General features: G+C 39.9%; 7 protein-coding genes and 1 long non-coding RNA gene across 15 annotated transcripts; 4 read left to right on the forward strand and 4 right to left on the reverse strand.

Annotated features, from left to right (window-relative positions):
- Positions 1–42,747: 42,747 nt before the first annotated feature.
- Positions 42,748–62,816, reverse strand: ANAPC4 (anaphase promoting complex subunit 4). The gene is made up of 28 exons (XM_069014316.1): positions 62,306–62,816; positions 61,592–61,697; positions 60,382–60,514; positions 59,093–59,167; positions 58,948–58,974; positions 58,800–58,844; positions 57,236–57,320; positions 56,760–56,870; positions 56,095–56,178; positions 55,750–55,836; positions 54,980–55,044; positions 54,844–54,886; positions 54,662–54,738; positions 54,142–54,242; positions 54,011–54,062; positions 53,652–53,707; positions 52,438–52,484; positions 51,434–51,490; positions 51,215–51,271; positions 50,555–50,648; positions 49,785–49,882; positions 49,225–49,286; positions 49,095–49,133; positions 48,907–49,008; positions 47,725–47,802; positions 46,838–47,008; positions 45,546–45,669; positions 42,748–45,185 (listed from the first exon to the last, which is right to left on the reverse strand). The coding sequence occupies exons 1-28, from the start codon at positions 62,411–62,413 to the stop codon at positions 44,970–44,972; spliced, it is 2,400 nt and encodes a 799-aa protein (XP_068870417.1). The 5' UTR covers positions 62,414–62,816; the 3' UTR covers positions 42,748–44,969.
- Positions 62,817–63,195: 379 nt separating this feature from the next.
- Positions 63,196–73,639, reverse strand: ZCCHC4 (zinc finger CCHC-type containing 4). Of its 3 annotated transcripts, XM_069014317.1 has the most exons (13): positions 73,306–73,639; positions 73,034–73,152; positions 71,420–71,502; positions 70,467–70,742; positions 70,055–70,135; positions 69,659–69,731; positions 69,014–69,164; positions 68,403–68,503; positions 67,115–67,236; positions 66,450–66,525; positions 65,898–65,949; positions 65,073–65,217; positions 63,196–63,430 (listed from the first exon to the last, which is right to left on the reverse strand). In XM_069014317.1, exons 1-13 carry the CDS (start codon positions 73,562–73,564, stop codon positions 63,307–63,309), a joined length of 1,662 nt encoding a protein of 553 aa, XP_068870418.1. In that variant the 5' UTR covers positions 73,565–73,639; the 3' UTR covers positions 63,196–63,306. The 3 variants fall into 3 exon arrangements, with proteins under 3 accessions (XP_068870418.1, XP_068870419.1, XP_068870421.1); XM_069014318.1 differs by lacking the exon at positions 70,467–70,742; XM_069014320.1 differs by lacking the exons at positions 63,196–63,430; positions 65,073–65,217; positions 65,898–65,949; positions 66,450–66,525 and having other exon boundaries at positions 67,152–67,236; positions 68,331–68,503.
- Positions 73,640–73,739: 100 nt separating this feature from the next.
- PI4K2B (phosphatidylinositol 4-kinase type 2 beta) lies at positions 73,740–95,881 on the reverse strand. Of its 2 annotated transcripts, none has more exons than XM_069014321.1 (10): positions 95,509–95,880; positions 91,256–91,413; positions 85,849–86,049; positions 85,220–85,351; positions 83,640–83,793; positions 82,052–82,119; positions 81,457–81,553; positions 78,845–78,978; positions 77,711–77,770; positions 73,740–75,200 (listed from the first exon to the last, which is right to left on the reverse strand). In XM_069014321.1, exons 1-10 carry the CDS (start codon positions 95,795–95,797, stop codon positions 75,027–75,029), a joined length of 1,467 nt encoding a protein of 488 aa, XP_068870422.1. In that variant the 5' UTR covers positions 95,798–95,880; the 3' UTR covers positions 73,740–75,026. The 2 variants fall into 2 exon arrangements, with proteins under 2 accessions (XP_068870422.1, XP_068870423.1); XM_069014322.1 differs by lacking the exon at positions 73,740–75,200 and adding an exon at positions 75,212–75,755 and having other exon boundaries at positions 95,509–95,881.
- A 2,333-nt stretch (positions 95,882–98,214) lies between these two features.
- SEPSECS (Sep (O-phosphoserine) tRNA:Sec (selenocysteine) tRNA synthase) lies at positions 98,215–120,449 on the forward strand. 2 transcript variants are annotated; one of them, XM_069014323.1, is made up of 12 exons: positions 98,215–98,367; positions 98,583–98,710; positions 100,571–100,725; positions 102,960–103,078; positions 103,167–103,325; positions 103,877–104,030; positions 108,331–108,433; positions 110,588–110,717; positions 110,845–110,936; positions 117,993–118,086; positions 118,686–118,776; positions 119,898–120,449. In XM_069014323.1, the coding sequence occupies exons 1-12, from the start codon at positions 98,250–98,252 to the stop codon at positions 120,145–120,147; spliced, it is 1,593 nt and encodes a 530-aa protein (XP_068870424.1). In that variant the 5' UTR covers positions 98,215–98,249; the 3' UTR covers positions 120,148–120,449. The 2 variants fall into 2 exon arrangements, with proteins under 2 accessions (XP_068870424.1, XP_068870425.1); XM_069014324.1 differs by lacking the exons at positions 98,215–98,367; positions 98,583–98,710 and adding an exon at positions 98,984–99,208.
- Positions 120,450–129,704: 9,255 nt separating this feature from the next.
- LGI2 (leucine rich repeat LGI family member 2) lies at positions 129,705–169,809 on the forward strand. Of its 2 annotated transcripts, XM_069014326.1 has the most exons (9): positions 129,705–129,788; positions 130,474–130,533; positions 150,292–150,363; positions 153,218–153,289; positions 156,462–156,533; positions 157,101–157,172; positions 158,237–158,406; positions 163,120–163,284; positions 165,811–169,809. In XM_069014326.1, the coding sequence occupies exons 3-9, from the start codon at positions 150,332–150,334 to the stop codon at positions 166,626–166,628; spliced, it is 1,401 nt and encodes a 466-aa protein (XP_068870427.1). In that variant the 5' UTR covers positions 129,705–129,788; positions 130,474–130,533; positions 150,292–150,331; the 3' UTR covers positions 166,629–169,809. The 2 variants fall into 2 exon arrangements, with proteins under 2 accessions (XP_068870427.1, XP_068870426.1); XM_069014325.1 differs by lacking the exons at positions 129,705–129,788; positions 130,474–130,533 and adding an exon at positions 149,989–150,199.
- An 8,156-nt stretch (positions 169,810–177,965) lies between these two features.
- On the forward strand, positions 177,966–180,194 carry LOC138109924 (uncharacterized). The gene is made up of 3 exons (XR_011150740.1): positions 177,966–178,050; positions 178,905–178,973; positions 180,176–180,194. It is a non-coding gene; the product is annotated as an uncharacterized lncRNA (long non-coding RNA).
- Positions 180,195–195,935: 15,741 nt separating this feature from the next.
- On the forward strand, positions 195,936–248,959 carry CCDC149 (coiled-coil domain containing 149). 3 transcript variants are annotated; one of them, XM_069014329.1, is made up of 13 exons: positions 195,936–196,008; positions 205,426–205,587; positions 206,120–206,158; positions 216,976–217,083; positions 222,543–222,659; positions 224,016–224,188; positions 225,656–225,728; positions 227,010–227,094; positions 228,327–228,471; positions 235,297–235,373; positions 240,418–240,525; positions 244,818–245,402; positions 246,029–248,959. In XM_069014329.1, the coding sequence occupies exons 2-12, from the start codon at positions 205,528–205,530 to the stop codon at positions 245,399–245,401; spliced, it is 1,569 nt and encodes a 522-aa protein (XP_068870430.1). In that variant the 5' UTR covers positions 195,936–196,008; positions 205,426–205,527; the 3' UTR covers position 245,402; positions 246,029–248,959. The 3 variants fall into 3 exon arrangements, with proteins under 3 accessions (XP_068870430.1, XP_068870428.1, XP_068870429.1); XM_069014327.1 differs by lacking the exon at positions 195,936–196,008 and adding an exon at positions 196,477–196,684; XM_069014328.1 differs by lacking the exon at positions 195,936–196,008 and adding an exon at positions 200,445–201,307.
- A 693-nt stretch (positions 248,960–249,652) lies between these two features.
- SOD3 (superoxide dismutase 3) lies at positions 249,653–251,164 on the reverse strand. Its single transcript, XM_069012199.1, has 2 exons — positions 251,022–251,164; positions 249,653–250,571 (listed from the first exon to the last, which is right to left on the reverse strand). Exon 2 carries the CDS (start codon positions 250,552–250,554, stop codon positions 249,829–249,831), a length of 726 nt encoding a protein of 241 aa, XP_068868300.1. The 5' UTR covers positions 250,555–250,571; positions 251,022–251,164; the 3' UTR covers positions 249,653–249,828.
- Between the last annotated feature and the right edge of the window lie 16,528 nt (positions 251,165–267,692).

The raw sequence follows: 267,692 nt of genomic DNA on the forward strand, positions 1-267,692 counted from the left end.
TAGAAAGAGCGAGCTGATCCCTTCTCCTTGGGATCCAGGGATAGGACACATGGGAATGGTTCAAAGGTGCACCAGGAAAGGTTTAGACCGGACATATGGAGTCATTTCTTTACCAAAAGATGGTCAAACCCCAGATCAGACTTCCTAGAGAGGTGGTCAATGCCCGAGGCCTGTCAGTGTTTGAGAGACATGTGGACAATGCCCTTAACAACATGCTTTAACTTTTGGTCAGGCCTGAATTGGTCAGGCAGTTGGACTAGATGATCATTGTAGGTCTCTTCCTACAATGTCTATTCTATTCTATTCTATTCTATTCTATTCTATTCTATTCTATTCCATTCCATTCCATTCCATTCCATTCCATTCCATTCCATTTCTGCCAGGATAATCAGGAAAGGAATCCAAGTCAAGCCAGGTGTGAGGACAACCCTCTCCTGTATGAGCGCTGCAGTAATTTTCTTACTGCATTAGGCAAACTAGTCTTGCTTCATAGTTGTGAGATCTTGCAATTAGGAGTGTGCCAAACATCATAAAAATTGTCTCCTTCTTTCAGAGCAACTTCTCTCAGTGATGCCTGTGCCACATAAACAGTTTTGATCCAGTCCTGCTGTCAACCATTAAAACTGTGGATTCTTTTGGAGGATTTTATTCTTGGAAACATGACATTTTACATCATGCAAGAACCATTCCCACTCTCCTTGCAGTATAAATTGGATAAAAGTCCTCAGCCTTGAGTCACACATGAAGAAATGCAAGGCTTTTTTTCTTTAAATACTATCCCCAGGACTTTCTATAGACTTCAGGTGACCGTCTTCAAGATGTATGCAATGAGTGACTTCACTAGACTAAGACATAGCTTCTTTTAAACTTTTGAAGGACGAAATCTGCTATTAACACACAATTACCATTCCTATTGACTCAGAAATGTAAATGTATGTGTAAGGCACTATATTGACCAAGGCATGCAGGCAGTAGCTGCTTTTTATTTGTTTACAGTTCATCCTTTTACACAAATATTTTTAGCTTTATAAGGGGTAGTTAATGGAGTAAGAAGACCAATACCTGCTTTTACAAAGGAGAGTTGTAATAGACACAAGGCAAACCTGAAAAGGAACCCAAAAGAGAAAGCATTTTGTCTTGTGCAGGGTTTTTGCTGTTTGTTTCCCTTAAAGAACAGGAAGTGATGTGCTTTTATTGCAGTTGTGTCTCTTTATATGGAAAATCATAGAATCATAGAATGGCTTGATTTGGAAGGGACCTTAAAGATTGCCTAGTTCCCACCTCTCTGCTGTGGGCAGGGATAGCTTTCATTAGACCCTGTTTCTTAAAGCCCCATCCAACCTGACCTTGAGCACCTCCAGGGATGAGGCATCCACAGCTTCTCCGGACAACCTGTTAAAAAGCCTCACCACCCTCATAGGAAAGAATTTCTTCCTAACATTTAATGTAGACCTGCCCTGTTTCAGTTTAAAACCATTGCCCCTTGTCCTGTCACTCTGCACTTACAAAAAATCCCTCTCCCTCCTCTTTATAAGTCCCCTTAAGGTACTGCTTTTCCTACTGAGTAAGCAAAGCAGAACTCAAAGGTATTAAATAAATATCCAAACCTTTGGGCTCAGTGATGGCAGAAAAATGCCAGCCAAAATTCACAGCAAAATATTCTCTGTCCTGTTCTTAAGCTGAATTCATGCAACAAGAATTTGAACATTTCTTAGAAATACAGAGAGATACTTCAAGGATATCTGAATACATCATTAGCTATCTTTCCTAAAGGAAACAAATCTAAACTTTGGCTAGTTGCTCAAGTCCAAAGAAGAAATACTACAGCAAAGACCATCTTCTTACTTTAAAGAGTGGATCGTGTTAGCTTTTAAAAGCATTATGAACAATTCCTCTGCACAGAAAAATATAATTTTATCTCTCTAAAAAATTAATTCGTAAACTGCTGGCTATATATTTTGGCTGCTCTTTAAAGCCTCTTCAAACTTAGACCCAAATATTACACTTACTGATAAGCTGGAATTTTCTGGCACAATGTGACCTAATTAACTTCTTGCTTTTAAGTCTTGCTAAGTATCTCTATCAGTTTGCAGAAACACAGTCTTAATAATCAGTTAATGCATTTTCACTGAAGTTTCTGCACTTTCAATAAAAATTATACTATTGCAAACCTATGACTTCCATTACTTTAAAATTAAGTGTTTCTTTGTTTAAGTAACAAGCATAAATTAGCTCAGCAAGTAGACAAGGATTGCTTCTTAATTGTACTGGAAGAACTTTTTTTTTTAAACCTGAAGGTAACAAGTGTCATTTTGCATATATTAAGATTTAAAGAGGTGCTTCTGTTACAGCTGATGTGTAACTCAAGACTTTCAGAGTTGTAAAACTGTAACTTTATGCTAATTTTTATAAATAATGTATAGCCCATTTACAGTACGTTACGTGCTGTCCTTGATCCTCACACCATGCTTGGATCGGTCTGCTATTTTTTGTCAGCTCTGTCTCCATAGGCCTTGTAAACTGTTACTGGTTCCAAGAAGTAAGATTTGACTTACCAGCCTTCTCCCCTGTCAGTCACAGCAAGGGTTTGCACATGTCATATGCCACAGAACACATTGTCTCCTTATTAGGTGAGTTTGGCTCTTTATTTGAAAAATACTGTTGAATAAAACAAAAAAGGATGAAATATAGAGCTTGTGATATTCAGAGATAGTCAGATATTTCAGAATAATTACTATCTATGACTTTTCCACAGACTGAAGCCTTTGATCAGATTTAATTGTTCCATGCTTGCGGCTGTTCTTTTCACTGAAACTTAGCATCAGGAATATCAACCAGGATTCTTTTTCAGCCCAGGTGCATTAAGGGCAACAGACAACACTGTGCATGGGATGAAAGCCTGTCTGAGGCACCCACTGCAAACCACAGTCTGCCGAGACAAGCAGTGATGGGGTGTGGATGGTACAGAACTGCACATCTGTGCTCAGGGACCTGGACATGTCCCTGCTCCCTCCAGGATGATAAATACGCATTCCAACAGGTACACAACAGAGTCCTGGCAGCAACTGAGCATCAGTTTCTAGATGTGGTGCCTTGGGAAACACATGGCTATTTCTCAGGAGTGAATAAATAGTGTCTTGAAGCGCAAGCCCTGGAAAATGGGAAAACGAGAACACAGCAAACTGCCAACGTTTCCAGTAGAGTTTACAGGATGATTGCACACACCAAACAAGAGCACAAGGGTCGATCCAACTCCCCTTTTGCACTTAGAAGTAGTCCACATAAACATTGGCACCAGTTGCAGTGTGTCTTTCACGTGTGTGATATGTCTTGCTCTTGCCTGCAAAGCTGGAAGCGCTCCTATGTAGGTGGAGATTACAGAGATGAAGACAGCAAGCCATCAAACCAAAGTGTAGCATGAAGGAGAAATAGCTTTTACATGCCATTTATTTGTAACCTCAAGTATGCTATTGTTTCTCTTTTACTGACTTAGTGGTATTTCCTCTGGAAAGTCACTGACTCTGCTTCTTAGTCCCACCATTTCTGAAAGGTGTTGTATTTACTATGTGGCAGATTCAGCTACTGGTCTTGCACTTTGAAAATTAAAGCAGACCATAAAATAGCATTAATGCAAAGCCAGCACGATCTGTTCAGGATGCATATAGAATAGTTTCCAGCACCTTTAGTGTAACCTGTAAACAAAATACATAAGGCTAATTATGCCTGATAATAGTATAATAATATTTGATGTTTGCATAGTGCATTTCACATTAAAGGGAATCAATCTGTTGAAGACGTAAGATGCATGTTGAACATGTAAGATTAAGATAGCTATAAATGGTTAAGAGCGATTTCTGGTGAAGGACAAGATAATGTAGCCTGGGACAGGTACCATACCTTACATGAGATACTGACAATCTCTGCAATCTTTGTTTTAAAATTTCCTGTTTCAGGTGGTTCTGAGCTTCAGATTGTCCTTTGAAAGGGAGGACAGGCAGATGCCCATTTGAACAACCATTTCTGAGAATTTTCTGTCCTTGAAATACTTTCTTAAAAGAAGTGTTTCACTAGCAGTTTTATCCAGGACAGTAAGCACAGGAACATTGGGGTGGCCAGTTTGGAACAGCTGACAAACTTCTTGCTGAATTCTTCAAAATGTGCCACCTTTCAGTCAGGTGATAGCATCATATCATCTCCAACAGTGGAGCAGCTTCCTCTGACTCCCAGTGGCCCCTTGGTCTCCAGGTCAGGCTGCCTGCAGCATCCCAGCTCCTGCTGCTACGGTTTGACACAATATTTGGGGTTACATAAGCTTCAGGGAAATGATGGAAACATTCCTGCTCTAGCCACAGTCCTTGCCGGGATGTTTTGCTTTGAACTGGACCCCCCAGACCACCTTCAGTGCAGAGAACTCCACCACCAAACCCCTTCCTCCTCCCTCTGCCCATGCCTCACCTCCTCTCAGGGCAGCCTGAGTACCACAGCCGCAGGTCTCTGGCACTGCCAAGAGAAGGGAATTTGTGGTGGGTGGGAGCAGCCACAGGACTCACACTGCTCCAGGTGCAGCTGCTGCTCCAAAGGCTGCAGGAACAGCCCAGCACATCAGTGCTGCTCACCCCATGCAATTGTCCCAGCACAATGTGCCAACGCACATCAAGGGACACCATCCTCTGGGAACAAACTGGGGTTCACAGCTCAGTGATGAGGAAGAGCTGGCAGGCCCAGGGAATGGCACAGCAGGGACACTAGGCCCAATAACTGCACATCTGACAGTGAGGCTCCAGTCTGCAAGGACAGGAGTCCTGTGATCGACAAGGAGAGGCAGGCAGAGGGATGGAGGGGAAGGAGGCTGAGGTGCTCTCTGCTGGTAGTGTAGGAGCTGGTCCTCACCCCCAGCCACCAGCAAATCCAGCTTTACTGTGATCTGTTGCCACACAGAAACATGCACTAGCTCTAATGAACAGAGTGAGATGTGCACATCTCATCCTCCTCAAAGGGTTTACAACTTGCCAGTAGGAATGAAATCTCACAGGCCTGGAGGTTCAGGGTGTAACCTGCACATACTTAGTCTAGTCCATAGATCCTGGTGATACAGTAAATTCTTCACAGATAAGAAAATGCATAGGGTTTTTTTGTGGGCTTTGGTTTGCAGGAATTGCAAGATGTGTTTTGTGAGATAACCTCTATCTTATCTTTATTTTTTCTGTTCTAAATTAGAACAGTCTGGATGCTTAAGCCATTTCTGCCACAATTTTAACTCCATCAGGCAGAACAAGCTTCACTAAAAGAATTTTAGCCTTGGCCTGAGATTCAAGGAGTTAAAATGTGGCATTAGAGCTACAGTAGAGCTTCTAGCACTGGAAGATTATTCCTTCCACACTATAGAAGGCAGGTAAGCCAGAAATGTCTAGATAAACTACTCTCCCTTCTACTGTCCCTACTACTCTCCTCCTAAACTACTCTCTCTGGCTAAAGCAAACAATGGTTGGCTGCTAATATTCTTGCCATCCACTCATTTTTTGTATATACTTAGACTGATCCCAAGTATTGCAGTCCTCACATGTTTTTTTGGTAAGACAGTCAGGACCAGAACCAAGTGACTGATAACATGTCTGTCAGATACCTCTTCACCAGCATCACACTTCTCACACTAATACTTCTCCAGATTTAGGTATTACTTTTTTCTGAGAATATATTCACAGTTTCCCAGGAACACAGATAAAGAATTCAGCAGGACTAGAAAACAAATGTTTTTATTCAAAACATTTGTGGGTTAACACATCCCACCTGCACCCAACTTTCCATTTTATCAACCTCCATATGCTCATAATTCTTGTCTCATTTTTTTTTTTCTGAGGCCTTGCACACTACAACATACCTGCACTGTTTTGGTCACTGTTTTCTCCCTTCTTTCATGGATAACATGTTACACTTGCTATTTCCAGTCCTGTTATCTCCCTTCGGGGCTGGCAGCCATTTAAGCCATCTGACCAACATTCCCTCTCACCTCTATTACAGAATTTCTTCTCCCAAATGACCAGCCTCCCCAGTGCACTATAGCCATTTCAGGTATGGTCTGTATATTCCCACACTCATGACCCTGATTGCTGCCCTGTGTTTTCCCCCTGGAAGAGAAGCCTTTTTTTCTTTTTCCCCTCAAAAATGCATCATTAACCTGGTGATCAACAGGACACAGATACCCACATCCCCACACTTCTTTTAATGGTAAAAAAAGGAAGAGACCATTTGAGGCGTGTTTAAAAAATCCAGTTACCTAAAGCACATCATGGATTAGATCTTCCCTGCCTAGGGGTATCAGCAAAGACATATTAAACAAAAAATACACACCTATCATTTTCACAGACAGAAAGGCTTGTATGGAGGATTTGTTCTGTTTTACACTCACGAGCCTTTTGAGGCTCTAGGCTTTTGAACATAGTAATACTTTATAAAAAATCCATTCCTAAATTCCCTTTCTTTAAGTAGATCTTGAAGGTAAGAACTGCCTTACAGAGCATGTCATCACCTCAGCTGTCATTACATCACAAAATAGCATGCAAGAGCACACTGTATTTGGGATTGCATTTGCAGCATGGAACTCACCAGTATTCACCCAATGCAATTGCACAAAAACCAGTGTTTCCTGAGAAAATATGGCTGAGAAGCAAAATGGGGTGCACTTTTAGTCATTACAGTAAATAATACTTTCCTACCTGATAGCAGAAAAATTTTATTGAAGTGTGTCACACAGAGCAGCTGGCATAGCCTTCACCTGATGCAACCTTCCTCTTGTGCCAGGTCACACAGTCACAGCTGTGGAAGGTGTCTGTTCAGATCAGGACCAAAGTCACAGCAATCAGAGCCAGCTCAGGACGGCTGCTAAACCTGCAGCCACAGGTCTCCTATGACCACCCTGAAATGAAAAGGACAGAGGACTTTCAACTTAGACCTTGAATATAAAACCAGAAAGTGGAAAACCTCATAGGAAAGTCCTCCCACCTTTCCTGGAAACTTGGGTCAGGCTTGCCACCACAACTTGTCCCATACAGAAATTACTGGGTAGGAAAACCAGTATGTCAGCTCTCAAGAATTCTGAGAAGAAGGAAACAACTCTAAATCCCTCTACCTTTAAGCTTTTCAATTAACTCTGGAATTTTTACATTTGATTCAAAACATCTTGTGTAATTTATTACTTATATTTTGTAGAAGGCCAGCACAGCAAACGTGGACTTGTATTCAGCAATAATGTACATAAAGGTAATCAGGAACTTGGAATGGAAACTAGGTATGTCAAGATGATCATCACAGCTTGATGGAACAACATAATAATTCAGTGTTTTATTGGTCATATATTCAGGGGGTTGTCATTTAAGCACATCAAGAAAAATGGGAGCAGATCACTCAAGTTGCCTTTCTGAAATATTCCGTAAAACCCAAAGAGTCAGGAAAGAAGGTTAGAGATGGAGGTAGGTGTTTGGGACCTTCAACTTATTAGAGAATGCTGATTTATCAAAACTCTTTGCAATTCATACATTTTATAACAATAAAACTTCTGAAGGAAAGGTTCTTGGACTGAAAATTGCAGTGTTGTTCAAAAAAGAGGCAAGATTTGTGGGCTGTGAGCCCAGAAAGTTTAGTTTGTGAGCAACTCCCAGTAAGGCTTGACTGTACATTCTCTCCTAACCATGGCTGTCCATGCAAACACCAACGGACAGGGTCACTGGAAGAGCAACTACTGGGGTCAAGAGCTACTTGAGGTAATTTTCACTTGAAAAGATCAGGAGCTGATAACCTGAGCAACTCTGCAATGGAACTGGCTTTGGAGCAGACACAGCCATCTGTCAGGGGCCTGCAGGTGCACCTCATTTAGCTAACTAACCCAGTTGCCCTACATGCAATGACAAGCAACCAAAAATTTCAATAGCAATCAGCATATTGAATTTTTATGTTTGACAACAAATACCAATTGCCTGGTCAGTAAGACTACAAAGGAAACATAATAAATTAGAAATGTATTTTTTCCATTAACCTTGTGGTCAGATAATGGTTGCCAATATCAGACATGTATCACTCTTTGAGGATACTGAGGACCCGTGTGTAAAATTCTGCATCCTAGTAACAGCAAGCCACAGCAAAGATTTTTTAATTTTTTTTTAAACCCAAACATTTATAGGAAAACAAAATAAAGGTCATAAGAAATGAAAGTTTAAAAGTTAGAAGTTCAAAGAAGGCAAGGAAGAGAGGAAAAAAATAAGGGGTATAGCCAATAATCACAGTACCATGTGAAGAATGTAGTTAAATACAAAGCTTACTATTCTTTTAAATAGCCCAAAATAAACAGATGTACAAAGCCATTTCCAATTTTGATCATTTCCCTAAACATGTCTCTTCTACTGACTCATAGGAGTAATTTGAGGACAACACTTTTAAGAGATGGTCCTCTAGAAACACCTCCCTCATGCTGTTGCTTGCCATATATTTTAGATACAAAAGCAAAGCCATATGACAATTACACCTTTCTTTGAGCATTAGTTTACATTAAAATTACCTTTCCTCTAGACTACTGCTCTTACATTTTTATGATTCAGATGTATAAACCTGATTAGATCTAGCAGTGACTGTATATAAGAATAACAAGTAATTGCCAAGAAAAGGTAAAAAGTACTTATAGCTGTGATGAGTATCATCAAACAACTCAGAGATTTGTAGAATTTAATGGCATTATTAAAAGCTGGTAATTCTAGTGACATAGACCAACAAGAAAGTACATTGCCTTTCTAACACTGTTCTTAACTTTCTCTGTTTAGAAAAATTCAGCTTCTCTGTAAATCCTTTATTGTTAGTTTCTTCATAATTTATGGAGAGAGACCGGCTTTTCCAGAAGGTGTTCAGAATGTAGCAACATACCACAGTACTCCTACAAAAACAGCTTTTTTTCTCTGCTAATTGAAGAGGCAGCTTACAAAAGTGCTTATTTGAATTCTTTCCTTAAACTCATTTTCTGAAATAAAGCAGTGCACCATGACCCCTGCTGACAGATGGGTTACGTCAGGACAAGAACTCTGGTATCTTGAGCTCCCAGAAGGCAGTGATAAGTATCTTTCCTGTCCACTGGGCTAGGCTGAAGGAGCTGATGGCTTTAGACACAGCAGTGGTGAGTCTTCTCCTTGCCAAGATGGGGCTTCCTGAGCAAAGGCAGTGGGGTAAGGCCAGAACAGAGGAAAAGAAAAGCACTATATTAGGAGATGATCCCTCAAAAAGAAAATGGGGGTAGAAATACACATCATGTTTCCAGTTAGGATGTAGGCTAGACCACAGTCTCAACCCAGCATCTACAAATGACCTTCTGAAGTCTGAGAATTTCTACTGCTAATATTTAACACGTGCTAATATTACGTGTTCAGTGGAGTCAATATTTAGGTTTTTTGATCTACTGCCAAACCAACTCCAGAACTGAAACAGTGCAACATCTCCCAGGTAGTGCTGCAGAGAGGACATAGTAATTAGTCTGGACATAATCCCATCCTACAGCAGAAGTACTCTCCAGGTGCCCCTGCATTGTGGCCACATTAGGGCATTGAACCACACCGATTTCTGTTGGAGAGCTGGGTGAGGATGATGCAGAGTGCTTGGCAAACATCAGCAGTTATCAGCAGGGTGAAGAAATATTGGGTGTTGACTTTTCATTTACACAGTTCAGGAAAGAAATATTGTGGGATATTCAAACAGGCCAAATATTCAGGAACTGTCATTTATGTCTGACTGTTGATTGTACATACTACAGAAACCTCAACTTTACCTCTGGTGACAAACAGCATGCAAGGAATGGGGAGATTACAGGCCAACTTCCTCTGATTGAAAGAGAAAAACACGAACGATAAATTAGATGTTACTTTTAAAAATAACGTTTATTTCCCTTTTAATCAGGGTATTGCAGTTCTATACAGTTAAGATCCAAAACCAAGCCAAACCCAACCAATATCTCTTGACCTCAAGAAAATGAGAGGAAGACTAGATTTAAAATAAAGACACCCTAAAATATGAGCTTCTGGCCTAATCCTACTTTCATCTTTCTACAGTAGTGGAACTTTTTAGGTTAAAAAAATAAAAAGGCATAACAGGCTCCTGGTCAATGTAAAGGGTAGTCCAGTTTCACTGTTTGCACTAGCTCAAGTTTCTAGGTTGAATTTTCTGTAGTTCGTTTCTGGTATTTCTAAAAGAATCTGAAAGAGGTTGCATCAGTTTCAAGGAGTTATACCTGTTGCTCTGGATCCATGCGTATGTTGCAAACTTATTTTATGCATTTTATGCTTATTTTAACTTCTCTCAAAATACAACTTGCCTTCTAAAGCAGTTTCATTTGTTCCAGAAGTAGCATTAAGGCATTAAATAGAAACTTTTACCAACTGCTGAACAGCAGCATGTCTCAGGCTCCTCTCTTGCTTACATTGGTCTCCATGAGCTGCTGGAACAGAGCACAGATACCTCTGAGGGAGCAGAAATTCAGAGTGATTGGTGATGCCACCACACCAGTGCTAAGCAGTGTCTGAACTATCATGTTGTATGTGATGGGGTGCAGCCTTTCTGTAGTGCAACTACCTTGATTTTGGCTCCAAACACACAGCTCTGTGCAAAAAGCACTGTTTATGAATAGATGACCTTGGGTTGTCACTATTCAAGTCTTTCTTATGTCACTCAGTGGCTGGTGTCACCTATCCTCTATGGATTAGAAGCCCAAATTCCACAGACATCTAATGAGACTGTTTTTGACTTTACCAAGGACTTAATTCTACTGTGACAAACACTCATCTTCTGGCCAGAACAGACAACTCACAGGCACACATGAGGAACCACAACAGTGCACATTTCAGGGTACTCCTTCAGTGTCCCGTATTCTCTTAGCAGTTCATATGGTTGATAACCAACAGTCTTCATGTCTCTGAATATAATTAAAATATATAATAAAACAGTATAATAACAATAATATACACACAGAATAATATAAAAGAGTTCCATTAAAAAAATTTAGCAATTAAAAATAAAAGCTAGCCTTGTAAGAGAAGAGGCAGGGGTGGGATTTCAGACTGTGAGAGACAGATCTCCAGACCTCTGTTGCATGGGCAGCAGGGCTCCAGAGTCACAGCTGGCATCTATGCAATTTTCAGAGCAACAGAGGATGCTCATAATTAGCTGATAAGAGGCTTAACCTCTGAGGCATTGGTGGTGTTAAATACGGTAATGTAGGCTCCATACACTTCCTTACACTCCAGCACAAAACCCCTGCAGAACCATCCCTCTCCTTTTCCCTGGCTCTATGGCCCTGCTATTCGCTTGTTGAGATTTTCATTAAATACACGTAAATTTTCTCCATCATTTATAACACTCATGCTTGAAGGGCTTTGCTAAGACCTACTTGCTTTGCTCTTGTGTTTTGTCCTCTGTGCTAATAGCCAACATAAACAGATGAAGCTGAAATACAGCTCCAGCAGAAGAGTGATGTTAATGGACTCCCCCCATTTCACAGAAAGGGAAAAGAACATGAAAAAGGAGTGCAAGAATATAAATTTTTACATCAGCTCTAATTCTACTTTGCAGTACCTTAATGATCAAATGCCTCCAACTGAGATGGCACTGAACCAGAGATAAAGAAAAAAGCTGAGAAGCCTCGGGTTTTTTTGGCTTCTGGAAATGTCAGATTCTGCAGATTAAGCCTTGAACATCTAACCTTGCTTCATTCCTGAGGAGACAGCTTTATGATCTAATTAAACAAATTGTTTTGTTTGGAAAGCTTGTTAGTCTTCCAGATAAAGTCAGCTTAGCTGAAAACCTACCTATCAAAATTTTATTTGATTGCAAAAATAAGACTAAATAAAAAGGCTAAGCAAGTGCCAGCCAAATAAGAAGACTTACACACCCAGGGTTCTCAGATTCTCTCTTTGTTTTCTTTGGTTTTAAAGTCATGATTATTCATTACTATTTTTAGCACCAGCCACATTCATGCTTCTCTGAATATTAAAGAAACAAGTAGCATCACATTCCTACAAGGAAAGGAAAGTCAGACAGTGCAGCACGCCAGCCTAGTTGCTAGTATGGAAAGAGTGAGTCCAAGTAAATGAATAATACCCCCTGTGAAGTTTGCCGGTACTGTTCCTTGACCAGACATGTGCAGGTACAAGCTGGCATAGAATTGGCCCCAACCATCTTGGTGCCTGGGCCATTGGTCAAAACACATATTTTTTGGTCAGCACCACCAGCTCCCCACCCACTGATTTCTCAGGGAAGAGCTGGGGCTTCCTCCTTTGCAAAAAGAAAACAGTATTAAGAGAGACAGCTGTGGATAGAACAACCTCTGCAAGAAACAACTTTGATAAGAACAACAAACAAGCAGCAGGTTTTAAAGCTGTATAATATCCAGCACTGCAGGTATTTGCAATGCTGAAAAATTAGGTGCTGCATGCTCAGGATGTCTAAAGTATAGGTCTTATTTTGGAAAATCGAGAAAGCTGAGGGAGTACAATCCAACGAGCATTGGTTTGTATAGCAGACATTGCAGGAAAGAGGGGCAAGTGAATGGCTACAGTTTCATCTCCTCACTCATAGTAAACAGCCCATTTCTCACTACAGTAGAAGTTAAATCAGCTGGCCTGTAGAAAAGCTACTTCAACATAAATATCAGAATATAATAGATGTATTTTCCACCTGTAGACCTGGACCTGCTCCAGAAAGACAAGATGAAACAGTCCCTTAAAAACTCCGGAAGGAAGAACCAGCAAAACACTTGGTTGATTTGCCCCTGGTGGAGAAAGGAGCAATGGCATTGGCACTAGTTTATTTGTAAGTTAGAGACTGCCATCCACTCTTCTTTCTCCTCCAAACCAGAGACTGCAGCTGCCATACCTTGTTGCTTAGTTGTGATGATAGTTTTTGTTGTTTCAGTACCTGAGAACATTCACTACAACCCTGAAATACATTCAAGACTGTGTAGAGCTCCATAAAAGCAACATTTGAGGAAAAATTTAGTATAGATCTGAGAATTATTATTATCTTTTTTGATTTGCACAGCTGCAGTTTCTGAACTTGACCAAATAACATCATCAAACTCACAATTTTAGATTAAGTTGAAGATCTAGTATATAGAAAATACTTCATCTTGGACAAAGAGACCAGAAGAAGAAAAAGCCAGTAAGTACTAGAATTGACTTTCAGGTAAGTGATCCGCAGTCAAAAACATGAATGGCACACCAAGCCTCTCTGTCCATCATTAAGATCTTGAATATTTTTCCTCACACAATGAAATTAAGTATCTGGTACTAATCAAATTCTGGTTTGAGCATGTGTCTGCCAACCTGCCAAACTGAAAAAATTTTTTTTAAAAAAGGAGTTTAAGGGAAGAGCAAGTAATTTTTCCAAAATAATTTTCTACTTCAGAACTGAATGCTGTGGTCAAATCCACATACAAATCAATTTTTCATTTTCTGTATTATTCTAGCATGCTTATTAGAAGTTAAATTTTAAATTGCAAGTAGACAGTAACAGATACGAAATACAGATTATGCTATAATGTGGAAGAAAAACCATTGCAAAATTTAAAGAATAATTTCTATGTCTATTTGTTTTGTGGTTTCTCCTCCACTATTTACCTTACACATTCCTACTACCAGACCTTTCCCATGTCAAGTAAAACTTTGAATTATTTTGGTCATGTGTTTACATTGAAGAATACGACAGCAGCGGCTGACAATAGGTATGTGTACTAACACCCTATTCCCACAGCTGGTAAAGTTTTAATTCATCTCCACCATGTATTTACATTTGAAACTGCATTGCCTGTGCTGGCAGCTCATCACCTATGCTGGCTCCTAGTCAAAGACTTAACTTCCCCACAGGCAAACAACTGGATCGCACAAACCTTGTTCACACTCAGCTCTGTTCACCACACCTCAGTTGTAATGTCACCAGAGATGCACTGAAAGACTACATATTCCTACCAGAAAGAGCAAATCAATACTGTTGCCATGGAAATAATGCAATCCCTCTGCCTAACCATGAATTTCTGTGAAACAACAGATGACAGCCAAGCACTGTTTTTTCTCCTGTACTTGTTTTTTTAATCTTTGTTTTTTCCAGAAAGTATTTACATAAATAAATCAAAAGGGTTCTCACTAATAACGAGGACCAGGTTATGCACAGGTTCCCCAGAGGAGACAAAGGGTGTGAAAGGTGTCCCTGTCCCCTCTGCAGGACGGTGGTGGAGCTGGAGCGCGCGGGTGCTGCAGTTCTGCACCCACCAGCACAGCCCGCAGCACGCACCCAGCCTGCCCTGCACAGCACCTGCCAAGCACCCTGCACCTCCAGAAGCTGCAGTGGGAGAGACCAGAAAACCCCACCACATGCAGCAGAGCAACCATCCACGTTAGTCCCTGTGATACATGAGCAGGCAAAGGATTTGTAAGGGGGGTTCCACACTGGTGGCAGTGCTGCAGCCCCAGGTTTGTGAAAGGTTGGCTACTGCAGAAACAGGATTTCTCAAACTTGTTTCTGTTATGTCTACACTTACTAAACAAAAGGTATTGGGCCACACCCTACCTCATGCTAGGTGATATTCAGATGTAATGCAACACTTAATTTCATGAAACCTGTTTTGCCAAAGTTTGCAATGACCTCAGCCGAGGTGCTGGACTCCCACCGTCCTTTGACACAGTCGCCTGCTCTTCTGCTGGGTTGTGTTGCCTTTCTTTCCCTTCACTGCCAGCCTTCTGCTCTTTCTTAAACTCTCTTACAGTTCTCATGAAAGGCGCTTGCCTTTCCATGTCTTCTGCAACTCTTCTCCACTTTCTATTAGCAACCTACAGGTCTTTGACCTTGGTTTCTTTCTCTTCACCTTCAATAATTTCTCCTAGAATCCCAAGTGCAAACAAATTATACTACAATTTTCATACCACTGAAGTGTTAGGGGCAGAGAAAGCCTTACAATTTTTTAAAGTTAGACTCATTCACAAAATAAAGGTGGCATCTTGTGTTAGAGAGCTTCCCCCATGTTTTGATGACTGGTTTCGTATATGACTGCCCTAAAACTTTATATACAGTATAAAAAATTAACCAAGCTAGAGCTACTACTGAGCTGAATTCATTTGTGTTCTTAAAATATGCACTTCAATTTAATAGAATCACAGAATATCTGAAGTTGGGAGGGACTTATAAGGATCATCGAGTCCAGCTTCAAAAACCTGTGGAACAAACATGACCTCGTAACATATTATTTAAGAAATTATATGGTATATAACAAAGACTTACAAGTAAATAAGAAGCAGCATAACTTTCACACATGCAGGCTTAACAGGGCTGTATTTTGGCTATATGAGTTCTTTTGATGTTTTCAGATAATTCCTTGAGAATCACACCCACAGGTTACCTACAGAGATAGCTGTCAAGTGCCCTGCTCTGGGCATCATGAGCATGTAAATAAGAAGCTATATCCATTGTGAGACAACTCTTGGCCCTTCTGAAACAGGTGTCAAAATCTCTACTGACAACTTCAACTGGCCTTCCATCATCACATTTAAACCCAGCACAGTCTATTTTTGAAGCTTGAAAGGATATGTAAGTCTGCACTCGATGGGAGTATTTCTATGCTTACAGTAACCACAAGCACTTCCATAAAGAGCAGAACAACACAACAGCTCCTTAAAACACCAACAATAAAAAGCAATAATTGATTTTACACATTAAGTCATCTGAGCTGGCTTTTTCTCAGCACGGCTCTTAGACTTTATGCTCCATCATTGCAAAGCCTGCTCAGCCTAAAGTGGCAGGAGGAACAGCAGGTGGAAAGAGCACTGGAGATAGGAACGGGGAAGCCTGGTCTCCTGTATTTGTGAGGGTCTCAGTGGCACTGCCCACCAGCAGGAGTGCCATTTAACCTGAACAAACATGTGTAGATACAACAGATTCGGAGAGAAAACAGATTTAGAGTCTGGCATGAATTGATTATCTAAGAGTGAGGAGTTGCAGTCACAGCTGGTCATCTGGGCTGGCTAGATAAGGAGATTAGGGTTTAGAAATTGATGAATTGTCTAGGATGGCAAAGGGAGACAAACTTGAGGAGGAGTACGGGTAAGGTTGGCAAAGAGTGTGAGACAGAGACAGCAAACAGGAAAGCTTTGAATGGAGGGGTAGACTGGGTAAGAAACTATGATTGAGAGGGAGGGAAAGATTAGGGAAAAGGGCCTGTCAGTTATGTTCCTATCCAGACTGTAATAGGAACCAGCTAAACAAATAAAATGCTAAAAAGATCTTGGAGTGCTGATGGGACACAGAACAAGGACACCTGTAGAGGCCCAGAAAGGAGAGCAGTGTCTGAGGAGGGGGAGAAATTTACAGGTAGGAATGTCAAAGAGCTTGGGTAGTGATTTCCATAGTGAGATCAGGGTGACATCTGGGATTGGCTGAAGAAGACTCCTAAAGAGAGCAGAGGAGATGGCAAATCATTCAGGGTGCACAAGGGACAGAGCTAGGTCAAGTCAGATTGTAAAGCTGGAGAGAGAACATGAGTGGCTTGGGGAGAGGGAGGAAATGAAGGAATAATTTGAGTCTGTGCCACCAAGCACACAGTTTTCCTCATCCCCTGGGATACAATCCAGCACTCAGGACCCTTTTCAGCCTTTCCCCATGTCCAAACCACTTTCTATTTCAAAGCAGCAGCACACTTGCTTTGAACAGGAGTGCCTGCAGGAATGAGAGTGAATATCATGTTATTAAGCACCTCCTAGCCCAGAAGCAGCTACAGTCCATTACAAGAAAGTTGTATCTTTTTGTACATCCCTTTCTGATCTTTGAGTTCGAGCAGTGGGTTTTAACCTAGTATAATGCTCTTTATTTTACTAACACTCATTATAGGAAACAAGAACACAGAGCTTGAGATATTGTAAACAAGGACCATCAATATTATCTAATGATCCACCTGACCTGGTTTAGGAAGCTGTATAACTCATTAAGTATATTTCAGCAGTCGGTTTGCCATGAGAGATAATTCCAGACAGTTGACTTCTGCAAGGAAACTTTTTCACATTATTTCAAGCTTAGAAAAATATTAAATTACAGAAAAGTATAATTAATCAAATATGATTACTAATTTCATTAGTGCAGTAACAAATACTGTTATCAGAGTAGGAAAGCACTTCTAAATCACTGGTTTTTAACAAAGATGAAGTTGAGCTCAGAAGAGGTCATCTGAAACTGGACAACTAGACATTAGCTTGACGAATTTGTTGATTGTCTTTCTGGACTGGCCATTAGCAGCTACCAGCATCTAGCTACAGGGTAAGAATGTGCAGCCAGTGCTGGGGGAAGAGGACAGGGTGACACTGCAGTGATAACATATTCTCAGATCAGTGTATATTAGGAATGAAGACTAACCCCTTAGAATATAACAGTCAACTTCTTGAATTTAACAATCCCCTTCTTCAGCAGCTGTAGACATGCATTCCAATCACTCCTGTTAGTGCTTAACACGGCGGGTACTACATAGAATTGTTTCATTTGCAGAAAAAAACCCTAACATTTCATTTGCACTTAGGAAAGAAAAAGGAGTAATTTTTAAGACTACAAAATGATAATTTGAGGACCCAGTTTTCCTGTTATTCTTGGGATATACAACTTATAACTGCTGTGTAAATAGAAACAGTGTTCACAACAAAACAATTTGGTTTTTTGGATGTGAGTGGGTATCTTTTTCCTACATATATGCTTACATGCACAAGTATTCTTTGCAAAAGACTGCTTGATAGCTGCATTTCCAGATTGTTAGATTTCAGGAAAGACAAAACCAAATTAAACAGCAACCATAAAAAAGTATTTCCTCACTAACCTATTCTGATATGTTTTTGCCAAAACCAGATGAGGATCATGCAGACCCTCAAAGAAGAGATGCTTTTGCCTCCCTTGCCTGAGAGTTCCCAGACACAGCCCATTAGCTGGAGCTGGGAACACAAGTTTTACAGCACCAATGTGTCAGCCAGGTGTGGGCCGAGTTCTGAAATTTTGTAAGGCAAGTTGGAGGAGGAGAGAAGGTTGGGTCCCATCTTCTCCTCCCTCCATCAATTTTACAATCAGCATTAGAATCGCAATTTTCATTTAGTACCACTTTCTCAGTACAAATGACATTAATATTGAGAAAGCTTCTTGGCAATTATTTCTGTGACAGCTTTCAGATTTCCCTTACTGTGTTTGAGGTTAACATCTTAAAAATAAGATGAAGAAGTTGCTGATTTTGCTTTGGGAATAGGAAGAAACTCACTAGAAGACTCCTTGTCTCTCTCTGCTTTATGACTGTTAAGTAGGGCCTACATCTTACTATCATATTGAATCATCTGAAAACTGAACCCTGACCTCATATAGGGGATATTGGACTTAACTTTGCTTCTGAGGTCTTCATTTAATAGCAACAGTTCTGATATCCTAGACATATGCCTTCATCCTATGCCTTTTGTTCATTTCACAACAGTTACAGGTTCAAAACACCAGTAAAATTATCTCTGATTTCTTTCCATATTTAACCATCTTCTTCCAGTGATGAAACTTTTGAGCTTTTATTTGCGGTAGGTAGGAGCTTGCCATCATCCCTCCTACACCATTGTAGCTCCTTCTCCTTCCCTAGTACCACAGCTGCTGACATCACATCAGATGTATGAAGACCACCAGGAAGGACTGGCCCAGTCACAGGACTCCAGACTAAGTTTTGCCCTTGGGCTGTCTGTTTGACTGTTGCTAAAATAGCCTTTTACAGAATATAAAGAACCAAGGCCATGACTTTGTATTTTGGGTCTGCTCTATATTTAACAGCACTACTTTTCAAGATGCACTTGCACCCACACATAGGTAGATTGCAATCCAAAATCAGATTTGAAGAACATTGTTAGCTTCAATCATGAATTCAACATTGGATCAACAGTGGTTAGCAACTCTGGAAAATCCCCTCCTAAAACAAATAATTCATAAATTTTGTGGTGTTTGGGGCTCCATATACAAAAAGTACACAGATGACTTTTATCAGTCACAGACTGATGGTTTACACTCACTGAAACAACTGTACAAAACATGTGGAAGGGATGCAAGTGCTACACCAAACTGGCCTGCCAAAGATTTTTGTTTCACTTCTATAAAATGAACTAATTTTGGGCTGCTTCCCCAACACAAGTAACATTACTTTCATGCATACGTTGTGTTTCTGCTCACACTCCTACCTTTTACTTCACGCCTGCACTCCAGAGATGTTGTAGAGCTCAAGAACTTAAATATTAGCAGTTACATATTCTGAGGAAGCATCAGGAATTGAGGATACGTTATGCATCTTACTCTCTTCAGCCTCCTTTGGAGAATGGTCATCCTCCACCTCTTCCTCTGGGACAACTTAAGGAAGATGAATCAACTCATAACTTGACACGCCTAATTATTGCATACTGCTAATATTCAAGGATGCTGTCAGATAAAGAAGAGGGTGTAGCCTTCATTTAAACGTGCTTTCCTGATCTCAAAACAAAGGCCTTCCTTTAACTAGTCATCTAATTAATTTAGGTCCAAATGAGGCTTCACAGGAAAAAGCTAATCCAGATGAGGCATCATAAATGTGCAATTAGAAGTTGTTCATTCATCTTATAATTATTAGATATTTCAAAGCAAGCCTTATAACAAGGCTGAGATACCCTATTGTTTCTATCAGGAAAGGAAGAAAAAGCTTCTCTAATCATCTTATTTTGAAATTAATTTATATAGAAGTTGACTAAATTAATAAATACAGTAACCTAAAAAGTTTAGAAAGCAATTAAGAGAGATATTTTGAAATTATTTAAAACATCTAAAGTTATTAGATTGATGGGTAATCAAATGCTTTGCTTTGAAACCATTCTGGCAATTGTTTTGTATTTCCTGGTTTACTGATTATTAAAAGGCTGCTCATACTTTTAATTTAGGAACTTCTAACAGAGGGAATCATTAATCCACCCTAGCATCACATTTCAGCAGTCAGAGATTTGTACTGGATAGGTTTCAATATCAAGTCCAATATTCAGCTGTATTCTGGTACCAAGTGATGAGTGTTTAACCAATCTTTAGCTGCAGCTTTCTCCTTTGCTTTGGCCCAAACTATCTTTCAGTACACGCTGCCTACTAATCCTGGTGGAAAGAATGGCAGAATGAGTGCAGCATTATTTTCCCAATCTTTCTTTTTTGGAGGAAGCAAAGAGATGCAGCTGAAGGGTGCTTTAGTCTTCCAGCTACAGCAGCAACAAAAGGTGAATGAGATGAAAAGAAAAGAGTGAGCTGCAGCATAGTAGGATTTCTGCAACAGGAAAATTGGCTTGTCTCTCTTCCTTTGCACCTGTCTAGTGCTTATCTCCAAGGCAGCACTGCTCACACAGACTATGGAAATACAGCAAACACTCTAAAAAAGAGAGTGCCCCTCATGCCATGGCTTAGAAGGTAAATCCCTGTGCAAGTGAAAGAAAGAAAAGAAATATGGTCTCTGTTCCCATCTCTGTTCTCATTTCTGGACCCCCACAGTCCACCATCTGGGCTAGCACACAGCACACTACTTCAAGGTCTTTCAGGCTTCTTCTGAAAAGCACCTTGAGACAGCAACCAAACAACTGAATCAGACATCAATTTAGGGAACCTGATGCTAATGAAACATTCACAACAATTCTGCGATATCACCTGAATCTATACAGCAGTAAACTCATTTCTCCCCTCTTGATCCAGGTAATTCATAAAGCCCCTCTTTCAGTTAGAGTTATTTTGTGAAGTAGCAAGTTATAATATCCTCAGGTCATTAGCCTGAGGCAGGTCATTAACCTTTTTCAAAGCAAAAGCTAAATGGGTTTATAGAGTAGCAATATTTTGGGGGTTTTCAACCAATCTGTTGCTGCAACAAACTTTCAAAGAAAAGACTGAAGAAACACTTCTCTTTCTTGAAGCAACTCTGTACCTTTTTCCAGCTAAATCTGTCGATCTGATAAAATATAATGATTTATTTCCATAAATACTGCCTTTCAGAACACCACCAATATAACAAAACTACCACTACAACAAATGAACAGGTTTGATACTAAGAAACCATTTTAGGTTCAACTCTGAGGGAGCATTAGACCTGTATTTCTGAAGTGCCATAATACAGCCACGGCATTTCAGACTGCATAAATAAAGACAGTACCACTTCTAATAGGCCAAATTAAGTTCTCAGTGAGCAAAGTACATTTCCCCAAAGCACTTTGAGGATGAACTCCGAATGGTCAAAGCATGGGGCAAGATTCCTGACACTGGCTGACCTGCACAGCCTTGTATCAGAAGATTCTCTCACATGATGATTAGGACAATGGAGAAAGTGTAATGAGGCCTCCGGCGGGTCATTAGGCAGAAGACATTGGCATTTGAAGTGTGTGCCTGATATAAAGAAAAACATTGCTTGAAGGCTCCAGGAATAAGTGTTTACTTAAGACAAACAGGAATTCAATGGCAGCTTTTACAGTTAGAGAACAATGAATCTCATAAATATTTTCCCCTCATTTAATTTAAAAACAAATCCACTTAATCTGTGTTCTCATTTTCTGCATTTGCTCTGTTCTCACTATTGCAAACAATTTAAATAGGTGAAATATTATTAGAAACTGACTTTTAAGCAATTACTACAGAGATCACTTTATACATAGAGTAGGAAATACACAAACTGAAGGCAGGCTGAACAGGCGTAACCTAAACAAAGGGGGAAAAAAAGGAAATGCCATTCTGTGTGGTCAAAATGTTTAAGTAGTAAGAGTAATGGGTAAAGCTGGTTTCTTAAGGTCCATATTCACTTCAGTCACATGCTCCACCAGCTCCAAGTCTCCCCCAAAAGTACAGGAAACCCACAGAGAGTTTCTGAAATCAGACTTCACAATAAAATTCTTCTTTTCCCCACCTCTCCTGTTTAAAAAAAAGATAGTGTGTCTCTGGCTTCTTCTTAAACAATTCTGATTACTCAAAGAGAAAAATTATTTTGTCTTTCTCCTCCAGTTGGGCTCTAACACTTAACCATCCCAGATCTAACCACTCCCAGCTGGATTTTACAGCTGGAGAACCAGCCAAGAAGGCATGGTAATATTCCTGTAGTGTCACATCACAAATAATCAGAAATGGGAAGGTATAGGTTTAATCAGAAATCTTAAGTCATAGATATTGTTTTCATCTGAAACAAAAAAGATGTAAAGGAAAAAGAATAGCATCAAAAATCTTCCATGGTTTCTGTCCCTGGTACAGATTTAAAGTTTGGCTTTGAGAAAGTAATGAATAGGCCAAGCATCTGGGCCTTTAAAATAATTACAGGGCTTTATGTACTAAAACATGCAAATTTTCCAGCAGTCTGGAAGTAGTCACCAAACTTCTGAGGCTTTCTGCCCACACACACCCTCTTCTTCCCCTTTAGGTACTTTGTCCATTTCTCCTTGTTTTCTGGATGTGAGGTACTTGCTGCTCCAATGGGGTTATCAAGCATCTAGGAAGCCTTGACAAATGGCCACTCTGCATATATGGGCCAGTCCTATAATATGTGCACAGTCACTAAAAGCAGCTTGAAGGCCAGAAAATTTTTTATCCAGAGGCAGTAAAAATAAAAATCAAGCCTCTCACCAATCTGTTGTGAGGATCCATCAGGTCCATTTCAGATGTGCTCATAACAACAGCAACATATGCCCAGAAACTTCAGTCCCAGTCTCAGGAAATGTGAGGAATGAGACAACTCTTTGTAGAAATTAAAACAATTTATTAAAACAGAAAAAAAATTGAAAAATTGCAAAAAAACTAACAAAATATAAAAATTTGGGATCCAGATGGCTCGAGAGATATGCCCCAGGAGCGCAGGGATTCAGGAACTTTAGGCTTAAGACAGCTCTGAACCTCAGGTAGAGAAAAAAAAAATAAACTTGCAGTTTAGGCTGGTCAAAAAGAAATCTATTTCTAAAAAGCCCCTAGAAAGGGGTAGGCTTCTCCAGCACTGCCTTAGCAAGCTGGAGAGGAAGGGAGAAAAAAAAAAAGCACGTGTCTTTTTCTTCCTTTTATAGCTTTTGCTCCGCCCACAGTCCGCCCACAGCCCACCCACAGCCCACCCCCCTGGTTCAAGGCGGTTGGTGTTTTCCCCTTGACAGACCACCTCTGTCCACCAATGGCTCCTCCTGGTCAGAGGGGTGATATCAGTTGAGATAAGGGTCATGTGCTTATGGGGGGCTGGGCTGTTTGTTGCAACTGGGGTTTTTTTAAAATCTGCCTTGAAACCAAGATACAAGTAAAACATAAAAATACATCCAACACATCTTAAAACACTTGTAAAAGTATACAGTAAACACAGGAAGACCATAAAAACTTGATTAGTGTACCTGGACTGATGGATTGATTTTAACATTCAATTTAAAAATATTAAGCTCAAATTAATTAAAGCACTTAATATGCAAAGACCAAGCACAAATAGGGATTTCATGTATGACAAGTCCCCCCTTTTTTTCTTATGCTCACATCTTTGGTCTTTGCATTTAAGTGGAGGTGGATAACTCTTCAGGGATAGATTCAAGCTCTTTAAAACTGTCCCACACTTGCTGGGCAATTTTTCTCTCCTTTCTAGTTTTCTTATTGTTACTATTATTGATATGCATAATCTTTTGAGCGAATGGTGGACGCTGCTGTTGTCCTTGAAGATCCTGGATCAGTGGCATGCCTTGGACGACAGTGGTGATTAGACGGATGAAACAAGGGATTAAACAAGGGAGAAAAATAAGTCCTGTAAGGGAAAGTCCAACAATAATTAAAGCTTTCTTCCACCATTGTCCTTGGCCAGTAGAGGTCTTGTGGTGCTTCCCAGAAGTGGGGTTGTATACTTGCTGCTGTAATCCAGTACTTGGAAATTTGTGGCAGGACAGAATATGGATTTCCTTGATCCCAGCACTGCCAGAGTTTTTTAACAGGATTCAAAGTGCAATTTTTGTTTTTAACCTTTTCTGCAGACCAGAATACATCTGGTTCTTGAGGTATCCACCAATGTTTTTGCCCATCAGTTACCAGGTACCTTTTGCATATTGTCTCACCAACTTCTTCTAAAAATTTTCTTCCTTTCCTCCAGATGCATTCTTCTCCAATAACAGTATTGCTTAGCAGCCAGGTTTCATTGTCATGTCTGGTTGTGGGGGAGAGATTACTCAGTCGGAGTAAATCGGGGGGTCCAAGACTGACTCCCCGCCAAGGCCAACTCTCCGATTCTAAAGTTCCTCCGCACACCCAGCAATTTGTTAAATTTAGCTGTTGTCCAATCCTTTCTGCCAGGTCAATAAACAAGTTTTTCCTTGACATCAAAGGATTGTTTTCTTTTTGTTTTTCCTTTTCTTCTATGACCACCTCTTGGATCAGGTCAGTGTCATAGGTCTTTCTTTTCAACAAATCTTCTGTCTTGGTTATGTATCTAAAATTGAAACAGAGCCAATCGTCTTGGGAGGGGCACTCTCCCTTCTGCTTATGTATTTGGGTGCCAATGTTTTTGCCAATCCAGTACTTGTGACCTTTTTCTGAGCAGATACTCAACCTTGTTATGTTGTAACAAGATGGATTAACATAAGTATGTGCTCGGAAAAAGTGTCGAATTTGAAATGAGCCTCCTTCTGCCTGGTACACAGTCTTGTAACATCTGTTACAGCGGCTGTCGGCTGCTTGTGTAAAGGGAGGCCAGAGGACCCAGAGACAGATGACACTCAGTAGCAGGATGTTGCTCACTTTCCCCTTTTGGCATACCCGAGAGGAGCTGTCAGCATTTGGGTTGCCTCTGCTGGTGGGGGTTGTCATCTTTGCTTCTTTCGTCCTTTCTTTAGGCATCTCACCTTCAGATGGTTCTTCAGTGACCTCAGGCTTCTGGAAACTCATGGTTATTTTAGGGTTGGCCTTGTCAAAGATTAGAGTTATCGTGCCCATAATTTTGGAGTCTGATTGGACTGTTATTGGAAGAGAATGCTGGCTTCAAATGGAGCCTTACTATACAGTTGATGTGACAATATGGTTGTGTGAAGGCAGAATCTGTAAAAGGGAATAACAAAGAACAGAATTAACAGCAAAATATTTTCAACTTAGTTTAACAACTTGTAGCTAGCACTTATTACTGAGGTATAACTGGGGAAGAACTGGGAGTACAGGATTTTATTAACTTGGAGTGAGGGATGCTGAGTGGAGCTTTCAAACAGGGTGTTTAGTTTGATGGTTTGTCTGGAGGTTTCTTCTCTTCAATTGGTGGTGTTACTGGACCCTTCACCCTCTTGACATGCGTCCAGCCCTTTTCAAATGTCCGGACAGCTGTTTCAGTGGTTAGCTGGACCTGAAATGGACCTTCCCAGGATGGGGTTAATGACTTTTCTTTCCAGGATTTTATTAACACCCAGTCACCTGGATTGATGTGATGTAGATTAAAATCAAGTGGGGGAGTTTGTGGTAGAAAACCTCTTTCCCTTAGCAACTCTAGATTTTTGGCAATTATCTGTACATATTGTTGTACATTGGTGTTTCCACACTCTTTCACATTCAACTCTTGTGGTGTAGCAAGGTAGGGTAATCCATACAACATCTCATATGGTGAACAACCCAAATCAGATCTTGGCTGTGTCCTAATTCTAAGAAGAGCAAGTGGAAGGCATTTTACCCAGGTCCATTTTGTTTCCAGCATTAATTTTGTGAGGGTGTTCTTGATTGTCTGGTTCATCCGTTCCACTCTCCCAGAGCTCTGTGGATGCCACGGGGTGTGTAATCTCCAATTTGTTCCTAATTGCTGAGCCAATTGTTGTACAATTTGGGAGGTAAAATGAGTACCTCGATCTGAATCTATGCGGTGGACTATCCCATAACGGGGGATAATTTGCTCGAGGATCACCTTACTCACTGTCTGGGCTGTTGCATTGACAGTTGGAATAGCTTCCACCCAGTGGGTAAGGTGATCAATGATTACCAACAGGTATTTCCACCTCTGGACAGGAGGCATTTCTGTAAAGTCAATTTGAATGTTTTGGAAAGGCCTGATTGCTAATTCAATTCCTCCGCCCGTGTTCTTTTTCATTACCTTTTTGTTAACTTTTTGACAGATTACACAGTCCCGGGTTATTTGGTTGGCTATTTCATAAACACCAGTGCATCCAAAGGTTCTGAGATAGTGATCCGCCAGAGCTTTTGAACCCCAATGATTGCTTTGGTGGATATTTTGTAGAATTTCTCGGGTTAAATTTTTGTTTAAAATTTGGCGTTTATCTGGTAAATACCAGCGGCCTTGAGAATCCTCATTGGCACCAATTAAAACTAATTTCTGTTTTTCCTGATCAGTAAAAATGGGCGTGGGTAAAATGTTAGTTTGTGGAATAGTGTCAGATGTGGTGGTGTTAGTTGGAAGTTGGTTCACTTCCATCACTTTTACCTCTTCTTCCACTGCTGCTTCTTTTGCTGCCAAGTCTGCTAGGTTGTTCCCTCGAGCTTCTTTTGTGGTTCCTGATTGATGACCTGGAATATGCACCACTGAGATCACCTGAGGCAGTTGCAGTGCTTTTAGAATTTTTAGGATCAATTCCTTATGTAGGATATCTTTCCCTTTGGTGTTTAGGAACCCCCTTTCGGACCAGATTTTTCCAAAGGTGTGGACTACGCCATAAGCGTATCTGGAGTCAGTGTAAATGGTCCCAATGCTTCCTGCTAGTCGGTGGAGTGCTTTTTCTAGGGCATAGAGCTCACAGACCTGAGCTGACCAGGTTGGTGGCAATCTGCCCTTTTCTAGCACACACATTTGGTGTCCATCGACCACTGAATAGCCAGAGCATCGCTTTCCATCCACCACTCGAGATGACCCGTCAATGAAGAGGATTTCCCCTTCATTGAGGGGACAGTCCACCAGGTCCTCTCTGACTTTTGTTTGGATGTCAATTATCTCAATGCAATTGTGTTCAATTTCTTTTTCTGATGGGGTCCCATAAAGAAATTGAGCTGGATTTTGGTGTGTACACACAACTAACCTCAGGTGGTCTGAGTGCATGAGAATGGCTTCATATTTGACTATTCTTGGGTCAGTTAACCACTCTGCAGCCCTGTGAGCTAAAATGGTTTTGATTGAGTGTGGTGTATGCACTGTCAAGTCTCCACCAAAAATGAGTTTTTGACTCTCCGAGACCAGAACAGCTGCTGCGGCGATGGACTGGATGCAGACGGGCCATCCTCTGGACACTGGATCTAGTAATTTGGAAAGAAAAGCAACCGGCTTCCTGACTCCTCCCCACTCCTGGGTCAAGACGCCATAGGCAATTCCCTTCTCCACATTAACAAATAGATCGAAGGGTTTTTCTAGTGAAGGAAGGCTTAAAACAGGTGCTTTTGTTAATTTCTCTTTCAGATTTTGTAGTTTTTGTGTGTCTGAATTAGTCCAATTAAAAGGTTCTTCTTCTATTAGTTTTTCATATAAAAATTTGGCAGATTGTGAATACTGATCAATCCACAGTCTGCAGTATCCAAATAGGCCTAATAATTGCCGGATTTCTCGTTTTGAAGTTGGAGGTGGTAGATTTAGGATTCCTTCTACTCTTTCAGCACTGAGTTTTTTTGTGCCATGGCCAATTAGATGTCCCAAATACTTCACCTCCTGTAGCACAAATTGTAATTTAGGTTTTGACACCCTCAGCCCGTTCCTCCCTAGAAAATTCAGTAACTGAATTGTAGCAGTTCTTACCGTAGACTCCTGTTCCCCAGAGAGGAGCAGGTCGTCTACGTACTGAGTTACCTGAATCCCTTCGGGTGGAGAAAAGGAACTTAGCAAATCTTCTAGCGCTTGGCCAAAGAGTGTGGGTGCCTCGGTGTACCCTTGAGGCAGGCGAGTCCAGCGCAGCTGCTGCCTCCGTCCAGTGTCTGGATCCTCCCAGGTAAATGCAAAGATGTCTCTGCAATGAGAATCTAGAGGACATGACCAGAAAGCATCTTTAAGGTCAATAACAGAGAACCAGGCATGTGCTGGGGGTACCCGACTCAGGAGTGTATAGGGGTCCTGCACCAGTGGGTACCTGGTTTGGACTCTCTTATTGACCTCACGCAGATCTTGTACAAGCCGGAATGACTTATCTGGTTTCTGGACAGCCAAAATTGGAGTGTTGTAACTGGATTTGCAGGTCTCAAGAATTCCATCTTGTAATAAGTCCATGATAACAGGCTTCAGGCCCTTTCTTTTGTCCTTGGAGAGGGGATATTGTGGTACACGTACTGGCTGGCTATTTGGGAGCAACTCAATTGTTAGAGGTGTGATGTCCATTTTTCCCCTGTTGCCAGGTTTGGCCCACACCACCGGGTCAATGTGTTGCTCATCTACTAAAGATAAAACAAACAATTTAATGGTCATTTTTCCACCCTGCGGTACCACCCCAACCCTCAGAGGTATTTGGAAGTCACGTCCTAAAAGATTGATCCCAGCTTGAGGTAGGTATAGCACATCCCCTGTATGGGTACGTCCTTGTATGGAAAGGGTTACATTTTTAATTACAGGAACAGCAAAGCTTTCACCATTAGCACCATATATATCTAATGTATCTTGAGAAATAAAACATCCTGGAGGTGTTTCAGTGACACAGGTTCTTTCAGCACCTGTGTCCACTAAAAACTCTACTTGTTGTCTCTGGGGTCCAGCTTCTAATTTTATCAAGGGCTCTTTAAGATGTTTTTGCCCCAGAGAATAAAGCCCCTGACCCCTTCAGTTGTTCAAAATTTGTCCCTCCATTTGAAGGACTCCTTGATCTCTCTGCTTTTTAAAACAGTACCACTGCCCGTGGCCTGGTTTATTACAGTATGTGCAAATTAACCTCTCAGGTCTTTGAACAATTGGGGTAGATTGTTTATTGCAAACACAAACCTGTGGCTGTTGCTGAGAGCAGATTTGGGTTTGCTGTTGTGGGATGCCCCTTTGGAAAGTTCTTTGTGTAGGAGGGTTGTGGATTGGAGCATTAGTACTGTTATTCATTATTCGGCTTTTAGCCTTCATCCTCTCTTCATCCCTCCTAACAAAGACTTTTTGGGCTTCCTCCAGTAATTCATCTAGTTCCCTCTCTGGCCATTTTTCCAATTTTTCCAATTTTTTCCTGATGTCAGGCCAGGAGTGAAGCACAAAATGTACCTTTAGCATAGTTTTGCCTCCCTCAGTGTCTAAGTCAATGACAGAATAAAGTTGAATGTTATTCCTTAACCGAGCCATCCAAGCTGTTGGGGACTCATCCTTTTCCTGTTCCCCACAAAATGCTTTTTTCATATTATTAACTCGAGGAACAGCTTCTCTAATCCCTTTTATAATTAAATTTCTGTAGTCTTTCATGTTCCTCCTGCCCTCTTCTGAATTTGGGTTCCATTCAGGGTCTGTCAGTGGTAATTTTTGTTCTCCAATTGGGCCCTGATTAGAATTATTTTCTCTGTCCCAGACTGTCACTCCTGCAGCTCTAATCAATTTTCTTTCCTCAATGGTGAATAAGGAGTGAAGGATGGATTGTATCTCTCCCCAATTATAAATATTAGGGCCGAGGAATTGATCAAATTGGTCAGCTAGACCAATAGGGTCAGCCATCAGACTTTTCATTTCTTTTTTAAATTCTCGTACCTCAGATGAAGCTAGAGGTACAACTACATAACCAATTCCTCCTTGAGCATTTCCCATGGGTACCTCCCTAAGAGGTAAAATTTTAGACTCATGGGGAGTGCTAAGGCAGGTGGGACAGTCAGGTGTTTTAAATGATTTCTTTCTAGTGCAAGATGCTGGGCCATCCTGGCTAGAAGAAATCCTTTGTCCGGTTGTCTTTTTGTGAGAGCAGGAAGGAACAGAATTTTCTTTTTCACTTTCATTCTCATTTTCTGAGTCCCTTTCGATTGGGTGGCTTGATGAAGGAAGGACCCTTTCTTGTTCAATTTGGACCCTCCTTTCTGGAGGAGTTACTGGAGGAAGGTAGTCTAGGGGGTCCCACTTTGGTTTATTTAATTTAGGTTTTTGTTTTTCTTTCTGTTTGTGTTCTTCTGCAATGGAAAAAATTTGGTTTGAATTTTTATTAAGTCCAATTGAATTAGATTTAGTTTCCTCTTCCAATTCTATTTTTTTGCTTTGGTCTTCATTTTGTTTTTGCCAATAATTTAACCAAATTTTAGCATAGTCTAATTCATCAGAATGTTTTGGAGCTTTGTAATGTACATAAGAATGCAAAGCCTCACAAAGCCATTTTTCAGAAGACCCATACTTGGGCCATCTGAGACCATCTTTGTTAATTCTATGTTTTGGCCACTTAAAAACACAGTACCTAATCATTTGACACTGGTCTTTTTCTTTAGTTAAAAGATTTTCTTCCCACTTTAGGAGCATTTGCCCTAACGGACTGTCTGGGAAGATTTTGTATTTCTTCATTAGGTCTTTCTTTTTGCTATTCGCTTGTCCCATTTTGTTACTGGGAAGCAAACAAGTAGCTAGTGCAGAAGAAAAAAAATTTTTTTTTTTTTTTTTTTTTTAATTAATTAAATAAACCAAAGTATTGTATTATATAAAACAATGAAAATATTGCATAAGGAAATAATATTACAAAATAACCTAAATTCAATACACTATCACAATAAAAAAAATGATAATAAAGTTATAAGCATAAATACAATACAACTAATGTAGAGAAAAGCAAGCAGGGTTAGTAGATATATAAGGGAATAAATGATGGCGAATCTGTGGGAAAAAAATTAAATATGGCAGGCTGGTGAGAAACAAATATGTTGCAAGAAAAATTAATTTTAATTATAAAAAGAATAATTAGTGAATATTTAAATTGGTTAAAATTTAAGAAACAAGAGTTGTCTTTATTAGCAAAGAAGAGATAAATTTAAAATATTTATAACCAAATTAAAGGAAAAAGATTATAATGAATAACACAAACAGTAATTCAAAATATCAAAGTAGTGTCTTATGATTAAAGCAGATAAAGCAAATTACAACTACAATCCAATAACCCAAACACTCCAAACTAACAGGAAGTATAAAGGTGCTAGATAGCACTGACCACAAGAGTGCAGCTAAAACAAGTTCACACATGCACAGGGGTAGCAAAGGGGTGCAGTTCAAATTAAAAGGACACAAAATGGCGGCCGACCACGTGGAGGCCCGAAATTTCAAAATGGCGGCCGACCACGCGGCGGCGCGAAATTTCAAAATGGCCGCCGACCACGCGGCGAAAAGGAAAAGAGAGGGGTTTAAAATGAGGTTTCTCCTCAGTTCTAGACCCGAGGAGACTGAGACACTAATAAAAATGAATTTGGGGCTGCGCACACCCCTAAAACGTGGAAACCTCCCCCCAGAAAGGCTGATCACCACACTCGATCTTCCCCTCTGTGTCTCTAAAGGGGTGATCCCTCGTGGTGCCCTTAAAAATGAACCCTTTCAAGCACACTCACACACACACTGGGGGCGGCCAACCCCCCCACACACTCTCTCACAAAAGGAATTCCACTCGGAGGTTCCCCAAAAACTAATAGCCCTTAAAAAGGGTAAGTCCCTAACTAAGTTCCCTTTAAGAAGGGTTCAAGCCTTACCACAAGTCTTTCTCCACCGGAGGTGTCCTTTCTCTGCTGCAGTAATCCTTGTGGGAGCCCAGAAAATCCAAGGAGAAAAAAACCAAAAAAATCGCAAAAATTCAAAAATAGTAAATTAACCAAAATACCTGGATTTTAGGGCAAAAATAGGATCCCGGAGAGCCCCCAAAAGAGTTGTGAGGAATGAGACAACTCTTTGTAGAAATTAAAACAATTTATTAAAACAGAAAAAAAATTGAAAAATTGCAAAAAAACTAACAAAATATAAAAATTTGGGATCCAGATGGCTCGAGAGATATGCCCCAGGAGCGCAGGGATTCAGGAACTTTAGGCTTAAGACAGCTCTGAACCTCAGGTAGAGAAAAAAAAAATAAACTTGCAGTTTAGGCTGGTCAAAAAGAAATCTATTTCTAAAAAGCCCCTAGAAAGGGGTAGGCTTCTCCAGCACTGCCTTAGCAAGCTGGAGAGGAAGGGAGAAAAAAAAAAAGCACGTGTCTTTTTCTTCCTTTTATAGCTTTTGCTCCGCCCACAGTCCGCCCACAGCCCACCCACAGTCCACCCCCCTGGTTCAAGGCGGTTGGTGTTTTCCCCTTGACAGACCACCTCTGTCCACCAATGGCTCCTCCTGGTCAGAGGGGTGATATCAGTTGAGATAAGGGTCATGTGCTTATGGGGGGCTGGGCTGTTTGTTGCAACTGGGGTTTTTTTAAAATCTGCCTTGAAACCAAGATACAAGTAAAACATAAAAATACATCCAACACATCTTAAAACACTTGTAAAAGTATACAGTAAACACAGGAAGACCATAAAAACTTGATTAGTGTACCTGGACTGATGGATTGATTTTAACATTCAATTTAAAAATATTAAGCTCAAATTAATTAAAGCACTTAATATGCAAAGACCAAGCACAAATAGGGATTTCATGTATGACAGGAAACTTTTCCTGACTGAAGCCCAGATTTTCAGAGGTATCTTCCTGGCGTGCAGAACCTCTCACAGCCACATGAACCACCCAGTTAGTCCTGGATGTTTTTTTTCTGCACGTATTCTCACTGTGCTCATTGGAATTATATTAAAAAGAAGGTTCAGGTTGTTCTTTCACCAAAACCAATTCCACTTGATGGAAAGATGTGAAGACATGACTACTAAATGAGTTGCTGTGAGCTGAGGCAGGGTATGGATTTACGGCACACACCCCGCATTTCACAGGAGCTGCCCTTGAGAGTGCCCTCCTCACATGGTGCTGTGGTACTCTCACTGCAGGGTGGCTGCTGCACCTGTGCTGCGAGTCCTGTGGGAAGGCACTCAGCAGCCAGTTCAGGCAGCTGGTGTGGGGTCAGTAGCTCTGACCCAGGAAGCTGTGACAGGTCCAGAGAGATGGTTCCATGGAGGATCGTCTTCCCGGGTCCTGGTGTCTTCCCTCAGCCATAGCCGGAGTGCCCTTGCAGAGAGGCTGTCAGCTCTTATGATTTTCAGCTTGTGATTCCAGCTCTTGCTCTGCAGGGCAGCCTCCAGGCCAGACCAGGGAGAGACGAGAGGCTCGTATAGCAGTTCCACACGGGGTAGCTTTATTGGTTCATACTCTGGTGAAGGGGACAAGCTCTCTCTGCCCTCAGAAGGGCAGGGGCCTAGCTTTATAGGGATACAGGGGGTGGGTGTCGGAGGGTAAAGGACAATGGGTTACAAAGGATCTGCATAGGGTCTCCCAGAGGATTCTGGGTCTGTCGTCTTTTCACCATAACTAGAAAGTGGCTGCTTTTCCAGGGAGAGTTCTGCTGGGAGGTTAAGCAATCTTCTTATCTCAGCAGGCCTCTCTCCATGGCAGGGGCTGGGCATACTCCACAGCCAGTAGCTTATTTTTATAAATCCAAACACTTACAGTGTTATGCCATATCTTGCTTGTGGGTCCATGTCTATATCCATCTGTCCAGACTTTTAAAGGAACTTAGGCCTTTATCTTAGCCAATAAACATTTAATGGATTGACACAAAGCAAGATTATGTTAAGTCACTGCTTGTATTACAAAGATGACTGTCTAGATTTTCTTTTTTAATTAAGTGATAGAGTACAGGACTTTTAAAGCACAGTCCCACCTGCCTATGTGAAACTTTTGAGCTAAGCTAATAACAGATGGCCTTATTAGCATTTAGAAACAGTACTGGGCAGGTAACACTGTCCCTGGCTCGTTTCCACGAGCTCTGAAATGTCCTCAATCAGAGGAGGTGCAGCGTTATTTCTGTGACATCTTTCTGGACCAGCAGAAAAGCGCTGGCTGGGCACGTGTGCTGGTTCCTCTAAGGAGGAGGCACTTCAGGGACCCGATGGCCTGGGCTCGCGTTACTCCAGAGGCAAAGGAAAAGAGAGGGGCTTCTGGTCTGGCTTCTAACAGATTTATTGTCAGAAGTTTAACAACCAGAACATGGCAATGATCATAATGGCGCCGGGAGGCTTTTTCCCTCAGTTTTATAGGGGGTTTGAAAACCGCGGGGAAAGGGGAAAACAACCAATGAGTTACAAGCCCGAGGAAGGATACAATTCAACAAGAACCAATGGGGGAAACCGGGAGGCGGGAGATACAAGAACCAGTGAACAAATGAGTAAGAGAGAATTTCCCCGAACAGGGGGAGGCTGTTTGGACCCGGGCACCACCCAGGGGGATGTGGCTTAAGTCGCTGTGCCACCCATCGACCCTCCCTCATTGTCACTGTCCTGGGTGGGGAATTCTACCCACGGGAGAGCCCTGAATTGATTGGCATTCCCCTGTCCCAGCCCAGCAGTGGGCTGGGTCACAGCAACAGGCAGGTATTGGGAGTAACCAACAAGGTGTGCTTTATTTTAATTCACTTTTTTTCAGATAGGTAAAAAACTTCAGCTAGATTTTTTTAAAAGGCATTACATAGTTGGCATTGCATTAGTATTATCAGCAATTACCTACAACAGTTTGAAAATAAACCTTTCATTATGTCCAGACATGATGTACAGATAAAGTCCTTCAAACAGGAACCCTGTGCTAATTTTAACACAAATCTTTTCTTACGTCCATATCTGATTTACAGTTAATTTTGTTCAAATAAAAACGTATGACGCAGATTTCCATTTGCATTCTACCAGGAACTTCTATTTTTAGATGCAGGTCAGCTTTATACTCCTTTAATAAGCCTACAACTCCATTACAGTAAATGGTGCACCTTAGCAAGTTTATCTAATGTTCTGTTAGATAAAAACATTCTGCAGAATTGCTGACACAATTGTATCATTATTGATAAGAACAGCAAGGTGTTTGGACCTCCTACTTGATGGAAGTCTGCTAAAGGAAATTACTAGGGTTTTTTTCTTTTCTTTCTTTCTTTCTTTCTTTTCTTTTTAATTGTAATTTTTTAATGTGGAAACAAACCAGAAAAAAGAAGTAGCTCTCTGGCTACCATATTGCTCTGACACAAAATGTCCTCTTTAATGTTTCAAGCTGGAGCTGCTCCAGAAGTCTTGACTGGCTCACACTTGTAAAGGCACAAGATCTCATCTCGTCAGCTTTGCCCAACATTGTCTCCACCTGTCTCTCCCATTTCCTCTCACACTCACCTCCCACTCTCCATGCTCTGCCCAAATTACTGATGACTGGCCCTTTTGGATTTTTTATCCACTCCCAAATGTGGACTTTCTTATTTCCCACCCACACTAATAGAAACAACCTCTCAGCCAAATATTTCCCCTCCATCAAGGGCATTAAAAAAAACCTGTTCTGAAAGACACTCCACTGTTAAAAATTATGGGAGTATGTAGAAAACATGAAGTGATAGGTACCCTACTTTTTGTCTGATCCTTTTTCTGGCACATGTTTGGTTACATACAAGACAATATAGATAAATATTTTGTTAGCTAAAGGAAAAGCAAAAACAAGAAAACTATTTCAGTACATTCTTTTTCCCCAAGTCACAAAACTAGAGTTTGTTTTTCCACAGAAGTGAAAACTTGGTACATATTTGATACATACATATGGTTTTTTTCTCTCTCCTTCCCTATCAAAATATCAAGTCAAACAGAATTTTCTTGATTAGAAAAACAGGGTTTTTTATTTATCTTGTCTTTGTGATGCTCCGTAGTTTATATTTCATGAAATAATGACAACTTCAAAAACATGGACACATAATGAGACAAACATGCATTTCCTACTCCTCTTGAAACTAAGAAACTTACAATCCAAAGTGTGGAAACACAGACAAAAAGGACTTAATTTACTAATTCCAGTCTCCAGAAGGCCTCTGCAGCACAACTGATGATCGTGCAACTCAAATGAGTGTTTCAGGGATCTCTAACATTCCTTGCTGCAAGCTTCTGGGAAAGAATCAGCTTTTTCTGGTAAGAAGTTTTTCTTCTATTAGCTAAATGATTCTGAGTTATTTGAAACTATAAATATTTGTCCAAATGTTTACATGACTGAGAAATATTAGGTAAATTCCATCCAAACAATGAAGCAACTTCCAGCAATGTGTAACAAAAATAGTGCCTCCCTTACATTTTTACTTCAGTAAATGTCTAAAAGTGATCCCATAATCAGGAATCACAATGAGAAATGAAAGACACTGGGAGGATGGCAACATTTGGAACAAAAACTCTTTTACCATAATGTAGATAACATATGCGTAGGAAGAGAGACTGTACTCAGTTTCGTTTCTCAGGGAATTCACTTCTCACTTATCTATTTTTCTCAAAGCTTCCAAATTATTTCTTGCTTTAGAAAAACAAAACTATTTTTAGAGAATTTCTGAACTCTGGATAAATATTTTGAAATAACACTTGGGAAGCCCACTAGAATGAAAATGCCTTTTTGTCCCCCACTGCTTAGTCTAACTGGCACTAACAAATATTTCCCATTTTATTTAAAACACTTCCATAAACTGAGAAAACAAGATCCTGCAAATGATTATACTTAAAGTAAGCCACAATTCTGATCTAACAGGATGTTCTTTGAAAACAAAAAATGCAGTCTTGGTCACATTAACGACTAGCTCTTTCAAAATTGTCTATGGTAGAACTGCAAGGGTTTAAAATTAAACATTAGATTAAGAGCTTTGTCAATGAGGCCATTATAGAAGCATGCCCTTACTATTACATGGATTAAATTAGAGAACATGAGTATGTAGTATGCAGAAGAAAAACAGAACTGAGTTTTACTTGTAACCAAAAGTTTAAATTAATTAGGGAACCTATTAGATTTTTTAAAAATACTGTTCAATTGTTTTTGTCTTATAATTTTTCTCCATTTTCTGTAGAATTAGTGAACAAAGTTGAAAGAAGAGTTTTACCCATGCAGCTTACAAGCCATCTGCAAGAGTATTTTTTTGAAGTCAATGCCTGAAATTTTTGCTGGCTACCTATGACTGATACATTCTCTCACATCTCAAAACAGACCTCTGGCTATCATAAAGCTACAGCACCTTACATCAGCCCCACATTTTCCATGGGCTTTTAAATGTGTAGGAGGAGTCTGAGAATTTAAATGAAAAACAAACAAAAAATCACAGTCCATGGTGTAATACACTAACAATCATGATGTGTGGTACTTGGAAATATTAGTAAGTTCTTTAATATGAGGGTGGTGAGGCACTGGCACACGTTTCCCAGAGATGCTGTGGGTGCCCCATGCCTGCCAGTGTCCAAGGCTCTGAGCAACCTGGTCCAGTGGAAGGTGTCCCTGCTTACAGCAGGGGTTGAAACTGTATGATCTTTAATGTCCCTTCCAACCCAAACTATTCTGTGATTCTATGACTGCTGTAAATAACTATGAAGTTTGATACAGGACTAAATAAGATTAAGATCTATACAGGGGAAGCAGTCTCCAAAGATTTGACAGACAACAGCAATCCAGTGCTCTGATTGCAGAAACCAGTACAGGATTTTTACCACTGCTGTTTCCCTATGGGCAGCTTCCCAGGATGTTAGAGAAGGCCAATTCCTACCTCATATTAGGAGCTGGTTTGAGAAGCAGACTCTCACTGTAGAAAATCTGCTGTATTAAAGCAGTAGTTGGAAGAATAAAAGACCAGGAGGGTAACGTATGGCAGGATCCGTGTCCTGCCAGTAGTTTCTCACCCTGCAAAACTTACAGTCATACTTCCTGACCTCACCATGTTGCAGAGTGGTAGGATTTCACCACGTTGTTGAAGTGCTGACACACAAGGTTAGTAACTCAGACTGTAATTGGCAAAGAGATTGGTAAAACAAAACTTTCTTGGAAGACAGAGCTGTAGGAAACCACCTCAACAGGCATCACTTCCCAGTGCTGACATCTTAGTGACATGATACTGTGCTAAAGCTTTAGTTTGCTGCCTAGTTTGGCACCTTCTTCAGAATCTAAATTGAGCATAGAATTCAAATTGAGCAATTGTTTACTAGCACTTTTAGAGAAGAGGCAGCAGAAAGGTTTTGGTGAGCAAAGATCCCTGGAGCAGCTTATGCTGGATAGAAAGTGGTATAAACAATATTGACTTTACAATAGATCAGCAAAGGAACAGTAAGAAAATTCATTCCAGAAGTGATGGTAACAAAAAAAAGAAGGCAATAATTAAGAGCTTGGAAAAATAATGTAGTTGCCAAAGCAAAGTGAGAAGTCTTCAGTGAGGACTCAGGGAAAAATGCTATCCCCTTAAAACACCAGTAATGTTCTGTGTAGCGCCTGGAAGTCTCTTGTTCAACTCCTCCCTCAGTCCAGTCATACTTGATTTATGAGATAGTCACAGCAGTTTGCTATAAAATTCCCCCCAAATACCTTTCAAGGGTTGTTAAAGCTATCACCTCCCTTACAGTACATTTGAAAATGAAGTCACAAAACTACCTGATAGAACACACATGCTATAAATCCATAAACCTAGGTCACAAATGAAACTATAATGGCCAATAAAAAGCCATTTGGTTTTTAAAGAAGAAACCAAACCAGAAAACAACAAATTACACACTAAAAATCGTCCTCCCAACCCCTTCCCTCCAACATTCACAGAACAGCTCCATAAAGTTAAGTTGCTCTCATTTGCCTGGTCTAGTGGAAGGTGTCCCTGCCCATGGCAAGGGGCTGGAACTAGATGATATCTGAGGTCCCTTCCAACCCAGACCATTCCATGATTCTATGATACTGTAGTTTAAGCATCCTAAGATGTTCAAAACAACATGACTTCAAAATGTAATAAAAAATATTGTCATAACTGGTAATACTCAAAACAGGGTATAAATTTGGACCTTGCTGAACACCCATCAAAGGCTGATTTTGCAAAAGTCAAGCTGATTTGGTCTGAACTTACTTTCCTTGGAGTCCTTTGAAAGGGAAGCAAGAATAAAACCTTAAACCTGTCTCTGATGTAAACTCAATAGCTTGTTTTAAAATACTGTCACTTGAATACAAACTTTGGTTATCTCCCCAAGGCACAAAATGTGCTCAAAGAGTCCAGTCCAGTCTCATGCTGTTGAAGGATCCCAGTCTGAGAGAGAATTGAGAACACTGAAGACAGGTTTCTGTTAAAAGCATTTGCAGGTATGTGCAGGTGGGCTACTTTGTTCACTAAGTCACCTGCAGTTTTTCACATGAACTAAACATTACACTCAGAAACAGCCTGAGGATATAAAAGTTCCCTTGTGAGTTCAGCCTGTTACTAGCACAGCTTTAGGCTGCAGGGCAGAGCACAGCTCTTCACCCATAGACACAGCAAAGTCCCACCCATGAACCAGAACAACAGATGAACAGGAGAAACATTGAAGGATGCTGTTCAATTAAAACAGACTTCACCTTGCCCAACTTGAACCTGACCTGGCAAGCCAGCAATGTCACTTCCAGCCAGATCTGACTGCACTCAGAACCATTCTTCCCCTCTGCAGTAGTCCCTGTATATACTTCCTGCAATAGAAAGGGGAGGCAGCCGCAACAAACAGAATTAGTGCTGCTGATGTTTTACTGAAAGTGGTTCATGAAAGATTGGAAAATCCCCCACTAGAAAGTCAAATTCAACTCAGACTACAAACTCAACACAGCAATAGCTGCGCTGCATGTACTGCTGCCATAAGCACATGCCTGTTAGCACATCTGAGAGACTCGGAATAAAAAGTAAAGCAATCTCTAATGCAAGCAGAGAAACTGAAAGGAAATCTTAGGTCTGTTACAGGACCTTAAATCTGACAGTCTCTAGTGACACAGGAAAAGAAAAACATAGTCAATAAACACTGAGGGAAAATGGAAGGTGTAAATTTCACTTACATGTTTTTGGGACACTCTCCCCTCCCTGCACCTATAATTAGCAGGGATACACTTGCTTTGAAGTTCTGCCTTGGTTCACTTTGAGGCAACCCAGTTCCAACATGGCTACAGAGACTTTGGCACAGCTTCACTTTAAGAGATAGCTTTTGCAATTAAGACTTCCTGCTGGATTTGTTCTGTGAAGTATGTAATTGGCACTTTTGCTGATGCACTTTATTTCAACAAATTGTAAACATCTTTCTTGATTTTGTTTACCACTCCTCTTTGAATGCAGACACGCAGATTTCTCCTGTTAATGTTGCAAAGTGAATCAGATGAGCATGTTTATTGACACCTTCCAAGTTGCTTTTATTAGTAGCCCAGTATTAAGCTAGGAGGGAGGAGAGGAGGGAATTAGTCTCCCTTGCTGGGGGAACTCCTTCAACCAGGACTTTAGAACCAAAGGCTAACCCTGATCGGTTTTGCTGGGTTAAGGACAGGGTGGCACAGGACTTTGGCTACAGCTGAGATTGTGCCAATCAAACATCAATATACTCAACCATGACAGATAAGGTTTTTCCTGTACTCAGTGCTGTGCAATCAAGGTTCAGGTCAAGGAAATATCAGTAAAGGAAAGTGGGGACAGAATGTCTCTTCATTCTCTTCTGGCTGCAATTTCTATCTTATCCCTGAAAATCAAGCCAAACCCACTCTTAGTGTTACTCTTCCTAAGCAAGCCATCAGAGCCCTCAATTTAAATTAAGCATAAAAATCATTAATAGATACCACAGATAAATGAACATGCCCCTAAACCCTGGACTGGTATTTAAAGTCTTCCAAAATCATAGAAGCATCGAATGGTCTGGGTTGGAAGGGACCTTAAGGATCATCTAGTTCCAACACCCCTGCCATGGGCAGAGATGCCAGTCCTTTTATCAGGTTGCTCAGGCCACCATACAACCTAGTCTTAAACAGCTCCTGGGAGAAGGCATCAGATACATTGCTAAAAATATTTACATCCAGTTCTTTGTCTCCACTTTTCCTTAATACTCTCTTTAGACTGGGTCCATCCTTTCAAATTTTAAAAAGCACTGGCTCTCTTTGCCTTTATTTCTTATGTCATCAACGTAGCAAACCTTAAATCCAGGCAGTGTAAGGGAAGCCAATTTCATTTTAATATAAAACTGATTTCATTCACTCACACCCTCATCCACATACAAGCACCTGAATGTGCATGCTGAAGTAGTCAGCACAAAATTCAGGACTCCTTGTGACAACACAGAGAAAAGGGGACACCAGCTACTATGTTGTCAGCAAGAACAGGCTCACTATGGGAGGTAGGGCTCCTGGGGGGAGCTGTCAGAATTAAACCTGATAGGATTCTTTACTTTATCCTGTAGGTTAAGCCTGAGAACTGCATAAAACCAGGAGCAGGCATGACTATGTAATTGCAGAGCTGTGACACTGCCAGCTGGGAGCAGAAGCCATAACACCCCCTGTGGGCAGAATGCCAAACACCCCGGGGCCCTTACATCCCACTGTAACTTCCTTCAACCCTGAACTTTGCTGGCACCAATGGTCTACATGTGCTGATTTCCTTGCAGCAGCATTACTTAACCTAAAGGAATAATTAAATGCATTTTATTTACCTATAAGTGGCATTTCTTCTCTTCAGCTTACAGAGGTGGTATGTAGTTTTGGCTTTTTTTCTCAGAGCTCCTCAACAGGGCATTCTCCATAGAGATCCCTATGTCATTTTTCCTCTCTTATTCTTCCTACTGCATTATCAACTGATCCATGGTGAAGTTTTCCTTCCCCTCTCCAATTTGGGCTTCTTAGACTGCTACCATTGCTCCATGGCACAAGCTAAGCCAGCTCTTCCCCTAAACCAGCTTGTCAAGCAAGAAATCAGATTATTGTGGATGCAAATATGCCTCTAACAAGAATTTCTCTTGCTCCTTTCCAGTCGCATAAAATATTTTTCTCTCTCATGGAAGATATTAGTAGAGTTCTATAAACTATGAGCCCCTGCGACCTTGCAAACCTTTGTTTATAGTACAGTAGAAAAATATTTTGACAATGGATGTTTTAGGATTTTAGCCAATCACCCCATGGGGTGGCTGATCCTTTGACCAGTTAGACTATGAAGAAAAAAGTCCATAAAAGAGTTGTAAAATAATTAAATAAGGGAATCTTGCTGCACAGTGCCTGCCTGCTGGATCTCTCTTCTCCTCCCTATCACTGCAGGACACCGTGATAGATTATAGCCACAACTCCAAACGCAACAGCTAGTTCCAGGCTGCATGAGAGATCTCAGATGTTACTGCAGTAGGTAACAAGACACATGAACCAACTGACTACAGATACTAAACACAGGCCATATACTAAGGAATTTCCATGCTTACAGAGATGGCTTTCCCATTTTGTCAAGGTTTACAAATGGGGTTTAAGGCTTTTTTTTTTTTTAAGTAAGTTTTTCAAAGTCAAGGAGCATTAGGACCAGCTGTAGCTTTTGTTACAAAGCTACACATCTCTTGTCCCCTCTGCAAAAATAATAATAATAAAGCAAGCTTCTGTTCACTATTACTCTACATCCATCTCCTGTCTTTTTGAGCAGCTCAAGTGGCTGTTTACAAAGGAAGATGCAAATGTGCCATGAAATCCATGTAAGTGGGAGGCAATGGTACCACAGCATGTCCAGGTTGTGGAGCAAAACAGCACCAGCTGGTGAGAGACCAAAGCACACACAATGTGGCAAACTTTGAAGAGATCAGGCAGAAAAGGTATGGGCAAAAGGTCTGGAAAAGAGATTACACCAGTAAAGAACAGAAAATAAAAGTTGCATAAGATCTTAAAAAAAATAGTAATGTCAAATACAAAACAAACAGACATTAAAAAAGAGGCAGCAGTAAATGTTTCTTAGAGACCTAAAGATTTGTATTGCAGAGTGGATTGTGTGCATGCTTGCTGAGAATATAGAAGTTTTTTGACTACAAAACTATCGGTAAATAATAACTCCACACAGAAAAACGTTTACTGAGCCTTCAGTTAGCATAAGAGATCAGAGATCAAAATGGCAAGTGAGAAACCACCACACCCAGACACCACCAAAATCCTAAAATACTTCTAGATCTAGTACTTCTTATCACCCTTTTGAAAACAGATGCATAAACACATTACTGACATATTTATTACTACAGAAATCTGGCAGCAAAATAAATTTTAAAAAAGCTTGTCAGAAGGAATCACCAATGCATTCAGAAGCACTGACCACTGGTGTGTCTGTACAGTGTCATTGTGAAATGTACAATGTGCACATGGACTTATCCAAGCCAGACACAAAGCTCCCACTGACTCGAGTTTATCCAAGACTGGACTAGAAAGGTGCACAGAATAGCCTTAGGGAGACATCTGAAAGACATGCCCCTGTGACATGGGACACATCTGCTACTAAATCAAATTTAGGAACTACTGTGGGCAGGATAGATCAGATTTCCATATGCCCATGAACTAAAACTACTTAGCACGAAGCATAGCAGAACAATTACTTCTAAGCCCTTGATGTGACACCTCTAAGTCAGATCAGAAGCAAAAGTTTCCTTGAAGAACACAAGGCCAGGTTTAAGCTGACTGGGCTCTGTTATAACAGCAATTTCTTATTAAGCGTTAACTGCTCTACACAGAAAATATGGCACTTCTGGATGGGCATTTCTGCCCCTCCTGTCCTACAGCTTCAATGTGCCTTGCAACATGACCATCTGTTGGATGAGAATGATGAACAGTAAGCAGCTTTCAATGAGGTTGTTAGGAAAGGGAAAAACTCAGTCTCTTTCAAAACTGAGAGTGTGTTTAACCAGGGTCTCTCCCAAGCAGTTCAAAACCTTCAGAAGGCCACTTTTTTAAAGGTACTTAAAAATGGTGTATTTCAAAACAAGAGGATAAATTTAGTATTTGAATTTTGCAATGCCAAATAGCAATTTCAGAAGATTTATTTTTAAAGCACAGAGTGGAAACTTGGTCCTCCTCACAAATACAAGGTACACTCATTCTTCTGAAGGAAGCTCATGCATTTAGTAGCATTGTGCATTCAAAGAGCTGAGTTTTAAGTCAGTTAAGAATGACAGCTAGTAGGGAAAAAGAAAACATTTTAGATTTCTAAATGTTGTTTCTAGTTTCTTCTGCTTAGCACTACACCATGCCTACAGTAATATATAAATTGCAAGTAACATGTGTATGCTGAGGGCTATGCATGACATACAATGCCGAATCAGAATAAAAAATATACTCTCTGTTGAAATTTTTCATTACAAAAAATTCCACATGGAGAAGACAGGCTTTCAGGAACAAATTCACAGAAACTAGGCAGGCTGAGACATGCAAACATTTGACAGATCATGCACTGTGCACACACACATTGCACTGAGGACTAAAGAATTGCATAGATCAAAATGCTGTGTTACCAAGGACAGATGTTATCCAAGGAGCTTTTAAAACTATGTATTTAATTAACAGTTGCTAAATTTTGTTGTGTAACAAGTCTTACACTGATTTGGAATCTTAAGTTTTAGTTCTACAGGACATTTTCATACCCATTACTAGAACACAAATGTCTGAGAAGCTAAGAATTAGATTCCAAGTTTTGCTGGTTTTATACACAACTTTATTTTAATCTTTACAACAGTATTTGGGACTGAACAGCTTAGCTACAAAAACCTCAGCTGGTATTTCTTCTTCTCCTTACCTATTAAAAATGGCAAATAGAAAAGCTTTCAAAGCTTAAGCTGGTACCAAACCATGTGCCAGACAAAATAGAGTCAATAAAGGCACTCTAGAACACAGTCTTGGCTGAAAAGCAATACAGAATTCCAACTTGATTCAGCTGCTTGAGGAGGTACAGGATCCATCATCTCAGCAGCCTGAAGTCAGATTACTTTCTAACTAGTTAGACGACCTTTCAAATGTATCACTCCCAATCCCAGGGACTGTATTAATAATGTCCCTGCTTATTATAGCAGCCAGGATGAGTTTGAACTTGTTTTAATGTTTTCTGTTTATTCTTCAACACACAATTTCTTTGTGCCATTAAAAAAAGTATTTACAGTTCGGTCCTGTCCCTTTACTGTTATCAAAACCTATTTCAAGCATCCAGACTTGTCTCGTGTTCTTCAGTTTCATCAGGTAGTTCTTCAGCAGATGCATCACACACATTGTCCTGGCCGTCTGCAGACTGATTTGACTCATCAGGTTCCCCAGCTGCATTCTGAGCTGTTTCTTCTTCCTCTTCTTCCTCAACTTCCCCATCATCCTCTACATCCATCTCAAACACCCTGACATGGCGGAGGTTTGAACTTAGCTATAGAGACAGTAAGAAGTTCCTGTTAATGACTAAACAAGTAAAAACACCAATAGCATTTTGTCAGCCACTAGCTTTGAAAATAGCCCTTATCTTTGAAATGGAGGTTTCAGGGGAATTAGCAACTTTTTTATTGCTCAACAGGCTGAGAAGTAAAGCAAGCAGATTGATTACCTTCTGTTAAAGTTTTTCCATCCTGTGCTATTCAACAGGTATGACTGTACCCTGACACCCTCATAGCAGATTATGAGAAAATAATCTGTTTGTCATAAAAAAAAAAAAGGTAACTTTTAGGTTACCACTTTAGTCAGCATATTTTCTTTAATAGCTGACAGGCTTCTTCAGAGATACTGCACTTACCACACAAGAAACTTTTCTAATGCCATTTACAGAAACATACTGAGCTTTCATATTCTCTAGCACTCTCCACTGATTCTCCAAGAAGACAGTACGTGTGGGTATCTCACCGCTTCGCTCATCCAGCCTGCACATGGCAAAGAAAAAAGCAAAAAGCTGGTTCACAAGAAATAACTGCAGTTCTAAGAAAAGCCTCCAGATTCTTATGTCTAAATTTCATCATATGCAACAAGCAGCATAATAATGCTGCTACAGATACTCTAGAGCAGGAGATCCAACTGTAGAGACACAGCATATTCCAACTGAGTTAAAAATATCACAGCAGGTGAGAAGGGAGTTGTGAAGTCTGATCTTCCCACGAGAAACAGCTATGGCAGGAGGATGTGGGTGGCTTTCCTTCAAACCTCTCCTCTGCACAAAGGGGAGCTTCCGAACACAGTCCTGGACGCAGTGCCTCCCTTTACACAGAAGTTTGGCCTCCTTGACCTTTCAGATATGCATCACTACCCTGCTCACAGGGATTGTATGAAGACACTCCCTACCTATTACAGCAGCCAGGATTAGTTTGAACCTGCTCTTAATATTTTCTGTTCATTCTTCAATGCACAGTATCTTTGTGGCATAAAAAAATTAATTTACAGTTCAGTATGGCTCTTTATTTTGCAATAAAAATGCATCTTAAGCAAACCACCAGAAAAGAATGAGAGAAAAGTAAAAGCAAGGGAGACACAACTAAAAGATTGGGTTCACTGCTTGAACTACACTGGCTTTTGTGTGTGTGTTCACTTTCATCAGATGCTCTCCTCTACCTCTGTCAATGCAAACAGCAGTACCAGTTCTGATGTTTTAAGGTTAAGCTGACAGTATTTGTAAGGGTGACTACCAGGGAAAGAAGAAGAAATTCCTTTGAATTCTTATTACACAGCAGAGCTATATGAGCAGATATGCTGAAAACATCCTAATTGAAGTATTCTGACCAGCAAAGTTAATCTTCTAAAGAAAGGAAGATTTCTGATTCTACAAGGTGTCTTCAGCTGATCCTTGCATTTCATGACACCCATGCTACACATGTAGCATCAGTATCAAAAAACCCAAAACCAACCTCCCAAAAACCAGAAAACAAACTATTTAGGAAACTTTTATCTCCCCCATCCTACTCTCCTGGCACGAAAAGAGTTTGTGTCTTTAAAATATTTACACACACACAAAGTATTGAGTAACTGTACACAATTCTAATATTTGCTTCATTTGCTTTTCAGTTCTACATTTTTAGATTTGCTCAAAGTTTTCAATACCTTTCCATAGAATCCCAGATGAATTTCCTATCTTGGTCCTCATCCGTATATACTGAAGATAAAGGCAGCTGAGCCAAGACTCTCTCCTTCCCCTCTTGTTGCACGCTCTCCTTCAGAACTACAGTTACAGTTTCATCATCATAGAAGTGAGCATCCAAACAACTGTAGCATCTATAGGAAAATAATTTAGAAAGAATCAAGTAATATAAGAGAATGCAGAACTAAAATATTTTAAAGTTGCACAGCCTCATGTTAAAAAGTATTCGGTACTTAACAGTGAGCTTTATTGTAAATAATAAAACAGGTCAGTTGTGCAGCTATGACACTGAATGATAGCCATAACCTGGCAGACTCCTGTATCATGCAGGAAAAATTATTCTGAAAAGGGAAAAGAAAGCAAGGCACAAAAAAAAACTTACTAGCAATCTTCACATTTCAGATCAAACATAAGAAACAGTAAACATAAACATCAAAGAAAATTTAGAAATACAGCTGAAGGTACTGAGGGCAAACCATATCTGGCCTTTCTACATGAAAAGGACAAGTTTAGTCTATCATATGCCTTGTAAGATGGCTATATTCAGGCCTACCAAGTCTTATCTTACTTAAAGAACATCACAGAGATAAACAATACTTGTTTCCAGCCAGCTTTGTCTCTTGCACATGTGTTAAAGCTTCAGTTTTCAACTGGAAAACTAAAATTTACTTGACCTTGAGATGAAGCGCAAAGTCAGATTCTCACGACCCTGCAGCTTCATGCACCTGTGCCATTTCTTACAACCTGATTCACCCAGGTGAGTTAACTTCAAAGTCAACTTAATGCAAAAAACCACTAGGAAATATGATCTTTAATTCAGCAATCTGGAAGAAAAATCAAATATACTGACCTGGAGTCTGAGCTCTCATTTATACTGTTGTTCAAGAAGTTTCCAAACTCTACTGCAAGAATCCCATTACTGACAGACCTAGAACAACAGAGTTAATTATCTCAGTAATAAAAACTTTTCCCTTCACAGAGAATCCAAGATCTCTAATGGCAACTGTGGTACAAGATGCTGTAAGCCTATCTAAGCTTAGCACAATACATGGCTACATGCCAAAATTGTGATTGGCAGATGGGAACCTTTTCAATTCTTCTGCTCCTCAGAAAAATGGGACTAATGGAGTCAAATGGAAAACTACATCTGGCTTATGGGATACAGTTCTTTGCTGAACTCCTGGCTCAATTGTCCTAGTCTCATGTTCATTATGTTACTTGTTACTCCACAGCAAAAGAGGTTAGATTGTTTTGGGTATCAATGAGGGAGGAACTAGAAGTCACCACAGGGCAGTAATTCTGTCATCAGCAGCTGTCAACTGGAAACACAAAAGATAGTTTCACCATGTGCTTTCCTTAGCAGTAAAATTGCTTTACAACTTCCCATCCCATCACAATTCATTGTCTCCTCAAATTAAATGACACAAATTATAAAAATCAGTATTTTACAGAGAGGAGGAGTTTTTGTTGTTTTTAAACCCAGCTCATTTCAGCCATCCCACTGATAGAATGCAGCTTGAACAGTTGTATCAGCACAACCATGCTGTGACAAATCACACTGAGGACACAGAAACTCTGAAGGTACACAGATCCACACCCCAAAGAGATGCATTCTACTTTATGCACCTGTGAGTGCAGTCCCCATATTTCTAAAAGTATTAAATTACTGACTGCAACACCTTAATCAAAGAATACTATTTAAAGTAAGACAAAGCAACACTGGAACTGGGATTCTCTGTAATTCTGCACAAATAAGTAATTCTGTGAGCAGCAATCTAAATGAGTCTGATTTTTTCCTTATCCTAAAACCATCTTGGGTCTTGAAATTAGATTTTCTGCATCTAATACAACACAAACTTCTGTTGCAGTTTCCTGCTGCATTTCTTAATGTACTCCTCATTTTTTCTAGTATCCAAGAAAGACTGTACTCATGGTGCTCATTCCTTATTTTTACAAATAGATTTAAATTGTAACTGTCTCTGTACAAACGTGGCAAAGCTCACACACCACTTTTTCCCTCTTTTTGTCTTACCTGGAAGTGTCAGTATGTCTCCTCAAAATGTGTATTTTAGAAATAGAATTTTCTAACATGGTGAAGAGAACATAATGTAAATTAGACGTTTTGTCATTCCACCTGCAATGTGGGGGAAGAAATGAAAATTTAGATCAAGTTTTATTAACTGGTAAACAACAAGGAATAAGGAATAGCAGCATACTTACAGAAATGGTAATTTAAACAACTGAGGTGTGCAATCTTCACTGCAAAGGAAAGATAAAACAGTTTATAAAATGCTACTTATGCATGAGTTTTAGTTGCACATTTCTTTGGCTGCTTTTAGTAAAGAAATACCTTTGAGAAATTTTGTAGAGAGACATGCAGGCTGCTTGATGCACTGACTTCCCAATTACATCCTAACAAATACAATAAAAATAAGCCATAAAATACAGGCAATTATTCATAATTATGCATGTTTTTTAAGATAAAAAAACCCCAACCAACCAACAACCTCTGAGTACATCTGAAAGAAAAATCCACCAATATTTATCCTGGAATAAACATCCCTAATGCAAACACTATTGTCACTTCATACTCGTTTCATGTTTCTTCATATTAGACTAATGTATTACCAACTAACACAGTTATCTGGCACACAGCACACACACACACGTAATTAACATTAAAACCAGATCCCAATAATGTGGCAACAGAATATGTTAAACAAAAAAATCCCCTGCTATGCTTTCCCTAAGCAAAGGCTTGAGACATCCCAGCAGTGGTGAAATTGGACTATACCCAAGTTGTAGGCACTCAAAGGCAAAGAGTAAAGTTTCAGGCCTCGCTAAGCATGACTACTACCAGCTGACCACTGTCCCTAAAAGAAAGTTATCATTTATAAAAACTGAACTTACTGCTGGCTTTTGTAAACACTGATCAATGACCCCTTCCATTTGCCTTTTGACAAAATGCAGTGATTTCTCAGGATAGTAGGGAAACAGAAGTGGACTTTCTGTAAACAGATAAAGTTAATTTTAAAAATGCTTGTATCTCTATAAAAACATATTACACCATTATTATCACTAAAACCAGATTTTCTGAAGACTATTTTCCAAACAAAAATGCCACCATTTTCCCCCTTTTTATTGAATTAAATAGGCAGAAGAAGGTAACTGTGGTAAATTCTATTACACGACAGCTTATGCTATCAAGGTTTTACAATCTGTGGTTTCTAAAGTTAAAGTAGAATAATTTTCACTATCTGTTCATTATAGTCTCTCAGTTCTTTTTCACCACTAATTAACAAAATAGACTCCAGTGAAAGAGAACAAGCTAGGACACTTCCCCCAGGTATAACCTAAGCATAACTATTACTTTATTGAACTGGAATTAAGATATCCTAAAATAGACATCTTCTGGGATTCCTTCCAAGCCAACACTTCTGAGACTGGTACAGAAAAGATGGGGAACTCCCAATATCCAGAAAATGGCAATTAACTGGGTAAGCAGCTACATAAACCCTCTGCAAAATAACAAGGCCCATTTATTTTATTCTACTCGGATGAAGACCAATGAGTAACATAACAGAAGTAACTCATAAGCATGAAAAAAGATTACTCTTCTACATTTGTTACATTCTACATATAGCTTGCACTCACTTCTTTTTTTAACAAAAGCACGTTACCTTTAAGATGAGTACTATCCTTCAGAAAGTTAAACCACTGGTTTCCCTCTGTATTAGGTGGTGATACGAGGTCATCATCTTCATCTTTCAAGTACTAGAAAAGAAACACACGTTTTTAAGACTGCAGTTTAAGAATAGGGAACATTAGAATTCACCTGCACTATTGCCCCTAGTGAGTATATTAAACATTTCTTGTTAAATTAATATGCCATAACCTTGAAACTAAATATTCCACCCCATCCAGAAACAGTAAGAAAAATCAACTACTGTTTTAAGATCACATGGTGATGTTCCCCTAAGAAACTGATTTTTAAACCAAGTCTGATCACAAATGTTTTGAAATCCAGTGTTTAATGTCATAAGGACAACAAATATACCAGTTTTACTGAAGCTGGCTTTTACAGTTTTACTACAGCCGCAAAATGTTTTTGTCTTTTCCTAAAAATACAGTATGTGCAAGGTGAAGCTACAAGGCATGGTTTTAAACCTTCATTTCCCTAATAATAAGGGGAAACAATTAGAAAACTCTCTTTTACCATTACTGGTATGTGAAACACAGAGCAAATGGGCCAGGGAAGAAAAATGGACACAGCTTTAAAAACTTCTCTATCTAAGGATTTTCTCATTTGTATTTTTTGCGTTTATTCCTTAGCTCTTTACCTGGCCAACTCTTTCCACGTTGAAGTATTTTCCTTTACGATTGTAAAGTTCTGGTGCCTAAAAAAATAATGCAAACAAACCCATTATTTAAACACAAAGTTAACGAGAAGTAGTGAACAAAAAGATGATCAAATTATTGTATTCTAACATTTTTCAGACTCAGCTCTTGTCAGCAAAAATACAGTCAAATTATATACTTGGAAAACCAGTATCACTTACCTCATTGAAGTGCTCCGTAAGAAAATCAGCAACAAATGTGATATCTTTTTGAGTCATCTAAAAGGAAAAAAAAACAGTGACAAAAGCAAAGAGTAAGAAATACCTTCCAGTGAGCACAGAACACACATTGTATAGGCTGCACAAGCACAGCTTCCTCAGCCTGCGCTCCTAGGGCAAATGTTCCAGCGTCCAACCTCCTTGGGAGTGCTCTGCTGAACTCATCCCAGACCATTCTTGTTTGTCTTGTACAGGATGGTCCCAAACTGGAAATGCAACCTGACAAGTGCTAAATACGGACAGTAACTACTTCCCTTGAACTCCTGGCCATGCTCTTATTACTACAGCCTTGGTCACCCCTGCCCACCTTTATCAGGGCACACTGCTGGCTCATGCCCAGCTTGCATCCCGTGATTCCTGCATCATCTTGGCAGAGCTGACATCTTCCCAGCCACATGGGCTCCAGCTGTGCAGTCACAGGGGGTTAACCCACCCCACAACAGAACCTTGCATTTTGTCCTTGATGAACTGCAGGAGGTCCCTACCTGTCCATTCTTCTGGCCTATCTATTTCTGGAAGGTATCTCTGCCCTGAAATGAGGGCAGTGTGACAGTGGCTGCAAAGCCAACACAGGTATTATTATATTATTGTATTATGGTATTATTATATTATTATATTATTATATATTCCATCTCCTCTACTGGGGCATTGATAAAGATATTAAAATCTCACTCTGGTTAACTTTGTCACTTAGGGCACATAAAGGGCTGCTATACAGAGGCCTTGCATACAAAGTGTACAAAATACAGTAGTGTTAACAAGGAAAACAGAAAAAGTAATTCATGCACGACAGCATGTTAGTATGAAAGTACAGGCATCAACTTTCTCAAAAAAATGACACAGACACTATCCTTTAAGTTCTGGAACAAAAAGAAACCTTTAATTCTGCTTTCAAGTTGAGCAGAATATAGAGGATATCACCATTTATCAGAAAATGTTACTATTACCTTGTTCAGCTCTGGAAGCACATGGTCTTCTGACATCCTCAACATGGCTGAGGGAAAAATGATATTCTTATTGCATTAATACTGTTTTCCTAATATTCTTCGTTTTTCATGTCTATGTAATAAGCCACTACTGTTAGAAAAGATTAATTCATCCAAAGCAAAAGAGCCTGGAATGAAGAATTACAAATGGAGACTGAAATTAAGTCTCACTAGACCCACTAGCTTACAAATTTTGAAGAATTTGTATCTTTAATCTTTTCCAACTGCATTCTACCCTGTATGAGACTGAGACAAAATTATTATGAAAAGGGCTCATAAGAATTTGTTCATGTCCATAATAAAGAGTACTAAAATGGATATATGTAAAATACATTAAAACTGTCATGCTCAGAATAATGTGTTTTAAGAGAATTTCACAGGAGTAATTTTAAATCAGCAAGGCTTGGATAAAGTTCTCTGTTTAGTTTGAAACCAAACACAGTGAACATAGCATTATGACAGAGAACTCTGATAGTTGTGCTTTCTGCAATTTTCTAAATTAGAACTATTATATTCCTGCTAGTAAGTGCTAACACTGCATATCTGGGGCTTTTACACTATCTGGTACCACTTAGGTTTTGTAAAGTAGTTTTAAAATGATCAAATAGAAGTTATAAACTTGTTCATAAACACTTTATAAAAACAAGCAGCCTAAAATACAGCATTCTGCACTTCCTTTCAACATTTTCTCTGCAGCTGCCCAGACACAACTGAAGGTGGCTACTAAGTGCATCTGGACATTCAGAGACTATTTCCATCTGTGCAGAACCTTACATGTAACTAGGCTGTCACAGGAGAAAACAGCAAGTAACCGAGTAAAAGAGAATCAGGCTATACTTCAAACTAAGACTAAAAAAAGTCCTTTATTTTTCTCCAAATCAAGACCAGCAAATTGATCATGAATCAGAAAACAGTTTGGAGCAGCATTACAGGTCAAGTATATACAATACCCACTCTACATACACTAATTTTAATTGAGAACTACCAAATTTATAATCTGTGTTTAATATTATAATTATGCTTGCCTCATCAACTATATCCCTTTACATGTCCAGAAATTTTCTATGATAGAAAAAAAATAGACAGTTATAACTAAGATTGGCCTAATTACTTGCCTGCATTTCAATGCTTACAGGATAAAAGATACTGGATGGTTACTATGTTACCAATCTTACCAACATATAGCCATCGAAAAAATGCCTTGAAGTTTTTCATACTACTGTCGATAACTCTAAACAAGAAACAAGAAAAGAAATTACAAAATCTGAATGTCACAAGCTGCTCCAGGCTTAAGTGCCATCTTTACCACAGAAAGGCCTGCAAGCACTACCAGTTTTTTCAAAATGCCCGGTGCAACATTTCAAGTAAGACTGTTCTTGTGGTCTGAGTCTGACATGCAGTGAGACAAGATGAAAGCTCACCACCAAAAGAGGATTCTTGCTCCCCCAACCTTCTCTAATCCCAAACACATCCATCTCCTTCAACACAAGACTGAATAGGAATGGTTTTTAAACTCTCCAGACTTTATACTTACTGAAGCAGCTCATTTGCCTTCAGGATGAAAGAACCAACAGCAGTAATAGCCTCTGTAAAAAAAGCTAACCGTTATTATTAAGCTTTCAGAAGTGAAATCAAAGCAGGTAGGTAGCACACACACTACTGTACCGTCAATTCCGGATGCGTCTAATCCCAGAGACTCGTATTTTTGTTTCCATAAAGCCATTCCTTTCAATTCACTCAAGTGGTATAACAGTGCCTCAGAGCCACTAGGAAGGCAAAGGTAAAAAGTGTAATATTTTATTCACCCTCTGAAAAATCAGTGCTCTGCTGCATACTTCATTTTTATCATTTAATGCACAAAGTGCAAAATTTTACAAGGTAGTCTGACATGTACAAGAGGTAAAAGAGAGAAAAGCAAATGTTGTCCCAATGATTTTAACCACCACATAAAGTTAGCATGAATATTTTGCATAGATCCTATAAAACACACCAGGCAGCAATTTACAGGTGATGTGTCATGGAGATTGTTCAAAATACATCAATAGTTCTCTACTATGCAAAAGTAAAATAATACATTTTGCCATGATCACAGTCTCCAAAGCAGCACACCTACATAAAAAGCACCACCAACACAGCATATTATTTGCCATTTAAACTATAATTCCTTGGAAATTCTGTGACTTACCTCTGCAAATGACTTATAACCAACTTTTGTATACTGGAATAGGAAGACTCTATGGACTGACCAAGTTTTTTTAAACCCTGTTAACAAAGAAATACAATCATATAATAATGTTCGTTAACATAAAAATGATTAAAAGATATTGGAATAGATTCGTTTAGTATGTTTAAAAAATATTAACATACCTTTACTGTCAGTTGGTTCATTAGTAATGCCTGAAGTTCCAGACTGAAGAAGGTGGGGAAGAGAACCAAATAGGCATGTAATTTGTGTTTCAACATCAAGTGCAAAGGCATGCTCAGATAAAACAACAGTAACTACCTTGCTTTGCCCCATAACAACAGCTGCATAAACTCATCCTGAACAGAAGTGGTTGTATTCTTTTCCTGTCAGTCAAAATGATTGAAATAGATTGGTGAAGAGGTTAAATCCAGGCTACCAAATTATCTCACAAACACTTCAGTTAGAGTATTTCAGAGAACCCACCCATATCCTTGAATGTTGAAATCAGACTACTGATCACTGAAAATTTTCTGATCACTGAGAATTTTTAGTATTTCAAGTAATTTTCAATTGCATTACCCAATAAAAATTGTAAGCAGTTTGCCATCACCAAGAATCTATTTAAAAAAATAAATTACATTACATTATTCATTAACTTCTGTCCATAGTCAATGAACACAAAATTCAAGCAAATCCAAGAGCATCTTAAACATGGATAATTATATGTGCTCTATTGAACTAGGTTGTAAGTGTTGTTACTCAACAATTACAGTAATCAGTTTATCAATGACTTAAGTACAAATAGCCCAATCTTAAACAGAAAGCAACTGATCAACAGCTGGGCAAGCTGTTGATTTTTTAAAAATTCAGAATAAATAAAATAAAGTATCACATGCAATCATGCTTGATTGTACGCAGGTACCTTCAGCATCAGAGCACTTGACACAATAGATTTCAGCTCCCTCCAAACTTACAGACTGTTCTCTGGAGGCATCATGCTTAAACATTAAGATATGCAGTAGACTAACAAGAACAACAGAACTACTGCAAAAAGTGTTTTTCCAAAAGGATGGTTAATCCTACAGTACCTGTACAAACTTTGTTAGTCGTGAGTCCATCTGCATCAGTATTTCTTCCCATGCTTCACACATGCATGTCAATGACAACTTTATATACTGTAATACAGAAACTGCCATTATTACTATTTCCTTTCTCCCCTTTGACAACACATTCAAAAACTGGACGTTACAATACAAAAGGAAGATATACTGTAGATCTTAACATAAAAATTATTATCAAATTCCAGGTTGGAGCTCTACATTTACTTAAAACTAACTCAAGCTTCTTGCTAGAAAACATTTATTTCACTTGCATTAGAATGTCAAAACCTGCAAGAACCACAAGACTAAAAGGATGGCGTAACACAACTGTACCTGTAACAGAGTTGAAATGTGAGTAAACTTCCGGGCCATTCGAGTCACCTCAGGTAAGTAACTTGATAATAGGCTAGTGTCCAACTATAACAAATGAAACAAGCAACAGTTAACATATGATTTGTCTTGCAACAATATATAGATTACAGAAATTAAAAGACAGATTGGAAGGACCCACAGAAAATCTCTCAGTTCTCATTTCCTTAAGGTTGATTTTAAGAGGAAAATACATTTAATTCAAAGAAGCAATAACTATTTTTAATACATCTATAAAAACCCCTGATAAGATTCCACATTTTGGAGTTTTAACAGTAATAGTTTTAAGGATGACTGTTCTGGATAGACAGGACAATCGAAAGCATTGCCGTTATGCCTTTGTGTGCAGAATGAAGAAAATCCAAATCATGGTAACTGTAATTGAATAAATTAATGTTATTTTAAAAGTAGTATTTTAAAAGAAAGCCTCAGATCATCATTGTCAGTCTCATCAGTGAAACTGCATGTTAACATCATAAATTCAAAAGCTAAATTGGGGTGAATTTCAGAAAGACTGAAACTGGTAATTTGTGTTTTCTTTGCAAATAATGGGAAAGCAATAAAGCTACCAGATGTAATTTAAAAAGCAGTTTTACTTTTAAAAAACATTTTAAAATTAGTTTACTTGCCTGAAAATATGTTATCTCTGCTTCGCTGTCTGAAGAGCTTTGTATCTCTGTAATAACTGACAGTGATTTCAAATCACTAGACAAACATAGTCCACGACAAGAACCTGCCACCTGAAGGATTCCAGTTTACAAGTTAATAAAACATTTCATTTCCTCCAAGATATATTTACTGCTCTAACACACTGACATATAAAGAAGACTGTGTTCAATGACATGTAAAAACAACATGTAATTGTCAGCTACTGCTAAGGAATAAACCTGCTCTTTTTATTGTGTATCAACACTGAACTTTGAAACAAGATGTTCAATTTCCCAGTTCAATTTCTTTCCACCAATGACCAACAACCTAATCAATCCGTTCCTTTAAAATTCAGCAGTCCACTTTCATTTATGTGTAAGCATACGTATATTTTGACTCAATTCAGGTGTAGTTGGGTATATTATGAAGAAAAAATATGGAAAGGAGCTAAACATACCCCAGTTACTGTAGCAATCTTGAACATTCCATAAGCATAAATCTCAATAAATCCTGAGCTGCCACCAAGGACAAGAGCATTAAGTCTATAAAAATAGAAGAATGTGTTGATAAGCATACTGAAAGAAATTTGAATGCACAGATATCCTTCTTAATACTTAAATTCCATTCCTTTAATAATGTTCCTCTAAAGAATCACTGCACAAAAAGAAATACTGTGCTACCTTCCACAATCCAAGAAATTTAAAAGCAAACAAACAAATTAGCTTGGACTTTATTGATAAAACCTACCTCTAACATTTACCTTAAGAGTATCAATTACTACATTAACTGAGAGAATAGGGAAAAAATAGCACAGTTTAGTCACAGAGTTCTTTTTCACTAAAAGTAACGAGTTTCTAGCAACAGTCCCCTTACAGGCTGCAAGCATTCTTACAAGCTACTTTGAGTTTATCCTGACTATATGCAGAGGAAGTTTGTCACAGTCACTCAGTGGCACTCTTCAGCAAAACCTCAAAGACAGTAACAGCCACAGAAGTAACAACAGCATCAGAAACAGAAACCCAGTTCAAAGAATAGAGTCTGGGACAGACAGGTCTGCGTTTTGCTCACTTATTAACACTAATGTGCTACACTGGTTTCGGAAAATGCCTACAAATACAAGAAAATGAACTGCAACTTCTGCCTGTTACATACCTAAATAAATATTCATTGAAGCAGAATGTTTCTGTTAAAGCCAACACAGAACTTAGCAAAACAGTATCATAAAAACTTTTGGTTTGATTGAGCAGATGAAGGGAGCAGAGAATTCACAAAGCTCCTACACCACAGACAGCTCGCTCTCTCTCAAGCAAGGAAATCCTATTGTAAGAAGACCTATCAAGTTTTAAAAAGGAGAAACTGGTGATAGAGATGCAAATTTGAATTAAGGAGGATGGTTCTCAGTGGTGAGACGGTAAGGAACAGTGAAATGGAAAAAACAAGGCACAGACATTAAGTGCCCTCCTCAAAAAAGCAGCACAAGGCACTGCACAAAGCCAGTCTCAGTCTGCTAAATTACATTTCCACCAGCTGCTCTTCATGTGTTTCCTAATAACAGATGTTTATTTTAAAGTAACATGAATACAGCTAGTTTCAGAGCTACTTTTAAGTTTAGATTTGTCACACTCATACAAACCCCCAGGAATTCTCTGTATAGAACAAGCATCCACAAATGTCTCCAAGACCATCTTAACTAACACATAAATCAGCCTTCAAATGCACTGCAAGAAATCTTCTAAGAAAAAGAAGATATGACACCAACAGCAGTTGCTCATGAAGTGCATAAAGTGCCTTATAAACCCTCTATACTGAGGGGAAAAGGTGTAAACTGATGGAAACTTTAATACATTCTTTGAACTTTATCTTTGTACATAAAAAAAAAGACATTCCATGTAATTTCTCTGAGACTTTAGAAACAATCATTAATAACTTAAAAGTAAACTCGCTTATCCATTATTTTATACTTTTAGAAAAGCATCCAAACAAAAAACCTCAACCAACAGCAACCCACAGACAGAATTTACCTGACATCACCCAGAAGCTTCATAATCTCATCTGACTTTTCTTCACTGAAAATACAAAACATGTGATTAGGCCTTATGTAGCCTGTCTCAATACCAGAAAACAAAATAAAACAAAAAAATAGAGAGTTACAATATGACAATTTCTTACCTGAAAATTTTTGCAGTGGTACTGTAACTGAAAACAAAAGAATTACTCTCAGTAACAATGATCAGACATCTGTAGGGCATTAAAGACAAAATAACAACAACAAATAAAAATGGTATCTTCTCAAGCTTACTAGCATAACACTTACTTTTTTGGTAGTGCTGGTAATTTAGGCAAAAGGAGGTTTGATTCATCCTCAGCATTGTAAAAGGAAGTGAGAAGACTGAAAAATAAGTAATACTGTCTTTAGTACCCAAGCTGTAAAAATGAGAAGAGACTTTCTTTTTAACTCCAAAGTTAGAGCATATATTCAATACATTATGTAAATGGGAATTAGAAATATCAGAGGATAGTCCTTTATGGGACCTTTAATAATTTATCAAGTGATCAAATTAATAAAAGAACTGAAAATCTTTTATTTCCAGTGAATAAAGTTTGTATCTGCGGGCTCAGACGTTTGTCACCAAATCCTTCATTACCTGTAATGCAGTTCTGGCCAGAGGCTTTCTGTTTAAACTTTTTCCAAACCTGCAGTACAACTTACCCACACCTCAGAACAGCTAAAGACACATTGCAGTGAGAGGAAGATCAAAGCACAACACCTAATATCCCATCTTAGATATGTCAGAAGGATGAGATTCCCAGTAAGAAGCTAAGCCTATCCCCACCAGGAGAAGAATGTTAGAGTGATTTAAGACAGTTATTTTCTTGCTATTTTAAGACTGTTGCTTACTGGAGGTGAGGGGGGAAATCCTCAAGTCAGGAGCTTACACCACCTGCCTCCTTTAAATGAATGTTTTATTTAATTATGTTGTTGCACTGCCATAAGGTGCATATCAGAGGTTTCTTTAAGACAACAGAAATAGGGACCATGATGTCCTCCAGCTCACAAGTGCTGCTGAGAATTGTTCAAACACACAGAGTTCATGGTCACTAGGGATAATCTGACTTCCTGAATAACAGAATTGCCAATGGAATTGGATGTAGCACCAAAGACACAACACGAAAGATGTAAACGCCAAAATAAAGATCTTGAAAATGCAGAAGAAAGATTTAAATGTAACACTTATTCTGATTAACAAAACAGATGAACATTATTATAATTAGTTTAATAAATTGATTGGTGTTGAAGCAAACTGGATCAGAAGACAGGCTGTACATGCTTACACTAGACTAAGCAGCTCTTAAGAGGGATAAGCACAAGATCATGCTGAAATCTGATGTATAACCTAAAGAACAACAAGAGTAAGGTACCAGCACTCAAAACAACCACATGAAAAGCATCTATTCTAAAAAAAGGAAAATTTTAGCCAAGTGGCAAAAAACCCCACAGCTATGGAATATTGTATTATTTTATGTGACTGCTTGTAACATTCCAAGTATAAACTATCAGTAAGGTGGCACTACGTAGCCCGTGATTTATTTCGTCAGACTCACCTGCTTTCCTCAGTTACTTCCATCCAATGCATGTATGTAATAGATAAGTCCACAGAGAAGGAGTGCAAGCTTTCAGGTTTTTCTACATCACACAGAATAATCCGCTTGGTATCAGCAAGGCCAAAAGCCAAAACTAGAGAAAGACAAGTGAAATGTATAAATAACTAAGGTGCAAAACTGTATTTTACACTGACCTAGAAAACAATGTGCCTTCAAAGCCAACTACTGGACACTTTTCTTTGTCTGTTTACAGTCCTTCCAAACTCTCATTTGAAATCTACTTAGTCGTGAAAGTCTGAACTCCTGTCATGTTTGAGGTGATAAATTTAAGGCAAAGGCCTGATTTCACAATTATTTACCTACGTGTTGAACTGAACATGCTTCTAACACTTCTAACAATAGTTCTGATAAAGTAGATGTTTCCAATTTTGTAAACTTGAGTACAATATTGTATATAAAGACTTTCCACCAGAAAGGTTTGGGTTTTATTGCAACAAAATACAAATTAGGAGTTGCTGAGCAACTTCTGCATCACTTTCTTCCTAACTTTCTTCATCCATAATAGCAAACAGCAGGCAGAGGCTTCTGTACTTACTTCCTTGTAATCACAGGTAATCAGCTTAAAAAGAAGTTTCTTAAACTCTTCAGATGATATCATAAAACAATATAGGTAATTTTTATCCACATGTCATGGAAGAAGATTGTTCCCATTCTCCCACCTCCAGTAAATTAAAAATTAACTGATTTCTAGCATAAGTTTATTAAACTACTAAATTCAACATTATTTCTGTTAATAAGGAAAAGACTTTTTTTTTCTTCTCTGGTCTATAACTAGAGCAATTTTAGCCTATGATATTTCACCCATGATAAGCAAGCTAAATTCTTCAATCAATCCTGATCAGACAGCTTCTTCCTCTCCCGATAAATTTTGTAGTTCATACAAAATATCCTGCTTAGTTAGGAGGTTGAAATTTTGCTATAACCTGAAAAGCAGCATTTGGGACATAAACCTGGCTGACAAATCTTTCTTCCAATTGCATTCAACGGTGTTAATTTCTCTATTACTGTGAATGAACCTATATAAAATTAAGCTACCCTTCTCTTCAAACACACTTTACTTGAAAATTTCCTTCACAGATGAGAGGTATCATCATTCATGATTTCCCATGGGACTTTATTGCACCATATCACCTCATATACTTGACATTACTTTTGCCATCTGGTCTCCAAGCAAGAGCAGTCACTTCTTTTCCTGTATTTTCATTTGGAGGCAAACTCCACACTCGTTGGAAGTTTGCAAGCCGATGAAGTAAAACCTACAAAGCAAATGCATTAAAGGCAAACTTAAACCACATTCTCCCACTAATAAAAGTGTGTAAATCAGTCCAAGATGCACAGAGTTTTTTACCAGTTTTAAATGCCTGTGTCTTAAACACCACCTGCTCCTCTAGCAGATGATTCACTCCTATATTCTTTTAGAAGGCAGCATACAGTTTACAGCAATACAGAGAAATAAGCTGAACCTTGCATAAGAATACAAGCGCCTAATCAACAGGGGTTACCCATCACCTCTCTAGCAGACACCCCGAAAGCACAAGTCTTGTCTTCATGTACGATCACAGACTGCAGTTCCGGGGGAAAAAGTACTCAAAAGTAGATTTAATTTAAATAGGAACTTTCATGCACTTTAAAATCCCACAAACACAAGCAACGAGAGCATCAAACGTGAATTTGCTCGGAAATTAGAATGCAAAAGGTGAAGGGGCAGTAAGTATTAAGAAGCTTGATTTTAAAAAATTGCTATTCCTAAATGCTTGGCCAGGCATACAAGAAACATGCCCCAAGTAACAGCAAAGGCATCTCGGCCTGCAGGGAGAGGCAGCGCCCGTCCCTTCCGTGCTCCTTCCCCGGCGCCCGCACTCACCTCCCCCGCTCTGTTGGCCAGGGCGATGAGGTCCCTTTTGGGGGACCAGGACATGAACACGACCTCCTGTGGCAGCTGCTTCTCGCCCACCTGCCTGAAGGCGGGCATGGCTGCGGGGCTCCGCCGCGACCCGCCGGGCCTCTGCTCCCGCTTCCGGGGGCGGTGCTCGGGAGCCGCGGCAAGGAGCGGGGCGGGGCGGGCCTCGGGAGCCGCGGAGGTGATCTGGGAGCGGGGCGGGCCTCGGGAGCCGCGGAGGTGATCTGGGAGCGGGACGGGCCTCGGGAGCCGCGGAGGTGATCTGGGAGCGGGACGGGCCTCGGGAGCCGCGGAGGTGATCTGGGAGCGGGGCGGGCCTCGGGAGCCGCGGAGGTGATCTGGGAGCGGGGCGGGCCTCGGGAGCCGCGGAGGTGATCTGGGAGCGGGACGGGCCTCGGCAGCGAGGCCGCCGCAGCGCCGAGCCCGGGCGGGCGTGGAGTGGCGGGTCAGGCTCTTCCGCTCCGCCCACTTACTAAGTATTATTTAGTACGAAATACTTTTTTTCAAGCCCCTTTTCGATTTGGAAAGAAATTTTTAAGAAGTCACAAGCCATCCCGGGAGAAGACTGTAGCTAACACAGCTTGAATTCCAAGAACTCGTGCCTTCCCATCACCTACCCTCACTTCCTCCCTTGCCTCGCGTCCTCCAATACCGACACAAAACCAGAGCATCCGCCAGTACCTGACCTCTCCGCAGTACTCCCCTTAACGTCCAATAGCCACCAAATTAGGCCAATAGCTAATCCTAATTACAAAATTGTACAGACACATGGTAAGGGCTGTCTTAGTTCACTCAGTTGTTTTCGGGGGTTTTTTTTTGATACCAGTAATGATGTATAATAAAGGAACTGTCACTTTTCATTCAGTCCGGTTTTATTTTGGATGTTAGCATTTACACTTTTAGAAAATGGAACAGAAGGCTGGCAATAAAAAAAAAAATTAGCAACCATGTAGCAGCAAGAAAAGTCATGTCTTTTTTTTCTTATTCTTTACTTTCCTCTTAGAGAATATGGCATGTTTCATAGCTAATCTTTTACAGATCCCCATCTTTACTCTCTTTCGAGTTTTCTGCCCTTTCTTTTTGTCAGGCCTGTAAAGCAAAAAAGGAACATAGAGATTAGAATAAAATGAAGAACACGCTTCTCTGTACAAATATATTTGTAAAATATTTACATATTTTAAATAAGTATATAAATTTTGTGGCAATATGTGAAGTACTGTCACAAAAAGTACAAGGAATATTCCATCTTAAAACGTTATGGTATTTCAACTTCCCAAAACTGTCCACTTTATTGCTATTATACTTTCATTTTATGTACTTATTCAGCATTTAAATATAAACAGATATTGAAAACAAGAAACTCACCAAGTACAAAAAAGCACATACATAGTTTCATGCTAATACATAACACATGAATATATAATAGAAAGGCTTAGAAGAAAGTACATGAAGTTTAACACCATTAGGAAGCACCCTGCAATTAGTACAGAACCTAAGCACAACTAGCAAGTGGATTGTTTTCTGTCTCTGACAAAAGATGTCATAATGCGAAACGCTGAATAACTATAACAAAACATACAAAATTTTTATTAGAAAAAGAGTTATCTAAGTTATCTTCTGCAATGAATCAGCAAAAGAACTAACTGATGGCCTGAAAGTACTAAACCATTCTGGTACAACTGACAATAGTACCTTCCTTGACAGAAGAAACAGATGAGGTTTAATGAATTTCTTTTACCATCCTTTTTAATTTTTTAGCAGAGGAAAAAGAAACAGAGATTTAATTTTTATGAGAGATATATAAAATGAAACATTGCTACCTTTTGTGTCTAATACTCCCTAAGCAAAACCCGGTTTAATATCAGTAGGACACAAAGCAATAGAGCCGTACCCATCTACCATCCAGCAGGCACCTGGTGAATCTCTGGATACTGATCCAAGAGGGTAATTGAGTCTCACTGTGTAACACACAGCTTTTGGGATGAAAGATTTGCACTTCCCCTGCTACAGCCTTTCAAGTCCAGAATCACAGAAAACCCCATTACTCTGGAGAGGAATTTATAAAAGTGCAATCAGTTATCCCGAACTGGAAAGACTGAGCCATCTGCTGGATCATCTCTTAGCAAATCCCCTTTCCTGTTTTCAGTTAGTTCCATCTGAAGACAGCCACACACCATTTATTTGGCTCTCCGATACATACAGGTATGTGTACAGTGTTGCTCTGTATGTTACTAAAGGGCAGTCATGGAAGAAAAAAAGTATTTGATGTGACCCTCATTAACGGTGGAGATTTAGATCATGCTACAAAAAGCATGTGAAATACCAGAAGGAAAAAAGCAAAATATGCTACAACAAAGCAAAAGAGACAGGAAGCAATAAAACCACTATAGTGACTCTTCTATCTGCCCTTTCATGAGGAATTAAAAGGGGATAAAAGTGTTCTATTACATCAATTTTCAGTCGTCTTGACAGAGCTCCATGCACCAGTCACCAAGTTTGCCATCCATATAAGTCAGTGTTGAAAGAAAACCCACAGATGGGGAACTGGAAGCCCCGGTGACCTTTTATCATACCCTCCCTTCAGTATATACTCCCCAGCAATGCAGCAAGTGGGCAATAGGGAGACTGACAGCATCTAAAGCCAAAAATCATCTCTTTCTGAATTGATTCCATGACATGTCATCTCATCTGAATGCTGTATTTTACTGTATTAATGCAATATCACACTTACTGACAAGCTGTTCTGCTGCGGGAGAGACTGGGACAGGCACTGCGCTTGTGACCTGCCTTGCCACAAACGAAACAGCCAATGTCAGTCTTCTCACAACTGTGCTTTTGAAGAGTGCAGCAGTTGCAATTGTTACAATGAAACCAAGCTGCAAAATACATAATATGATTTATGATCTTGGAAAAGTTTACAATGACCATTCTGAAACCAAGCTTTAAATATAGGCCACAATACCACATTTTTAATTCTGGATTAGCTTTACAGAGATGGATGTAAGTCACTTTCTGGTCCCTTATCACATTACTAGACATACTGTGCAATGATGTGTGAATTATTTGGGCATTAGAACTATTACCCTGTGTGTGATCTTAAAAAGAAAAACAGTCCAAATGTTATAATGGACTTGTAACAGTAACAAAAATGACTGCTTCAGCTATTTATGCAGAGCTATAAATACACCTAAATTTGTGCATGAAACATAATTTTATCATGATCTCTCGAACATTTTAGTAATTGCCTATTTGTTTATGAAATTCAAAGTTTACAAAATCGGGAAACACTTATATGACAAATGGAAATATTTCAGTTTTCCCATAATAAATATAAATAGGATTTAGTGTGCCTTGACAAGAATTTATTACATTTCCACACAGTGCAAGTACACCAAAACTGAAGAATAGCAACTTGTGTGAAATTAACACTTTTCCTTTATGTCTTCTGAATTCCTACATTTTACTTCTTTCACAAAATATTTTCTCTTCTGGTTTGGAATTTCAGTTTCTTTAGACTAAGTGCACTTTTATTTAGAAAATATTTTTCTGTACTTACAGGGTTTTACACATTTTTTGCAAAGAACACAGTGTTTCCATCGTCTGCCATCCTACAAAAGGCAAATAAATGGTTTTATTTATTAAACCCCCCCCCACTGATTCCATCTTAAAACAGAACTACTCAGGTATGGTCCCCACTCTTTACAGGAACAACTCTTCTGTAGGAAGGACTGTAACTCGGAAGCAACAGTCCTGAGAATCTGTGAAAACCACAGATGAAATTTTGAAATTAGCAAGTTCTACAACTTCAAAACATAAGAAAAAATGTATGTGTCAACAGACCACAGCTGAGTAAGCTCTGGTCTAACTGGCAAGTAGCAAACTTGTCCTGTCCTTTTTCCAACACAAAGGAATTAGGGAGAACGAAATTATTTCCCAGTGAGTTATGAAAGATGTACTGAGAAGGTAATAATAAGTCTATGAAACGGAACTGCTGGGGGTTTCCCATGGAACTCAGTATCAGAATAGGTTTTTATCAAAGCAAGTACTACAGAGGTTGTTATCTGACTACTTCTAAAACTTCCATTCAGAAAGAAGTGAAAATACCTACTTTTGATGTACATGAATTGCATATCTCACAGTGCTGGTTACCAGAACTAACATATCGCTGACATACAGTGCAAAACCTGGGGAAAAAGATGAACTGGCCCACTATTTGCTCACAGAACAATTAATTTTATACAAGCTTAACAACAAATATAAGGACTGCAAAATCACTTTGTTGAATTAAGGATTATGTCTTTGATGCATAAATGACCACTTAGGCCATTTACATACAGTACATCCACACAGTAAAATTCAGGTGCTTGAAGTCAAATTATCAACAGTATCAGTAGTAAAAGAAACTAAATTCCTCTGTACTCAGTGCTTCTCTTAGTGTTCATTTCTTAACTACTGTCTTAACAGCAGATTATCAGACATAGCTGCAAATCTCTCTTGTTGATGTAGACAGTATTTCCCACAGAAAAAATGAGGAATCTCATCATTCCACGCTGGAAAATACAAATGTCATTTTAGACATTTCAGCTCTCCTAGACATTGTTTATATAACATGCAACTTTAGAATGAGACAGAAAAATGTGCTTTTAAGCCTGGCATCCAAGTTAGGCAAGACAACACTGAACAGCACAATCCGAAACTCCTTTGGAGATTTTATGCCCTAATTAAGAACAAAGACACTCATTTAAAAGTCACCTGAGCATTAATACATCTTACCTATAACCCTCTTCTTCAGGAAGCACAATCATATTTGGGGTAAGGTTCGTGAAAATACGGACAGGAGACTGTCTACGACCTGTCTTGCCATGCTTATATAGTGCATGATTATCATAGTCTACCTAGAAAAAACATAAAAAAGAGTCTTAAATGCTAAGCACAGGAAGAGCTATTTACATATTTATTATCTTTATATGTGCCTTATGAAATGTTCATGTTTATACAGAAGACTCTTAACCCCAAATCAGATTACAAATTCTACATCCAGTTTTTTGTCTCATTTACTTGTAAACTTGTGCAAGTATAGTATTAGGCGAGACACACAAGACTTCAGTAATCATATTTTACTTATTCCTTTTTGCTCATTTGCATGGGATACCTAAGATAACATTGCAGTTGTTTACAAGAGCAACCTGTTAAAAAAAAATAGGGATCTATACTGTTTGGTTTGTCAGTACAAGCGGTGACATCTTAACCTATCTCAGAGTAACTACAAAGTTGCTAATCCAATTAGCACTGCTTTTTCCAGCACTGCCTTCAGAGACTTGTCACAAAAAGCTCTGAATACTGGCAGGAATGCAGATTCTAGCCTAGCATGAGTTTAAAATTTTCTTCAACAAATTTCTATTCTACAAGACACAAATACATTCTTCAGAATATCAATGTCAAAATTCATGCAGAGCTGTTAAATGAAAAAATAAACCTTTAGCATCATGAATACCCATGACTGAGCTCTCAAAACACACTACAGCACGTGTGCTTAAACTATGTACAGAATGGACACGATATTGAAGAAGCTGATGCCACATTATTGCTTTATCACTGACAAGTTCACTTATTAAGCAATTTTAAGTAATTCCAAACATTTCCATCATAGTAATTGTACTCTGATCCCAGCAGTTTTGGAGACGAAAGACCCTTTTTTTTTTTTTTAACCAGGGCTGGGCACTACCCACTAACATTTCAACATCTGTGAAAAACAAAATACTCTTCATCAAGTTACCTCTCACCTCTGCAACAAGCACCTGTCAGAATTAGAACAAATTTTGCTACACTGAAAGCCTGGCAGAATAAACAAGTTCATGAATAAATGACAGATGAGTTAAAGATACATAACAGGAACACGATAAAAGTTATCACAGATATGACTAACAGAAATACAGAATGCAGGCTTCACACGAGCAAGGCCCAGCTACAGAGAAGAATGCCATTGTACCTGCTTTCACTCATATTCCTGTTCACATTGCACACAACTGATATTTAGCAGATTCACTGGATTCAGCTGTACCTGGTAATCCATCATACTGAAGCTTGGGAAAAAGTCAAGAATACGAGACTCAAAGAAGTATGGAAATATCCAGAACACGGGCATCTCTTTGTTGTCATGACCTAGTAATGAAAAGACTTTGGTGTACATAGGAGAAAAACACAGTACATGCAGCATGAGAAATTTACAGTGAACATTCCAAATACATAAAGATGGATATCTACATCAGATTGGGCAGAAGAAGTAGTTCTCTTAGGCAACAGAAAGTTTTGGCATATTTTACACGTGGAGATGTAAGTGCCATGTAACTAAACTCTTGATACCAGCTTAGGCTGCTAAGAAACAGTACTGGTTTGACAGCTTATTTTTCTCTACATTTAAAGTCCATTTTAATTGCAAAGCAGATTTGTAAAAAAATGGGAAAAGTTTTTAATGCAGACTTTGAGAATTGGGCATTACTGAACTAAAAATATCAGGAGACTAAATTAGATATGTGATAGTTCATCTCTAGAAATTATAACATGAGTGTGCTCACATTCACCTGAGTAATAAGAATCACACACTTAGAAATAGGTCCTTTTTCCTTAAAGTGATGTTTCAGCACAACCCACCTATCTGGCTGTAATACATACCTTCTTTTTCTGTCTCCTTCCACATTGCCATCAGCTTTTTAAAACTAGAAGCCAGTGCTTCCACTAAACCTCCAAATGGGGGATCAGTTACCATAATGACTCTTTCACCATTCTCTTCATACAAGAATTTCCTGCAAGTTTCATGTGCAGCCTGTAAGAAACAGAAGTTAATTTCCAGAAATAAAGATTTGAGAACTGTAAACATATTGTCTTTGGCAATGAAATGATCACTGTAGAAATTTCAACTTTGAAGATGAAACTTTTTTCCTGTCTTGTGGAGGTGAATTTCCTCTTGAGTAGCATAAAAAAAAAAAAAAAAACAACACAAAACCCCACCTAGATTTGGAGGACTGAAAACAGGTGCCCTGTTCAGTTAACATATAAAAACATTACTGAAAATCAAAGAATGAGAGTGCCTCCTCTTCAGCAGTTCTCTTCCACTCAATTCAAAGTTAAAGCTGCCTATTAAAATAATCCTAATTAATGTTGCTTACACACCTTAATTGCTGCTTTTATTAAAATGTTCTTAATTGATTCATGTTTTTCTGTGATGTTTTCTACTAGAACAGCCATGACTTTCTTACAAAATTCTGCATCAACAACATGCATTTTTTACCAAAGCACTCAATAAATACTTGGCCTTACCTCTCCACCAAAAAAATGATGATTGAACATGTTGTAGTGGCAGAATTCACCCTCTGTGTAAAATTGTGAATACCTGTAAAATAAATTTTGATAGTAGTAGAAAAATATAAACAACTCTTCATTTTTCCTAAGGGGATAGTTAAACATAGTTAAAACAGGCCTCAAGAAAAACATCATCTTTGGATTCTGATAACTGACAACACATACCAATACTGAGAAATAATTAAGTATACTTACTTTCCTCATCAACTGGATGTCATTTGTGTGTACATGTGTACAGGAACAGAGATGCAGAGACAAGAAAGGGAAAACAACCACCAATTTATCTCTTTAAGTAATAAGAATGCACATCTTTGTATAGGTTCTTCAGATAGATAAACATTTGCTAAAACCTACCTGAAATCAATATCCAGCAAAAGGCTTCTAACACTGAATTCTTCTTCTTGTGATGCTCTTGACTGGATCATTTCATGAAGTCTGAAGTATAATTGGAACAAAGAAATTTAACACAAAATCACTGGCTTCAGACATGATCTGGCAAGAATGCCTGGTACTTAACTAAGCGCAAAACCAAACAGATAGAGAAAATGGAGTAGTCTAACTTGCATGTGTTATTTGCATTGGTGCCACAGTCTTCTCTGGTATAAATTCAAAGCTAGATCCCACTAAATGTTTGGATAATCCCAACCAATTAAAGTATAGTGAACCTCTTATTATGGGAGAATCATTGATCATGTAATCATTAGTAAGCTGTACAGTTTTGAGAGAGAAATATTATTTGAAAGTGTAACAATTCTCACTGATGTACCTGGGTGTTCCAACAGAGAGCACCCGTCTGAATCCTAAATCTATAAGGAGATTCAGTAGGAACTGGCAACTTCTGTCTGCAAATAAATATTGTGCATTTGTTTTTTTATTCTCCAGTGGATATAGAAGTTGACTGGGACTTTTCAACTGGGTAGTGGTGATATCACACAGGAACTGGTGATCCGAGTGTTCTTCCCATTCTGCTGGCAATAGCAATTGCTGGCATTCCTGGCAAAACCTTCTCTTTGATAATGGTAACAGAACAAAATTCTTGTACCTTTAAATATAAAAGACGATAAGGAACAAAGTTTGAAAAAAGCTTCTAGCAAAGATAGGAAGGGGAGCTATGGGAGGGGGCTTCGTATATTTTAGGAGTTCAGACATTTAAACAGACAATATAGTTTACATTGCTCTCGCAAAACTCCATGAGAATGAATTACTATTGATGAAAAAATATTCAAAGGATGCTTTGAAATGCATAAAATTTTTTGACCAAATATACTGGGAATTTCCATAAAATAACTAGATTACAGAGTGAAGACTCCATCAACTGTCAGCAAAGTACTGTACATTTATACACAAAATTCAGACATTATGTGTTACTATGTTACCTTTGCTTCTTTTCACAATGTTAAGCCTGCTACTTTTGCATACTAAAGTCAGGAATAATTTTTTTAACAGAAATTGCTACTGATGTCTTGTAAGCTCATTATGAGCACTAACATAAGAGTGACTATACATAGCAGAAAAAAAAAACCAACACCCCCAGTTCCTGGATTGAAAATACCGTGCTCTAGTTAAATGTTTCATGCTATTTCCTTCTCACTGCCGTACAACAGTTCTTAGTTGTCCAAATTCCTCTTTTCATATTTTAAAGAAACCTGAAATGTTATCTCTACATTCAGATACCCATACTACTTCATTTTTACTGAAGAAAATGTACACTAACAATACCTGTCCACGTTCTGTCTGTGTGTAAAAAGAGGCTGATGATTTCTATTATATTCTTCACGTGCCGCAAGCCTAGTTTTTGACACCTGTAAAATTTGCGTATATGAAAAGTTACAAAACGAACAGCTACTGTTGTGTGTTGTACATCAAATCTCAACATGAAAAAAGGGGTGCATAAAAGGTCTCATGCTTTAGCTACTTTGCAAGGAAGAATGATCATGTTTGTTGTTTCAGAAGAACAAGTATGTCTGCAGCACAGGGGCATGCTGCAAAATAACACAAACCTCTCATTGTGAATTTGAACTGTGCATTTCAGTCTTCTATCACATGTAATACTCAGAGAAAAACTCCAAACATTATTATGATAAAGATAGAAAGAGCCATACTTTCTATTCATGTGTGCCGGCAGTTGTGTTCCCTCTGAAGAACTATGATCTGATCCTGAAAAACTGATGATAGTAGAAACGTTGCCCAAGTCTTTTGTGTGAAATCATTTTAAAAGCATGACAGCTCCTTGTTATGATCTGCAACTGAGTATTTAACATTTCAGTCTTTCACACTCTTCTCTGAGTCTTCTACTTTGTTCCCACAAAACATACTCATGGTTTCACAACAAAGTTTCAAGACATTTGGTCAAAACTTATGGAACTGTTTTGCTTAAAGGAGGAGATGGTAAAATGCAATACAACAAAAGACATCATAATACAAGTGATATTCAAAATGAATGACAAAGAAATATTGCTGCAAATATTCTGAAATTACTGAGCATCATGCCAAGCCCCACCATCTCAGCATTTTGTATACCCCACTATTGTTTGTATCCAACAGATTTTCTCTATTTTAATCAGGGGAAATGACTGCATCTTGGGATCAGAAGTACCCAATTTTGTTCAACATTGCATAGCATCAGCAAACTTCCCATATGTTTTGGCAATAGAATAACAAATGCCAGTTTTGCTCAAAATGTACACAGCCTTTCTTGAAAGCTATACTTGAAACATGTCCTCCTGACAAATAAGTGCTCAGCTAAATACCAACTACTAGACCAAGTTTAGAAAATAGCACTTGCCACAGATTTCCACAACAAAATATACTTTTTAAATTGCTAAATAGAGGAAAAAATCCCCAATACTTCATAGAACCATAGAATGACATGGGTTGGAAGGGACTTAAAGATCATCAAATTCCAACCCTCCTGCCATGGGCAGGGGCACCTTCCACTAGACCATGTTGCTCAGAGCTCCATCCAGCTTGGCCTTGAGCACTTCCAGGGATGGGGCATCTACAACTTCTCTGGGCAACTCTTCCAGTGCCTCACCACCCTCAAAAAAAAGAACTGCTTACTAACATCTCATCTAAACCTATCCTCTTTATGTTTAAAGCCATCACCCTTTGTCCTACCACTACCTGCCCTTGCAAAAAGTCCCTCTCCAGATTTCTTGGAGGCCCCCCTTCAGGTATCGGGAGGCTGCTATAAGGTCTCCCCGGAGCCTTCTCTTCTCCACGCTAATAACACAAACTCTCCCAGCCTTTCCTCATAGGAGAGGTGCTCCAGACCTGCGATCACATTCGTAGCCTTGAGCCTTTATAGCACAGCCTTAAGCAGTCCCCTCTTACCTTCTCATCTTCCCACTGAAAAAAGTTACAATCCTTTCTATCCCTACAAGCCGAACAAGCATAGAATCTTCTTCCTTGCTCTTTTCCTTGGCTGGTCTTCGCAAACAGAAGTGTAGGACCTAGGGACAAAGGCGATGACACGATAACATAGGGAACATCTGCAGATCTGTTGCACAGCTCCGCTGCAAGAACCGAGCTTCCAGAACAAGGCTTTCCCAAAGGCTGCTGCAAAGCAGCCCGCGCCAGGAGGTGTCCCCCCAGACCCGGCTCACCGTGAGGGCAGCTGGGTGCGCCGGGCGCCGGCCCTAGCAGGGAGAGAGACCCGGGCCTCGGCCGCTCCCAGCCCGCCGCCGCCATGGCACCGCCTCCTTCCCGACGGGCACCGCGCCCCGCGGGCGGACGGCGCCCCCCAGCGGAACGGCGGCCCCGGCGGAGATGGCGGCGCCCGGGCGAGAGCGCCAGAGCAGGGCCCGGAGCCCCGGCCATTCCCACTGGGACAGTGACAGGCGGCAGCACGCGGACCCCGCACATCAGCGACACCGTTCACTTTTTAATAAACTGTCCGACAGAAACGATCATGGCAAGGTTATAAAGGCATTTCCATCTCCTTTCGAACTGCGCTGTACCGTGTTTTACATTTAAGGCTTAACATTTCAGGTTGTTGAAGTTGCTGACATGCTACATTAATATTTACATCCACTCAGAATTATATAAAATACAAGCATTTTATTATTTCTCAGTTCAACAATATTGCTTAGAATTACAAAATACAGCAATGTCTGAAATACTGAAGGTTTCATAAAAGCAGCAATCTTTCTCCCTTTCCCAGTCTTAAATGTCCAAAAAATTACTAAAATAAAAATATTTACCACATTACATAAGCTGCAGACTTAGAAACATGACCATCAAGTCTTAAACCAGGTAACTTAAACATAAATGTAAATGGCAACTGGCAGGTGAGCACAACATTATTCAGAGCACAAAAGTAATTCTCTTTGCTGTAGGTAATCCAGGTTTTTTTCTTTTTTTTTTTTTTTTTCCAGTCAAAAAAACCCAAACAAACTGTGTTTAGCTAGAAATTTAGAAGGCAGACTGGCTTTGTGATGAACACATTAGAGCTTCTGTCATTAGCAGAACCATGCTGGTGACAACTGATGAACACATTTTTACATGTATGGCAAAACAAACCTGTAACAACATGTGCAATTCCTTCATAGTGATGCATCTCTGAAGAAATATCACAGATTTCCATATATGTGCTTAAATATACAAATGCTAAACACTACAGTGAAATTTCAACCTCTGAAACATACACTCAGCGTGGTTTGTCACAGCAGAAACTGTGTGTATTTACTTGGGTTGAATTTTGCTGTAATTCAACTATTTTTTTGGTCCCCATGTGCAAAAAGGCCTACTTGGAGCATTTTTCCCCCCTTCTCCCTTTCTTTGACTTGCTTGTCAAGGACAGATTGATTTATTTCAAGTGCATGACTTTTCAAGTAACTAGTCTACAAAAATCTATAACCAGTTTAAAATATCAGGAAGAAAATCCAAGGAAAAGCATTTTCACAATCAAAGATAGCATTCTGAACTTCTTTTAAAAGCCATATAAAAAAAAATTGATAGTGTATGCATTCTCACATTAATATTTTTTAAAAATCCCTATTGTATTCAAAATTAGTTTCTCAGCATATGCAAATGGTTTATCTTCCCTCATTCCAAATATTATTCAGAATACATTAATTTAGCCTATAAAAATACAGTATGGACAAATTCTTTTCATTCCCTGACATAAGAATTCACAATTTTGACACAAAAATTGTAAACTTTTATTACATTCAAAATACATTTCTTAAGTCTTTAGAATTTAAGTTCTGAGGTGTTGGCAGTCAGAGCTCTCGGTATACAGCAGAAGTACATTATTGCAGAGCCTTTACACAAAAGTAGCTTTCTAAAGTTAAGAGAAACTTACTCTTCCCTTGTATTTTTGTTGCTACCAGGAGGAAAAGAAAGGCTTCCTGCTATGAAAGGTCTGTGTGAATGCATTACTCAGATGAACAATTCGGCCCTGACTTCCAGTGCTACTTCGTTCTACAATCACACGTGGCATCTGAACAAGCTGAATGGGACTCTTTTCATCCTTTAATGCCTGAGTAAGGTTTAGTATCTAAAAAGAGTAAAAGCAGGTGAGGTTAGGGTGCACAAATAAAACTGTGGCTAACAGGATTATCATTTTAGTTGCTACTCTTAAATCAATTCTGTAGAGGACTACGCTGCTGAATAAATTAATTTCAAAAGATACGCTATTGCAAGTAAAAATATTTTATTTATTCTGTAACATGAATACATCCTACTGCTGTCTACCCTTCCATTCTTTTCCTATTTCATGCAGTCCTCTTCCAATTTTCAGAAAATTGTAAGAGATAAAAATCTATGAGCATTTTTAATTTAGCAAATCTCTTGAAAGCGTTGCACCTTCAGTGAAAAAAATACCTACAAGAAAGCCATCCACATGATTTAACATAGGATATACCAGCAGTTAGCTACATATTATTTTCATATCAGAAGATATGAAGCCATATAATTACCTCATACCAAACCCAGTGCTAAGACCCAAATTCAGCCCTCAGCTCCCAGGAGTCTGTTATCTTCCTTCCAAAACTTCAGTGCTCATGGACTGCCCTCATAACTTACTCCATGTTCAGTGTTACCCTGCTGAAAACTGAGGCAAGTATTCAATTTAGCTCTAGTGACACATTTGCACTATCCTTAATATCAAGCCTTTTTACCCCCACACAATGCCCCTTTCTTCCTTGTGAGCCTTACTGATCCTCTGCTTATTCTGCTCTTTCATGGCCAAAAAACCCTGACAAAGTCTTTTGCATTATTTACTGCAATTTGGTTCTGCCAGCAACTCTACTTGACGTTTGCATTCTCTAAGTTCTAAGGCAATCCTTCGTAGATGTGTTACCCGTTTCTTGGACTCTATATTCTTGAGAGAACTGTCTCCTTTGGGTTTGAAACCCTTCCCAAAGTTTTTTCCTACACTTCACAAAAATAGGCTTCTAACAATGTTCAGTATCTTAAAGACCTTGACCCTTCCATGCAAGATATGTTTCTCTGCAGTTTTTTATCAACTAGATTCTTCATTTTCTAATTCTTAAATTCTCATTTTTAAGGATGTATTTAGATGCTTTGGCTATACTGCAAATTCATCCCAACTGAATGAATCCCTTAGCATGTGATCTAGATACCCAAGTCTTCTACAATGCCCTCGTAACATACTTTGCTTTAACACCAAAAAGTTTAAAAGTTTAAAATCAGTGCCAAAAGGCATTGTTTGCCAATGTATTTCCAATCTCACCCAAGGATTACTTATTAATTGCATTTCTTCCGTTCATGAAAACCTGACATTTCCCACGGTGAAACACACTCTTATGTAGCTAGAGAGAAGTAAAAAAAAAAACCCCAAACAAAAACAAATCTCTGCTAAAATCCACCTGAGGAACAGGGTGTGAAGAAAGGGTCCAGATGCAGCCTTTATAGTGGAAAATTAATTTTGACAACCTCAGCTACATCACTCTCAATTACATCAATCATGGGTTTCCTCAAGCGTTTTGTTAAATAACAGATTCCTTGTAGTCAATTGTCTCATCAGAAAAAAAAGCTACTTAATAGAGTTTAGGATGCCTGAGTACTTCAAGAACCAACCTTCCAGTGACTACACAAACTTCTCAGAAGAGTTACTTCAGAAACTCGTACAATTCAATTTAGTAAGTAAGGTCTGATGTCTTTTAGCTACCACACAAAAGATGTTAACTGGGATTATGTTTGACTAAGGAGAGCTGCAGTCTTGTGCAAGGTACATCTTGATGTAGGAAATTCTACAGAGAAAACATCGAATTAAGACACTCTAGGAATGTCTGGCTTAAAACAATCCATGTTGAATCTATGAACACAAGGACTAAGTTTCAATAAATTCAGAGCAAACGGGACTATTAATTTGTCTAGTCCAATTGTCTTACACTTGCAGAAATCACTATTTTATGCCTACAATGTACTAAATTTGTTCTTAGCTAAAGCTTTTTCCTCTAGTATTTCCCACTAGCCTTAAATTGTAAAATAGGAAGAAGATGGAGAAATCATCTCCTGTTTTAGTGTTAAAAAAATAAAAAAAAAAAAAAAACAGGAAAAAACCCAAACCAAACCAAGCCCAGCACTTAACTATGATCAAACTTCTAACCTGAAAATGGCTGGACTGTTTTGAAGTATGGTTTTGACATTTGATAGGATGAAGAAATTTTATTACCTGATATTGCTTTCAATAATCAAGTAAACCCTCTAAAATAAAGTCATATTTATTTTAATAACATAATGAAATCAGACATCAAATTTTCCATCCAAATTTCTGACTCTTCTTTTTTATTTTTCAAATACCTTCTAAGATTTTAGAATCCCCCCCAAAAACAATAAAACATAAATCAGCATACACTTTTTGCTGTTTCATCTATCTACAAATAAGAACAAACTCTAGAAAGAAATTTAGTCTTCTCAGATGAAAATACCTTCAAATATCACTCAGTGTAATAGGAGTCAGTTTTTGTAGCTCTAAAGAAAGCAGCTGAGGAGTGATAACAAATTAAATACATAGATAAAAACATAAAAAAACAGTCTTACCTGCCCCCTCATAACAGACATCTGGTTTTCAAAAGTAGCCTTGTCAAATCCTTTGTCAGTCTTTATTAAGAAAAACAAACAGTCTATAGTAAATAATCCATTTATTTTTAGCTATATATTTTGGTTGTAAATTCATCAATATCATAATAAGCATATTCATATTTACCCACACAATTATAATTTTTGAAAGATTCAAATAGAATCCTAGTATGAATCACAAAAGGTCTATTTATTGCATCAAGTTTACATATGTGAAAATGAAGACTGTTCCACATCATAAAATAAAATACATCAGTGGATACCACTTTTGGGCATTGGTAAATACCAACAGCTGGTAGATACCAGGCTTAATATCAGCACACTGCTCTTTCTCTTATGATGACTCCAGCAGAAAAATGCTTCCTCCTTCAGATTTAATAATACTTAACTAACAAACCCAGAGGGATTTTGAATACAAATGAGTCGAAGACGCAAATACAGCAAAAATGTGTTTCAGGATCTAGTTTTGACATTACAGCTGCATTTTCATTACAAGTCTAAAATTTCCAATTCTTTCAATCCTTAATTGGATTTTTTTCTCTTGAACATCTGACACAAATGTTTACAAAATGTTTTAGAGAAGGATACTCTTTACATGTCAACACTGTAGCACAGTTTCCGTATCTTTCAAGTGAGTTTGACTTTCAATATGATCAAGATTTCAGCATCAGCTTAGCACAATATATGAATATAAAATTAAGTATATGAAAGGTATGGAGGTACTTTAAGTTACATTAAATACATTATTTCCTCAGGCTGCTACAGTTTAAGTCTGTACACACCACATGGGTATGTTAAATGCAGCTTTTACACAGATTTGTGCTGTAAGAGTAAACTAGCTTTAATTATATGAAACTTAGATATCTAATAGGTAATTTATGTTTTAAATTGAAATAATTACTATCAATTAACCAGATTGGTGACCGTTTCCTTATAATTACATAAACCTTTTCTACCATGCCAAGGTTAAAGGTAAAATAGCATAGTATCTTGGCATTCAGAAGTTAGATGGTTATTCTTTTTATGAATGTAACTGTCTCATTACAAGTATCAGCTACTTCAGTAATAGTTAATTCAAAGAAGCACTTGATTCACCTTAAATAGTTCATAAAGGTCTTCACAAAGGTCCTGCACGAAGTTCATATCAGAAAGGCGAGGAAGAACTAGGTCTCTGGTCTCCTGAGAGAAAGGAACTTTCGCTTGAGGAAGCCAAGCCCAGTGAAACGGATCTAATGCAGAAAAACAGCGCACTTAATGATAAACAAGCAAAAATGAAATTCTGAGTCGCGTGCTCTACTACCTACTCCAAGTTCTCAGTAATACCACTTCTTCCCAACATTGTTACCCCACACATCCCTTTTGGCTACAGTTACCAGAGCAGTTTTACAACTGCTAAGCCATTTTTTCAAACAGTGAGAATATATTAAGTAATAAATATTTAGTTAAAGAAGTAAGTAAAAAAGGTATATAAATTAAACATCATAAGCAACAGTAGAGGCCTTCCCCTGGTTTAGTATAGCAGTTTCTTTTGGAGTAAAATAATAGCTGCAATCAAATAGAAATCTTTCAGGTATTTGACTCATATGGAAGAATTAACAAAAAAAGCTACTATTTTTAATATAATTTTTAATTTTTTTAAAATACCTTCTTCTAAGAATGTTGAGAGAAAAGCATTCATAACTTTTCACGTAATTGCTATTAGACAGCTTTTTTCAAATTATATTGCAAAAGTAATTAATATTACCCGATGTTAAACAAGACACCAAACTATTGCAGGAGCTGAGAAAGGCCACTAGGAGCAGGCCACCCCCTAAACTTCCTCACACTGCCCACAGCCCCTTGAGTCTGACAGTCCAGGCAGTTTTCCACATATCTCACAGTCCTTTCAGTTGGTATCTCACATTTGCCTACACGAATACTATGACAGAGCAAGTAGAAGTCCTCCTCAAGGTCAAGGAAAAAAATCAGTATTCATTGATCTTCCCTAAGCCACTGAACCAGTCATCATTAAAAGCTGCCTAGTTAATCAAGCACAGTTTGTTCTTGGTAAATCCATGCTGGCTTCCCCATCACCTTCTTGCTCTTCATGTGCCTGAATACAGCTTCCAGGAGGATTCATTCCACAGTCTTCATAGAGACTGAAGCAACCTCTCACCATTACTATAGTCCTTCAAGAGGGATGATAAAACTGCGCAACAACAGCATCACCCAGCTCCCACTGTTTCCCCAATGCATCCCATCTACTCCTATGAACTTCTGTATGACCATTTTCCTTAAGTGTTCCCTTTCTTCTGCTTTGGGAATTCATTCCCAGGGGCTCTACTTATGAGCTTTGAGATCCAAGAGCCTCAGAGCAAACCTTACAAGAGTGAAAACTGAGGCAAAGTCAGCATTGAGTAACTTGTTCTTTCTTACGGCTTTTGCCTTTATGTCTTTGCTGCACTTTTCTTCAGTCCCACTCTCACTTCTGATTTACCCAACCCCTTTCTTGTCGCTCTTTATGTCCTCTGCTAGCTTTACTCCAGCTAAGCTCTGACATTCCAAATTCCATTCTTGCACTTTTGGAAAAATTCTCTATTTTTTCAGCAAAGTCTCTACATCTTTATTCTTTTTTTTCCCCCAAGGTACTTAAATTTTGTATCCCAGTTCAGTCAGGAGTTCCCTTTTCATCTGTGCTGGACCAACTTCCTGCCTTTTGCAAATGCTGCTCTCTGGCTTTGAGAAGGTTATCCTCGATGGCCAACCAACCAGCTCTAGTCATCAAAACATGCTCTAGGTGGTAAGGGACTGCAATGCATAAACATTTTGCTACAAGTTTACTTTTACAGAACTATCACACACCTGTCCATCTGCAAAAGAATTCTAAAGGACCGCACAAGTTTATTCCTTTTGATGCTGATGTGAAAGATGATATAAAATAAGCAATAAATGCTGTGTCTTTAGAACAGCTACAGAGGTGACTGTAGCCAAGAGATATGTAGGACAGTATCTATTTAATATCAAGATAGAGACTACATAGAGCTCTGGGTGGAGTACTTAACTAGCCTTTTGACAGCATAACTAGCCACACTTAACTGCCATAATTACCTGATTGGATAATAGCCCACAAAAGTCATTGCAAACCCTGTTGGGCACTTCCCTCCTAATGATAAGTAGTCAGATGTGGTCAAAAATAATCTCACTTTAACACTAACAGTATTTTCAAGCAGATGGAAAACTGACTAACTAAATATTAACTTCTACAAAGTAAGCTAAAGCTGAGAACAAGAAAAGACAACCTGACTACTTGTCCACCTACAACAGTACCCTTCCTTTTGAAATAGGAATTTGGCTAAGAGAGGGACAACTTGTATATCCTCACAATTGAGTTATTTTCCACCACGTTTTTCAAGAAAACATGTGAAAAACATTTTCCTAAATTCTTTCAATACCACCATTAATCACTTTACATACAGTACTATGTTTACAAGTGTCCATATATTAATATTATTCAAAAGTAAAAAATATGAACAAGAACCAAATCACATATGCCATTGCAAAAAATGGCATTTGTCGCTAACTTTCTGAAGAAGAGTACATTATTTAAAAATTCAATATATAGCTACAGGGATGATTTCTTAGTTTCTTACTGCAACAACACAAACAAAAATTACTTCTTTGGAAGTTACTGTCCCAAAAGGAAGACGATTGAAGAATGCAGTACTTACATGCCCTCCACTCATCAGGATGCTTAAAAGGAAATGCTAAACCATTGTCAATTGCAGCAATTTTAATAGATTCTTTAGTTATAGTCCATTGGCTATCCTACAGAAGGAATATTTAAAAAGTAAGTGATATTAATGTGTTTACACTAACAGTGAAACACATTAAAAATACTAAATAATATACTTTGTAGTGTAGCTTCACTGGTTAAATTCAACTTAAACAATATAAAGCTGTATCCAAATAAACTCTACCACATATAATTTCTTACTCTACCATTATTAAAGAGAAGCCCTTCCCCAAATACAAGATAAGCAGAGCACAAAGGGGTGAAGAAATGTACCTGAGCAACAGTGGACATTGTTACTGTTATTATAGCCCAAGCTAGTAGAGCAAAAATACAGAACAATAATTTCTAGCACTGTTCTACCTAGTCTAATCGAAATAGCTTTTCCACTCATTTTGCCTACAATATTTTGTGGTTATCATATTTCTTGAGACCATGCACAAGGATTAAGGACATGCCCTTAATCTCCAACAAGACCAAGCTACAAAACTAAACAATTAAAGAATGTAAGTTTCAGAGTACAATTCTCTTACCTTATCTGACAGATCAAGTCCATCATCTTGTTTTTCGTACCTGACTAACCAGTTGTCGTTACCTCTGTCTGTAAACAGGAAAATGCATGCCACAACAAGTCATTTATAAAGAAATCATCATCTAGAGTGACATACAACAATATTGTAAACTGACACTTTATGCATGGAGTTAGGCAAAACTGTTCAGAAAGGGTTTTTCCCATCACACGTGGTTTAGTTTTACTGAAATGTATAGGCAACTGATTCAGTGGGAAGACCACAAATTTACCAGGTATTTACCAGGTTCTTAGGTATGTATTACTTCTTTAGGTTCCCCAACTGGCTGAATATGCAGCAAAATATGAACAAAGCCAAAAGAAACTATTTTCATACATTTTATGCAGAAAGATTGGTTGTGGTATGCACTTTTCCTGAGGAAAATACTATCAGACCACAACGACTTAATTTTTAAGCTTGTTTTAATGCTGATGGGGAAATGGAGAAGGCCTCTAAAATTATAGATAATGTGACCTTTGACTACATGGAGAAAACAGGCTCTACAAAGATGAAGAGGGAGCAAAACTGAACAGAAGGGCAAGAAACTGAAAAGGTTCAGACAAAATTGAGAGATTGAACACTCTGAAAAGGTCTTTCAGACAGAGGATGACTGCATGTATTTGTAGGACCTTCTGTCATTTTAAGGTGCTCCCTTAAGTTTAATCACCATCAGATTTTCATGTTCTATTATGATTAGATATATCAGATTAACGTAAAATCATCCCTGTAATGAGGTTTTGCATTTTGAGTATTTGCCTCAATTTTAAGAATGTCAAAAAACACTAACTGTTTGGAAACACTGAGGTTTATTTGATAAAGCTGACAGACCATTGCAATAGCTAGCAAGTATTATGCTCTTACGAAAATTTCTTCTAATTTGCTTCTAAAATGAGAAAATTTGAGAAAAGGAAAATGAACTAGACCTGGTGTGTCTGAAGAAAAGCTAAGATGCCCACCTCTGCCAAAGCAGCAAAGCAAATATTTTAAAGATAAAACTGCCTTTGGATTCCTCAAGATGTAATTCACCTACATAGATAACAGAAGAATCCCAGCTTTGGCGTGATAGAAACAAGACTGCAGCAGAACGGACAGGTACACATTGCAGTGGTACCTCAGTGCCTACACAATTAATATGAACTACTGTGAGTTGGCATGAAACTGCTATTATCAGCTCCAGTTTAGCATAAAAGGAATTGTAGTCATTGCTTTTCTTATGAGTCCTGAAACCCCACCATTCTTTATCTTCATCGGGGGAAACAGTTAATAGCCTACACACAGAATGGAAGCACAATGAAAGCATTTGTTCTTGACTTCTTCAATTGCTTAAAATAGTGAGTAACAATCAAAAAACAGTTGTTTGGATTGTTTTTGTACTACAATATTTAGTGTATTAATGCAAAGTAAATTTTTTAAAATTTCAAATGCATCTTTATGGCCTTCAATTGTGAAAAAAGCATCTGATACACATTAAAAGCCTTAAGCACCAGCTTTCAGCCAGCATTGCTTTCTGCCTCACAAAAATAGATAGATACCAAGAGATACTAACAAATACCTGTATTTCTGATGACATAATCTAAAATAACCAATCTTTCAAACTGTGACTGAAATTCTTTCCTTGTGTTCTCAGGTAAAGGATCAGTTTCAAACTTCCTGAGCCAGTAGTCAGCTTCCTTATACCCTTCAACAAACAGCTGGAAGGAGCCAACCTGAAATAGTAAGAAACTGCATTTGGAAAATGCACATGGGTAGGTCGCATAAGTAATCTCAACATTCACAGAAAAATTCATTATATACTTTCAAAGTTCAGAGCACAGGAAATACGACATAAAAAAATTAAGTGGTTTCTCTTTTATTCCTATATTCTTAAAAAAGGTAAGAATCAAACCATGTGAGGCTGGGTTTCTGGGGGCTCTGGTGGTGGTTTTTTAAAATATTTCTTTAAATATTCACTGAGTTTACCAGCAATAAAATATAGCCAGACAGCTCAGTGTAAATGAACAGTTAGTATTACAAGAAATATATGAAACAAAGCAAAAGAAGTAACACCAGTTCTCTTTTTCATTGGAAATGCTTGTTTCAATAGTTCAGAGAACACTCACTAAAAATTACAAGAGAAAAATCTTCCTCTCTGAAAAGTCTTAAACCTTCACTGATAAGAACAGCAGCATTAACCATTTTCTTCAAGACAGATGCTTTCTGCATAAAAATTACTGAAATACATTTCCCAAGAGTCCAAGGGAGAACATGAGAGTTGGCATAGGCTCCATATGTATGTGAAAGGTACTCAAGATTGAAATTCAAGAACTTCTATTTGAGAAGTAAAATGCAGACAGATAAACACACAGCATGTTTTTTTTTTTCATGACAATCATGCTTTGTCCAAAATTGTCCAAGACAAAGTAACTATAGAAAACGTAATTAATTCAGTTTGTAAACAGATACACAAGACACCAGGCATTAGTAGCATCATCTGTCTCATCCACCATGCTCATACAAGCTTGCACAACCCATGTCACATGGATCTAAACTGCTGGGAACTGACTCAAGTGGATTACCCAAGCTGTACACAACCTGTGTTTTAAAAGCTTAGGATTAGAACAGTGTAGGGATATTTTGGGAGTACAATAAGGCTCATTAGGGAATAAAGATGTGAGGTTTTTAGTCAGTGTAGTCTGCACATAAGACAAAAGGGTAGGAAGAACACAACAGCAGGGTACCCAAAAGAATAAAACAATAGACGGAAAAAAAAATCACAAAAAAATTTAAAAATTAGATAAATTGCAGGGAAAACACAGATTGACAATATCAAAACATGACGCTTAAAGGAAAGGTAGTAAATAATCAATAAGTAGAGCAAAAGTGAGATATATAACAATTAATATGTTACTACTCCAACAGAAAACTGGACTGTAAACTGAAACAAAAAGTGACAAGATGATTAAAACAGTTCAAATGAAAGAATGATGTAAGAGTGGATACATGTTGCATGGAAACAGTCATATGTATCAAATTTCAGATCGTTTTCAACAAGTTTTTCTTCTACTGCTGAAGTTACTTATAAATACCCCTTATAAAAAAAAAAGTTTCATGTAAGAATCAGGAAGTGCACAAATTACTTATTTTTCATCTTACCTTAGGAGGTAGTCCAATTCGATTAAATTTTTTAGCAACTTTTGGCACTTTCTCTAAAGCGTATTTTTTTCCTCTTGACTTTGCACGATCTATTGCACTGTAATTAAAGGTCTCACTGACAAGCCAGACAACCTTAAAATATGAAAATTAAACACAGCTCAGAATTCCTCATTATTTCAATTGTAAATTTACAGTAAATTTTATGCTCAGTTATACAAAAAAATTTAAAAAATTAATCAAGAAGCATGCATCAGGAATTTTCAACAGATAAATTTTACATGAAAAGGTGAATATTCACTATTTTACATATCCCGAACAAAAATGGGAATTTTATATGCTGATTTTTGCAATTTGCATCTCATCAAAACATGAGGCACAAAAGGTATCAGAAAATACTAGAAAGTGCTTCCAAAGAGGAGATTCAATTCAGATCTCAAACTTATCCATTAAATCAAAAGTCACAGTCACTTTTTCTACACCAAACCACTCTACCTTTGTGCTTGCAATAGTTTATAAATTACATATAAATAACACATGATATACAAGGATATCTACACAACCACAGTTCAGAGACTGACAAATACATTGGCTTTTTTTTAATTCAATAATTTATGTGTTTTAACTTTTACCTTAGTTTTAGGTACAACTCCAAGCCCTAGCTTCTCATCCACAAGATAGGCACCAGCTTCAGAGAGATATCCCTGATTTGGAACGAGGCAGCCTCTGCCAAAGCAGCAAGGGCAACAAACTTTATGAAAATATTTGGTCCATTTTGGATTTAGATGTCCATAAGGCTCTTCGGATTTTGGTTTGAACACTCCAATAATTTTCTAAGATAAATAATATAAAATTAAAATATGAGCACTTTGAGTTGCAAAATAGTAAAATTAGTTTGAAAATTAGTTACTTGAAAATACTGGTAAAATCCTATCTGGTGCATTTTACAGTTGCTCTTTTTAGATGATGAAATAATAAAACTAATAAAATTGAATTCCAAATAAATTTATCATGAAGTGCTTCTTTAGGATTAGTATAAATTCAAAATAAGCTCTTCATAAGAGAAAATCCAAACCAACACTTACTTTTTCAAAATATTTTGCCAAAATTCAAAAGGACTGCATTTTAAAAAAGATATACTTTTTTTATCTTAAGTTCTTAAAAAAAGGAGGTTTTAAAAGTAGCTTTAAAAACAATTTTCAGCTTACCAGCAACTCATTGACCAGCTATTTCAGTCAGAGACATAATGGCTCCAGGAAAGTGACAAACATACAGAACACTAAAGACCAACTGATTTATTTTCTTTTATATCTGTTTTTCTTATTACCCTAAGTTTAAAGGGATCAAAAGGTGAGAATGACCATCAGCCATCATTTACATTAGAGACACATAGTAAATCTTAAAATTAGTCAGAGCCCTATGTCCAATTTTGGACACTATGCTTCAAGAAATCTGTTAACAAACTGGAGAAAGCTGAAAAAAAATGAGAATAAGCACAAAATATGTGAATAATGAAAGATGGTCAGTACAGGGAACGCTTAAGGTAAGAGAAAACTTAGACACGATGAACTATGGAATAGGCTGCTATAGGAAAAAAAGGAACAACACATTTACTGTTAATGAGTCAAAAAACTACAGGCTTAAATCCCAGCAGATAAGTTGTGAAAAAGAAATCCTTTAGAAACATAAGTGCAGCTAGAGACTGGAACAGATGGCCAGGTTCTGCAGTCTCCAGAACAGGGTGCAACTAACAACAGGTTAGTTAGACATTCCTCAAGAATCACGTTGAAACGATCCTGCTCCACAGCACAAGCATTAAATAGACAGTTTCTCAAGGTGTCTTCTACATAGGGGTCTATATTTGTTAACCTCAAACTACAGGCTTATTACCACATTAAAATATATAACCTTTCAATTGTCTGTGATAAACTTTGGCCTAGTGCATAAGGTTCACATGACTCTTCCGTAGCTCAAGTGGAATGCTGTAGAAATGCTGCATCTTCATCCCTTCTCACTGGACAATGGCAAGTAAATCAAATTCTTTCTAATAAATACTTCAGGACAACTGTTTAAGAAGCATTTTCACATATTAGTACTTTACTGAATCCTTATGAAAGAAAGTGAGTATCTTGACAAGCTAAACACTGCCTGTTGTTGCACCAACACTCAAAGCTGATTCGCACTCAGGTCATGAACATGTTTGCTGGCAGTCAGAAACTAGCAGTATTCTTCAGTAGCTGCTGATTCAGCTGGATTAGGGAGAGGATCTGACCAGCTGGTTTAGCTTCTAGAGAATTTTAAACCAATTTTCTCATGACAATCATGCTTTGTCCAAGACAAAGTAACTGTAGAGAACTTAAGTCATTCAGTTTGTAAACAGATACACAAGACACCAGGCATCATCTGTCTCATCCATCTATTTTGATTCATTCCCGTTAACTACAAGGAAAACCAAGTTACAAAATACCATTATTTGCATCCATACTATAAAATTAGTGTCCCATGAACAGAGTCAGGAAACAAATCGACAAGAACTCCCTTGGGTTTGGTAGGCTGTTATCCATGATTCTAAGGTTGCATTCAAAACCATGAAGACAACTGCACAGACAAAATTCAACTTGGACCTACAAAAATGTAATAAATATTCTATGCAATGTGAAAGGTCAGCATGTTTTTGAATACTTTATTATTCATTACTTTTTTATTTTTAAATCACAACACTTGGTATACTACTTAAGTCAAAATCCTAATGTTAGGTTTAGAATTGTTTAAAAGTCACTTAATTTTTTCCTATTGAAACACATGTATCTACCTGCTTAAAACAAAGCTAGCAGCTCTGCATTTCTTGGAACTGTTGTGGTGCATTTAGAAGTACATGCCAAACCTTTAATTATCTCTTCTGAATCACTCTCTGGCTAATACTTCCTAATAAGTGCCCATTTAAAAAAGGAGCTTAGCTCATTCTATTATTTGCCTGGACTGTACTGTGCTACACTGTCAAATCTAGATATGGTTTTTCAAGGTTTTGCTGAAGTTAGAACCTTACTAAATTTTGCAGAGCCACCCCTGTTGAGGACCAGAGCAGACCAAAAAGTTCAATCTATAGAACAAGCTACCACATCCAGTCTTAATTTTGCTAGTCAAAATGAATTTATAGACTGACTCCATTAACACTAGCAATTAGTTAAAAACTGTCAGGAACATATTGCAGAACAATTTCTTTTATTTATTGCTTACACAATGAACAACAAATGTAGAAATATTCAAGTCTTTGGCAACAGTGCTGCTTAAGTACTGAACTCCATTTCAGTATGAAACTATATAATTTTTGCCAATAAATGCAAAAAGCTAACTTTAATTAGGCAGTTTGAATTTTATCTTTCTGATAGAACCAAATCAGCAGATAAGGCGACCTAATGGAAACAGCCTATTTTACCTATAATTTGGTGTTCATTTTGGGCAAACACTTCAGAAGGTGACCAGGAAAAAGGCTTAGCACATCCTTTAATGAGCTCCTTCCCAACCTAGAAAAGAGATTACTCAAGAGGAATAAGAGAAAGCAAGTCACAGAACTGGTCTGAAGTGGAATGACACAATACTCAAACAGGATCTGAAATCCATTTCACACCGGAAAGTCGCACTATTGGCAAAATGAAGTTTTATCAGACCTTTAATATGGACAGCAAACATAGATAAGCTCTAGAATAAATGCAAAGAATAAAATCAAAATTTAAAGTCTGCTAAGAACTCAGTACCATTATTCTCACAGTCCCATATCCCAAATACTTTCATATTTTGCAATGAATTCTTTCTGAACCACGTAAAATAAAGTCTTCTTTTCTCAATCTTTGTTTCTCCTAAACACTTATATTCAAATCAATAACCTGCGTAAGGGAGGAGGGCAAGTCACTACTAGAAACTTAACTAGGAATAAAAACAACACAGCAAAAGAAAAGTAAAACCAACAGGAAAATCACCATGTAAGAAACAAGGAATAATATGCCCCATCCAAAATACTATGGTGATGTTTATACTGAAACGATGCATAAGTACTCTCTCACCATCCCCAGGGCTCAGTGAGTATCTCAGGTGTTGTCTAGTGACCAAAACCCAGCAAAATCAATCCAGATAAGCTTCAGACAAAACAGATTGGCACATATGGTATGACTTTTTTTCCCCTAATGATTTCTGTAAGCACCCCTTAGCAAGGACATCCCTTCCGGGACTATGCTTGCTAACCTATGACATTTCTCTACTAACTTTCTAAGAATAAAAAAATCTTGATTGCACAGCACTAAGAAAAACTCAAAAAACTTTATCAGTTGTAAAGCATTTTTAGTGTGACACTCTAGAATATTCTTTAGATACATCATGCGCAGGATTTTTGAAAAACTATTGATTTAAACGAGTATTTGACTACTTATTTTTTTTCCTATTGCATATTAAATAAAATATGAACCTACTTTAAAAACAGCATGAGGTTTGAACATGTGTATATAAGCACACAACCAGAAAATCTACAAAGATCTAAGCTGCAAAAATAGGGAGTGACCTGAAGTTGGAACTCTGAAGAGGTTTTTATATTTACAGCATTGCATGTGATAGCAAGAATCCCACAAAGCCATTACAGAGAGACTTTTTTTTCCTTCAGGTTTCAAAAAGAGAGAGACCCCCCCCTTTTTATTTTCTCCACCAGAATGAAGAGGATCATTACTAACAAATGTTCCTGGAACACAGGCATATGAACTGCAGTTTTCAGAAGATTTTGAAGAGGTGGTTCTGCTATTTTCCATATAAATAAAATCATAAATTGATATATTTATATATATCAAAGTCAGTTAACTAGTCTAAAAAAAAAAATCACTTATTCAATAAAGTATAAAAACTATCACCAGAAAATTGCCATTAAAACAAACTAAACAACTATGAAAATTAACTGGCAAAACAGGAATATATTTTCTAATGGCTATATATAGTCAATAATATGACTAAAAGCTAAACGAGACCCGTACTACTTCCTAAATGAAAGGAAAATTACTGTTATGGGAATGCACAGAATCACAACAACCTTGAACGTGCTCTGAAAACCTAGGTATTCAAAGTGTTCTAACTTCCATTTCCAGTACAATTGGGATCTTCAGGATTAAAGGACACCTACCTCTATCTAAGACCTAAAAACTGCTGATTGCGCTTAAATTAAAATCAGATGTGACAAATTAACACAAGTTGAGCAGTTGGGAGTCTCATTTAGTAAAACAGGTCAGTAGCAAAGTATTTCTAATCTAAAGAAAACAATGTGAAAGTATGTCTGAGACATCATTTCCTCTTACTAAATAATGCTAACCATGCGCAACTTTTCAAGAGAGATATTAATGTAACTACTACTTCTCTGTCCCAAAGTAACCTTAGGGACACCTCACTCATGATCACAGGTACCATTCACCACCACCATTTACCACTACAGAAGGGAAAACCAAATCTTCCAGAGGGGAAACCAAATCTTCCAGCTAAGATTCAGCAGACAAGTACAAGTTAAAAAGTAGATTTGATGATATCACTCTTCTCACCAATCTACCAATTATATATGAGAAAGGAGAAGTGACCTAAATAAAAGACCATCTAAGAAGAAAAGAGGGAAAAATATAGGAGGTTTAGCTAAAGAAACTTAAACCATACTGAAATCAGGAGCTCAAATTGTGCAAATACCAATTAAAACATACAGAGAACAAGATTCCACACAAGGAAATTTCTGAATTGTTTTCAGATGTTAGAGGCCCTTTTATTCTCTCTCTTTGGTGCAGGTCATTAAAAACTTGATAAAACTGCAGCAGAAATAATGGTTATTTTGCCTTAGCTTATGCACCAAGACAAAATTAGAAATCTAAGTATTACTTGAATTGATTTTTCCAAAATAAATTTTGGCATACAATAAATTATTAAATAACTTATTTGAATTAATTTGCATATAGATAGAATTTTTGAATTTCCATTTTCAACTTGCAGCTGATGGTGTGTCCGACTTTGCAGTAACGTGCTCACCCCTTTTGGATCCTTAGCAAAGTAACTCCCACTGGACCCTTGGGAGATTCTTTCTGGAAAAACTCCACACTCTATAGCTTGTTCTGCTCTCAGAATAATTTCTGCAAATTCTGGATCATCTAAAAATATATTCATATCTGCAGTATGTCCTGTATGCCCTGAAAAACAAGAAAACAACCAGTCTTAAGTGCAATGAATTAAACATAAGCAAACACACTGATAAGCCAACAGCCTTCCCTGCTGACACCCATCCAACAGCAGGCTGAAAAATCTGGTCCATTCAATCAGTCCAAGTTTTTTCACTGATTTATCCACGTCTAATCAACTTTTTGTTTAAAGTAAATCAGCCAAATCTGCAACAACAAATTTGAGACTACCACTGCTAAGTGTTTACAATTTTCATGGATTTATTTTTTTAATATTTATTTATGAAACAAATCTAAGGGAAAAAAAAACTTTCAAAGTCACAACTGTAAAAAAAAAGTGTGAAAGATTTTACATATTATTTTTGTGTCCTGCTCATTACCTACTATTAGAATGGTATTGTACCATCCATTTAAGAGCATGGCTAACATGTTTATTATCTGCTAAAACACAAAGAAGTTAATGCACTGAATAATCCGCTACAGGTAGCACTCCCAAGTGGCACCGACATGGCAGTGAAGTGCTGCACACCAGCACTATTCCAGCCTTAAAACACCGTAAGCAACTTGAGCATTTCTTTACATGCCAACCGGAAAATCAGGTCTGTGCAGACATTTGTGCAAACTCTATGATTCTATGCAAACATTTAGAAAAACAACTAGAAAGGAAGCCAGAATCCTACTGATCCTTCAATTTTTTCAAACTATTTCGTCACAAGTTTTGATACTGTAGATTATTATACCTTCCTTTTAAGGCTGGGATTGTTCCACATGTTCACTGAGTGCATTCTAATGGGCCTGTGCATTAGGGCTCACTTCTGCCTTAAGAAACAGCTACATTATTCTAAATTAAACATTTACAGATAAAGTTGCTTTGCTCCCATTTCAGCAATTGAAGAAATTTAACATACATCCTTCTGGAATGACAACCAACGCAGAATCCATCGAGAAAAGATACTCCTTAACAGTTTGTGGAGAGTCAAATAAAAAAAAACCCAATCATCTTTTTTTGTAGCTCAGGACAGTTTTTGAAGCTTTTTAGAACATTAGCACTTGCTTGCATGTACCACTTAAAAATAGTAACATGGACTCCAAACAAAAACAATCAAAAAGCATAAAAAATAGGAAAATCTTAGTATAAGTTGGCAATAAGGAGGAGAAACCTTAAAGCTAATAGCAGATCATTCTTAAGAATCAACATCTACAGCCCATTAGATCAGAATTTGTTACAACTATTTGGCCAATACTGCTGTGATAAACTACACTTTAAGACTTCAGTGTAGGACAGCAGAGAGGGAAAAGGTTCAAAGGTTTTCCTTTGTCACAAAGTACTTAAGTGAGTTGGGGAAATAAACCAAAAGATCCACAATACACTTATTTTTATGGAAAAAATCACTTAGAATCAGTGGCTCTTATAATCAAGCCTCAACTATCTCCACATATCTACATTCCATCACACAGCTGAGCTCCAACTACTATATACTTTTGCCAGTGAAAGCAAAATCAGCATTGTGCATTATACTGTTACCAAATGAAGTGCAATATCCATGCTAAGTCATTCTGCACAATTATCTTCCAGATGAAGAAAACCTACAGATGAACTTTGTATCACATGGATTACAGCTGCCTATGTGGAAGACTCAGAGGTCAGTTTTTAACTTCTGTGCATTTTTTCTAGAATCTAGAACCATTAAGTAGTCTCACTGAGGAAATTCTTCAACCATGTCTTTTCTAACGTAAAAGATAACTTCAGAAAAAAATAAATTAAAACCAAAGAAAACCCCATTGCACTGCCTGCTGAAGGAAGAAGAGAAATAATTTTTGAAACTCATTACTTGCTCAGTATTGCTACTGTGCTGCTAAGGAAGCATGTTACAACAGTGATGTGGCTGTTCTAAAACATTTAGGCTGACAAGGAAACTAGAAGTTTTAAGGAGTTTATCAACCCTCTCCATATGAAAAATAAGCCATATTAATTGAAGATAGTATCTGCTGAATGGGGCAGGGCTTGGGGTTTTTTTGAGTTATTTTCTTTTTTAAAAATTATTTTAATCAAGTTTTCCACTGAGAAAGCATGTTATGTCACAATTTATTCCCAGTACAGTATCTAAACTTACAATTATAACTAATCAAGGTTTCTCTTGCAATTACTCCTGAAAATTACTCTTCTCAATGAACTCCCACTAAGGACACAGGGCTCACACAAACAAAGTTGAACTACCAAGCTTGAGAACTTTTTTCACGTTAATTTGGACAAGGCCCAAGTCTGTGAAGCTGCTATACTGGAGTGATGATGACTTGCCAAAAAAGATACAAATACTATCATCCATGTATGCACTACAACCTGCTCTTCCATCAAGTTAGCGTTACATAAGCTAAGCTAAACGAATACACTTTGTAAGAGTAAGATGTATGAACTCCTTCAGCACTAAGCCAGATTTGTACTTTTTAAACATTAACATGATTAAAAGTAGTCCCTTTAACCAATTCCACCATCTCCTATTCTGACCATAACTCCATTATGTAAACACTCTGTGTTGCAATAACATACACAAGTAACATCTGGTGCATGTTGGTTCCACCTGACACGTGAAACAATCCTGCACCTTCAAGGGTTACACATACAGAAAAGGTAAGGACAAGGAAACCAAAGATGAGATGCTGTAATCAATCACAGTTCTGAGATTTTCTTACACACTTTTGGAGCAGATTCCAAGTAGTACTCTGCATTCACCATCCTAATTGCTTCAGTGGTGCAAGAGTCATAAGCTCTAGCCTCCACTCTGAAGCATCAACTTTTTAAAAGTTTCTAGAAACATTTTGCTAGAAGCACTATCTCCTTAAAAGATCTTAAGTCTTGTAGGGAAAAGACAGGAAAACTAACATTTCAATGGCATGTTTACATTACAGGTATGGACTATGCTTGAGACCGGTGCTTAAAAGATGAGATTTTTCTGTCTTTATGGCCAAACAAGTAAAAGTTGTCTGTAGTTACTAAAATAGAATTATTAGCACAACTTATTTTGTTAAACTTTAGGGGGGGGTTGTTTGGACTTTTTTTTTAAGTACTCTATTGTTGCAAAAGAAACAGTCTTGCCAGTCTCTGGCAAGAAATCCTACAGTATAATTACAATAGCAAAAACAAAGAAGTGATGGAACTCCATGTATTTCTGTCAGCAAACCCATCCTAGATATATACTTATACAGAAACTTGCACAGAATCAGAAAGCTTGAAAGTCTAAAGAAAAGAAAGTAAGCAATAAATATCATGTAATTTATCATTTTGCCAGTATATCTAGAATTAGATAATGGGCACACTTATGTCTCTTTTCAAATTAATAACTAAGTTCTTACATTTCTGGACTTTCATAGTGTATTTCTCTCTTCAAGACCAGATTTGAAATTATGAAGATAAATTTTTATGAAAACCAAAAATATGACAGTAGAGCCCACATCTAAAATTCTTAAAGCATGTGATGGTACAAAGTGAGCATATGATTAAAACAAAGAACAGACACACACTGATTTTTTTTCAATATGAAACCATGGGGGGTCACAAAAAAGTATTTAGTGGGATAGGCGAGTCAAACTGAAAACTTGACACTTCTCCAAGTGTTCAGGAAGCAGCAGCGAGTCCCACCACAGAACAATCTTTAAAACATGCAAAGCCACAAGTTTCAAAAAACATGACAAGAGACAAACAAAGCAAGGCCCAACAAAGCAGCAGACAGAGAGCGGGGAGAAGTGACAGTGGAGACGCTCATGAAGATGTAAACGAGTTCGCGCAGCCCTACACAGAGACAAAGTAGTCGAATTTCCATCCATTCGCAGCATCTTCCGTTCATTATCAGTCCGCGAGCCCATACGTCGAGAGGTCAACACACCTCTGCCCCTCACGGATGCTGTGCCATCGGACATGGCATATCGAGCGCACTTCAGTCCCGACAAGTATTTCTGTAGCCTCGCTGGAAAGACAGAGCGAGGCAGGGGCTCCCCCTGCCCCCAGAGCCGCGGGCCCCCTCCCTCAGGAGAGCAGCGCAGCCCGACCAGCGCTGCCGCCCCCGGCCGCTCCCCGCGCGTCCCGCCGGGCGCGGCGGCCCCGGGCCGTACCTGCGGCGGCGCGGCGCTCCTTGTCCCAGGCGGGGTCCGCTCGCCGCCCGCGGCCGCTACCCGACGCCCGCAGGAGAGGCTCGTCCTCTCCATCCCCCTCCGGCCCCGAGTCCTCCGAGTCCTTCAACTCCTCGAGCCCCGGCTCCCCACACTGCCGCACGGCCCCGCCGGGGGCGGCTCTCGTATTGTGCGGCCCCCGCCAGGGCGGCTCTGCCTGAGGCGGTGACGGCGGCGGCTCCGCGAGGAGCAGCAGCCGCTCGTCGGGCTCCTCCGCGCCCGGCTCCGCCATGGGCGGCCGGGGCCCAGCGCGGCGGGAGGAGGCGGCGGCGCGGCCGGGCGGGCTCGGGGCGCTCCCGCCGCTCCGGCTCCGGCTCCACCGCCCCGCGCCTGCGCGCGGGCCCGCGCCCGCCCCGCCACCTGCCTTAAAGGGGCCGGGGCTCCGCCGGGGCGCCGGGATTGGGGGCGGTCAGCAGCAGCTCCAAGGGCTTTTCCGGGCCAGCGACCGGTCAGGAGCTCGGACACCCGCTTTCAGCGCTGGACGTTAGACAAAAACATCCCTGAAACTCGCCTTAGTTCTACACCTGGAACAGGCTTGCCTCCTGGCCACCACTTGCCGTAGCCAGCTGCTCTCCCTCCCCAAACTTTGCACAACATTGTTCTATATGGTAACTTCCGAAACGAAGCCTAAAAACAATATAAGTAAAACCAGTATGAATACATCGCAATTATTTCCATGTTCCCCCACCATCCATGCGTTACTAACTAGAAGAAAGAGAATACAACTATAACCCCAACATACTACACCAGATTTCAACCTGGATGTGTTTTCCTGCTCCTCTCTATAGAAAAGGGGTTTTCCTCAAGTTTTGGTGAAATATGGGAGAAAGATACATGCATTAAATACTCCCATAGAACTGGTATTAGGGGTTATATTTGGACCAAGTAAGTTCTCAGCTAAAAATAGTAATTGTATACATTTATTATTCATTATTCTCATAGTTATGCATGTTATAAGAATTTAATATGTGCATAATCTGGATTACAGGAAAAAAAATCACTTTTCTTGATTACTGACAAAATAAAACATTACTGAAACGCTGGACTTGTGTTTGTTTTGTCTGGGGTTACCTGTCAGCCAGTGGACTTTGGAATTAAGCTGAGCATCATTTACTTATGTAACTGCTAATATCTGTAACATTTGATAAAATCTGTTTACACTTTCATTTCTGTTTCCATTCCTTTCTATTAAAAGTGAACTTAGTCAAGTGTGATTCCAGATGAATAGCCATTTGATGCCTTGTAAACACATATATGAAGGTTACAGCAACTGGATGTAATTTTCTGTACAGAAAATTGTATGGATGTCTATTTCTGTGTGAAGCAAACAAAAATATCAGACTAAAATGGGAGAAGTCTGACATTTTTCCCAGCAGAATGTTAAGTAATACCGCACCTCTCTTTAGCTACAAGTGAGTTTTGGCTGTTTCAATAATGTTCCATTGAACAGTCAATTCACAAGCTCCTAAAATGATTGAGAGTTTGTTCTTTTGAAAAAAATAAACAAGAAATAACTCATTAGTTATTTCATAGAAAGGCCTGGGTTGGAAGGGACTTACAGATCATCTATTTCCAACACCCCTGCTGTGGACCGGGACACCTTTCACTAAACCAGGTTGCTCAGACCTCCTTTCAACCCGGTCTTAAACACTTGCAGGGACGGGGCATTCACAACTTCTGTGGGCACTCTGTTCCAGTGTCTCACTTGCCTTACAGCAAAAAATAGTAAAACCCCCTATTTCTTCTAGTTTATGCGTTCATCTACACGTTACTATATTTCTAAATGGAGCTAACTGGTAGTTTTCACCTTCTGCTTCAATGAGAATTCTGTAACTTGCTCACAGGTCTTGATCTAACAAAGCCTTTACATTGCCTCACTCTTCAGTAGCGCAGAGTTCAAACACCACGAGAGCTCATAATTAAACAAAATACACATCATCGTCATAGTTATTAACAAACCATTAATTTTAATTCCAAGTAGCTAATACTCTGCAATTAGCCACCTGGATTTAAATTACTAAGAATTACATCACGTAAATTAGCTGGGTCATTTTCCTTGTGCTAAAGCTTTTGTTCCTATCCTTCTAAACCAAGGGAGCAGACTTTGTCATGTGCTTAGATGTATTTGAGCACGGTGTCGAAACACTGGAGTTGAAAAAACAAAAGGAGAAAAGGGGAATAGCCGCACAATTGTGCACTTGTCGCTTTAGGTAGACGCCCTCTTGTGATACAGACCAGGAGGAGCAGCTGCTCCGCATTAACAGAGCAACAGCAACAAGACACATCCAACAAACCAGGTGCAGGTGACTGCGGGGACCGAGGAGGGGGCGGGGAGTTTAATTTGTAGAGCTCTCTTCTGCTCAAAGGGCTAAGAAACTGTGTTAATTATGGTATGAGCAACAAATTCAGACAGGTGTGTAAGATTACTCTGTCAAAACGCCCAAAAGATCCTAATCAGGTTAACTAAACTTACAGAAGCGGGACGGTCGCTACGTACTTTTCCCATGCCAATTAGCCGTCTGAGCTTAAAACTGTAAAACAGAAGAATCAGATAAGATTTCATAAACAGATTCAGCTGACCAGGTACAGGCTGGTTATAATTAAACATTGGAACAAACACACCGCGTACTTAATGCGCCTCTTCAATTTTTGTACACTCGCTACTAGTTATTTCAAGAAGATAAATGGGAACCTGCCAGTCCCCGTGGCCGCCCGGGGGCAAAGGACAGCGACGGCGGCCGGGTCCCCCTGCTCCTGGGAAGCTTCCACCGGCTGAGGCTTTATGGGCAGTTCCTAGTAAAGGTGCAAAGCCTGGCCCAGATCTCCTGCTGGTGTAACTGGTTTTTCCCAAGTTGTGGGGGAAAAAATTATATATATGTGTGTGTGTGTGTATATATGTACATATATATATGTATATATATATATGTATATATATATATATATATATATATATGTATGTATGTATATATATATATGCTAGGTCTCCCTGAGTAACTTTCTTTGTCCCTGTGATGCAGTTTTGGCCTACGCCCCCAGCCCTAGCAGTCTGCTGCTATTCCCTGAGGACCGTCCCACAACCACCTGTGCCCACAAACACGTCCCGAGGAGCGAAGAACGCCCTCGTCCTCGCGGGAACACCGGAGAGGTACGCGGCTGTTCTCAACAGCCTCTGAGGACAGCGAAAAACAGCCCACGAACGGGCTCTTCCCAGCCCAGCAGTCTGGGTTCTGGCGGGCTGCCCCTCACAGGGGGACGCGGCCGGTGGCACACTCCGAGCTCAGATCCGCTCCATCGCGGCCCCGCACCTGTACCGTGGGCGGCCCAGCCCCACGCAGCGGCCGGGAAGGGCCGGGCGGGGGCGGCCCCGCGGAGCGCTGCCCGCTGCGCGGAGCCGGCGGCGGGGCGGGGCCCCGGAGCTCCGCGGAGCTGCGTGCACCGCACCGCGCCGCCTCTGCCCGCCCCTTCCCGGCGGGAAGTGCCCGGCTCGCACAGGCCCGCTCGGCGCGGAGGGGGAGCGGCGGCGGCCGCCATGAACGCGGAGAACCAGGGCTGCAGCGAGCGGCTGGTGACGGCGGCCTATGTGCGCCAGGGGGCGCAGGGCCGCCGCGCGCACGAGCTGCGCCTGCGGGCGCTGCTGGAGCAGGTAACGGGGCCGCCGCCCCCGCCGCTGCGCACCGGGAGCCGAGTGGGGTACAGCTGTCCTGAGCAGCTCGGTCTCCGTGCACCACCGTCTGCTATGCGGCAGAGCTGCCCTTCTGTCCTCCGCTCACCGGGATCCGAGCAGGCAGAGCGGCCCGGAGCCGCCCGCCGGCCCTCCGAGCATCCGGGCTCGGCGGGGAAGCTCGCCCCGCCCGGACAGGGCCGCGGCGGCCCCGGGCAGCCCCGTGAGCGCGCAAGGCCGCCCAGGGCTCACGGACTCGCTGCCCTCTGGCACGGCGCCACCGCGGTGTCCGGCCGGCGGCTCGGGAGAGCCGCTGCCGTGATGGCAGAAACCTTACGGAGCCGCAGAGTAAAAGGCCGCGTTTGGGAGGAAAAAAAAAATTACTGCCCTGGGTTGTGCATTTGCCGAGAAAGGCACAGCGAATGGTTAAATAAATGTTTTAAAACAGTAAGATCTTAGCACATTGTTACACGAGGTAAAAAGTGATACTTGTAAGGTGACAAAGCAATGTATTTCATTGCTTCCAGCGTATAAAAATCATTGTCAATGAATTAGCAAATATTTCGGTTCTTGAGCATCCTCCGTCATGTCATCTACTGTTTCCAACCTAACTTTGATACTACACTTCAGAAACTAATCAGATTTACTGAACTAGCTGTTTTGTTACTGGGACATTTGAAAAAGCCTCTGGACCTGTAAAAATCTTCATGGTTTTATGGGTCCCTGTCCTTTGAGAATCTTGTCTGCAATTGGCAAATGAGTGCAGTTGTTAATGCAGTAAAGAGCACAAGAAAGAGCATGTTTCTGGTTGCGGGTTTTGACATATTTTGGAAATTGTTTCCTCCCTATTAGATAATAACTAGAAAGGAAAATGTGTAGATAGGAAGATGTGTTACATTAAAACTGTATTTCCCTTCTGCTCCTGTTTTTGGTTCTCTAATATCTGAATATATTCCCTTTTGTGCAGTTTTCTCTGTTGAATTCTTGTAGTTGTACATCATGTCTAGAGAATACATCAAATAATCTATAGTCTTGTAGGGAGTAATTAATATGTATGCCCTGCAGTGGTTTTGTGTGTACCATAAAGAACACTTGAAGGTGAAAAATATCCTGATTGTTTTAATGTCGGGGTATGCTAATGTACTTGTACTTAATACATGGAAAAATCATTATTTAACTTTTCTCTGAATACAGGTTCATAACATTAGATAGCATAAAAGAGCATAATGAAAATACAAACTGCTGTTTAGCATGAAAAAGGAGAGTAACAATAATCAAACAAGTTGCATTGAGTTTTGTTCATTTTTCATTTCCAAATTTTGTATTTACTTTTATATTATTAAGGGGAAATGTCCTGAAGATGGATGGGATGAAAGCACCATTGAATTGTTTCTTCATGAACTTGCTATAATGGATAGCAATAACTTCCTGGGCAACTGTGGTGTTGGTGAAAGGGAAGGAAGAGTGGTGTCAGGACTTGTTGCCCGAAGGCATTACAGGTACAAATTATTGACAATTTGAATTATTCAGGTTTATTATTAATACTTTCCAATGGCATATTTTATTGTGGTTTTGTTTATCTAAGACCTTGATAGCATTTGAGGCAAATAATATAATGCAATAATTTAATTGATACAGCTTTCTGCATTAAATTTTCATTTAATAACTCATTAGAAAGTCTTGAAAGAAGCAAAAATGCTTTGTCAGGATTATGTCCTGTATACTGAATTTGCATAAGCTGAAGTTGTTGAGTTGTCCTCTGCAAGGGAAGTAGAGATCTTGCTGTTTTAAAATAATCTATGCCATACATGCCTTTTATAACAAGGTTCAGCTTTTCATCTGTATATTATTAAAAACTACTGTACATTGTAGTTGCACAATATTGAACATTGATAGTGGACAGCTATTTGTACGTTGTTGTATTTGTTAATAACTTTATAATGTGATTAGTTGATAGGCAGATGAAACCCCAGTCCATCTATAATCGATTTTATATGAAGTAAGGAGATCTCTAAAGACAAAAAGAGCTTTTATTAGCTTGTAGCCCTTCTGACACTTAATGGGTGTGTTGGATGCTATAATTTTAGAGGTGCTACCTTAATTTCTTTATGAATATATTTTTTTTGCATTTGTTTTGAGTTCTGTGCTGAGTACCTTGCTGTGATGTTTTATCCAACGGGAGTGAAACAAAGTGAAAATTCCAGGATGTTTCTCCTTGAAAGATAAACACAAAAACATATTAGAGGCCAGAAATTTAGTAAGCTTTACCTTATGGAGGTTGAGTTACTTAGGCTTGGTGGCTTTCATAAGCCCTACAGTATCACGAGAAGTTCATGGAGAACTCCAGTAATACATCAGTTTGGCTTTTTGAGTTTTGTGTACAGCTCTCTAGATTAGGATATACATGGTTTATATGGGAGGGGAGGCTATCTGAGGAAGTTCTGCTTTCAGACAGCGCTGGAGAAAGCATGCCTGGCTTCTGGCCAGAGGGAGCCTGAACTGGTGTTCAGCTTCTGTTGTTCCAGGGCAGCTCTGTCACCTGGCATCTTGCTTCACCTGTGAGTGTCAGCAATAGCAAAGTGTCCTCCCCTCCATTTATTTCTGCAATAAGTTTTACAGGTGACTTTGGGAGTGATGGAGGTAGCAGGAGATGGTTTTCAAGCTGTCTCTCCTTTTAGCTTAATAAAGGTTCAGTCTTAGGGAGGATTAGTCCTTAGGAAGGAGTACATATGTGCACAAAATAAAAAGTACTGATATGAGACTGTTATTAAGAACATAGCAAGAATGAGGGAGGAAAATATTTTTGGTGGAGTGAGGATTATGTGTAAATTTCAATTAATTATCAAGTGTTTGTAGATTTCAACTTAGTACTTGAAACAGGAAAATAAATTTAAGCTGTAAAACCATGCTTCTGAATGTCATACATTTATTGGACTACATTTTACTCTTTGCCAAGACAAAACCAGAATTAAAGCCATAAGTAGGTGTATACTGTTACTAGTTTACTTGATCAGCTGCTGCTTTTCAGCCATGGGTGAAGTTAGTTCTGAAAGCTTGTATTTTATAAATTACTTCAGGATCCTCCACTCCTGAACTAAATAATGTTTGATATAACCATAATTTATAAACAGAATGCAGAGAGACATGGTATTCCATGATAGATAACATAGAATAGCAAAATGATAGATGAAGTGAAGATGTGTAAGATGGGCAAAGCGATACATATATATGTGTATATATAGATATGTATCGCTTTGTATATGTATTTGTCACAGTATATGTTATTTCCTTGCCTTATGGAGATGAAGCATTTGTCAAGAAAGTATCTATAATACCGCTATGTCTATGCTACACTACACTGTAGACAACTCATTTTTGTTTTCCTTGGTTGTGTGTCTGAACATGTCAGCATTTATAATGCTGTTTCAACAAACATCAAGAAGTGCTGAGGTGCACTTAAAAGTAAACTTGCCAGATGCTAAAGATATTGCTACTATGGGTCTTCTCAAAGTTTTTACTTGCATGCAGGAACATTGTTAATCTACTCTTAAAAAAAAACCCAAATTTCATACAAATATGTGTAGTTTGTTAAAATGGAATTCATTGTGGCAGATATTGATGTTGCATTGGGTACAAAGTTTTCCACAATTGTTTATCAAATTAAATTCTCTTCAGTCAACAAGAATTGCAGTGTGAAAAAATTTGATGTGTGTTTTCAACTTCTTTTGTTTAGGCTGATTCATGGAATTGGAAGATCGGGTGATATTTCTGCAGTACAGCCTAAGGCTGCAGGTTCAAGCCTTTTGAACAAACTTACTAATTCAGTAGTTCTGGATGTTATAAAACTGGCTGGTAGGTGTAAATTTGAAAAATCTCAGTTGTTTGTGAAGTTACATCATGGGTTCCTCATGTTAATTTCTGACTTGCTTTTTGTGTGCAGGTGTCCGGACAGTGACTGGTTGCTTTGTGGTTCCTATGGCAACAGGCATGAGTCTAACTCTGTGTTTTTTAACATTGAGGCACAAGAGACCAAAGGCAAAATACATTATCTGGCCTCGTATAGACCAGAAATCTTGCTTTAAATCAATGATAACTGCAGGTAAGAAGGTAACTGATTGATTACACAGTGTGTGTTCTTATAACAGATACAAAACTTCCAACTATCAGAGTGATCAATTCATATCCTTACAGTAAGATACAAAAAAGGCTTAACGCATGGTAGCTCTGCTTTATTCCTGCACTCCTGATTTCCAGCATATAATTAAGACATGTATGCTGCCTTCCTAATGCCTTGCAAAATGCAGGTGTGTGCTGTGGTACAGAGGTGCATAAAGTAGTCAAGTGAGAACACAATACTAAGGAAGTTACAGTTTGCCCTCAGAGTAAGATGTTTAATAGGCTGTCCTTAGATTTATGTAAAACCAAAGCTCATGGTTCAAATCTCTCTCTCTTGAATTTATGCAAAAACTTGTGTCCTAGGAATTGTGATCAGAAGGTGACGACAGTCTGTCTGATTTGCACAGTCTTTTCTGTTAGCATCTATCAAAACAACAGTCTCATGAAGTGGTTTTCAAACGTATACTGGAACTCAACCTCCAAATTAGTCAGAGATTTGTTGAGTTACATTCAGGTCTTGCTTTTTTTGGTCAGGTTTTGAGCCTGTGGTGATAGAAAATGTATTAGAAGGTGATGAGCTACGGACAGACCTCGAAGCAGTGGAGACCAAAATCAAGGCTCTTGGTGCTGAAAATATTCTTTGTGTGCATTCTACAACATCTTGCTTTGCTCCAAGGGTGCCTGATAGGTAAGCGGTCTTTGTAAAATGTGTGTTATTTGTTACTGTAAAAACAAATAAACATCCTCCCCCAACAACAACAACAAAACCCAACCAACCAAAACTTCCATGTTTTGACCATCCATCTTGCTAAAATTGCTTCTGCCAACAGTTAGCAAAGGTACTTTAATCCCCTTCCAGAAAAATATATTAAAAAGGTGCGAATTACAGAGAAAGTCATATGGGTGAGGTTAATGATGGTCTCCTGTTGTGAAATTAATGTCATTTTGCTAGTGGTTTTCTTAAAATTTCATGGAAGTAGTAAAAGTAGACTCTCAGAGAGACATAATCCAGGAAATGTAGCCCATAGCTAATGCCATGTTTTAATGTTCCTGTTGCCTTCTCTACTCTTCTCCTCCAGCCTGTGATCAATTTTGCTAGGCTATTAACAGTTACAAAAAAGAAAAGAAAAAAGCTACAGCTAAATTTAAAGTCAGCTTGAGTTACTCTTTCCTGTATTATACTGATGTTTATAAGGGCAATTAAGGTACACCAATGAAAGGAAACTCTTGGAAGCATCTGGGGCAGGTGTGTTGTATGACTGTAAGATACAATTTGCCCTGCTGTGCCTTGGTTTCACTATTTGCTGCCTGATTGCATGATGATGCTACTTATAACTTCCAGTGGCTAAATCACTATTAAAACAAATTTTAAATACATTGCATTCTTTCCTAATGTTATGTGTCCGCACACATAACTTCAGAAAAGTTGCTACAAAGATTTCATTCAAGCTCTAGCTGAAGCTGAGATGAACACTGCAGTTTTAGAGAGGAAATAGAATATTTGACACATTATTTCAACCTGTGCATTGGTTATGAAATATTTCTCAATCTGCAGGTGACCTGCTGGAGTACAGGTGCCTGAAGTACTTGGTATATTGAGTCATTTGTCCAAAATGACCATTTGCAAAACCTGCTTTCTCTATTTGCTTAAGAAAATAAAGCAAAAAATTCCTTAGGTTTTACAACTGAACAGGTGTATTTTTGTGGGCTTGTATGTAGTTTGCTGAAGTAGGAAATACTAATAAGATGACTTTTTTAACATGCATGTAATGTCTCAGTAATTTCTCTTTAACTGTTTTTAATTTATCATGAAATTGAAGACACTTGTTTAGAGTTCCTCTGCAGTGTGTGCTTCTTTGTTAATTACTTTGTTATTTGGAAAAATTAGTTGTCTATTCACAAGAACAGGAAAGAAATGTTATTGGCTCTGAAATGTGGCAAGTAAAGATATATTTCACTTTCTTTTCATAGCTCAAAAAAAGCCCCAGTATTCATCATAGGTTAACCTTGCTGCTAGAGGGAAAGATGAGAGTTAAAACCATCTAATTCTGTCAGAATACTATGAACATTGCTTGAAGTTGACTTGCAGATTTATTGTCTAACTTAAATCACAGCTATCAAAATTGAATGGTCTGTTTTACAGCTTGGGTAAATGAATCTTCTCCTTATCTGCTTCCTCTTTTTGACATGCTGCGATTGTTTTGTCCTCTACCACTAAGAGATGAATTATTAGGTAGTGGCACTATGTTATGATATACCACAGATATAGGAAGATTTGAATGTACTTTCTGTTTAAAGGAAACTGTCAACTGTTGAAGGCCATAACCTTCATCTTCCTATAGCAAGGAAAACCCTGACAGCATTTCTGGAGGGTGCAGTTTTAAATGTCTGTTTTTAAATATCTGCATTTGTAAGGCTTTATTTAGTTGTGGTGGTCATGTTTTAAAATTTTAAGTAGTTTTATGGCTACTGTACCTATGGCTTTCCTTTGAAGTATTGTTTAACTCTGTGGGAGTAATTCTCTAGTGTATAAACCCTCTTTCTCAGAGAGGCATCAGTTCTCAGACGGTATTTTACCTGCTGTTGCTGTGAGGTATTTCTAAAACTACTGTATTTAAGAGAACCAAAGGGAGAGGTGTCCTTTTCAGTTGGTTTATGTGCTTACCAGAATTCTGTATCTTTTTACTTTCAGTAGTAGAAAAAAAGAACAAAGCTTTCTTTTCATTAACTTTAACAAACAGGAGAGAAAGAAAGGAAGAATAAACTGGGAAATATTTCTCTATTTGTGACTATTTGGAACTTCTGTAGCGAACTTACATTAATGCTTTATTTTAATTATAGGATTAGCAGCATTTTCAATGCTGCATTGTAGGCCTTGGAAGCAGGTGCAGGTACAGACAGGTGCTGTTTATTGTTTGCTTCTCTTGGACACTAACACATTCTCTTCAAACTTTAGCATTCTTACTCTGTATTGCAAAATGTATCTAATTGTTCAATAGAATATTTTTAGGAAAAAAGACTTTTCTGTTTTCAGTACTTGTAGAAGATAGGTTATTGCTCCTTTAATTTTCAAGAAGTGAGAAAGATGAACATACATAGCTGTATACCCTCTGTGTTTCTAGTTTGGTGAAATTCTCTGCCTGCACTTGAAAAGAAGCATGTAAGAGGGAAACTATGTTTCTTTGAGTCTCTCTAGAAGGTGAGGAATGAGTCTGATTAAGAAGCATCAGATCAGAAGGCAAAAGCTTTGCCCTGCATATTGTTATGTTTCCTCAAGTATTCTGTTAATGAGGGGAAGCCGTATAAGGAGCAGCTGAGGTCGCTTGGTCTGTTCAGCCTGGAGGAGACTGAGGGGAGACCTCACTGCAGTTACAACTTCCTCATGAGGGGAAGAGAAGGGGCAGGCACTGATCTCTTCTCTGTGCTCCCAGTGCCAGGACCCAAGGGAATGGCCTGAAGTTGTGTCAGGGGAGGATTAGGTTGGATATCAGGAAGAGGTTCTTCATCCAGGGGGTTGTTGGGCACTGGAACAGGCTCCCCAGGGAAGTGGTCACAGCACCAAGCCTGGCAGAGTTCAAGAAGCATTTGGGCAATGTTTGCAGGCGCATGGTGTGACTCTTGGGGATTGTGCTGTGCAGGGCCAGGAGTTAGATTTGATGATCTTTGTGGGTCCCTTCCGACTCAGAATATTTTGCGATTCTGTGTTGATAAATGTGAAAAATTATTGGACATGCAGCACCTGACAAATATCTTGACTGTAGAAGATCAATATGTACATTATATTACTGGTGTTTCCGAATCATAAAGTACTTTTGATTTTTTAAAGATAATATGGTGATGATGATTTCCTAAGGACTGATGTTTGGAAAAATTTAATATGACACTTGCAGCAGAATTTTGCATTGCAGAACACCACCAGACAATATAATAGAAATAGAATGCAAAGGAATGTCACCTCTTGGAAGACATTTTCATACTCTGTCACATTTTATATGTATGTGAGTAAATTACAGTGAGAAGCTGTACAGAAGGAGATAGAGTAAAAATGCATTGGAAGTAGAGTTTCCTGATTTTTTTTTTAAAGGTAATACTACCTTTATCATCACTTTAAATTATTTTATATTGCCTAAGTTTTTCAAATAGATTCTATTTCTAAAATACATTCAAAAGTTTGGGGAAAATCATGTGTAATTTTTTTAAAAATACAGCATGATTGGAGTGCTTCAGAAAAGGCTACTGCATATATGTATGTTTAAAATGCCGAAGGATCTTACTTTAAATGATCAGTGTGCTTGCATAAATCTTAATTTGACTGATTAATCAATCCAGGTTGAGCTCACTGTGATTTCAGGGCGTTCTAAAGGCAAGTGAAGAGTAAACAGCTGAAAAAATTTTCAATTTGTTGATGTCCACATTCAGACATTTGAGGGCCCTCCAGTCCTTTAAAGAACTTATTTTCTGCTAATCAGTTTGTCAGAAACATCCAAGTGAGATTCCAGCCAAAGGATCAAATGCTAGTTCTTTGAAATAAACAGAAACATGTAAAAACTTCCTGTTATAGGATGCTTTTGATACCCAAGACACTCTTGAAACTACTATAGACTATTTTTTACATTGAATATTAGAGAAAAAGAAAGAAGTAACTAGCTAAAGCTGTGTTAGTTAACATTAAAGTAACAAAAAGCAAAGCTTATATCTAAAGCAGAATGGTTTGGGATGTATTTACATCCAGAGTCCAGACAAAACTTAAAGTGAAGCAAGAAAAGTTTCAGGCTAGATCAACGATTTGCAATCTATGTAAAAGCCAATAGAATTTTCATCTTAAGTTTTATAGCTTAAGATGACAAATACTGCCTTGAGGTACTAATCAAAAAAGTTACTTTTCTCATTCTGACTTCCTTGTAGACCTCTCAGTCTTTCAATGGTCTGACTTCTAAGATGAGCTACAGTAATCAATGCTTTTCTAAATTACAATTTTATGCTCTCAGGCTGGAGGAACTGGCTGTGATTTGTGCTAATTATGACATTCCACATATTGTCAACAATGCATATGGACTTCAGTCTTCAAAATGTATGCATCTTATCCAGCAGGTAGGAGCTGTGTATTTCCAATAATATTTTTTAGCAAGTATAAGTAAATCTGTGATTGCAGACAACCTAGCAAATTTTATGAGATACTTTGTAGCTTTGAGAGTAATCCCATGCATGTCTGATATTTGAACAATTTTCTGAGAAAGCAAAACAGACAAAAATAGAATTTAAACATAATAGTTGTTTCTATTATGTGCTTTTTATGTAACCCTAAATTTATTTAGGTTTTGTGTATGTTCATGTGTCTTTCATAATGGAAAAATGTCCTTAATAAGCTTTCTTAAAATATTTCCTAATGTTGTTGACTAAAAGTGGCATAATGGATCATACCTGAATAGAAATTAAGTCTTCAACAGGATGAGTTACAGATTTTCAATTGCAGGATTCTACAGCAGCACTTGATAGATGTTGTCACTGTTAAAATATTGTTGGCACAGAGAATGGCTGAGGAAACTGGTTTAAGTTCAGTGTTATGTTCAAAAAAGTTTAGTTTTTGTTTAGTTTGAAGAGGATGTTGCTTGATATCTAAGATCAGTCACGAAACAGAGTTCTTGGATTTTTCCTCATTGTATTGTATGTGCATTGTTCTTCAATATTCTCTTTTCTGTTACCTATTCAAAAGAATAGGGGGTTAAATTTTAATAGAATCCAGAGGATCCTGAACTATTAGTAATTTTAAATATGCTGGTCATCTTTTTTTCTGATTGCTAAGACATTACTATCAGGACACAGATGAGTTTAATGTACAATTGTGACAGAAATTTCATGTTGGCATTTCTAAATCTTGAAAGACTGAGGGAATTTATGAAATAGAAAATGGTATATGCTTTATTTGTAATGTACTTAGGACATGTTTATTGTATTTAATTTGCACAAGTTTAGTGAGAAACTAACATGAATGAGGCTGTGGAAATGCTGGGTTTTGCTGCGTGAAATGTTCTAATGATAAACATTTCAGACTATAATGCTACAAATAGAATTTTTACTGTGTTTGTTTCTATATTTTTCCTAGACTCGGTAGGTTGTTTGTTCCTTGCTTATGCAAATGTATACATTTGAGCTCTGATTTGTTTTACTTTTTTTACAAAGTTTATTTTGTGTGCTAGAAAATTTTCTGTTTATGTGAAAGTAGTTATTAATGAGTACTTAGGAATATGTACATGCTGAGCACAGTGTGAACAGAACTTGCAAGAGTACCACAGGAAAAAGCTTTTGAGACCATTTCATGTTGTGCTTTTCCTCTGGTGATCGCCTGTCAATTAAATCAAATGGTAGCTGCTGGCATTCATGTTCCCATCAAAAAGCTGACAAACTTGGAGTGCTTCTTCCTATCTCCTGTGCATTAATCTATCAAAACATAGAACTAATAAATGAGGTTTAGTTGGCTCTGCTTTTTTCAGTCTATTTGCCATAGGTATTAACTCTGTTTCTACTTCTTGCATTTAGTATGTAGTCTTAAAAATATGTGTATTTGCATGTATTTTAATATGTATGGAGTTTAACCTACTTTTCGGGTTCTCTTATGCTGCATACTTTTAAATTGTACAGTTCACAGTTGCATGCTACTCGAAGATGTACTGCAGAATCTACATTTTTTCCTTTGAAAATATGAGTGGTTAGGTATAAGGATGTGGGGAATGTCTGCTATAAGAAGTTACTTGAATCTTGATTTTGAAAGCAGCCTTAGAAGGAGTGCTGTAACAAGCCTGTTTGTTTATTGCAAATTTATGTATGTATTGAAAAAAGCTTTGCTAATAAAGCATTAACTTGTAGCCTTTTATTGTGAGACTTGTAGAAAGTGTTTGGGGTTTAACAGTTTTAACTATGTAATTCCCGTTAAATTTTGAGGGGTTTCTTTTTGGTTGCTGTTGAAAAGAAGCTACACTTAGACTTGCAGGAACTAAAATCGATATTTTAAATCACAGCAACATGGGAATTTGTAAGGTACTATGTTAAGCAGACAACGGTAGTAATAGTAAGCAGTGCTAAGAAACTTAATACCCTGATTTTTATGTTTGATCAGAAATGCAGTATCTGAGAGTTTCAGGAATTATATTTATTTTAGCTACACTTTTATATAATTATGATGCTATCGCGTTTCCTTTTTTTTCTAATGTATGCTGAGGCTTTTATTTTTTGTCCTTTTTGATAAAGGGTGCTCGAGTTGGCAGAATAGATGCTTTTGTTCAGAGCTTGGACAAAAACTTTATGGTTCCAGTAGGTGGTGCTATCATTGCTGGCTTCAACGAGTCCTTCATTCAGGAGATCAGCAAAATGTATCCAGGTAACCAGTTCATGCACTGATTTCAGCCATACAAAATAACTGTAGAAAACTTGATTATCAGCTTTCTTTCACATAAAATTTATTTTTGCCACTTTAATCTGTATATTGGGGTTTTTTTTTTTCTCAGGAAGAGCATCTGCCTCTCCTTCTTTAGATGTCCTCATTACACTTCTGTCTCTGGGAACCAGTGGCTACAAAAAGTTACTGAAAGAGAGAAAGGTAAGCTTTTTGGCAAGCAGTATTTTCTTGAAGTCAGCTGTAACAAAGTCTTGTTGCAAAACTGCTTTGTGTAGTAAATCCAGTTTCTGTCTAGAAAGCTACTGAATTTAGTCTGAATCTGGAAAGTCTAATATAATTACTTCTTGTCTAAATGGTGCTCATGAGTAAACACGATTTCCATGTTGTTGTTTGTTCAAACCAGGAAGCTAAACTGAGGTCCTGTACTATCTTGTACAGTATTCATATTTGTTGTTCCAAAGTGTGACTAATATAGTAGAATTTTGTCCACAAAAACTTAAATGGAGAAATATTGTGTTATCATGGTCACACTGCTTCAAGGACAGGAGATGGGACACTCAGAGTAACCCAGGGTCTGTGCTCTTCCTCTTTTGTCCCTGTTGTGCCTTTGTGCTATAATAGTGCTTAATTAAATGTTTCTGTACCACATTCTCTGGAGAATCGCAGCTTCTGGTTGGGTTATAAATACTGTGCATTGCCACAAAAAGAGAAAAATGTTGTCATTTTAGGTATTCATCTAGACACACAGCTAAGTTTCTTCTCTGCTTTTCACAGACTATGGGTTTTAAGTTGGGTATAATTGCACTGCACAAAAATCCAGTGGATGTCAGGTTGGAATTTGTATATCTTGAGTTATCCTTAATTCTGGAATAAATATATACTGGATTTTTCTCTCTTCATGTAGTAATACAGAAGATTCTTTTTATAGAGGCTTTATATAAGGAAATGCTGTGAATTAAGTACTATTACATTAATAATTTTTAACTATGCATTATCTGTTTCATTATTTTATTTGAAAACTATGTTCCGATTGTTTCCTGCTGACAGCTTGCTGCTGTCTCTGATTACGTGGCAGAGCAGTAGTTCTGGATGCTTTGACTAATTTCTAGCTGCTTATAGAGGCATCCATAAATTCTGTACTGGAACTGAGATGCCATAGGAATAGCTAGACTGTAGAAAACCAAACCAACTTAGTGGCCTTACAATGACTAAGAAGTGATCTGTGCAACTAAAGTGAGAACAGTGTGTGAAACACTGAAAGCAGTTACCGCTTTTGCCTCTACGGCAAAATTTTATTGCAGACTGTTGTATGTATTGCTATGTATGTTTTGTGTCTTCATTAAAAGCAAATTGTATTTTTTCCCCTTTACTCTTATGTCCAAAGGAATCTAAAGTGAATTTATTGTTTTCTACAAAGCTGATTTTGATGCTAGATTTTTACCAGTAGCAGATGTATAAAGGACAGTAGAAATATTGTCCAAGTCATAAATAATAGTTCTTTCATAAATGTCTTAATGAATAGCTGTATACTTTGAGTCATCTCATTTTCTTGGAAGTAGAATTCTAAAGTGAATAAAGTATTATATTTTTACAACTTCAGGTCTTTTTATTTCAAATGTGAGTATTCTCGATAAACAGAGCCTTATATATGGCATAAATATGTTTCTTTTATTGGATTTTCTATAGAAATAGAAACATTTTTGCTTGAATGTGTTTGTTCCTGAATTGTAAAAATGCAATAGGGATAGTTTATTGTCTGTACTCTGAGGAAGCAGAGGCAGAGCTATTAAGCTTCCAGCAGGAACTATTTATAGCTTGACATTGAGTACTCCTTTCTATACTGGTGCAGCTGCACCTACTCACACAAAAAAAATCAGCTATAAAAAGCTTCAGGTATTTTTTTTTCTTTCTCTTTTTACCTGATCCTCATTCGCGTGGGTGTTACTTCAGGTTATTTGAGCTTAGGCCAGACAGACCAGAATATTACTGAGAAGAGATTTGTCTTGCACAAGCAAGGAAGAAATAATCTGCCCAGTTTTTCTTTTACACAGATTAGCTGTTTAATACAGGAAGGGAAGAAATTATAAGAGGGAGAGGAGCATATACATGGAGTGGGATTTTTCTGACAAGCTGGAAGTTGTGGAGTGTGCAATTGTCCAAGAGTATGAGACTATATGTTGTGATATGAAGGAGTACTGAATTTTCAGAATTCCTTTTTATACATTTATGTGATGGTTAGAACAGTGGTTTTCTGATCTCAGTAGGCAATTCTAGGTCCTTTTGCAATGCAGATAACAGCTGGTCCATAGTCAAATTTGTTAATATCTTTGCTTTTAAGGAGCTCTTAACAGTATGTAAAGGTCATGTTTTTATAGCAACTTTTGATGCCTCCGTACAGGTTACGTTACGTCCCGTATTTTACATTTCTAGGTCATAAAAGTTGCTATTTTCATATATGTATGTGTGTGTCTAAACCAGGCCATGTGAAGTAAATATAGTTGTTGCACTGTGTAATGGCATAAACTACAGGCTTAGTTGTCATGTCAAATTTTATGGAGAGCAAGAACCCTACATTCAGGGTTTACATTCAGAACTCTACAGACCAGGTTTAATACCTGCTCTTATCCAATATGGTCCTTTTAATCCATTTAACTAATTATTTTACCTGTATTACTGAAGAAGTGATGGTTTTGTTTTGTTTTCAGCAGTTACAGATTTTCTCATTAGACTTTCTTTAATCTAACAATCAAGATAGTTATCATTTTCTTAAACGCACTTCTCTGTTACTGTAGGATGTGATAGAGCTTTTTATATTGGTATCCATCTGTCTGCATACTTTCTGAGATTAAAACTGGAGTTATTTTTATGTCCTTATGGACTATGTATCTAAAATATTTAAAATCATACAGAGTGGGAGGAAATTGTTTGGGTTTTACAATTCAGTAAAATACTGGGTTTATGTTTCATAAGTTATCATTGATGTAGTTGTTCTGATTGGAATAAATTATTTGTACAGTTCAGTGTGAGTTTGTATTGCTGCTCTACTTATGATGGAAGAAGAGGAAAGCCATTTCATGAGGGATATTAAAAATGTAAAAAAATCAGCTATTCTCAAAATGAGATAGACATTTGTTGCTCCTCTTTTTTTTTCCTAGTCAGTTTGCTACACTGTAGCATATCAAACATGAGAATATTGTAGGATTTTCCTCATGTGAAGTATATGTATTCAAACCATATTCAAACTTTAGAGTAGCTGGAGGCAAATGAGTTTAAATGAACTGTTTTATCGGGTGTTGTGTAGTTAAACAAGTGCCAAACATGATGGAAATTTCAGAGAGGCCTCCCTTCTTATGGCCTGTGTTGGAGAAGTATGGGTCACAGGGACCCTGAACTCAAGGTCTTGCAAGTGCTGAAGAGAAAATGTGTTGATTGCTGTTTTTAAGAAAGACCTTTAAAAATTGTGAGTTACCAAAACTTGTGAGTGTTACCAAATCAGATTGGCAAGACTTACTGGGCACTTTCTGTTAGTTTACACTTATGTTAGATGCAGATGATATAAAGATTTAAAGGTTCTGTGATTAATTTTGTATTTTTAAAACTTCCTGGTATAAATCCAGAACAAAATTCCTGCAATGCAACAGAATCTGAGGAGGGTGTGTGGTATATGCAGGTGTCACACACAAACACATATAGCTTGTCATGTGTTTGGCTGCATTTCATGTCAGTAAAGTCAGGCTTCTTCTAGGCTCTTATCTGCTGGCAGGTGTCCATGCTCAGCACTGCAGCTTCTCTGACGGGTGGCGAGGTGCGCCAAGTGGCCTGGTCAGATCGCAGCTTGGATGCAGCTGGGCATTCTGAGGCACAAAGCAAAGAGAGGCTGTGATGGTTGCGTTACAAAACAGCTGCTGCTGCAAAGTAAGATGGGACCAGATCAGTCTCAGGCAAGCACAGGAGAGCTGGCAGTCTGTGTCTAGTGTGAAGAGGCTGTAAAATGACTCTTGCGCAGCGTCCTCTACGCTGCCATAAGCAGCTCTCTGGCTGTTCCCTGAAGACAGCTCGTCTCTTCAGATGAGAGTAACACAGGGAGGAAGGCAGAGTGTCACAGGTGGTTAGAGCCAGCTAGGATAGTTTCAACCCTGCACAAAAACTTTTCTGGCCTTCATCAGCTGCCTCTTTGTCAGCTGGTATGGGACTGATAGCTTATTACTCCTATCTTCTTTTTCTCTGGAGTTACTGGCTTTTTCCTTACTTGTTTCTCTCTAGTTATTTTCATTTGCAATAACAGTGCAATGGAGCAACAAATGAAGAGTCACCCATACTAGGGTAGGTTCTATTAAAAATAGTTTTATAATGTAAATATAGTATGATTCAAATATTTTTGATGATTGTTACAATACTTCTTAAAAATGTTTTTGTATATGTACATGAAAGTAGACTGTTTTGACCAGACCATTGAGTTATTTGGCATATTTGATGCATGCAGTGTTGTTGACTTGTTCTTTGCTTTTTAAGGTGTTTTGTTGGCTTAGGTGCTGGAAGAACCAGAAGTGAAAGACATTCCCACATAGTTTAGCATTCATTTCTCTAGCGTAATGAGTTTTTGTGATATGTTTCTAAGGTAAAAGAGTGAATTAAATAATGAAACTTAACTGACATTTAGTGCCTGGGTTGCTCAGTGTAACTTTAGCATAATAGTTGGCTTCATTGGAGAAAACTTGAGTGTCTGCTACAGAAAATCTATTATGTAAGAGCTCAATTATATATAATTGCTTAGGGTGCTTATAAATTTTCCATATAAGAGAAATATTTTATAATGGAGGTTGGTTATAGATTTGACCTCACAAAAATATTGCTTTAATCCATTTTTTGGAAAGGCAGTTAATCTATTTTGCAACAAACTTCTGAAACTATAAAATATCTAGAGGGCTTCCAATGGAAAGATGCAAAATAGTGTTGTTCATAAAAAGAGGAAACTTTGAATTTATGTTCATGTAGCTTCAGTCAAACTGATGAAAATACATACTTGGATTTTTTTTGCCATCTTTCCATTTTCTTTTGTTTTAACAAATTCCTATGTATGTAAAGGCTCATCTAGTAACCTAATTTCATTGAATAGATTTAATTAAATTTAATACTTTTATGCAGTTGGTAACTTTTTATCCCAGCTTTCAGTAATGCTTCCAGTATTCCTTTCAGCAATCCTTTCAGTAATACTATAAGAGATTTATCAGAGAATTCCCTAGATACATCACACAAATATTTTTTGACAATTGGTCTTGTTCCAGTATATTTTTTCTCAGTACTAATTTCACCAATAATATATCCATAGTAGGCACAATTTATGTATATTTCTATAATACTTTGCTTCAGTTTTAGGAGTCAGTAGCCAGCAGAGGGAGCACAAATTAATTTATGATTTGTATTCAAAAAAAAAAGCTAATAAAATGGCTAGCACATTAGTGATGCGTATTATGGAAAGTAACAAATGAATAATGTGCTTATATACAGTGAGGGACCAGAGGAAGGGCAAAAGTGTCTGAACATCTGAAACATAAATATTTTTCAACTTCTGTGAGTGAACTGTAAATAAACTCTGAACTAAAACCATAAAATCACTTGATTTACGGGAAACAAGAATGATTTTTCACAGATTTCCAGTTCTGATAATTAAACATATATACCTCCCCAATTTTTTTGTTTTTTCAAGTATTACAGAAGCTTTATGGTTTTGTGGATAGTTGTATCAATAGCCTAATTTATTTAGACAGTAGGAGGGTACTTTTTTCTATCCTGAATTTGTTCTGTGGTACTAGGAAGTACAGGTGGGGAGCTGTGTTCATTTAGTCGCTCATGAAGGGAGATGAGGTTTCCTGCAGTGGTTCAAGAAAAGCAGCTGTAACATTCTTCTAACTTAGGTACCACAAAGCTCATTTGATTTCATAAGACCTTGGGGAGGTTCTGTTCAAAAGCATAATTTTGATCACAAGCTGTAATTTGTATCTGTCAGAGTCCACAGGTCAAAGCAGGATACTGGTCTACAAACAGAAGAGGTAATTCTATTTAAAGAATGAAAAATCACTTGTCAGGTCCAGAAATTGATGAGGATGCTTAAACAGGCAGGCACACTGAAGCAGATAAGCAGGACAATTTTTATGGCCTGAAAGAGGAGAAATCTGGTGTTTAATATCTTCTAAAAAGGCTACCCGGTGTCTGTATGGTTTTGCTAGTTTTTATGAGAAACTAAGCATTAAAAATGATGGAAAAAAAGCTAAAGCATACAATAAGAAGAATGGTGTTTATTCTCACTGTGTCCATAAGTGTTTTGAGCTGATACCTGAAGAGGAATATATTAAACTGAGAAAGAGCATGAGCAATTATCATAGATTACTACTGGGGAAGAGGGAGGATATAAAATACAGGTGAAGTAAGAGAAACAGCTTTTTATGTGCAGTGTGACTTGTATCTGGGCCAAAGTATTTATGAGTCTCAGTCTTACGAAACTTTCACAGTAAAGGTGCAATCCAATTAAGTGATAGCAGAAATTCAGATATTTCCATTCTTATAGTCAGCTTGAACAGGAGGGGGGTCCAAGAAAAGGACAGACTGCTCAACAGAGCTGAGTATTCAGGAGAGTGTATATTGTGTGAAACAAAATACAGTCAAATGTATACTCATAGCCTCTTTAGAGGATAGACTGGATTTTTATTGTCATACAAAAAAAGAAGTCTCTGCACTAGTAGGAAATGTGATTGTGTGATACATGGCAACAGAATATACTGCTTTTAGTCTGGAATGTATTAATGGAGAGAAGACAGAGTGAGGAGCCATTTGCCATAACGTGGCCATCTGTGATGGTAACAGTTTGTTCTCAGTGGCTTAGAGGGGCTGGGGCACAGGAAGGCTCTTGAAAAGTGGGGTGGAGTTAAGACCTGCTGTGCAGTGGGAATCTCTTCAAGATTTTTTACCTCCCTAGGTTTCAGGGCCACAGAGAGAATAAATGACATCCCAAGCATATATATTAGACCGGATAGAGACTTGTGTATCAGCTTTAGAGATAAGAACAGTGTTCAGGAAATGGAGCTGTTCCTTTATAGAATTATTTCAGAGAATTGTCTGATCCACTTACTTGGTACACATGAAAAGAGAATCATCTGAGCACCTGTAGGATGTAATGGAGACTTAACAGTTTTGTGAAATAGGTACTATTTTCTCTGTTTGATAGCTAATAATAAAAAATACTGCTTTTTTTTTTTTCAGGAGATGTTTTCGTATCTTTCATGTGAGCTGAAGAAGCTGGCAGATAACCACAATGAGAGACTGTTAGATACACCACATAATCCCATTTCCTTAGGTAATTATTGGGGTTTTAACTTAAAAAAAAATCTAATATACTGTGGATTCATAATGCACTTTCACATACCATTCTTATATATTTAAACATCACTACACTCTACTAAATTGAACCCAATAAGGTAACCTACTATAAAAGTAGAGTAGTAACTTGGACCCATTATTTTCCTCCTGTCCAACCTATTCATTTGACAGAAAGTAATTGAAGACAGGCAGAAGATGTTACCATGTAGTAATACTTTATAAAAGGTAGATTTAAAAATAAATTAGGGTATGATTATTTTACTCATCATCTTAGTGTTGTAAAAGAGATTATGGAATTCCCACTCAAGGTATTTGTTCTAACCAGAATTTCTGCTGAACACCAAAATAAAAATGCCCACCTGTGCAGAATCTGCATACAGTCTAACCAAAGAATAATCTATGACAGCTTGTGGAAAAATTAAAAATTATTATATGTAGTGTTTCTTTTTTTTCTTTGTATGTGAACACAAACATTTGGCTAGATTATTGCTATTGGAAAGCACTTGTCATTTGTGGTGGTTCTTTGGAGAAAAAGCAGTTTTGTAGCAGTTTTAACCTGACCTTATGTTACTTTAGCCATGTCACTGAAGAATCTAGATGAAACTAATGATGCTGCTGTTACCCAGCTTGGATCTATGCTTTTCACAAGACAAGTTTCTGGAGCAAGGTAAGGATACTGTAAATTAAAAAACTGTGGGGGGTGTATTAGCATATATTGTATGAAATCCTGTAAGTGTTTTATACCAATTGTATCATGATTACAGAAGGCAGTCTGACAATAACGAGTTAGAGAGCAATCACCCTTCTTCATCACTGTTATAGACTAGTAATGTCTCCCTGCCTGAGTTAGCAGTGAGGCTTCCTATGTCAACTTTGGTAACCTAAATAGATAATCTATTACCCTTTAATTTAGTGTCATTATTCCCTAGTATCCCTTGGTTTCATTTAGTTTCCAGATGTTGTTTGATCGTGTAGTTTATGTGTAAGATCTTTGTTTTGTTTATTGCAGTACAAATAAGGTTATGCTGGATGTCAAGGGAATAAGCTTTCAATATCCTATGTAGCTTTTTGTCAAATGGAAAAAAAAATTGCTTTCTTGAATTAATTGTGTAAAAATAAAAATATTTAAAAACTATAACCTAAGCCAGTCTGAGCTGAATTTATTCTTAGAGACACTGTTACAATGAAATGCAAGCCAAATAATTTTTAATGATTTTGGTTTAAACCTTTTTAGAAGAAGAGAATGATTTAAAATTTGTTTTGGCAGCATTCCTTAATCTGAATATTACTGCTGCCATGCTAACTTCTGCTATAGACTTAATGTTATTTTTTTGTAGCGGAGCTGAATGTTTCCACGTCAGAAGGTATGCTTCATTAGCTTGGATTATTCCACTTCCTGCACAGATGAATGACAGTAAATCTATATGTACTGTGGCTAGATGCTCTTTTTAATTTGCCTGTCCTAACCTTGGCTGGTCCTGTAATTTTAACCATCTTTGGCTGAAATTATTCAAGAGTTTCAATTTTTGAAGTTAAAACTCTCAAATTCTTTGCCTGATGTGAAGGTTTCAGGTTTTCCCTTTTGTTGCATAAGTAATTCTTCTGTAGTATACACTGTTTGACCTGGCATTTCAACAGTTTTAAAGGTTATGCTGGTGTTGAGCATCAGTGGTAGGAATAGCAACTCCCTACTTCAGTAGGAATTTGTGTAATTGTGTTTAATCTAGGGTACCACATGAAATGTCAAGGCATCTTTAATTGAATCACTATTTTGTTTGTTTGTTTCAGGGTTGTTCCCTGTGGATCTGTGCAAACTGTGAATAACTACACTTTTAAAGGCTTTATGTCACATGCAAATGACTATCCTTGTGCTTACCTCAATGCTGCCTCAGCAATTGGAATTAAAAAGCAAGATGTAGATGTATTCCTAAAAAGACTTGACAAGTGTTTGAAGACCTTTAGAAAAGAAGGAAAGCAAGAAAAGTGTATAAATGAAATAAGTGATTCTAATGCAGCCACAGAACAACTTGAAGACTAGATGATACAGATTTTGTAACACAGCAAAATGAAGTAGCAAGATGATGTCTGAAGTATGTCGGGTTTGTATTGGGTTAGGACTGTGCATCTGCAGCGCAGAAATTTATTCTTGATCTTATATTCTTGTTATTCTTGTTATTGAAAACAATACTAAAAATTTGGGTGGAATTCAGCTTTAAGAAAGTAGTTGATACTCTCTCCAAGAACAAAGGACCAGACACAAGTTTTGTGCAATGTATAAAATGCACTTAATATCTGCCAAAGTAAAGCTTTATGTTAATAAAGACTCGGAGTTTGCCTTTCGATGTGTGTGTGGCTATTTGGACCAGTGTTTACCAAATCACAGGATGTTTATTCACATGTTTTTGTTTAATGAGATTGTCTGTGACAGTGACTGAATTCCCTCCTAGGCATAGACCATCCAAGCACCACATTTCTCTGCTCACAAAATACTTTGTTTTTCATCAGTGAATGTGTCACTTTTAATTTTTTTTCAAATTCTATGCAAATGTTGGGATAGCACTTACTAAATACAGTGTTCAAACTGCATAGGGAAAAGACAGAGTTGGAATAGTAGTGTTTTTCAGGTGTTCTCACCTGTCATGAACTACCTACAACTAGTCAATCTCTAGTGGCAAAGAGGAACCTAGAGTACCTCATCTCCTATCAGTACTCAGCTCTTGAAAACATTGGCATAGTTCAGCAACCCAAAGGAGCTTTAATACTGAAAGTCAGGGGTTGTGGAATGAAGAGGTACAGTCATTGGGGGGGGGGGGGTTTGGCTTTGTTTTTTTAATTTTCGTTCTTCTGATTTGATATGTGATCAGATCAAAAACTCACTGAAAAGGAGGAATGCCATCTAGGATTAATGCAGCAGTTTTAAGAGCCAGTGAGATGTGAGAGTATTTTGGCATTTTTAGTCTACTGTTGTTGAAATGTATATACTTCCAATTTTGTAGTGTCTCTTGCCATTGGCACTGTTGCTTCTGTGGCTCTGGGCATTTACTGATTAGAATTCATTAAGCAAACAATAGATTCAGAGTCTGTTCCTGAAACAAAGGTTCCATATCACTGGAGTGACAGTGCTGCAGGTTGCAAAATGTGTAGTTCTTAAATGTGGTTACTACATTGTACGTAGCTTCTATGTCATTTACTGTTCAAAGTAAGTGTAATGTTCAAAGACATTTTCTTTGTCTGTCTGTGATGCAGTATTGCTTGGGATACCACAATTAATGAGTTCTAAATGTCAGGAAACGTTTTAGTTACTTTGCTGGGTGGGTTCTGAGACGTGTCCTTCAGAGCCCTCTGTAAATCACTTCATCAAAATAGTGGTGCTTTTGAGAGATTGTCTGTCTAGCACATTCAAATGGATTCATACAAAGTGATGCTAGTATGTGGGAGTTAATTCTGTGCTAGTCATCATGAAGGTTCTCTCACTTAATGAGGTCCATTGTATCTTAAGCTTAAGTGCTGCTTCCACATTGTTATTGCTGGAGTTACAGGTTAGATTGATTAGAGCTTGTGCAGGTACAGCTCCCTGGACTGCAGTCACAGTTGTTGTTTGCTGTACAAACACATCCTAGGAGACAGGTCAGGTAACTTGGCCACTGAGCCCTTGTGGCTGTAAGGAGATGTAAGTGGTTTGTCTTTTCTTTCTCTCTTTCCTCTCCCCTCCCCATCCTCCCCCTCCTTTTTTTTTAATGAGAGCTTGCTGTACCTCAGTTTTTCCAGTCAGTAAAACTTCCACAAACTTTGGAGCCACATCTCTGCAGCTTACTGCCTCAGTATTCTGTATATTGGAGCAGCCAGTGGAAAGCACCAGGCCTCAGTGATACCTTTCTTCCCGGTTTTTGATACTGCTGTTCGGTGCCTGAATGAATATAAATTCTTGATTTAGATGACCAGTTGCAGAATGTGAATGTTAGCCTTATTACTACAAGGGTTTAGGGAGATGTGTGATAGCAGCTAAAATAAGCATTTTGATGAGTAGTATCCTGATTCTGAATAAAGAAAACAGCAGTTGCCTTCTCTGAGAGGAAGAAATTTCTGCCTTTTTTTGTCTCATAATAAACTGTCTGCTGCAAGTAATTCAGTCATTTCTAACACAGATCGAACTGTTTCCTCGATTTGTGGTTTTTTCTGTCTTTGAAATGTTTCCCATTTGCAATCAAAGCTGAAAATTTCAACAAAGCTCTAAACAAGAGTTCATCGACCTCAGTAGTCTGTTTTGATTTTTATTTCTTAAACTTCATTTATTAAATAAAATAAGGTGATGGATTTAATTGAAAACAAAAATAAAATTAATTTGTCATTCAAGTTCTTCACAGATCTTAGTGAAGCCACCTGAAGTGAGAAAATCTAAAATATTTTGTGAAATGTGTCTCACCATAGGGTATAAGCTCTTGAACTAAATATTCATGTTATATTGCTTTGGTAAGCTTTTGTACCAGTTTTCAGTTTTGTTTGCTTGTTTCATCTCCATAAATGTCTTCAGTTTTAATTAATATTCATTTTTTAGAGACAGAACCATTCTATAATGTCACATAAATGTAAGGAAGTTTTAAGTAATTCAAATGGCAGTATACTTGCAAGTAAATGGAGAAGACATGGTTCTTTACAGCATATTTGAAACAGGAGATTCAGTAGAGGATAAAAAGTATTTTTCAAGTAAGAGTATAAATTTCTTATTCTCTATTCAGTAATGTCTATAATGAAGTAGTGAAATAACACTGGAACAAATACCCGTGAGCAGAGGTTTCATTTCCTTTGTATAACAGTTACAGGGAGATTTCATGGCTGTGGCAGCTCTCACCCACTAAAAGCAGTGCTGTGAAAGATGACAACAGCATGGGCATATATCAAACATATATCAAGCATAAAACAAATAACAAATAAATTAGCAATATTTGTCTTCTATGAAGATCTTTCCAAGATTGTACAGTGAAGTAGAAAACTCCTTAATTAAGTTGCAGCCCTTTTTCTAATCTCTACCTACACATGTCACTAAACACTTTCACATGGCTCAAAAATCTTTAAGAGCCAATTTGCTGTCTCCAGGTTCTACATTATGAGGGAGACTTCTGGGAAGGCTGCCTGGGCTTCAGAATATATTCAGGTTTCATAGAGCAGGAATCCAAGTGGAAACACCAAGAAGAGATGCCCATTTAGTAAGGCTGTCTCACAGCTATTGTTTATGTAGCTACCTTTCTCCATCATCTAGCTCACAGCATGTGATTACCAGCCATGAAATAGGAATGGGCAAGCACTTGGAAGACTCCAGAAGAGCTAAGGATTCAGAACACAGGTTTAGGAGGTTACCATTCTTGCTACCTGTCTGCTGCTCCAAGTTACTGCCCTGTATCTGCTCGGCAGCTGTTCATGCACTGTGTTCCCAAACACTGAAACTGGGGTGTGTTTGAGCATTGCCAGGCTGAGAAGTAGTGGCTGTAGAGCCAGCACAATGCCCACTGTGCTGCTGCAGTATGGGTGTGCTACAGATACTTGCTTACCAAGACAGTAACCTTTGGCAGCGGGATGGGGTGCAAGGGTAGGCAGGGACCACTCAGATTGCTGCAGTCTGAACCACCGAAGTGACTTTCCCCCTCTACAGGGCCTGCAACTGTTGTGCAAGGTGCTTTTCTTTCCCTCTGATGTTGCATCTTAGACTGTCTGGATCTATACAGGTGGAAGAAATGAGGGAGCAGATGGCTGTGCCTTATAAAAATAGCACTGGGATAATATAGTGCAAGTGAACTGACACTGAATGACCCATCTCACAGGCCCACTCTTAGTTTACTTTTTTTTGGTGGTATCTGAGATAATCAACAAAACAGAGGACTTGGAGCAATAATATTGCCTATTTGTGCTTTGCTCGTAACAATTGCCTAAGATACAAAGCAAATAAAATCTACCAGATGCAGCAAATTCTCTTGAGCCTAAGAAAGCAAAATTGTAATGTTGCAAATGTAAATGCTGGCATTGCAGCTTAATACACATATAAACCGAGCAATCTATATTGTGTGATCATCATTTTTTAAGAAAGGCTGGAGCCCAGAGACTAGCAAATGTTCTCATCTGCAGTGTATCAGCAGTTCTCAGTCTTCAGCTGCTGTACAGATAATAATTCTAATTGAAGAATCATTACATGGATCCATATGTGAATGATAGATGGGCTACAGCCTTTTGTTCGTGATACTTTAAAAATTGAGTTGCTGCTTTTACTTTTATAAGGGGAGATTAGATTGCCTTTTCCTCCCCCCCCTTTTTTTAATGCAACATTTTAATCACCCTGGTCTGACAGGATTTGGAATCTGAAGGGAAAACAATTTCTATAGCTGACAATTTTTTTAAACAATAGCTATTTAAAGCCTTGAATTGGTTACAAAGTGACTCTCCCCAGAGAACCTTTGTTCAAATGTTTTTAATTCTGAAACTAGTGCTTGAAAAATTGTGTTCCATGTGCTCTGTAATAATTGTTTTTCATATATTATACCTTTTTTCCCCTCAAAGATAACAACATACACTCTAGTGCAGTTTAATAATCCTTTTAAAAAACCATAGTTAAAAAAGGCATTTGCTCCATTACTCATCAAGCATCTGTTGTATCAAAGAATTGGTAATATATTTATCTTGATGGATAAGCTTCAGTGTTCTGGACCAAGTTCAGTGTAACTGGACCAAGCTTTCAATACTCCTTTGGGGATCCTAAAGTCAAGTTCATGATCTAATTAAGATGGGTGTGATAATTATATCTGCTGCTGAACAGGAGTCTTTCATCAAACCACATTTCAACTAAATTCAAAGCTGATCCAGTTCAGAAGCTGAATTGATTTCTTAATGTGGATGGTGAAATTTAATTTGCCTTTAGATCATGTATTCCAATTCAGGCTGAGTCAGTTATAGCAAAATTATAACTGTTTGGTTTTTAACATAATGTGAATAGAAAAAGTACAGCAGTTTCAGCTGGGTGCTACCTTTCCTATTACTTGTTCTCAAAGGGCTGCAAACGTTAGGCTACCATCTTACACCTACTGCTGTGTGGAGGGTGGTGTTGGTTATGTACACATGCTATGACAGCAGCAGGGATGTGTGTGTTACTGGTCTTTTTTTAGGCATCCCAAGTAGGAACACACCACTTGGGAATTCAAGATGAACACGTAGCACTACTGATATGTTTTCTCCAAAAACTGTTTCTGAGGCAAACTTCTTGTGATTGAAGTGTACCAGAGGAGCACATGGCCAAAACACAGGGAAAAGGAGCAAAGATTCCAACATTTTTGAAGCTTTCTACATTGGTTATATGTATTTGGCTCTTGCGATATATAAGGCTCATTTTTCTATGGAAACTCATGTAAACAATGTTTTCAGCCATTCTTGTCCCTTACCTAAACTGTTTCTGAGCCACCTCTGTAGGCACCGGGGCAGGGTGCGCTGCTGCAGCACTGCAGCTGGCGGGTCACAGGTGCAGCCCTGAGCTCTGGCTGCAGGAGAATTCAGTGCCCAGCAGGGGAAAGCATTCCTGCTTTGCTTTGGTATTGGGCTGCCAAGCACATGTGAAGTAGAGCTAGTTTGCAGACACAGCTACTGTTGAGGAGTTAAACCTGCAACTTCTGGAGTCTGAGGAACTGAAGAAGGGAAAAGATCTTAATTTGGTCTGCAATATGTCCAATTGAGAAATGTAGCTCTTGAGGGAAAATAATATGTCTATTATTTTCTAGAGAAATGTCTTTTAAAAATTTTTGCAACATACTGTATAAACTCTTAATTAAATACAAGTCTGCTTACTACTCTCATTGTCTTCTTCTGGCTTCTGATTATATACAGCATCTATTTCAATAGTGGTAGAGGAACTGCAAATGGCTTGGTTGGTGGAGAGGCTTGGGATACAGTAAAAACACATTTTTAAATGGAAGATGAGGAAAGTGTCTAGGAAGTTCATAAAAATAGAAGTAGCCTGAAATGCTTGCTGTACAGCTGAGCAGGCAGTGAGTCTCCAGGAGGATCAGCATATGCATAGTAAAGTCTTGACCTCCTGCACAGAGCAAGCACCAGAGAATACTGTCAAGATGTAGCTCTGATTTCATCACAGTGGTAGCTTGCTCTCTAATACTATGCACTTCCAGTACTCTGTTCTTCCCTCACCCCACTGATTAATTTGGGGTGTGGTTTTTTTTTTAGACTCTGCTGTACTAGTGCACCAGACAAAGGATGGGAAGGGAGGACAGATGCCTACCAGTGAATTGCCATCCCCACTGATGCAGAACCTCGTATGCGAGAAGTCAGCTGGAGCACACAATGGCAGCAGGTTCAAGTGCACATGCTGCTAGCTTTTTTTTGTTAAAGGGTTAGTAATCAGTAAATGGATTTGAATATAACTTTTTTGAATAATATTTTAACTGGTGCTATTCAAAGTCATGCTCATATCCCATGCAGATGGCACAAACTGTCACACTCTGGTTTTCTCTTTGGTTTTGTTTCTAAAAATTTCAGCTGAATGTTGAATCTGTGCCTAAATCTGCTAAAGGATAGCGCTTCAAGTCTCAGAAAAGATGCACACCATGTTGACCTAGCAGTGCATGATTTCACTGGGTCCCACAGAATTCATTTTCCATCTCTGGAGGCATGCTTAGGAATGCTTAGCCTCATTGATCCAAGGCCTCTTGAAGGGAGATATTTCTCAGTGACTGTCACTGAGAAAGCGGAGGTCTTGGTGGGCTCTTCATAGTGTCTTGTGCTGACTTCACCCAGTGACTTCTGGATCCACATGCTCATTTACAAGTAAATAGCTTTCCATCTCTTTTTGGATTGAGATGGGCAGTATAAATGCTTCTTTATTGCTTCTACACCCTTAACAGGTGTTAAAAGGTATTAAAAGTTATGGTGAGTGAAACACTGCTGCTGTCTTCAGCAAGGCTGTAAGGCACCTGTGGCTTTGCTGATGGGGTGGAGCAGGCCTGAGGGTGTTTGAGCTCAGGTGATGGCATACCTTGTGCTCCACATCCTGAAATGCCACTGCTCTGGCAAGTGAGGCAGGGCCTGCGGTGGCCCTCCTGCAGGTGTCAGCTAGGCAGAAGTGAAGTGTGCAGCTGGCTTTGGGTTGTCCAGTATGCTGATCCAGAAGGGAGTGGTGTTTTCTCTTTCCTGGATGTGATGGCTCTGCCACGGGCTCAGAAAGCAGAGGCAGTAACAATGTATTTTTGTCATGGAAGGCAATAGCAGTGACTCAGGACTCCTGGGGCACCACTTAGCAGAGATAAAAATGCTGCTTTCATTTAGTTGCTATATAATTGCATTTCTGAGTCTCCCTGTTTGCTTTGTTCTTGCATAAACCCCTCCTCCTGCATTTGCAGGCCCTAATTTTCCTCTACCTTGCAGTTTTCATAGATTTTTACAGCCATGCAAGTGGTGGCAAAACTCAGCTCTTTCACTGAGTTGAGAGGATTTAGTGTATATGCTGCATTTACTTGGCATAAGCATAGAAGGCCACAGTAGGGGCAAGGCAGTGAGGAATCAAGCCAGTTGTTTACATCTTCCTCCAAAGGACTGGTGGGTCAAACATCCTTCTCCTGTCCACAATTCTCTGCCATTAACAGCTGTTAGCGAGTGTTAGCGCATCATATTTTTTCCCCTCGAGGCTGAGTCCATTATCTCTACCACACTCCAGCACCTTGCTGGGAACATGCCACAGCTCTGTTTTCAAAGTGTTTTGTTAATGCTAGTGACCTTGGTGGTGTGACCACAACACCTGCTTTACCTGATAACATCATTAATTTTTTTTCTCCTCAGCCTTTGTGTTGAGCATAAGCAAATCTTCATTTGTACCTGGAAAACATTGCCTGAACATCAGCCTACTGGAGCACTGCCCTGTATCTCTCAGTATTTTTTAATGTGCTAAATAGACAATTAGAAGAAATCACTTCAATAAAGGCACGAACACAAGACTTTCGTTAGCTGCAATCGAGCAAGACGGCATTGGAATCAATCACATGGCTTTTCAGCTGTCACTCTGCCACAGCAACAGCTGTCTGTCAGTCGAGGTGACAGCAGAGAGCTGATCTATTCTCTTCTCTGAGCTACAGAGATAAGCTGCACATGCACAATGAATGTGTTCTCAAAATAAACACATTGGGAATAGCAGAGGGGTTTTTTTTAATGATAAATCTTCTCACTCTTCTAAGAGTTCCTCCTTCCTGATGGATTGAGAACTGGCTGAACAGCAGATCCCAGAGCATTGTAATCAGTGGCATGGGGTCTAGTTGGGGGCCTGTCATGAGTGGTGTCCCCCAGGGTTCAATACTGGGCCCGGTACTGTTTAATTCATTCATCAGTGACTTGGATGAAGGTCCAGATGCCTCCTCAGCAAGTTCATGGATGAGACAAAGCTGGGAGGAGTGGCCAATACCCCTGAGTGCTGTGCAGCCCTTCAGAAGGACCTTGACAGGTTGGAGAGACGGGCAGAAAGGAACCATTTGAAATTCAACAAAGGCAAATGCAGGATCCTGCACCTGGGGAAGAATAATCCCATGCACCAGCACAGACTGGGGGCCAAGCTGCTGGAAAGCAGCTCTGCAGAGAAGGACCTGGTGGACACCAAGTGTCCATGAGCCAGCAGTGCCCTTGTGGCCAAGAGGGCCAGTGGTACCCTGGGGTCCATCAGGGAGAACGCTGCCAGCAGGTTGAGGGAGGTGATCCTGCCCCTCTACTCAGCCCTGGTGAGGTGCACCTGGAGCACTGTGTCCAGTTCTGGGCTCCTCAGCACAAGAGAGACATGGAGCTCCTGGAACAGGTCCAGAGGAGGGCTGTGAGGATGATTAAGGGGCTGGAACACCTCTGTTAGGAGGACAGGCTGAGAGAGCTGGGTCGGTTCAGCCTCAAGAAGACACAGCTGAGAAGGGACCTCCTCAATGTCTATCAGTATCTGAAGGGAGAGTGTCAGGAGGATGGAGCCAGGCTCTGCTCAGTGGTGCCAAGCAACAGGACAAGAGGCAACCGGCAGAAACTGATGCCCAGGAAGTTCTATCTGAACATGAGGAAGAACTTCTTTAGTGTGTGAGTGACCAGGTGCTGGAACAGGTTTCCCAAAGAGGTTGTGGATACTCCTTCCATGGAGATATTCAAGAACCACCTGGACACAATCCTGTGCAATGTGTTCTAGGATGACCCTGCTTGAGCAGGGAGGTTGGACCAAGTGACCCACTGTGATCCCTTCCAACCTTACCCATTCTTGAATTCTGTGATTCCTCCTCCTTTTTCAGTTTACCAGGTTGCTGTCACCCCCTGCCTTTTTTCCCCACAGTGGCTGTGTGTTCTCCTTCTGCTTTTTACCTTACAGGTTTGGTTTTCTGCATGCTACTACTTTGTATTTCTACGGCTGCATCCCACCTTCTGATGCATTCCACCTTCAGTCAAGGTGGGGTCTGTCAGAGGAGGAGATGCAGGTGGTGCTGCCTCCAGGGCTAATGTGACCGTGGCTGTGAGTGCCATGGCTGCAGCTGATGTCCACAAAGCACTGATTGGAGTTGTTTGGATACGGTTTAAATGGGTCTTAAACTCAGTGAGGAGTAGAGGAGTTGTAAGGGTTTGTGAAGGGATTAGTTTTACTTTGGGCTTTTCTCCAGGCTTTTGTGTAGGCAAGCCTACAAGGTATTTGCTTTTGCTCCTTTATTGATTAGGCATGAATTTATTAAATTGTAAGGTGCCTTCAACTTTCCCCTCCCCACTGTTTGCCCCAGTTTTGTTGTTCCTACACTGCAGTGCTGATATTATTTTCATTGTACAGGGCAGTGCTATAGCTCCTTTCTCTCTCCTTCACCCCTATGCTGGCTGGAGAGAAACAGGTTTCCTTGGCAGGAATCCTGTGTTTTGAGTCTTGCTATGTGGCCCCATGCTCAAGTATATTCTGGTGCTGTGTCCTGTGTGTGGCAGGGCTGTGCAGGGACTGTGGTTGCTCCTGTTTCTCTGCCTCACTCTACAGTAACAAGCATTTGTATTTAGGAATTTGTGAGTCTTGGGTGACCTAATTTCCTCAGTAAAACACGACAGTGCATGCATTGTGTTGTGAAAGCATAGGGATAACACTGACTCAGGAGCCTGATCATGTCACTGGTCCAGACTAAGAGCACGTATGTCATGAGAGACTTGGTTCAAGGCCATCCAAAAAGACCAACAGAAACTCACAGTGGAATAAAAAGGGGAGAGCCAGTCTCAGAGAAGCCTTTGCATGTACAAAAAACCCCATAAATATTTTTCATTTAAAAATTAAATTTCATTCTTTATTTTATGATTTTGGTAGTACAACACTTGCATGTACCTTTTCTTTTTGCCTGAGGTCTACGAAGCCTGAAATGGAAAGCATGGATTTTTCCATCAGTCTCTGAGATGGAGCTGAGTAAGTATCTTTCCCATTTTATAGGTAACAAGGACAAGACAGCAGGGTCCCTTCAGAAGGCTAATTGCCTTTCATGTAGCTGTGCTGGTTATGCCCTTTGGCTCTGTCTCAGAAGCCCAAAGTAGCAGGTCAAAGTGCAGATAGCTTCAAATGTTCCACTTTTAACTGTTTTCTACTTAAACAAGGATAAATCTTTTTTTGCCTGAATAATGTTTGCTATAGGATCCACAAGATACCACATTATGGCAGTATATGGGAGTAAAATCAGCAGCTCCTACTTGGCAGGCTAATGGGTTTGACTGGGTAGCTCCTTCAATAATTTCAAATGGCCTAAGGTAAAAGGAGTTTGGAAAAGATCTCTGATTTCCTTCCAGAGGGAGAGAGGAGGAGCACTGAAGTGACACTGAGCCATCACCATTTCTGCTGCTCTCATTTCATTGAATATACACTGCCAGAAAATGTCAGTTTTCAGGACTATCAACAGATACTTCAAATAATTAAAAATAATAGATCAATTATAGCAATTATAGTTACATAGCCTCTTGCACGCTACCAATCCTACCTTTGACGTCTATGGTTTTAGGAAAGTTTAATACAAGTTGCTGAAAATTAAGCAAATAACTTACCCACATTATAAAACATTATTGTTTTTTAAGTTGTTACTTGCAGCTTTCCAGAAAACAAAGTGTCTAAAATAAGATTTTTTTTGTCAGGAAAAATTTCAGTGTTACCAGTTAGTTTGAAGCATTCATTCTCTTTCTGGTTCTATCTCAGGATAGATGTGTTAATTTTAACACACAGAGTGCAGAACAGAAGCATCATATGCTGCATCTATACACAGAGATTTGGGTTGTTTTTGAAAGAGTTTATAATTTTTGTCCAAACTTAGGTTGTTGCTGAGCTCTGCTTTCAATTTTACTGCAAAGTCTCAACAAAGGGAAAAATTATCCAAACTGGTCATTTCTAAGATGTATTTTTTTAAAAAGCCTACTGAGAGAGTAGTTTGAATCATTAAAATATAGGTGCCATAAATCCTGGTCACCTAAGCCACAGTTCATCCACACCTACACAAAATTTCCCTTGAGATTTCACATCTTCCAAGAACACTTTCAGTATATAAATACCTTTCCAAGTTTTTTGCAAAATCCAGATAATAATTGAGTTATATTAGTTTATATTATAGCTTTATACATAATCATATTGTAGTTATATAACATAATAGTTGATTAAGTAACAACTGCATTCAGAAATGTCAAACAGGGAAACATTTAGCTGCTTTTCCTTCTAAGCAATATGCAGCTGCAGTAGACAGAGACGTGAGCTGTGGCCTCTGTCTCAGGGCAGGCAGCCTGTGTCGCTGCGAGGGCAGGAGCAGCGGCAGGTCGCTGATCGGTGCCACGCAGCTGGGCTGAGCACAGCCAGGTCCCCGCAGAATTGCTCCCTCTTGCCTGTATCTGTCACTTAACCAGCTGTTAAATGAGTGAAAGATAACTAAGGCAAGAGATAAAGCAATGCTCCTTGGGAACACCATTGAACACATCCTATTATATGTTAATAGAGCTTGCAGGGACGTGGCCTGATCCCACAAGCTGCTGACAAACAGCAAATGAACTTCTGGGAAATCTGAGGCTCTGGCTTGTACTTGGTATCAGCCTGGGCATCAACTGCAGCTCCTGATGGACCTTAATCAAGCCTCTCCACATATGCTTTTCCCACTAGTGTTTAAGCTGTCTGAATGGAGCACAGGTCTGGTTCCTGTGAGTGGAGGTCTCTAGCTAACAGGCTAGCAATAAGAGAACAAACCAGCCAAACAACAAACCCAAACAAACACCCAAAAAAAGGCAAATAAAAGAAGATGGATACAGGGAATAGACAAATTAATTGCACCATGTCTAAGCCACATGTGCCAGGATATAAACCCCTTTACTGTGGCTGACGATCCAGTAACCACTCCTATAGCAATGATATGTGGTAACTGAGGGCCCCCAGAACAATCCAAGAAGTCCTTGTTTATTTCTAAGCAATGCCAAAGAGCACTGATGCTATGATGGATGGCTTCTTACTTGAAACCTTCTTTCCCAAAAAGCACAAGACTGTCAATATTTGTAAACTTTACTCACACAGGTCAGCAAATATAATAGGCAAATATGCAGAGCAAAATACACTTTGATTGATTAGATGCTTTGGAGAGAAGGCACCAAATTCTATATTACAGATATTTTATCTTGTAGTCTTTTCCACTCTGCTGCTTGTTAGTGCATATGGAGTATTTTGCTTGTGTTTTTAAATACTGGTAAGTGTGAGACACATGGGGAAGGTTTTTCTCTTATTTTAAGTGGATTTTCTCTTATTTTAATTGAAATGAGGGCAGATACAATGCTGGCGTAATAATGTCTTGTTAAGCTCAAACCTATGTATTTTTTGAGTACTTAGGGCATTATTGAGAATTGACATGAACTATGCCACAAGAAGTGCAACTAAGATTCCTATCTTTATAAATATTACAAGTGTCCATTATAAAAACAAACACCATTCCTCCTTTATCTGCAAAAGTGTGGCTGGGAATATGCCAGCATCCTGCCACCCAAAATGGTCACCAATAGGTAGTGCTACTCTTTCCAAATGCAATGCGAGATTCTTCCGGTTTGTCTCTCAAGCAAATTCTCCTGCATGCCTCATCTTCCTGACAGATCTTTCTCAAAGCCTTTTGTTGCTAAATACACGATTCCCAACAGATTGATTTCAAATTTTCATATTCCTTCTTCGCTGCTATGACCTTTAGTTGCTCCTGCACACTACTGTTTGGTTGTTCCCCATGCTCCAGTCTTTTGCAGCCAGCTGTCAAGCAGGAACTTCTGGGGACATGATTCCCATACCCAGAGCTTTGGCCTCACTCCCAAAGAGCTTACCTTTGTCTTCATTCAAAGTTCTTTTATCATGACTGTATTTTTCCATTCTTTCTGAAAATGGGTCTTAACAGTGCTCCAAAACAAATGAATCATTTTCACTCAAAAGTCATCTTTAATAGAACTTTTATAAAATTCTGCTTTTGAATGCAGAAGCAAAAATTTAAAGAAAGGAAAAGGTCATATAAATATAAAGCAAAATCCGTCAAATGGTGTAGAATAGCTCTGGTGATATCAGTCTTTTATCTTAAGCAAGGATATTCTTTTTGCTCGTTGATTCAGAATTCAAACTGATAGTGTATTCTGTTTTCAGTGACTGGTTCAGGGCAATATCCCGTAACTCCAGCTTGCAGTTGTCGTAGTGATGATTCTCCTGATGGAAGTCATGACGTTAGATTTGCACTGATGGGGAGAGCCAGGCTCGTCACCCTCCAGCTGTCAGCATTGCACTTTATGTTGTCCTGAGCTCTGTGCAGGAGCTCGGACATGCCAGTGACAGCTGGACCAGTGGGACCCCATGAGTCAAGCCTCCACATCGGAGACACCTCCTCTCATAGCTGTGATACTCAGGGTGCATGTTTCCATTTGTAACAGCTTTGGTGAGACTGTTTTTTCCAGTGCTGCCTATAAAAATCAGTAGACTTAACTCTAAGCAAATGCTGACTGGGGTGCTTCTGACAGCCTGGGTCTGGAGCAGGGTATACCCTGTAAGAGGAGGAAAGCTGCCAATTCCAGCACCCCTGCAGTACAGTATGGTCTGTCCATGTCTCTTGGCTTCCTCTTGATTTCTCTTACAGGGTATGTCTAGGCCAGAACCCTTTTGGTAAGAGGTTGCTTCCCCAGAGGCTTGATTCCCAATTGCCAGGAAAAAAAAAAGAAGACATGAGTACCTCAGATGACAGAATTTTAGAATCATAGACTGTTAAGGGGTTAGAATGGGCCATCTAATCCCAAGCCCCTGCAAGGGGCAGGGATATCTCCCACTAGACCAAGTTGCTCAAGGTCTTATGCAACCTGGCCTTGCACACTGACAGGACAGGGACACCCACAACCTCCCTGGGCAACCTGTTCCAGTGTCTCACCACCCTCACAGTGAAGAATTTCTTCCTAATCTCTAACCTAAATTTCCCCTTTTTCAATTTGTGCCCATTACTCCTTTTCCTATCAGTACAGCTCCTGATGAAAAGACGCTCCCCAGCTTCCCTGCAGGCCCATTCAGATATTGGGAGGTTGTTATGAGGTCTCCACACAGCCTTCTCTTCTCCAAGGTGGACAGCCCAAACTTTCACAGCCTGTCTTCATAGGGGAGTGCTCCAGTCCTCTTACCAACTCCATGGTCCTCCTCTGGACTTGCTCCAGCAGTTCCATGTCCTCCTTATGTTGGGAACACCAGAACTCTACACAGTACTTCAGGTGGGGTCTCACAAGGGCAGAGTGGAGGGGGAGAATCACCTCCTTTGGCCTGCTGCCACTCTCCTTTTGGTACAGACCAGGATTCTCTTGGATTTCTGGCCTGCAACTGCGCACATTGCTGGCTCGTGTTTAGATTTTCATCAACCACTGTGGGATATGCCCAGCCCCTACCCTGGAGGGATCTCTGCTGAGATAAGAGATTTTGCAATCGCCCAGCAGGACTCCCTGGAAAGGCAACCACTTCTTTGGTCACGGCGAGAAAAGACAGACCCACAATCCTTTAGGAGACCCTATGCAGATCCTTTGTAACCCATTGGCCTTCACCCAACCCCTGTATCCCTATAAAAGCAAGCCCTCTGCCCCTGTGGTGAGAGAGCTCTCGTCCCTGGCTTTCCCCTTCGCCGGAGGGGACCAACAATAAAGCTCCTTCCGTGTGGAACCAGCCACACAAGCCTCTCGTCTCTCTCTGGTCTGGTCTGGCCTGGAGGCTGCCCTGCAGAGCTGAGCTGGAATCACGAGCTGACAATCACTAAAGAGCTGACAGCCTCTGCAAGGGCCCCTCTGCCAGCAGCTGAGGGAAGACACCAGGCCTCAGGAGGGCGATTCCTTTCAGGACCATCTCCCCAGACAGGTCACCCCTTCCTGGGTCAGAGCTACTGACCCCATCACCAGCTGTAATAAACCACCACCCCCAAGTCTTTCATGCAATGCTGTGCTCTCTGACCCCTTTGAATGTCATCCAATGTAGGAGCCCCTACAGTATATACGAGGAAGCTGCCAAAAGTCCTTCTGACCTTAGAGGTATAGATACTCTTGATGTCTTTTCCTGGTCTTAAAATCAAGAGTCAAACACGGTTAGAAGGGGAAAAGGGATTTTACCTTGGTATTTATTTAAAGAATCCTTAGGTGCACACGTCCAGGTCAAATGCACCTCAATGCACACCACAACGCACACCCCCAAAAGATTGGGTATAACATTACAGGTCTTACTAATTAGCGTATCTATCAATGAGAGGCTCGAATGAGCCCCCCTCCCCAAGGAACCTTCCCCTGGATGGTTCTATCTTAGGTTACAGAATGTGTTCTGGAGAGGACCTTGGGGTCTGGGGCACACTCATCCCCTAACTATGAAGCTTCTAAAATGTTTAGTCTCCTAGCTGAACAAACAAGTCCAAGACTGTAGGCAAAAAAGCACTAAGAATACAGAAGTTGTAAGAAGGTATAACAGGGGTATAAAAGAAAAGGCAAAAAATCATCATGGCATCACTCTGAGCCCTCTAACATGTCCAAAGGGCTGGAGCACTTCCCTTGGAGGTGTACACAACCATAGAAGGTCCCAGGCTGGGCCTCAGCTGGGGAACATATGCCATACATTTGGAGAGCAGTGGCATCCTTGAAACACTGCACTTTACCTCCCAACTTATGAGGCCAAAAGTTGTCAAGCTATTTTTTCCTTCTGCTCATCTTAATGAATGTTGAGGGAATTTTTTTTTTTTCTGTTTGTCACACCTGGAAGGATGAAGTACATATCCTCCTGCTCCAGAGAGGAGGAGAGTCTAAGCCTCAGGGTAAGACTCTTCCCTCAAGGCTTAGAGAATCCTCTGGGGCTATACTGAGAATAGATTTGTCATTTCCTTGTTGAATGATGATCAGAAAAGCATTGTGTGAGGGTGGAACATGGTGCATATCATGATATTTTAAAAATAGTGGCTGGAACTGCATTTTGTGAAGGTCTCGATTCCTTGTTAAGGTGCTTTAAGAAAATATAGTGGATCAAGGCTTTCATGGGGCAAGAGGCAAATAAATGTTCCATTTCTGCATCACCTTTGAATTTAAGCATGCCTGATCTGGAACCCTAAGTTTTGGGCAGTTTTGGACATGGGCACCTTTTGAACTTAGGATCCACCAGAGCTGGACAACAACCAAAGTGTTTGACAGGCAGCCACCTCACTACTGAAAACCATGTTCTGTAGATGACACCCAAATTCCCAAGCTATGCAGCCTGTTTGACTTCAGACAAGGCACAAGAAGGGATGCCTCTATCACCAACCTCACATCTCTAAGTAGGATTTTCTTTTTTTCCCTCCAGTCTACCCTGAATTAGTTGCTGTTACTGATCCGTCCTCCTACCTGTGGGAAGGAGGGTGCCCTCCAAGGTCCATCTGATACATTACTGACATTTCAGTGCTCTGCACCTACACCCTATACAGAGAGGTATTACCTTACTTTCCCAGCCTGTCTTTTTTAGTTTAACTGAAAAGTACAACTCCTAAACTGCAGCTTTTAACATGTGTGCATTGCTCTAGATAAGATCTTGCTGACCCTGTAGGACACTCCACAATAAAATGAATTGTTTTGTTGCATGAATATGATTTATGAGTATTGAAAAATAAAAAGGATCCTAGCATGGGAAATAGAAATCTGATATGAGGAAAAGAGATATTGTTTGGGTACACACTAGGAAGCATTGACATCCTTGTTACAGCTCTGGAGAAACCGGATAAGTTTAGCCACATGATCCAAAACATAATGGAGCATACACATTAATTTTAAAGATGTTAGTAAATCAGTAAGCGTCTTGAAGGGTGAAACAAATGTCCTGGGCATGAATATTCATCTAGGTCTCTGATAGGTTTCGTACTAATCTAGCTGTGTTACAGAAAATGATGAAGCAAACATCTTTCACTTAGTATCAGCACCAGATACAATGTATGACAAAACTAAATTCACTGAAGACACTGAATCATCTGTGAAGAGGAACTTTTCTGACCCTTGACTATAGACGTAAGAGAAAACATAGAGCTGAGCAGAAAGCCAGACCTACCCTAAATAAGTGTGATCCCAAGAGAAAGACCAGAAAGTCAGGTTTGGAAATAGGCTGCCTGAAAGAGGCTTGCTAGAAGCAGAGAAACTATCTTTGTTTTCTTAATCCCTCCAATGCCCAAAGGAAAAGGGCTCAGAAATTTTGTTAGAAACAGCACAGCATCAATTTCTCCTAAACAGAATAACTTGCAAAGCCTCCACATTTTTGGCCAGGAAGAATTTTAGATTTGGTGCTTTGCAGCTGCTCCAGGATCAGCTTTTTAAACATTTTCTAACTCCATCCTTTTTCCCCCCAGTTTATTCCACTTTTTCAGGCTTGTCTAGAACTGGTACATATTGTCACTCCTCTGCCAGGTAGGAACAGATTTGAAGATTTGCAGTCTGGTGTAGAGCAAGAAACCTGTTCTGCAGGAATACATTTTGTAAATGTCTTCATTTTACCTGCAGACATTGTGGGCGTAGGTATAGACAAATACAGATTCCAGGAAATACTTTGTTGAACTATGAGCCTCCAACAGCACCTTGTGGCTCCTGCTGCACAGCCTCCAGTGCTGTCCAAGCCTTGCTCTTCTGTTTATGAATCACTGGCCTGTACTGACCACTACGTGTTTAGTTGCTTATTTAATGTTGGTAAAGACTGAGGAGAACAAAGGCTAAAATAGAGATGTGCAAATGATTACTTAGTACCATTAAATTTAGTGTCTTTTCTGCTAATAGATAAGACAATCTCTGTCTAAAATATTTTTGACTCAGTTGTATGCTATGGAAACAAAAAGACATTTTTAGGTCTTTCTGCTCTTTCCAAGTTCAGATGCTTTTTTCCACTGTTTTATTTCTTTGCTTTGTACTAGACAGTTCCAGCATTTTCACTTGTTTTTCCTGTTTCTCAGTGTTCCTAATGAAAACTCCAACAATGGAAGATCAATAAAAGATAAATTTACACTTTAGATGGGATTTTATCATATATTTTCCATGCATTTCCTAATCCCTACCCCCAAAATCCACAAACAGGAAATCATTAAAGCCAAGGGAACTTAACAGATGGTACAGCTGATGGTGTCTCCCAAGCTTCGCTCATATCTTAGCCAAATGGAAATAATGCTTGGAATTAGTTGCATAGGTACTTATTCTCTAAGCTTAATGCAAAAATTGTTACCTATCCTATAACCTTACTGTGGAATGACTAAACAAGACTTCATAAGAGCTATTGCATAGGGATAATGGTGCTCGTAAGACTATATGAGAGACAGGAGGGCTGATGACACATAACAATCAGAGTCTCAAAACATCACTGCTAGTCTCAAGAATCAATTACCTACACTTTAAAACCAGTTCTCTGTTCTTACCTATTTGCTCAAAGACAGAGGACAAGTTGCTCTGTCAGCTGGGTGCCAGAGGCAGTGGCACAGGTGCTGTGCTCAGTGGCTTGAGGGAGTTGTGCAGCAACACAGGCACTGGTGGGCAATGGGGGCCTGACCTGACCTGCTTCTTCCTCTGCCAGTGTAGGCAGTTTGACATGAGTGGGCTAAGTCCTTCCCTCTCTTCCCTTGAGCACAGCTGAAACATTTTAGCCCTGCTTGTCCCAGGGGCTTGTCCCATGGGCTGCAGTGGGCATCACACCTCGACACAGCAAGGCTTCACCACCCCAAACAGAACCCATGGCTGAAAAGTGCACACGAAGGGAGATGTGGGCAGATGCTTTTCCAAGGGGCAGCCTCTTGCACTTAATGGGCTTCAGTGAATCAATACAGAGGTCCCAAGGAGTTAAACATAGATATAATTCCTTCTCTCATAGCAGGCTGGGGATCCACGGACAGGGTTCATCCACAATGCTAAAATCCCATTCAAGCAGAAATGTCACATTATTTACTTGCTAAAACAATGCTCTTATTGCAAAGACATGTTAGGAGTGAAAATATGACAGCATCTATTTTAGGTTGTCATTGATCTTTAATTTGCTATGACCTGAAGGTTTTCCATGTAGTCAGTGCTTTTTGGCCAAAATATATGACTGCAGGGAAATGAGTAAATGAGTGCTAGAGATGTTCTTTTTTTTCCTATGAAAAGACTGAAATTGCTTTGTGTAAATGTGTGGAAAATGCTGATATTTTGTTTCTATAAATACTTTGCCTCCTGCGTGCTGTATTTCATTTGTGCTGTTTCCTAGGAGTATTTGGCTTCTTATCACTTTTATACAGCGTGCTGAATACAAATGAGCTACAGTTTACCCAGCAACCAAGCTGTGGAGCATTTGTGGCTGTTGTGCATTTCCTGAGCAAGAGTAACTACTGAATGAAGCAGATTACCCTGTAGCCTTGCAAAACACTGAGGATTATAAAACATGCATTTAGTGGATAAGTACACAGAGGAAAATGCACAGACAATCTCTGTTTCTATATATATGGATGTGCGTATAAATGAATATATCTGGGTGATGCAAAAAAAAAGCCCTGAAGTAATCCATCATTTTTAATGACAATTTAAATATAGGGAAGCAAAAAACCTCAAAATTGCATTTCTTATTCTCAGTGATACCACCTCCAACCAGAAACCTTGTTTATGGCGTCTATAAACAAGGCTCCATTACCACAGACTTATGTGATCACAGGATGATTCACGTTGAAAGCAACCTCAGGAGATCACTGGTCCAACCTTGGCTCAGAGCAGGGCCAGCTCTGAGGTCAGATCAGATTTCTCAAGAGTTGATACAGCTGTTTCTTGAAACCCATGAGGATGGAGACTGCACAGCCTCTCAGAGCAGCTGCCCCACTGCTTGATTGTCCTCATGGGGAAAATCTTTCTCCACATATCCAATCTGAACCTCTCTTGCTTCATCATCTCTTGTCTCTCATTCTCCTACCATGTGTCTCTGTGGGCTAAAAGCCTGGCCCTCTCTCCTTGATGGTCTCTCCACAGATGCTGGGTGGCTGCTGCTGGGTGCCTCCAAAGCCATCTCTTCTCCAGGCTGGACAAGCCCAGTTTCCTCAGCATGCCCTCAGGGAATGGTAAGCACTCCAGGCTCCAACCAGCCTGTAGGCTCTTGCTGAACTCACCCCATCTCATCATCCTCTTCCTTTTATTTGAAAGGATCAAAACTGGGCACAGGACTGCAAACATAGTCTCACTACTGATGGGTAAAGGGGCTACTCCCTTGGCCTCCTGCCACACACTCATTAATACAGCCCTGGTAACCCCTGGCCACATTTGCTGCCAGGGCACACTGCCGGATCATGCCCAGCTTGTACTCACTGACATCCCCAGGTCCATCTTGGCAGAGCTGCTTCCCAACCAGCTGGGCATCAGTTGTGTCCCTATGAGGGATTGCTCCTTCCCAAGTGCATAATGTGGCTTTCATCTGTGTTGAATTTCAGGAGATTCCTGCTGGCCCATTCCTTCAGTGTGTCCGGGTCCCTCTGGATGGCAGACCTGCCCTCCCATTTACGGAATGGTGCACCCATTTGGTGTAACCTTGATGAGAGTGCACTCATGGTGTCATTGATGAGGATGTGAAACCGGACAGGTCCCAGGACACGTGCCTCCTGCACTCCGCTTGTTACTGGTCTCCAGGTATAGGATGGTTCATTTAGCCCAGCTTTTAGACACCAGTTGCCCATCCATCCAGACTCACTTGGATGCAAGAATATCACAGGAGACAGTGTCGAAAGCCTTGCTAATGTTCAGGTAATTACTATCTGTTGAAGAAAAGTGTTGCTGGAGAACTCCATGATTTTACCAATGACCGAAGTTAGGCTAACTGGCTTGTGTTCCCCAGGTTCTGCTTTTGGTCTTTCCTGAAGACGGGTGCAAAATTTTCCCTTCTCCACATCTTAGGGACCTCTCCTTCTCCCAGAGAACTCTTAAAGGTGACAGAGAATGACCTCATAAGGGCAGCAGCCAAGAGAGTGAGCAACCTTGGATGCAGCCCATCAGGTCCCAGGGACACCTATGGGCCAAGTTCTCTTGAGATTCCTGACTCAATCCTCATCCTCTGCTGGTGTCCTCCTCCTCCCACTCTCTACGCTCTTGATGCATTTTGGCAGTGGGGTGAATCAAGACAACAGGTTCACTTTGCTGGGGAGGGGACCTCCTAGCAGAACCAAGAGTAAAGATTCAAATTTTGTCAGGAACATTTTGGGTGAAAAACATGAACTGTTTTCACAAGACTTTGGAAAACATCAGGAAGCTTTCCCCACATTGGATAATTAGCCACGGGCAGAGGAGGGGTGGAAAAGTGCACTCAGAATTACACACCTGAAGTCATCATCCAAGTCAGTTTTATCTTTTTCTCACTCAAAGCTTGAGGGAGGACTTCCTGTTGCCTTGAGAGGAGAATGGCAGTGTAAGCACTGAGGTCCTCAGCACTTCCCATGCGTGTGCCACTTCTTTAATTGCTAAAATACACACATGAATACGCCAGATCTTCTTATCCAGGAGTGTTTGGAGTGTCTCAAAGCAATTTAAATGAGTCTTGTTGAACTGATTGACAAATGTAATACAGATGCACTTGGCCATTTTTGCTTAAATCAAATTGTAGTCAGTGACATAATTTGCCAAGGTGGTTAATGATGTTATGATTATTTTAAGTTAAAGGTCTCCATACCTTGATTTTCATCTACTTAATACCTGGGGTTTTAAACCTGCATTCTTTGCTGTGGTATATTGGGATAGGCTTTTCAGCGCACTGGATCAGGTTGTATGTTGTAGTAAAATAGAAATATATTTTATAAATATAAAATATTCTAATATAATGTAACATCATTAAACACAGAACATACTTAGTGAAAATACTGCTTCCCCCCTGTAGCACAGAGGTTACCACACATGATTTTTGTGGGACTGGCATAACAGAAAACGAAGGGAGGGACTCTCACGTGGAAATGAGTATAAGCAGCAAGAGAGGGCCTCCTTCTATCCTGATGCTCTTCATGCTGGCAAGACAAGTGGGAGAGCATCCAGTGAGGATCAACCCACCTTCAGGTAGTTGCCTTATGAGGAAAGAGCTGACAAGGGAGCACAAATCTAGACAAGCATTCCAGAGTATAAATACTATGGTGGAAATGGAGTAGGACATGGAAGAGACAGGAATAGGCAGAGTTTGACTAGGCCCCCATACCCTTTCATCAGCACTGTCTCTTCGCACTTCCCAGCAGCATTCAATATGCCCAGGCTGCACAACGCATTGAAACCACAAAGAAATTAGGAGGAAGAAGAGAAAAACTGAGCAAAAATGGCACCAAGTGGTATGATGTCAATACACCCAAGCTGTTCTGCATCTCTTTGGGTTCTCTTAGATGGTTCTGCCTGTCCTCATTTGCTGATATGAGGTTTGACTTTCCTAAAATGCAGAAAATATCGTAGCACTTTTTAGCATCACTAAAGCTGTGTCAGATTAAGTCTGACTGCTGTTTAAAATCTCCAGTGTCTGTCATTTGATGGACATTATCTTAAGGTTCATCTCAAATGTGCAGAAGCCAATATGGGGTCATTTTCAGGGAAATTGGGACTGCAGAGGGTTTGTCCTCTTCCAAAACAGTTTTTATCTGTTTAGTAGTAGTGACTGTCTGTTCTGTAAGGGCACTTTACCCAGCAATCCTGGTTTGAATGGCAAGGTTGGAAGTAGTTCAGTGCACATGAAATCAATAAGTGGAATTGGGGTGAAATGGTCAAGGAACTGCAGTTGATCAAATGGCAGTTGATAGAATTTATTACCTGACAGTACAATTTGTCCATAAACAGATATATACAAGGCAAAATCTAGCCTTCTGTTTAATAGTCCTTTGCCATGATTCCCACAAAGCCTGCTTTCCTCTTCCTGGGGTCTCCCTGTCTTGGTCGGTTATCTGAAATTATGGGGTATCTAAGGACTTATTTTCATGTGCCTATGTTTTTGAGGGGCTGCAGGTTATCTGAGCTTTGTCCAAACTTGGAAAAAAAATACAGTAATTCTGTTTCACTGAATTCAAAGGACGTAATTCACCCAGAAGTGGACCACTTTTTCTGTAGCCAATACCATAGTCTTTCTGTCCTTAAGAATATAAAGGATGCATTTTACTTTCATTTGCAAGTCTAAATTAGAAATATTTTCTTCTTTAGTTTAAGGTGGAAAGAGAAAAATTAAAATCTCTTGTTGATTTTCTGGGAAGTTCAGTGGTCCAATTTCATATTAAATTTCACATAGCAAAATAGTGAAATGCAGCCATTCCACAAATATAAAAATCCCTTTTTCTCATAGAATTGTCATCCTTTCTATGGGGTTTTTTTTTTTGCCTGATGTCCTAAAAAAATTTTTCTTACTTCCCCTATTTGTATTTGTGCCTGTTTGCCAGGACCCTTTGATAACTTTGAACTCACTGAGTTTGAACCAGTTTGGAGAGAAGGATGGAGGACATGGAGATCCTGAGCTTCCACTCAGGGAGCCAGTGGGAAGAAGAGATGAGGGGCAGGCAAGGAGCATTCATCTGCCTCTCCCTCTGCTCAGCCTTTGCAGTACCAGCACCTGGCAGCAGCTGGGCTTGGCACACCCAGAGTATTGTGCCAGCTGGAGCTACTTCCAATTTCTTGTCCACCTGACAGGCGCAGCGATGGGGCACAGTTGGAAGGAGGGCAACCATTGCATGAGGTCACTGAAACTGGCATAGCAAGGAAGTGCAGATCCTTAGGTGGTGAAGATGCAGGGAGGGAAGGTGCATGGGGATGTGGGTACACAGAGTTAGGGTCAGACTCCATTAATTTTGCTCTTCAAGGAACAGCTTGCAACTCCCTTGGTCTCTCACAAGTAAAGGAAAAAGGAAAGTGTGTGGGATGTCATGTTTATTAAGTTTTTATTCCTTCAGTGGTGCTAATATATTATTATTATTAACTCATCTCAAGAAGTCTCATTGTAGGGTAGGACTGTAGGTGAGGCTATGTGTGAAAATCTCTGGAGCACACCAACTTGTTCTGCCTGTTCCTCTTTCCACAGTGATTCCTTTCCAAATCTGGGGATTTGGAGCCACTGTGAATCTGGCTTAGGGGCCTTTAAAAAAACATGAAAGCAAGGACAGTACATGTGAGCAAGTCCTCTTTTTCTGGTGTAATGTGAATAATCACTTTCACCACACAGGGCACACAGCACACCTCTGGTGTAAGAGACCAGGGCTGGGGAGCACCGTGTCACTGCAGAGGACATGCTAGCTCTCCCAAAGTAGGATTTGGCAACCTGGATTTTTGTTTGATTTCTGAGAATATTTTTTTAAACACTTTTTATTAAAGCCTACATTTCAGCAAAGTAAATTGCTTCTGTGCTTCTTTAAAGGAAAACTGCAGTAACATACCAGGTGTGCAATCTGGACCAGGAATCTTCAGAAGTCAAGAGCAAAGGACATTTAATCCTGACCAAGCAGACTAAACATTTGGTCTGAGAGCTGGAGAAAATTCAAGATAATAATAACGTGCTCTGCATGTTGCAGAACATCTCCTCTAGCAGTTGGAGTCCAAAAAGGTCACATCAACCATGAGTGAGGAAAGAAAGGAAAACACTCAGCAAGATGAATATTGCTCAGAGCATTAATTTTCCCATACCTTCTTCCACAGCAGGGTCACAAGCAATTAAGAGTCCTCATAGTGGGAACACTTCCACTGACATACTTTACTCCCATCCACAATTTTTTTCAAATTTCTTTGAAGAGGTGGTGTGTTGTGATCCAACAAAAATCATTTTTATTTGCAAATTATCCTAGAAATTAAATTTTCTCAGACAAAAGGTTTAAGTGCTCTTTCCTTCCATGCTTTCATTTCGTATGCAGTGACCTGATCAGCAGCCTTCTGTCTACAACTGTCCACTTCTGCCGAATTACAGGAAAAAATACAGTCAAAGCCTCTATGTTAATACTTAATCCATAAAGCAGGGATTTGTGAAAAAGGGACTGAGAAGAGAAAATGAGAATGTGTGAGAAATGCCTTCCTGATCCTGAAGAAACAAAGCTGAAAACTTTCACATCAAGATATTTATTTTAATATTTATGTGCTCCTAAAAGCTCTTCTGATTTCTTTTCTCTTTGCAATTCAAGATAAATAACCAAACTTTTGGAAAAGAGAAAGAGCTGTTGTGTTAGAAGAAACGACAGTGATAATGTCATACATCAAGGTGTTGAGATGTCTCAGTCATGCTCACATGGGAATCAGAATATTTTCCACCTAACATCCACTTGGAAGATTCCGTGCACCATTGTACAGGTCTGCACTGGGGTACACTCTGCGTCCCAGGGGATCCCCGCCTTCCCCTGCGCTCTTGGTTACGATGACTGTTTAAAGGCACTGCACAGCCTTTGCACTTCTCCTCTCTGCTCATGTTTTTATATCATGCCCACTGACATGCTGTCTGAGTTCTTCTTTGCTTGTGTTCCCATCTGAAATGCCATTTTATCTATGGGTATTGAATAGCAAAATCTTTCATAGGCAGCTGACTGCATTTATCTGTGGCATGACTTGAATTGATGCACCTGCAAGTCTACATAAAAAGTCACCTGAGCCTATGAGCTGGAATTTGAAGGAAAGCAGCAAAATGCACCTTCTGGTATTATTTCTCATTCTTTGATATTCTATTTCAACATCAAATTCAATTTTCTATTTTCTTCTCAGAAAAGAGAGATTTCATTTTTATGCCACTGCATTTTTATACTACGGCATGGATAAAGTAGGCATCACTTTTTAAACCAAGAAATTTTTTAATGTTCTTTTAAGGAAATTTATATGTGCTTATCTATATGCATATTTTTATTTTTAACCCCTCAAATACCTGTTTTCTGTCAAGTGAATTTTCCAAAACAATCACTCGTTTTTAATTTCAGCAGGACAGGACCGTCTGCTCTGTCCTGACAGCACTCCAGGCTGTCTCCTCAGCCTCTGATAAAGCCCTCACTCTTCACACTGGTGCCTTCCTGTGCAGTACCCTGGCCCTGCTGCACCTGCCTCCCATTCCACCTCATCCTCCTCTGACTCACGAGGAAGCCCCCTTGACACTTTCAAGACCTCCAGCAAGGGTGGTCTCTGCCTGGCAGCCCCTCACTGAGTGCAGCAGGGAAGCTGCAGATGAGGCTGCACAGAACATCCCAGATGGGGACAGCAGGAGAAAATCCTGCTTCCTCTTACATGGGGATGTAGAAGGGATACCAAATAAATTGCATTTAGATCAGTTAAATCAGAAGACACCTTGTCTGCAAAATTAATTGAGGTCAGTGCCAGCAGGTAAATAGTTTTCGATTTCGAAATGTTCTGGGATTTTTAGATGTCTGCAGGAAACAGCTTAGCATGAGTGAAAGTTGAAGAACTGAGTTGTGGAATTGGGGTTCTGGCTTTGTATCTTTTAGAGAAGGTGCTTTACGTACCAATATAGCATTTGTAGACATTTAAAACCTTTTAGCAATACTGAACCCTGAAGCCGTGTTTCCTGACAGAATGTATCAATGTATCAAGGGTAAATGTATCAAAGGCTTCCCAAAGTGGCATTCCTGGATGGCCACGACAGTCACACTTCATGGACAAATGTCTTGTCTGGTTCATGACTTGGTCGCTGTTTTGGGAAATTGTGTCTTTTCTTTTTCACAGAATCATAGAATAACTCAGGTTGGAAGGAACCTGTAAGGATCACCAAGTCCAACTCCCTGTTTCTCACAGGGCTACCTAAAACCATACAACTAAGTGACATCCAGATAGATGTTCCTTGAACTCTGCCAGGCTTGGAGCCATGACAGCTTTCCCAGGGAGAAGTGATTGACCACCCTCTCAGTTAACACCCTTTTCCTAACAGCCAGCCTGAACTTCCCTTGATGCAGTCTCATTTCGTTTCCTTGTGTCCTATCACTCGTCACCAGAGAGAGATCAGCATCTGCCCCTTTGCTGACACCTTGAGGAAGTCGTTAGCCCCACTCAGATCACCCCTCAACCTTCTCAAACCCAAACAAACCCAGCAACCACAGCCCCTCCTCATTAAGTCTTGCCCTCAAGATCTTTCACCATCCTGGTTGCCCTCCTCTGGACACAATCTCATAGCTTTATATCCTTTCTTACATTGTGGTGCCCCCAGCACTCGAGGTGAGGCCGCCCCAGTGCAGAGCAGAGTGGGACAATCCCCTCTGTTGCCTGGCTGGCGATGCTGTGCCTGATGCACCCCAGGACACGCTTGGCCCTCCTGGGGGCTGACTCGTGTCCAAGTTTTCACTGACCAGGATCCTCAGCTCTCTTTCCACAGGGCTGTTCTCCAAGCTCTCATCCTCTGATTTGTGTGGATAACCAAGGTCACCTGTCCCAGGAGGAGAATCTGTCACTTGCTCTTGTTAAATTCCATGTGCTTGGTGACTGCCCAGCCCTCTAGTCCTACCCACATCTCTCTGCAGGGCCTCTTTACTCTGAAGGGAGTCCACAGCTCCTCCTAGTTTAGTATCATTGGCAAACTTACTTAATGTACATTCAGTTCCTGTGTTCAGATAATTTATAAAAACCTTACAGAGCTCTGGCTGTAAAATGGAGCTCCATGGAGCCCCACTGGTGCCTGGCTGACAGTCTGATGTAACCCCATCTACTGTAACACTTTGAGCCCAACCTGTCAGTCAGTTGCTCACCCAGTCTATTATGATCTTTTCTAGCTGTGTGTAGGATATTTTGTCCAGAAGGATACTGTGAAGGACAGTATAAAAACCTTTTGATTTCTGGTGGTGTTCTTGTAATTTTTAAAATTATTTTTTCTGGCACTTTCAATGACCTCAGGATAAAAGTGACCCAGCTGGAAGAGAACGACAGGAAATCCAGCAGCTTTAATGGTTCACAACTATTTCTGTCGGCTTGTCAATGAAATAAACATCCTTAGATTATTGTGGCTGTAGAATTAAGATGCAGATGTGGTGCGTAACAGCTCTTGCAAAGACATATATTACACAAATCATTTAAATCACTGAAAAGATAAAACAAGGCAAAGAAAACTGGGACTAACACTGATCTCAAACAATTTCTCTGTCTTGTTTCTGCCTAATCAGATGACAAATTAATTAAACTGCTAGCTCAGGTGTTGCTCACACTTTCTGACTGCTGCAGGGATTGTGTGTGGGTGGAGATGGAGATCTGGGTCTGCTCAGCACAAAGAAGAGGACTCTCACTACTGTCTTCAACGACCTAATGGGAGGCTCTGCTGGACTGTGTGGGCAATGGGGAGGGGCAGCAGGCACAAGCTGTGGCAGTGGAAACGGTCGTGAGAATTTTGTGACTCGCCCCTGCAAACCAAGAAGAGAGGCTTGGACAAAAAGGATTGTGAAGGTTACAAGTCACATGCAGTTCTGAAACCTTTCAAGCATTCAGATACAACACGATTCAATTAATGCGTACTTAAGACACACATACTACTGGAAAGCAATTGGAATTGTGTGGTGTCATCATCCATTTGCTTCTTTCATGATCTAGACATCCTTTGAGTTGGTCTTAGAACCATAGAACCCTTATGGTTAGACAAGACTTCTAAGATCATCAAGTCCAATCACTAACCCAGTACTGCCAGGTCCACCACTAAACCACGTCCTTAAGCACCACACCTACACATTAGATTGCCCAGAGAAGTTGTGGGTGCCCCATCCCTGAACGTGTCTAAGGTCAGGTTGGATAAGCCTCTGAGAAACCTAGCCTAGTGAAAGCTGCCCATGGTAGTGGGTTTGGAACTAGAATAAGGTCTCTTCCAACCCAGACCATTCCATGATTCTATGATGGTTTTTTTAACACATCCAGGGATGATGATTCCACCACTTCCCTAGGCAGCCTATTCCAATGCCTGAAAACCCTTACAGTGAAGAAACTTTGCCTAATATAAATCTAAACCTCCTCTGGTACAACTTGAGGCCGTTTCCTCTTGTCCTGTCATTTATTACCTGGGGAAGAGGCTACATCCATCCCACTACAATCTCCTTTCAGTTAGTTGTAAAGAGCAATAAATCCCTTCCCCCGAGCCTCCTTTTTCTCCGGGCTAACCACCCCAGCTCCCTCAGCCGCTCCTCGAAGGACCTGTACTCCGAAACCTTCACCAGCTCCGTTGTCCTCTGGACACGCTCCATCACCTCAATGCTCCCTTCGATTTTTTGGGGCAGCATCACTCTGGAGAGACCAGCGAGAGCCACCCACGCTCTCCGCCTCCCGCGGGGCTTTTGGCTTTTGTCCCGCCGGGAGGCGGAGGGCGAGGTGGCCCCGCCGCGCCTCGCCTCGCCCCGCCCGCCGGGACCCCCCCCCCGTCCGCGTCCCGGCGCCGCAGCGGAGGCGGCGCCGCGCTGATGTCAGGGCGCGGGAGGCGGCGGGGAGCGGCCGGCGGGCAGCGGCGGTGCCGGGATGGCGCTCCCGCTGCGGCTCCTGCCCGCTCTCTGCGCCGCCGCCGCCGCCCTGCTGGCGCTGCCGCCCGCCGCCCCGCGCAGGCCCCCGCGCTGCGGGCCGCCCTGCAGCTGCTGGCGGGAGTCGGCGCTGTGCGTGGGGGCGGCGGGGGCGCCGCGCAGCCTGCCCGCCGGCCTGGGCTCCCTGTGAGTGCGGGACCGCGCGGGTCGGGATGAGCAGGAGGGTGCGGAAGGGATGCGGGGCGGTCCCGCCTGATGGGTGGCATCTCTTTTTCCAGGAGCCTGGTCAACGGGACCTTCTCCGAAGTCAAGGACAGGATGTTTTCCCACCTGCCCTCCCTGCAGCTGCTGTAAGTATGGCACTGGGAAGGAGCACGGCCAAGTAGCACTTCGCCCCTTCCTCCTGAATAGATTCCCTTTAAGCATAGAGCCTTCCAGTTTCTCCTAAATAGAGTTCCCTTTCCCTTGTAGAAAGGGAGAAAACGGGTAAATCCCTAGCTTGCACAGTCCCCCAATGTAGCTGCCGTTTCATAACAGGGGATGCATTTTCTGCTCAGAAACCACTTCATAAAATGTGTGTTTAGTTACTAAAGGAGGGCAAAGTGTTTTATGATGCCCTAAGTTCCTCTTTTTTTAACTTCAGCTTTAGTAAGTTTAAGGCTAAGTTTTGTCCCCCAGAGTCATGTGGTGGTGGCTCTCATTCCTGCTCACTTTGTGCCCGGCAGTCTGGCACTGGCTTTGTGACATTGTGGGCACAATAGGGTCAGCAGAGGCTGCCAGGACACACTTCAGAGGGAATCCTGTGTGTGAAGAGCTGGTGTTGTCTGCAGCATGACTCCGTGCTTCAGCGTGTGGCTTGGAGGGTGGGCCCTTAGATGCCTTCTGACCCAGCAGTCCTCTGTCCCAGGAGAGAGTGGTCTAGCTCCTAGCACTTTGCAAGCTATCCCTCCTTACTGACCCCCGGCAAGCTGCTTGGTCGTGCCCATGTTGCAGTTAGTTGTGTGCCTCCTGCTCCAGGAGCTTACCCAAACTTGCTTAATTTAGCTGTCCTGGGAGGCAGCAGGGAAGATACAGACAGAGACTGCGGTACAACCCCCCCGGGGAGCCTGGATACTAATTTCTCTGGTAGTCTGCAGCGAAGCTGAGCAGCAGCCTGCATCCTGCCTCACCCAGTGCAGCCTGTCCTGATACCAACCAGGCCCTCCACCCCATAAGGACTGACTAACCCTCTCCCCAGGAAAAGATACACTACAGAGAAAAATCCAGCAAAAAGATCCAAGGCCAGCCAGAAACCCAGGCTGAGTGCTTGCCACAGAGCTAGATGTTAAAACTGGTCTTAGCAAGAGGTAGTCTCTAAAGGCATTTGGTAGCTGATGGCCAGGCTCCTCTCCTTGGGCACCCCACCTCCTTTGACTCGAAGGCCTGTCTTCCTACTGGGAGGAACAGCACTCCATGCAAAGTGCTGGGGAGAAGTGGGTAAAGCAAGGGGTGGAAGCTCTCACCTGCTTTAATGTGAAACCAGCACCAAAACCAAGTTTTTGTGAGAGTTGGGGGTCAGTACAGAGCCCCCAGCAGAGGGACGAGGACCTTGCCCACCAAAAAATGGCTGCAAACAGCGGACTGGGAAGGAAAGGGAAGAATCCGTGGGTGAGAAACTGTGGGTGGAAAATTAGAGATGGGGGAATCTGGCTTGTTTTGGATGGTGGTACTAGGAAAAGGGAAGAAGACCAGATGAAGGTTGTCCCCTTTCCTTAGCTGTAGTAGATTTCGTGGAGATGCTGGGGTGTGTAGGGTGGTGGGGCAGAGATGGGTTGTTGAGGAAGGCAGAAGTTGCTCATGACACTTTATGTGGTAAGTCAGATGTTGGAGCACCACACCTTGGGCACTGACAAATTCTGTTGTTTAGTGTAATTTGTGACTTTTTCCTTAAAACATGAGAAAAAATAATGATTAAATGGCAAAGAGCTGCATGCATAATTCTGCACATGGACACCCCAGGACGATGTCATCTGTGGCAGTAATCAAGGTAAAATAGTAGTGCAAGGATTTTGTTTTGGTGGTGGTCTGCATCTTTGTCAGATTTCTTTGGGATAATTTAAGGAGCCTTTGTCTAGTATTAGCATAATATCCAGGGATCACAAGGAAAGTTTGCATTTCATGTTCATTAGTCTTCTAAATTAATTTTAGTAAAATGCCTAAAACCATACAAAAGGAAGATTAATCAGTTGCTCTAATAAAGCAATTCATGCAGACATATTCATTCATAGGGGAAAATTCTGAGATTTTCCAAAAATTATTTCTTTTGAGTAGTGTTCATTTTTTTAGACCAAATAAGAACTTTTGCTGTTTTTTTGAAAGGAGATTGCCCTCTCTTGCCTTTGAACATCAACATTTGGAGATGTTCGCTGTTGTGCTTTGATACAGCAAGGAATGAACTTTGCTGGCAAAGCCTCCTTAACATCCTTCTCCCTGGTGGCCTTGTCCTGGCTCAGGTGACAGCTTCTCTGGTGCAGCTCTAGCATGTTTTGTGCCTGAAGTTCACACGGGAGGAGGGCAGGGCAGTGCCTGGAGGAGGCAGCACTGCAGCTCTTCCACCACCTGTGGACACAGGGCTTTGCTTTATAAAAGTAGCAGGAGTCTGTCGTGGTGTTTTGGATATGTCTGTGTTTCCAGCTGACAAACTGGCTGCTGTCCTCCCACACTGCAGGCTGTACCCCGTCTGCAGGTCAGGCTTGGAGCATTGCCCTGGGAGCATGGAATGAGTGAGCACTGACCCACTGTGACTGTGTAAATGAGAGCTGGTGCTTGGGAGCTCAGGATTGGTGCTGAGGTGGACTCTTAAAAGTTGTCAGTGCAGCCGGAGGGGTGGTGAGCGAATGGGGCCCACACGCAGCAGACCTGCTGTCTAATGATGGCTTGTTCTGCTCAGTGGACCACAGAGTTGAGGACCAGGTTACATTTAGCCAAGGTCAATGGCACAGCAAGCATTTTTCCTGGGGAGTAGTGGACATTAACTACCGTCATGTAATGCCTTTGATTTTTTTTCAGTAGACCATTCCACAGTATTTTATGTGTGCTGCATTGGTGGGGCAGCATGGGCTCAAGTCAGAAAGATTAGTTTGGTCACGGGCAATAAACAGAACAGGCATAATCCAGTGTGTCAAGTTTTAATGTGCTTTCCTAATGCCTGCTCTCCATTTTCAGCTTGCTGAACTCCAACTCCTTCACTGTTATACGAGATGATGCCTTTGCTGGTCTCTTCCATCTAGAATACTTGTAAGTTTGGTATTTTATGTCCTTTATAAATAAAGACGTTTTGATAAGTTGCCAAGACTCCTGCTGCAGAGCCTTGGTCTTTACTGTGATTCCCAGGAGCAGGGGAGCTGAAGGATTTATGTTCCACTCCTGTGCAAATGTTCTTTACGGTGGCTGACGATCTTTCAGGGGTTACAGTGCATTTTTAAAAGATTCAGTGAATGCAAGGTGTCTCTGTGCAATTCCAGCACACCAAAAAGGTATTGCTTAGCAAGAGCGTGTCTTGGCTTTCCAGAACAGTGCCATCCCTGTTAAGGGGATTTTAACCTCAGGCAAGAGGTGGGGAAGCCTGTCCTGACCTGTGGGCAGCCTGAGGAGGAATTGCAGAGTACTGGTATACTGCCCAGAACAACCCTAATTCTTCTTCTCTTTTCCGGACTTTTGTCTCCTACTTTGCCTTTTTTCTGATACCCTATTTAATGTTCATAGCATTTATCTTGATGTAATTAATTATAAATACATAAATACATATACATATATTTCATATAACATAAATTATTGCAATTATTTATATGACTATTTAAATTTATTTAACTCTCCTTTTGTTTACATCATTCACTTAGTTGATTTTTGCAATCCTTTCTTTTTCTGATCCTTATTTTTGTTTATTTTTAGTTCACCCTTTTTTCTTTAAAAAAAAAGTATTAGCCCTGGTACAAGGTTGTCTTCCCTTCACACTCCAAAGGGCTAGCATTTCTCTGTGTTACTCAATATGAGCTGGTGTGTTTGACCTATGAATAAAGCCTGAAAAAATTCCTCATTCCGCCCACCTTTCTGAGCTGAAATGCAGCTGTGGAAAACATTTGTTCTTTTCTATAGGAAGACCAATGCTCATAAAACTGACTCTTGCTAAAATCTTGAAAGCAAATAGATATTATGGTGGGGTATATTCAGGGTTAATAGTCTGGTACATGTGGAGTAGCCAACAATGGAATTTGCAGATAATGGTAAATGGTATATGCTAAAATCTGTGATTCCACTACATCTGGATTTTTCAGAGCTAGATCGTTATCTAAGCACTCTCTTTTCCTCGTATCTACAGGGAAAAATTATTTGCATCGTGTTTGTAAAAAGGAAGAAAACCATTTTTTGTTGTATCATTAGTGACCTGCTTTCAAGTGCTGATGAGCTTGTCCCAGCAGCATAGCATACATCATGGTAGTTGTACTGGTCACTGCAGCCAGACCCCTGTCTGAATTAAACACCCTGCTCTCCTCAGCTGCTCAAAGGACCAATCTCTGTCCCTGACCACCAGCTGCAAGCCAGGGAGCAGGATGGAGAGTGGTAAACCCTTACAGTTTCAAATTCTTTTAGCAGCTGAACAAGTGGTCTCAGTTAATGGTTGTGGTTGCCTTTCCTGCCAGTTTCCTCTTCCCAGCAAATCACCCCTCCACTTTTTGGGAACTGGCTGTGAGTGGCCTTTCTCTGTAATTTGTTTTTTTTGGCCATGCAGCCAGTGAAACCAGTACAGCTTCCATAAGTCATGTCTCTTAGTTATGAGGGATCCGATTTTGTAGAGAAGAAGGAAACCTCGCTGACAAACAGGAATGACAAGTGTCTGTGTGTACAAAGCAAAGTCTCTGGCTGAAGAGCAGCTGGGGAGCACCTGCAGCTGGTACTTCTATATATGTGTAATATATCTCCAGCTGTGTCCTGCTGCACTTGCAGCACTCATAATGGCATTCAATGCACCCCTAAGCTGACTCTGTGTACAGAGTCTGGGTAAGACAGGTCTGATAAAGACATGAGCTTTGCTGGTGAACAGACTGGAATTCCTAGGGTAACATCTGTTGGAGGCCAGGTTTGGTGATTCAAGGATCCAGCAAATTACTGAGTCCCAGCTTGTTGCAGTGTGTGCAGTGAAGCCCTGTTTATTTGCATGGACCAGTGAGCTGGTGCTGTGCAGGGATGCCAGGTGCCAGTGAGGGTGCCAGGAGGCAGGGTGGCTTTCTGCTCTTGCAGATTGAATTTGTGGCCCCACACAGCCTGGAAAGGGCTGATCTGCCTCTGACATCTCCTATGTAGACACAACACTTTCTGATCTGCACCCTTTGCCTGCAGTCAGGGTCCCAGTCACTTCATGAAGGATTTTTTCTACACCTAAACTGCAAAACCAAGACCACTTGTCATCTCCTGCAGTCCCATCTTGACTCTGTTGAGAAGAGACCTTGTCTCACAGCATTTTTCCTCTAACTTCTCTGGAGGGCAAGCAGAGCTGCTTAGGAATAAGGGAGGCACCTTTACCTCACAAACTTTTTATAAAATCAGCATACAGTTGTCTTCATTCAGGTATAGCTGTATCATGCAATATCTTGATGGCCACCTGGCTGCAATCACTTTGCAGGGATGATGGTGTACTTGGGGATACGTCCTCAAGTGCTCAGGGGTCAAGATGCTCAAATATCAGCTCTTTCTTTAAATGCTGACATGCAGTCAGGAGGAGCAGCATGCTGCTGGAATCGATATGTGCCTGTCATTATTCCTCCAGTGCACGGGGCCGTGACTTGTGTGCAGCCGGCACCCTGCAGAGATGTCCTGGCTGGAGAGAGCTGAACTGTGGCAGCCAGAACCAAACCAAGGCAGCAGTCTTGCCATTTGTGCAGATGTCAAATGTGGGCAGTTCTAGTGTGGGTACGGAGGTGGCACTGTGTGTGTGTGCAGCCACGGGAGCTCCCCATCAGAGCAGGCCTGCAGCCTGGGCTGCCCTGGCACCGCTGTGCTGCCCCTGGTTTGAAAATGCTGGTGATTTGTGAGAGGGGAAGGTAGGACTTTAGCTTCTAAAGTCTGTCTCAGGAGCCTCTCCTATGCAGGTCTCTTGCCTCACACAACACATCCTGAGAGGATTACCAAGAGAGGAATAATTTTTTTTGCCTTGTTCACTTTGTTCCTTTTCTGCTGGACATTTGTGTCATGTGCCATCCCTTGTGCTGCCAGGTACTTGCATTGTTCCTTGCAGTCCACCCAAGGAAAGGGAAAAAGGAACGTGAGCAGCTCCACTGAGACTTCCCACTTTTCAGTCTGAAGGAGCTGCCCAGAAACATGCTGAATCTGGCAAGCATAGCTTAAAGCACTGTGATGCTAATAATAATGTTTCTTAAAGTATTTTAAAAAATATATATTTTTTTTTGCCTAGATTTATTGAAGGAAACAAAATTGAAACCATTTCAAGAAATGCATTTCGTGGCCTTCGTGACCTGACTCACCTGTAAGTTATTTAACACTTGGTAGAGTGATTTCTACTTGAACAAAACTCTCCTGGGAGACCACTGTTTTTTCTGCTACACAGAAAACTTCTCTTCCCTCTGTGTCAGCTTCCTCCTGATGTCAACAACATGCCTTTTGCAAATTAAAAACCAGCCTTAGAGCAATTCCTGCCTGGGCAGCACTGCCACATGTTGGGCTGCCTGTGTGCAGGCACAGCTGGGACTGGGATGACACTGGTACCCCCAGTGCTGCACTGGTACCACCACCACACTGCCTACTCATGATTAACATTCCTGCTTCTTTTCAGTGTGCTCAGTGATTGCTCTGTGGGTTACATTTGCACCTGGGCAAAAGAAAAAAAAAAAGCTTTAAATACTTTACTTTCATGTGAACTTCAAGCAATCTCCATTCTTGAATGAGAATAATTAATGCCTGTTCCTGGTAACTTCTAAAAGTGCCAGTGGCTGGACAGTACCGGATAATTAACAACCTGTAAGTGAGTTCAGACTTGAGAAGAATTACAAGATAAGAAGCAGCAATGATATTAAGCTTTAACTTTCTTTTTTAGTTCTTTGGCCAATAACCATCTCAAAGCTCTGCCAAGGGACGTCTTCAGCGATTTAGATTCTTTAATTGAACTGTAAGTAATGAGGATCTTTCTATTGGCCGCCTGCTTCTGTCGCTCTTGCTCTCAGTTTTGGGTTCCGGGTGTGTGGTGCTGTATCTGGTATCTACACAGAAAAAAGTGTATTTTTTTGTTCTAGCTTTTTTTCATTTTGTAATTATTTGCTTGATAGACTCCTTTAAAGAAATTGCTGTTTCTTAAATCATTGTTGCTTCTTGTGATGCTGTACATAGCTTGTGTTATTGTACTTCTTTCTGATGTCTTACGTAAATTGTGTTTTAGGGAAAGGGAGACAATTAATTTTAAAACTACATTTTCTCTGAGCATTTTTCCCTGTTATTATTACATGTATTCCCTGAGATTATTTTAGTAAAAGGGACTAGTTAAAAAAATAAGCTATTTTTCCTTGGTTTTGTGCAATTGTAGTACATTGCTGACATTCTGTCAATATTTCCTTGTACAATTAAGATTCCCCTATTTTTGGCCTGGCTCTTCCAAACAGCAAAGTAAAGTCATAAGCCACAGAAACTGCCAAAGGATCAAAGAACAAGTACAGTGCTGAAATTGCATATACATTAGTAGGAAGAAGTTAAATTGACTCTACACCAGCAGCAACTCAAAAAAGACAAGTCTTATATCTGTATTTCACATCTGCAAGGTTGCTCTGTCAACCAGCAGTACTGGAACAGTGTAGGGAAGGAACGGGAATTGTCTGCGTCAGCGGTAAATGGTGCAAAGGAGGCTTGCAGCAGACAACCTGAGGGTCAGGATGTATTACATTACAGTCCTCATCCTGTGAAGACTGACCAAAAAAGTAACTTTACACATGGATCGCAGTGCTCCATTGCTATGATTATATATGACCATAGACTGCAACGGTTTTCTGAAAAACTCAGTGAAAGAGAGTTCATAATAAAGGAGTCCAAATAAAACTTAAGAAACTTCCCTGTCATCAGATCAGAACAATTCAAGGATACTCATATATTTTGAAATTCAGCATGTCAAGGTAATAACAGTTCTGTAGTACTCATATTGCTATCAACCTTTTCAAATATGTTTATTTCTGTGTGTTTTTTTAGAGATTTAAGGGGAAATAAATTTGAGTGTGACTGCAAAGCCAAGTGGTTGTTTTTGTGGTTAAAGATGACAAATTCCACTGTTTCTGATGTCCTGTGTATTGGTCCAGCAGAATATCAGGATAAGAAGTTAAATGATGTGACAAGTTTTGATTATGAATGCACCACTACAGGTATTCAGAATGTATATTTCTAAGCACACTACAAATGGTTAAATATCAGAAGTTTAGTTGATACCCTTTTGCTTCTATGAGCATGACTTGGGGGGAGGAAAGGGTTACATATATACAAAGCACTTCCAAGTACTACAACAAGTACAAAATGGGAAAATTACATTTAGATGCCAAAGTGAGTACTGAGTTTTTATTTGGATTAAGTGATAATGGGAGAAGAGCTCTGACTATTCATATTCCAAAAGACTTGATTATGACTCAATTCGTGGCTTAATTTTCATCACAGAATGCTTTCTATTATCTGGAATGAAACCATATAGTTATGGCAGATGAGCTTCCTAAAACCTCTGTATTTCACAGAAAGCAATGAACATAAGTTCCAAAATGTGGCTATAGCTGTTATCTTTATTTGATAAGTCATGATTTATTAGCCTCAAAGGTGGTGGCAATAGTGCCAGCAGTTCTTCATGGAACTCCATCAAGTTGAAAAGTCCAATAATATTCTGCCTACTGTCTTGCTTAGGATCTCGATTTTTTTTTTTTTTTTTTAGGTAATGTAAAGCATGCTGAAGGGAGTGAAGAGGAATTTGCATGTGGTTATGCTTATATTTTATGACCAAACTGCTGCAGTTACATGTCTTTAAATGTAGCCACATCATATAACTGAAAATATCAGCAGCAAGTATTGTTTTTCATCTTTTTTGAATAGGATGTCAGCGCTCTACCTTTCTTCTAGACAGTAATACCAAAGGTGTGCAAGTTCTCATCTGTCATCAAGTCAGTCATTATTATTAAAAGACAACAGAAAAGTTGATTACTAGTAATGTAAAATGAAATTTCAGGAAAAGATATGAAAGGTGCTTCAATGGCAATATGTGAAGGAAAAGAGAATGATCTCAGAGGTAAAGTGCAATAATCTGCTGCATAAAAGGATGTCAAACACAGGAGAGCAATGAAGTTTAGAACAGTACCAAAGTTACATTCCCATGTCTGCTGAATCACCGAGAGGCAGAAATGCAAAGAAAAGCAGGCTTTCGTTGCTATCTGGTTTAAGCAATTGTGTAGCACTAACAGTGCACAAGAGGAAGCCTTACCTGGTCCTCAAACCTATCCTGACCTACTGGCCCTCTGTCACCTTTTTGTACCTAGACACTGTAAAGTTGCTACAGGTAAAATTCACCCTTAACATTGTCCCTTTGTCTGCTATAAGCGAAATCACACCAAGCATAAATCTAATTTCATGCAGAGTTTTTGGGGGCCAAAGGCATTCCATGGGGCAAGGATTGCCCAGCTGAATATTTGTTCAAATGCCCTCAGAGAGGTGCTCCCACAGCACAGCATTTAGCTGTCACACAGTTCTGCATGACCTTGGCAGTCTGTGGTGTCAGGCCATTGCTCCTTTCTCCTTCTCTGCCATTGCCTCCCCCAGATCCAAAGGGAGTGTAAATATGCCCATATTCCTTCCTTGAGGATTGATTAGTCACAGGCTTAGAACACATACTGTATTCTGAAGTAAAGCAACATACCCCACAGGTGTATTCTCCTTTCCCAGTCAGTGGTGGGCAGGGCTCTGCAAAACTCTTTCCTTCGTGTTAGTTTTTAGTATAGTATTTCCCTCCTTTGCCAGGTGGGATCAGACTTTCCATCCTTTCTGGTCTCCAGTACTCTGTGTCGAGCATGACTGATGCAGGATGTGGTAACAAAGCAGTTTGCTTGGTAAAATGTGTGTCTTGTTGGCCCAGTCAGTTCATTGCACCAGCTGAACTGCTAACAGTGGTAACAGGAGAGATGGAAAGAGGTGCTTCCAAATTTAAAATGAAAAGGCAAGGAACAAAATGATCCTGTTGGTTCTTCACAGAGAAAGTGATTGACAGTATTGGTGACCTGCACTTTTAACCCTTTTTGTGATAGAATCTGTCTTTTCCATTTCTCAGTGCTTGCATCATGGAAGCAGATTAAGCCATTTCACTTCATTTCTTGTCTTTCTTCCTCAACAGTGTGTGAGGGGGCTGTGCTGTGGTTGTGAGCACCACAGGGAAACATGTAACTCACTTTCAGGAGACTGGAAAACAGGCCTTGGGCTCCCACAGCCACTGGAAACAGACTGTGTGCATGCCTGGGACCTGCTTTGCCCAGACTTGCAGGAAGGGATCATCTCACTGAGATTTGGAAGCTTGTTTTCCCCTTTCTTTACGTGAAAGAGAGGTGGTCCTCTCTTTCCCTGTGGTCTGGAAGGGAGGTAGTTTGCAAATTAATAGGTGCTGCTCCATTCTTTCTCCTGTAGTGGGAGAAGGGAAAGGATGGTTAACGCTCACTGCTGGCACAGCCAGGTCCCTTTTACTCCTCACCTGGAGTAGAAGTATCCCTGCAGGGAAGAAGGGATTTGAGGAGAGTGGGACTGAATTGCAGGATACAGTTTTGGAGCAGCTGCCCAAACAGATCATCACTGATACTTTTCCTTAGCATCCTCCAATGTTCCCTGTACTCTCCTCCTCTTCTGTGCTGGCATCAGTGCTCCTGTGTGCTGGGATCAGCCAGAGCAAGGGCTCCCAGAAGGAAAATCAGCCCAATAAAATTGTTGGGTCCCTCACCCATGATGCCATGGTTGGGTCCCTCACCCATGGTACCAGTTCAACCACAGAGGGAACAGAGGTGGAATAAGTGACTGGAGGACAGGGTGACATCCCCACTCTCAGCCAGCAGAAGACAGTGTGAAAACCACGTGTCTTGAGACAGGGAGAGCAAAACTGTGTGTGGGATTGGAGGGAGAGAGGGACAGTTCATGCAGCCAGCAGCACAGGGGGAAAGCATGGGCTGTGTCCTCTTCCCTTTCCCATCCAGGGGATCCAGCTTAAAAGAGAAAAATGTTGGAAAAGGGCTCCTCCCCAATCCTGTATTTACTGTTATTAGCTCCTTCTAGCATTACAGCAAGGTACATAGAACTAAATCAAGCCCCCAAGGCCTAAATTTTTTGCAAGCCTGATGTGGCAGCCACTTTTTACTGTGTAACCCTGTTCTACATTACCGTCTGGTATTCCCAGCTGGTGCTAAAATCAACATTTACTGCTTTTTACTGAGCACAAATGATTTTCCTACCCATTTTCACATACAGACTGGTTTGTTTCAATTCACAGATTCCCCCAAAATGTTTCACAATTCTTCAGATTTCAAGAGATGTCTTTTCAAGATTAGGTTTCTGGGTTTTTTTCCTCAATATTTAAAAAATATTTTTATTTTCTGTGACTCTATCTGCTATTGCTCCATCCTTTAGCTACCTTTTATAAGTGGTCAGTTACTTTTGCTTTCTCCATACTTCAGTGTCAGCCCTTTTAGTTTACCAGTGAGAATGAAGATAACTTTCTTGTTTGCCTACCAGCATTTATGAACCAAGCCCAAGCTCTATTTATAACAGTCCCTCGAAGAATGAAGACTGTCATTTCTTTCACAGCTGTGGAATCTGCTCTGTTTGTTTAATGGTAGTCATCTATCTTTATTCTCCAGAAGTGCAACTCCTCAAGGGCAAGGCTTTCAAGCATGCAGAAACAGAGGGTTCTTCATTCAGAAGCAATTATTTCATAATGCACCAAAATGAGGGACTCGAGTGAGGACTTAATTACCATTTCACCAAAATCCCAGGATGCTCAGGCCCTTCCAATGTAGGAGTGCATGGTGAAGGCGTGTAGCAAATGGAGCTTAAAACAGAGCAGTGCGTGGTTCTGCAGAGAAATGCCGTCATAGGGAAGATGCCTTTCCTTTTCTACATATCTGTATCCACATATTACTTCAGTGCAGGCTTCCTGCCACATTTTAGACCTGAGTGCTTTGTCAGCTCTGCTACACCATGGGTTTTTTCTGATAATAGTGATCTTGCACAGTTGTTCTGGTCAAAGATCAAATTCAGACCCAAGTCTCCTCACTTTGCCTCAGACTGGCTCTGTGGTGACTGCTGACTTACCCCAGGGTGAATTTTCAAATCAAGTCTACAAAGGCACTTAACTTTTGAGAAACAAACTCTTAAATTCTGGAGTTACACTTGTAATCTTTAAAGGTTGCTCCAATTCCTCAGTCTTGTTGTCTAGGACAAATTTTCCACTGGATAGTAATTTTCAGGTTGGTTGTATTTTATGCCTAAACTACATTATAATGCCCCATAAAACATTATGTTAACTGAGTTTTTGATTACACCACTTTGTCTATGGTCTAGGCAGAACGGGGTTATCCCCAGGCAAACTTCAGATATCATTTCACTTTCTGCCTGGTTTAGCATAACACAAATTGCTAGTGATTAAATTTGCATGACTTAAGAAGTTATTGGACTTCAGCTGGTAGTTGCTGTCTCTCAGCTTGAATGTGATTCTAGCAAGGCCATTTCACTTGACGGGAAAGCAACTTCCAGCTGTGGAGAGAAAAAGACTTCTCTCTCTATTTCACTGATAGTAGCCAGCCTAGCTGGAAAATCTGAATTATTTAACTATTTGCATATTTGATCGCCTTGACAAATACATTTCCAGAGGACAGTTCATGATACCTAAAGCAGGAGGCGCTTTCCCTGTTGCTGCATGCCTAACGTGAGCACTGATACTTCCATTATAACATTATACAAAATCCAGAGTATTTCATGCATTTTTCAGTGTAAATCATTCTAATCAGCGACCACTTACTCTGTGTTTCCAGCAAGGATGTATCCTAACTGTTGTAAATGTGTGTTTCTAGATTTTGTTGTTCACCAGATTTTGCCCTACCAGTCCGTTTCAGTGGACACGTTCAACTCAAAGAATGATGTGTTTGTAGCCATTGCACAGCCCAGCATGGAGAACTGCATGGTGCTGGAGTGGGATCACATTGAAATGAATTTCAGGAGTTATGACAATATCACAGGTATATGAACACTGGGATTGCAGTCACTGATGAACTGTTGGCATTTCACAAGGATAAGATTTGTAGATGGGACCGGTTTGTTGGGTTTTGTCCTGTATCTCTGTTGAATTTGGCTGATTGAAGTCACCCATGTTTGGACATGAGTGACTCCATGGAGTAATGCATCATTTAACACGTGCATTTAACCTTACTGTAGCTTTTTTTTTTCCATTCTTTTTTTGTCCATTCTTGTAAATTGTTCTGAAGGCACAAACACTTGCTGTAAATGTCACATCATAGGCCAGCTTAGCACTCACTGCCTCAATCATACAGCAAGTTAAAGCAGAAGCTGAAGGAGCACATGATCTTGCTAAACTGCCTGCAAAACAGAATATAAAAAGAATCTATTGCATGTAGAAGGAAACAGGTCTGAAGGATGCCTTCAGGCTGAGCTGACCAGGAAGCCAGTTTAAAATGACAGAAATACTTAAACTGTGGTTGTTACCTGAAGAGATGTGCTGTAAAGCTTCCACATTTACTTTCAGTTTACAAACATGCTTACTTAACATCTTGGCCAGATTACTGATCATACAAAGAGCCTGTGTGGATGCCAGATGATGCTCTAATGCTGATTTTCTAATAACTGTTCTGTCCCTAACCAACACTAGTGGTGCTCAGTCACACCATGACAGCAGAGACAGACTCTTAAGAGTTGTTATCTGCTGCCTGGTTTCCCAGATACTCCAAGCCAGAGGTTTTGAAGACTCAGGAGCTAAATTTATCCATGGAGCATCTTTCCATCCTGTTGCTTGTTGTGTATTATAGATTATTTTTTACCTTACATTTTGGGAGACATAGAGTATGCTGCATCCTCATCTGATGTTGAATTCTACAAAGACAACAAGCACTTACCTCCTCAGATCAGCTGTGTGTGTCACTAATGAAAGTTTACAAGAAGCTACCCCTCTGTCAGGAAAATTTGGAAATGAAGGATATTACTTTTTTTAGGTTTCATTGTGTTCTGGTAGATTAGGATAAAATACGTACCAGGGATGTAAACTGAGAAGTCAACAGCCCAGAGAGAGCTAGCTGAGCCCTAGAAAAACTGCAGAAATGAAACTGAGAGTGTGAGTCATTTGCAAAGACAGCTGCCTTTCAGGGGTGTCTCACCTTCCTCTGAATGACTTGATTTCTGCCAGGGACTTGTGTCCTAGCTGCAAACCCAGAGTTTGTTCCTGGAAGGTCTGAGCTCAAGCTCTGGACTGAAATGTACGTGAACCTGAGATTTTTGCCAGAGGACACAGGCACATAAAGAGCCTCCTGCAGAGCCTGAAGAGTGTTTTGTAGCCCTCTGGAGCCAGCTCCACAGAGAATTTCACTACTTACCCATGCTTGGCATTTGGATATCTAAATTTAGGCTTCTACAACATGGGCTTATGGAGCTGAGCTAGTTGTCAAAGTTGCCTTTACAGTGAACATGCAGAGAAAGGCATTGCTGTCCTCTGCAGAACGAGGCAGGAGACAGGTGAAAGCTCTTCTAGAGTGTGTTTTGACTAAGTTAGATCAGAAGGAGCCTGGATGATCAGCTCAAGCATTCATACTTGTGCTGCAGATACCTTGCTGTACTTGAGAGGAAGGTACGCCCAGCTGTCCTGCACTGGGAGGGTGGCAGATCATCCCAAGCCAGCTCTGAAAGCCATGGGTAGGGGACCAGCAGAGGAGCCAGGTCCAATCACCTGTGGTGACTGACCAAGCATGCATTGGGGAACTTGTGCAACTGTAGTTCTACTTAAACTGTGCTTCACAGAGGAATTCCTCTCTGCTTCCAACAACACCCATTATAATAGTCTTGTTACTTTTTTGATGTGGTTCTTGTATAGTGTAACTTGACATTCTCAAAACAGATCATAACCTGATCTGATCTATCTGGCAACTGCAATATTTCTAAATATTTCTAGTTTACAAAATCTCAAGAATACCTAAAAGAAACAACAGAGTTAGATTTATCTTTTCATCCTGCTGTCAGGTGATATATCCACAAGATGCATCTGTATTTCTATGTACAGTAGCAAAAAGCTGACTCTAACCCTTCTGGGAGCAAGAAAAATATACTATACTTCATTCTTCTAGTTAAGATGGAAAGATAGACATTACAAGAATAAGAGAATTTCAGATGTCTGATGAATGGCAAGATAAAAATTCTTGTCATTTTTAAATAATAAAATTTAGCTTAAATAATTGTTTTGGATATTAGGGGCCATCTGTTTGAACAAACAGAGAAATAAAAACTATTTTGCATAAAAATAATTAGCATTTTATGGTACATCATACTTGCACACCTTGCAGGGTGGGACAAGTCATCTCTCCAGGTACTGGGAAGTAAAAGCTTGAAGAGACACTCTGATGGCATGCAGCAGAAGACAAAATTATGAGATGGTGCAGGTTTAAAAAAGGGGGGAGAGGCAATTTGGTAACATCTGTGGTGTAAAGGGTGCTTTGTGCTGTGCTAATATATGTGTTGTTTTGTTTTCTTTCTTTGGGCAATAGGTCAGTCTATAGTGGGATGTAAAGCCATTCTTGTTGGTGACCAAGTCTTTGTGGTGGTGGCACAGCTCTTTGGTGGCTCACACATTTACAAGTTTGATGAAAGCTGGACGAAGTTTGTCAAATTCCAGGATATTGAAGTATCTCGCATTTCCAAGCCAAATGATATAGAGCTTTTTGAGATAGACAACGAAATGTTTTTTGTCATAGCAGATAGCTCTAAAGCAGGTTTGTCAACAGTGTATAAGTGGAATAACAAAGGATTTTATTCATATCAGTCTCTCCACGAGTGGTTCAGGGACACTGATGCTGAGTTTCTTGATATAGATGGGAAATCACATTTAATCCTCTCTAGCCGTGCCCAGGTGCCCATTATACTCCAGTGGAACAAAGCCTCCAAAAAGTTTGTCCCACACAGTGAAATCCCCAACATGGAAGATGTCTTGGCTGTGAAGAGTTTCAGGATGCAAGATGACCTTTACATCACTCTCACAAGATTCATCGGTGACTCCAGAGTTATGAAATGGAATAGCAAACAGTTTGTGGAGATACAGGCTCTTCCATCCCGAGGAGCCATGACACTGCAGCCTTTCTCCTTCAAGAACAACTACTACCTAGCCTTGGGAAGTGACTATACCTTCTCCCAGATTTACCAGTGGGATGGTGAAAAGAAGATATTCAGATTATTTAAAGAAATCTACGTGCAAGCACCACGGTCTTTCACAGCTGTGTCAACAGATCGAAGAGATTTTTTCTTTGCCTCTAGTTTTAAAGGAAACACTCAAATATTTGAACATATCAAAATTGACTTGAGTTTATGAAAAGCTGCTGGAGTGAAATTTATGTAGAATGACATTTATACACGAACAAAGCAAAAAGAGACCTTTCCAAAAACAGGGTGCACCTATGGAGTATGATGACATTTTCTGAACTTTTCAAACTTGCATATTAATCAGGGACTGCATTTACTTGGTTACTGCATGACATGTCCATTTTATCCTTTTTCAAAGACACTTATGCAATTTGTAGTCATTCAAAGAGGAGTGCAGTGCATTAGGATTAATGTTGACATCTAAGAGAATGATCTAAATTTTATCCAGAAAACTACCTTGAGTTGAACATCTCATAAAGAAAGTGAAGAGTGAGCCATACAAAACATAAAAATGATCTTGACTCCTAAACCAACATTTTAGTAATGTACATTTTAATATTAGAGCCAGTTCTTCATGGTTGCTGATGAATTGTAAAAGCAAATGGGAACATTCCAGAATACTCTTGAGTTCTCTCTTCAAAATCTGTCTTTCTGGTTCACAGTAAATCCAAGGCATCACTTAAATTCATTGCAGACTGAAGGGAGAGTCAAAATCTATTGCCACTTTTCTTCCATTATTCACTTTTTTTCAGCAACAAATTGTGCATAACAAGTAGCCCAGCCCACAGTAATTGCCTAGCCAGGAAGAGTGTGTGTCTTCAGGACTGTGAGATCTTATCAAGTTAACATAGACAGAAAATACCAGAGGTCTGCATGATGCCATGAGCAAATCAACTACAAATCCTACCCACTTTCTGTTTTAATAGGTATTCCAGAAATACATCCCATTTTGCCCTAACTCAAATTTTTGCTGATGATTCCCAGTAGATTCTGTGTGTTTAACGTGTTACTCTGTTGTGAACCCTCATTCCAGAAGGCAGAGCTTAAGCTTTGCCTGAAACACAGATCTACATTGATGCACTCCATGTTGTAGCTCTGTATGAATTGAGGTGATTTATCGTCTAGCGTTTCCCCTCCAGCACATCTCATAAGCAATAAATTCAGGTTTGGGACATCAAAGTTGTATTTGGGGAATTCTCCTTCTAACTAAAGTCTGTGACTTCAGGATCACTAAGTCATCTGAAACCAAGCAGCTGGAGCTGTTTCAGACTCGAGCTAATCCTGTCTCCAAGAAGGATTTCCACTGGGTGAGTCCAGGCTGTTGCCAGGCTGCCAGTCCATTGAAGGCTGAACGGCAGGATGTGGACAGACTGTACTGCACTGGTGTTTTGGGTGGTTACAGACCAAGGCATTCAATCATCCTAAATAGGGCAATCCTGGCATGCAGAGCCTCCCTCACGGTAACAGCAAGGGACTGTTTTTGGAAAGGTTCTTTGCCACCCTTACCCAACAAAACTGTGTATCAGCGCTCCTGTTTGTTCACTTACACAACATATTTCTTTAAGTTTTCATACCACTTAGCCTACTAGGTTGTTTTATCATGTCTTGCTGCTGCACTGCTGCCTTGGATAATAGGGAGCCTTTGCATAAAGCAGGAGGAGCAAAGGAAACTGTCCTTGATTCCTTTATATTTAGGGCTATCTCACCATCCTTCTGCTGAGTGAGTTTCACATTTTCCCCTGGACAAGTGAGACATGGCCTATGATCACAAACAGAGATGTTCTCATAGGCTTTCCAATATCCAGGGTGTGAAGTGCGCTGCAGAAGAGGATTATGCATAAGGACTCCCGTGAGGAGTCATAACCTACCAGTGACCTGGCATATCAGAGTCTTCCCCAACTTTAAGCGCTCTGCTATGAAATGAAGTTATTACTGGCCTGTGAGAGACATAACTCTGATTTTCAACTATGAGTTAGGGGGTTTTTCCCCCTACAGAAGTGTTCAACCTGGTTTTATTTTTAACTACGCTGGCAACCTGGCCCATCCCACCCTCTGAAGGACTGAGTGCTGCCCTCCAAATCCCAGTGCGGTGTCAGTCCCAGTGGTTCAAGACCAGTAGATGCAAACCAACGCTCTGCAATAGGATTTAGCAATACCTCTCCTAGGATTAAGCTAACAAATCTGACAAAACAAAGAGATTCATGTTTTGCAGTGAATGCAATTTCTTACCATGTTACCAGTTTACTTTTTTAAATGGATATGACTAGCAAGCAACATTTATTTAGTTTGTGTTGTGACTAGCATTTCAAACATGGAAGTTTAACTAGAATTAGATATTCTGATGAGGGTGGCATTTCTTAGTGCACTGGCACTTTCTTCTAGGGCTCAACTGTGAGTACTGGTCACTCAGGAAGGGGCATCAGTCAGAGTGAAAAGCTAGTTTAGAGAGATTGGATCCTTGAAGCAAGAGGATGCTGGAAAAAGGTTTGTGTATTGAATACCAGGAGATTGTACTGTTTCAAGAGCCAAGGGGATTTTGAGGCTTGACTATCAAGTTGAATTAAATTAAAATGGTCTCTGCAGAGACAGGCTTAATAAACAGGATTAAGTGATCCACAGGAGTCTAGCTCATTCACATGGGACCAGAAGAAGAGAGTGAAGGAAATGAATTCTGCAGGCAGGCTGCCACTTCTGCTGAGTAGCTGTGTTGGTTGGTCAGAAAGCCCAGCTCAGCATCCCTCCCAGCTTCAGGAAGAGTCTGGAGTCAGACACTGGCCTGCCTGTTCTGCTGAGTTCATGCACTGGAGGTCAAAGCAGCTGTGAGGGAGGACAAAAAGGACCAGTTGATTAAGAAAAGGTTATGGTACTTTTCACAGGATTAAACATAGGCAATATTTCAAAAAGAACCTTGTTCTGTTCTTCCTGCTCCTAAGGAAAAGCAGCAGGATTCAGCCATACAAACAGAAATCACTGATAATTGAAAATCTTTTCTGCCTTTCCAAATGCAACCACCGGTTTGTCTCCATGGCCTATATTCTGTAATATGAATTGTTTTGAATAGTAAATAAAATACGCATATCCATAATTCATTGCAAATGTTAGACCATCAGGACAGTGAAAAAGGATAACAGAACATGCCACCAATAATTTTTAATGTATTCTAAAATACATAAATCTGTGTAAAGAACATTAGTTTATATAAGCATCGATTTAATATGCACTAGCTACAGCAGGAGCATTTTAAGGTTGTATATACACTGAGCTTTTTTTAGTAAAGAGGAGCTGATGCAATCTATGCTACTGACTTGTATGTACTCTTTCACTGAATGAATAAAATGTAGTTAATGTGACTAATAGTGGTGCGTCATGCATGTTAAAATATCCATGTTGCAAGGATCCACACTGCCAGAGGAATGGACAGGGTGGGCAAACGGGTCCCTGTCTATTTATGATCGGGTTTGGCTTTTGACAAGGTGGAGAAAGCCATGCTCAGATTAGTTACATCTTCCTTCTGTGCCTGAGATAAGTTTGGACCGCCAAGGTTTTGCTGTTCCCTGATTTTCCCCTTCACTCTTTCCTTACACCCCATCTAGTGTTAGCAGGATGTAACGCAGCTACTGCTGTGAGTTTTGCTCATGAGTTCGGTTCTTTCTTACCACAAAATAAAGAGATCTTAATTTTCTAAATAATAATAATAAAAAAAAATTAAGATACTTAAGTGAATTTCTTACATGCTGAGTAAATAGGAACCAAGCCCTAAAATTACTCCCAAGACTTTCAGATCTTTGCTCTGGGGTCTTTTAAGATTTGTTAAATTTTACTGAATCATTGACATTTACCCTGAAATTGAAAAAAAAATAAATCAATCAGCAGTGAATACACTTTATTTAAAGCAATCCTTGAGTTTTATCCACTGATCCTGCTAGTCACTAACACAGGGAATAATTATTTTGTTTCCTCTTAGTTCTTTAGAAACAGCACAACTCTTTGTAACTAATTATAGGCTTGTGCAATCAAAGACGTGTCTGACATACCATAATGGGATGCAATTGCTGGGATCATTGCTTTCCTTTTGGGTATTCCACCTTTTTATGAGTCAGCAGCCCTTGTGGTGTGGTTCACAAACTCCATCATAGCTCAAACATCAGTTGCAAATCAGCACTGTTTCCCCACCTACCTTCCCCTGCTTTCTTTGTCCTTGCTAGGTGAATAATTTTTTTCCACCTATTGCGACATTCTTCAGCTCTTCCTTGGGAAGTATCTATTACTCCTGGAAAGTCATAGCAAGATACCAAGAGAAAAGCATTCCCAAAGAGCAACACGGGATGGTCACTCCTCTGCAAATTTCAAGGGGAAGACAGAGCAGGGTGTTTTTGAAAGGTCAAGCTAAAGGCAGATGTGTAAGAACAGCTGTAAGAGTCCGACTCATCCCCTCAGTCCCACTCACTCTTGGCCCACAGAGACGAGCTGCTACCACTGCTCCCTCTTGGCAGCACTGCTCATAGCCAGCAATTACTGAGACTTCTTTTTCACACCCTATCCCAGAAGCAATGGAGCTGAGCTGCTAACACCAGTTGGGTTTCTTTTTTTACTTCCTAGCAAACCAGGCACTTGACAACTCTTGCATTCCCCACACAGCCTCCTTTTTGAGAAACTGAAGGCTTGGTGATCTAATGGATTTCAAAACTGACCTTCACAGTCTGACAAACCCAGCTGGCCACATGATGTTAGATCCCCCACAAAATAAGAGACTGATACTGTGAAAGCAGCTCAAATAGCAACTACAAAACCCCCATCTATTCCCCAGTACCAATTGCCCCATAAGCCACCGCCATTCTTGCCCCAGAATTGTGTGATGAGGAGTCCAACACTCCCACCATTAGCAGGGACATCTTCAACTACATCAAGTTGCTCAGAGCCCTGTCCAACCTGACGTTGAACGTTTCCAAGACTGAGACATCCACTACCTCTCTGGGCAACCTGTTCCAGTGTTACACCACCCTTATCTAAAAAAATTTCTTCCATCTACTCTGAATTTATGCTCTTTTAGTTTAAGACCATTGCCCCTTGTCCTGTTGCTACAGGCCCTACTAAAAAGTCTGTCCCCATCTTTCCTACAGGCCTCCTTTAGGTACTGAAAGGACACAGTGAGGTCTCCCTGTAGCCTTCCCCAGGCTGAGCAACACCAACTCTCTCACTGTCTTCATAGGAGAGGTGTTCCATCCCTCTAATCATTTGTGGCCCTCCCTTGGATTTGCTCCAACAGGTCAATGTCCTTCCTGTGCTCGGGACCACATAGCTGGTGGGGTCTCACTGGAACAGAGTGGAGGGGGAGAATCACCTCCCTCAGCCTGCTGGCCACATTTCTTTTGATGCAGCCCAGGATGCAGTTTGCTTTCTAGGCATCAAGTACACACTATTGGCTCATGTCCAGATTTCCAACCTCCAGGAACCCCAAGTCCTTCTCTGCAACGCTGGTTTCAATCCCTCCGTCCCCCAGCCTGTATTTATTCTGGGGGTTGCCATGACCAAGGTGCAGCACCTTGCATTTGGTCCATTTGGTCTTCAATCTCATGGGATTTCCTTGAGCCTGCATCTTGAGCTCTGCATAGCGTTCTGTCCTTCAGTTCTGTCAACAGCACCACTCAGCTTGGTGTTGTTGGCAAATTTGCTGGGGGTGTACTCGATGCTTTCATCTATGTCATTAATGAAGATATTAAACTGTACTGGCCCCAATATAGACTCCTGAGGGACACCACTTCTCACTGATCTCCATCCAGACAGGGAATCATTGTCTGCTACCCTCTGGATGTGACCACACAACCAGCTCCTAATCCACCAAACAAAACAGTCCACTCATTAAATCCGTCTCCCTCCAATTTAGAGAGAAGGATGTAGTGGCGAACCATGTCAAAGGCTTTACAGAAGTCCAGATAGCTCTTTCTTAGTCCATTGACACAGTCATTCCATCAGAGAAGGCCACTAGGTTGGTCTTGGAAAGATCGGATGAGACATTTCTATAGGTATCTCCTTATTCCAGTTTTGCCATATCATTGAGGTAGCCTAGGTAGAATTTGGTGGAAATCAAGGAAAGCAGGTGCCAGAAGTTTAATATAAGTAATATTGAAGTAGAGATTAGAAAACTAGAGATGGTGAGGCTGTAGACAAATGTTTAGTTACCTTGAGGGAAACAAATCACATTTTCTAAGCACAGAGATAAATCAATGTGAGATCAGGGAATCTGAGAGAACAAAAAATATCTTTCTAAATAAAGGAAAGGAATAGGAGTGATGGCATATGAAGTGTGAGTTTACTTAATTGCCGTGCAGAGAAAGTTCTAAGTGCCTTTCCAAGGTCACTCACAGAATGCAATCCACATCATTTTCCTTTCAAGAGTCACCCTAGTTTATGCTTAATTAAACTATGCAAGCTCTGCACACTCTAGAAAATGCCCTTTTTATTACATTGTAGGCAATTTGCATTTCTGAAGGGCATTTGGAGACCATGACATCACCAGAATGAAGGGCTACTGGTAGCATTGCTCCCATTTTTATTCATTTGTAATTGTTGACTTCTATTCCGAAGTTCATTTCTATTTCCTGTTTGGACATTAGCACTGGATTGTACAAGAATGCTCATTTTCCAACCTCAATGGCTGTTTCAGTTCTTCTGACTCAGCAGCCCCTTGGGGCTGACTCATCCTCCAGTTGCAGGTGTGCCCTGACACTTCATTCTTCATCTTAGTCCCATGAATTAAAGGCCAGTGGGTCAAGAAAGTACTCACCACCCAGAGCTGGTGTGGTCAATGTGGATGGAGCCTGGGCTGGCACATGGCAGGAGAGAGCTGCATGTGGATTAATTTCTCTCTTCCGTTACTTTCTTTTTGGTCTTTCCAGTATGGAAAAAAGTTTTTTCCAGAGCTTTACAGAAAACAATGAGGCCAGAATGGTGTAGGTTTATTTGGGATGCTTCTGAGAGTAAGCTAGAAATAGACATAGGAAACAGAAGTTAAATCAGCAACCCTGGTTAATAGCATCTGCCTACTATTTGTTTGCAAACCCTGAAGCCCAGGGGTCTCCTTGGATCCCCATCTTCTCCTGGTTCCTGCTGACAGCGTTTTCTGACTCTGCTTTGTGCCATTAGCATCTGGGGAGAAAACTGCAGGCCTTTCATTTCAGAGGAAGGCTCATTACAATTATCTGTGCCTCTGTCACCTCAGGATCTGATTATGGTGCTGGGGTTGCACCTTGCGATAGTTACAATTAAGACTTAATGAAGTGAGTAACTACAGAGTCCTGCAGTTACTTCCCACAAACTTACTGCAGCTACCTCTACCTGAGGAATATTTACCACCCAACTTATATGATTTGTAATATTTGGAGCTCGTCCTATAAAACCCCACAGAGCTGGGACTGTGAAAGCCTGGGCAGCTCTCCTTCTCTGTCACAACACAGACTGGATGAGCTTGGAGCATATTGCTGGCTGAAGATGGGTGCAGGTAGAATAAAAAAACCCTTACAAACAACAGCATTCACTGCTTTTTGAGCTGGAAAATGATAAAGACATCCTTGATGACAACTGTGTGGAGAGGGCTGTGCTCACATCCACGCTGAATTCCAGTTCCACCCCATATGATAGAGCAGGTACAGAGGTGCAGGCAGCGGATGTGCCTGAGCCAGCCCACTCCAGCATTGCAGGAGATACAAGGCTCCCACATGGTTTGTTTCAATGTGCATTAAGGATGTACCTGACCTAAGCCAATAGAATAAAGTGAAATAAGAGAACAAACTGACACTTTAATACCTTTTTGCCAGCCTTGGCTTAAAACAGAATGCGCATATGTTCAGGCAGACTTGCCAATCCTGTGCTGCCTTGCTAGTAACAAATAGTGATTGGTCCCTTTGCTTTTCTCAGACACAGATGAAGACAGATTTGGGGGTAAAAAGGAAGGTAACAGAGAGTTTATCTCCTTTCAGTTTTCTTTCTTTGCCTCTGTCTTCATAATTGCTGGGAGATTATTATGTCTGAATCATCAGACTTGAAGAACCATATGCCATTTCCCCTTAAATGACAGCTGAGATATTTATCTTTATTGTTGTAGGGTGTCTGGTAGCAACATCTGCAGGTCAGCTGAGGATAATTTGTCTTTTGATATTTTTGATAGACTATCAGTGAGGGCCAGCTGGAGCCAATCATGGCCCTTTGGTGTGGTGGGCAGAGGAGAACAAAGAGGTTCTTGTAGCTTGGCACCAGTTAGTTGCTGATGTGCTAACAGCTGTAGGGGTAGAGGGATGAGAATTACCTTTTGAATTTGGGAGTTTATGAAGATGCTGAAAGCTCAAGGCTGCCAAATGGAGCTGTATGTGTCTTTGTCATCTGGCCACAGGCACTGGGACTTTTCAGGGGGATCCACTTCAGTGAGCACTGAGAGGGAAGAATCCATTTGCAGTATGTGGACTGTAGAGAGAGCTGTGCAAATCAAAAAGGGCTCTCTGCAGTGAGAAATACTGCACGTTTGCTGCAGTCATCAGTAGAGGCACACTAGATTTCGTAGGAAAAAATGCAGGAATTTTCACATTTTCAGCTGCAATTCAATTCCTTACTGGTGTTGTCTTTAGTGTTTGCTTTACTGAGACTCCTCTCCAGGTTTTAGTTAGTGAGCTGAATATTAATTGTGTCTTCTACCTTTGTTGTCCATGTTGGTCAGACCTGTGATAGGAAGGATCATCAGAGACAAGGCATTGTACAGATTAAATCAATTCCATGTCATTTGCAGCACCAAAGTGTTCCTAAGTATAGATTTAGCTTAGTGACCTTGTAGTGAATGTCAGCAGTCAGTTAAGTCACCACTCAGCACTGACACTGGAGCTATTTAGGAAGTAATGAGTTGGCACAGCACACTAACTTCTGGAATTACTGGGAGCTTGCTAATGTCTGATGCATGCCCCACGTAGTGGTATAATTTAGGGAAGAGGGTGAGTCACTTGTACTGCTCCCAAGTGCAGCCCAAGGCACGAAGTTTGTCTTCACTAAAAACATCTCAGGCTCATCTATGAGTACCCTGCTGTACTTTGCCTTCACTTGTCTACACTGATAGCTAGCTCAGGATTTATCCTTTAAGCTGAAGAACACCAACTACCTGTAGTTATCCATGAACACTGACACTGAGGTATACACTGTAGAAATTATCTAGAGTCATAACAACTGTGACAAAATGGTCTTTCACAAGCCCTTTGATCTGAGGTAAGTCATGAGTTGCTGACAGTTGTCTCCCCGTGGATGGGCTAAGGAGAAAGCTTACCAGGCTCTCTATTATTAGTAACAGCTTGAATGGTGGGAAAGCTAAACCTTACCCAATCCCAAGGGGAGACAGGGTCTGGATCCCAGTCCTAGTGCTCCCCAGAGCCCACACTTGGAAATGAGAATAGATAAGCAACCCCTGTTTTTTCTTGGAAGCTATGGGTGGTTATTTGACACAGGCAGCATCCAAGGGTTCCCAGGTCTTTGGGGAAAAGACAGAATGTTATAAGCAGTGGATTTAAATTCCTCCAAGCAATAGAAAATTGGAATAGGAACTCCTTGGGGAGCCACTGCTCCCACCTGGGGGGGGGGGGGGGCACCAGCATGTGGCAACTGCTCCTCTAGCTTATTTTGTACAAAGCAAATTTCAGTCAGAAACACCTGATTTACATGAACAATTCAGCAAGATAAACTGGGAGGAAGATTGTTCCAGTTGGTGCAAACCCCAAGGGATGGGGTTTGGGCCTTCTCTTCCTTTACTTGGTAAAACCTGGTAATTGTTGTCACCAATAAACCAAGGCACAGCACAGTTACAAACTATTTTGTGTGGGAAAGCAGAAAGGGTGCCTGGATGGTCACAGCACCTTTCCACACTCCTGCTTTTTGCAGCATGATCTTGAGTAGGTACTGAAACGTGCCATCTCGGTGTGCTGGGTGACCCTCCAGTTACAGGCATGACCTCCAGTAGGTATCAATCCTGCATAGTTCTGTATTTTTGTTTTGTGCTCTCAAATCAAAATACAGCTTCAGTCTGAGGTAGCTTCTGAGCAAGACAGGCTACTTCTTTCACTGAGTATGTCAACAAATCAAATCTGAATTTGCTCAGTTTAAATATATTTTCAGAAAAATTCACTGTTGGATACATTCTATTACACAAGTGTCTGAAAATCAAAGGAAAAATGATTAGGAAAGGATCCTATCTTCTGTTTTTTTACTGTTTCTTTTCTCTCTGAAATCTTTCACATGCAGATGTTGATGGTTTGTCAAGCACACAAAAAACAGCTCAGTTTCTGCAGATGCAAGGAAATAGAATATCCAAAGAAATTGCAAAGAGTAGAAGCAAATGAAAGATCTTTTTCAATAATGTGCAAGGTTACAGAAAACAAAGATATTAATGAATCCTCTAAAACTGAATGCAAAGTAGTGAGATTGTATTTAACAAAAGAGCTTTCTTTTGTCTCTTTGTATTTAACCCCAAATTATTTATGTTCTCTCCCATGGTAGCAAATTCAATCCTTTGGAAACATATTTGCCTTTAGCACATAATATCCATCACAATAAAATATATGACATTTGTTGTCAAGTCCTGTATGAGTGTTATAGATGGAAATTGAAGGAAAGAAGAGCTGGTTTATTATACCATGAGTTCAGCACACCAAACTACTTAACCTCTTGTCTCTAGTCTTTCACTCTTCAGGTCAGCACACTTTTGAAGTGTTGCCAAGATTACATACTCCTTTTGCATGGACTAGAGATTGCCCAGTAGTGGCCTCTGTGCCCAGTTAAAGTCTGGACAGAAAAATGACTGCATGTTGCTAGGGATTTCTGCCTCATCCTGCTTGGCTGCCTACAGAGAAAGACCATGCAGGTAGTGATTACTAACAGGTTGTTAAACACCTTTCAAGAAATCATATGCAAGAACAACTTCAAGTGGTGCACACTGCGGTTGGTTTTCCTCCAGGCTGATGGTTAGGTAGGTAAGACAAACACCAAGAGCAACATGTTTGATCCATGTGATTGCAGCACTGCTGGGGACCAAGAGGATTGGGAGACCAGGGAAATTTTCCTACCTGACAAGGGTTCATGGCTGAGGCAAAGTACTGCATTAACATTTCTGGACTGTTAGATCCTCAGGTCTCCACCCTGCACATGGCTTTTTTGGGCTGGGCATCATTGCCACGGACGCAGGTGCCCCACCATGCTTCAGTGACTGTAAATTTGGTGTCCTTGGCAGAAGTTTCAAAAGTAAAGAGGTCCTCCGTTTTGCTTTCTGACTCTTTGGGATGAAAAGATTCTTTTAAAGATTTTTCCTTCCCTAGTTCTCAGTTCCTCTGTTGGCACTTCAGATTTATGATAAGCAACATGGGGTCATGAGCAGCTCAGGTAGTGAAGGGAGCCCTGTTCTGGAGACAAAGGTGGTTTCTGACCAGGCAGACCACACATTGTGCTCAGCTGTCTCTGCTTCTCTGTTGATGAAGCTCAGACCCAGAGAGAGAGAGTGGAGTAACCACACAGATGTGAACATCTGCAGAGATGGTGCTGGCTAGGCAGGACAGCAGAGCTGGACTTCAGTAAGTTCTCAGCTGTTTAACTTCCAAATAAATTGCATAATTATGGTAGGTCAAGAAGTGGCTTGGGGTTCTTCAGGTGGGAAACAAAGGAAAATACCTTTGGACTTTGCAAATACCAAAGGACTACTGCTGCAAATAGCGAGGAGGGAAGAGTGGATGGGCAGGGAGAGTGGCCTAAGAGCTATTGTCACATGGATGGGAAGGAATCTAAACCAGATATTAAAATGGGGGAATGGATGTTTTCTTCCTGTGTATTTGTACATGCTTTCCTGCTGAGCTTCTGAGCTTCTGACTGTATTCACTTCTGTCAGGCAAGATATCTGTCTTCGTAAACAGCTTCAGGGAATACAGTCAGATGTTTTGGACACCCACAATAGGTGCATTCAGTCTTCTGCGGCTTCAGGATGCAGGTTTAGCCCATTCTGTTACTCATTTTGTTGCTATAAGTACCCCAAACCATAACAATCTGACATCATGGCAATGTAGTCAAATATTCCCAAAACAGTAGTGAAATACACAGCAGATTTCAGGCACTGCATCTTTCCACCTAAGACTTGCATCTTACCTCATTGTGTGGTTGAGGATAATGGAAATTTGAGACAATATTTTCGGGCAGTTTCTCTTCTAGTACTGCTGTGCAGTTCTGAAAGGTCTTTTCACTCTGAACCCTGAATTATCTATGCCCCCAGAACTGCAAGAAAAATATGCTTAAGAAAACCACAAAAAAGTAAACATTGGACTTTTTCCCTTGTGATTTTCCTCGCTATTGGTCTAGTTTATGCTTCCAAAGACCACCCATTTATTTCTTCCTGGCTGTTAAACCTCCTTTTCTCTTTTATTCTCTCTTCCTACAGGTCTTTCACCCTACAGCTGGTGTGGACAGCTAAGATCAAAGAAAGAAAAAATGAACGGAAGAGAAAAAGGTGAAAGACCTCTACCAGGCATCTCTTGCGAAAGGGAATTTGAGGTACCTCTGTGGTATGAGGATAAGAAGGTGTTTCAAGAGGTCTTCTTGTCTTTGTTGTCTGTCATAAGTATTACTTGCAGGGGAGTGAAGCAAAGCTGAAGAGGTAGTCTGAAATCATTCCTGGGACTACATCTCTCGAGCCTTTATGGGGTAGTAGCATTCAAGTGGAGCTGGCTTTTCTCAGTCTCTGCCAGCCCCATTTGAATGGGAACCTCTCATCCCATTCCCAACAGCAGGCTGAGCCACGTGAGCATTTTTTAGCAAAGTAATTCCCATGGGCACTTCTTGCCCCCCTCTGTGTTGATTTGATTACTAGGCTGGACTGAGCAACATCATCTTCTCAGAGCAACCTGACATCACTGGGAGGGAGCAGTGGCTGGTTTCCAAACCCTGCAGCAGGGAGCACTAGGGCATAAGAGCTGACTTACAGAATCATCCTGATATGCAGTGACAAAGGAAGCAGGGACATCAGTCACAAAAAGACCAGGGCTTTGACAGTGACAGCTGATGATCTACAGCAGCTGCATTTGGTTTGCAGTCAGTTCATGCTACACTTCAGATGTTTATGTGTCTTTTTGGGATTTTTTCTCTTTTTACCATATCCACGGAATTATGCACATTGTTCCATTTGCTGTGTATATTCCAGCCTGAAAAATTGTTCTCTTTCAAATCCCTGGTGGCCTGCTAAAGCCCCAAAACAAGCTGCAAGGATTAATTCCTCCCCAGATAAGATTTTCCTAAACCCTAACAGATAATTTGTTTGAAGTTTAATTTTAGTCTGTTATTACACGCATGGGCCTTATCTTCATTCAGAGTCGTTAGCAAAATTAAACAAGCCTCTGCAAACAGGAAAGGGAAACATAAAAGAGCCCTAGCACATAAGTGACACAGAGTTAAAGGCACTAATGGTAGGCTTATGCAGTGCTGGCAAGTCTGAGCCCTCAAGGAACTTGTGATTTGTCATGTTCTTCATGACCCATGAAGCAGGGACACATCCTGCCCTCTGGGATCTCATGATGCTCAAGTTCCCTCTGCCATGATCCATGATAGGGTACCTAAGCCCTGCCCCCCTTCTAGTTCACAGGATGCCTCACTCCATGGTTTCCCAACTCTTGTCCTTCTCCCTACATTGCATCAGCTCTGTGTTTGCTCCCTTAGATGCCAAAGAAATTACAGCAGCTGTGCTCAGCGGAACAAAGAGAAGAAAAAGCAAGGCCACATCACATCTTGTGTAATCCATGAAATGGAATCCTTGAAATGTTCACTGTATCAGTGGTACCACTGGTTGAAGTCTGTCCTAACTGCTTTGCACAGTGGATCCATATTCCCACCAGGGAGCTGAACTCTTCCCTTCTACCCGTCGTGACACAGGAGCGGGGGAAAGATCATCTCCCTTTTGCATCACTCTGTAAATAGGATTTGGACCCTCAGTCTCAAGGTATAGAAGGGTGCCTGAACATGTTAGCACTGCAGTGTATTCCTGATCAGGGTGATGTTTAAGGCAGTATCTAGACAGCTGCCACATTTGTGCTATTTCACCTCAGCCAACAATGGCTGAACCAGAGCTCAGCTGAGAATGTTGTACTTCATATATAGTCTTGTCATTACAAAAAGCAATAGTCTTTTCAGGAAGTGCTCTGAAAGTCTCCCTTCTCCAATTGCAGTTGTATAAAAATTCCAGACCTAGAAAGAGAAAAGGGACTGCTATTACTAGTGACTTTAACCAATCTGGAAAAGGAACAATGCTGCTGGTCTCTGTCTTTAAATCAGTTTCTTTCTTCTTTAGCACCACTATGACCACCTAGGTCCCTCTAGAGAGTACATGACTAATTCTGCTGTGCTGGAGCTGAAAGGGTTACTTGGAGCTCTTCAACTTAGGCACATGCTTAGGCCTCAGGACAGGATGCTGAAGACCTGAGTTGCATTTTCTACTCTTCCCCAAGTCCATAGGTCCATGATCAAGTCACTTAGGGCTAGACTGAGAGGAATGTCAGGAAACTCCGATATGTTACTTAAGCATGCAGCCAAACAGCCTGAGGGCTGCCCTGACCTCTTCCATGGCTCATAGGTAGAAGCAGGCACCTCAGAAGAGATGAGAAATTGTGGTGGCCATCATCATATTTCCTAATCATCCAGACATATCATCAATGTAGTCATCTAATTTATTATTTACCTATGGGTATAAAAAATAATTATGATCAATAGAATTGCTAATTTTTAAAGAAAATACCATAATTCAGACACTCTTTGTAAATCAGTTAAACAAAAATTAAGCAAGCCAGTCTAGATTAAGGTAGTACAGTAATCGCCCATCCATACACTCTACCTATATGTAATAATATATATCCATTTATAAATGCATTTATAACTGTAAACTAGCTATTTCAGTGGTTACAGGTCTGCCACATATGTTTTAAGGACAAAGTAAAAGAGAGTGAATATCACTAGGTCCTCATATTTCTCATAAACATGAAAAATCTAGTGCATTTCTACCACAGAAATGAAGAATTGTAAATCCTTGTAAAGGCAGCCTTGTGGCATGGGAAATCCTGTATCTGAACGCCAATGTGATGCATCAATAAAAACCACTGAATTCAGCTATTACTTTTCTTGATGGAGAATTGACTGTGTAATTTCATTTAGGGCAGCCGGCAAAAAGAAGCTCTAATAGCCAGAAAATGTCTTCATTTTCCCTGCCTTGTAATATGGATAGGTCTGTGTAGAGTTAGATGGAACAGAGAAAAATTTTTCTCCTGATTAAGTATTACACAGCAAAAGAACAAGAGTCAACAGACACAAGTTGCTGTAATGGACATTCTGGTTAGATAGAATCACAGAACACGTAATGTTGGCAGGGACCCCATTGGGTCATCACTTTCTTCTATCATCAGGTAAAAAGAAATAAATTCATTCAGTGTGGTGAAACACTGCACCATGTTGCCCAAGGAGGTTGTAGGATCTCTGTCCTTGGAGACACTCAGAACTAGACTTCACAAAGCCTTGCTAACCTGACCTAACTTTGACATCACCCGTGCTTTGAGCAAGATGTTGGACCAAATGAGCTCCAGAGGTCATTTTTATAGTTCTATGATTTTATGATAGCCACAAAAGTGCTTTTGACGCATTAGTTGACAAGACTTTTTATATTATCAAGAGGGAACAGCATGTTTTAGTTCATGTACATGAATACACACACTATGCTGGAGGTCTAAAGGCAGCACAAAAAATACCATATAGACTTCAAATACCTACATGCAATTTCACAAATTCAGAGAGCAGCCTCCTGCTCTGGGTCATGAGTGTGGCTGTTCCCTAGAGGTTAGACCATGTCTTTGTAGAGCATCTCACAGACTGAATTCTATAGGTACAAATGAAATTGGAAGTAATTTAATAAGAATTATATTTTCTGGCTTTCTCCTTGCACTAATTTTTAGAGCTTCCCCTCCCACCCCCTTTTTTCCTTTTTTTCCCCTGGAAAGTATATACTACCTCCAAACAGGCTAGGTAGTATTATGTTCCTCTAAGAGGTCACTGAAATTGGTCCAGTTCTTAAGAGATTATTAGCAGCAGGTCACATTTCCAAATAATTTATTTCTACAATATTTTCCACAAATAATTTTGAGGGTTTTTTCTTTTCATTAACAATATGAGCTATTTTAATATCAAAACTATTAAGAAATAGTATATATTCAAGTTGTTGTGAAAGCATTACAGCAAATCTACCACTGCATATGTGTTCCTCCTTAGCTTGCACAGTCATGCCAGCCTGTTTGCTGTAAACAGTAACAGCATGTTGTAACTTCATAGTGGGAAAAGGAAAAAAGCATTTTCAACAGCAATCTGAGTAAGACTGTAAACAACATAACAAGCTGTGGAAAGACTAAAGTGCTGCTCTCCTGCTGAACAAAGACCACTAAACACAGATAAGCAAGGTAAGGTACCTGGGTACCAATATGGCTAGTGAAGATAGGGGCTGAATCTGCATTTCTCTGCTATGGAACTACACATACCCATTGTGAGATGCAAAGCATGCCTTTCATAGACTGAAAGACATTCTGATTCAAACTAAACATTGTAACTCATTCTCATTAGAAGCAAGTTAGGTAATTTAGATTAGTCTCAGGTAATTTTAGGTCTCCAAATCCAAGGTTCAAGCGACCAAGGAAAAGTCTTCCTCCATTTCAGCATCTTGCTTTCTTTCATATGCCTCTAAACACTTGGAAAATGTGATCTAGTGGAAACTCAGGATTCAGAGACAAGGAGGCAGAAAACCCTGCAATGTTGTGACTCTGGTAAGCAGATGACAGGGCAGCAGGGAAATTCCAGATATTTGGATTGCCAATGATATTGATATCAAGACTGATTTCTCTTTACTGCAATCACTTTTTATATAATTGAAACCTTTTTTCTTCTTTTTACTTCTGTACTAGTTATTTAGAATCATAGATAAGCTGTTAGTTTTTGTGGGGAATCTAGTCCTCATGGTGGTAGCACTGGACAGTCAACTATGTGAAAGCACACTTCAATAAATCTTTATGCCAACAGAGCTCTGGGATCAATCAAAACTTCACATGCTGTCCAAATAAACCATATTTGCAGACCTTTTGGGCTTGATCCAAAAGAAAAACAGTGCTTCAAACACCTCAGATATTTTGGGAGGCAAGTTCAACTCTCACTCTAACGTGGGGTCACCTTTAACAACTTTATTTTTGGAAAAAAAATTCTCTCTGATCAGGAGCCTGGTCCTGAAATCTATAATGGGATCTGATTTGTGTGGTTTGATTTCATCTGGGGTTTTAAGACTGTTGGTTCTTATTTTCTCATGTGCTATTGATTTGTGTTCCGTGACTGAATAAGCACAAGATTCATTTACATGAATAACCCCTGAGGCTTGAAATGCCCCAACACTCTAACAGAACACCTCATTTTTATTTATTTTTTGTGGCAGTGTATTTTCCCCCACTGGTTACTAACTGCTCTCATCCTAACATTATGCCAGTGTAAAACCCGGGAGTTTATTTAAATCTCCACCTTAAAAAGAAAAGACAAATGGTAGCTGTACTAGCAAGCATGAACCCAACAGGAGATGCTATAGGGGTGTTCACTTCCACATGGCCCCTTGCTGGTGTGGTACCCACGGTCCAGGTCAGACACACCAACACAGCCCCGCTGCCCACAAGATGTCTGTGGGAGAACATCTCAGGTGCAGCCTGCGTGGGACAGGACAGCTCTTTGCCCCTTACGTAGATAAGCCATAGGGTAAATGGTATCCTGCAGACTGCTCAACTTCAAGAAGGTTTTCCATCCTTTCATCATAAATTGCTTTTCCCCGTATCTTCTTCTAATATGCTAAGCTATTGTAAATTTCAGAAAAAGTATGCTATATGTGGAATGGATCCTTGAACAGGGAATGTTTAATAGAACTGGCAATACTACTGCTGCTCACTCAGAGCCCAAAAATTATGAATCAGACCCCTGAAAAGTCACAAAATCCTGCCATTTTTTACGTACATGTAGGATCATGTAACACCCTTGATTCTGTGTGTAGTTTGCACAGTGTGCAGCTTGCTCTTCTATGCCAGGACCACTCCACATTGGCTGGGAGCTGAGCAGCTTGGTCTCCATCATTCTGAGAATCTGTCTCTCCTCAGCTTTCCTCTGCTGCTTTCTCCTGTTGCTTGTGAGGTGTTTAGTGCCTGCACTCAGACTTGCTTGCTGGCAGGTAATGCCCTAGTGCTTTGACTCTGCCACAGGAACAAGATTTCAGCTCAGCTGAAATCCAAGTTACTTCTGCACCCTTTGTAAGTTATTAAGAGGCTGCTTCTTTTACCTATCAGCCTCTGGTTGGCTGCCTTTTAGTCTCTGAAAGGATTAAAACCGCCATTACTCTCCCTCTTGCTCTGCATTGTGCCTGTCCTTCATCACTTGTGCTACTTGGTGAGGAGGCATTCCCTATTGAGCCATTCTGGAGCTGCACACCAGCACCACTGCCTGACCTGCTCTGTGTGCTTGGACTGGCCATGCTTTGCATCACATGCTTGAACACATCTCCTGCTGCTGTGAAAAGAGGGCAGTCCAGCTCCCACAGCCAGAACATAACACACTACCAATATGCTCATCCCGGTGTATGAGGGCAAGAACCACCCTTTGGCTTTATCCCAAGTAATAGCTTCCTTTCCTTTTTAGCCCTTTAATTGTCATTTTTGGCTCTTGAGGTGGAGCCAGTATTGTCTTCATATGTTAAACTGTTCCCATTGTGCTCTCAGATGGATGTTCAATGCACTTGGCTTAGCTCAAGCCTATACTTTTCACATCCCTGGCTTTTTATGGTAGGTATTTGTCTTGTTTGGTCAATTCTTGTGCTGACGTTAGCTGACATTTTTTGAAGTCCTGCCTCATACACCCAACCCACATTCATAGGGAGCAGAGTGAATTCTCTGTGAGAGCCACAGATTGATCTGAGGGACCCAGCTCTTGTGTATCGCTCCTGGGAAAGGTGATGGTCCAACAGCACCCTGACAGACCCATGTTTGTCACACACAGCCTGTGCTTACACCTCGGTCTGAGCGTGGGGCTCAGGCTGCTGCCAGTAGTTACTTTTGTGGTCTGACTTTATCCTTGGCTTGTGTTACTGGAGGCTCATGTAGGATGTGCTGTAGTGCCTCGCAAGTGCTCTGCAGTGGCTTCTGATCCAGCTGCACATGTAGTTCATGCCCAAAAGAAACTGTCAGACTTACACAAGAGACAATGGTCCTCACTGCCCTCGTTTGCTACTGAGATTGGAACCACAGATTGGCCAGTGGCAGATCTGGCAAGAATTCAGGGGATTCAGGCAAGGAAAGCCTCTCCAGTCTGGAGTTTTATAGTTATGAACTAGTTTCTCAGTCACGCCCTGCTCAAAGGCAGACACATAAAATAAAGTCAGATAGAAAAAGGGCCCATCTAGAGTCAAAGAGCAGAAAGAAAAATAAATACAAAGAAGGGGAGAAAGATACAATGCAACAAAACAAGGGAGATTTAGAGTAGATTCTTTGTAAAGAGGGAGAGAATGGGAAAGGGAAGCCGAAATCTAGAAAATTACTCAGTAGGCTAATAAAGAGCATGTTCTCAGATTTCAGTTGTCCTTCAGTTCAACTTTTATGCTTTTATTTAGAGCTAAGACAAGGAAGGTGGACTTGTTGGCACATAGCAAGCTATTTTTTTGTGCTTTTCTCTTAGATCTTGCAGATGTAGGGATAATATTTTCTGTATTACTTGTGGGCTATCTCTACAGTAGTCAATTCTGATGTAACCATGCCACAGAATGCAAAAACTTTAATAACTCCTGTCTCAAAAAGAAGGATTGAAACCTTGGCTAAGGCCAATGAATAACTCTATTTCACTTCAGTGAAAATTCAGGATTTCATCTCAGACACGAAGGTTGTTCAATATTGAGAGTTCTGTGAACTTCAGGTCATCACCAAAGCCAAATCTTGGGATTCAGGTGTTTTTTTTCCCCTAGAAACTAATGTAAGTTGGCAGGAGTTTCTCCCATTCCTCATAAAGCAGAGAGGCTGTTCCAGGGTTAGTAAAAAATAAGCTGCAATTCTTACTTTGAAGAATTTCTCTGTGTGGTGTAGCAGGGGTAGGTTTCACAAAGGTGACTAGAAAACAAGCATTTATTTGTACACAGGACTTTCAATGAGGACGTTATCTCCTCTAATCCGAGAATTCTTTTTTTTCCTGGCTTGGGGGTGCAGCACTTTACAGACAAACACAAAGGCAAAACAGCCATGTGCTCTGAATAACTTACATTCAAATTAGACTGACAACATAATGAAAGCTGAATAATGTTATATTTGGAAGTCATTGATAAAAATCATCCTCAGCTCGTATCTTGAGAGGATAGTAGGATGAGTGGTTATCTATGCCTCTGCTACTCTGCTTCTTCTTTCACAGTCATTTTCTTTTCTCATCTTGCCTGGCACTCTTCAAAAATAGCCTCTTTAAGATATGAAATTTATCTTTATTTAAAAAAAAAAAAAATCCTCCTAACTTTCCTGGATGGACTCTTATAGTGCTCCGATAATGTTTTAGAGTTGGTGTACTCAAATCCTCACTGATGTCCAGGATGGGTCTTAAATCACACATTATATACTCTTATCCACCAATACTCTGCTCTGGATTTACAGTTCCAGTTAAAGTTAGATCTGTGAAGGAAGATGACATCTTGCTGCTCCCTATCCTTTTAAAATACCAAATCAATTTAAGGGTTTAACTTATTGTTATAGTTTATCCTGAACCTTCTGAATCCGTTCATTGAATTTTAGCTGTAGCTATACAAAATTCTATACAGTGATATTGTTTGGCCATACTGAGAATGTCTACGCCATGATCCATCACTGCCACTGACTGCCAGCAATAAAGAAATCCTCCTTTATTCTCCATTCATTTAAGTGAATCTCTAAAACTACTATTGAACACCAGGTGTACATCTTACTAGACTTTAATTTTTTTCTTCTTCTTTTAAGGAGCACTTAATATTTACCTGAAATGCACTTCATTGTTGAGTGTCTTCAGTAGCTGTCAAGAAGAGACACTGGGAAGACCCAACGAAATACAGACTTGTAAGACTGACTGTAGTAGTGAGCAGGATAATGGAAACATTTATAAGGCAGATTACAGTTCATTTAGGAATGTGATTTAGTAAAGGGAAAGCTGCCTGGTTCTGCTAAAAGAAGATCATGTATGACAAATGTATTAGGGTCATTTCAAGGCATTGCTGAACTGATAAAGAGGAAATCGTTGACATAATTCATCCAGATTTCAGGAAAGCATTTGTTACACACTGTACAGGAGATCAATTTACAAGGTCAGAAAGCTGAGCATAGGGGACAACTCTTGAAATGGAATACAAATTGGTTGAGGTGCAAGAAACAGATGGCGTCAGTAAAATGAAACAATTCGGGTGCGATGAGGTACGGATTTGCCTGAACATGAATACCGAATACCACATGATTCAGGTCCCAAATCATTTGTAGCGCTAGGAATGTGGACATGGGCAGGTCTTCACTGCTTTGGAATGAAGAGACTTGCAAACCACTCTGAGGTGATTGATTGAAAACAACCATGAAAATGCAAATCATAGTGGAGAAACCCATGCAGTAAATGCATTTCTCAAGTCCTCTATGGACAGGAGAAAAATGCCTAAAATTCACAGGTGATTAACCACTTCTACCTGCTTTTAAACACCATCTGTGCACCTTGTTAAATACCAAATTGAAACAGATACAGTTTCCTGGTTTGTCAGAATCTGCCCAATCACTAAAGTTGAAAAAAATGACATTGTGCTGTTAGTGAAACCCATGCACAGTGCAGAATTGGAAGGCTGGAGAGTGCAGAGCACACTCTTCATCAGCAAAATGTCTAAGCAAGTGCCTTAATAACCAGGCTTTGACTTCTTCTTGCTGAGTGGATTTTTTTCTCCTTGATTTAGGAATAGACTGAGAAACAGCCTAGAATTGAGTACAAATATGACTGAGCACAGCAAACTCAGAGGAGGGTCCTAGAAACTAGCAATGTTCCAATTGTGCTAGTTTGAAAACAAACCAGTGGGAGGCACCAAGTCAGAATAACAATTTAATGGAAATTAAAGAAAAGGAAAAGAAAGTAAAAGAAAACACTGACAGAGTCAAGATACAACCTGAGTCCCTGTTAGGCAGGGTGGTGATAGCAGTCTGGTGGAATGGTGGCTGCAATCCTCTGAAGTGGTGATGCTGTGGTAGAAGGGGTCTGCTCTTCCTCAGAAAGTCCAGTGGTGGCTGTGTAGCTTCTGTCCCCTGGAAATCCAGTGGAAAGAGTGTCCCTGGTGTTCAGAGTCCCAGATTATATCCACGATGGGATGCTTGGTTCTTCCCTCTGGGTGGAGCATCTCACAATAGGGTAATGAGTCATGAGGCCAAGTGTTGATTAGGCTCATTAACAGAAGATGGTCCGGAGGGAGTTATCTCTGAGTCATGCAGCAGGACAATGATGGGCCATTAACAGAAAGATAGTCTGGGGGGAGGAGGCAAGGAAACACTGCCACACCTGATTTCCACAGCTCATGAGGATGGTAATAGAATACACTTCAACCCAGGACACCAATAAAGACTCATTCTCTGTGTACACAGATTGGCTCAAACATGAAATGAGGGGCTAGATAACTCAATACACTCTGTTAGATGATACGTTACTGCTTCTTTTAAAGGAGAAAGGCTACACATCTTAAAGTTTTGATGGGAATTAGGCACCTCATAGCATTTAAAGTTCCACCATGGGACTCAGCTTCTAGCTGTAAAGTTGCTTGAACAGTGTGATGCTTTTGAACCTCACCTCCATTGATGAAATCATTACTTAATTTTATTTATTCCACCATTTAAATTATGTATTTCTCAAAAACAAAGATACTTCTACTTAACAAGAATATTGATATAAAACCTTGAAGTCTGTGACAGAGAAAACCCTTCATGAAGGAAATATTTCTGGCAAAAACATGTAGAGTTTGACCTATTCAGCTGAGATCTGAGTGTCTTTGTCTCCTTATTTTTGAATACCATACCAAATTGGTAGTACACACCCACAAATCTACCTCTTGTGCTCTGTTGGCAGGTTTCAGGAACCTCACTGGCAAAAGAAAGTAGATGTAAACCAGATGGCTAAAGAAAGTACCATAGGTATGCATGGCATATACAAATTAATTGAAATCCATTTTTTCATTCGTTTCAATATGCTTGGCATAAAATTGGGATTCAGAAGCTGTTTCATAATTTTTATTTATCCCTACAAGCTGCTTCTGGAGAACAAGGCAAGGGCCAGGGAGAGACATTTCAGCCTGTGATTGCTGCCCACCGCTAAATACAAGTCAGAGCCCTCAGCCATTATCTTATCTAGTTTTATGGAGTTCTTGGTACTGACTGATGTCTCCACCACTTGTCAGAGAGAATAAGTAAACATACCATCCACATACAAACTCTCACTAGGACCAGGAAATTATATTTTAAATTGATTCAGTGACCAACAAGCATGATGGAAAAAAATCTTTCTCGGTGAAAGGAAAGAGTTTATTTTTAAAATAAAGAGTAACAAACCAAGAATAAAAAGGAAAAAGGTATGAAATTCAAACAAGCAATTATAAATAAATTAAATGTATAGATCTACTTTCACTGGAATAATAACTCAGTAAGATCATAATCTAACCAGTTAAATGGATAAAATAAGTGAAATTCTGGAGTAACCTCACAATTTTTACATAAAAGCTACATCTTGTCCAGAGCAGTTAAAGGAGAAGCATGCACTTGCAAAATGCTCCTAAGCAACCTGGTAGTACTAGGTATAAGAGCAATTATCTGACACTGAACAATTAGAATTCACACAGGAAAAGAAGCAGGTGGTGTCCCCCATACAAGAAAGCAGCAGTGGCAAAGAAAAGAGACAGTCACTCTAGAACAACATCTACTCCAATGGCTCTTGTGATAATTAGAAGGTTCTGTTTCTTTCCATTTGATTCAAACCTGGAGCATATAAACAGACCCCTTAATTACTTCTGTTAAACCTGTTGTACTTTTATAACTAAGTATGTATGTGAAGAGAGAGAAGTTATACCCTTTCTATTACAGTCTTATCTAGGATGAGAAATAAAGATTCAGCTCTTTGATTCAACTGCTTTTACTAACTGGACAAGTTTCTAGGGAGACAAGAGAATGCTCACCAAACTTCACTTAAAAAAGACTGAGGCTGAAGTCTCAAAAGTCTGTGTAATTTGAACATAAAACAGGCAAACAGCTCAGTGCCATTGCCATTCTAAAGCATGCAGTCAGGATTTGATGAGAAATTTCCTCAAGAACCCAGAGAAAATGCACACCAAAGCTGAGAGATTTTGGTTTTTGCCAGACAGACATTTTCAAATGAAAAATTATTTTGCTATGATATTCTCAGTAAGTTTTGTGTCAATCCCATTTTTTTCTCTTTGACAGTGGGTTTTCTTTCTTTATTCTCTCTAAATTGACTAGAAAGAACAGGATCAAGCCAGCTGTACTTTATGTATCCCATCTTGTTCTTTGCTTACAGTCTGCTGGGTATTGACCACAGATGTAAAGTGATGGTCTTCGTGCTGAAGAGTCTGGTATGGTCACAGCAATAAACATCTCTGCAATGGTCTGCCAGTTTTCAGGGATTTGACATACCCCACCCGTTGAAAATTGAACCTACAAGTCTGAAAAATCACTCATATGTCAAATTTGATGTCAGTACTGGGTCACTCTTCAATTTCATAGTAGCAGAAAGTAGTGTGAATTTCCCAGCTGGATTTTTAGTAAAATGAACTATTTTTTATATTTTTCTAGTGCACTCAGAGGAACATAAAATGCAGTACATATTTCCTTAGTATCCATCAGTTGTGCCTGTCTGAGTCACTTGACAAAATAATTTCTCTGATCTTATACTTGAGTTTTAGTTACATCAATAACAAGAAAATTTTAAGGAAAATAATAATAATGCAGGAGGGCAGTGAGAGACCTTCAAGTCTCTCTTGAGAGACTGTCTTGACAGGAGGAATTTGATGCCTCCGGGAAAACAGAATTCATTTACACTAACTCTATTCAACTGTAATGACAAGCCGTAAAGCAGGCTCTGAGATGTTGTGTTTGGTTTTTTTACTGCTATCTTTTTAGTTCCTACTGAGTTTTCTTTATTCTTAGGGTGAGGGAAGAGCCACAAATTCTGCTGGTGAGCATAACTTGTTATTAATCCCTACATGGTTATTTGCTATCACTAGAAAAGACAAGAGTGCCAAACTTTTCCAATACATCCTAGATCAAACCTATTAATTTTACAGATGCTTTTAGAGAACTTAGACCCTTCTTGTCCAAGTTGAGTTTGAACTGCCACCACCATCTTGCAGAGCCTCATCCACAGCCTGGTGTTCCTGGGGGACTTCACTGAAGACCATACTTGGTGCCAAGCTAAGTATGTCCACAAAAGAGAGTGCTTGAACGGAACAGTTCTGTATAATGGGTGTTTGCTAGCGATATCTAGGGGCTGGTTACCTGCTCTAACACCTGTGCCTAGTATCCAACGCATTTTTTGAGCATTTCAGCCCTAAGCAAACTAGGAAGAAGCCAATCAGCTGATTTCCAGTGAAGACTTTGGTATTTGGAGGCCAAAGGTTTCTCTAGACAGAAGTGTGCCTAAGAGTTAGATACTGCAACATCATCGAGCTTTGGAGAAACCAGGCTTTAAAACAAAATTATTTAAAGCACTTGCACATGAACTTATGCATAATATATTACTCCTAGAAAATCTATACAACAGAACACTCTTGACTTTGGATTTTCATTCACTCAGAAAATCTCAGAGTTAGGACAGTTCTCTTGGCTATATGTGTTTGTTCATTTCCAAAATCATTTTGTTTTCAAGCTTGCAGTCTCTCCTCTGCCCCACCATCTTACAGCTTTCCCCTCAATTCTTTCCATGAGCATCCCACCCACTGCCTGCACTCCCTGCTCTTAACTGCTGCTTTGACTTGGTTTTCCCCCCTTCCTGGCCAGACCTCACCACCAAGCTTCATCCTAGGGTTGGTTTGTGCAGATCGTAGTCTGTTCCTGTCTCTTCCCTAAAATTCTCTTTTTTTCACTCTCTCTGTAGAAGAGAGAGATTCTCTGCTCTGAACTCCAGTATTCAGTTACACCAACTTAGTCATAAGATAGCTCAAAAAAAGCAAAAAATAAGAAGAAAATAAAGACTGCCTCCAATTTTAATGTTACAGGAATCATCTAATACACCAAGGATAGCAACATATTGAAGGTCTGAAACCATTGAAAAGGAAAAGAGAAACACCATCACCTAGCAATCTTTGTTGTTTGCCTAAGATGTGTCCTTCATGGACTTGACTGGCCATGAAAGGATTCAACACAAATTAATAACTGCTAAACTGCTTCTGATCTGCAGGTCATATTGTCCTACTGACAGATCATGCATGTGAAGTAGAAGAGCTGATACAGAATAGTGAAACCAGCAATGAACCTGAGAAAATCAAGAAGGTGCAGCTGGAATATAAATGGACAAAAAGTAGCCTTTAAAAAGGAAAGGCAAAAGTAAAGGAAAAAAAAACAATTATGGGAACAGACAAAAGCTAGAGGTAATGGTAACCCAAACAAACACAGTATACTTCCTCCAAAATATGTGCATGAGGTTTTGAGCACGTGGTTATCATCAGATTAGCAAGAACATGAACTAGAACAACGCCAGTATAGATTACCAAGAGTACTAAAATGAATGTTTTTATCTTTGATAGGTTATATCCTCATTCAGAGGTATTTAAACCCTGATTAAATGGAACCTGAAACATCCATGGAGAGTCAGATTGAATCATCCGTCAGGAGACAAGCACTACATGTTTTCATTGCATTTTAATTATGTAGACTATCCAGATCTTAAGGATTTACACTGGGTTTTTATTCATATATTTCCTTAGAGTTGGACATAGATATAATGATGATGTTAGTGCAGCACACAAATGTTGACAAAAAGAGGCAGCAAAATTTGAAGCAATCCATTTATTAGTTTACCTATGGATACAAACCCAGGGTATTTTCTTTCTTAATTTATAACAAAGACACTGATTTCTGAAAGCTGTGTTTTAGAAATGTTGATTAAATCTCCTACAAATGAAAACTGTTGTTTAAATCTCCTACATATTTACCTGAGTACTTGTATCAATGAGCCACAGTAGCTTAGATCTGATTCTGAATGTGTAATTTTTCCAGGCCAAAAAAAAAGTTTTTTAGAAAGTTTGGAGCTTTCCTAATGAAATGTAGAAAATGCTTAGAGAAGTGGAGGGTAATCTGGTGAAAAGACAGATGAAATCAAGATACTAAGGGAAAGATTGATCACAAAGCAGAATTGCAGAGAAGGAAGATGAAACACTAGAAGCAGATAAGTTTATCTAGTGAATGTATAGAGGAAGAAAGCAGAGAAGATAACAGATCTAGAGACAAAGACAACGGGATGGTAGCTGAAGAGGAAGGTTGAGAGATGATTTTTTGTCTCAGGCGTTCACTGTGTTCTTCTGATACTGGCAAGGCGATGGTGCAAAAGCAGTTACTGCAGCAGGTAGGAAAAGAACCAAGACACCCTGTTAGTTTTGCAATTAAAACAGCCAACACAAAATCTGCAACTTTCTTCCCGGTTATGTTTGAAACTTCAGTTTTCTTGGGCAAGGCAGTCACTACTCTCTTCAGTTTCCTATTTATAAACTAAGGTGATAGTATTTCTCTTCTGTCATCTTCTTCTTTACTTGGTTGTCTGAATTATGACAGGAGCTGTATCTCAATCTGTTCCTGCCTAGATGCTGGCAAAGCAGCCTGGTTCTGACTGGGACGGCTACATAGGGGTTTTGTAGTAACCATGGGTAAGTAAGGCAGAGAAGAACAGGAAAGCCAAAGAAACTGACAAAAGTCTTGATATCAGGAACTAAGAGTGATTACTTTAAAATACATATTTGGGTTCTTTTATTTTCTTTCTGATCCTATCAAATGCACTCAAGGCACATTTCAGCTTATTTTTTATTTATTCCTTTGAATCTTACTTTTACTTCAAAAGAAAGTGGTTATTCGCATACAAGAGCTTGGGCTTTCTGAAAAACACCAGTTCTCATCAGCCTTTTGATAAAATCATGGGAGCTGAAAACATTGAGAGTTCCTTTTGTTTTAATAACCTCTCTTTCATGAATATTTACTTCTCGTTTGAATACTTATCAATAAAAATTAAAACCTTATGTTTGTGAGGAGTGCGAGTACATTTGGGATTAAAATGAGTGACATCCTTCAAAACTGAGGGTTTTTGAAGGGTTATCTTTCTTAAAGCAGAGCTCTTTCTGCAAGAGTATTCTGAGTCCAGCATGCTACACAAGAAAATAAAGGAGAGAAATTCTGTAAATGAGAAGCAGAACTGGGAAAAAGATTCTGTTTGGTTCGTCTGGACTAGCAGTTGTATAACTTTAACTATTAACAACACAAAGAAAATGATTGAGTTTCTAATATAATTAACAATTCTTTTAAGCAGTGGTTTAAATTATAGCTCTTGTTAATTTAATTTTCATTGTTTGCTATTTGCCTGTGCAAATAAGGTGTTGTTTTCAGAAACAGTTTGCTGGGAAGCCTGCAAGGAGATGGAGGATGTACACGACAATGTAAACCACAGAAAAATATGAATAAAGAGGAAAGACAAATGTACCCTCTACAGCATTAAAGTTGCAGAATGCCTAGAGATGAGAAACAGCTAATATAGGAGAAAATGGATTAAAAATTGGAGAAAATGTCTAAGTTTGATTTATAATTTGCAGGTGAAATGTGTGAACTTTGTAACTATCCAACTGAAGTTCCACACTAGAGCGAGCTGCTCTACTGGACTTTTTTTTTTTTTTTTTTTTAAACATGGAGATAACCACAGGCTTTTATTAAAATTTATAATCTTCCATTCAAAGAGAGTTCCTGCTGAGTTTAGATATGGTCTGTGTTTCTTTCCCTATAAGCCATTAATTAAGCACCTGGAACAGAAATGTTGTCAGTGGCAAGGCCAAGGCATCACCTGCTCAAAGGGAGGTGAAGTTGTCAAACGGGGCTCTCTAACCATTTTAGAGAGCAGAAGGACATTGTGCCTAGACGCCAAACCACAAACAAATCTTAACAATGGGTGAATTGTGGTAAGGAACGAAGCATGCATATTTTATCATGTTGTCTTGTACTGTTTATGGTGTTATTTAAAACAAAGAGAACCTGTGGGTTAAACTGCTCAAATACTCCATGTAATTACGCTTGGACTCGGCCTGGAAAATATAAGTCCTGGGGACACTCGCCGTGTTAGGAGTACAACAAAGATCGCACATGATGTGCCTCATGATAGACCTGGTCTATGGAGACGTGTGCCCATGGGAGCCGCGGAGGGTATGGCTGGAGCAGAGGTGTCAAGGAAAGGTGAGCAGCGCTGTGTGGGTGCCGTGCTTGGGTTTCAGTGCTGATGGAGGAGCGTCTGTGCCAAGGGGGAAATAAAGAAGCCAGACCAAGTCCTGGGTCATTAGGTTATTTACACCTCCGTGAATAGAGTAACATCGGAGATCTATGCCCAAAGTGGGCAGTGTTCCACTACCGTGTTCAGAGAAAATGGTTGCTTTGTCCTCCCGCTGTGTCTTACATTACACACACAACACAAGCGTGTACGTAATTTTGTTACACACATATATAATACCAAAGTCTCCCTGATTCTGCTCCCCAGAGCCTGGGATGGCAGCAGTGCCAAGCTGTTATGCAGGAGGCGCACGTACGGAGAGGAGGACCCTTCTCTGGGACACGCACCCCAGACACTCCCGCACAGCCCTCGGCAAGTGCCGCTGGGGCCCCAGCGCTCTGCCCTGCGGCCCGGCCCTCCTGCCCCGGCACCGCGGCCCAGCCCTGCCGGCAGCTCGGCCGTGCGGCCGGTCCCGAAGGCGCTCGGGGAGCAGGGCGGGCCGGCAGCGGTGGCCGCAGTCCCCGCCTCTCCCGCGGGCTGCTCGGCGAAGGCCGGGCCGGGAGGAGCCGCTCACCGGCGCTGCGGCCCGCCGGAGCCATGGGCTCCCACCGCAGCGAGACCGACTGGCAGGGGTTGCTGAGCGAGGTGAGGCGGCGGGGCGGCCGCGGGCCGGGGCGCCGGGCACCGAGGCAGAGCGGCGGGCGGGCCCGGCTGCTCCCCGCGCCCCGAGGAAATGCCGGGGAGAGGGGCACAGCCGCCGGCAGGGAACCCGGCCCGCGGCCGAGCGGGCGGCAGCGGCGGGCGGGGGGCGCCGAGCCGTGCCGGTCACGGCTGAGCTCTGCGGCCGCGTTTGCCGATGGCCCTCCCCTGCTCGGGCTGCCGCCCCAGCGCCGCGCGGCTGCGGAGCACCGGCGACAAGGGCCTGCGAACCTCTCCGTGTGTTATCCGCCCTGGGGCTGCAGAGAGCAGGTTGTAGGCGCTGCTGCGGCTGGTTTGAAACCGCCGAGGATTCCCTGAGCCGCGAGTATGGCCGAGGCCTCGGGCCCGGGGGAGCGGAGCAGCGCAGCGCAGCTGCGGCACCGGCCTGGGTGACTGGGCTGCCCCTGTGCCGTATGCCTTGTGTACTTACTTCACCCTTGAATCACATATAAAAGGGTTTTGAGACCCATGGTGACATTTGTAGTATGGGAGGAAAAGAATGTAATAGTACCGTGCACATGCGCCTCAACAGGTGGAGGATTTTCCAATTACATGAATAGAAACTTAATTGTCCACTGCATCCCCATTAAAAGATCCAGTGTTTATAGGTACACGTTTTCACATAGGGTAGGTTACCAAACTCACACCAACTTGAGGTCAGTATAACTTAAAGGAGTGTTATTGAAGTCAAATCTGTTTATTAGCCAAACTCATGAAGTAAGCTGGCATGCTCATTTTTACATTGCATTACTATAAAAAATAGTATTTTTATGCTTACAGCTAGCAGATAAAACTTCTGTGCAAACAGCATGGGCCTGGATAAACCTGACTGAGTCTACTGTCCTCCAGTATGATGCACACAGGTGAATTCCCCTATTTTCAGGAGGGCTTTGCCTCCATTATGTTAACTGAGTGTAAGGCCTAAGGCCCTGACCTGTCAAATAGATATTTGAGTTTAGGATATTGAACCTGTCACTACTCCTGGTGATTTCAGTGGGAGTTTTTATGGCCCCAGATCTTTGCTAGTACAGTACATCCAGAATTGGGGCCTATCTATGCACGCAGTATTTGCAAAGACACAAAATGATCCAGGAGAAAGTGAACAGTGCGCTTTCAGTCGTATCCTGTTTACGCAGTGTTAAATCTGACATCTCATTTCTCAAATGGAGTTTTATTTGGGGTGGGGGTGGTTTCAGATGGAAGGGAAGGGTTAGAGATGAGAGACAAGTCATGAGGTATGTTCAGAGGAAATGTTGCTATACTGGGCTTTAAAAAGTAATTTAGAATTACTATGGAACTTTTTTACTTTTTATATAGTTTAACCTAAAAACTTGGTCCTGAAATTGAACACTGACTTCAGTTTAGGGGCTTCTTGATTGTAGTGAAGTTTAGTGACTGTGCTAAGCTACATTCTTGTAGATACTTAAATATACATATAATTTCTTTTTTTCAGGAAAAATTAGAGGCATAGTGACTTATATTTCCCCTTTCCTTCCTTTCTCTCTGTTTCCACAGCAGGCTTACAGCCTGTTTCTCTGGGTGAAGTCTGTAGTATGTGCTGTCAAGATACAGGTTTTCCTCTTTTGCCTTCTTCTTCTTTTGGCTGTTGTAATTCACTCCATGTGATTTACCCATTAACTCCAACATCCTAATTGGTATGTGAGAAAGTGGCTCAGACTTCTGAAGTAACTTGTAATAAGGTTTTTGAATTTATCATATCCCTCAGTGGTACAGATAGGCCTTCTAGCTTCAGTGTCTGCTAGGTAATTTTTTTCCCCTGTCCATTTCATAAACATCTTGAAATGCTTTCAGAATACAAGGTAAAAAAAGCAAGAAAAGACATGGTAGCTCTAAACAAATACTGTCCCATTGCTGATGGTAGACAGTTAAAACATAAGATGGGGTTAAAAATCTTGGTGTAAAAGACCAGAAGCTGGTGGGTTCAGATCTGTGGTGACATACTTTCTCATTTGCATAAGCCCAATCCTCCAAGTTTGAAATGTAGGAGTAATTGAAATACTTGTCAAAGCAACTGTAATTTTTAAAACTATGGTACTACAGGTGTTAAGTGAAGTGGTAGGATGCGCATTTGGTCCTTATGCACAAACACTTGTACACACAGTGTATTTTTGTAGGTTGTCTTTTCATTTTTCTGTAGAGAAGAAGAAATTCTTTTGTCAGTTTCAGTCTTTTTCTATATTTACTCTTCTTTTCCTTTTGATATTTGTTTCATTTTGGTGCCGTTTGCTCTGTACCCTTTCACATATCTTTCTCTGCTTTTATTATGCTCACCACTAACTTCTTGCTTGTTCTTTTGCCTCCCTGTTTGTGTATATTTCCACTTATTTTACAGCCGCACACATTTCAGGCCTAGTGTGCACCTGGTACTCTGAACAATCTTTGCACCACCTGTACCTTGAGCATTCTTTAAACTAAATGAATAGGATGACGTAGGTAGGAATACTGGGACAAAGCCAACTTAGCAAATACTGAAGGAGTGTAAAACAGTCATTATTTCCATTGATAATCTCACAAACTGGATGCAGAAGAACTCACTTCAGGAGCAAGAATCCACACAAATTTTACCTGTTCTCTAGCTAAGTTCATGTATTGGTGATGGATGCATATATATGTGTGTGTGTATATATATATATGTATATATATATATATGTGTGTGTGTGTGTATATATATATATGTGTATATATATATATATATATAAGATTAATTGCTCTGTTGGGTTACCATGTAATTTTTCTGCCTGGACTCTTGGTTTTTATCTAATGTTTATGTCACTCAATGACCCATGACCCATGTTTAGAGTATTTAAAAGTCAGTGTAAACTTGTAAAGTGAAGACCTGATCAATAGCTGCTTATTTGACACAAGAGACTGAGCTGTAGCAAGAACTTTCTTGCTGGTGGCCCAAGTCCTCCATAAAACAGTGATCTTCCTAAATCTTAAAATACTATCCCAAGAGTACATTCCATTCCTCTTCCGCATCCCTGCAGTTGTTCAAGGCCAGTTTGGATGGGAGTCTGAGCAACTTGGTCTAGTTGAAGGTGTCCCTGCCCATGGCTGCAGGGTTAGAACTAGATGATCTTCAAGGTCCCTCAGATTTGCCAACTTGTAGAATTAAATCCGATGTCAAAATGCTTCTCTTTCGCTTGCACCTCCCACACATTAGAGTGTTTAGTGTATGCTATTTGCAGCGACTCACATGTGGCACTGCCTCCTAAAGTTAGTTTGAAGAAATGTAGTTTCTGTTTAATTTGTCATTCACAAGAGGCTATTTCTTGGTTATTGACTGTGTATGGTCTTCAGCGGCAAAGAAGGAGGTGATATGCTTGTCTCTTGAACTCCCTTGCCGAGTAATTTTGGACTTCCAAACTGTTGAGCAGTAGTTCTAGTTGAAATAGCTAGATTTCAACATGATTTCAAGACATGAGTTCTGAAGAGTGAGATACCTAGTGTGCTTGTAATTGGCAGAGCGTACCTTTCCCATTGGTTGCACAATTTTTTATGTGGACAAGAGAGAAGAGAAAGGAAAACTGGTGAGATTTTCATGTTCATAATATCTCTATTACATTCTGTCATGTTTTCTTTTCAGATAAAGCATGAAATGTAATTCACCAAACCTCTATGAGGGGCCCAACAGGCTTTGAAGCCACTAGTTTCACAGCTTTTCTTAATGTGGACAAATGCAGTGGCTGTAGGGAAGAACAAAGTGGAGCAGATACTCTAAGGTCACTGGTTGGTTGGGTTGGCATTGTAACAACGTTGACATTTGGAAAATGAAATGAGAATGCTAAAAGAGCTGGCACTGTGATTTACTGTGCTCCAAAATTCTCAGGAACTGTGGGAGAGTGCTGTGAAGACCTGCATGCTGGACTTCTGGGCAACAAAACAAGTGTTGCTTTTCATGTTTCCTTGTTTCAGGTTGGACTAAGACCCACAGGGATGTTGTGAAACAAACAGAAATTAATCATGTAATTGGAGGCACAGCATACAAAACTTTTAAGGGCTGGGCCACATTGCACAGAAGGGTTAACTACTAAATTGTGGTATTCCTAAATGGCCAGTGAAGATGATGTGGTGTAGTATGGTCATCAAGACAAGACATGATGTTCTGAGGAGCTGCTTATATCACTTCTGTCATCACTGAATGATACCAGCCTGCTTTGTGTTTCAGCAGCTGAGAAGCAGCCAGTGAAGCAAGAACTGGGCAGCAGGAAAAGCAGGGTTGATATGGTGGAATAAAACCAAGGTCACTGCATTGTTTCAGGTTTTATCAGAGAAAAATCACATCAGGAAGGGAGATGGCAAGCAAATGGCCAGTAATTGTGTATTTCTCTGGATCTGAGTGCTTGACTCTTTCAGATAAGTTAATAGTTTAATCTGAAGTCGAGGGGAGCAACGTTATAGAAACACAGTCAACAAATATTCCAAACAGTGAGATTGCAATGCATTTTGGGACCCTTCAGTTTCGACACAAAATTGTCTCCAAGAGTACAGTTGGGAGAAATCTGATAAAGGCAGTTCGGTAGCAGTTGGATCTCTCATTAAAAGATGGTGAGTAGAGTCCATGGTTTCTCAGAGAGCATGGTAGATGATAGGTGTCAAGGCCCAATGTAATGTAGTAGCCCTTCAGCATTTGAGGACACAAGGCCCTGGAGTGTCAAGAGGAGATGGAATATGATCCACAGTGTTTCCAAAGCACAGATTGGAGATAGTATCTCTGCTTCTACTGTCAGGAAATTAGATGTTTTCCATGACATTAATTGCCATTAAATACCAAAATACAGGCCAGTAATTTGTACAAATTAAAAAAAAAAAAATCTGATAGGAATTCAGTGTGTTTGTTGGTTTAAAAAAAGAAAGTCTGAAACCTTGACCGTGTCCCAGCTTCATCAGATTATTAGACCATGTCTACAGTGTCATTAATGAGATCTACCCAGATTCGTAACTAAAAATAGCAATGGACAAATAGTAAGTGCTTGATGTAGAGGGTCACCTTGGAGCAGTTACACTCTACTGTAATGTCAGTCTCTTTTTACTCAATTTCACTAAAGTAGTCATCTGGCTGTAAAGCAGTTCAGGCAGAAATACAGGATGTCATATTCCTTTAATTACTACGATCTTCCTTGTAGCAATTATGATTTGCTTTATTGCAGATAACAGCACATTGGTAGATAAAAGTCACTAGACAGATATGAAAAGTTGTATGTTGTAGCTTTTTGATTGAATGTATAGCAGCTGGTTCTTGTTTAACTTTGTTTTTTAAATTAATAGATTATTTTGTACCAATAATTAAAAACAAAAGACAAGAATATTTCATAGTAACTATAGTGCATAATAGAATTCACTTGTTTGTCTCACTGATAAGAGAGTACCTGAGATGCAGGCTTTCCTTGAGTTGCAGGGGAAGAAATTTCTATATGAGTGAATGCCAGAAGCATCTATTGAATAGTTTTTTTCAGACTGTTTGAGAAAATTTGCCTTATTGCTTTCATTATTCCAAAAAGACTTGTCACACTCCTATGTTCTTTTTGACAGCATACCAATTTTATTGCACTTATTTGTCCATATAAGGGAAATCACTGATGGGACTCAGTTATTTCCCTGTGTAGAACCCATTTCTGGTGTACAGCTGTTGGGTCAGTTTATGGCCATTATTGCTACATTGGTTTTTAACATTCAGAAACATATATATTGAATAACCTCTTTGAGGTCTGTCTTCGTGAAATTTGGTTTTCCTTCAGTAATGGTAATGGGAACTGCAAACAGAGCTCTGTTGAATAATCAGATTCCACAGAAATGCTCTGGCTTTATTGTTTCTTGTACCATAAGCCCATGGAAACAAATTATGATGTTATTACTGGTTTTATTCCATTTATTTGGGAAAGTCAGTGTGTGTAAAAGGCAAAAATTACTCCAAAAAGTCTTTTATGTGGTCATTTTTATAGTAAAATCCAAACAGTGCACTGGGGAGAGATGCCAACATCATCAGTATATAGTTCATCTAGTTCAAACAGATTTTAAACAAGGAGGCCATCATTATTCCTTTTCATTTAGACCCTGAACATTACTGTCCCCACAATCTGTTTATGGTTCGTTACCCTCAGGCTAATAGGTAGCTGAGAATTCCCCAGCCCCTGCCAGTGCTGCTGTAAAAGGTGAAGCCTTCTCATGTGCTGAGTGTGTCCTTTGTAGAGGGCTGTGACTCATGGCAGACGCAAGATTTGTTTGGTGCTAGGTCTGTATTTCCTTCTGGGTAAGTACTGGGTTTTACAGTCTAATCCACATGCTCTGGTTCACTTCTGACTCTCGTACACTGTTCCATCCAGCAGCACTCGAGGCAAGGCTTGCAGGCACCTGCAGTGCAGTGGGTGTTTAAGGCAAGATGTTTGGCTTCTTTCCATTCCCGCTGTGTGCGTGGTATAGGCTGCGCTGCTCCACACAGGTGTTGGCTGGATGGGCCAGCTTCATGCTTCCTGGGATTCTTCCTGTTAAAGAAACAGGACAGGCTACTTGGTTCAGGGCTTTAGGCTGTTGAGGTTTTTTTTAAGTGATTGCGAGGTTTGCTTTTACTCATTTTTGTGTGCAATTACTCTATCAGATTGTTAGTATTTAAAAACAATTTAGCGAAGGCATATTTTAGAATTACTTAGGGGATGAAACAAGGAAAAAAAAGAAGAGAGATTGACAAACATTTCACTGTAAGGAAGGAATTACTTTATCAAGTTTGAAGAAGTTTACCATGTTATTATAATCACTTGTTGACAATATTAAAGTTTAGCTTCTCATACCTTTCAGTCCTTTATCAGGGGATTTGACATTTGTGTAAGGTATCAGTAAGGACATAAGTACATAGGTACACTTGCCTTTGTTGATGCCAAGGCATCATAATCCAGAAAATTTATGGCAGGATTTCAACTTTAGTATTGCCAGAAATAAAATTAATCCAAGGTGGAAGTGTCCTTTTTGAGAGTTCAAATCCTTCTTGGAACTGCTTTTCTTATTCCCTTCCCACTTTTTTGCAACTAAGCATTTACCATTTTTGGAAAAGGTTGGCTGTACTAATATACCAAACTCTTTTTTCCCTTTCTCATTGACTTGAAATTGAGGTTAACAAAGTTAATTCCAAGCAAGTAGTACATACAAAGAATGATTTTTGTCCCGAAGAACAGCACTGACTTGACCAGTATGGAAGTGCTGATGTTCTTGCTTTGTGCAAGAGCCCATAATGACAAAGTATTCTTGTCAGAGGATATAATGAAACTATAAATTGTTTTCATGACTGCTGTGGTATTTGGTCTCTTGTAGAGCACATTCAGAAAGTATTTAGAGCCATGTCTTATGCCAGTAAGATCAGAAATAGAAATATATACTTTAGCATGAGCAGTGTCAAGTGATGGGTAATAAGAATCTGCTGATCGAACATCGTGTTAAGTGAAAAAAGTTACCTGGAAGTTCTGATAGGTAACATTGAGGATGACATACACGTTACTCTTCCTGTCATTGGAGAAAGGCAATGAAGCAGATCAGACTAATGCCGAACAGCTAAGATTTGCAAGTTCTGCTTTGCTTAGTGCATGAGCCCTTCACATGAGAGGTGGTGGCTGCAGGGGAAGGCTCATCTCTGCCTTCCCTCTCCATTTAGGTGTTCACAGCATTCCTACTTTATTTCCCATTCTTTTGCCTCAAACGAGCATGTGCTATTACCACAGTCCTGGGCCCTATCACCGTGTCCTGCAGCCTTAGGGGGGAGGAGGAGAGAAGATCCAGCAGGCAGGAATTGTACAGCAAGATTGATTTATTTAATTATTTTATAAACTCTTTTATAGACTTTTTTCTTCATAGTCTAATTGGACAAAGGATCAGCCACCCCTTGGGGTGATTGGCTAAAATCCTAAAACATCGATTGTCAAAATACTTTTCTGCTGTAGTATAAACAAGACTTTTCAAGGCTGCAGGTGTTCGGTTGTTTACAGAACTCTGCTGCCTCTTCTGTGAGAGAGAAAAGTCTCTCACGGGCTTAGAAAATAGGAGGAAAATCCTTGCTAGCAGCATTTTTGTATCTACAATGTGCCTGTAGTATCACAGAGTAATTAAGTTTCTTTTACCTGTGCCGTAAGGGCATCACACTAATTGTTTCAGAGTCAAGGTAAATTTTGGTTATCATTCATGCTATGCTTTCTGCTGTAGCATGGTCCCATTTCAGCGTCCAGTTGGGAGGCTGAGCCCAGAGGACATTGCTGGTAGAAAGATGGCAGTGGGAAGTGAAGCAGGAATGATTGGTTGCTACCTGGGAGCTGGTTATTTTGGACACATGTAGAAAAGGGAGTTTGCAAATGCTTCTTCCTTCTAGCAGCCTTCCCAGGGGTGCTGGGCAAATTGCAAGGTTCCTCATGCTACTGCATATGAGGAAAAGAATGAGAAACTCAAATTGCTAATTTTTCTAGGTCACAGTGGTCAGGTGAACATGTGGCCATATGGATGGATTTCAAGCTTTCTATATGAGATGTCTTCCCTGTGATTGTTATTAATAAGCTAAGATGACTTGTGGCAGACTTTGATCTTGTGCAGTCTTCCTTCAACTTTTCAGAGAAGAACTTGAGACTCTTGTATCCAGTACTGGCTTGGGTAGAAATGGCTTGTTACATGTATGGGTTTTTTCTTTTCTGCAGTATCTGGTGTGCAAAAGGAAGCTTGAAAGTAAAAAGGAGGCATTGCTAATCCTTTCCAAAGAGCTGGACACTTGTCAACAAGAAAGAGACCAGTACAAACTTATGGCCAACCAGCTGCGGGAACGACACCAATCTCTGAAAAAGAAGTATCGGGAGCTGATTGTAGGTTGTTCTTTATGAAGACTGTTTAATTGGGGGACAAAGGTGAACCTCAAAAAAAAATTAGAAGTCCATAATGGCTACTGTAAAAATGTCTAGGTACTTGTTTGCAGGAATCTGCAGTTGTACAGCCCTGATCATATTATTACTCATTTGTTCTGCATTGATGAGGCAGTGCCTCTTATATAGGACACAGAAAGACAGTGCATGCTCTGAGGAAATTAGTTTCAGTGATAATTCCATTTAAAATCTGACTGTGGTATTATTATTCCTCAGCAACTTAATGTACCAGTATGAAAATTAATACAACACAAATTTGTAATGACCTGCTGTTCTAGAAATGTAAACAAATCCTCAACTTTAAAATTTTTTTTAGGTTGACATTAGTATTACTGATATTAATCATTACTATTTAAAAAAATAATTTTATAACATTGTAGTTAAAATACATGTTCTACAATTAGATTCACAGAAGTTAATACAGTTTTTGGTTTCAGAAATAAGCTGTCAATAAAATATATCTGTTTATTTATAGGATGGGGATCCATCGCTTCCACCTGAAAAGAGGAAACAGGTAGGATTTATTTTTCATTCTATGTTATTTATCTGCTACAAGAGTACTTTGCAAAAGAATAAAAATATTAATTAAGAAATCTGGTAAAAAGGCAAGCGTTTCGGAATATTAAAGAGCTCAGTCTTTGAACTGTGACTTCTGCTTTGGTCTACGCATTTCACTCTGAAATACCTGAACTATCATTATTTAGAATATATGGCTATTGCTTTCATGTTCACCTGAGACTGAAATTGGTCAGTGTACAGAGACTTGAGATTGTTCTCCTTGTTGTTTATTCTTCTGTACTGAGTCTTAAAATGGATTTGTGACAGGACTTCTCATACTTAGAAGTAAACTGGGAATGCATTGTCTGCATTCCATCATTGTTAATTTATTGTTGTGAGTGCTGTTTTCCATTAAGTATTCTCCCAGGCCACTTGGACTCTATGAGTTATAAATGGTAAAACAATGATAATTGCATATTATGGTTCCCCTGAAAAACTTTTTGCCTGCTCGCATGCATTTTTGTTTCTAGATATCTACATAGTATGTCCTTGTTGTGGAATGTTGGTTGTCACATCCTAAAATTACCTTAATTTTTAGAAAAAATGGTACTCAAAACACAATATGTGGAGCAGGGAGATGAGGACAACCTAAAAGAACAAAAATCGTTGCTGTAATTGCTAGTTTTGGAAGTCTTTTAGCTATGTTTAGAACATGGTTATTACATTCTCTTAATGGATCAGAAGTTTTACTCATCACCCTTTCCCTGCAAGTTTGCATGTAGTTCTTGCTATTTGCTTAAAATTTTATGGCTTAGGGTTTTGGTTGCTTTAAACTAAACTTCCAGAGGCAATATAATTACTCCTTCAGGCACTTAAACAAATAGCTGCCAAGAAGTCAGTGGCTCAGTGTAGAATCATTTAACTTCCTCATTATTTAGCATAATTTATTTGCAATTCTGTTATTTCAACAGAATTCTAATAGAAGTTTATGACCAGATACAAGTTTGCGCATTCTGAGTGTTGCTGAGGAATATCCAGTTGAAAAAAAAAACAAACAAGGCAGTATATGGATCATTACAGAGATAAGTAGGAAGGGAGATTTGCCATCCCATAGCTATTCTAATTCATCTTTCGTCTTTCAGAACAAATAAAACTGACACTTGTTTCTAAAATACTAGCCAAATTCAGTCTAAATTCAGAAGCTGTGATGATATTAAGTTTGGCAATTTGTCTTACCAGGGCAAGTGCCTAGAAAACCTTTAATAATCTACCTAGGAGTCATTTTTTTTTCCCTGAGGAAGCTATGTATTCATGCTAGGTAGCAGTGAAAGAAAGAAAATCTTGTCTTCAAATGGGGTCATTGATGGGTTCCCCCCAAGAACAATGTATACATTACATTGTACAGTAATAGACTGTTAGTGTACTTTCTTGAGTTTTCATTTTCCTGAGAAATGTGTCTGTAACATACAAGGTGGATAACCTAGAGCAGTTAGTGCAACCTTTCTGAAGAAGAGTATAGTTTTGCTTTGAGAAATGCATCAGAGAATAATAAAAGAAAGTTATGAATATCTTTCCATTATTACCTTACATACATTTCTTAGCATTTTCTCATCTAAGAAAGAGTGAAGTTCTCTTTCCCTCTTGTGCCTTTTCTATTCCTTTTTTTCCTGGAGCCCCAGATGCCTGCTGGGAGAAGTTTATGACCTCAGTCACTTTATAAAAGGAGACCCCAATCCTCCAATGAATTCTGCATGACACAAAAATGCATACTGTTTTCATGGTCAGAAATGAGATGAAGACATGATATGCTCAACAATTTGCTATCTGTTGCATTGGTTTGCCACAACTGAATAATTACTGCTTATCATTGAAATTTCAATGTAGAACCTTAAATGTAATAGGTTGGTTGGAATTGTTGTCTTCTTCTTGTCTTCATTTTCCCCCTTTATTATCAATTATGTTTTGTGACTGCTTAAAATGTCTTGCTTTCCACCATGCCTTCTCATCCTATTTTGTAGCACAGAATTTTCATGGTTTTTATGGAAATGTCATGTAACCAGGCATTTTCTGTCAGCAGTCAGCTAACTCAAAATCTGTTTTTGTAAAATTGGTACTTAAAGGTATCTTAACATGCAGTGGTAGTGTTTTCCCTCTCAAAGCTGTGTTTGCATCTTGGTTCTTTTCCAAACTAAACAATTCTGTGATACTATAATGATTCTATCCAAAGATTGTTCTGTGTGTATCGCCTTCTGCCAACCAGCAGAAGCAGGAAATGAGAAACTGTGCTACTGCAATCTCTTTTTCTACTGTAGGTGTTTCACCACTACTGTTGTTATCATAGCTTGTGAGCTGTTAGTGCTTTCCTGGCCCATCATGCCTAACACTCTCAAATGGTGTGATTGAAGGTAGTTTTATAATGTCTTATGCTGTCAGGTGTAGAGTAATTTTTGGATAAGTAATGGAGTGGTGAAATGTTTCAGGACAATAGGAATTAGGAAGAATGTGTTTTATGTTAAAATTCATGCAGACATGGTTGTAGTGGTTTAATCCCAGCCAGCAGCCAAGGCCCACGCAGCCACTCACTCAACTGCCTCACCAGGGCAATCAGAGAGCGAATTGGAAGGATAAAAACTAGGGAACTTTTGGGTTGAGATAAAGTCAGTTTTATAGGAGAAGTGAAAGTGGCTCATACAAGCAAAACAAAGCAAGAAATTCAATGCTTCCCATGGGCAGGCAGGTGTTCAGCCACCCCTGGGAGAGCAGGGCCCCAGCACGCATAACAGTGACTTGGGAAGACAAATACCATCACTCCAAATGCCCCACGCTTCCTTCCTCCTTCTTCCCCCACTTTACACACTGACCATGGTGTCACATGGTCTGGAATATCCCTTTGGTCAGTTTGGGTCACCTGTCCTGACTTTGTCTCCTCCCAGCCTCCCATGTTCCTTGCCAGCATGGCAGTACAAAAAGCAGAAAAGGTCTTGGCTCTGTGTGAGCCCTGCTCAGCAATAACAAAAACATCGCTATATTATATTATTGACTCTACCTTAGCTGAAACCAGCACAATGGTAAACAATAGACACTCCCCATTTTGAAAGACATGTTAAAATATTTCTCTGACTACATAGCCTCTGTTGAGCATCCTAAATAAATAGAAATTCTACCGTTCTACAGTTCTGCAATGATATGTGTTTATATGCATTAACTATGATACAGGACATTTTGATGGAAGCTTACTAGGTATCTGTTGGCCAGTGTTGCTACACTGGGAAACTTAAAAAAAAACATAGATGGGATTTCTAACTTGATACATGTTGCCTATTATTTTCATCTACACTGTTTAAATTTTCAGTATACCTTCAGTTTGGGAGAAGCTTTGCTATTAAAATAACAAATCAGTGAATCCTTCGACCTTCTATATGAAATGGAAGTTCTTTTAATTCAAATGAGTTCCTTTGAATAAACAAAGATTAAGTAAAATGCATGGTTAGGAAAATGACTGTACTGAGCCACAGTCCTAAATATGCTTTGCTTAATTTGATCTCAGTGAGACCACTCAGTTGGAGATAATGGGTTTGCACTGGGGCTGTATGTCAAGAATAAAGCTGCAATGCATATGTCACTGGTGAGGCCTTAGATTTGTGTTTTAAATGTATAAGGAATCAAATGAAATGGAACTGAACATCACAAGACCACAGAATAGTTGAGGTAGGAACACAGCTCTTGAGGTCAACTAGTCTAATCTTGTTGCTCAAACATGACCACCTAGAGCAGGTTGCCCAGGACCATTTTTAGCATGGTGTTGATTGTCTGCAAGTCTGCAGCCTCTCTGGGCAACCTGTTCCAGTGTTTGAGCGCTCTCACAGATAAAAGGGTGAGGGGGCAAGACCCTTCCTCACCTTCCTGCTGTCCTTTCTAAGGAGCCAGTATCCCTTCATCATAGCGCTCCAGTTGTGTGAGCTATCCCACTGATTCTCCATGATCCCAAAGAGATTGTAACCCTGTAACTGCACACAGTCTTCAAACTCCTCCTGTTTATTCCCCCTGCTGCATGCATTAGAGACCTCGGAGTGGATTACGAGTGTGCTGGTTCCGTGATACAGGCTTGAGAGCTTTCCTTCAAGACTGTTCTATTGGAACCTCCTTCTCTACCTGCCTATGGTCAAAGGAATTACTCTTCAGCTCAGTTGCTTTGTGAATTTCTATGTCCTTTCTCTTCCCATCATCCCAGCCTCTTGCCTTGCCTACCCTATCCTAAGCTTCCTCATTCCCTCCCACATAATTTCAAGAGTAAAGCTCTCCTTTTGAAGTTCTCCAGTCTACTGGCAAAGATACTTTTGCCTTATGTAATCAAGTGGATCTTGTGTCTTCCAAGCAGCTGTTGAGCCTTAGAGAGGATCCCATGATCATAGAACCATCTTTGACACTTCCAATACTGAGTCCCATAATGTAATGATGGCATAGTCCTAGTACAGAAACAGCTTGATGGTTAATCCTTCCTACCAGCCAGAAAGTCCCACCAGAGAACCTGAAGGTCACGGCCCTTAATACTGTTACAGTTATCCATGTGTATCCCAAGGTGATTCATTCAAGCCAAGATTCTGACTGCTTCAAGGGTCATTGGTATCACAGCAGCATGATACCCACTCACTGAGATGTTGGTCAGACAGCTTGTCTCCTGCTAATGAATATGTCCATGAGCATGACTTTTTGGAGCAGGTATAACATCAGAAGGACCAGAGGTTCCAGACAGGATTATGGTGTGACATACCACAAATGGACCCATTTTGATCCTTTCCACTTCCAGCTTCCATCTCAATGTACTCAGCTATCACAATTCACTTCTGAAACAAACTTCAGGGATTACCTTATGACTGTTCTTGACATCATCATAAATAATAACTAATGTGGCTATTACTTATTAGTTAATGAATTCAGGCAGTTTTGCTAGCCTTGTGCTAAGGTGCAAAAGCTGCATTCAGAGTCCTGCGAAATGAAATCTGCGGATAAAATACACTACAGGGTAAGCAATAATTTTGTATTTATCTCACAGTGGTGCTGTGAAGATTAATGTGATTTCTTCCTCTCTTCAAAGGGACAAAAAACATTATGTGTGTGCCAAACGTAGGCTGGTGCGCTTGGCTTTGGTTTGTAGGTGCATGTGTTTGACTTCCATAGCATGAGGTAGCAGCTGGAAAACAGTGACGTTGTTTGCCCTTGCAACACATAGAAAGCAATACTCCCATGGATTTCAAAGTGTGCCTGCTCCAAGAACAGAGCCAGTAGACAGGTTTTTGTTTCTGAACACTGAAATCTTCTAGTCCATTGCTCAGAGCAGGTGGTAGTATGTAAAACCTAGAACTTTTTAGCCACACTAGGAGTCATACTTTGTGAAGTGACGCCGTTGTTTCTTCAACAAATAGGTTTTGCACTAACAAAGAATCATAGAATGATTTAGATTGCAAAAGATCTGTAAGACCATCGAGTCCAACCATTAACCTAATGCTGCCAAGTCCACCACTGAAGTCTAGGAGAGAAGAAGTGCTCATTAGAATAGATGTGATAGTCTCTCAGGCCTGTTGTGTACAACAACTTCTTCTCCGGTTGCTGTGTCTTACCTTATGGAATAGAGAGACACTTGTGCACGCCTCTGCACCTGAGTACTCTCGATAAATAGTCCTTCAATTAATTACAACACTCAAAATGTTTAAGGAATTTTGATTTTTTTGTGCATTATCTCAAAGTTTAAGATGTCTTTAGGAGCTCAGAATATTTAGGAGAGGATTTTCTTCTCCTGTTTTATGTCAAGTGACTGCTTGGCAAAGCTTTGATTTTTGCTGTTGTTTTTCTGCATGAAAATACAACCCATATTAAGTGTATTTTGTTTTGCATACCCAGGATCTGTAATTTTGAAAGTCTTCTCTGTTTTTTCAACTTAAAGAGAAAAATACAATAATTTTGGAATTTTATTGCAAAGAAGCTAGTGTTAAGGGAGATCATCAGTTCTTCTGTCTTGGGAGTGAGCAGTGGTAGTTGGTAAGTAAAACAGGTTTTTCTGTATTAATTCAGCCATTGCAATCATGTGAATGCGTTGAAGGAGAAACTGCACTTAAATTTGTGATCAGTCACACCCATCAAGTGTGCTTAATGTTTCATCAAACTTTTTTCTGTCAGCCCTATAATTCAGTGTTCTTCTCTGTTTGAAGGTGTGGCTGGAACAAACATAAAAGACTGTAAATTGCAATATAGGAATGTTTGTATTTAAAAATACTTTTAAACTGTAAAGGTATGTTGGAAGTCTCCCTCTCTTCCCCCTTCCCAAATTACTTTTTCAGGTAGTACCTTAAGGGCAAAAAGTTCTCTTTTTTTTTTTTTAAGTGTCGGATAAGATTTATGTGCAAGAGAATTGAGAGCTATATTAAAGACTGTTACTATCCATCATTTTTAAAGTGCTGCGAAGAAAAATAACACAGTGTGTATGTGTAGCTACATTTGCAAAATTTTTAGAGGAGCCAGACTCAAGAGTAGTGTATGATGCTGGGGATGACTATTTGGAGTTACATTATTTTTTTTTTACTCATCAGGCCATTGGTCACTAGTGAGCAAAGATCTGTTGCTGCCTGACAGGTATTTACTGGCTTATATTAATAAGTATTTATAGATATTTTTGTCAGTATTTTTTGACACTCATCCGTAGCTAAAAGTGAAGTTCTTTTCCACCTTCTATCCCAAAAAATGTTCTTGCAAATTTTAACAAAGCCTAAGTGGAAAAGGAGGAGGTCTGTGATCCCATCCCATTGAATCTTTCACTCTCTGGTCTCTTCTGATCGATCATGCTTTTTTTCCTTTATGTAATAATGGTAGGCACTTCCCACTCAGCACTCTCAGATCTATCTTTTTCTCCTTTCGTCTTAGCTTCTGATGGGATTGTTGGCTGTGGTTGTGCTTGCATTTGGTCAGAGGAAAAAGGGGTATGGGTACAGTGTCATATGTCTGGCTTCAACGGGGTTTAGACCGTGCTCAGATGATGCTCCACTGAGAAAGTGGTTGGGCACTTGAACAGGCTTCCCAGGGAAGTGGCCACAGCACCCAGCCTGCCAGAGTTCAGGCAGCATCTGGACAACACTCTTAGTCATATGGCTTCGTTTCGGGGTAGTCCTGTGAGGTGGAGGGAGTTGGACTTGGTGATCTTTATGAGTCCCTTCCAGCTATTCTGTGAGTCTATGATACATGCAGGCTTCCCATAACAGATGCATATAAAACAAATAGCTTGTCGTGCTGCAGAGGCTCCAGACAACCCGCCAGAAATGGAACGTGGATAGAGCTCTGGAAGCTTGTCTGATATTGGCCAGTTACAGAGATGGGGCTGAAGCAGTACTTGTTATTTAGTGTTAGAAACAGTTGCATTGAGAGAGGGTAGGAGAAACAGTTTCCACTACTGTAGGGTGTTGCGAAGGGAAGACAAGATGAGGCAGCAGAAAGGTATAGACCTCTACATCTCTCCCTTCTTTATTCATGGCTCAGAAACCTGTCTTCATCAGTACTTTAGAGTTAGTTCTGTATAATGTGAGTGAAAGAAGTAAAGTCTTTCACAGTTTCGGAAGTCTTTTTAAGGCTTCACCTAAAATCAAAAGAAACTGTTGAAGAAATGGAATTAGAGAAGCTGAATTTGGCTAACTTACACACATTGTTCTCTGTTGCATGGGTAAATGATATGAGCTTTATTGTCTGTTGAAGTAACTTGTCTTGGATTTCTGAGTGAATTCTGTGTTTGTTCTATGAATATTGAAAAGGAGTTGCCAAATGTAAAAATGAATTGCCTTTGCCCTTGCATAGATTTCTCCCCTTTCCTCAAAAAATACATGCTTGCAGGTTCACGAAGGCAGTGCTCCATTGTTAGTTTTATCATCTTTCAACCATATGGTATGTTTTCTTCTATATGCCAAAGAAATGGTACCAAGTCCAGGTGTCATTCAACATGTCCTCTTGGCTGGCTCTCCTTAAGCCTAGTAGAGCACTTTTGAAACTCAAATATTTCTCCTTCTGTCCACATTTAACCATGAGCTTTAATAAGGTCTTGCCAAGACCTTTGAAACTCATAACAGTCTAAATTATACATTGTGTGGCTAAGCCAGGGAAATGAGTAATTGCTGGAGATTACTTCTGTGACATAGCTTGGTTGTTTCAGTTTAGGAGAAGTATAATACAAGGCTTGCAGTAAGGAGCAAATCTATACTTAGCTCATTGTAATGCTCTTGGCATGGTCAACAAGGCTGGTTTATTTTCGTGTCTAAAATTCTTTGTTTCAAGTTTCTTCCAATATCTCTGTCATGAGTATAAAGGTTTTTGTCACGTTAAGTCATTTATATGACTGACAAATAAAATTCAGCATAGAATTGCAATCCCAGAGAAATGGTTTTAAAGGAAATAAATTTGAGCAGGAAGATTTAGTATAGGCATGGTAATAATGCCTTTCCTGCCACTACTGGGAGCCAGGTTTTAACTACAGACTGCTGAAATCCTGGTGTTATGGTTGTAAACACTGATTAGTGAAATTGAGTTCTTTCCAGGTGTTGAAATTACATGTGCTATTGCAGTGTTAGGAGTTGTTCCAATTCATCATAAAAAGGAACTTTATAAATAGAGGTGTTTCAGAGAGATTTGTGCAAATCATGTTCCTTTTAACTAACACAGGCTTTATTGAAAGTCAACTTTCTTTAAAAAAAATTAAAAATTGCATCTAAGCAGTAGCCATAGATACTTCAGTTTAAATACAATTTCCTGCAAACATGGATTCTTTGTTTTCATTCTTTTAAACAGCCATTTAGAAGTACTTCTCAAAACCATTGATTGAATGTGTTCTGAAGCTCCTTGGTTCATTCATTATGTGAATGACTATTACACTATTGGTTTAAGATGTAGGGAAAAAAAATCAGTCCACCAAAGCATACATGAGGAGTCTTTTGCATTACTTGAATGGTTGTTGTCTTGAACATAAAATTAGAAGCAGCTTAATTTTAGTCCTGTAATTGGCTACTTATGGGGTTCTTTTGCTATTACACTCTTCCCCCAAATTATTTATTTGCAGTGTTCAGGTTTGTCTGTAGTTTAAAAAATGCTTTAATCTCTTCCAAAACTGTGTGAAATTTACCTTGCTTTCTTCTGAAATTTTGGTCTCAAAGCATCAGAAATACAGAAGGTGTAGCAGTGACTTAGGCTTTGTGTTCATCAAGTAGGATGTTGTCAGTTTCTCGAGTTATTTTTCCTGTTTAAAAGTTTGAAGCTATTGCTAATTAAGAGCAATTGGAATTTGGAGTTACCTTCTTCAATAGTAACATACAAAAGTTCTAGTTGATGGTTGCTTAATAGTCTAATACTGCAAATGGTTGTATGCATGTATAGCTATGTTCATGTTACTATTCACATTTATACATTTCTCTTAATAGTTCTCTTAAATGCAAAGCAGGACATGTAGAAATGGCAGTTGTTAGTGAACAAGGAGCAAGATTGCAGTAATGGCTATCAGATACCATGTTGGTTTGATAGTGTATGACTTGTAAAGATAAAATTAATGAAAACATCCTATGAGACTCAAGTGGTAGTAGAATCACTGGGTAAAAGAGATTGAAAAAGAGAGATGTCAGAATAGAGAAATGGGGGAGTTGAAAGAGAAGCACAGCAAGTAGAGAAACTAAACCTAAAATACCAAGAGAGAACTAGGAACAGTCACTTGATGAATTACAGTCAGTTGATGCATTGGCCTCAAATCCAGGGAGTATGTGTAAGCGTGGCTCAGAGATACTGACTCATGAGGCTTTACTAAGTCATGCTTAGAAGATCCAAAAATTCTTTTTTCATTTCTTTTCATACTCTTGAGGTTTATGACAATGGACGACACACCAAGCTGTCCATAGGCAATGTCTTGAAAGGCTGCACCTTAGTCACTGTGATTGTAACTCTCTTAGAAAAGCTGACATTGGCAGGCTTTTCCTGTGTTGGGTCAATGTTTGTGTATTCATGAGACATTTTTAGGATAAAAATGGAATAAATTTGCCTGTAGAATTTGCTCATTTTCAGATAGCATATATAGAAAAAGAGGAGATTGCATATATTTTTTGGTTAGTGTTCAAGCAGATGGAATTTAATTGTAAGATTATAGACCAGTCTACTTGCCCTGCTAACTTAGCAGGTTAATGTGAATGACTATTTTTGATGTGGATTATTGAGTGGGGAATGGAGTGGTTTGCTTTCACCTCAATTTTTCCAGAATCTAGGTGATACCTAACAACACAAATGAGGTCATGTTTGAAGTTTTGTGCTAGTAGATATCCATGGTATAGCTCCATTTGGGGACATGGACTTTGGCTGACGACCTCTTTACTGGCTGGAAATCTGCTCTAAACACTATTAAGGACTTTAATTGTGCCATAATTATTTCTCAGCTGTGCCTTTTGGCTAGTTATATGCAGGTTTAAAACGATTATTTTGGCAGCTTTCTATAAATATTGTCAAAGTATTCTGAATTTAATTCTTCCCACCAGCCACGATACTGGAACTAGTGTAGATGTTTTCACTTTTTCTTGTTTGGGGTTTGTGTGCTTTTCTAGGAGTCTGTATGCACACGTTCTGTATGTATTTTCTACTGTGAAAGATAAAGGAACTCAGGTGACTTTTCTTGTTATCTCTCCAATGAAGCATGAAGTCTGGGTACCACCAAAAATAAAAGTAAAGATCGTTGGCAGATAAGGAGTAATTCAAGGGTTTCTTTTCAATCACTACTTATATTTCTCTCCACAGACACTGACTTCTGGCTGATATTTACTCCTTTTCTAGGCAAATCTTGCTCAACTGCTGAGTGAGGCTCAAGATCGAAATAAACATCTTGGAGAAGAGATTGGAGAACTCCAACAGAGACTGGGAGAAGTACAAGGGGACAATAAGGTATTACAGACTTCCAGTAAATTGCAAGGAATGTGTAAACTGGGCTAGAGTTTTGCATTTACTTCTTAAGAAAACAACTAAAATAATGGCTTAAAGAACTTCTAGAATACTTTAATTACAAGAAATGCTTAGAACAGTAGAACTACAGAAGCTGTAAAGGATACCAGTAAATGCAGCTTATTATGTATTTTTGTATGCTGCTTTTGCTCTGATGTCCTTAACTATCTATTTTGTATTTAGCCTTGCTTTAATGCTCTCAGACTTTCTGTGTTCCTTTCTTTTTTAAAAAAACCCCATATTTTATTAGTGGTATTTCCTCTTACAAATAAGTACAGATAAGCATGTCTTCTTCATGTGATAATTTTTAGGTTTTTGCACTGAAAAGCAAAACTTTAGTAGATGTCGGAGGAGCATAATTTTTCCTTAAAAAATATGGAGTAGTTGATCAGAAATGTGTATAGTGAGCTTTGTATTAAACCCTCATCCCATTACCCTTACATAACCAATTTATTTCATTGCTAAATTTAGCAAGTTATATGGAACATTGCTCAAAATATGCCATTTGGTATTAATCAAACTCCTGTTGTCTCCATTAATTGAAATATTTAAACTCAAGCCAAATGTGTGTAACATTCACAGCTGGAGCTTTTTGCAAAAGTACATTCAGAGATCAAACTAGTGAGAGGTTGAATTGGAGAGTCGAGGTGGTTTAACAAAGTAAAAAATTGAAACAAATAATGATAACTTCCCTCCCTCAACTGCAGTTTTAAAATGATGGGATTTTAAAATGTGAATAAAAATGACATGGCTTTTAATTATTTGGATGGGGTTTGTTCCTTTCAATTTAAGTTTATTTTATTTATTTTCTTTTAAACGTAAGTCTATTGTGATAATGCAGGTTTTTTCACTGTTTGTCACAAAGACCTCTCTTGAAGGTGTTCAGAGAGCTGGGAAAGGGTCAAGTGAAACCTGAATTTGTAGTATGCATAGCATTCAGCATAACTTGCTCAAGTCTTCAAAGACCAGGTTTCCCACTCTTCATTTTCCTTTGCATGTTTCTGTTTGAACTATATTCCAGTGTTGAAGTCAGTGCCTTGCAGTTCTCCAGTACCAATATTATGCCATACAGCCTTTTCCAAGCCAGTCCTGAACAGATAGCAAGGGTTTGTAAGTGCAAACAGAAAACAAAGGTAGTAAAACTACAACAGATTTAAATATCAAGGTCATGTACCTATTCTAGTTGCTTATGACAATATATGATTGGTAACACAGAGCCTACTTCTTTGTGCTTGAATTGGCACTGTTCAGGTTCACCTTTGTGGGTTAACTTGGTATTAACTGGTCATCTTCGTGACACCTCAGCATGAATTTAAATACATGCTCCTCAAAATGAATGGAAAAGTACAAAAGGAGTTATTCTGCCCAGTGTGCCTCTCTCCGAAAGGTGCAAAATAGTGCATCACTAAATAAAAAGTGGGAGGAAAGAGCTGCATCAGACATGGATTAATTTAGACTAGGATTTTCATTTTTGGAACACATTCTTCACTTTCCTAGTAAATGAGAAATAGAGCTTATTTTAGAGTCAGGTTGCTGGTTTTCAAAGTGCCTAAAAAAGCATTGCCATCTCTCTGAGGGATTTAGCACTCTCTTCCTGTGTCAGATTTCTCTCCCTACAAGCTTCAGTGATAAAATTCTAGGCTTGTTCACAAAGCCATTCTCTTCTGCTCATCAGTTCTCCTGTACTGGCAGCTGGGCTACCTCAGGCACTGGAGTCCAGACAATGCATGGTATATACAAAACCAAAAACACTGTAATAATTTGCTTGTTCTTACATTTTTTCCCTGCATTCTTCTCATTGCTTTTTCCAAAGTGAGGGAGGGCATCCTGCCCAGCTGGTCTACGTCAGCCTTACTTCTGGCAAGAGATGAACAAACAGCTGCTTTTGCAGCAAGTGAAGCTGCTTACAGATGAACAATTCTGCCTGTGTCTGAGCAGGGGTGACTCATGCAGGCTTTGTCACTGAGTGGCAAGAGCTTTGCAGGACTAAAAAAGAAAAAAAAAATCTCTTTAAATATCACGCATTAGCTCTATTGATAAAGAAGTGTTTTGATGGCTTGACTTGTTTTTCACCATTTTAATGTTTGCTACAAGTAGGATAGAGTCACTTGGATTAGCAAGAAGACCTTGAACTGGAGACGTTTTACTTGTTGAAATCATGTTAAACACATCATCAGTTAGGCAATAACAAATTACTTGCATTTGGTTTAACTGGAATAATTTTTTCCTCTCATTTCAAGTAGAATTTTGTTGGCACAAATAATAAAACTTCTTCATACAGTCTCTGGAAGGATTTGTTGCTGCAGTTTGAAAAATACAGCAGTAGTTAGACTGCAGCATTCCAGCAACAGATATCTAAGGCTATTTATTCTTATGATTGATCACAGTCTCACAAGTTCTGACACCTGAAAACTCTTCTATGTTTATGGTAGTTATTTGTAAATCTTTTTCCTTCCTAATGTTTTGGCAGCAATGCTTGGAAACAATTACTGAAACATAGAAGGATATAGTTAAGAAATCTAATTCTCTCATGTAAAAGGGTAAAAATGGAAAGCTTAAGACAAACTGGAGACTTCTGCAAGACAAGATGACTCAGTTGCCTTCACCTGAACCCCTACCCACGCAAAGAATTGCTTTTGTAAGCTGCCAAGAGAAGTGCTGAGCGAGGGGAAGGTGCATGGGGAACAATGGCTGCAGTGTTGCTGTCGATTCCTTATTGCCAGGCAGACAATCATTCATGCAGCAACAGGGAGAAGTGTTAAATGTGGCATGTGTTTTGGCAGAACTGGGACTTCAGGTAGCATATTTGCATAGTTCTGGTCCACATTTTAAGATTTTGTAGATAATATGTGAAGGCAGTTGCTGTGACTGTGGCTGAATATGATGGTTTCTGCCTTCCATGCAGAATTGGTTGTGCTTGTTTCCCTTTTCCTTCTGTGTGTTTTATTGATAATCAGGAGAGTCCAGCTTTGGTGCAGGCATTGTCTATGAACTCCTAGCCTGCACAGCAGCTATCCCAGTGATGCTGTTTTTAGGCATTGTGGGGCTGATACACTGTTGCTACTTTGTAATTAATTATCTTAGCTGAAAGTGATATAAGAAAAAGCTGTGATATTAAAATAAAAAGACAGTGCTTGCAGCACTGGATTGTTTTGGTTAACAATTTATGGGTTCTTGACAAACAGGAGTTTTCTCTGGTGAGGTGCCATTAGTTTAAATCCATTCAGCTGTGAATGCTGTCCACAGAATTCTGAGGGGTAGTGTTAACCTATTCCCTAGATGCAAAATGAATTTGAGTGGTCTTGTCCTTAGTGATTTCTGAATGACAGAAACAAAAATACAGCATCTAGAGGGCAAGTGTATAAAGTTTATAACAAAGCACTAATATGTAAGATAAACCCTTAAACCTCTGGCATAACAATGTCTCTTTGGGTCACAGCATTTTCAGGGAAGAATTTTATAGCAGGTGGTGCTGCCTCATGAGACATTCACAATGCAGAATTAAATGACTTGGCTTGTTCTGCCCTGTCAACTCTCTGATTGGCCAACTGTCTGGAAGAAGCACTCTGTTGTTTTATGGATTGGTATTTTACTGTATTTTGTGTATGTTAATAATGCTGCTTTTACTGGATGAATTTGGATTTCTGAAGCATTCTTTTCATAAGACTCTTCAGGGTTTTGGTTTTTTTTTTCCTCAAAATTAGTAGTAAATAAAGAGTTCTCCTTTTATTGACAGACTGTTTGACCTTGCAAGTTATAATTGCTTGCAGTTATATCTTATGCCTCACCCCCTCCTGGGCTGGAGGAGAGTTGGTCATAGTGCACGAGTGACAGCTTTGGTCCTGTTCCCAGCCTTGTGCCAAGTGTTATGCAGAAGTTTTGCTCTGCTGCAGGCATTGGGAACATTAATAAACTGTGATGCCTCTTTCCATTTCCAGGTTTTTTTGAACAAGATTGAAAGCTCAAAATGTTACTACATTTGTTCTGTGTGGTCTTTGTCACTAGAGAGAGATTCTAGAAATTAAATTAATCTGAGTTAAATGACATGACCACCTTTTGTTCATCAGCACTTTAGCATTTTAAAAAAATCCAATAGCTATGAAGCCATTCTAGGATTTGCTAGTTGCCTTTTTGACTTACTTGTTTTGATAAAGAAATTAATAGGAGTTATATCTCTTAGTTTCCACTCAGCCTTGCTAACTGTGCAGTGGTTTGCACCTTCCCTGTGGGGATAGGGATATGTAGTTTGCCAAAACCAGTTACTTTTGCAGCCACAGCTTCCCCTGAACAAGTGAACTTCTTATCAGCACACATTGTACTAGCTTCAGTGACTTGCACTGAGCTGGAGCTGAAATAAGTGGGGAGGATGATTTTGGTAGTCTGTCTTGCATCAGCAGGATTTTAATTGGCACATTGTAGCTATGGTGACAGGCATCCCATAAATACCAAAGATAGATTTTAATGTACAATCTTCTACTTCAGAAGATTGATTTTTTTTTTCCCTAACTCTGCAGTATAATAATGTGCATTAATTCCTTGGTGCAGTCAAAGATACAGGAAAGTCAGGCTGGTTATTGTGGTGGGTTTCCCTAGTCTCTGGAGCTCCTAAAGATGAGGCCCAGTTGTACTGAGTATAAACAACTGTAAATGCTGAATGTCTTATAGATTGGTACTTAATACTCCATGGTCCTTGAAAGGTTGTTGTTTTTTGCTTTGGATATTGAATGTAAATGTGTATTAATTCAAGTCAGACTGTTTTCTGCAATCACTAGCTCAGGAGTTCTTTAGCTGCTTGAGCATTTTGGCTGAGTCTTTCTGTTGTTGGCTCATTTCTTTGGTTTTGACATAAATTAGCTTTTGTGAGTAGACTGAAAAAATAATGCATAAGCACATGTATTAGCAGCTGTTAATACAAATTCTGCACTGATGTAGCATGGGGGGGGTTTAAGTAGTGTCAGTAAAATGAAGCTGGACAAGCCACTTCATTCCTTTTGATTAACTAGGAAGAGTTCTCTGCTGCAGAGAATTTTAATATTTACATATTGATGAAAAGGTTTTCTGATAATTCTCTAGTTTTAGTCTGAGTGGAATTAGTTCCTGTCACTCCTAAAAAACATTGACCATGTCTGTGGTCTTGATCTTTCATCATTTGTATACTCTGGTGACTGTTGTTGCACGGTCTGATTCAATTCCTGTGGATGCTTTGACTGTTCAATTGGATTTTTTCACTTAGAACAGGATTGAACCCTCAGCTCAGAAAACTCCCTCTGGTTTAAATAATACCAGCTGTCTGGCCTGGAAGAGCTGAAATCTATGACAGCTTTACTCTTTCTAATACAGATGTACTCTGCTGCTACAGCCTATGTTCTCTTGTTTACTGAATTCTGTTTTTGTCATGGCAGCTCCTTCGAATGACCATAGCAAAGCAAAGACTGGGAGATGATGAAGTTGGGGCTCGCCACTTTGCAGCACATGAACGGGAGGACCTTGTTCAACAGTTGGAGAAGGCTCGAGAACAGGTAATAATTAAATGGGCATATAGTGTCGTGTTTTACAGAGCTATTGTAGCAGTAAGTAAATAACTTCTGTTCTGTTTGAAGGGCTGGTAGCTGATTGACACTGGAAGTAGTGATTAGAGTGAATTCCTAATCTCAGGAATTTCTCCTCTAGATTATTGACTCTCCTTTTCTTTTTAATGTCCAGCAACAACTTGTGACAATTGAATATTATCAGTGAATGTCAATGAAAGGTACTCTTTAGTGAAGGCTATTACAAGTATTCAACATGGTATACAGTGGCTGATGTACCTCCTAAAGATACCCTCTGAATCAAATTTTCTGTAGAAGCATTGTTAGTGTCCTCTTCCTCCTGCCTTCAAGCTATTTCTTCTCCTCTTGTGAAAAATTCTCACATCAGACCTATTTCCCCTTCCTCAAGTCTGTTATGAGTGCTCTTTACCATGCAGCATCAGACTTTCTCCCTAATACTGATATATAAATTTCTGGACAGTTTTGCGGGTCTGTGTTCTCAGTTTTTCCCACCCTGATTCCTACCAGTGTCAGTTCCAGCCTGAATGAACCATTCTGTAATACATGAGAGGTGTGTATTTCTGGTTTTTCAGTCCTCCTTCAATTGCAGCACCACTAAACTTTACCAGAAAGGCTGTTGGTGTTCTTCCAGTGTGATCCTCTCTGCTAACTCTGTTCCCAAGCTTGTGTTCTTTCTGTTCATCGCCTGGCCTCTTTTAAATGGTGGTCTGTTGCCCTTCCTGGCTTATCCATGTTTTCTGGGGTGTGGGTGGAGTCTGTCACTGCAGACTTTTCTCACACTCAGTTTCATCTCCTTGGAAGTTTGAAGCTCTTTGTCCTTGAGTATCTTTCACAATGGACTTCTTCACTCTTTTGCTTAAGAGCAAAGCTCATCCTGTTGCTTCTGTGTTGGCTTATTTTGCACTTTTTCAGTTCTTATTCTATGGAACTTCATTACCCAAGTCCCATGATTAATATCAATTCCCACTTACAGGCTTTTTGAGAAGTTCTTATTCAGTTGACTTAATTCTTGGAGTCCTAGAAATTACATGATAAAACCACCTTAATATGTTTGCAGCAGAATTACAGTAGGTTTCTTTTGCTGTTACATTTTAGTTGTTTTCTAGAAATTTTGTCAAACAAATCTAACTGGTAAAGTTACTTAACTCCAAATTAGTGAAATATTACCAAAATTGAGTAAAAATACCTGCGGTTATGAGCTTTGAAAAGACTTTTGACTGTCCAAAATCAATACTGTTCAAACATGTGCTTGTTACTGTTTTCAGGCTGGGTGCTATGGTAGCTCTTGTTTAAACTTGTACTGATACAACTCTCTTTTCTTCTCAGATTGAGACTCTGAGATATGATCTTCAGGCTGCACTGGATGAGTTACAGGATGTGAAAGAGGAGCGCTCTGTTTACCAAGATAAGTCTGACAGACTAAACCAAGAGTTGAATCATGTCTTAGGAGGGCATGAAAACCGTATCATCGACATAGATGCTCTATGTATGGAGAACAGGTGAGTGCATTACTGTTTCCCTAAAAAAAACCTGTGTGGTGTTGTAATAGGAGTATCAGGAAGTCTGTCACAACAAAACTTTAAAGGAAATATATCCAAGAATAAAAGCTAAGAGATTTCGGTAATTTGTTTTGTCTGTTTTGTTTATACTGTAACTAAGCATTAAATAATATTGAGAAAGCTAGGCTGCAGGAAATTACCAGTGTTGTATTTGGCTACAGAGATGTCAGTGATGTTCCCAAATCAAGATAAACAAGGAAAAGGAAGAGAAGTGAAAACCTTTCTATTCCCATCACTGTGTGGCACCAGAAGCAGGAATATTAAAAATTCGTGTATTCAGAAACTCCCAGAGAGCTGTCTTGGACTAATCTCGAACTGGAAACAGGGACTTTGAGTACCCTGAGTTAATAGTTTCAGACATAATTTTCTCCACAGGGAGAGGTTGTCAGCATGGCGTGATTTGCCAACAAAAGTTGCTGGTGAAATCACCCATGTGGATATTCTTGCTGGTTTCTTGGAAAAAGAATGTGTTTTATGGTCTCCACTAAGGATGACAGAGAGGAGTCACTGATAGGGCCATAGCAGGTATCTCCCTTAATGTCAACAATTACCTGAAAGTGAAATAGAACTTGAAAGACACTATCCATTTACAAAAACTTATGCTTCAGGCAAGAAAGTGTAATACCAAAGGCATTACTTCTTCCCAGCAACTTCAGGGTTTTTTTCTGTTTTGTGGGCCTTCAGACTTCTGTATCAATTTAAGCCCCTGCTCCCCGACAGTGATTTGAATTTTTTCCTGTGAAATAATTAAATTGTCACAAACCCTAATACAGCTGCAGTTGTACTACATGAAAAAGGATATTTTATAAACCCTTTATACATAAAAAAGGTATTTTCCTATTTGGAAATAACTGCCTCATTCAAGTGCATAAACTCTATTAGGAAGAACTGTACTGTTTCATTTAGCTGTATATCATTTTTCAACTATACTGTTAAATTTTCTACTTTGTGATTGCTAATGAGAAGTGCCAAGTAAGTGATGGATATTGCAATGCAAAAGTTCTGCATAGTTGAGTCTTGTGTTGACATATATACAAATCTTCATGTGTCCATCTCACAGACCTTCAAGTACAGAGGACACGCGTAAATGCTTCCTATTTCCTCTAGACATAAATATATCCTTTTAGCTTTCTTCCCCAGAAACCAGACGACCAATACAAAATAGTTGTGCAGCATGCTTGACAAATCTAACAGGAGGGCAGCCTCCTGTTCTGATGCAATTTGTTTCCCTACTTAAAGTTTTATGGGGTCAAGAGCAGTAAGATTTTGTTATTTCATCCCTCACAGAGCTGCAGAGGGAAAAGAACTCTCAGTAGTTCAAAGAGAGGACACGCCAAATAGTAAAGAAGACCGCTTGAGGCAGTACTTGAAGGTAACATGAAGTAAAGGATTACATTTCTTTTTCAGGTATCTTCAAGAGAGATTAAAACAACTTCAGGAGGAAGTCAACCTTCTGAAGTCTAGTATTACTAAATATAAGGTAAGATCCTCTCAGTGTATCATCTAAACTGTGCTTCTTTGTTCATGAAAGTTACTGTTCATTTTCATGTTAAATGTGTTTAAAGAACAAATTTTTTCTTTCAAGAAAAATCCGCCATTGACATTCTGACAATATTAGATTGTTTACATATTGCATGCCCATTCTTCCTAGGCTTCTTAGCTGAGGGATACCTGTTAAGAGTATTTTGAAAAATTAATGAAATACCTTTCTTAAGTTCTATGGGGGAACCATCATCCTGCTGGGGGGCAGGTGATCAGCCTTCCAGACAGCTTTTAGGTGAAAAGTAGCAGATCGTGCAGTGGTGAATGACTGCGGCTGTGTTGCTGTCACAAAAAGATCTTGTCTCCCTGTTCTCTGGAGGCTGTGCTATTTCTTCATGTAGCTTAATGATCAGTAAACTTTCATTGTTCTTCCATTCCTGAGTTAAGGTTATGTTTTACATGAAACCTTCAGGACTGATATTTGCCCTTCCCAGAAACTGTGCAGTCTTATTTCTTTCTGGAAGTGATTTTGGGAAGTAGGAGGGGAGGGCTGCTTGTCAGACTATGAGGAGAGTAATCTTAGGATTGTCAATAGGACTTCTTCATTTAGGTCACTATAAAGTAGTCACAGCACTGATTGTTTTTTGTGCATGAGCAAAGCTCGTCAAAGTACCAACTTGATTTCAGTGTCTGTTCCTGCTTGCAACTTGGGTCTCTTGGAGTGTGAGTTAGTTTAGTGGTGAGAACTGAGCATCTTGGTGGTCCGGTGGGTTTCACAGAACTGTAATTGAAAGAGCTGAACTTCTGTAGCAGGATCATTCTGCATCTAATTCCTGAAAGTCAGTATTTGTTACTAAAAGGGCTGCTAGAAACTCTGATAGAGGAGTTGGAACTTTCCCTCTGAAACCTATCCAAAGAAATGCTGGGAAAAGTTTGATTTTGTTTCCAACAGATGTTGTCTCCAGGATACTGCAGTATCTTTACTGGCAGTCAGAAGATTATTAAAAAATAGGCAAGTCTTAAATATGCTTTTGGGGTAGTGGGTGGGAGTAAAGTGATTGCGATGAGACAGATGAGTCTTTGTAACATTGCAAAGACTTTAGGCTGGAGAATAATAATCTAGGAGAGTTATACCCTGTAGTTTACTTTGGGTGTAAGGTCCTGGCCCTGCAGAGTTGCTCTGCAGATTCTTTCCTCCTAATGTTCCAGATTCTTTCCTCCTAATGACAGGATTTGTTGGCTACTGTTTTTCTAAATAAGATATTTGTTGTTTCCCTAGAATGCACTAGAGAGACGAAAAAATTCAAAGACTCATAGTAGATCCAGTAGCAGTGCTCTGACTGGAGTCCTTTCTGCAAAGCAAGGTATTGCATAAATGCAGCATGGTGTTGCATATCTCATTGAATTCCTTTCATCTAACATCTTAATTTCAGTAACCCTTTCCTTACCAACCAAACCAAAAGCTCTCTTCTCTTTCCCTGTTTATTATTATATACTAATTCTGTCCTCAGTTGACTTGACAATATAAAAGTTGCCTCTGGATTACTGCTCCTTCTTTTGTTAATTCCTTTGCCATTCATTCTCTTCCCCATTAGTTTTATCAAATATTTCCTTACTCTCTAGACCCTGACAAATCACTTCTTTATTCTTCTCTTTGCTCTGCTAACAATGGCAGTCACAATTCACATTCCAATGAAAAATAGACTGGGTGGTGGAGGAGGGGCACTAGGTTTTCTGCTACTGTTCTTGGAAGCTTTTACATTCAGATATTTTACAAGAAATCTTTGTGTCCCATGTTTCTTCATGGGTAGCAAAATGGAATAATCTCTTTTCCCCGTTTCAAAGAAAATATCAAGATTAGGAAAGAAAGGGAATGAGAAAATTCTTTGAAGCAAACAGTATACCTTGCCACCCTACTGTTTAAATGTAGGTATATTCATACACGCACATGAGATCAGTAGTAAGTGTCATGGTAAGTTGAAATTAATTTTTCTGGTTTTGATTTCTCTTTTATCCTCTTCTCCATGTACTTGCGTACATGTACATATCTATCTATATATATTTAAAGAAGCAGAGCCAGGTTCTAGTTACAAATTTTAATGATACTAGTGAACTTCCTAATTTGGCTGAAAGGTACAGACTCGAAGTTGCAGAGGAAGAGTTCGTGGGTGACTGTATTTTCACATCAGTCTTAAATAACCTGAAGGATATAATGGTTCTAAAAATCAATATAAAATATTCCTTGGAGGCTTTGGTTTTAATGACCAGTTTTTACCAATTTTTAGGCCTGTAGAAGAATGATTTTGTATCCTTCTGAGCACAAAGAATTTTCCAAAAGAAGAATCAAGTTAATATAAGATGTGTCTGCCTAGACTTGTTCTGGCTATTACTGTGGAATAACAATCAGCTTGGAAAGCCTCCATCTTTATGCCAGCTAGAGATTACAGTTCTGGTCTTTTGGATTTGTTTGTTAATTGAAGGAAAAATATAAGTATTCATTTAAGTAACTGGAATATTTCCTTAATGCTAAGTAAATGTTTGTGTTGCATCTCTGTGCATGAGAAGCCAGAACTCATTTGTGTTTTTAACATTATAGTCCAAGAGTTGTTGTCGGAGGATCATGGATGTAGCCTACCAGCCACACCACAATCCATTTCAGATCTCAAATCACTGGCCACTGCATTACTGGAAACCATCCATGAAAAAAACATGGTCATACAACACCAAAGGCAAACCAACAAGTAGGTGGCATGACTTGTAAGTAAAATATCAAGCTATGGAAAAGCTAGTTTGGAGAAAATTTAAGGGAAATGGAAAGGAAGATTCATTTTCACAGAAAATTCATCGTCATGGTTAAGTGGTGGATTCTTTAGCTTTTAAGACCAGATATGTGATCTGGGAAAAATTACACTTTTATCTTAAATTCTGGGGTTGACAGAGACCTGTCTGCCTCTGCTAGGCAAGGATTGGTTTGCTGCTCAGGTTTAAGACAAATTCTAATAACAAAGAGTGACTTCTAGCAGGAAATCTGTAGGGACAGCTAAAGAAAAGCTGCTGGGAGGAAGGACACCCTTGAACTGGAGAGAAGATATGTGGTAATTGGGTGTCAGTGTAGGAATATTCTAATGAACACTCGTGGGGTTAGTGTTGCTCCTAGGAAAGAGTCTGAAAGGATTACTGTAACATTTGACACACGCTCAGTGGCCTGTGTCATACAGGTGATACCTGTTGCTTTTGTAGTTACTTTGGTAAAAGTTGAAGGAGATAAACACAGTTGGATTGCTACTGTATAGTTTTTTTATAAAATCTGAACTGAACTTTAAAGGTGAATTTGTTTACTCTTAGCTGTTCTGCTTATCAGTAGAATTCTTTGTGGCTTGTACAGTTCCTATCATGGCAGAATAGAAAAATTTTTGACACATTTTCTGACATTCTGATATTATTGTCCTTATACAGTATATAAAAATCAGAGCTAGGAAGTGTTCCTTGATTTTGTGCTCCGTTTCACCCCCTCTCTTTTTTTGTTGGTGGGTTTTTTGTTTTTTGTTTTTTTTTAACCCTGAGTCACTACTGGTAATCAGAGGTTATTCAGGCTTCTCAAAAACACATCAGGACCAGATGCCAGCAACAGCCAGACATCTTTCCTGAAAAGGTGTAGTACTGAAGTAAACTGTATTACACTAGAATGGATGATTCATTTTGAAAATTGATAACTTAGATACTAGGCAGACACCATTGCATAATTCTTAGTGATGTAGCAACAGAAGCAGAGGAGCAGTTTATAGCCACTCTTAATACTCTTGAGACAACGAATGCCTAATCAGCTAAAGGGAGAATAAAGGGGTGAAAATGTAGCCCAGATCTAACCTGATGGCAGCTCAGTCAATTCTTGTCCTGTGATGCAAGAGGAGTTGCTGCACAGAGCAGTGGTAAAGAAGGGCTAACACCTGCTTACTTCCTTCTTATTACTAATGTAACATCAGAAGGAAAACATCCAGAGAAAAGCTTTTGTTGTTCCAGGTGTAACCAATCTTTGCCGTTTACATCCTGATGCTGTATCACTACCCAGTGTTTTATTTTGCATAATCTTTCTTTTTTTGCAAAGTTCTTTCTTAATTTTGTATTTCTCTTTGGTGATATGCAGTCTCTTGCAGCTCTCAAATATCATTGCAATGATTGCTTCATTTTCTGATACTACACTTTCTTCTTTCAACTATAGAGTATGGTTGTCTTGAGATAACCCACACGAGGAGATAAGATTCTTATCTGATGGCATCTGCATGCCCAACTGGTCACATACAGCCATCAGAGTAGAGATTAAATATATACAAAAACTACTATTCTTTGGCCAACAGAAGATCAGGTTTTAGAGGGAAATGACAGTCCATATCAGTCCAAGGTCAGGAGTGTTCTCAGAACTGTAGAGGTGTGTTGCTGTGACCCAGCCCACTGTGGGGCTGGGGCATCGTGATGCCAATCAATCCCAGCCCATCCCCTGGATCGAGTTTCCCGAAGAGGCAGACTCAGAGGGCGGGTCAATGGGCGGCTCAGAAGCCTCAGCTGCACCCCCTGGGCGATGCCTGGGTACAAGCCGCCTCCCTCGGTTCGGGAAAATTCTGGGTTACTCGGTTGTTCACTGGTTCTTTGTTGTAACTCCCCAGTGGTTCTTGCTAAATTATATCCTCTCCCTGGCTTGTACCTCATTGGTTGTTTTCCCCTTTCAGCACAGTTTTCAAATTCGCTATAAAACTGAGGACAAACCTCGGGGGAGCATCCCATCGCATTCCATCCCTTCTGAGCTTGTTCGGGTTGTGAAACTTCTACTCTCTTCCTTTGTGTCCGAGCTAACGTGAGCCGATCCCATCGGCTCCTGCCGTGTTTCCCTCTGCAGAGAAGCCAGCTAGCCAGCCCAGGCAGCAGCACCCTTCCTGATGCTGAAGTCGCTTCAGCGACGCACAGAAGTAACGCAGCTGGACTCTCTGTGACCGGGGGCTCACCAGAGCTCGTGCCTCGAGCTCAAGTACTGTGTTAGGTTGGCGCCGAGGTGTATACCATCAGGATGGTTCAGGGGGAAAAGAAAAGAAAGATAAATCCTGATCAAGTTGAGTGAAGAACCTCAAAAACATTCCTATGTAGTATTCTCATTCTTTTTGTCACTTTTGGCTTTAGGTGAATTAAAGAAGCTGTTAAGGAGCTAGGAGGAATGGAAACCACTACAAGTGGAAACACCTAAGACATAAAAATTTAAAGTGAAAAAGGGAAATGCAGGTAGGACATCAAGGGAAAATATCCTTTCTTTGAGATGCAAATAAATAGGGACACTTATTTGCCATGTAAAAGGTCTGCTGACTTGTGAAAATGGGGAAGAAACTGCCCACCTGTTGGAGATGGTTAAATGTGAGAGTATGGTCAGTGCACAGTTAAATTGACTGGTTCATAAGCTGCTACTAGTAGAAGATGCATTCTTTTGTTGAAGACATTTCTCCATTCAAAAGAGGAAGTTGAGAAGTATATGAGGCTAGAGAAAATTGTAGTGACAAAAAGTTTTACATAAATCACAAGGTAGAAGTCTTTCCCTGTGCAAAGAGCATGTTTGGAGGACACATTTACCCTTTCAGATTGTTGTTTGAAGAAAGTGAGATTTATTGGGTAAAAAAGATGAGATTTTGGGGTGATTGTTTCGTTTCATGGAGGAAATTCTGCATTTGATATTTGATAGGTGAATGACCTAGTAGTGATTCTCTCACTATCAGTAAATGAGATTTTTCAGACCATATGAACTTACTTTCCTCCATACAGTTAACCTACTCTAAGGTCTAGACCTCTTTGGTTGCTTGCAGATTGTTGAGAGTTGACTGTATAAGTTTACAGTAGCAGAATGGTGGATTTGCTTTCTGAATAACTGAAGCAATGACAAGACAATGGGTTTTTTTAATGTAGATTAGAATTTGGATATTCTGTTGAAGTTGACTTTCTGTTGTTACACTGTTGTTAAAAACATCCATTGCCACTTGTTCTTGGAAAAGACACACTACTATTATTGCGACTCTTCTCAAGATGGGCATGATAAAAGGAACTGTGGGAGTATGTGCCCAGGGACAAGTAGGGTAAATCCAGCCTTTATTTTTTTAGCCCCAGTTTTCAGAAAAAAAGAATTGGTTAGGGAAGAAAACAGATCATTTTCCAAGGTGGTTGGTAGCTAGTAATGCTAACTTCAAGTAATGTCCTGTGGTTTTCCTTACAAGCCTGTTAGCTTAATTTGAAAAGGCAGTTGTAAATTAATTCTGTACGCAGTAGTGTGTTGCAAGATTAAACAGTTACATAAATGCAAAACCAAATGGTCCTAACTCTCTTAGCAAATGGATAAACATCCCTTTTTTATTCTACCAGCAATAAACCATTTATTAGGTGCTCTTTTTAGTGCAATTTGTTCCTGCAATTGCCAGCACCTGTGCAAGTTGGATCAGTGTAAAAGCTGGTCTGGTGGTTAGACATGTTGCACTAATTTTAACATTTCTAACTTGGGCAAGTTCAGTCACGTTCAAAATTACAAAAATGATTGTGTCAGTCTGTAACTTGAGCACATATTTCCATGTGACATGTAGAGCTAGATATGGGACTGTGACAGACCTATTTACAGGCATTTAGGTGATGGAATCTGTATGAGGGTGTATGTCTTCTGTAGCAATATCTAAATTAAAAAGTGAGGTGAAGGGAAGAGCTCAGGTGCTGTAAATCACCACAGCTCCCTTCAGATTATGGCCATGTATGTTGGAAAGCACGAGAGAGCCAGAAAGAAGCTTCTGAAGTCAGATGGGAGCATTGCTGCTGTTACATGAACAACAGATTTCTGTAAAACCTTATCCTGGATGGAGGTTTATACTAGCTCCCTTGTTGCATTAGACACAGGACCAGAGAACAATGGAAATAACTATCAGCACCTATGTCTGTGACATGATCCTTCTATTTTAGTTGAACGATCTGGTCCACTGTGTCTAGAGATAAAAAAAGAGATTAGGGAACTGGATGCTACCAACATGTGCAGCCCCTTTAAAAATACCTACCCGGGTAGGCCTACCCAGGCCACCACAGCTCAGTCTTCCCACAACATGTATGGAGGTGGCAAACTATCTGGAGGTCTCAGGGGAAAGCAGGAAATGTGATAAACCATGTTGTGTTCAGAATAGCTTATGCATTTAATCTTTCAAAAATTATTTCTAATAGAAGTTGCAGCTTTATTTAGGGTTTATTTCTCCCATACCTGTCTTGAAATAATGGGTTTTTTTAAGCAAACTAGACTCATACTCAGCACTGAATATATTTTGCTCTCTTCCTGAATTAAAGTAGTGGGGTTAAATATTGCCCTCTGCTACTGCCAACCATTGTTCCAAGATGCAAAATGATCCTTCTATATGAGAACCTGCAACGAAGGTTAAAAAATAACTCAGTGCCTCTTCTGAGGATTCAGTAGGTATTATCTGGATATATTCCCTCCAAAACCTTTAGAAATAGTGTGAGACGGCTGATAAATAAATTATAAAATTTAAGAGAAGCAAGAGAAAAGTGACTTTGCTCTTATTACCTGAATAACAGGAGCAGTAGCAATAACTTGATACAGAGGGTTGAGTTTCCTTCTGTGGTATGGCTAGCTGGCAGGGAGGGCAGCATCCTTCCCCTGTTTTCTGCCCTGGAACTACTGGTGAACTACTTACGAGAATAATAAGGATTGGAAGTGCTAAACTTCTGACTCCTTTGTGGTGACATTAGCCAAATCAATATTGTTTTGTCAGTTCCCTGCCAGAATTAACATGATGTGGAAGAAGTCTTACATCATGTCTCTCTTTTCCCTGCCCCTCTAAGCCTGGGGAATTCCACGTTCTTTAGCTGATCCTTGGTGAGGCCCTAGGCAGAGAGGTGGGAAGAGGCTCCCAGTGTGCAAGGCGGAGTTTCCTGAAAGCTGCTCTGTGCCTTTTGCTGTTGGCTGTTGTGTTGTACTGCAGAGTGCAATTGCTGGATGTCAGGGTTATGAAAATAGAGTTATTAAGGCTGAGCTTCTCATACTGGATGGAAACATTCTGAAAGTGAAATCTAGACTTGAATAATTTTGCTTTTAATTGGAGACGACAGTAGTAGATCCATCTTAACCTTTTTAACCTACTGGGTTACTGAGTTTCAATGGGGAAATAAACATAACTGCTTTAGAATGTCTTTTCTCCTCTGCTTTTGAATGTGATGGACTGTTCTTTTTAGTTGACACACACCCCTGTAGCTCTCAGTGCTTTCTTTGATATTTATTATGAGCTTTTTCTTTCTGTTTTATATTCTGTCTCTCATCTTGATATTTTTGTAATCTTTAAAATACTTACAGGCTTTTATTGTGTCCTAGCAAAGCCCTCACAGTAGAGATTTCAAAAATACTTAGTCCTTGTTAATCAATTTTTCTAGCCCCTTTGATATTTGCTGGGTGTGCTATTCTTCACATCCTTCCCAGAATCTGCCATCTTGTCAGTAATGACATTCCCAGTGTGCTCAAATGTCTGCACATAAAGCCCTTGCTGGAGAGCTTGCAGTGCAGTATTACACAGCTCTGGTGTGCATGGGAAGATCCTATTGCCCTGCTGGGGTGGAATATGCTGCTTCTCAGCATTCAGTTCAAATTTAACTGACTTATCCTGTTGCTGTAATTTGATGAGTAAAACTTGCTGTCTATAATCTCTGCTGTCATGTTTAGAATTGCTGCCTTGTCTAGGTTTCTCACTCTACTGAGTATTGTTTGGGATTTATTTAAAGACTTTTGACTCTAGCAGACTTGCTGTGCCTGTGAAACACTTACAAAAATTCATTGGAGAAAAGAGCTTTCTTTGCAAGATAGAAATCTCTCATTTGATCCGGGGAGAGAATTAAGACCAAAAGTTAAATCCTGCAGGAGAGCTAACTGCAAATAGTATTTGTGTATGAAATCAGATACAAAAGAAGAGATGACCCAAGAAATGCAGTGAAAACTAAGAGTGGGTGATAAAGGCACTAAAGACCTTGAAGCTTTTTAGTTAAGTAGAAAGCAGTTCAATGCTTAACAAAAAAAGGTGTAGTAGAAAAAATATTCTTTGCCATTTTAAGCAATTTTAGTGATAGAGAAAACTCCCTGAATAAAGGACTAGCAAAAATTGTGTCTTGGAACTTCAAAATCAATCTAGATGCTGTCTTGAGTTTTCCATATTTTGTCTTTGTAGTTTTTACTTTCTGGTTTTAGCTATGAAGAAAGTAAAGTGGTATTTGCAGGCAAGAAGATAGAAATATTGTGAGTTGCTTTTCTTTGTCTTTACTGCAAAGGTTGAATGTCCAGTACATCCTAGGCCTTTTGCTTTTTTAAAAGCATGGGATAGGTTAGACAAATATATTTAATTTTCTTTTAACTCTAGAGGAGATTGTCCATTGCTGTTAGTGAAAAGAGATGACTGTACACAGCTTTACTGCACTAGTTAAGTAACAACTTAAAAATTCAACTGCAGTCATATAAGCAATTGGGCTTTGGTTACCTTGGTATAACAACTATTCTTTTTCCAAAGAATTCTAGGTAATCGAGTAGCCGAACTAGAAAAGAAATTAAGAACTTTGGAAATCGCTGGCTTATGGAGTCTTCCAGGTTAGTAAAAATTCAAGAGAATAGCTTGCATTATTTTGTTTCCAAGGGTATGTTTGCATTTAAGAGAAATCTGGCTGTAATTTTTTTTAATGTTATTTTGTGAATGTTCTATTCAGCACATTTGCAAAATTAGAAAGATCTAATAAATGTTAAGTGGAAAGCAAAAATCACTAGACTTTGTAAACTCTTAAGTCAAATATATGTTGAAAATAACATGAGAAGTGCTGAAAAAGAAATGTTTAAATATTGAAGTAATCAAATTATTTCCATAGACAGCAGGCAAAAAAAAAAAGTGAACTGTTTTATTTAAACATTGCCTGAAATTGTGCATAGGTTATTGGCCATTATGTTTTTCAACCAATTTTGTAATTTTGTACTTCTTGTTAACTTCCATGTTTGTTTGGTTTTTTTTACTGTTTTTAAAATGCTTTTCGGTAGAATCATAAACTCCCAGAAACTGGAAATGTAAAGGGTCCTAAATTTTTTAGTCCATCTGTCCAGAACAGGCTTGTTCCCTGTAGTGTCGTAAGTATTGTATTTGGTCTTGAATTACTCAAGTAATGGGAGATTAATCTGCTTCCTAATAGATGCTGTTGTTAGGAAAATGTGCAATATTTAATTTACATTAATTTTTTGCTTTTTTTCTTCCCATTGCATCTAATAGTGTCTTCTGTAACCACTGTAAATTATGCTACTTTGTTGGTGGTGTTTGCATCATTAGGCTTTGTTGTTTACAGGTTCCTATGAGTGCTAGTAAGAGTGGGAGAGAGTGGTTTAGGCTTCTACTTTTTCGGCTCTGTTTTTTCCACCTAACCTTTACATGTAGAAGAAAACATTTGACAGAGCTGAAGAGCCCTTGTAACAAAGCTATGCTGTTCAGCTGTTTGGGCTGATGTGGTGTGTTTCCACTTCAGCTTGCCTGTTTGGGCATTGTCAATCCTGCTTGACTCTTTCCAGAACCAGAGGTCCAAATCTATTTCCATGGATTATTCCACAGTTAGTCACCTAATGTGTAGTGTACTTAGTGCATTTGTCCCTGCCCAAGGTCTCCAAGAGATGAAGGTGAAATGTTTGTCTAAGACCTTGCTAATGCAGTTTAGTACATTACTACAAACATGTCTCTCAAACTCACCAGTTCAAGGTACTGTAGGGGTTTGTTTGTTTTGTTTTGTTTTTCAAAACTACTGTTCCATTAAAATGCAGCATTTCTCATGTTTGCAAAAGGTATTTTAAAAAATGGAAATGGGAACTTCTTGCACCGTATTGACCTGTGTAGGTAAAACATCGAATTAATGTTTATACAATAACAACTGTCTCTTTCCTTCCTTTCTTTTGCTGCCTGAAGGCCTGAGCTACAATGTCTCAGTGGGATTTGGGAGTAGGTTCTGCTTAATGTATATTTTTAGTAACTGATCTTAGCAGTATGTTAAATATTGTCATTGCATGTAAATAAATGGAAATGTTATCTGAACATTTTTATATCCAGCAGAATAAGATGTTCAGTCAAATGAGTTAGATGATCACAGGAGAAATAGAGGGTGCTCTACATGAAAGTTCATTTGCATTAAGGGAAATAGTAAGAGAGGATGATCTTTAATATTCCTAAAGGAATTTTACACTGGATTGTGAGTCCTGTTGAGCCTGAGGTTTTGTTGATTTTTTCCTTGCCTTTTAAATCAGGAGTGCTCTTTGTTTCCAAGGGCAGTCTAATCCTGAGGTGGTCAAAAAGAGCATTGCAACACCTGGTGGGTCACCAGTTTTCTTTTCAGAGCGTGTAAAGCTTCCGCTCCATAAAACAGCAGTGTGTAACAAACAGTGTGGGAATACCACAATAGATTCTGCAGCTGAATGTTGGCTTGGGTGAGGAGCAGAACACGGAGAGTATCTCTTCTAGTCAGTCTTAAATCCAGAGTGAAAAGATATTATTTGGTTGTGAGTGGAATTTTTTGTCATCGGAAAAAAAAAATGCAGATAAAAGCTGATGTTCATTCTAGCAGTGAAGGAAATGCACATTATAAATTGCAGGGTTTTAATCTGAAGTTAATGTTCCTACTTAGTCATCATTGTTTATATAACATTTATAACATCCACTGTCACCATGATAATAATATCTTCCAAATGCTGTTAATATACTTGATCCTATTGAAGAAAAATCTTGAATGCCTGTGGTTTTTTGCTAGGTGACATATTTGTCATCTGCTTTTTGAGAAAGCCAGGAATGAACTAATCAAGAGGAAGTGCATATTTAGATTTTGAAAAGGTGAAATCAGTAACATAATTCATTTTCTGTGGAAGTTCTGCCTACCAGATTTTATATTGCCCTGCTTAGGAAATGGGCTTTAGTTAAATGAATCTCTTGTGAGATTCGTTTTCATTGCTGAAAAGAAAGCAAGTCTGGGCATAGATTTGACTTTTGAATTTCTTTTTATGATCCTACTTCTCTTGAGAAGGAAGCAGGGAATGTGATGTTCACAAAAGTATTTAATTCTTTGCTTTGTCTTGGCTACATTGTGGTTGAAATATGCACACAAGTTAAATGTATTCAATCATAATACATAATAAACACCATCTTCTTCTTTTTGCAATTTTATGTCATTAGACATTCAGATAAGTAATTCTGTATTATTTTTAAATCTGTCATTTCCTGAAAATTCCAGACTTCCACTGAAAAAGTCCAAGAAAGAGCCAACCATGACTCAGCCTTTTTCTGTGTGGGATGATAAGAGAGTTTCGGTGCTGCTTCTTGCCCTGAAGTAATCAGCATGGAGCAGAGGCAAGGTAGAATTAATGGGGTCTACAGCTGCTGTGGCTGTAGCCAGTTACAGTGGCATAGGGTGCAGCAGAGGTTATAAGAGAATACCCAACCCTGGAGAAGAAAATGAAAAATTTACTACTGAGAATTTATATGTTTTTTAAGATCTGTATACTTTTCACTATAGTCCTTGAAAAATTCATTAGAGGAACATGAAGCTATGTAAGTTATGAAATGGAGCTTACACAGCAGCTAGTTGAAGTTCATTGTGTGTAATCCAGCTTCCGATCACGATTCACATAAAGTAGTGCAGCAGTACCCCTATGTGCCTCCTTCATGAATGGATGTGAATCACTGGTAATAAATAAATATGCATCAGACTCTTTGGGCCACATCTATTGTTAAGATGTGTGGATACTGAGCTTAGCTTTATTTTCTGTAACCAGGCTGGTTTTCAGAGAAAAATGTGAAAGTAAATGTGTTTACCGTGTAAATGCTGGCTGGAAGTCAAGAAGTATCTATTTTGAAGCTTGTCTTGCAATCTTCAGGGACTTCAGCTCAGGCTTTACTTTTTTTTATGAAATAAATAAAAAAGCCTCTGCTTTCTACTTTCATATTAAAACCTCTACCCAATTTTTTTATTCATCATCTTTTTACTTCCTCTGTTGGATTCTTTTGTATCTTTTTGGATATGTGGCTGCTTCTGACTGTGTGTGAATATCTGTTGGGTGTTTTCATACCACGAGTTCCCCGTATGATTCGGTTCTTCCAACACAAAATTCCTTCACTGTTACAGGAAAGTACATTCATCTAGGTGCTTTTGCATTTTGAAATACTGGTCGGATTTTTTTATTTTGAAATACTGGTTGTTTTGCCTTTTTTTATGTTTTTAATTAATTTTGTCTTCTAGTGGTAGGGTTGTCCTCTGCTGTTAGTTAATACTGGTTTTTGTTACTGGTCTGGCAAAGGCAGAATTCTGATGCTTACTTGACAGGGGGATCAGAGTTTGACAAGATGCATGCTTCAAAAGCATTAATTGCATTCATATTGCTGCAGTGCATTGCCCAACATGGCAAGGGTATAAACACATTATTACTACCTTCAGGATCAAGGTATTTGCAGCCAGTGCCTTTAAAAGGAGTTAGGGATTGGAGTAGTTCAGTTAGACTCCATGGGAACAGCTTGACTTTCATTATTCCTTAGTTTGCACCAGAACTTTCTCAGAGTCAGATTTATTCCGGGTATCTTCTGACCTGGTGCTCTCTTGAAAGTCTTTGTCTTGGATGGGTGATTAGATTTAGGGTGTTGCCTTAAGGTGAAACATACAAACAGATTTAGAGAGGCAAAGCAGTTGTTACGTAAATGTCGGTTCTCATGGAGATAAATAGAGCAGTGTCTTGCTGCCTCCCCAGCCATTACTTATCAGTTGGCACTTGTTCTGGAGGCCACACAAACACCACGCTTAGCTGAGCTTGCACATTTCCTGCCGTTTCCCCTCTAGGTTTAAGGTAGTGTCAGTCACTAAAAACATGAGCATCCTGAATAGTGGAGGACTTCCTAAAGGATCTGCAGGTGTTGCTTTCTGCATTGCTTAAATATGTAAAGACTAAGCATCTACAGCAGAGTCCTCAGATGAAGGGTTTCTTGTACTATTTTGTCTGCAAAAGAGCTGGAAAATTGCCTTTTTCCATTTGGTTTAAAATGAAAATGCTCAGAAATGGTTTTGGAATTTTCAGATTAAAATCTCTCCTGTTCCCCAGCAATGTGTACTTGTTTGCTCCCTCAGCTCTTATTTATGCTAGGTTTTTAGGGTTTTTTTAAGGAAGCATTGCAGGATAATATGTAAGTCTGAAGTGTAAAGCTACATAATGATGAACCTGCTTGTATCACACGAGACAGGATAATAGAGAGTAAAGAGTTACAGTTACTGCTGAACACTTGCTGGTAATAGTATGCAAGTGATCCATTACTTTGGTATGATCTGATTGTTAATATTTTTAATTGTACACTAATTGCTAATACAATTTGCTGCATACAGCACCTGGTCTTTCAAAATCTGGCCTTTACTCAGTACTGCAGATAAAAACATACACCTTTTCTGCCTTTGCCTTGCATATTCTGGCTCCAGTACAGAGTATTTTTTCCGTGCTGTGAAAGGATCATTTGTGATGCTTTTCCTGTTCTGTACTTTTCAATAACATTGTTAAAAATTTGTAGGGTATGTTTGAATATCATTGGTGCACAATGTTTGTAATTGGTGAACTAGCAGCTCTAACACTGTGATTGTTCCAGGTGGGAAGGATACGATAACATTCAGTGACCCAGCCCTGCCTGTGATACAGCGGTCCAGGTCACCGTTGTTAGCGTTTGCTGATAAGCCACAGAGAACTGAAGTACAAGGTGAGCACCTGGAATGTAAGAACATGATGAGAGCTGAGCACTCATTTCTTTCCAAATAAAATGTAATAAATTTTCATGCTGGGTTAGCAGAAGGCAAAGTTTCAGTTGTCACAGAGATTGAATACATCATCCACAAGTAAAACAGATAGATGGTCCCAGTACAAATAGCAAAGAAACAACTGAAAAGTTACTATTGAATAGATTGCACAGGGCTAAGGATCAGGTCTTACACCTCAAAGAATTTTCCTGCCAGATAACTTGATACTCTGAGAAGTTATTCATGCCATCTGTGTTACAGTTAACTGATTCCTGCACTTTTTCCTTCAGTTAAAATGCACAGTAGGAAGCAGTCTGTGGAACTGGTTTAGCACTTTCCTGCATTATAGGTGATGTCTAGATGAATGGCTTCCTGATTGCACAAGATAAATTGAAATACCCAACTAATTTTCCTAGAAAAATTGACTGGTTTTTTTATAGTCTTACACGTGTTTTGTTAAAAATCCTTCTCCAGTAGCAAGTGTTAACATCTCTTCAAAGTCAAGCTTAACTTTATTTGACAATTGCTGATAACCTTGATGTTTTTTTCCTTAGTTTTACATAATGGATGGGAGATGGATTATTATATTTGCTTATTGGCATTTGGATAAGGTTTTAATGGGCATAACATTATGATATGCCCAGATCTTTCTCAGCTAACCATGAAGCATCATAAACAATTTATTTTTTAGTCCTGAAACTAAATAGATTGTGGCTTAATTTTGACTTTATAGTCCATGTCATTTTCTGATAATATGTGACAGCCAGACTGATCTTTTTTATAATCTTGATCAGCTGATATTTTTGCTAAAAATAAGAAGTGAAACTGTAATGAATAGTTCTCTGGTGAGTAATAATAACTCATAAATATTCATTCTTTTACCTACTTAATTGTTGATTTTTAATTAAATCTGCAGTTACTGAAAGTATTTACTCGGTGGCATTATGCTTTTTTTCTTTCCATATTTGTCCTAGGTGAGGCTGGTATTACAGTTGTGATTACAGGCTCATCAGACAGGCAGTCTGATCTGCCTGTCACATCTCATCAGATCCTGTTGCTGTTGCTTTGTAACACTGCCAAACCTTAGCTCTCCATGCTGTGTTTTCTACGTCAGCTGAATTTTTTTTTAAGACAGCCAAATAACTTCTTTTTTGTGTTAAGTACTGATGACCACGTGGGGTTCTTGGTGGACTTTTTTTGTCTTTTTTATGTTTTAATTTGTTTTAGTTTTTTTTTTTCAAATATGCAAACAGTTACTCTGTAGGAATTTGAAATCTAGGGAAAAGGTTTCCAGCCTGAGGAAACAGTATGGAGTTTCCACCTCATTCTACATGATTCACTTACAAATCATCTGCTAAAAAGCAAACCAATGATTCACAGCCACCAGTGCTGGTAAAACTCTGTATGCACCATTCCTTTGAGATAAAGTAAACTTAGCAGGAACAAAATGTGGAGCAGAGAGGGAAGAAAGGCCAAGATCAGGACTCTCAAGTGGTGGGAACACTAGAGTAGATGGGGATTGACAGAGTCGATGGAAGTCTGAGTGGGAAGGGACCTTCATGTGGCTGAGCAGAGGTCAGAGCACAGGAGTGAGGAATTGGAATGCTGGCAGTGAAAGCAAGATGTGATTAAAAAATATTGAAAGGTGGATGAGAAATGGGCACAGTGAGTGTAGGGTTTGGTTAAATAAAGGGATATAGAGCAGGAGCAGAAAGATAGGCAGGGGAAGAGCAGAACAGCCTTGGATAGGGAAAAACAGACAAGGATTAGACTTGTGGCAGTCATAGGAAGAATCAGCTCTCAGAAGGTCATCTCCTTCTTTCCTCCTCTCTGTCCCATGACCATAATGAGAACCAAGGTTAATCACAGAAATTCTGTCATTAAACTGGAGTAGCTAAAGAAATTACTGTTCTGCCTGCACAAAGAGCTTGGGTTTTCCCTTGTCTGTGTCCCAATATATCTGATAACCTGCAGTGAAAACTGAGACAAAAGTTACCTCTGTAATAATTAAACTGGGCCAACTTTTTGGTGATAGAGATGAGCACATATTTATGACGAGCTGTGCAGGGGACACCATAGTTTCTAGCAGTAGGTGAAGCAACAATAACCTGTTCTGCTGCTCCAGATGCTTTTTCTGAAGGATCTTTGAGGCTGCCTTCAAAGCCTGGAAAGGAATCAGTGTGTTTTCAGTGTGTTTTCAGCTGTGGGGCATATCCCTGTGCTTGAAGTCATACAACTTCTCTGCAGTCGGCATCTGTATGGGAATGATACACTTGTGCCTTTTGTACCGCTCTACACAGAGAATAACTGCTGTTGAGCTTTAGGAACTTGGTGCATACTGCAATTTTTAATCTATACCATGTACCTCCAAAATCTGGGGGACCTTGGCAACTGGAAAGAACATAGGAGTGTGTTTGTCTGCCTTCATTCATCAAACAAGTATGCTCTTGGTTTAAAGTATTACTGAAATAGAAACAAAACCACTCTTATTTTCCTATTAATTGAATGACCAGTTGAGTGAAAACAGTTGATAATCAGAATAGAAATGAAATTCTTACTTATTGTTATATATTAGGCCTCATGTTACATTGGTCACTTATGGTCTTTTAAAGAGTAGTACTGATATTTGGTGCCTGTTTGACCCAAGAAATCTTTTTAGCTTTTAAATGAACATTTATTCTTCATCAGAACTTTTTATAATGCATCACGTGTTGCTCTGTCTAGATCTGTAGATAGTAAGAGGGCTTTTTCAGGCTTTTTTTTATCCAGTCTATCTGCTTACCCTGGTCTCATCAAAGCTTCCTTTAATCTGTACTTGTTATCATTGTTTCAGTTAAGCTGGATGGTGGATGTTTGTAGGATCTACTGCGCGGTTCCTGTGTGAACATGCATAATGACAGAGTACAATCATAGGAATTAAAGCCTGTCTTGTGCCACCAAATCTCACTTTATCTGATGCACAGGGTGGATAGTGTTGTGGGATGGATTGTGCTTGAGCATCACAGCTGCTAATGAACAGCTCTTTGGGGTTTTTCTGCTCCATTGTTGAATGCCTTGTCCCTGCTGTATTGCCTGGGTGCTGTTTCAGGCATTCCCTGAAGAAAACAGTGCTGTTCTTCTATAAACTTTTCTCTGGTGATATAGTCCTTTGAGACAATTTATCTTCAGAACATTGCAGCAAGGTTGGAGGTATCCTACTTTAAGAGGGAGGAAACTGAGGCATGCAAAGAGTAACACAGAGTCCCTGCTAATTTCGAGTGCTAGTTTGAGGTACATACATTTTGGCTCATTTGGAGCACTTTGATGTACAGCACAAGCAGAGCAGTACTGCACATCAAGCTCCTAGTTTTCCAGCTGACTTCTCAGATAATGAGGCTTAGATCCAGTGGGTGATCACCTTTTGAAAGTTAATTTATCCCTGCCTTTTCCACAGACTTAAATTCCAGCTCTTCAGAGTTGCATTCCTAGCTTCATTGATGGCAGTATAAGTGCCTGTTCCCTTCATGGCAACCCTGCTCTCATTCAATCAGTACCTTCCAAATTCTAAATTATGCAGGTCTGATAGAGACAGTAGGCTGGTCCTCTGCAGCCAGGCAGTCCCATCCTCGTGTGAGGCAGGATTCCTGTGAGAGAATGGAGTAAATTCTTACATACTAAAAGGTAACACATCTGCATGACAAGAGTCATTTTAAGCTTTCAAGGCAGACTTATTTTTGGCATTTCCTAAGTTTTCTTACTTCACTTCGCAAGTTTATTTTCAATTCAAATAATCTATGTTTGGAGAAGTGTTGCAGGACCAATAACAAAACTTCATTATTGGATGAAAGCCTGTGAAAAGCTCCAAATAAGTGGAGCTCGTGTTAACCCCTGAAACTGGTAGTGATGGTGGGATTAATGGTAAACTGTGCCAAAAATTTCCATAGCTAAGTGCCTTGCTTGGAGTTGATATTCCTCTGAAAAAGTTTGCCTGACTTTGCTGTTCTACAAGCAGCTGTACGGTACTGTCTGACTCTTAAAGTTACTGGTATTAGGAAAAGACAGGATCCAAAACAGGGTCAGATCCAGCAAGAAACTTAGTGTTGATTGTTTGTTGTCTAAGAAATAGGCCTGGGAGGGATAGGGAAGCACTCTTAAAAATTCCTTACTGAAATAAACATCTCTGTGGTCTAGCACTGGTAGTAATATTCTTCAGACCAGATATTTAACAAATGCCTCCAACTGACTCGAGTATCTTGCTGTTCTATTTCTCTTTCAGCAGAACAGAAGGGAGAACGTGATGAAACTTATGCTGTTGCAAGTGAGTCCCTGGCTCCAGAGGGAACAAACTTAAATAACAGAAACCAAAATAAACATTTTTACCCTTCATTACCCCAGCTACCTTCTGAGGAAGAAGACATAAACAAGCTTGGAAGTCAGATAATTAAACTGGCAGTTGCAGAACTGGAAGGGAAAAGAGAAGGCGCTCCTGTGAGGGAGCAGAATGTGGGAGTTGGAGCAGAGCTTAATGATTCATCAGAGGCAGAGTTCCCACTTTCCACCCCTGATCCATCTGACCCCACAGATCCCTCAAACTCTGAGAATGAACGAACAGGTGAAACTGAGGCCCTTAGAGACAATGACAAAACTTCAGAGAGAGATTGTGAAACTCCAAATCAAAGAGGGGATCAAAATAACAGCACCATGGATGTGGTGCATACTGAGGATGCTGGAAGGCATGGAGGGCTCAGTGTTACAACTGCAGACACAAATAACAGCTTTGAGGAGCTTTCTGAATCTGAAAACAAGAAACCATCTGATGCTGCTGAAAACCGTGAATATTTGGATAACAGTTTGGCTTGAGGTATGAAATCCAGGCCCTTGAGCATCTCACTGTAATCCTTGTGCAGTGTCTGTGCTGTTGCAGATATGATCAGTGAAATAGTGTGCTGTAGGGTTGATTATTTTACACTGAAGTGTTAATAATTCTTTAAAAAAGATGGTTTTTTGTTAGTTCTGGCTGTAGTGTACCAAAATTGTAAATGACCCAGGGGAAAGAATTAGTGAAGCAGTTTAGTGATGTTGGTTTTTTGTAATGATTTGAAGTTTCTATAGAGATTGATGTAATTTACATTAGTGTAGTAAAGAGGCCAGTGATAATGATTTATCTTGTTATCACTAGGCTCCTGTAACGTGTATGGTCCTAGTGCTAGACTGTATTGTATTGGTAATAGGTGTCTCTCAAGGATGAAAAATTTGGAGTGATAAATTGAGAGGCATCTTAAGGCTGCAAGCTTTTTCTTCTTTCTTAGACTGTGTTCTGTTTCTCTTTACATATAGTGACTGTAAGTATATCCTTAGAATAAGATCACTATTCCCTTACAGGAAGTTTCTGAAAACCATCCCTGCGTGTATAATAGTTCTCTTATTACAAACCTTTATGCCTTCGTATTTTGTCAACTGGACAAAATTTTTCCTTTCCTCTCCCAGCTCATCTCATGAAAATGAAGGGAGTTATTTCACCAGATACTGAGAGCCCAATTTAATGAAGCTCTGAAGGAATCATCATCAGAGAAGCCATAAGTCTTACCGTGAGAAACAGCAATGCTGTTCCAAAGCAAGGAAAACAGCAAGAGGAGAACCAGTGATGTCCTCACCAACTACTTGGCTCTGTCAATTTCTGGAATTGCATTCCTCTACTTACAGGAGTTGGAACGGGTCCTTGGGCTTAGTTAATGGGTGATAGATTTTAGCCTACTCCATCTGTGCTCTCCTTTCTAAAGGAATTTTGTGTCTTTTTTATTTTCTTATTGTTTGGAATTAGGCATAACTCTTCCTTTCCTCCTCATTTCACCAGTCTATGGTATGATAGAGGGATTATTTGCATTGTTGCCACTTTCTTAAACTTCTTCTCTTGAAGAGGTTTAGTCACAGAAAAACGTTCCTATAATAACTGGGGAAAAGGGAGCTGCTGTGTCATTCCCTAGCTTGGTCCTGGTGCTGGAGCTGTGCCACTCTGCTTCTAGGAAGGCAGCAACGAGGGAATACTTAATGTTGAAGTTAGCAGCTGTTGGGGAAGAGGAGGCAGGTCTTTCCTCTCCTGTTTGTAGCATAAGGAATAGTCTCTGCAGCTGTGAAGCTTCTATGGGCCAGCAGCCGTCAAGGCAATTTTTCTGCTGGCTTGGGACCTAATTGTCTGTAAATGTTCATTTCTCACTCCTAGAACTTAAAACCAATCAGAGAAAATTAAAGCAAATTTAATAAAATACTACTAATAAAAAGGAAAATCTCTCCCAGATTGAGTACCTCTTTGACAAATAACTGCCAGCTGCAAGTTTTTACAGCCCACTTGTCAGCTACTGAATAAAGAGAGTTTATATTACCAGTACTGACAAACTCTTCTGTATGTGTAAGATGAGCTAGCATGTGCTGGCATAATCAAGGTGTCAGAGTCCATGAAGGGTTTGTATTCAGCAGAAGAAAGGCTGTATGTAAATTATTACATATAAATATAAGCAGTGATAGTTGGAAGGTGAAAAGTGTGGCTTGTCTCTGTTCTCATGTGTTTTCCCTAGCAGGTGCATTCGTGTAACCCTTTTAGTGTCTGTCTGCAGGATATAAGCCATACTTACAGTGCTCCTCAAATATGTTTACTTTGTGTTTACGGGTAATTGGACATTGCAGCATTCCACTAATGTTAAGCAGCAGTCCTTAGGAATGAAAGTTCTATAAATATTTAAGCATATTAGGGACATGAAGCAGTGAAAAGTTTTTATTTTGTTATCCTGATCACTGTTAAAATTCCTCATTACCTGAAAAAAAAACAAGAAGAGTTTTAAGTGTTTGAAAGAGTGTTAAGCTGTTTCCAGTAATTGTAACTGACTGCATTACTGACTCATTTTTGTGATAGTCAGAAGAAAAATAGCTGTAGGAACTAAAATCTCCAGGAGAATGTGCAGGACTTTTTTCCTCTAATGCCTGAATGTCACATGAAGTAGCATTTTATTTGAGATGTATTTTTTGCATCTTTCACAGATTGATCCTGCACAGAGCTAAATATCAATGCAGTCAGAACTGAGGCAAGCAAGTAAGAAGGTCACGATTTCATATAGTTGAGCTCAGAAATGTTGAGGGTCTTTTATTATTTCCCTGTCCTCTGTCTTTCCTGACAGAGATGTCAGAGATGTGCAAATGAGCATTTTTCTCATGCTCCCTTAACAGCCAGTTAATGCTATTAGTTAATGAAGAGCATGGTGTAAGGTTGAAGCAGTGCTGGATCAACAGCTTTTTAGTGCCTCATTTGCTGATTGTTTTCAGTATGTCTTTTCTGTGAGAGCATACTGATGTACAATCCAACAATTAGGGCATCTTGGTAATTGTCTTCATACCATTCTCCCTCTTAGATGCCATTCTTAAATCTTTGCAATCACTAAAGTCCAGTAAGATACACAGATCTCAGAAAACCTCATTTCCAGTGTGATGCCACTGCTGCAATACTGCCCCTCTCCTTTCTGCTCTAGCAAATGTGTATCCTAGCTACATTTTTAGCCTTCTCCCAGGAACACAAGACTTCAAAGCAAGGAGACTTGTAAAAGTAAGACCTTGTTGCTGCACTAGGTAATAAGTAATTAAATAGTCTTGTCAGTATCTTCCTCGGATATTGCTTTAATTGATATTGTTGTGCTATTATAGCAATTATTATTTTTTTCCCAGTAAATTGAACCAGTGGATTTTTGTGGATTCAACACAAACTTAGATTTGGAGGGGTGGTGTTTTTTGTCTTGTGTTTTGTTTTGTTTTGTTCTGTTTTTTTTTAAAGACCTGTGTTCCCTTTTACTACTACTTTACCAGTGCAGAAATCACAACCAGACGTGTAAGCCTTGTTGGTGCTGGGCTTTGGGGAAGCAAACTGGGAAGGGAATTTTGGGGCAGGAGTATGGAGAAGCTGCATTTCACAAACTGATTTTAAGGAGGTTGTCTTACATAAAAGTGAAGTCATGCATTATCTGTGAGAACGATTTCATTTCAAAGTATGATGTTGTGGTTATTGGAAAAACGATGTTCACTGAATTTGTAAAATAAGTATGTGAAAATGACAGATTAAGAAGCATCTTTTAGAATGCTGCTTCTTTTCTAAGTGAGACTATTTTTAAGCATATGGGAATTTGTGTAAGAAAGACAGTGGAAGTTCTTTAATCCCTATGAGCTCAGGAATGTATTTCAAAATCTTAACTGAGATTAAGTTGAAAATCTGCTACATTTCTAAAAGATAGAATTTTGTTTACCAGCTTTGTTTTGTAGTTTGCTTTCTAAATTATGCAGTCTAATTTATTTGCAAACCACTCTTTTGTTGCTGCCTGGATTAACAGCACAACATGGTTAAACTATATTAATAGATTTTGTCATCTTTAATAAAAACATTTCCTGATAATACTTGTTCTACCTGCTTGTTTCCTTTTCTCTTAGTATCAGATGAATGATAGCCATGGGGTGGTGTTTTAATATTCTCACCGGGATGTGTTAAATTTAAAAAGTAAAGCCTTATTAAGTGAGAATTTTAAGTCTGAAAATAATCTTATTTAAATCTTTTCACTGTCACTTTTCCCAGCCTAAGCTGACTGATTTACTTCCTACAGTTTAGTATGAAATAACACACCCAGTATTTTTTTGCTTTGAAAATATTTCTCTCTGATCTGCTAACTTTATCATCATTGTCTAAGCATCATTATAACTGTTGTATGTAACTTTGTTACTGACAAGCACAGACTGGAGACTTACACAAGTAGAATAACATAATGGATCTGAAGTTCAACACAGGAATTTCTGTACTTTCCCTTATTTCTAGGGGAAGTCCACTACCAAGGTCTTGGAACAACACACCCAACACTGTTAACAGCATAGAGGCTTTTCAAGTTGGTGCCTAACTACAGAATAGGGTCTAATGAGAGGCAAATTCTTACTTTTTTTCCTTTAGTATCTAACGATCCCTTAAGAGACCCTTGCAGCACACAGATTCTTTAGCCCATGTACCCTATCCATCCGCACTCTTACATCCATTCAACTCCCAAACTGCATAAAAGGAAATCTTTTTTCTTCAAGAAAACACTCATAATGTTGAGTTGATGCTGGTTTTATTGATGGGCTTACAGAAAGAAAGCTCTACAAAAGTGATATGGATTTCATACAGGAGCAAGCAAATGGAAATCCTTTAGCCATGCATCTTAGTGGGCAATGGCACAGCCTGAGTTACTTTGGGCTGCCCAAGCTGTAGCTGGTGTTTTGGACTTCACCTAAGCCTGGCTGTATGTTCTTTTGTTGAGCCCTCTCTTCTTCTTGTCCATAACCTCAGGCAGTTTCTCTTCCCACAAGCTCTTGTTGCTTATCCCAATCACACAGCAAGCCAGACGTTTCCCAGCATTTCCATTTTCCAAACTGGCCTTATTATTGCCCTTGCCCATGTCATCTTCCTGCTCATGGATCACAACAGATCTGCCCATGATGGAATATGGACCAAAGATTGTAGCAAACAGGTTTGTTTTGTATTTTCTGATTTTGCCTTCTTTAGGAAGAAAGTTGCCAAAATCTCCTGGATGACGGGGGTGGTTCACTCTGAAAGGGTTATAGTGTCCTCCTGTGGAATCACAGCCATTGCTGAGGTCTCCAAGCTCGTGGATGTGTATAGCTCTACTAGATTGGTTGTTATCCAGTGGAAACCCATCCAAGTAAAAAATGGCTTCCAATCTTCCGTATGAGTAATACTGCTTGAATAAGACTTGTCCACTCACTTGTGGCTTGTCAGCATCTATTTTGGAGCTGGGCTTCATTTCACAAGTAGCATAAATCATCCCATCAGTGTCGTTACCACGTGTTACTGGGTAGAGCAGATTCTGCCAGAGGTCGTTCACTTGTTTCTGTATTTCATGCAATGACTCCTGCCCTGGATCAGTTTCCTTGTCTGTCATGACACCAGAGGCAGAAAGGGCAAGCCCAGTGACCAGAGAAAGAATCAGAAGCATCTTGGCAGTTTTAGAGTCTGCAAAAGATACAGGAAGGTACAAAGAATTCAGGGCATTTTGCAGCAGTATGGCTGGAGAGAGACATGCAGCCGGTGGGGAGCTGAGTGAAACAGCTGGAACATGGTCCCAGTGGACTGCTGCTTGCTAAACCTGTCTAATGTGATGAACTGAAACGAAATCAGAATGCATATGTGTATTTAAACATGCACAACTGGCACCCACGACTAAAAGAAATGTTAGCGATTATATATTTTAAATTAGATCTTGATCTTAAAAACTGCCTCTGTTTTCCTGCAGGAAGCAAGCAAGCCAAAATGTTTTTAAATCTATTTCTGAGTTTGTACTGAGGCTTTTCTACTTCAACAAATTCCAGCAAGACAGTTTGCCAGGAGTTTTTTCTTGGTCCATCTACTTAACCACTAGTTAGGCATTACAAACAAAAAGTAAAAATCCAACAAGTTGATTACCTTGCAGAACCCCTCAGTAGTAGCTCTTCGCCTCTGCTCCCCTAAACCAAGATGTGATCAGACAGAAAGCCAGAGCTGCTTGAAGGTGATGCTTATAGAAACTGCGTGTTTGTGTAGAAATTAGGTAACGCTGGCTCAGGGGAGGCGGGAGAACTGTGGGAGGGGAGAGAGGCGGGGACAGAGGGAAGAAGGAAGGGAGGGGAGAAGCTTCCAGGCATTTTTGTTTTGGGCAGGGTGAACGCTTTATCCTTTCTTGGTGAGTTTGTTAGTCTGGCTCTCGGTCCTTACGAGCATTTCAAAAAAGGAAAAAAAAGAGGGAAAAGGCTATGAAGCTTTGAAATTAATCTGCCTTTTGATGACTTCATGTTCTCATCTAAAACAAGTGAATTTCAGCAGGCAGGGAGGGGAGAAGAAGAAGCTTTATTAAAGCACAGTTGGGCAGTTTGCTCGCTTGTGTGCTGGTTGTGTGGAGCTGGTTTGCATTTTTATTCATTAATCAAAATGGAAACTGGTCCTTGAGCAACATAAACTGTTCTACATGGATGCACACAAAAGTGGATTTGTGGATTTAGAAACTGAGTTTAAACTGTAGATGTTGAGGTATGTGTCAGGGATGCTGCTCTGAAGTTTTAGGGTTAGTTAGTATCTGCTGCTTTACTCACCAAGATACCTGCTCCTCTGCAGCCCTTCTGCTCCTTTTTTCTTTCTTTCTTTTTTTTTTTTTTTTTTGAAACTAGCAGTGATTTCTTTCCTAAGGGAGCAGTAAGCAGTACTGAGGCAGCACAACATCAGACAGAGGTGCAGAGGAATTGCTCAAAAGCTGTTTGGAACATGGAGAGTTCACATGTGTTTCATCATCCCATGAACTAAGAAATGCTCTCCTCTCAGGGGCATTGTCCTCCCTACAGCACTTCCCACTGTCATAGCTGAAATGTGGATTTGTATGTCACAAGATCAATTTAACAGGGTGAGATTTCTGTAGTGAGAAAAGAGTAGCTCTTATTACTCTGGAACAATTCTCAATGCAAGAAAATCACTTTCCCCTGTTCAAGTCTTCTGCCAGCTGAGTAAGGAATGGGACTGTCAGCTTCTGCAATGGTAAAATTGTGTGTGTGTGTTAATCTTACATATCATATACTACATCAGATCCAAGATACTCAGTTGTGTGAGAGAGACAATTTTTGTTCTTTATGTATGAGGGAGAGTAGAGCTAAAGGAATGTCAGCTACTCAGATCATTAGCCAGGAACAGGAAATACAGAATTAACTAACTTCATTTTTTAATATTGGGATATTGAATGTGATACTTTAGCTCTGGGCTTCAGTTCCTAATCTATGAAACAGGACAACTGGTATTTCTTCAGGGTATTTACAAGTTTCTGGGATCACTGAGCTCCTGGGAGCCGTGCAGTGTTCAGGGGGAGCTGAACTCTCAGAGAGGCCAAGCGCCAGGATTGCCCATCACCCCAAGCCTAATGCTGCTGCCTTTGCAGGTCTTCCCAACTTCATTCGCTGGCAGTCTCTGAGCTGGGAAAACCTATACTTGCAGTGTGGTAATATTATGAGATTGCTTGGGTTTAAAGCATTTGGAAGTTTTATAAATAGACACAAAAAATGTTGAGCTTAAACTAGCCAAATGCAAAGGGGACTGGTTCAAGTTTGTAAAATACAGGAAGCAAACATCCTGTCTAGGTACTATTAGAAAAATTATTTCTTAGCAGCATAAGCCATTTTTTATGGGGTCACAACAAATGGAAGGAAGAAAGCATCATTCATTGTTTACTCTGAGTCACAAAGTAGTGAACTGCAGTTGAGTTTAACACTTTTACAAGGAAATTCCTGAGCCAGCAGTCAGTACTCCAAGAAGAGAATTGTAAAGCTTTAATTGAAGTATAAGGCATTTTGAACAGAATTTTAGCTAGCATAGGTACAGCAATGTTTCTGACTTCAGTGGCATTTGTGCTGCCTACACCAGCTGGGATTCTGTCCTTGGAAAAACCTACTTGCTGCTCTTTTTTGATGTTCTGCACATGAGGGAGGGAAGCAGAAATGCAGAAGGTGTAAAGGAGATGATCAAAGGGACATAAGGGACTGCAGCAAAGCAAAATGATGTATTTGTAGTGTTCTGCACTTCAGAGAATGAAAAGGAAATAGTAGCTGTGGGCTGCTGTCAGGAAGATGTATTTTAAAAAGGAGAAAGGCTGATAACTACAAGGAGTACAATTGCCAGGGTGATTTGGCATTCATTTTGAGTCTGAAAGATGGTCCTAAGTACGAACCAGGTGTGTCATTAAAGTCTGTTGTTACCCACTGCCTGTGTTTTAATTTTCTGGTTACAAAGAGGTGCCAATAATGGGCTTGACAGCCTTTAAAGCAGACAGCAGTTACTGGGAAGAAAGCCCACAGTGACCTGACCATGCACTTGTGTTACAATCGCTGCTCTAAAAAAAACAGACCTCTGCTTTTGTTCCAGTTCTACAAGATCTCTTGTATCCTGAGTTTCAAGCAATGTCCTAAAGTTTCCTGGGCTATACAAGACAGACTAGTCAAAACAATTTCTGCAAGGCTCTCTAGACCACATAGGAAGAATTTTGTTTTACAGTGAACTATATACCAGACTCTGCTCACAAGCTCCCAATCCATGCTGTAACCTTCAGGGTTGGTTGTTTGGTGGGCTTCTTCTGCAATGACACCATTCCTATTGCATTACCCTGCCGTTTGACTTAATGTTGTTTGATTTGTCCAGCACAGAGTTAAATACAATGAGGAAAACACTACATGGGAGAGAATCCTTTTGTAGCAAGCTGTAGCCTTTTTCATGTCTCCAGCACTTGGATCTGCTCTCTGTGGTTTTTTGATAGAGTGGTTCTCCATAAAAACAACACCCAGGGAAGAAACTTTTATGTCTTTGGGAGTGAGTGATGGAACTGACTGCTTTTCTTCACATATGGTGGAGGCTGGAGCAGCTGAAAGAAAGAGGACATTTGTAGTCTGAGGGAAACAGTCAAGATCCTTGGCCACCTGATGTGCTCCTTTGGTTTTGGGCACTTTTTGCCATTTCAAGCCTGCAGCATTGGCTTTCAGCTGTAGTGACACAAGCAGTGTGGCCAGGGAGGGCAGGACACAGAAGGCAGCGGTGCTGTCAGGGAGGGCAGGACACAGAAGGCAGCAGTGTGGCCAGGGAGGGCAGGACACAGAAGGCAGCGGTGCTGTCAGGGAGGGCAGGACACAGAAGGCAGCAGTGTGGCCAGGGAGGGCAGGACACAGAAGGCAGCGGTGCTGTCAGAGAGGGCAGGACACAGAAGGCAGCAGTGTGGCCAGGGAGGGCAGGACACAGAAGGCAGCAGTGTGGCCAGGGAGGGCAGGACACAGAAAGCAGCGGTGCTGTCAGGGAGGGCAGGACACGGAAGGCAGCGGTGCTGTCAGAGAGGGCAGGACACAGAAGGCAGCAGTGTGGCCAGGGAGGGCAGGACACAGAAGGCAGCGGTGCTGTCAGGGAGGGCAGGACACAGAAAGCAGCGGTGCTGTCAGGGAGGGCAGGACACGGAAGGCAGCAGTGCTGTCAGGGTGTCCATGAAGGCGCAATGGCTTTGGCTATTCACTGCCCATCGTGTTGTCCAACACAGCCTGTGAACGTCTCGATGAGCTCTGGTGCTTACGAGGGGAGCTCTGCCCTGGGCTGAGCTGTTTTAGCCTTTTCACCTGCATGGGGAAGATGTGGCTGGCACTGGGCTGTGGGCAGCACCACATCCTGCAGGAATTATGATGGAGCAACTGGTTTGCAATTCCGATGGAGAAAAAAAAGAAAAGAAATGAAACATTTTGCTGTAGCAAATGGAAAATCTGTTGCTGGTCATGACTTATTCTTCCTGTTTAATCCTGTTCCTTGACTTGGTATTTCTATTTAAAGAAATAAAAATATTTACTGCCTGAAAAAAGCATCCATTTATAATATTCTTGCAAAAGAGCTATAAGCATTTCCAACTTTTCAGAGCATTACCCATAACAAAACTCAAGTTAAATAAATAAATAAACAAAAGGGAAACAGCACTGTTCTCTCTAGGGAATAATTTATTTTGAAAATAGAAGCTCATGCAACTGTCAAACTACTCTGCATCAGCCAATTTGAAAAATTCTTGAAATTCTTCCTCTTTAATAGCTTGTGAAGAAATCATTTCATGAGAGTGAGGGAGAGATGATCTGTAAGTAAGCTTTTAGAAAAAGCTGCATTCAGAAACTCATTCTGTCAACCTAATTTAACAGAATTTAATCTTCACATGTGAATATAAAATACAAATATGTAATGTAAAAAGTAGGGATGGAGCCCAGCTATTAGATAATTTAGGTTATTATTTGTGTTTGCATTTATTCCCTGATCTTTTATAAAAAGTTTATCCTTTCCTCTTGTAGCATTAATCTGATGAGAGGTTTGCTGTTTGAAAGGAGACAAGAAATAAACAAGAGACTTTTGTCAAGCTCAGTGCCCAATGGCCACAAATGGAATATCTTGGGGTTTTTAAATTTCAGAGTGCACATTGCACACATTGTGCATATTTGCACAACTTCAGCTCTGTGCGTAGCTTCAGGCTGCAGCTTGGGAGCCGTAGGAATGCTGGACCATTAGGTCAGGTGTATGAGCAGTGGTTACCTACAAATAACTAGATACAAATAAATTTCTCTTTTTATGACATTTAGTAGCAGCTGTCTCAATATTCTAATGATCATCACAGGTGAACTGAGCATGGTATTCAGATATTTCTATCCTTAGCATACTATAAAGACACAACCATTGATAACAGGCCATGCCCTGCCTTCTGCTTGCGCGTGTCATCCCCCCTTTGGTTTGTATCTGTACTATGGTCTGAAAGGGATTTATGGACACCAGACCAAACCTTGCCAATGTAAATAAAGACTTAGGCTTCTCTATCCTGTTTTTAAAACTTACCATTGCTGAAGAATCTGCCATCAACTGTGGCTTGACTGTCCTTCCTCTTAGAGGTTTACCAGCTCTGCAGCGTGGTTCTCACTGCAGATTGGAACCACTGTGTTGGTTGTACCCACTCTGAACATGGGGGACAGATTATTTTCCCCTTTGCAACAGCCTCATTCAGACCTGAAGGTTTAACTCTGTACCGATGGATCTTCTATCTTTCAGCTAAACATTTCCAATTCTTTTAAGCTTTCTTCCTAAATTTTGTAGGCTCCTGTGTTGAGTAGACCACCTTTTTCTATGGACTGTGCACCTCTTCCTGGAAGAGAAGTCACAAACACCCCAGTGTGCCAGACAAACAGCAAGAACTGCCATCATGCTTGTCATGCAGACTGTCTTATTCTCTACATCATAATGTGATCTTTGCCTTATCCTTTCCTGCAGAACTGCTGCCTATGCAATTATTTCCATTTTATATTACAGTAGTTGCTATTTCTGCCATGTATTGGATTTTACCATTGTCTTAATAGAGTTACCGCCTTCATTTTATTTTCCCCACTCCTTATTGTTTCTCCAGCTTGTCACAAACATTTTGAATTCTAATCCTTCCCCACAGTATATTTACAGCCCTTCCAGATTGGTGTCAGCTGTGAATTTAATCAGTTTACTTTTTGTTCCATCATTCATGTCATTAACAGGAGGGCTGAATAAAGCTGAATAGACAAACTTCTGCACTCGAGGAAGGTTGCTCTCCTTGTTGGGAACTAACTGGTTTCCAAACTGGGAACAGATTTCCCACCATCCCCCATACCTGCTTTATAAGAGTGTGATCAAGACCCTTTTTTTCCCATGCTTCTGTATAAGAATGTCATGTGAGATAGTAGTTAAGATATTTAGCAAAGTTCATTCAGATAACCACCTACTTCTTCTCTATATGCAAGACTGACTATTCTGCTGTAGAAAGGAAGTAAAAACTTCCTGATGTCTTTTATCCATTTCCCTTTCTGACATTCTATCCATTCCCTTTCTGGTGAATACAAGAAGTTTTCCTCTTTTAGTGTTTTTTCTGTGGCTGTGACTCCTGGATTAAGCCACACCTGTCATTACAGAATTTTCAGACATCATAGGAACCAAAATAATTTACTGGCCCTATCTCAAAGTATTTACAGTACTATTATTACCCTGGGAGAAGTAAAGTGTCTTTGAAGAGCTGCCTGGCGCTAAGTGGTGTCTGAAACCTTAAGCATACAAAAACTAACAAAAAACCACCATTTAAGTGCACATCCCTACATTGCTTTCTCCCTTCTGCCAAAAGAGTCAATGGAACCCATTGGATTTTAATATTACATCAGCTATGGAAGCAAGGATTAGGTTAGTTCATGCTAGCTAGACTAAATAAATTTCCAGCGGTTCCCATATCTGACCCTCTTATTTCTCGCAAGCAGCAGCTGTTTGTGAAAGTCTCCCAGTTAATCCATGTTCCCCACCACTTCATTACAACTGCCAGTACTGAAGGCACACCTTGCCGAAACTAGGAAAGTTTTGCTAAAACCAGGAAGGTTAAACCCATTCCTAAGTTTGCATTTTAATGTAGAATCACAGGTGCTTCTCAAGTCACTAAATAAAGTGAAATACCTTGGTGCTTTATTTACAGATTCATGAGGATCTTGATGCTCCCATGCCCCATATCAGAGGCCCTGTTAGTGCTTAAATCCTTGGTGGCACCTGCAGGGCTCTGCTCTGCACTAGAGCTCAGCAGAAGCTGAGGGCAATCATGTTCCAGGAAGACAAAAGCCCACCTGGCTTTGACATCAGGAGCAGCTCCTGCTCTGGTGACAGCCCAGCTAAGGGTGTTGTGTGTGGAGGCAGGGGCTGTTCACGGGCAGCCCTGGATGGAGACAGCCCTGGGCTCTTGCTGGAGTCAACACTCAGCAGCATCCAGGAGGATCTTCATCCTTGAACACAGCAAGGTGCAGGAGAGCCCTTGGACTCCCGGAGGCTTTATCAGAGCAGGTATTTCACCTCAGAAGATGCTACCATAGAATGAAATAATGAAAAAAAGGTATGGCTTATCTGTGTTGCATACCCACCTCCTTTGAAAATTGTGTGTAGTTCAGGACCTGAGCCTCTGAGTACTTTTCAAAGCAGTTTGTTGTAAAACCTTTGAATTTGTATCTTTCAGAACAGGAGAAATGATAAAATTTTAAAAATGCAACGTTTTTCAGAGTAAAAATAGCTTTTATGGTAAAGCGGTTCCCCACCTTTTTAGTCGTATTTATCCTAGTGGCTGACTTTTGTAAGAATGACTGAAACCCTGAGGGACTGATGAAGTTTAACAATGTGTGTTCATTATATGCCATTTTGTTCTCTCGGTGAAAACACAGACTCCTGAATCCTACTTACACTCTGAAATTTCTGAGTTTCCAGTCCTCATCTGACCTTAACACCTCTTAGTTTTGTGCAGCTTTTGTAAGCCTGTGCACATGTTTAAATTCTCCCATGGTGAATGGTTTTGGAGATCAGATGTTCAGGATTAAGAGCACAACCAGTTTGTGCCTTGTTTAAAATCGTTTTGACGTTCTAGTGGAAGTCATTAAGATTGTTTTCTTGTACTTTCAAATGGCCCACAGTATGAGTGAGCCATTTTTAGGAAAATTACATAAAAAGATTTGAATTGCATAAAAAGATTTGAATTGCTAAATTACTCACCTTGAGAATGTTAACACAAATATTTTGAAAACTCTGAAGGTTCTATCTGAGGTAAATATTTGCACCTGAATTCCTCCCTTGGGAAGATGAATTCCAAAATAAATAAATAATTAAAGTCAGGGACCATTCTGAATAAAAGCATGTAAGAATACTCACTTCTACCTGAAGATGCTCTTAGTATTGTTTATATTTACATTCTTCTTTCTTTCTTTCTTTTAACTGTGCAGTGGAACCAAAATCTCCCCAAATGGTGCCAGGTTTAAGGATCTCCACAGAAGTGCAGCATGGTTCTGTGGGTTCTGATTTCCAACCAGGTGAATCTCACTAGTCCCAGCCCAGCAGCCCAAAGGATTCGAGCATCTCTGAAACTGGAGGTTTGGCTCTAGAAAAGCTGAGGTAGATAGGAGGCAAACACATGAAGGCCCTCTGTTTTTATCAGCTCCGATGTCTGCATTAATAGGCAAGAGTGAAAATGCCACCTGCTTACAGAAAGGCTTTCAACTCATAGTGCATGGAGTTCTTAATAGTATCCCATTAGATATAATGAGGTACGCTGGTGCAGATTTCCCCCCTGAAGTTTGCACGCATTTGTACAAAATAAGGCTCCTGCTGGGGTGTTTTATGAATGTGGAGTCTTTCAGTTCCAGTTAAATAGGATAACCAGCTGTTTTCCAGGGCACAGGAAGAAATCCTTGGATTGGTTGTTGTCCCTACTCTCAGCATTAGCATGCCTGCAAAAACAGAATAAAAACACAGAAATATTTTTCTGTAACCTTCTTGAAGGGAAGGCAATCCTTTGAATGCATCAGAAATTCTAATAGATGCAGGGGGGGAAAAAAGGAGAAAAATCCATTTTCTTTGTCCCTTGATTTTGCTACAAACCTTCTTTCGATCTTCAGCCTCCAGGTCTCCCTCGCATGAGTTGTCATCTGTGTTGTCACTTGCAAGACTTTATTCCCAAAACCTGCAGATGTTATTAAATTTGAGGATTATAAGGTTATGTAGGACGTGGTAGAAGCCAGATACAGATTGGATGTTTTTATTAGAGGATTACCAAATTTTGTTAACAGGAGTGTGCCTGAGTAATTCTACTGGAAGCTCTGTTGTGCATGTTATGAAACATCTGATCCTGAAGCAGATACAGAGCTGCACCCTGGCAAGGTCCAGGTCTCTTACCACGCCAAGGACAGGTTGTGTTCATGATGGGTAAAGCTGGATCATTGCAAATGATATATACTGGTTTCACTGGGAAAAGTGTAATGGTCGTTGCAGAGGTATCTCACCATAAAATCCCAAATATCCCAATGACTTCACAATCCTTTTGCACTGCTGGTACATGTTACAAGCAACAAAATAAAATCAATATACAAGGTGTGTACTTCCATGTTAGTTTCAAATACAGTGAAAATATCTAATGCTTTTTGTAGTTTTTTATAACTTGAATATTCCTAGTATATGACAGCAAGATCTTAAGCAAACTTGTTGCTCCTAAGGCATGAGATTATGATGACAGGTAACTAACTCTGTAAATGTCACTATACAGGTGTGTTTGTGAGTGAGGGCCTAACTCCAGCTAGTGAGCTTAAAGCAAGAAATCAAAGTAGAATGTTGATGAAGAATAAATAACTAATCTGACCCTGGAGACAGCATTTTCTCACAGTGATGAACTTGCCTAACTAAGGTCATCCACCAGCTACTGAGGAGGTAACTTCTACTCTTCTTTCAAGAGGAGGGTGAGTCACGAAATTTCCAGAAGCTATGAACTCTTTTTGCATACAAACTTGTACCCTGGTGGAAGCTCACATGCATGCAGCCATTTGCTCCCCTCCAACAGGAGGGGAGAGATACTTGGAAGGGCAAAAGCAAGAAAACCTGTGGGATGAGGTAAAGACAGTTTAAGTGGAGGTGGGAAATAGAGGCAAAGACAGCCTATGATGGAAAAGCAGTCACTGCTCACCAGCAGACCATCACCCAGCACTGCCTGAAACAGCATCTTTGGAAACGCTTTGGTTCCTCCATTTATTGCTGAACATGATGCCACAGGGTATGGAATATTCCTTGGGTCAGTTGGGGTCAGCTGTGCTGGCTGTGTCCCCTCCCAGCTCCTCATGCATCCCCAGCCTCCTTTTGCTTGTGGGGTGGTATGAGGCTGAAAAGATCCTAACTCTGTTGTAAGCCCTGCTGAGCAGTGGCTAAAACATCTCTGTTATCAAGAGTGTTTTGGCCACAAATCCAAACCAAAGCACCCTATGAGCTACTTTGGGGAAAATTAGCTCCATCCCAGCCAGACCCAATACCCGTGCAAGGCTGGATGCTGGCATAGCCCTGTACAGGGAGGGAAAAGAGAAAACAGGGGTTTGAGTCACAGCTAATGTGGTTTGCAATTCCAAGAGAAAAGTGAAGAGAATAAGGAATTTGTGTTGTACTCCCAGGTACACCTTTCCTTCTGCTACAGGGCTGAATTACTGCTGCTGGGATAATAAAGTCCACTTGATTTATATGAGCAGACTCCTAATTACTTAATAAACCACTCTAAAAGTTATTTTGTTGAGTGGAAAATTATTAACTGGCTGAAGATCCAGCAAGCAGCAGCTGTTTCATAGTAGAAACTGGGAGAACTGGCCATGTTCAGTGCCAGAAAAAATATTTTTTCTAGTTTTAAAGCTATTTCCCACTTGGATCTACAAGGAAAGGGAAAATTCAGGTCCATGTATATAATTTGAAATTGTAATTACTGGCATAAATGAACATTTGCTGTTTATGCTATATTTATGTATTTTCTAGCTGTGAATTAGTCATACAGATCCTGTTCCACCCTGAATCCCATCATCAGTTTGAGCTTTTATAGAATCATAGAATATCCTGTGTTGGAAGGGATCCACAAGGATCATCGAAGTCCAAGTCCTGGCCCTGCACAGGACACTCCAAGAATCCCACCATGTGCCTGAGAGCATTGTCCAAACGCTTCTGGAACCCTGTCAGGGTTGGTGCTGTGACCACATCCCTGGGGAGCCTGTTCCAGTGCCTGACCATCCTCAGGGTGAAGAACCTTTTCCTGATATCCAATCTAAACCTAAACAGCTATGAGGCCTCACCTGAGTGTGGTTATTCAGTTTATTAAAATTAGTTGTCTGTTTCTGCAGGAAGGATGAGTATCTTTTGCCTTGACTATGGATATTTACTCATGTTTTGGACTGGATCTAAGATGGCACAGTAGTTAGTTTTTCTTTTGATTTAATGGGTAATTTTTAACTTCAAGATTGCTCACAATATCCAGCTGGGTGAGGATTTTAAACTCAGCTTTGGGAGAGTTCAAGTAGGATTCAACCATGAAATTTAGATTTTAAGAAACTTCACATCAAAAGGTAAATCTCTCTACAAGGTAGAATAGAGCATGCACACTATATGTAATCATATAGTTACACAGTTCCTCGTTATAGCCCTGTAGTCTCATTTTTCAGACAGTAGAAGAGAATCTCTGTGTTCTGAACACTTCTGGCGTGGTGTGACTACAAAGTTTGATAATTGCTGTATGTAGCTTCATCAAAGAATATTGTCACATCACAAAAGGAAATACGGTCCTAAGATTAAAGGACAGATTTGGGTTCTGGAAGCATTTTAGTCTCCTTCTCTTGACACGGAATAAGGAGTCTAGCCTCCTCTTACCTCCAATTTGCCCTTCTTCAAAATGTTGATAACGATGAGTCACTTCCTTATGGGGGTGCTTTGAAGCTTAGATGAAGTCTGAGTTGTTTCTGACACTGAGAAAATTGATGTCAGAAACTGCAGTATTGGAATACTAATCTTTCAAGGCTAAGATAAATAATTGTCCACAAATGAAAAGCTATTTCCTCTGCAAATTTTTGGCCCTCTCTATAATATTATTTGGATTAGTAGAGTCCAAACTTAATACAGACAACAGAGGAGACAGTGGACACTGCTTGCTTAAGTAAACAGCAGCCAGAGCCCAAATTATTAGTAAATACCAAGGCTTCATTTAGGTTGAATAACACTGCAATCCAACAAATAAATGAGCCATCAAGTTTGAATTTATGTAGCATACGAAACACATTAAAGCCATCTGACCATGACAAAGGCCTTTTCTGCTGTGAATAATGAGGCAAACACATTAGAATATCCTTTAGATGAGACATTAAACCCAAGGTCCTTTCTGTTTGTCTCTGGTGGCTCTTCAGGTGGAAGTTAAAGACTCCATGGCTTTTCACTAAAACCATAGAAAATCTCTGGCCCTGAATGGTATTACTTTCCTTGTACAGAAATAAATTAAATTTAAAAATTAGAATAGCCGAGGTTGCGTATGAGTTGAATGTCATCAAGGAAAATGGCAGTTTTCCTATCCATGAGGGCAACAAGGAAAGTTCTCTTGTTTCACTGAGAGGAAGGTCAGTGTGCCTGGTATAAATATAGGTCTTTAAAAGTCCTTTGGGATTTTGGGAGTGTAAAGCACAGAAAAATGATTTGTACTCATCATTAAAAAAACTGTGGTAAAGGAGAACAAACTCAAGTCATATGTGATATGTTTGCATGTGTCTATGTTTACATAACTAGACACACTTTTACATGTGTAATTTCCAAGAAGTGACTTGAAGACAAACAGAAAATATGCCAGGAAAAATTCTTTACCTCAGCCTGTACATGTGTGATTCACTTTAGGAAGTTCATCTCAATTTTCTGCTTCTTTTGTATAATATCAATGATTTTGTATCACTTGAGATACTTTAGCTGGGCCTTTAGTCTGAGTCTCAGTGAATGTTTATCCATTGAGTCTTGTTCCCTTAGCCTGCATTTTAGTTGTGTAGTTTCATACCAGAGTTTCTTAGCATTAGACACTCATAAGTAAGAGGCAGAAGAAGTCATGTGAAAGGTAAATTTCAGACTCCTCTCATAGATGTAGATGTACTATTTTATTGTCACCAAGCTGACTGGACTTACCCATTTGAATTTAAAAGAATTATAGAGAGAACAATCCTGTTGAAAGAAACAGAAGAATTAGGTTAGAGCTGAACCCCCTTAGCAGCAGAGATAATAAAGCCTTTCATGAAGAACCGGCTGATGAATCTGGGTATCATTCAATATTCTGAATAATGAGCCAGTTCTTCCGTCTTGCTGAGAAACATATGGGATGTGAGGAAACCAGCTATAAACCCAGCCATGTCTGTCCCATCCGGCATCCTCTCTGCTGGAGCCAGGGAAGTGCTGCCTTATGAGGAAAGATGGTTTAAGGGAAACCTTGGTATTCAGTAAAAGCAAGCTCAGCCTTTGTGAGTCTTATGTGGCTTGAAGCCCCTGTTTTATCAACAGGAATGCCGCAGAGAGCTGCAGTACTTGTCCAACAGGGATTAATGCTGGCTGGTTTAAGGAATCCATTGTGTTTCACATTTTTAGTGTGTATCTACTTGAAACTTCTGACACAATGGAAATGTCCCACAGGTCATACTTTCAGGGTCTTATATTTAAAAAAGGTACTTTCCAAGAGAAGAAAAAGGTAAGAGGAGAGCAATGTAAATATCTAACAATGACACTTCTTCACATTGATTTAATTGATTTTCATTTCACTTATCCCCACATTAGGGATAGGAAGTCTAGTAATGAGGACTGAAAGCACATGCTGCCTTTTCTGACTAGTCTGACACGTCCATGTACCCTATGAGTACATCAAATGGATTTTTAAGCCGTGCTGTTTCTTCCACGACAATAATTAAAGATGCTCTTCTAATCTAAGGGGCCAGATCCAGCCCGTGCTTTGTGACGGCCACTTTGCACAGGATAACTACAAATCTTGTCAGTAGCTTGTGTGGTGTTCAAAGAAACAAGTGGAGATTTCTTTTTTGAGGATTTCTCCTAGACCTAGATGGACACAGAAAAGAATTTGTCTCTTCAAATTTAGCTTACTAACTTCTAAAAAAATTATTTCAGCAAGTGAAAATTTTGTCTAATCTTCCATTTTATCTGCTTTGGTATGATTATGGACCCTTCAAGGCATTACCGATAGAGCTTTACTCTGTAGCTTAAAATATTTGATATTTTCAACTTGTAGTATTCAACTTAACAGGTTTATTTAAAAAGTTACTGATTCCTAACCTTCCTTTTCTTTGTCTCTTTACCTGTTGTTTAAAAAACTGGAGGCAGGTGCTCCCAACGTAGGGTCTGTGATATATTAGTGGATTGTTTGGACTCCATACAGAGGGAGGTTGTGATAGACATCTGCCCAAAAAGCAATTAACTGCAATGTATTTTGAGAGACAAAATAATTCTGTGGTGATTTACCACCTCCAGAAGGGAGGTGTCTTAGAAACAGTGTTGTTATTTGTTGTGGATTTTTTCAGATGTTTTACTTCCAATTTTCAAGAATTAAGAAAAAGAAAAGTTGCAAATTATTTTACCATATAACACAGACAACAATATATAGAAGTAATTAATAGGGACATTTGAAGGGAAAACAGGGTCGCACCATTAGCCCCTAATAAAATGCATCAGAGTTGATGAATTATTTTAATGGGACAGAATGACAAAAAAGGGACTGTTTCACCTAAGCAGGGACAGCTGGTCCCTCTGACAAGGATACATTGCTGTCCTGTGGAGTCTGCCAGCCAGCAAGGCTGAAATAATAGCACTGAGAGAGGTGTGAATGCTCCTTGTTCACCTAAATTGAGAGGTAATATGAAGTCTAATTATGAACACTTGGTATTAACTGCTTCGTGTCTGAAGGCAGACAGCAGATCTCCATCATGTCCAGGGAAGATCTGCTTTGATTTTACAGATGGTTGTGCATCCCGATGCCACCAGTGGCAAACAACATCCAACTAACAACTGTCCCTACCAGAGGTTTTTGATCCCTATTTCTGCTCCTGGGCAATGGGAGCTTGGGACAAAATTTCCATCTGGGGACCAAACTGTGTGTTTCTCAAAAGCAGAATGGCTCCCTTACCATAGCCAGCAGTGCCAGGCAGCAGCTGCGGGGGGCCTTTAGAGGCTGTACCCGCACAGACTTCTGTACCTGCACAGAAATCTGCCCCTGCTGCAGAGCCCGTGGTGCAGGGCAGCCCTGGGAGCGGGGCTCATCATCTGCCCACGGCTGCCCTCCCACTGCTGCCAGGGACAGCCACCCGTTGTGGGGGCCGGAGCTGCAGGCACAGACCACGATGACTGAACCATCTGCCAGCACTCAGAGCACAACAGGTGCGTCTACAGGATTTAGGTGACTAATTGCAGAATTTACTTTCATACAACATGTTTGTGTGAGGGGGAGAGAGAGGTGGGTTAACTTAACTGGCAGAGATTTCTGCAATTATTTGAAAGGTGGTTGTAAAATGACTATTTTATCTTGCATCTCACCCGCTTCTGAGAACAAAAGTGCTTAGATTTAAAAATATTATCTAGATGGGAATGGGATGGCAGAGGGGACTGAGACTAAGGCTGCTGAGGCTCCATTTCTAAGTCATGCAACCAAGGCCGGTGAGGAATGCAAGGCACTGACCCTTTGCTGGCTTCCGTGAACTGGAAACCAGAGTCCAGTTCCAAAAGAATTAAGGACCTGATCCTACTTTCATATAAACAGTGGTCCAAGCACGAGTCTTAAGCACCATGTTGCAAATCCTCAGTGCTGCTTTTAGCAAGTGTCCTGGCACCGAGGAGATGAAGGCAGGCAGGATTGGAGAGGCAGTGTCTGGTGCTGCCTGCAGAGCCAAGCTGAACTGCACTGTCAGAGCAGCACTAGCTCATCCTGATGCTCAGTTTGAAAAGGAAAAAGTGAGCATCTGCTGTCTGCAACACTAAGAAAACAACAACCCAAAACCAAAAGCAAAACAAAAAAAGCACGTGGGAGGGAGGGGAAGGAAAAGAAGGATGGAAAACAAGCTAAGAAAAAACCAAAAGAACAAACATAAACATAAAATCTATGCCAAAACTAAAGCCTTTGGTCCCCTGGTCAAAATAACTTCGATCAATGTACCTATTCTCAGAAGCACCTTATTTCAAAAAGCAGCTAGCTTTCTAACAAATAAAGAATTGCTCTGTGGTTTCCTTCCAAAGCTTAAATTCAGCTTTCTAGGGTAAGATGAAAAGCTGATTTTCTAGAAGTTTAACATGTTTGTGTAAGCATGTCTGGTGAAATAAATGACATTGATACTCAGTGTGTATATAGGTGGCACCAGCTCCCCAAACTCTCTCTCTTTTTCATCTTACTGGAACATTAACTTATGCTCCCGAGGGCTAGGTAGAATGCAGAGTGAGAGTGTGAACTTAAAGATAATTTATCATAGCTCTCTCCTTGTATCATTCTATTTTCCTAAACTTTTCAATATCAGAATACAGAGCAGAGGAAGTTTATCTTTGCCTTAGCTGCTTCTGACTGCACCCATGCAGGCTCTTACTCAAATCAAACCTTTGCATCCTGCAGATTGACTTCTCAGAATATTCCCTTGGTAAGTAGAGGCGTGGACATTTTACCATTGTAACTGGGTCACGGGAACCTTAAAAATCGATCTTTTGAGTAACTATAGTAACTGCAAAACATATCAAGATCTATAGGAAGAGCAGGGAAGGGGTTTCATAGGAAAGCACGTCATCCAGTCCAGCAAGAGCTGGCGACAGAGAGGATCAAGGAACACCACTCTTTACTCCTTGCTCTAAACAACTCTTAGCAACAGCTCTGGAAAGGCTTGGACTCTCTTTTTATTATGCATTTATATACTACTAAGTGTGACAGAGGTGTTCTACTAAACGTGCTACAAAATAGCAATGTAATGTTAGCGACAATGTAGGTTGTGTAGTGCTGGCACCCAGTTTCCCTTTTCTCTATTAATATCCATAAATTACTCTGTGTGGATTACTTAAACTTATAATTTGACTTTCTAGTAGAGCTCAATTTTGCAATTCACATTTTGCAGACTGGAAAACTGAGGAGTACATAGGTTTTGTGACTTTTTTCTTCCTGATATACTGTTAAAAAAAAAAAAAAAAAACTGCTGATTTCTGCACCACAATATTGAACTGCTTTTCCTTTTTTTTTTT

Source organism: Aphelocoma coerulescens, chromosome 4 (assembly GCF_041296385.1).
Source record: "Aphelocoma coerulescens isolate FSJ_1873_10779 chromosome 4, UR_Acoe_1.0, whole genome shotgun sequence".
In the NCBI taxonomy this organism is placed as follows: Eukaryota; Metazoa; Chordata; class Aves; order Passeriformes; family Corvidae; genus Aphelocoma; species Aphelocoma coerulescens.

Coding starts and splice junctions, on each gene's coding strand:
- ZCCHC4 (XM_069014317.1), bottom strand. CDS start 73,564: ATGTGCGGGGTCCGCGTGCTGCCGCCTGTCACTGTCCCAGTGGGAATG. Junction 68,504..69,013: donor GAAGGAGACAGAAAAAGAAG/GTATGTATTACA, acceptor TTTCATTACTAG/GTCATGACAACAAAGAGATG. Junction 63,431..65,072: donor CGCAGCAGAACAGCTTGTCA/GTAAGTGTGATA, acceptor TTTGCTTTACAG/GCCTGACAAAAAGAAAGGGC.
- LGI2 (XM_069014325.1), top strand. CDS start 150,015: ATGGCGCTCCCGCTGCGGCTCCTGCCCGCTCTCTGCGCCGCCGCCGCC. Junction 156,534..157,100: donor CTTCGTGACCTGACTCACCT/GTAAGTTATTTA, acceptor TTTCTTTTTTAG/TTCTTTGGCCAATAACCATC. Junction 163,285..165,810: donor GAGTTATGACAATATCACAG/GTATATGAACAC, acceptor TTTGGGCAATAG/GTCAGTCTATAGTGGGATGT.
- ANAPC4 (XM_069014316.1), bottom strand. CDS start 62,413: ATGCCCGCCTTCAGGCAGGTGGGCGAGAAGCAGCTGCCACAGGAGGTC. Junction 57,321..58,799: donor AAGCTTCTGGGTGATGTCAG/GTAAATTCTGTC, acceptor CTATTTTTATAG/ACTTAATGCTCTTGTCCTTG. Junction 52,485..53,651: donor TTTTCGATGGCTATATGTTG/GTAAGATTGGTA, acceptor TTTTTCCCTCAG/CCATGTTGAGGATGTCAGAA.
- CCDC149 (XM_069014327.1), top strand. CDS start 196,637: ATGGGCTCCCACCGCAGCGAGACCGACTGGCAGGGGTTGCTGAGCGAG. Junction 196,685..205,425: donor GGCAGGGGTTGCTGAGCGAG/GTGAGGCGGCGG, acceptor TCTTTTCTGCAG/TATCTGGTGTGCAAAAGGAA. Junction 228,472..235,296: donor CACCAAAGGCAAACCAACAA/GTAGGTGGCATG, acceptor CTTTTTCCAAAG/AATTCTAGGTAATCGAGTAG.
- SOD3 (XM_069012199.1), bottom strand. CDS start 250,554: ATGCTTCTGATTCTTTCTCTGGTCACTGGGCTTGCCCTTTCTGCCTCT.
- SEPSECS (XM_069014323.1), top strand. CDS start 98,250: ATGGGAACCTGCCAGTCCCCGTGGCCGCCCGGGGGCAAAGGACAGCGA. Junction 104,031..108,330: donor GCTCCAAGGGTGCCTGATAG/GTAAGCGGTCTT, acceptor TTATGCTCTCAG/GCTGGAGGAACTGGCTGTGA. Junction 118,777..119,897: donor AGACAAGTTTCTGGAGCAAG/GTAAGGATACTG, acceptor TGTTTGTTTCAG/GGTTGTTCCCTGTGGATCTG.
- PI4K2B (XM_069014321.1), bottom strand. CDS start 95,797: ATGGCGGAGCCGGGCGCGGAGGAGCCCGACGAGCGGCTGCTGCTCCTC. Junction 82,120..83,639: donor TTATGTCATCAGAAATACAG/GTATTTGTTAGT, acceptor TCCTGTTTACAG/ACAGAGGTAACGACAACTGG. Junction 78,979..81,456: donor TCCTGATGAGTGGAGGGCAT/GTAAGTACTGCA, acceptor TTTCTGCATTAG/ATCCGTTTCACTGGGCTTGG.